Source organism: Hylobates moloch, unplaced genomic scaffold, assembly GCF_009828535.3.
Source record: "Hylobates moloch isolate HMO894 unplaced genomic scaffold, HMol_V3 SCAFFOLD_18, whole genome shotgun sequence".
Lineage (NCBI taxonomy): Eukaryota > Metazoa > Chordata > Mammalia > Primates > Hylobatidae > Hylobates > Hylobates moloch.
This window is the reverse complement of record NW_026652293.1, coordinates 63,500,453-63,788,810: the sequence shown is the minus strand read 5'-3', so window position 1 is coordinate 63,788,810 and position 288,358 is coordinate 63,500,453. Positions and strand designations below refer to the sequence as shown.

The following is a 288,358-nucleotide window of genomic DNA, read 5'->3' as shown; positions in this document are numbered from 1 at the left end:
CACAATATCTGCGGAAATCTTCCTTTAGAAATTAAATTTCGTCTAATTATATATTGAAAATGATACCTTTTTGAAAAAGATAAAATTACTGTCATGTGTCATGTTAACAATATGAATATGTTCTAAAAAATGTGTTGTTGGGTGATTTTTGTCTTTGTGTAAATATCATAAAGGGTACTTACACAAATCTCCATGGTATAGCCTACTACTCCCCTAGGCTACCTACAGCCTATGCTCCTAGGCTACAAACCTGTACAGCACGTTACTATACTGAATATTGTAGGGGACTGTAGCACAATGGTAAGGATTTGTGCATCTAAACATACCTAACCATAGAAAAGGCACAGTTAAAACGTGGTTTCATAATCTCATGGGATCCCCATTGTATATGTGGTGTGTCATTGACTGAGATCTCGTTATGCGGTGCATGACTGTATTTAAATTTGATGTTGTCCCAGAAAATCTGGGATATATTGTTGCCATATGATCTAGTTACTTTCCTGCTACTTATGTTAGAATAGGACAGAGAGGGACTAGGCTAGCAGGTTTTGAATGCTTACCCATGTGCCAGACACATGCTAGACATTTTACATACATAAAGCATCAAATGGCCTCTGATTCAAAGGAAATGGTGGGGGTTGAAGTAGAGAGGGGTGGGAGGTAGACATAATTTCCAGTGCACAGTGTTGGAGGCGGGTGGTGAATGTCAGAATGCACAGCTGGGCCATTCTCAGATTCTGTCCCCAATAAGGCAAAGAGGAGAACCAAAAATGTGGGGGTTATAGTGATGAATCCATAACTAGTCTCCATTTAGGTGTCTGGGGCAGAGCTTCTCAACCATAGTGTCACTGGACAAACCTCTTCTGTCTACCCCTGCAAGCTGTATCAGTGTCATCATTTTTAAGATGCACTGTCAGGTAAAAGATTGCACAGAGCACTAGTCTGAGGTATAAGACATAGCTCCTGTAGACGTAAGAAAGAATGCAAAGGACTGAGGCAGGACAGAAGCGTGCCTCATGGGAGATGGTTCTGGGGTGGGAATTTGTCCTGCAGTCTTATCGAAGTGCTTGGCGTATCCTTTCTATGCTATAAGGCAGTAGATAGGATTTAGGAGTTGGAGGACCCAGGGCTTTGATAGGCTCCCCCACTGCAGACCACAGAAGAAGGAACTGGGCAGAGATTGTGCCAAGACCATGGAGCAGGTTGAAGGGTGAGTTGCCTCCTGCCTGGCTCAACTGTTCCCAAGGCCGCCATGAGCGTCAGCCTACACGGTGGGCTTTGAGCTAAGCTCGGTCAAGGCGAGGACCTATGGTGGAAAGGGTGGATACTGAACTGTGACATGCCTGGGATTCTTTCCCGATTCTACCACATACCAGCTTTGAACTTCCAGGCAAATTTATAAAACCTGTCTGAGTCTCAGTATCCACATCTGTGAAATGGGACTGCTCGTCATTTCCCTCAAATGGTTGCTATGACCATGATAGGAAGTTGCTGCCCGGAACAATAGATGGTGTGAGGTGGTGTTTTGACAGCTCCCAGCTAAACTGGGCTTCTGGTTCCAGAGCAGCTAGCAATCTGCCCTAACAGGAAATGAAAGGGAGCTGAACATGGGTATTTACTGTGTGCCTTTCGAGGGATCCTTCTTTTACCTGGTGAATAGCCTAATGCCTAGTTCAACGTGCAACCAAGGGGGTCCCTCACTTGGGGAATGTGTTTATACAGGCAGGTGCCCTTGTGGCTCTTGTCCGAACTGTGTCTAGTTTATGCCTGACTATTGCCCTCATGCTGGGAGCCTGACCTTGTGTTCTCCCAGTGTCCCAGAGAAAACCCGGCCAGGGACAGCCCCTGGTTCTTCAGATGGAAGGCATAAAATCAATACACCATCACAATAGGAAACAAGTTCAAACATTTTCCTGGGCGGGAAGAGCACAATGTTCAGGAGGGCAGCCTCCATCCCTGGGTCAGGAGAGGCAGGAATGAAGAGTCAGGTAGAAAGAGAGAAAGAGACGGTGGGCAGGGTGAGGGGAGAGCATGGCAACTAGCACCATATATAAAGGAATAGGGTCTGGGTCACGTCAAGTTCCTGGGAAAATGCCTGAATGGTCCATTTAATCCCTGACCCAGGGATGGAGGCTTTATTCATTCATCTGTAGCTGAACACAGGTTGATTCTATATCTTGGCTATTGTGTATAGTGCTGCAATAAACATGGAAGTGCAGATATTTCTTTTTTCTTCTCTTTTTTTTTTTGAACAGAGTTTCACTCTTGTTGCCCAGGCTGGAGTGCAATGGCGCAATCTCGGCTCACTGCAACCTCCTCCTCTCGGGTTCAAGCGATTCTCCTGCCTCAGCCTGTCTAGTAGCTGGGATTACAGGCATGTGCAACCACGCCCGGCTAATTTTGTATTTTTAGTAGAGATGGGGTTTCTCCATGTTGGTCAGGCTAGTCTCGAACTCCTGACCTCAGGTGATCTGCCACCTTGGCCTCCCAAAGTGCTAGGATTACAGGCATGAGCCACCGTGCCCAGCCTTGGAAGTACAGATATTTCTTTAGCATACTGATTTCATTTCCTTTGAATATATACTCAATAGTGTGGCTGGATCATATGGTAGTTCTATTTTTAGTTTAGTTTAGGTTTGTTTTTTTTTTTTTTCGTAAAAATGGAGGCTTGCAATATTGCCTAGACGGATCTTCAGCTTCTGGCCTCAAGGATTCCTCCTGCCTCAGGCTTCCAAAGTGCTAGGATTACAGATGTGACCCACTGTACCTGGTTATTTCTAGTTTTTTGAGGAATCTCTATACTGTTTTCCATAATGGCTGTGCTAGTTTACAGTCCCACCAACAGTGCATAAGAGTTTCCTTTTCTGCATACCCTTGCTAACATTTGTTGTTTTTTGACTTTTTGATAATAGTCATTATAACTGGAGTAAGATGGTATCTCATTGTGGTTTTGATTTGCATTTCCTTGATGATTGTAATGTTTAGCATTTTTTCACTCACTTGTTGGCCATATATATGTCTTCTTTTGAGAGAAATCTATTCAGATCATTTGCCCATTTACAATCAGGTTATTATTATTGTATTTTGCTATTGAGTTGTTTGAGTTCCTTATACATTTTGGATATTAACCCTTCATTAAATATGTGGTTCACAAATATTTTCTCTCATTCTGTAGGCTGCCTCTTCACTCTGTTGATTATTTCCTTTGCTATGCTGAAGCTTTTTAGTTTAATGCAGTCCCATTTGTCTATGTTTGCTTTTCTCGCCTGTGCGTTTGGGGTCATATCCAAAAAAATATTTGCCCAGGCCAATGTTAAGAAGCTTTTCCCAATGTTTTCTTCTAGTAGTTTTACAGTTTCAAGTCTTACATTTAAGTCTTTATTCCATTTTGAGTTGATTTTTGTATATGGGCTGAGATAAGAGTCTAGTTTTATTCCTCTGCATGTGGATATCAGGTTTTCCCAACACTATTTATTGAAGACACTGTCCTTTCTCCATTATGTGTTCTTGGTAACTTTCTCAAAGATCAGTTGACTGTAAACACATAGATTTATTTCTGGGTCCTCTATTCCTTTGGTCTAAATGTCTGTATTTGTACCAGTACCATTCTTTTTTTGGATACTATATCATTACAGTAGATTTTGAGAGCAGATAGTGTGATGCCTCCAGCTTTGTTCTTTTTGATAAAGATTGCTTTCTTTGGCTATTTGGGATCATTTGTGATTCCACATGAATTTTAGAATTTTTTTCTATTTCTGTGAAAAATGGCATTTTGATAAGAATTGTATTGAATCTGTAGATCACTTTGGGACATTTTAATGACATTAATTCTTCCAATCCATGAACATGGGATATCTTTCCATTTATTTGTGTCTTCATAGTTTTTAGTGTACAATTTTTTTATCCCTTTGGTTAAATTTATTATAAATATTTTAATTTTTGATGCTATTGTAAGTGGGATTTTTTTCTTGGTATGTTTTTCAGGTAGTTGATTATTGTGTATAAAAATACTACTAATTTTTGTATGTTGATTTTGTATCCTGCAATTTTACTGAATTTGTTTATTAGTTCTAACAGTTTTTTGGTGAAGTCTTTAAGATTTTCTATATATAAGGTCATGTTGTCTGCAAACAGAGATAATTTCACTTCTTCCTTTCCAATTTTGATGCCTTTTATTTCTTTTTCTTATCCAATTGCTCTGGCTAGGACTTTCAGTACAGTGTTAAATAGAGGTAGTGAGAATGGACATTTTTGTCTTGTTCCTGAATTTACAGGAGAAGCTTTCAAATTTTCGCCATTGATAATGATGCTAGCTATAGGCCCCGTTCAGCTCTTGCTTGTCCCTTTTCCTCTTCCTCTGGGGTTGGACCCCATCCCCTGTCCATGTGGCTGATAGCTAGTGTCCTTTTCCCAAGAAGACTGTCACTCAGATCCACAAGGATGCTGCATCTTGACCTTGGCTTCATCAACTGGTTTGGATCCCTCAGTTCTAGGGCTGGACTTTTCCATACCCATTGGGATCCTAAGGCACTCTGCATGTGATTGTACTTTGGGAAGACTCTTCTACATAGGGTTAGCTTGGCCCTGGTTTCTTTCCCTCCTTCTCCATCCTGCACTGCCAGATCTCAGAATGGTTTAGCCTGAGTTCTGATAGCTGAAGGTTGAGAAGCAAGGGGAGGCAACACCAATATGCATAAGGACCTATAGGTTTCCTCCTCACTCGGGAGAGACAGTGCAGGGAAGGTACATTGGGTGGTGAAGAAGGGAGGGAAGAGGCTTCTCAGGAGAGGGCAAGAAGGGGAAGCATATTCAAGGTGGAGAGCTTAGCCCAGGTACATTGAAGGACAGGGAAACACCCTGTCTGGCTGGAGGGAAGGGTGGGGTTGGGTAAAGAACCCACCCGGGGAAGCCACTGATGACTTGAATCCCATTTTTCTTCCCCAAAGCTGCCATGTCCCTAGTCACTGTTTTGCTAAGACATATTCCTTCCCCTAGGTTTTCCCGTATCAGAAAGTGGCACCATCTACTACCCAGTTGCTTAAGTAAAATATCCAGCACTTACCTTGGATGTCTCACTCTTCCCTTGTGTCCCAATTCACCACCAAGTCCTATTGGTTCACGAGTTGATTTCTAATCAGTCCAATTCCACCCTCACCCTTCTAGTCCAGGCTATCATCCTCTTTCCCCTGGACAATCCCAATACTCTCTTTTGCTGATCTTCCCTTTTTAACTCTTACCCCCTTAATCCATTCTCCATTCAGCAGCTATAGTACATTTTTACAATTTTAAATTTTTTATAATTAATTGTTTGTTTATATTTGACACATATTAATTGTACATTTTATAGGGTACAGTGTAATATTTCATTGCATGAATATGTTGTATAATGATCAGATTGGGGTAATTACCATATTCCTCACTTTAATCTCTTATCAGTTCTTTGTAGTGACAACATTTAAAATCTTATCCTCTAGCTATCTTGAGATATACACTACTTTGTTACTTGCTGTAGTCACCAGTCACCATATCGTGTAATAGAACACCAGAACTTATTCTTCCATCTAACTCTAACTCTATACCTGTTGATCAACTTCTCCCAGTCCCCTTCTCCCCGCGGCCCTCCCCAGCCTGTAGGAACCACTATTCTACTCTCTACTTCTATGAAATAAACATTTTTTGATTCCACATATGAATGAGATCATGTGGTGTTTGTCATTCTGTGCCTGGCTTATTTCACTCAATATAATGGCTTCCAGTTCCATCCATGTTGCTGCAAATGACAGGATTTCATTCTGTTTTATGGCTGAATAGTATTGTGTGTGCATATATATATATTTTTTTCTTTATCTATTCATTTTCTTCTGCACTTTGTTTACCTATTTGTCTCTTCATCTGTTCATCTTATCTATTCATCTGTTCTTCTCTTATTCATACCATATTTTCTTTATTCATCTGATGGATAGTTAGGTTGATTCCCATCTCTTGGCTATGGTGAATAATGCTGCAAAAACATGAAGGTACAGATGTCTCTTTGACATGCTGATTTCGTTTCTTTTTGATATATACCCAGTAGTGGGATTCCTGGATCTACAGTGATTTAAAATACACACACACACACACACACACCACACAACACACACACACACACACACACACCTATCCTTCTTAATCACTGCTTCAATTTCTTCTATTGCTTCCCCTTGATCTTCTAATAAACAGCTTCCTACCAGGGGCATCACATCCTGTGAGGACATAGCCCTTGCCGACTCTCCATCTCATGTTCTTCCCTTTGCTCACTGGCTCCAGCCCTTCTGGCCTCCTTGCTGCTCCCAGAATACACTAAGCCCTTTCCAAACTCTGCCCTTGTACCTGTTGTTCCTGCTCCCCAGAATGCTCCCCACACCCACCCCACCCACGCACATCACCCACCTGGCTGCTGGGGCAGCCTTCTCTGACCACCCATATAAGTGTCACAGTCCTTTCTCTTTACTGCTATTTTCCCTGGTTCTTTTCCTTTCTTGAAATAACTTTTCACAATCTGCAATTCTCTCACCTTCTGTTTATTTACTTTTCTGTGGTTTGCTGCCTGGCCAGAAAGCACAGTGTTAAGGGTGAAGACCATGTCAGTCTTGCACACTATTCTATCCTCAGAGCCCAGCAGTGTGTATTATACATAGTAGGTCCTCAAAACTGCAATTGAATGAGTGAATGAATTAGTGATAGGTGAGTAAGCAAGAGGAAATGCTGGCCCTACGACCTTGCTCAGGACATGCACATCACTCACATCGCTGAACACAAAGGGGAGGCTGGGATGTGGTCTAGGAGGGAGAGAAGCCTCTCTCAAGCTTGGAAGGGTGCCAGGGCAAACACCAGTGGTATGAATGCCCAAACTTCAAGGGGGCCAGAGAATACACACTCTGACTTCTCTCTGGATCTAGATCTCGCCAAAGGGAGTCCCTATTTCCAAGCCAAATTCTTCTGGCTGTGGAGGCAGCTACAGAGGCTGGGCGGGCAGGTATCCTACAGTCCCACATGTGACAGAGATTAAAACTCAACCCCACAGGGCCCACCAAGCAGCTTAGCCAGAGTCTGCCTCTGCTGTTTGCCAGACATTCCAGTACATTCCGCTCACCCTTCTCTTTGGCCACCAGCAGCGGCAAATCCATAAGGGCCTCTTTCACCACACACACATGCCTTGTATGTACAGGCTCCAGGCTATTTAAGCAAGGCCTAGAACTCTGGCTGTGTTTCAAAGATGAAGTGATTCTGGTATTTATAGCTTTAGTGAGGGCTTTGGGCCTTTGGGGTAAAAAGCACTAAGTAAACTTTAGCTCTTGGAGCCCAGTTGTCTGTGATGTACTTCACATGAAGTACAGCTTATTAGCAGTTCTGACTGCAGCCCTTGTAGAGAAACTCACGATTTGCTCCCTGTGGTCAGCGCACAGCACACAGTTCCCAAAGCAATAGTGTGAGGGCATCCTCAGAATTCGTGCTTTGTATGGCACTTCTCATTTCCCAGGAAAGGGAAAAGTTCTTGTTAAATGGAAGATCATGTAACCCAGAAAGCCAAGAATAGGATTGGGGAATTTGCCATTCTCTTCTTCCTCTTCTTCCCCTTAGGCTGTTTGGGAAATCTCATCACCATTATGAAGTCTGTCTACACACTGGGCCCAGAAACGGTCTGCAGGGGGATGTTCCACTGAAGGGAAGGAAATTCTCCTATGAACACTAGGTATCTCAGCCAGCCAAGCTCTGGTCATCAAGCTTGCAAAAGTAAAAAGAAGAAAAGGAAGAGAAAGAATTCTGGACATGAGTTGAGGCTGCTGAAGGGAAGCCAAGAGGCAAGGATATTTGAAATGTCACTGGCTGGAGGTATTTAGAGGAAAGATGCAAAAAGGAATAGATGAGTCATAGAGGAAATGAAAACCTCCCTGTTGGCCAGGAAATAAAGCCACGGGACAACTTATTGAAGACCTTATGTTCTCAAGTATTTATAGCAGAGAAAAGAAATAACTGGTTTGGCCAAAAGGCTGCACATGAAGCCTCTGTCCAAGGTCACAGAGCAACTTTCATTGGAGGTTGGAGGCCCAACATGGGGCTGAAGGCCACCCATGCCACAATTTTTGAAAAGCTCATGATGTTCCAGGGGTGCTACATTCCCTACCTTGTCTAAACATTACAATAACTCTGGAAAACTGGCATTTTGATCCCTATTTTCAGATGAGCAAACTGAGGTTCAGACATGGCTACATTTTTCTTTTTCTTCTAAAGTCATAAAGTTAGTAGGCCACACTTAGCTCCCTTACCCCACTGTGGGGTGATGCGAGACAGCATGGTATATTGAAAATGACACAGATTGTGGGATCAGACAGGCTTAGGTTTGAACCCCAACTCTTACCACTTACTAGATGAGTGACCTTGGGGAAGCCTCTTTGGAGTTCAATTTCTATATCTGTAATAATTGGTATTATTCCTCAATGAAACACTTGCAAACAGAATTCAACAATACATTAAAAGGATTATACACCACGAGCAAGTAGAATGTATTCCTGGAATGTAAAGATGGTTCGACATATGAAAACTATCAGTGTAATGTACCACATTAACAGAATAAAGAGGAAAAAACCATGTAATCACCTCAATTGATGCAGAAAATGCATGTGACAAAATTCAACACCCTTTCATGACAAAAACACTAAATAAAGTAGGAAGAGATGGAAACTACTTCAACATGATAAAGTCCTTACATGACATGCCCACAGCTAATATCATTCTTAATGGTGAAGGATGGAAAGCTTCTCCTTTAAGATCAGGAACAAATCAGGGATGCTTACTCACTTTCATCACTTCTGGTTAACATAGTGCTGAAATTCCTAGCCAGGACAATTAGACAAGAAAAATAAACAAAAAGCATCTGAATTGAAAAGGAAGTTAAATTATCTCTGTTCACAGACAATGTGATCTTTTATGTAGAAAGGCCTAAAGATTCCACTAAAAACCTTTTAACACTAATAAACAAATTCACAAAGTTGCAGGATACAAAATTAAGATGTAAAAATCACCTGCATTTCTATGCACTAACAATGAACAGTCCAAAAGGGAAATTAAGAAAACAATTCCATTTACAAAAGGATCAAAAAGACAGAAATACTTAAGAATTAATTGAACCAAGGACGAGGTGGAAGACTTGTATACTGCAAACTACAAAACATTGCTGAAAGGAATTAAAGACACCAATAAATGGAAAAATAGGTCCATGAATTGGAAGACAATATTGTTAAGATGTCAATATTTCTCAAAGTGATCTACAGATTAAATAATAATCCCTATCATGATTCCAGTGGCATTAGAAACTTTTTTCTTTGAGACAGGTTATCACTCTGTCACCCAGGCTACAGTGCAGTGGCTTGATCATAGCTCACGGCAGCCTTGAACTTCCAGGATCAAGTCATCCTGTGCTTGGACTCTACCATATCTGGCTTTTTTTTTTTTTTTGGTAGAGACGGAGTCTTGCTATGTTGCCCAGGCTAGTTTTGAACTCCTGGCTTCAAGAAATTCTCCTGCCTTGGCCTCCCAAAGTGCTGGGATTATAGGCATGAGCCACCATGCCTGGCCACATTTTGTTGTTGTTTTTGTTGCAGACATAGAAAACTTCATTCTAAAATTAATATGGAAACTCAAGGGACTCCAAATAGCCAAAACTATCTTGAAAAAGAACAAAGTTGAAGGTCTTAAATTTTCCAATTTCAAAATTTACTACACAGTAATCGAAATAGTGTAGCACTTGCAGAAAGATCAACTTACAGACAACTAAAATAGACCAGGGAGCTCAGAAACAAACCCTCGCATAGATGGTCAGATGATTTTCAACAAATGTGCCAAGACCATTCAAAGGGGGGAATGGACTGTCTTTTCAACAAACAGTGCTGAGAAAACTGAATGTCTACAGGCAAAAAATGAAGTTGGATCCTTACTCTACCACATATACAAAAATTAACTCAAAATTGGATTAAAGGCCTAAACATAACACCTAAAACTATAAAACTCCTAGAAAAAAACATAGGGGAACAGCTTCATGACATTGGATTTAGCAATGATTTCTTGACTATGACACCAAAAGTATAAGCAACAAAAGAAAAAAACAGAAAAAATGGACTATACTAAAATGTACAACTTCTATGTATCAAAGGACACAATCAACAGAATGAAAAGGCAATCAATGGCATGGGAGACAATACTTACAAATCATATATCTGACAAAGGGTTAATATCTAGAGTATATAAAGAATTCCTACAACCCAACAAAAAATACCAGACTCACTTAAAAATGCACAATAGACTTGAATAGACATTTATTCAAAGAAAATATACAAATGAGCAATACAGAAATTTTTAAAATGCTCAATATCAATAATCATTCAGGAAATGCAAATCAAAACCACAATGAGATGCCACCTCATACCCATTAGGTTGGCTACTATATAAAAACAAAACCTCAGAAAATAACAAGCATCGGTGAGGATGTGGATTAATTGGAACTCTGGTGCACTGTTGGTGGGAATTTTAAATGATGCAGCCACTATGGAAACAGTATGGTGGTTTCTCGAAAAATTAAACATAGATTTACCATATCATCCAGCACTTCCGGGACCCCCTTGAGGATACCAAAATTCACAGATGCTCAAGTCCCAGATATAAAATGGCACAATATTTGCATATAACCTATGCACATCCTCCCATATACTCTAAGTCATCTCTAGATTACTTATAACACCTAACACAATGTAAATGCTATGTAAATAGTTGTTAGACTGTATTGTTTAAGAAATGGTAACAAAAAAAGTCTGTACATGTTCAGTACAGACACAACCATCCATTTTTTTAAAGAACACACACACACATATATATATATATTATTATTATTTTATTTTGAGATGGAGTTTCGCTCTTGTCACCCAGGCTGGAGTACAATGGCACGATCTCAGCTCACTGCAACCTCCACCTCCTAAGTTCAAGCAATTCTCCTGGCTCAGCCTCCCAAGTAGCTGGAATTACAGGTGTCCCCCACCACTCCTGGCTAATTTTTGTATTTTTTAGTAGAGATGGGATTTCACCATGTTGGCCAGGCTGGTCTCAAACTCCTCACCTCAGGTGATCCACCTGCCTCGACCTCCCAAAGTGCTGGGATTACTTGCATGAGCCACCGTGCCCCGCTGAAAGAATATTTTTGATCCTAGGTTGCTTGAGTCCAGAGATGCAGAACCCATGAGTACAGATGCCAACTGTACACCAATGCTCATAGCAGTATTATTCACAATGGCCAAAAGGTGGAAGCAACCCAAGTGTCCACTGATGGATTAATGGATAAAAATAATGTAGTCTATACACACAATAAAATATTATTCAGCCTTAAAAAGGAAGGAAATTCTGACACTTGCTACAACATGGATGAAACTTGAAGACATTATGTTAAGTCAAATAAGTCAGTCATAAGAGGACAAATACTGTATCACTCCACTTATATGAAATACCTAGAGTAGTCAAATTCATAGGGACAGAAAGTAGAATGGTAGTTGCCAGTGGCTGGGGTAAGGGGAAAACGAGGAGTTTTTATCATTGTTATTTGAGAAGTGGTCTTGCTCTGTTACCCAGGCTGGGGTGCGGTAGTGCAGTCATAGCTCACTGCAGCTTTGAACTCTCGGGCTCAAGAGATGCTTCCACATCAGCTTTCTGAGTAGCTGGGTCTGCAGGTGTGGGCCCACCACACCCAGATAATTTTTTATTTTATTTTTTGTAGAGATGGGGTCTCTTTTCTGTCACTCAGGCTGGAGTGCAATGGCTTGATCGTAGCTCATTGTAGCTTTGAACTCCCAGGCTCAAGCCATCCTGTCCTTGGTTGTACCTATACAGCCACCACATGTGGCTAATTTTTATTATTTATTTTTAGGGGGATTTTGTCATGTTGCCCTGGCTGGTCTCGAACTCCTGGGCTCAAGCAACTCTCCTGTCTTGGCTCCCAAAGTGCTGGAATTACAGGTGTAAGCCACAATACTGGGCCAGGAGTTATTATTTAATGGGTACAGAGTGTCAGTTTTGCAAAATGAGGAGAGTTCTAAAGATGAATGGTGCGGATGGCACAACACTGTCAGCGTACTTAATGCCACTGAACTGTACACTTAAAAATGGTTCAAATGACCAATTTTACCACAGTGAAAAATAATTTAAAAAATTGTCTTGCAGGATTATTGAAAGGATTAAATATCCTTTGAGAAAGGCCTAGCTCACTCCCTGGCACATGGTAGGTGCTCAGTCCATGCCAAGTCTCATTCCTTTCTGTTAATAGTGAATTTGGAACTCACCTGGAGCCCATGCTTCTCAATAACATGATGATGACTCAAGAAAAATAACTGTGCTCTTCATTGTTTTCATTGGTGGTTTTCCCATGTGGCCCACATCTGTGTTGCAAGGGAGTGCTCCACATTCAAGGAGTGCTGGAATGTGACAATGACAGCCTAGGCAGGGTGGGCTCCGCTCACACCACGTGAATGCTGAGTGGCACCCACTGAGGAAGAAAATCTGCTGCCAGCACGAGAGCCAAGCTGGCCGCAGCCTCAGCCAAGCAGCCCAGGGTTTCTCAGGCGAAGCTGGGCCAGGAGACTAACAACCCTCAGACAGAGCTCAGGTAGAGAGAATGTGGGAGGCCAAGCTGCTTCCAGGGCATGTGCTTGTCTTTCTGCAGGAGGAGGGGCTTTGATGTTAGAACAGCTGGTACCAGTGTCTCAGCCAGCACATGGAACTACGTTCTCTACAGGAGAGCGGGAGGTCGCCAAGAGGGAGGCTGCTAGGAAGTTTTTCCCACTTGATATCCTTGCTCATGTTTTCTTTTCTTTTCTTTTTTTTTTTTTTTTGAGACGGAGCCTCCCCAGGCTGGAGTGCAGTGGTGTGATCTCAGCTCACTGCAAGCTCCGCCTCCCGGGTTCACACCATTCTCCTGCCTCAGCCTCCAGAGTAGCTGGGACTACAGGTGCCCACTACCACGCCCGGCTAATTTTTTTTTGTATTTTTAGTAGAGACCTGGTTTCACCGCGTTAGCCGGGATAGTCTCCATCTCCTGACCTCGTGATCTGCCCACCTTGGCCTCCCAAAGTGCTGGGATTACAGGCGTGAGCCACCGCGCCCGGCCCCTTGGGCATGTTTTCTAGGAATATGGGAGAAACAGCACTCTGGATCCTATTGCTTTAATGAACTTGGTGTACTATTCAGCTAGAGCTGCCATAACACAATACCAGAGATGGGCGGCCTAAACAGCAGAAATCAATTTTCTCATAGTTCCAGAGGCTGGGAGATCAAGGTGCTGGCACAGTGGGATCATTCTGAAGCCTCTCCTCTCCACTTGTGTGTAGGTGGCCGGCATCTAGCTGTGAGCTTGCAAGGCCTCTTCTTTGTGAGAGAGCGAGTGAGCTCTCTGGTGTCTAAGGACGCCAATCCTATCAGAGGCCACCCTTATGACCTCATTTAACCTTGATTATTTCCTTAGGGGCCGCTTCTCCACATAAAGCCACACTGGGGCTTAAGTTGTCAACAGATGGATCTGGGGAGGACACAACATTCAGCCCATAACACCTGGCACCCCGGGAACACCAAGCAAAGCTGTTCCAGGGTGTGAGCATGCTGTCCTCGCGGATGTTAGGGACTTTAGGAGGCCTATATAGACCCACGACGGCCCTTCTGGAAACGACGTGTGCTAGGCTCTGGCTCATGGACTCCCTTTAAATTTACCAAAGGGTAATCCAGAAAAAGCCCTGGATGGAGGATAAGAAGCCCTGCTTCACAATACACTAGCTTTGGACACGGCATAAATCTTTGAACCTCAGTACCCTCATCTTTAGAATGAGGTAAATTACGTCCATGTTCACCTGGTTGTTGTGGGGACCAGATGAGATATAGGATAGAGAAGACTCTGTAAGTTTAAAATTCTATAAAGAATTGCAGGCATTTTTTATTGCAGTAAAATATGCATAACACAACATTTACCATTTTAACCATTTTTAAGTGTGCACTTCAGTGGCAGTAAGTGCATTCTCAGTGCTGTGCTACCATCATCACCATCCATCTACAGTACTTGTTCATTTTCCCAAACTGAAACCCCACACCCATTAAGCACTAACTCCCCATCCCCCCATCCCTCACCACTGGAAAGTGCCATTCTGCTCTTGGTCTCAATGAATCTCAATGAATCTGACTCCTCTAGGCACCTCGTATAAGTGGAATCATATGGCATTTATCCTTTTGTGGCTGTCTTATTTCACTCAGTGTAATGTCATTAAGTGCCATCTACACTGTAGCCTGTGTCACAATTTTCTTCATTTTTGAGGATAAATAACATTCCATTATGTAGATATACCACATTTTGTTTATCCATTCATTTGTTGATGAACACTTGGGTTATTTCCACCTTTTGGCTACTTTGTTTTCTTTTTTCTGAGACAGAGTCTTGCTATTGTAGCCCAGGCTGGAGTGCAATGGTGCAATCTTGGCTCACTGCAACCTCTGCCTCCTGGGTTCAAGCAATTCTCCTGCCTCAGCCTCCCAAGTAGCTGGGATTACAGGCACCTGCCACCACGCCTGGCTAATTTTTGTATTATTAGTAGAGACGGGGTTTCACCATGTTGGCCAGGCTGGTCTTGAACTCCTGACCTGAAGTGATCTGCTTGCCTCAGCCTCCCAAAGTGCTGGGATTACAGGTGTGAGCCACCGCACCCAGCCAAACATCTTTTCAAGTGCTTATTTGCCATCTGTATTTTGTCTTCAGTGAAATATTTCTTCATGCCTTTTGCACATTGGATTGTTTGAATTTTATTGTTGAGTTCTGAGAGTTGTTGTTTTGGTTTGTTTTGTTTTGTTTTTTTGGCAAGGTCTTGCTCTGTTGCCCAGGCTGGAGGGCAGTGTGGTGCCATCATTGCTCTCTGCAGCTTCAAACTCCTGGGCTCAAGCCATCCTCCAGCCTTTGTCCACAGAGTGTTCTTTTCATGTGCTACATACTAGTTCTTTTCAGATATGTGGTCCGCAAATATTTTCCCATAGTTTGTAGGCTGTCTTTTCATCCTCCTAAGTGTCTTTCTTAGAGCAAAAGTCTTTCATTTAGATAAAGTCCATTTGATCAATTTTAAATTTTATGTATCATACTTTGTTGTCAAGTCTTAGAACTCTGCCTAGCTCTAAGATTTTCTCCTATTTCTTTTAATCCTAACATTTTACAGATTTCCATTTGACATTTAAGTCTGTAATCTATTTTGAGTTAATTTTGTATAAGGTATGAAATTTAGATTGAGGTGGTTTTGTTTTTTGTTTTTTTATCTGCGGATGTCCAATTATTCAAGCACCATTTGTTGAAAAAGTGATCTTTCCCCCATTGAATTTCTTTGTCAAAAATTATTTGGGTAAATTTGTGTGGATCTATTTCTGGGTTCTCTGCCTGTTCTGTTGATCTATGTATCTCTGCCTCTGCCAACACCACACAGTCATGATTATGGTGGCTGTACTGTAAGTCATGAAAATGGGTAGACTGATTCCTCAGATCTTTTCAAGATTGTTTTAGTTATTCTAGTCCCTTTGCCTCTCCATATAAAGTGTAGAATAATCTTGCCTGTATCTCCAAAAATCTTGCTGGGATTTTGATAGGAGTTGTATCAAATCGGCATATCAGTTGGGGAGAATTGACATCTTTACAATGTTGCATCTTCCAATTATGAACATGATATGCCTCATCATTTATTTCGATATTTTCTTATTTTTTTCATTGGCGTTTGGTAGTTTTCAGCATACAGGCGCTATACATATTTTGTTAGATTCACGGCTAAACATTTCATTTTATTTTGAGTGACTGTAAATAGTATTATATTTTTAATTTTGATGCCCATGTGTTAATTGCTAGCATATAGAAAAACATTTGACTTTTGTATTTTTACTTGTATCTTGCGACCTTACTGAAATCACTTATTAGTGATAGGAGATTTTTTGTAGATTCCTTCATATTTTTTATATAGGCAATCCTGTCATCTGCAAGTAGGGACAATTTTATTTCTTCCTTTCCAGCCCATATATTTTTATTTCTTTTTCTAGCCTTATTCCACTGGCTGGAACGTTCAGCGTTACACTGAATAGGAGTGGTGAGAGTGGACATCATTTCTTCGTCCCTAGTCTTTTTGGGAAAACCTTCAGTCTTTTGCCATTAAGTATAGTTATAGGATATTTTGGTAGATGTTCTTTATCAAGTTGAGTAAGTTACCTGTGAAGTATAGAAACTTTACCTAAATTTGCATCCCTTTATATGCCCTATTTATAATTGTTTTAATTATTTGCTATACATACATTTAGAACCACATCAAAGAGTGTTATAATTTTTGCTTCAACTGTCAAACATAATATAGAAAATCAAAAGAAGAAGGAAAGTATATCATATTTACTGGTATTTTTGCTTACTATATCCTGTCTTCCTTCTTGATGTCCCCAGATTCCTTTTTTTTTTTAATTTTCCCTTCTGTTTAGATAATTTATTTTAGTCATTTTTTTAAGGTATGTCTCCTGGTGACAAATTTTCTTAGTTTTCCATTGTCTAAGAATGTCTTGATTTTTCCTTCATTCTTGAAAAATGTTTTCACTGTTTACAGGATTCTAGCTTGACAGTTTTTTTCTTTCAGTACTTAAAAGATGTTGTGCCACTTCCTTCACTCTGTGGTTTCTGATGAGGAATCCTCTGTCACTGGAGTTATTTTTCCCTTCAGGTAAGGCATTTTTCTCATGCTGCTTTCAAGACTTTTCTTTGTCTTTAGTTTTCAGCAGTTTGGCTACAATGAGCTTAGGTGTGTATTACTTTGGGTTTATCCTGTTTGGAATTAGATTAGCCTCTTGATTCTATAGATGGATGTCTTTTCCCAACTTGGGGAGTTTTCAGCCATTATTTCTTCTAGTACTTTGTCAGCCTCAACATTTTTCCCCTCTTCTGGGATTCCAATGTCATGAATGTTAGATCTTTTGTTAGGATCCTGCAGGTTCCTGAGGCTCTGTTCCCTTTTTCCAGTGGTTTAGATTTCATAATTTCTATGTTTCTATCTTCCTGTTCACTGATCCTCTCCTCTGTTCCCTCTGTTCTGCTAGTGAGACCATCCACTGTGTTTGTTTACATTATATAGTGGTTATTGCATTTTTCACTTCTAAAATTTCCATTTAGTCCTTCTTTGTATCTTCTGTTCCTTTGCTGAACCATTCTATTCTTTGCAGATTCTATTTTTCATTTGTTTCAAGTCTGTTTGTAATTGCTCACTGAAGCATGTTTATGATGGCTGCTTTAGAAAATCTTTGTCTGGTTCAGTGCAGTGGCTCCAGCCTATAACCCCAGCGCTTTGGGAGGCTGAGGCAGGAGGATCACTTGAGATCAGGAATCTGAGACCAGCCTGATCAATATAGTGAGACCCTGTCTCTGTTTATAAAAATAAATAGATAAATAACATAAAATGTTTAAAATATTTTTTCCAGATAATTCTAACATCTCTGTCACCTTGGTGCTGGCATCCATTGATGGCCTTTTGTGATTTGACTTGAGATCTTCCTGTTTTTGATATGCTGAGTGATTTACTATTAAAACCTGGACATTTTTGTATTATATTATGAGATTCTGAATAAGATTTATGTAGTAAATATTTAGTTGGCTACATATTGCGTTGGCTACATATTGCATTGGCTAATACAATTTAGTTGACTAATTCAGCTGGTTCCCTTTGACACCACTCTGGCAGGAATAAGGGGGAGTGCCTGGTGGGAGGAGTTATCACCAGTTGGCCTCTGGTGATAATTAAGGGAGGAGGCTCCTCCTTTCTCCTGGGCAGGGATGGGTATTCCAGACCTCACTAGGCCTCCACTGATATGTCCCTGGCTGAGAGAGTTAGGAGTGTCTCATTGCACCTCCCCATGTGGCCTTCAATGACACCAGGGGAGAGAGGCTCTTTACCACCCTACGGGAATGAAAGTTCCTGCTCCCTACTCAGCCTTCTCAGACACAAACCCAGTGAGAGAACTAGGGATGCCTCATTACAGCCTGATGAGGCTGGAAGTCTAGGCTCCCTGCTTGGCTTCTGCAGGCATGGGTAGGGGTGAGGCCACAGTTTTCTCTCTAATGTTCATCTGGAGCAGAGCTGTTTTCTAAAACGTCTCTGCCTTGCTAGGCTGACCCTTTCCTTGTCTTTTGGCTAGATAAGTGGGCTTTTGTTGGGGGCTTGGTTTTTGGTCTAAGCCTGTTGGTGTTTTCAGGTTGCTGACTTCTTGAGCTCCATGTCTGGAATACGTAAGGCTAAAGAAACTCACCACTGTGTGATTCCTTGGTATATCAGTTGTCTAGAGCTATCATAACAAGTACAACAGACTGGTTGACTTAAACAACAGAAATGTATTATTTCATAGTTCTGAAGGCTGGAAGTCTGGGATCAAGGTGTCAGCAAGATTGGCTTCTTTTGAGGCCCCTCTCCTTGGATTGCAGATGGCTCTCTTCTCCCGGTGTCTTCACCTGATCTTCCCTCTGTATTTGTGTGTCCTAATCTCCTCTTCTTAAAAGGACACCAGTCATATTGGATTAGGGCCTATATGGCAGATGCACCTGACAGCAATAACTTGGAGTGGCCAACCTGGAGATTCATTCGTTATCTGTGAGGAGCATTGGAACCCCTGACCCATCCCATGGAATGCAGGCTTCATCGTGGGTTGAAGGTTGCCAGATGGAGGTTGCCAGGGGAGGGTGCTAAGTGAAAATGCTATGTAAACCACGTGCTTTGGACAGGTAGTCGCAGTTTTCCTGTCCAGCCCATCACCACTGGGCCACCCTGTATGTAAGTCCCCTCAATAAACCCTATGTCTCATGTACTGGCTCCAAGTCTCTTCTTCAGCCTGTCAAACATAGCACCATCTCTACTGAAGTCAGGAGGGGTCCGGCACGACAGGGCCCACTCTAAATGACCTCATTTTTCCTTACCTCTTTAAAGACTTTATCCTCAAATGCAATCACTGGGGATGAAAATGTTAGCATATGAATTTTGGACGGACACAATTCGGCCTATGACACTTGGGTCCCACGTCCCTGGCCCGTCTGCCCTCTTCTTTCTACCTTTCAGAGCCTTCTTATGTTTACTGTATATACAAAGTCCAGGGTTTTGAGCTGCACTTAGTGGGAAGAATAGGGGAAAGTATCTTCCCAGAAGCAGAAGTCCCCCACTGAGTTGTCAGACTGTAAAAATATATTTCATGGCTGGGCAAGGTCTTGACTCAGGCCAAGGAGCAGAAAAGGGCACTGGAGCTCCTGAAAGGTGGCTCAGCATAAAGGAAAAGGGTGACAAAAAAAAAAAAAAAAAAAAAATCAGAACCAGGATCCAAACTCTAGGATCTTTGTAATAAAACAAGCAAGGTCCTAGGTGGCTGGGAAAATGAAACAGGGGGTCCTCAACTAGTCAGAGGATCAGGAAGGCTTGGCTCTAAGCACAGAACTAGAACTTAGTACTAGGGCCCATCCAAGCCACCCACTCCTGGGCTGTGGGGTCACCTGGGGAAATGGCTCTTGAGTGAATCTGAATAATCTTACTACCTTGGGAAGCAGATCAATTTGCTGGGGATAGGGAACCCCAATACAGAGTGTGGCACAGAGAAGAAGCCAATTCTCAAATATGGGATGGTTGTTGCCTTGGCAAACTGACAGGGGTCTGCACCAAGATCAGCAGGGTCCACATAGCAACACTGTGACAGTGGCAGATGTCCTCCTGAGTTCCCCAGACTGACCACAGACTTCAGGCCCCACCTAGTAGAGGTGGCCCTGCTGCTCATGAAGCTGAGATTAGCAGACACTGGAGGCTCAACTCCAGCGGCAGCTCTGATGGCCACTGGGCAGGTCTAAGTCACCCCTTCCTGCATCAGGAGCAGCTGACTCCTATCGGCATGCCCAGGACTCTTCACATATTATTCCAGGGGAGTTTATTCCCGGGGGGGGGGAGGGGCGGAAAGCATTGCCTGCTAGTGTGTAACTGGCTACTGAAACATCAAGATTTGTGATACGGATGTAAAAGTGCCCTGACTTGTAGTTAGCAGGTACATTAAGAGCTGCACATTAGTCATTGTTACAGCCCTTGTCTGCATCGCTGGGCCACTGCCAAGAGGGGAAATGTAGGTTTAAAAATGAAAATATCATTTCTTATGCAGGAAGTACTCTAACACTGCGTGTTTCCTCACAGTCCTTCAACGCGCCTGGTTGCTACCTTGTCATAATATTTGAATTAGGGTGGTGCGACTTGCCCCAGATGACACAAATGGGAGCCCTATCTGGAGCGGAAGATCTCTGCTGGGGTTGGCAAAACATACCCTGATTCTCACCTTAATTTTCCTGGAACAACAGAGAGTTCAGCCTCTGAATGTTCTGCAGATACCTCCATCACTCCCTGGAACATGTCTGTCTCCTCTTCATGCTGTTCATGACCATTAGTCCCATAATCCCCCACTCCTCTTCTGGCACTGAATGGAGAGGAAGGGAATTTCTCATTTTCTAGTTGCCTCAGAAAGGCCCTCCCCAGGAAGTTGCAGGGAGGGGGACCACACTTCATGGACCCAAGGCCTCTAACGGAATGGAAGGAAGTAACATTGCCACACTCTATCTTAGGGGGAATCCTTAGGAACAGGAAGGTGGTGCCATTTCGGTGGAAGTAGGCAGGAGCCGTGTGGAGTCATAGAGTAACATGACCAATTGTAGTGAAACTCAGGTCTTTTTCAGCTTTTATTTTCTCTCCTAAGGGCTGTCTCCTTCAGTCAATTGTCCAGAGCTTAAAGCTAGGACCCCATGGAGAAGACTCTTCACCTCACGGTAATTATGTTCAACCATCCTCTATGTACAAGCAGTAATGTCTTTAGTGTTTAAAGTGATCTTTCTTCTTGTTGTTGCAGAGATGAGGTCCCCTTATCTTGCCCAGACTGGTCTTGAACTCCTGGCCTCAAGCGATTCTCCCACCTCAGCCTTCCAAAGTGCTGGGATTACAGGCTTGAGCCACTGCACCCGGTTTTACAGTGAATGCAAATCTGATCCTGTCACTCTCCAGCTTAATCCCCTCCTGCGGTGCTCTGGGACAGAGCCCAGCCTCCTTAGCATGTAGGCAAGGTCCCCTTGCTTGGGCCTTGTTAATTGCTCTGGTCTTGCTTCCTTCTGTGTCTCTCCCATGATCATCTTCCTCTGATGGCCACACTGGAGCCTCACTGAGCTGTTTGCACAAAACTTCATGTCTCCCACATCTCCATGCCAATGTTCGCACTGTTATCTCTGCCTCAATGTCCCTTCCAGACAATGAGGTTAGATGCCTGGCTTCGTGCTCTTGTGACGTATACACCTTTATCAGCACTCTTATCACACTGTACTAAAATCCTGCCTTATTAGCTGTCTTCCCTACTTGGCTGTGAACTAAACAAGCACAGAGATTGCCTATTACTCACTTTACTTTCCTGAGACATAGCAGAAAGCCAGAAACCTAGGCTTAGTTGGCCCTCGATACATGTTAATTAAATGAAGGACTGATTCCATGAATGAGTGAATGTCCCGTCCTGAAGGATAGTTCCATGCGGTGTCACTTGCTTTTTTCCTAAGTGTTCACATAAAGCTTCAATTAAGCTCAGCAAATATTTATATGGCACTTATTACGTGCCCCTCCTGTGCTAGGCACTGGAAATACAAAGACAAAGCAGCACAGTCCTGGGGACCCTCAAGTAGTTCCCAGTCGGGAAAGGGACACTGATGGAAGCAGCTGTCCCTCAGCCGACAAGTCCAGACCAAAACACCTCACAGAAGACCCGGTTGGGTTTTCCACCAGGAGGGCTCAGGTCAGGTCAGGTGCTCCTGCTAAATGTGTTGTGAAAACAACAGCCAGCCTTTTTCAGGCCTCTAGATCAGGAGGCAGGAATGTGCTCAGTAATGCAGCTGTGGTGCCCCTGTCCATAGACCCCCAGTAGGAGCCAAGCCACCCTGGGTTGAAGGCAGAGGGTGGGCTGGCTGGAGGGCCTGGGAAGGCCGCTGGGGAGGATGGGCCTTGTGAAGCTGTGCTTCCTCCAAGCTCTAACTTAGATCACATGGAGATTTGGAAGCACTGTTGGTATGCCTTTCAGGGTGTTGCTAGAATCAGGGAACCCTAAAGCCTCCAGAGCCACCAAAGCTGTCACCACTGGGAACAAAGGCTTTTGTCCCTAGGTAAGTATAATCATGCACTGGTGACAGGGGCAGGAGAGTGGGGAACTGGGGTTGGAGGGCCCTTCCCAGCATCTGGAAAATCACATCAAGTGAAGGGGTATTGACTAGAGACAGTCTTTTCCGTTTCTGTTATTCTTTTAGAAGCTAGTAGGAGTATTATAGAGTCAGGTTTAATAAGGAAGACGGGAAAACTCTCAGTTCACTCAATTGCTTTTAATTTATTAGTCTTATGTCTGTCTCAACTATTCCACACCCCTCAAACCCGTATCATCAATCATAAAGTTCAGGAAAGAAGGTAAACAACCTTAGGAGAGCCAGACATGAGCCAAGCTCCAGTTGGGATATTTAGTGTCCGATGGGAGAGTGAGCAAAAGTGAGACCCAATTGGTGGTCTCTAAACATATGACGGAAGCCTCTGGCTGCTGCTCCTTTGCAAGAGGCTCTAAAGAGCAAGTGTGCAGAGGAGGACAGAGAGGGAGAGGAAGGAGGAGGGAGAGCAGGCACATGGGCGGCAAGGGTAGCGCTCTGAAGTCTGCTATGATTCTGTCACATTGCATCATCATCACGAAGGGGCCACATCTGAAGCAAAAAATGGCAAAGACTCAAAGAAAATAAATCATGCAGACTCTGGAATGACCTCATTAAAAAGCTGCTCTATCTGCTGCCATGTTCTATTTATAGCTGAAATATGAGCGTTCCTGACAGGAAATCTAAATGACAGCAAGCCTAGGGTTTTAAGGCAGTGGGTAGGGGTTTGCTTAATGAATCATCTGATATTTTTATTCAGATGATTTTTCTATTCTAATGAAACTATTAGTTCAGTTCTCTTTTCTGCATGAGATGACATTCATGGGATGTGTTTTTTACTCAGGAATTGAGGATAAAGAAGTAAAAGGATCCTTTTATATAAAATCTTTTGCTAAATACATATGAACTTGATAATACACCATTACCCTCAACATATCTTAATGCTGGTTCACAATGTTCTTTTTCAGGCCATATTGTAGCTGTTATTTCCAGTGATCATTGTAAATAACTTTATTATGTTTCACTGAAATCAATTTCGTAGAAATCAAACCAATAAGGAAAACATCTTTTAAGAAGGAAGACATAGAGCCTTATTCCTAATGTTAAGAGAAAAAAGCAGATAATATACTGTGTAGATAAGCAGAGCCACACTTCTTTTTTCTTTTTTTTTTTTTTTTTTTTTGAGACGGAGTCTCGCTCTGTCGCCCAGGCTGGAGTGCAGTGGCGCAATCTCGGCTCACTGCAAGCTCCGCCTCCCGGGTTCACGCCATTCTCCTGCCTCAGCCTCTCCAAGTAGCTGGGACTACAGGCGCCCGTCACCACGCCCGGCTAATTTTTTTTTTTGTATTTTTAGTAGAGACGGGGTTTCACCGTGGTCTCGATCTCCTGACCTTGTGATCCGCCCGCCTCGGCCTCCCAAAGTGCTGGGATTACAAGCGTGAGCCACCGCGCCCGGCCCAGCAGAGCCACACTTCTAAAACCCTGAAGCCCAGGGCCTGGATGCAGCTGCCAGCAAGTTCCCTCTCTGTGTTATGGGCAGAGGCAGGATTCATCTTTGAAGGAAGATTGCTTTTAAGTTTTTAGGGAGAAAATCTTTTTTGTTTTTTGAGACGGACTCTTGCTCTGTCGCCCAGGCTGGAGTTCGGTGGCATGATCTCGGCTCACTGCAAGCTCTGCCTCCCGGGTTCATGCCATTCTCCTGCCTCAGTCTCCCGAGTATCTGGGACTACAGGTGCCCGCCACCGCAACCTGCTAATTTTTTGTATTTTTAGTAGAGACGGGATTTCACCGTGTTAGCCAGGATGGTCTCTATCTCCTGACCTCGTGATCCGCCCGTCTTGGCCTCCCAAAGTGCTGGGATTACAGGCTTGAGCCACCGCGCCCGGCCTGGGGGAAAATCTTTAACAAGCTTTTTCAGTTCTGGAAGACAGTGCTCTTCAGCCTGAGGACAGTTCAGATGCTTTTAAGAGAAAAAAAGTACAGACCCCACCGCCCACCCCCACCACCGACCCGGTGCTGTTAAAGCGTTTTCATCATAACACTTCAAAAATATGTATTTAAGGCAAGATTTGAAATCCTGATCCTTATGGCTCTTATAGAACTTTAAAACCAAAACAAATTGTGATGTTTAATTTTATATGTCAACTTAGCTAGGCCATGGTACCCAGATATTTGGGCAAACATTATTTTAAATGTTGCTATGAAGGTTTTCTTTTAGATGAAATTAATGCATTTGAGTCAGTGGACTTTGAGTAAGGCAGATATCCTCCACAACACAGGTGGGCCTCATCCAATCAGCTGAAGGCCTTAATAGAAAAAGACTGCTCTCTCCCCAGCAAGAAGGAATTCTGCCAGGACAGGGCATTTGGATTTGAACTGTACAACAGCTCTCCCCTGGGTCTCCAGCTTGTTGGTCTGCCCTGCAGATTTTGTACTTGCCAACCTGCATAATCATGTGAGCCAATTTCTTTCTTTCTTTTTTTTTTTTAAATATATAACAATTTTTAAAAAAACAGACACAAGAGTCTCGCTATGTTGCCCAGGCTGGTCTTGAACTCCTGGGCTCAAGCGATCCTCCCTCCAGCCTCAGCCTCCCAAAGTGCTGGGATTATAGGTGTTAGCCACTGCGCACAGCTAGTGTGAGCCAATTTCTTAAAATAAATCTCTTTCTTTCTCTACACACACACACACGTGCACATGCACATGTCCTATTGGTTCTATTTCTCTAGAGTTCCCTGACTAATACACAAATCTAAAAGTTAAATACCCCCAAACTACAAAACTAATAAAATTGATATGAACAACTGGAATGTAATGTGACAGGTGTTGTTAGTTGTGTGCAGTTACTGATGTCAGGTTTCATCGTGGAAAGATGTCCTCTTAGAACTGTTTTGGTATTTCGTCTGTTTCTGCATTTGATTTTTAAAACCCTAAAGCCAAGAAAGGTTGTTTATATAAGTGCATTTTATAAAACAGTATAAAAAAACTTTAAATTTTTATTTTATAATTCCTGGAAAATTAGAACTGATAATTAAAATTTTACCAAGAAGCAATATTCAGATAATATTCTATAAAGCTATTTTAGTCATTGGAGGATAACATTAGCATTGTAGCATTATTTAAATATATATTCACTATTATCTAATGCGATTATTGCTGGAAGTGGAAAGAAAGGCATTCTTCCCTGCTAATAAACTGTTTTATTTGGTGCATACAGATGCAGAACAATCCATACAACCACTTTCAAATATGAAAATGGTACTGCCTTCCAGAGAATAGGATCTTTAGAATTCTGCATATTTATATTATCATATGCTATGGCTGATTCAATTCTTCTGCCACTTTATTCAAGGTGTTTTAAACTCTTCATTTATAGGGTGTGCCATGATATCATTTAGGCTTTAGTTCACAAATTTCACAAATGCAAATGCAGGCAATAAAAATTCTTGCCAGTACTCTGGTCCACCAGAAAAATTCAGAACATGCTTTAAAAAAATGAAATGTCGGGGGACGGGGAGGGATAGCATTAGGAGATATACCTAATGCTAAATGACGAGTTAATGGGTGCAGCACACCAACATGGCACATGGATACATATGTAACAAACCTGCACATTGTGCACATGTGCCCTAAAACTTAAAGTATAATAATAAAAAAATTGAAATGAAAACAATATATTTAAAATAATCATACCTTTTTATGTACAGAGCTCGTAAATATTAGTAAAGAAAGAAGAATAATCTTATCAGTGGAGAAAGAACATAAATTGGTAAGTTACCAAAAAATGAAATAAAAAACAGCATAGAGGCTGGGAGCAGTGGCTCATGCCTGTAATCTCAGCACTTTGGGAGGCTGAAGTGGGCAGATCACTTGAGTCCAGGAGTTTGAGGCAACATGGTAAGACACTGTCTCTACAAAACCACAAAAATTAGCCGGGTGTGGTGGTGCATGCCTGTAGTCCCAGCAACTCAGAAGGCTGAGATTGGAGGATCGTTTGAGCCCAGGAGGCAGAGGTTGCAGTGAGCCGTGATCATCTCATTGCACTCCAGCTGGGGTGACAGAGACAGCCCTGTTTCAAAGACAACCACCACCACCACAACAACGACGGCATAGAAACCTATGAAAAGACTTCTGGTTAAACATGGTAAGTTGAACATATGTATTTGTCTTTCTTCCCCCTCATACTGCCTACTAAAATTGCAGAAAGAAAGAAACAAGTGTAATTTCACAATATGAGAGAAAAGATCTCAGATGAGTGATACGGCCATTATTTTGGAAGCTGGAGGGCAGATAGACCAATGGCACTTGACTCAGTAGTCAGAGCAGAACCTGAGACCACAAGAGCGGGCAGTGGGAATGGACAAGGAAGCCAAGAAGAAGCAAACCAATTCTCACTACAGCTCCAAAAAGGCACCGGGATTGGAGGTTCCAGGTACCTCTAAAAACAGGGGTAGGAGGTGGGGACGAAAATAGGAGGATCCTTTGAAATGATTACAAGGGGTAGTTATATTTCGGGATCCCCTCTTCTCCACAGCTAAGCAATCGCCTCTACCCTGCCCCAGCAGAAAACTGCAGGTTGAGTCTCCCTCTGAATGTGGGGCACCAGGTGCAACTGAACATAAGTGTGTATGTAAAAGTCCACATACTGAATGGTGACACCCTATCTCCAGTTTTCCCCCTCTCTTGTGCATGGAATGTTAATAGGCAGGAGGTTGGAGGATTTTTCTCTAGGGAAATGAATGAGCCCAAGAGAAAAGAAGCAGCGTTAATGGCCTTTGGGAGTTTTCCAACAAAGCATTTCCCACCTGATCACCCTACAGGGAAACAAAAAAGTCAAAAGTTCTCATCCATTCACATGAAGCTTCCAAACAAAGATTTTAGAATCTCACTTTTAAATAGGAATAATCAATTGAGAATTATTAGACACCTCAGGAATGGCTATGACATGAAAGACAGCAGCACTGGACTGCCCAACAGTAGCCCCAGAAGGTCAAAGACAATGGAGTGATGCCTTCAGGATGCTGGGAAATTATCTCAAAACTGGAATTCCATACTCTATGGTTTAAATGTAGATAGAATAAAGATATCTTCAAGTATTATAAGGTCTCAAAAATTTAAGTTTCATATACTCTTTCACAAAAAGCTGCTAGATGATGTTCTTCACCAAAATAAGTCAATTAATAAAGGAAGGGGAAGAGAGGCATTCATAAAATAGGGAATCCAGCAAGAGGGAGGAGAAAGCCTCCCTAGGATTTCTTGATGGGGAAAATCCCAGGGCAACAGTGGTGCAGCAGTCCTACAGAGAAGCAGACCAAATCTGTGCAAGAAGACAGAGGGCTCCAAAAAAGATGTTTTATTTGAGGGTGCATGGGGTAGGGGATGTGGGTGAACGTGAGCCACCACACTGTTTGAACCCACTGGAGTGGATTTTTAATTTATTTTTATTTATTTAGTTTTTTGAGACAGGTTCTCACTCTGTTGCCCGGACTGCAGTGCAATGGCATGATCCTGGCTCACTGCAACCTCCACCTCCTGGGCTCAAGCCATCCTCCCATCTCAGCCTCCAGAGTAGCTGGGACTACAGGTGCACATCACCACGCCCAGCTAAGTTGTTTTTTGGTTTTATTTTTTTGTAGAGATGGAGTTTTGCCATGTTGGCCCAGGCTGGTCTCAAACTCTTGGGCTCAAGCGATCCACATGTCTTGGCCCCCCAAAGTGCCGGCATTACATGCGTGAGCCACTATGCCCAGCCTAAGATTTTTTTAAAAATTCTCTTAGATATATTGAAGATGAAAGGTGCATAAAATACTAAACAAGTGAAATATGGGGCAATTAATAACTCTAGGAAAAACAAACACAAGGAAATGTATTATAGCATGCAACATAGCTTCCTTGTAGATAACATCTACATGGACATAATTTTTAAGAACATACTATATTGATTTAACCAAAAATAGTTATCTAATTATTAATATATTGGGAAGATGAAGGAAGTATATGGTAAAGGGTAGGGCTAGAAAAACAATATAGGGGATCTAATGCCACATCTTCCACAGTGGAAAGTCAGCTGATAGGTAAGAAGAAGTAGGAACCGAAAAACTAGGAATTTGTGTAACAAGTATTTTATTTAGAAAAGAAGATAGGGTTGGGCACAGTGGTTCACACCTGTAATCTCAACACTTTGGGAAGCCAAGGTGGGAGGATTGCTTGAGCCCAGGAGTTTGAGGCTGCAGTGAGCTGTGATCACACCACTGCACTCCAGCCTGGGTAGCAGACTGAGACCCTGTCTCTTAAGAAAAAAAAAGAAAAGAAAAAAGAAAAAGAAAAAAAAAGAAAGAAATTGAAGGTAGACGAAAGGAGAATAGGATAAAGAAGTTAACAGTATATGCTGGCAACTGTTATTTTTGATGATGAGCTTGGTGATAATGTTAGGATTGTTAAGCCATATACATGTGTTATTGACTCTTGTCCCTAGGGTTTTGCAACCTTATGTAGTCTCCCGCCACACTGAATAGGGTTGTATAACCAATAGGATATCATGGAACCAACAGAATGTGGCTTTAGAGGCAGGATCACAAAAGATACAGTGTCATCTGTCTTGCTCTTTCTTTTTTTGTTTTTGTTTTTGTTTTTGATACGGAGTCTTGCTCTGTTGCCCAGGCTAGAGTACAGTGGTGCCATCTCGGCTCGTTGCAACCTCTGCCTCCTGGGTTCAAGCAATTCTCCTGCCTCAGCCTCCCCAGTAGCTGGGATTACAGGTGCCTACCACCACTCCCGGCTAATTTTTGTTGTTTTTTTTTTTTTTTTTTTTTTTTTTGAGACGGAGTCTCGCTCTGTCGCCCAGGCTGGAGTGCAGTGGCGCAATCTCGGCTCACTGCAAGCTCCGCCTCCCGGGTTCACGCCATTCTCCTGCCTCAGCCTCTCCGAGTAGCTGGGACTACAGGCGCCCGCCACCACGCCCGGCTAATTTTTTGTTTTTTTAGTAGAGACGGGGTTTCACCGTGGTCTCGATCTCCTGACCTCGTGATCCGCCCGCCTCGGCCTCCCAAAGTGCTGGGATTACAAGCGTGAGCCACCGCGCCCGGCCTAATTTTTGTTTTAGTAGAGATGGGGTTTTGCCATGTTGGCCAGGCTGGTCTCAAACTCCTGACCTCAGATGACCTGCCCACCTTGGCTTCCCAAAGTGCTGAGATTACAGGCATGAGCCACTGTGTCCAGCCTGTCTTGCTCTTTCTCTTGGATCTCCTACTCTGCAAGAAGCCAGCTGCTATGCTTTAAGGACACTCAAGTAGCATGATGGCAACGTCTATATGGGAGGGACTGAGGCTTGCTGCCAAGACAGTCTTGCTAACTATGTGAGTGTAAACTAAAAATAAATCCTAAGCCCCTCAGCCAACTGAAAAAATCCCCCTCTTGGTTTTCCCTCCCCGGAAAAGCCTTCAAGACTGAGTTTCCAGCCATGATGAGACAGGAGGTCAGATACTCCTTGTTATAACCTCTCCCTTTTGCTGTTTAGACACAATGTCTAACCAGCATTAATGTTAAATAGAGATCATAAGACTGACAGAACGGACACTTGGTGGTGTAAGATACCCAATTAGAAATTGGACCTAAGGTCATGCCAGGTAAGGGTTAAGTCATGTGCCCCTATGCTTAAAGAATAAACTCTGTTCTAACCGCCACAAGGTTTTTCTTTTCCTCTAGCACCTAAACAAGCACTGGCCTCAAGATAAGCAATATTAGAACAATTTAAAGCTCTTCCACCGCCAGACGCTGACTAACTGACCTCCCCCCGTTCCACAAACCCAAACTACAGCTTTGACTGGACAAAAGACTAATGTCAGAAACTTTCTCCTTGTAAGAAGACCACTGACCATGGACCAATTCTGGCTGGCTTACAGAGGCGGTGCACTTGAGGGCCTTCTGAAAAGCCCTTTTGACGTATGGGCCTTAATTGTAATGCATTCAAATGTGAAGTCCCAAGGTGAATGGGGTTGGACATAAAATCCATGTTTGATCAATGTGCATGTGTTAGGACCACCTTCATGAATATTCATAGCTCTTCCTAAAACCTGTTGAGTAAATATTTCTCACCTGACCAACCCATTCAGCTTAAATTCCTGACCTCCCACTCCCGGTTTTATATGGGTTATATATAAAACAGCTAGAAGGGAACTTTAATAATGAAAGTATCTGGGTGGTGGGATTATAAGTGTAAGATCCTCTGAGCTGGCCACACCATGGTCAAGCCATCCTGACATCCCCCTGCCCTTGTGATAATGTACTTTGTGAAATTCCTCGTCCTTGTGAATGTACTTTGTAATATTCCTCCCCCGCCCTTGTGACAATACACCCTCCCTGCCCTTGTGAATGTACTTTGTAACATTCTCCCAGCCCTTGAGAATGTGCTTTGTAACATCCATCCCCCGCTGGCAAAAAAAAACTGCTCTTGACTCCTTGAGGATGTACTTTGTAACATCCATCCCTGCTCCTGACTCCACCGCCTATCCCAAACCCATAAGAACCAATGATAATCTCACCATCCTTCGCTGACTCCTTTCTTGGACTCAACGCACTTGCACCCAAGTGAATAAACAGCCTTGTTGCTCACACTAAGCCTGCTCAGGTGGTCTCTTATACGTACCTGTGTAACAATAAGCATTATAAGTAAATATAGGAAGTGCCTGCTTTTGGAGCTTTGGCCAAAGGCTGTGCTTCCCACCCTCTCAAAATGGCCACCTTGCAGGCTATAACCCTATATAAGAAATAAAGTCTCCTTTCCAAATTTATAAATTGTGTGATTTCCAAGTTAACATGAGCCATTTTGGAAGCAGATCCTTCAGCCCCAGTCCAACTTTCAGAAGACTGCAGACCCTACCAACGTTCTGGCTGCAACCGCACCTGAGACCCGGATCCGGAAACACCCGTACCACTCTTGAATTCCTTAGCCATAGAAGCAGTAAGATAACCAATTTTTTTTTTTTTTTTTATCTTTTTAGAAAACATTTCAGGCCAGGCGCGGTGGCTCAAGCCTGTAATCCCAGCACTTTGGGAGGCCGAGGTGGGTGGATCATGAGGTCAGGAGATCGAGACCATCCCGGCTAACACGGTGAAACCCCGTCTCTACTAAAAATACAAAAAATTAGCCGGTCGTGGTGGTGGGCACCTGTAATCCCAGCTACTCGGGAGACTGAGGCAGGAGAATGGCGTGAACCCGGGAGGCGGAGCTTGCAGTGAGCCGAGATCGCGCCAGTGCACTCCAGCCTGGGGGACAGAGAAAGACTCCGTCTCAAAAAAAAAAAAAAAAAGAAAACATTTCAAATGTTTCTTCAGTGTTGGTGTAATGTGTTACACAGAAATCAGTAGCGACTCTAAGCAACAGTAGGCTAGAGAAGCTGATTATGAAGGTGGAAGAAGTGACAGGACAAGGAACATTCTGGAACAGCCACAGTCCAGTGTGAGTGTGGCTGGCAGCAGGATGGGTGGCCCCCAGATGGGCTTGGGAGACCTGGGAATCCCTCTTTCGGAGTCCCGGAAATGCTACATGTGTAGGGATTGGAGGGTGGAGATGAGAAGGCTAGACTGCCATCAACAGGAAATGTGAAGTACGAGTTATCTTGTAGTGTGACAGTACTGCACAGTGACACTGCTGGCTTCCCAGGTAAGCAGTGAAGAGGGCATTTGGGGCATATGTAAAATGGCTAGAAGCAAACTTTAATAACAAAGGTATCTGGGTGGTGGGATTATAAGTAAACATTTACCTGCTTTCTTGTACACTTCTAAACTTTCCATTTTCTGAAATAAGTTTGTGTTGGTTTTATAATCAAAATAAATTTACAAAATTAAATTTAAATCTAGAAGCAGTTCAAGTTAAGGTGAAAAATCACCCTGCAAATATTTTCTTTTAATGCCAATCACCTAAATACATTGAAGCCACAATCAGGAATGTGTCCCTGATGTCTCTTAGTGAAGTGAATAGCTGCAGAGCTGATGGATGGAGCCCTGGTAAGTATAGGCTGATCAGGGGCACAACTCAAAATGGGATTTATTGGCTGGGCGCAGTGGCACACAGCTGTAATCCCAGTACTTTGGGAGGCTGAGGCGGGTGGATCACCTGAGGTCAGGATTTCAAGACCAGCCTGACCAACATGGAGAAACCCCATCTCTACTAAAAATACAAAAAATTAGCCAAGCATGGTGTTGCATGCCTGTAATCCCAGATACTTGGGAGGCTGAGGCAGGAGACTTGTTTGAACCCGGGAGGCGGAGGTTGCAGTGAGCTGAAGTGGCACCACTGCACTCCAGCCTGGGCAACAGAGTGAGAAGGAGGATGGTGCCCCTTCCTCCATCTCAAAAAAGAAAAAAAAGAAGAAAAGGGGGGCAGAGGGTGCTTACTGAGAGCACACAAGATGGCTTATAGATTTGAGGGATTAATTATTAAATAAACCTCAGGAGGGACACAGAACGAGACCACTCTGGGGTCTTAGGCACTGGAAATGGGGCCTCAGGCATCCGTGGGAATCCCTTTCACTCAGCCTCCCCCAATCTCCTTACTCAGCTCTGCGTGGATTCATTTTCTTCTTTCATTTTCTATGACAGGACCCAGAATCTCCTTTTTCCAAATCCAGGATTTGAGAATAAAGAGAGACTCTCCCCATTAGCTCTACCAGGAAAAAAAAAAGAAGAAGTATCTTAACTGACTTGTTTCTGAACCAATCACTGAGCCCATGCCCAGGGGCTTGGACTACCATGACAGCCACACGCCCATCCCTGTGGTCAAGGACTGAGTCTGTCACCAGGTGCAGGCAAAGACAGGACACAGCACAGTGACTTCAGGGAAGTGTGAAGTGCTATCCAAATGTGACTTACTATTAATATTAATTTTTAACTCTTTTAATACTCAGTTTCCTTACCTTTAAGATGGGGGATATATTTCCTACCCATCTTACAAGATTACTGGGGAGTTTAAGTGAGATAATAGATGTGGAGGTATTTATGAATTATGTAATGTGTAAATTATTTTGTTTATTAATGATTAAAACATATTTCTCCACTTTTTGAGTGGAAAGTAAGCAAAAAGAAAGGGTCATCAGACCATCATAACGCAAGTTTTCCGAGGGAAATGGCAGCCTCTTCATGGGATGGCTACTTTTGAGACCTTGCAATTGCTAGAATACTTTCATTTCCTTCCTGACTTTATAAGAACATTGCAACCTGAATCTCTGGTGCAGCCAGGCCCTTGTGCAGCCCCTCTGCAGTGCACTGGACACCTGTGTGGATGTGCCCACCACATGCAGCTCTCTGAGGTCACAAGCAGGTGCTGTCCTGTCGCCTTGCAGTCCAGGGAGGCGAGAGTCACTGCCCAGGCAGAGGGAGCCAGAGATGTGCTCTAGTTCATCTTCCTCATTTTACTAACAAAGACCCTGGTATCCCTGTCCCCTCAGCCACCTCTGCATTAGTCTATAATTTCAGTGGACAGTCCCTGCAGGTCAATGGCTTCCATCATGGAATCTTGCTCAGTCTGTATGTCGGGTAGCCTGGACGATGCTGAGGATTTCATGACTCCAAGGGCAAATGTCAGCCACATCAGGTGGCATTGGTGGGTTTCTCCCCATCCCTCACGTGGACAGCTTTGAAGTGTTTCTACACTCTCCTTTGAGGGCCTCTGGTGGAACTGAGCTTCAGGTGCCCCGGGGGAACCCAGCACTCCCTTTCCTGACTTTTCTCCCTCCTGGCCTCATTTCCCCATGCCTCACTTGTGCTTCCCGCTTAAATAAGCCACTCGTTCCCAAGTTCTTGTCTCGGAGTTTGCCTTTAGGGAACCCAAAGTAAGACACTCAGGGAGTGACACTTAGCTGGGGATGGAGCTGGTACTAGAACCCAGGCCCCTGGACCTCACTTTAAGTCATAAGTCAGAGCAAATGTGGGTGTGCAACGAGCTGCTCACAATCTTACCTCGGCAGCCAACCGACCGACCAACAGACCAAACAAACAACTAGCCAACCAACTAAACAAACAAGCAACCAACCAAATTACCAACTAAACAACCAACGGAACAACCGACCAAACATAAACCAAAAAAATACAATCCGAATCTACCAAAATCTCTCTGTGAAAAACTGTAGAGACAAGTCGTGCCTTCCAGCTTGATGAATATCAAATGCCAGTAAGCTGAACAAGCATGCTTATGACAAATAAGAGAGGAGCTCAAGTCACAGGGTGCCTTACTGTGTGCTTTCAGGGGGCCCCGTGGGTGGGCAGTACCTTCAGCAGTCTCCATGGTTCAGAGTCAGAGATCCAGGTTTAAAAGGCCAGAAACATAATTTTATCCTTCCCCTTAGAGTTGATGACCGTCTTGGGGCAGGCTCACTGGCCGAATTCACTCGGCACCCATTGATAGGGCAAAGCATTCCTTAGATGAGAAGCCCTCGTAGGTGGAGAGTGTGGGCGGTCATTTACCCAGGATGCCCCACAGAGTAAATGATATGGGACACAGCTCTTAGGTCACAAAGCTGTGCTTTGAGCACAGCATTGAAACAGGCAAATAAATGGTTACCAAGGGACAGTTCTATCCACCCAAAGCAGATTGAAAAATGCCCTTCTTGCATCTGGAGCATTTCAGGCTAAAGAACAAGGGTGTTCTGGAATGAGGACACCCTTTCTGCCTGAGGCATGGACAGTGCACATTTGGACACTCTGCCTCCCTGCTCTTTAGCCTTTGAATGCAACTCACACCCATCCTGGTGTTAGTACATCTCGTATTTATATATGGGATTACCAAAATTGATTCAGGCATGTGTTTTATTTGTATTTATTTAGTTAGTTATTTTTTTGAGACAGAGTTTCACTCTTGTTGCCCAGGCTGAAGTGCAATGGCACAATCTCGGCTCACTGCAACTTCTGCCTCCTGCGTTCAAGCGATTCTCCTGCCTCAGTCTCCTGAGTTGCTGGGATTACAGGCGGCCACATCATGCTGGCTAATTTTTTATATTTTTGGTAGAGACAAGGTTTCACCATGTTGGTCAGGCTGGTCTCGAACTCCCAACCTCAGGTAATCCACCTGCCTCGGCCTCCCAAAGTGCTGGGATTACAAGAATGAGCCACCATGTCCAGTCTGGGCATGTGTTTTAAATTATACTCCAGTTCTATGGATATGAACTGTTCATCCCTTTAGGTTTGGTGTCCTCCAGGCTTTTTAGGTAACATATGGAAACTCTCTCGGGGCTCAGCCTGCTCCTACCATCATTGATGTGTTAGTTTTGCACTCATTTGTCTCTCAAATGGTGCCCCTTCCTCCAAATCCCAAGGGTTGGACTGTGAGGTCACCATGAATGCCTCTTGAAATCTTGCACTGAGTAAGAACTGTGTAGTAGAGAGGAATGACTGCAATTGGGAAGAGTGTAATGAGAAAGACTACCATGTGCAAAAAATATAACATCATGAAATGGATTTCTTAACTCACAGTTTAGCAGTGCCATGAACTGGAAAAAAGCTTTGTATCTTCATGTCTTCCTTAGTTCAAAAGAAATGCCAAAGCTTGCTGTGAAATGAAATGATGAGACCATTCAGAACTACCTGAACTAATCGACTTGCTTTCCAGTGGATGTGTGTCTAATGGCTGATTTGGTTATTAACTGGATTATACAAGTGCAACTTCTATAGAATCTTGTCACTCTGCTGTTTAGACTATGGAATCCAAAATCACCAGGTCTTATTTTCCAGAATAGCTGGAACAACTGCAAGGCTGGATTTTTTTTTTTTTTTTGTCTAATGTCCTATGGGACAAAGCTACATTTTTGTACTTACCTGGAAGGGGAAGGCACAGCAGTGAGCTCCTGGAATTGGAAATACCCTGGAGGCATCATGAAAACTCACTACAACTGCCTATTTTGAAGTATTAGGTGCAAAGTGATTTCTTTTTTTTAATTTAGAGATGGGATCTCCCTCTGCTGCCCAGGCTGGAGTACAATGGCGTGATCATGGCACACTACAGCCTCGAACCCCTGAGCTCAAGTAATCATCCCACCTCAGCTTCCTGAGTAGCTGGGATTATAGGCACATGCCACTGCACCCGGCTCAAGGTAAAATTATGGGTAATCTTAGTGTGTCTTAGACATGGAAAGGCCTGGATCTCTCTTTTGTTAAGGATCTGTGGATGAGGAATTTGTTTTGCTCCTTTGGGGATGCTTCAGTTAAATTCAATAGGAACAAATGTATTCGTAGAGTCACTCAGAGCATGCAGAGCACACGCATGAAAACACACACATGAAAACATACACACACACAGCCAGAGTGGTTTTCCAAGCTGCCTTTCCAAAGGAAACTGCGTTTTAAAAGGTCGCATCCGGACTCAGCATCAATCAAAATGCCACACAGCAGCTGCACCAATTCAGCCCAGCACAATACCTGCCAGCCAAGTCCTGTCTTCTGTGCAGAGCGTCTAATGGGAATTTCTGCCTGAATGGGAGCCCAGGGCAGAGGGCAGCAGAACGGTCAGCCGCGCCACGGAAAGAGCAGCCTGGGAGTACAGGCAGCAGCTCCATCTGCAGGGAGCCGCAGAGCCTGTGAAATAAGAAAAGCAGGAGGGAAGGGTGGGGATTGGTAATGCTAGCAGGCCCTGGCTGAGTTGTGTAGATTTTTTTTTCTTCTTCTTCAAGAATGAATTGCATCCTTTGTGTCCATCTTCAAGGTGTCCTTAGGAGGCTGGTGCCGATGTCTGCAGCTCCATTGTAAAATACCCGCCAATATTACTATCCTGAATGGCCTTTTTCCTAGACCTGTGAGTCAGATTACCCACTCAGGAGGTTTTAAGGCCAGAGAAATAAAGGAACTCATGTGATTCTTTCAGTGATTTTATATATGCAGCACTTCCCTTTGAGGACGAGGTAGTGGGGAGTGAGAACATGACCCCATAGGTTCTCTGGAGCAGAGCGGTGTCCTTAATTAGACAGTGCCCAGAAACTCTTCTATGACAGAGTGTGTGTGTGTGTGTTTAATTTTCATTTTTTGAGGCAGAGTCTCACTCTGTCGCCCAGGCTGGAGTGCAGTGGTGCAATCTCGGCTCACTGCAATCTCTGCCTCCTGGGTTCAAACGATTCTCATGTCTTAGCCTCCTGAGTAGCTGGGATTACAGGTGTGCACCATCATACCCAGCTAATTTTTGTATTTTTAGTAGAGTCAGGGTTTTGCCATGTTGGCCAGGCTGGTCTTCAACTCCTGACCTCAGGCGATCTGCCTGCCTCGGCCTCCCAAAGTGTTGGGATTACAGGGGTGAGCCACCGCATCCGGCCCAGAGTGTGTTTAACTGCCTTTATTTTAAAGTTGACCAGTTAACTGGGTGCCTAATTTTCAACCCTTTAGAAACACCCAGCTGTTAATCTACACATTGTCACTTAAATTAGGCTCTTTTTCTTTTTAAAGAAGCATATTCAAGAGAGAAAATGATTTCCCTTAAACCCTTAATTTTCTTCATTTTGGTAGCTACATTTGGAATTGTCAAACCATTGATATGGGTGTTTGGGTCTAAACCATACGTGGATTTCTTAAACAGTCTAACTGAAGAGCTACTGAGCAACTTTGGCTGCATCTTCTTGCATAATTTTCAGAACTGCCAATTAAGCATGGCTAGTCCCATTTTACAGATGGGGAAAACAAGGCAATGAATTAATGGGGAAAAACAACTTACCAATTTACAAAGCTCATAAACGCAGAAGCCAGGATTTGACTCTGGCCTATCCTCCCCCACCCCCCATACCCCTTCCTTTTTGCTGGCTGCCTCCACTAAATTTGCAAGGTCCCTTGGCCACATGTAGCTCACTCTGTCTTAAATAAAATCCCTTCATGATCCCCAATAAAACCTTGGGAAATGTGTGAATTTCCCCACACATGCTAGACAATTTCCCCCACACATGCTGGAAGTGTATGAATTTCCCCAAACATGCTGGCCCAGCTCTCTAGCAACCCCACAACAGAGTGGTGTTTGTTGTTGAGAAAGAGGGATCTGCTTGGATGCTGGATACTGTGACCACGGAGAGCTGGCTGCGGGGGTTCCCATAAATCCACTCTCTTTAGCACTCTGAGACCAGCAGGGGGCGCTGACGAGCACCTTCTCCGTGTGCTTTGAGGAGGGCGGATTTCACACACAACCTAAAGACCAGTCGATGCAACTGTAGGAAAAACGAGGATTTCCTCCATCCTGGTTAACCACATCCCAACACCCAGCCACAGCCCAGACTGGGCTCTCTGGAGACCAGTGAGCAGCTGAGAGACCGCGTTCAGGGACCCACAGCGTAGGCGACATGGTGTTCATGAGGACGGTTGTTCAGAGCGTGCATTGCAGTCAGACTCTGGCTTCATCTCCTCCTGGCTGTGTAAAATTTATGCACGTTATCCTGGTATTTCTCAGCCCGACCTTCCTCCTCTGTACTACGAGGACAGCGTGGAATAACGGAGTGCTCAGCACAGGGCCTGGAAATCAATGAGAACTAGGGAATATACACTAGTGGAACTAGTGAACATCATTCTCAAAAACAGATATTTACAAATCCTAGACGGTGAAAGAAATGGATAATAACCACGACCTCACAGTATCTGTAGGCAACATTGAGCAACATGTAGCTTAGAAAGCAGTTCTGGCCGGGCACGGTGGCTCACGCCTATCATCCCAGCACTTTAGGAGGCTAAGGCAGGAGGATTGCTTGAGGCCAGGAGTTTGAGACCAACCTGGGCAAACGCAACGAGACCCCATCTCTACAACACAGTTTTTAAAAGTTAGCCAGGCCTGGTGGTGGGCACTTGTGGTCCCAGCTACTTGAGAGGCTGAGATGGGAGAATCTCTTAAACCCATGAGTTTGAGATTCCAATGAGCTGTGATTGCACCACTGCACTCCAGCCTGGGTGACAGAGAAAGACCCCATCTCAAAAAGAAAAAAAAAAACAAAAAACCCCAGTTCTTATCACCTTCACCATTTCCTAAGCCCCATGTCACTGTCACAGTGACTAATGATCAACCTCAGGGAGCTATGTTCACCTGCAAATAGACTAAGACACCATTCTTACCTTTCTAAAGCCATGGAAGTCACTGTGCAGGATGTAAATATACAGGTAAATTACAGTCTCCCTCTAATTGTAGACAGAGTCCCTTGGAAAAATCTTCCCTTAGTGTAATAAATGTTTCAAATTAAGATGATAATGTAATAAATGTTCCCAATTCAGATGGGAATGGCCTCCATATCATAATAGAGGGTTCTGGGAACTGACTGTCTGGATCTGAACCCTAGTCTAAGTATTTACCTATGTGACCTTGGGCAAGTTACTCTGTTTCTCAGTTTGTAATTTATTAAATGGATAATAAAACATGTATCTCATAGCTATAAAGGCTAGATGAGCTGATGTGCATAAACACCAAACACAGTGCCTAGTACATAATAATGTCTGATATTATTTATTCAAGAAACAGTTGCTGAGGATATACCATTAATATATCCCAGGCATTAAAAGAAATCAGTATCTTAAAAACTGATTGTAATGCGATGTCATAAGTGATGCATCTCACCTGGTATTGAAATTAGACAATAAAGACGATTATAAACAAAGTGCTGCAAGATCACATAGAAGGAAACAAATCTGTCTGAGCATCTGACAGACATCCCACTGAAGCTGAAACTTCAGCTCTGTCTTAAAGATAAGTAGGAATTCCTTCACAAAGAAGGCAGTTATCTTAGGTGAATATTATTAGAGCAGAAATTGATTTAAATAGGCTCAAATAGAACTGCAAACTAAATGAGAAGTATGAAGGAAATGCAGACAAACCCTCTCGGGATTGTAGGAGGGGCCCAGGAAGCTGGGAAACTGTATCTGCCTCTTGGTTCTTCTGTCCCCATCTCTTTGTTTGTTTGTTGTTGTTTTCTTTTTTTTTTTGTCTCCAACTTTTTTTTTTTTTTTTTTTTTGAGATGGAGTCTCGCTCTGTCACCCAGGCTGGAACGCAGTGGCACCATCTCAGCTCACTACAACCTCTGCCTCCCAGGTTCAAGCAGTTCTCTGCCTCAGCCTCCAAGTAGCTAGGATTACAGGTGCCCGCCACCACGCCCGGCTAATTTTTGTATTTTTAGTAGAGACAGAGTTTCACCACCTTGGCCAGGCTGGTCTTGAACTCCTGACCTCGTGATCCACCCACCTCGGCCTCCCAAAGTGCTGGGATTACAGGTGTGAGCCACTGCGCCTGGCCTTTGCCTCCAACTCTTAACAGCCTCACAAAGGGTCCTCACCTCCCATTTGTCTTCAATGCACTGGGGTCCTATTTCGGCCCCGCCTCCCCACGTGGCATTGAAATCGTTCCCACTAATCTCCCTGGTATTTTCCTCTATGTCAACTCCAAGGAACACTTCTCAGCTGGTGTAGTGTAGCAAGCGAGGGCGGGAGACATGTGTCCGACTTGTTTAAAAGCAATGTCAGAGAATTATTACAGATGTAAGAAATGGGCTTATGAATGTAGCAAAGTATTATACATTCATCAATATTCTAATTTTAAAACTATCTTGCATTCCTGGAAAAATAATATATTTTTAAACTCATTGCTGGATTTTATTTGCTAATATTTAAATTTTCCATCCTTTTCCGTGTAAGATTGAAATGATCTGTTCTTTTAATGTTTGGTAGAATTTGTAAAGCATCTGAATCTATAATTGATTTTTAGCTACAGGTTTTATTTCTTAACTGATTATAGAATGATTAAGATATTCAATTTCTTTTTGAGTTAGTTTTGATGAGCTGTATTTTTTTGGCATTTATCCATTTCATTTAAGGTTTCGAATGTATTAGCATGAAATTATTCTTATTTTATTTTATTTATTTATTTATTTATTTATTTATTTATTTATTTATTTATTTATTTTTTGAGACGGAGTCTTGCTCTGTCACCCAGGCTGGAGTGCAGTGGCCCGACCTCGGCTCACTGCAAGCTCCGCCTCCCGGGTTCACGCCATTCTCCTGCCTCAGCCTCTCCGAGTAGCTGGGACTACAGGCGCCCGCCACCACGCCCGGCTAATTTTTTTGTATTTTTAGTAGAGACGGGGTTTCACTGTGGTCTCGATCTCCTGACCTCGTGATCCACCCACCTCGGCCTCCCAAAGTGCTGGGATTACAAGCGTGAGCCACTGCGCCCGGCCTTATTTTTTTATTTTATTTTATTTTTTGAGACAGAGTCTAGCTCTGTCACCCAGGCTGGAGTGCAGTGGTATGATCGCAGCTTACTGCAACCTCCACCTCCCAGGTTCAAGCAATTCTCCTGTCTCAGCCTCCTGAGTAGCTGGGACTACAGGTGCCCGCCACCATGCCCAGCTAATTTTTGTATTTTTAGTAAAGTTGGGGTTTTGCCATGTTGGCCAGGCTGGCCTTGAACTCCTGACCTCAGGTGATCCACCTGCCTTGGCCTCCCAAAGTGCTGGGATTACAGATGTGAGCCACCACGCTCGGCCTTCATATCATATTTTAAATCTCTGTTGCATTTATTGTCATAGCCCTCTTTTATTATTATTTATTTGTGCTTTCTTCCTTGTTTCCTTGATAAATCCTGCCAGAGTTTGAGCTATTTTAATAGTATTTTAAGGAACCAATATTTAGCCTTATGATCTTTCTACTGTATGATTGTTATATATTTTTAAAATTTTTGCCACCTTTACTATTTCTTTTTGTTTTACTCTACTTTTTTTTAAACTTCTTAATTTAGATGTTCAGCTTATTTAATCTGAGCTTCTGTTCTATTCTTAGGTAAGCATTTAAGACAGTAAATGTCCTTCAAAGTTTTGTTTTTGCCACTCTAACAATTTGTATATGTGTTACATTTGTTATGGCTCAGTCCTAAGTTTTGAAAATTTCCATTGCGGCAGCTTTCTTTGCCTCTGAGCTGTGTAGAAGTGTGTTTTTTGATATCCTTTATGTGCTGGAGATTTTTCTTGGTATCTTTTTTGTCATGGATTTAATTGTATTGTTGCCAGATGTGATCTGTATGATTCCAGTCATTTGAAATTTGTTGAAGTTTGCTCTATGACCTAGCCCATGGCTGGTTTTTAAAAATATTACATATGGTTGAAAATAATGTATATTCTCTAATTTTTAGAGGTAACGTTCTTCATAAATTCATCACCTAACCCAGTATATTAATATGCTCTTCAAATCTTCTATATCCTTAAAGATTTTTTTGGCCTGCTTGTTCTATCAATTACAAAGAGAAGTATAGCATAATTTCCACTATTGATGGTAGATTTGAAATTTTCTGCACATTCCTCTGTTAATTATTGCTTTACATTTATATATACATATATATGTGTTAGCGACGGAGTCTCAGTATGTTGCTCAGACTGGTATTGAATTCCTGGGCTCAAGCAATCCTTCCACCTCAGCCTTCCAAAGTGCTGGGATTCCAGGTGTGAGCCACCACGCTGGGCCTTCTAAAATATATAATTAAAACTAATTTCACCTGTGTCTTCTTTTTAACTGTGGTTACTGGAATTCCTTCCTTCCTTCCTTCCTTCCTTCCTTCCTTCCTTCCTTCCTTCCTTCCTTCCTTCCTTCCTTCCTTCCTCCTTCCTTCCTTCCTTCCTTCCTTCCTTCCTTCCTTCCTTCCTTCCCTCCTTCCCTCCTTTTCTCTCTCTCTCTCTCTCTTTCTGTCCTTCCTTCTTTGTGTTTTTTTTTGACAGAGTCTCACTCTGTCGCCCAGGCAGGAATGCAGTGGTGTGATCTCAGCTTACTGCAGGCTCGACAGCCCTGGACTCAGGTGATCCTTCCACCTCAGCCTCCCAAGTAACTGGAACTATAGGTGCATGCCACCATGCCCAGCTAATTTTTTTTTTTTTGTATTTTTGGTAAGAGGCAGAGTTTTGCCATGTTGCCCAGGCTGGTCTCAAACTCCTGGTCTCAAGCGATCCACTCGCCTCAGCCTCCCAAAGTGCTAGGATTACAGGTGTGAGCCACCATACCCAGCTGGAAATCTTAAAATTACATATGCATCTTGCATTCGTGTGTGTGTTTATATATATACAGAATCTAGCATTTTGTTTCTGTTGGACAGCACTGGTTTAGAGATTACATTGAATATTTTATTATAATATTTAACTTACAGTGTAAAGTGAACAAAAATCTTTACTTCTTCCTGAACAATAGAAATATCAGAATGATTTAATGAAGCTCAGGGTGGTCTCAAACTCCTAGCTCAAGCAATTCTCCCACCTTGGCCTCCCAAAGTGCTGGAATTACAGGGATGAGCCGCCACATCTGGCAGATAAACTATAATTTAAAAAAAATTGGTGGATGTGACAGGGTATCTCCATAGATGCAAAAAATTGATAATATTAATATCATCCATTATTTTTAAAATAATTATTAGCAAGCTAGGAGTAAAAGAGACTTCCTTAGCCTGAGTTTTAAAAAGCATCTGCAAAACACTTACAGCAAACATAATACTTAAAAGTGAAATATTGAACTCATCTTGTTAAGATCAGGAAAAAAGTCACAGCACAATTGATTTCACTTCTTTGCCAGTGCAGTAAAACAAGGGGGAAAATACAGATTGGAAAGGGAGAAACAAAACTGTCATTACTCGAGCGTGATATCATTGCCTATGTAGAAAACCCCAAAGAATCTACAGGTACATTATTGAGGTCAGGAGCTCAAGACCAGCCTAATCAACATGGAAAAACCCCGTCTCTACTAAAAATACAAGATTAGCCGGGTGTGGTGACACATGCCTGTAATCCCTACATGGGAGGCTGAGGCAGGAGAATCGCTTGAACCTGGGAGGCAGAGGTTGCAGTGAGCTGACATGGCGCCATTGCACTCCAGCCTGGGCAACAAGACCGAAACTCCACCTCAAAAAAAAAAAAAAAGAGAGATTTTAGTTCAGGTGCAGTGGCTCATGCCTATAATTCCAGTACTTTGGGAGGCTGAGGCAAGAGGATCATTTGAGGCCAGGAGTTTGAAATCAGCCTGGGCAATATAGTGAGACTTCAGCTCTACAAAACAACAAAAATTTACTGGGTGTAGTGGCACACACATGTGGTCCTAGCTACTCGGGAGGCTGATGAGGAAGGAGATCACTTGAGCCCAGGACCTCAAGGTTACGAAGAGCTACAGTCCACCCTGGCAGACAGTGTGAGACCCCCATCGCAAAACAAAAACCAAAAAACTATATGGCTGAATACAAAATCAATATTTTGACTGCATTTCAATTGCATTTCTACATACCTACTTTAATCAGTTATAAAAGGTAATTTTTAAAAAAGATTTATACTAGCAACAGAAAGGTAAAATGCCTAGGAACAAATCTAATATTCAAGTCCCCTTTATGGAGACAAAGGATAAAACTTTAATGAAAAAATGAAAGATCACGTAAGCAAATGAAAAATATGCCATATTCCTAAATAGGTAGGCTCAATATCTTAAAATGTAATTTCTCTTCCAATCTGTATTTTAATGCAATTCCAATGAAAACCCCAACACAGTTGTTTTCTTTGCTGCTGTTGCTGCTTCTCCTTCTTCATCTTCTTTTTTGCCATTTTCTCCTCTTCGTCCTCTTCTTCCTTCTTCTTTTTAAATAAAACCTAAAAGCCTTTTCCTGAAATTTATAAGGATGAAAAAAGGGTCAAGAATAGTCATGACACTCCTTAAAAGAACAAAGTAGAGAGACCTGCCTATGAAATATAACAAGTAAAGCTATAATCTTCCAAGCGATAATAAAGACAGTGTAGTACCAGCATAAGATATACACACTGAACAATAAACACAATGGAGGACCTAGGAATAGGCCCACGCATATGTATATTTCATTTAGGACAAATGTAGCATTTCAGATGAGTGGGGGAAATGATGAAATCAAATCCCTGCATTATATTCTATTCAAATATCAATTCCAGATAAAATCTAAAATGTGAAAGACAACACTATAAAACTTCTACAAGACAATATTTAAAACAAAAGGATGTTTTAAATGAGACACAAAAAATACAAATCATGAAGGGAAGATAAATACACTTGACTATATTAAAAATAAGAACTTCTGTTCATCAAGACCCATCATAAAGAGGGTGAAAAGATAAGCCACAAACTGGTAGAAAACATTCACAACACAAATTGACAAAGGGTTAGTGATTAGAATCTACCAAGAACTTGAAAACAGAGCCAAAGCTTCGTCTTCAGAATTGAGGAAGATGGATCGTTGGCTTTAAAAAGGGATATGAGAAGATTAGCTTTTTCAACCCATAGCTGCGACTTCTATGTTTAAAGATACCGAAATGGACATATCAACAAGTGTAAAGGAGGACTCTATGCCAAAGAAACTGGATAAAACTGCAAGTAAGAACTGAAAAAAAGAAAAATGAAATCATAATGAAAGCTATCTTCTCAGCTCTATAGATGTTTATTATGTACCTTATTGTGTCTTATTCAACAGAACATTTTCATATAGTATTATGGTACCAGTAAGTTGTGGCATTCTTTCAAGATTGTTTAGAATTGAAAGAAAAAGGAATTGAATATTTTATGCCTACATACTGTGAGCTTATTTATTTATTTATTTATTTATTTTGAGACGGAGTTTCGCTCTTGTTGCCCAGGCTGGAGTGCAATGGCGTGATCTCAGCTCACCACAACCTTTGTCTCCTGGTTTCAAGAGGTTCTCCTGCCTCAGCCTCCCGAGTAGCTGAGATTACAGGCATGTGCCACCATACCCAGCTAATTTTTTGTATTTTTAGTAAAGACGGGGTATCTGCATGTTGGTCAGGCTGGTCTTGAACTCCCGACCTCAGGTGATCCGCCCACCTCGGCCTCCCAAAGTGCTGGGATTACAGGCCCTATGAGCTCTTTAAAAGCCAAAATTTCTTCCAGCTTTTCAAACTAGAAATGAGAAAGTCACTGAAGCCTCTATCTAACAGTGAGCTGCCACATTGCTTTGGCTGGAGAAGCCCACACAATAGCTGAGAGACTAAGAAAGTCTTAAACAGCTGACATTCCTGAATGCCCACTGGATGAAAAGTCAGTAAAATTCAAGGCAGTGCCACTTCTAATGTTGCCAGGACTCACTGAATTAAAGATTTAGCTGCACATGTGAAGACCAAGTTAATAGCTTATTTTCAGAAATTTACTTTCGCCTTACAATTGAGCAAATCTATAGACGTGGCTTGACTTGCTGTATCAGCACCAACTATTCTTTAAAGAGTAACTTATTTTATATGAATGCTCAGCAACAGATACAAATGGTGATAAATATTCAAAGGATTGAATAATTTTCTGAATCTTATGATTTATCTTGGAACAACTTTATTTCCATTTGCACCCTTGGTGCAGAAGCAGTGATGGATAAAACTTCTGGACACAGATCAAGGCAGTGGCACTAAACTCTACCACTGGTCATTGTCATGGTCTTCTTTCCCACCACACGCTCGTGGTTGAAAACAAAAGCCACTCTTACTTAAGAATGTCCCGGATGAAGTACTAAAGACTATTAATTAATTAATTTTTTTTGAGAGACAGAGTCTTGCTCTGCCACCCAGGCTGGAGTGCAATGGCACGATCTCGGCTCACTGCAACCTCTGCCTCCCGGGTTCAAGTGACTCTCCTGCCTCAACTTCCCAAGTAGCTGGGACTACAGGCATGTGCCACCACGCCCGGCTAATTTTTGTGTTTTTTTAGTAGAGACAGGGTTTCACTATATGTTGGCCAGGCTGGTCTCAAACTCCCGACCTCAGGTGATCCTCCCACTTCGGTATCCCAAAGTGCTGGGATTACAGGCATGCGCCACCACGCCCAGCTAATTTTTGTATTTTTTTAGTAGAGACGGGGTTTCACTATATGTTGGCCAGGCTGGTCTCGAACTCCTGACCTCAGGTGATCCGCCCACCTCTGCCTCCCAACGTGTTCAGATTACAGGAGTGAGACACCGCAACTGGCCCAAGACTATTAGTTTTTATTGTGTCAACCCTTTAATAAAGATCTCTTTAATATTCCAAGTGGTGAAATGCAAAGTATCCATGAAGCATTGCTGCTGTATGCCGAACTTGCAGAAAGCACGTGTGACGGAGCTGAACCAGCTTCAAGAATCATCAATTTTGCTTGAACGAACAACTGAAAGACAAACTAGAGTTGTTCATATGGACATTTTCATAAAAATGAATAAAGTGAGCCTGTCAATGTTGCAATTGATAAAATACAAGTTTTCAAGTGGAAATTAGAATTTTGGAAAACTTGTATCTGCTAAAACTTTTCCAGTGAGATTGGTGGTAAAATTAATGAATGTGGTTTTTTGATATTGTGTGAAGTGTGGTTATTTGGAAATTCTGCACAATTCAGCGAAGAAATATTTTCCAGATTGCTAGCGGGTAAAAGAGCCATTCAAAGTGCAATCTGAGGCCAGGTGTGGTGGCTCACGCCTGTAATGCCAACACTTTGGGAAGCTGAGGTGGGAGGATTGCCTGAGGTTAGGAGTTCAAGATCAGCCTGTGCAACATGGCAAGAACTCATCTCTGCTAAAATTTTTAAAAATTAGCTGGGCATGGTGGTGCACACCTGTAGTCTGAGCTACTCAGGAGGCTGAGGCAGGAGGATCACTCAAGCCCAAGAGGTCAAGGCTGCAGTAAGACGTGATTGCATCACTGTACTACAGCATGGGCAACCGAGTGAGACCTTGTCTCAAAAAACAACAACAACAACAACAAAAACAAAAACAAAGTGCAGGATGACCAATAGATTTTAATGTAAAAGTATATAAAAGGGCCGGGCGTGGTGGCTCATGCCTGTAATCCCAGCACTTTGGGAGACTGAGGCGGGCGGATCACAAGGTCAGAAGTTTGAGACCAGTCTGGCCAACATAGTGAAACCCTGTCTCTACTAAAAATATAAAAAATTAGCCGAGTGTGGTGGTGTGCACCTGTAATCCCAGCTACTCGGAGAATCACTTGAACCTGGGAGACGGAGGTTGCAGTGAGCTGAGATCATGCCATTGTACTCCAGCCCGGGTGACAGTGCAAGACTCCGTCTCATACAAACAAGCAAACAAACAAAAAAGTGTATAAAAGTTTCATTGATAAAATTTCAGATTCCACATTGCAACTAGCCTTTAAAAACTACCTCTTGTTGAGTTTTGATGTAGAATCAAAGAAGAAAATCCTCACTATCTGAAAGGCTATTGAACTCCATTTTCTAACTACATGTCTGTGCAAAGTAAGATTTTCTTTATATACTTCCACCAAAACAACTTATCAAAACACATTAAATGCAGAAGCAGATACGACAGAGAAGTCAGCTGTTTTCCACTAAGCCAGAATTAAAGAGATGGGCAAGAACATAATGCAGTGCAGTTCTTGTCACATTTCGTTTTGTCTTGGAAAATACAGTTTTTTTCATTTTAAAAAGTTTATTTGTGGCCAGGCACAGTGGCTCATGCCTGTAATCCCGGCACTTTGGGAGGCTGAGGTGGGTGGATCATCTGAGGTCAGGAGTTTGAGACCAGCCTGGCCAACGTGGTGAAACCCCGTCTCTACTAAAAATACAAAAATTAGCCAGGCATGATGGCAGGTGCCTGTAGTCCCAGCTCTCAGGAGGCTGAGACAGGAGAATCACTTGATCCTGGGAGGCGGAGGTTGCAGTGAGCTGAGATCATGCCAACTGCACCCCAGCCTGGGAGACAGAGTAAGACTCCGTCTCCAAAAAACAAAAGTTTATTTGTATAAACATGTAATAGGTTTGTTATCTTGAATGAATTAACAAATATTTTAAAAAATAATCTGTCAAAGGAATTGCATCAACATCAACAAAAAGAACATCCACACCAAAACCCCATCCGTAGGTCACCAGCATCGAAGACCAAAGGTAGATAAAACCACAAAGATAGGGAGAAGCCAGAGTAGAAAGGCTGAAAATGCCAAAAACAGAACGCCTCTTCTCCTCCAAAGGATCGCAGGTCCTCGCCAGCAAGGGAACAAAACTGGACAGAGAATGAGTTTGACAAGTTGACAGAAGTAGGCTTCAGAAGGTCAGTAATAACAAGCTTCTTCGAGCTAAAGGAGCATCTTGTAACCCATCGCAAGGAAGCTAAAAACCTTGAAAAAAGGTTTGACAAACGGCTAACTAGAATAAGCAGTGTAGGGAAGAGCTTAAATGACCTGACGGAGCTGAAAACCACAGTACGAGGACTTCGTGAAGCATACACAAGCTTCAATAGTCAATTCGATCAGGTGGAAGAAAGGACATCAGTGTTTGAAGATCAAATTAATGAAATAAAGCGAGAAGACAAGATTAGAGAAAAAAGAGTGAAAAGGAACGAACAAAGCCACCAAGAAATATGGGACTATGTGAAAAGACAAAATCTACATTTGATTGGTGTACCTGAAAGTGACGGGGAGAATGGAACCAAGTTAGAAAACATTCTTCAAGATATTATCCAGGAGAACTTCCCCAACCTAGCAAGACAGGGCGACATTCAAATTCAGGAAATACAGAGAACATCACAAAGATACACCTCGAGAAGAGCAACTCCAAGACACATAATTGTCAGATTCACCAAGGTCGAAATGGAGGAAAAAATGTTAAGGGCAGCCAGAGAGAAAGGTCGGGTTACCCACAAAGGGAAGCCCATCAGACTAACAGCCAATCTCTCTGCAGAAACCCTACAAGCCAGAAGAGAGTGGGGGCCAATATTCAACATACTTAAAGAAAAGAATTTTCAACCCAGAATTTCATATCCAGCCAAACTAAGCTTCATAAGTGAAGGAGAAATAAAATCTTTTACAGACAAGCAAGTGCTGAGAGATTTTGTCACCACCAGGCCTGCTTTACAAGAACTCCTGAAGGAAGCACTAAACATGGATAGGAACAACTGGTACCAGCCACTACAAAAACATGCCAAATGGTAAAGGCCATTGACACTATGAAGAAACTGCGTCAATTAACTGGCAAAATAACCAGTTAGCATCATAATGGCAGGATCAAATTCACACATAACAATATTAACCTTAAATGTAAATGGGCTAAATGCCCCAATTAAAAGATACAGACTGGCAAATTGGAGTCAAGACCCATTGGTGTGCTGTATTCAGAAGACCCATCTCACTTGCAAAGACACACATACGCTCAAAATAAAGGGATGGAGGAAGATCTACCAGGCAAATGGAAAGCAAAAAAAAGCAGGGGTTGCAATCCTGGTCTCTGATAAAACAGATTTTAAACCAACAAAGATCAAAAGAGACAAAGAAGGCCATTACATAATGGTAAAGGGATCAATTCAACAAGAAGAACTAACTATCCTAAATATATATGCACCCAATACAGGAGCACCCAGATTCATAAAGCAAGTCCTTAGAGACCTACAAAGAGACTTAGACTCCCACACAATAGTAGTGGGAGACTTTAACACCCCACTGTCAATATTAGACAGATCAACGAGACAGAAGGTTAACAAGGATATCCAGGAATTGAACTCAGCTCTGCAACAAGCAGACCTGATAGACATCTACAGAGCTCTCCACCCCAAATCAACAGAATATACACTCTTCTCAGCACCACATCACACTTATTCCAAAATTGACCACAGAGTTGGAAGTAAAGCACTCCTCAGCAAATATAAAAGAACAAAAATCACAACAAACTGTCTCTCAGACCACAGTGCGGTCAAATTAGAACTCAGGATTAAGAATCTCACTCAAGACCGCACAACTACATGGAAACTGAACAACCTGCTCCCGAACGACTACTGGGTAAATAACGAAATGAAGGCAGAAATAAAGATGTTCTTTGAAACCAATGAGAACAAAGACACACTGTACCAGAATCTGTGGGACACATTTAAAGCAGTGTGTAGAGGGAAATTTATAGCACTAAATGCCCACAAGAGAAAGCAGGAGAGATCTAAATTCGACACCCTAACATCACAATTAAAAGAACTAGAATGGCAAATCTAATCACACCACTCCCCTGGTTAAAATCCTCAGTGACTTCCCAGTTAACTCTGTAACCCGGTTACAGTGTGGAGACTGAAATGAAATTGGAGTAAGAGTAAATGTGAATAAATCAGGTCTCAGAGAGTTGGAGTGATCCAGGCCCTGTTGGCTAGAGGCTGGGACTACTATGGTAGTGACAGTAGGTGGAGACAAAGGAAGATTTAATCGAACCAGCAGGGTTTGGGGACAGACTGAACATCAGGGAGTGAGAATGCTGAAAATATTTTTTTTAAAGAAGAGTAAAGATAACTCTTTGGTTCCGGGGCTGCACACCTCCACTGATTATGCTGCTATTTACTGAGTTAAGAACAATCGAGGAGAATTGGGTTTGGGACCTGAGGTGCCTTTATATACCCAGGTAGCGATATCTAGTAGCCAGTGGGGTTAATGAATCTGGAGCTCAGAAGACACGTGTGAGTGGAAGACAGAGGCTACGGAGCATTCTGTGTGACGGTAACTGAAGCCGTGGGCATGGTGAGAAAGACCAGTGAGAGACAACAGAGTAGAAGGAGGCTCAGGACCAAGACTTAAGGAACTCCAAAATTTCATGCTGAATATAGAACACTGAGGCAAGAACGTGAAGGTTTAATCACAGAAATAGGAGAAAACCTTTAGAGTACGATGTCTGTTTCCACTCCAGGAGAAGGAAATATTTAAAGAAGGAGGAGGTGGTCAGGCCAGGCACAGTGGCTCACGCCTATAATCCTGGCACTTTGGGAGACCGAGGAGGGCGGATCACCTGAGGTCAGGAGTTTGAGACCAGCCTGACCAACATGGAGAAACCCCATCTCTATGGAAAACACAAAATCAGCCGGGCGTGGTGGTGCATGCTTGTAGTCCCGGCTACTCGGGAGGCTGAGGCAGGAGAATCGCTTGAACCCGGGAGGCGGAGGTTGTGGTGAGCCAATATTGCTCCATTGCACTCCAGCCTGGGCAACAACAGCAAAACTCTGTCTCAAAAAAAAAAAAAAAAAAAAGAAGAAGGAGGTCATTGCTGAAGATCAACCAAGATAAGCACTAAATACTCCTTTTGGGGGTGGTGCAATAGAGTTCATTGGCGGCCTTAGGACACTCCATGTTATAGTGTGATGGGCTACAGGCCAGGTTGGAATGAGGGAGGATCATGTGAGAAATGAGCTATAGGAACATTGTGTGTACACAGAGCTTCTAAGACGTGTGAATGGGAAGAGAAGAGAAAATAGAGAATAGGGCAGTAGCTGGAAGGGAAAGTGAAGTGGAAGAAAGATGTAGTTTTTAGATGGGAAAAGCTTGAGGATGTTTCAGGACAATGAAAGGGATCCAAAAGAGAGGAGAAATACAAGACATGTGAGAGATGAGATTAAAGTTATATTGTAAGTTTTTCCAGAGAGTAGGGAAAGAGGGACCCAGGGACCCCAGCTACGGAATATCCTTCTAGGATAAAAGAAGTTTGCAGGGACTCACCCACTGTGTTTCTTGGAATCTGTCGAAATGTAGATTGGGTAAAACTGCTGTTAGTTCAGGACTGACATTAAATTCATAGAGTTTGATTTTATATTCAGTCCCAGTTCAGGGAGTCAAACACAGAAAATGGTAAAATTAATCATAGTACACATATAACTAAATGTAACAGCCATTGAAAAAGATGTTTTAAAGAATATAATGTTAAGTAAAGTCCAAATAAAAACCAAATATACAGTATAATCCTTAGTTTATATTAAAAATATAAGTTTTTATAAATACTGTATGTGCACATTGTGTGCATATATATGTGTGTGTATCATGCATGCTCACAAATTCATGGTACTAGCACTCCACTAGCTTCTACAGCCTCCTGATGCGGCCCGCTGTCAATCAAAGTCAATGCTCTTCATTCCTTCTTATCCTCCTGCCTTGCTGGGATGCACACGAAAGAATTCGTTCACACTAAGGTGGGGAGAGTTAATGCAAATGACAATGGCATTTATCCATTCCAGTTAATCCTCCTACAGCCATATACTGTTCATTTCTACATATACAAGTGATGAAATCCTAAATTGAATCCAATAGGGAAGACTCAGGGTCCCTACAGCTTCAGTTTCCTTGGTGGTGTCTCCCTCAGCCGAAGTCCACTCCTTTCCCGCCCATCTCATGGGTCAGCCTCCATGGGGGCCTGGATCTCAGCCACAGAGATTCCGACCTGGTGGGGGATCTTCTCAGGGTGAGGCCTGGACATCAGGGGTTTAAGGCTTCCAAGGCAGCTCTGGAGTGCAGCCAAGGTTGAGAGCACTGCTTTCGTCTTCCAGGTAAGTTGCAGTCACATAAACACACAGATGTGACTTCTCCAGGAGTTTACAATACGGTGCCAGTGACAATGGTGCACCATCCCCCTGCAATTCCCACATCCCTCCCAACCTTGACTTGCCACTACTCTGAAGCCCTAAACTCCACCGTTGTCCTCTGTGTTCATTTGCTAGGGTTGCCATAACAAAGTTTCACATGCTAGGTGACTTCAACAACAGAAATTTATGTTCTCACAGTTCCAGAGGCTGGAAGTCCAAGAACAAGGCGTCAGCAGGTGTGGTTTCTCCTGAGGCCTCTCTGCTTGGCTTGCAGATGGCTGCCTTTTCCCCATGTCCTCATGGTCTTCCCTCCATGTGCTTCTGTGTCATCTCCTCTTCTTGTAAGGATAGCAGTCATATTAGTTTAGGACCCACCCTGATGACCTCATTTTTCCTTAATTATCTCTTCAAAGACCCTATCTCCAAATACAGTGGCATACTGAGGTACTAGAGGTTAGGACTTCAACATGTGGATTTAGGAGGGTCACAGTTCAGCCCATAGCACTATACTACACCACGTGGTGCTATGTGTTCACTTCTTGTCTCCCTCACTAAGCTAGATCGTGGAGTCCTCAAGGGCAGAAGCACGTTAGCTCTTCTTCATATCTCCATTATCCAGCAGGGTAGTGCAGCCTCACACTATCCGAGTGGATAATCGGGAAGCACCGTGGAAGTGCCTGCATGCTGGAGAAGGAGGCATGGTTTGCCTGGGGGTTTCTGTTGGTCTCTGGAGACCTTGCTGATGAGGGAAGGAGCTGGCTTTAGTAGCCCCTGTGGCACTGCTTTACCCTTGAGTTTGCTGAAGTTTTAGAGAGGGATATTAGAAAAGCAAACATTCAGAGAGCGTCTGAGTTTTAAAAATCCTATTTATTTACAGTGATTCGCATAAAATAGTCTTTTAAAAGGGACAGCTGTTTCCTCTTCTTCAAAATGTTTATTGGGGACATAATGAATCACAGAAATGGACTCTGATCGTGTCATCCTGAAAGGATGATGTATAACATCCGACGAGAAGAAGGCTTTTTGTCATTTATTAGGGGGCGGGATAAAGTCCCAAGCCATTTTCTTCCACTCAAATTGCACTTCTACCCTTTGGAGAATTGTAAACCATTCTGAGGTCCCAGGAAACCAAGAGGCCCTGCAATGGGATACAGGTTTCTCAGGTTATATCCCAGTTTTGACTCTTGTTTGGCTTTTCATTTCAGATCATTGAATGCCAAAGCTGGAAACCCAGATTCCTCATTGCTAAGGAATCAGGGGGTCCCAGGGTGGGTGAGCGGTTGCAAACAGGGCGATCATCTGGGATCCTGATTCTCAGTCTGAGATTCTTTTTACTGCCTTCTAGTTCCCCCACCACGCAGTCCTCAGTCATTGCATTAAAACCTTTCTGGAACAGCTTGGAAGTTGAGTAAGTAAAAATTCAGGCATCTAACAGACAGACACGGTAGTTAAGATAGTCTGTTGAGGATTAGTCCTCTGGGTAGGCCAACCTGAGTTACATGAGAGAGGGAAGTGTCCTTTGGACAACGGAAAACTGGCAACACTGAGTTACGTTATTTAATGAGAAAGTACAAGCATCTGTGGTCTTGCCTTCATCCGATAACATCTTTGTCCTGAAATCATTTTTAGGAGCAGCTACAGTTAATCTACCTATCACGGAACATAAGACACACCTAAATGTCTGGCTCATTTCCAGGTTCAGAAAAGCTTTAAGGAAGCTTAAGGAAGACCTCACCTGACTTCACCTGGAAAAATACAATTAAACCTCCTTAGCCTTACTCTCTCTGGAGTGGGTTTACAGGCAGATGAACTTGAATGACCCTGAGGAGCACTTTCCTGATGTCTCAGCCCTGAAGGCATCAAATCCTAACCTGGGTTGAGTTGCATGTGGGAAACAGCATTGAGATTCCATGCTGTGTTCCTCAAAGGTTCCGAAGGCACCGCCTGTGTACCGACACTGTGCTGGGTGTGCTGGGGAATGGCAGGTGCAGGTGCTGTTTTCCCAGACCTCAGAGACCAGTGCACAGGTAAATATGGCCCCCTCCTCACCCCAGACAGTCTGTGAAGGCCTGGGCTGCCTCTTGGTCATATTTACCCAGCACAGCTCAAAATAACCCGGCGCCAAAGCATTTGCTTGTGAGAGATGATAGTCCCCTATTGAAAAATCACTTAGGGCCCTGTCTTAATCCATTCAGGCCACTATAACAGAATAGCATTGACTGGGTGGCTTATAAACAACAAGAATTTACTTCTCACTGTTCTGGAGGCTGAGAAGTCCAAGATCAAGGTGCCAGCAGACTCAGTGTCTGGTGAGGGCCTGTTACTGATAGATGGTCCCCTCTTGCTATGTCCTCACGTGGTAGAAGTTGCGAGAGAGCTCTCCAAGTTCTCTTAATAAAGGCACTGGCCAGGTGTGGTGGCTCACACCTGTAATCCCAGCACTTTGGGAGGCTGAGGTGGGCAGATCACAAGGTCAGGAGTTCGAGACCAGCCTGGCCAATATGGTGAAACCCCGTCTCTACTAAAAATACAAAAAATTAGCCAGGTGTGGTGGGGGGCACCTGTAATCCCAGCTACTCTGGAGGCTGAGACAGGAGAATCACTTGAACCCAGGAGGCGGAGGATGCAGTGAGCTGAGATTGCGCCATTGCATTCCAGCCTGGGCAACAGGAGCGAAACTCCATCTCAAAAAAGTAAATAAATAAAAATAAATAAAGACACTGATCCCATTCCTGAAGGCTCCACCCTTATGACCCAGGCATCTCCCAAATGCCCCACCTTCTAATATCATCACCTTGGGGGTTAGCATTTCAGCATATGAATTTGGGGGGATGTAAACATTTGGACCATAGCTGGTCTAGACTGTGATTTTTCTGGCCCACAGTTCAGAATGAATGATCTCTGACCTATCTGCCAAAGAACAAGGCTGCTCAACATGCTCTCCAACTTCCCACAAAGCTTTAGTCATCACTATTGTTAACTGAAAAATGCACAAATCTGTATGTTTGGAAGGGAGACTTTATTTCTTATAAAGCGTTACAGCCTGCAAGGTGGCCATCCTGCAAAGACCAGAGATAGGCACTTTGAAGGAGGAGGGCTTAGACAGGAATGTAAGCTGAATAGGTTTGGCCAAACATACCTATTCAACATGTTATAAGAGGAGATATGAATATTCATGAAGGTGGTCCTGAGGCATGCGTATTGAACAAACATGCATGTTACATGGAACCCATGTTCACCTTAGGGTGGAGTCTTAACATTGGAATGTGTTACCATTAGGCCCTATATGTCAGAAGGTCTTTTCAGGACAGGAAGGCACTGAAGTGTGCAGCCTCTGAAAACTGGCCAGGACCAGTGTGTTGTTGGGGGTCTTCTTATCTGGAGAAGTTGTTGAAATCAGTCTCTTGTCCAATGAATGCTATAGTTATGGCTGGATGGAACAGGGGCTCCGTTCCACCAGCTCCACTCATGACAGCATCTATGAGCTGGATGAGCTACCAATTGTTTGTATTTAGACCAGTGCTTGTTTGGCTGCTAGAGAAAAAGAAAAGTCTTATGGCAGTTAGAACATAGTTGATTCATTAAGTGTAGGGGTGCAGGACTTAACCCTTGCCTGGCCTGGTCTTCTGTCCTGTCGATAATTTGTTATCTTATTATCACAGAGAGTCAGTTTTGTCATGTCTATTTTAACATGCATACTGGTCAGTTGCTGTGTCTAAACCCTAAAAGGGAGGAGGTATAATGAGGCGTGCCTGACCTCTTGTCTCGTCATGGCTGGAAACTCAGTTTTTAAGGTTTTATTCTGGGGTCCCCTTGGCCCAGACAGAATCCATTCAGTCAGTGGAGGACTTAGGATTTTATTTTTTGTTTGCACTACCATTGGGGTTTCTAAACAAACCTGAATGGATCATCAAGAGTGCCCGGGGGAGTCTACGAATTGGGGGTACCTAGAGTGGATTCGCAGGACAATTCCTCCTGTTCCCAGAAGGATCCAGAAACACCATCTTCCCATTTCCTGTCCAGTGATTGGACTTCTGTGCAGAAAGTCAACTACTCTTGTAAAACTTGATTTATGAGTCCAGGGAAAGGAGGTAAGAATGCAACAAAGAGAGTACTGGTAATGCTGAGTCTTCATCATTTCATTAAAGTGATTATAATTTTATTAAAATTATTCTTTCATTACAATGAGACAAATTCTGCTGGGAGCCTTACAAGCTTGGGGACCCAGTTTCTTGCTTTTCTCTGGGACAGGATGTGACCCGGGAGCAGTCCATCCCATCGCAGGCTTACAGCGTACACACTTAATACACACCCTTGGTGCCCTCAGGCATTCTTGTGACAGCTGGCTCGGTCTCAACAGGGTTCTGGGTCCTTCTTGCCCTCTGTGGGGTGTTGGTATACCCTCAGGGCAGCCAGAGGCACAGTTTTGCCTTTTGTACTGATGAAAAATAGTAACAGTGAGAAAATTATAGCAGTGGAAGAGAGCTGACGTAACTAACTCCATCTTGCCTTTAACCTCCAAACTGCCATTGTTCATTCCTGGGCATGGGCTGAACTAACTTGGGAGAAATTTAGTTTATAGTGTAAATGATAACGCTTCCTAAAACTAAACTGCCTTTATAAAGTAAATAGTTTAAGAGGTCATAAGTTTAAGAAGATGAGGGGGGCCTGAATTCTGCTAAGATGCTGGCATATACAGTTACCAGCCATTATTCCAGAGATCACAAGATTTGCAACTTCCCCAATTACTCCTGTAATTAATATCGCTATTGTAGAACCTAAGATTGACCTTTTAAGATGTCTCTTCAGACTTTTGCATTTCTGATGACCAGATGACTCCACTCGGACCAGCAGCTCCTCTGTGGCCCCCGACCCAGAAGCAGACTCAGCGCATGAGGACCATTTTCCACACCCCTATGATTGCATCCCCAGCCAATCAGCTGCACCCATTTCCTGCCCACCAAACTATCCTCGAAAAACCCTAGCCTCTGAAGTTTCCAAGTGGCTGATTTGAGTCATAATAAAACTCTGGTCTCCCGTTTAGCCAGCTCTATGTGAATTAAACTCTTTCTCTGTTGCAATTCCCCTGTCTTGATAAATCAGCTCTATTATCTGGGCAGTGGATAAGATGAACCCACTGAGCAGTTACAGTGACACTTTTTTTTTTTTTAAGATGGAGTTTCACTCTCGTCACCCAGACTGGAGTGCAATGGGCATGATCTCGGCTCACTGCAACCTCTGCCTCCCGGGTTCAAGTGATTCTCTTGTCTCAGCCTCCTGAGTAGCTGGGATTACAGGCACCCAACACCAGGCCTGGCTAATTTTTGTGTTTTTAGTAGAGATGCGGTTTCACCATGTTGGTCAGGCTGGTCTCGAACTCCTGACCTCAGGTGATCCACCCACCTTGGCCTCCCAAAGTGCTGGGATTACAGGCTTGAGCCGCCGCGCCCGGCCTACGGTGACACTTTCTGCAGTAAGCAGCGACTTAACATATTTTCCTTCTCCACTGTCTGTTTCGTCTCCCCTCACCATCTTCTCTGTGCTCCCAGCCTTTTCCCCGTTTCCTGTCCTGCATTAGCAAGGGGTGGAATTAGGATGCAGTCTGTGTAGACAGAGTAGGAATGGCAGAAGTCACCAGTTCTTTGCATCCAGCACCAGTGGCTCCCTGAGGTAAGGACGAGAAGAGCTGAGAGAGAAGTGTTTCCTGTCTGATGGATCCCATGCTCCTAACCCACTGGGAAAGCAGCACGTTTGGCAGCTGTCTTGGCACATCTGGAGGGGGATGGAGGAGTGAACAGGTGGCTGATTTGTGACTGCTTTTTTCTACTCATGGTAATTTCCAGGATGTTTGTAATGGGCATTTGTTGGTTTTGACACCCAGCTTCTCGCCCCTGAGAGGCATGTGCACATTTGCTGTTTCCTGACAGCCCCTCTGGTGTGTGCTGTCTCAGTAAGAATCTAGAGGCAGGTGCCTTTCTCCCCCTACGGAGGCTGACAGCCCAGGAGGCTGCCTGGTGGGCCCTCCTCTTCCCTCCACAGCATAGACTCCTGAGAGGGATGATGTGCTGATGGAGACGGTCTGAGTTCTTCACGTCCAGCAGCAGAGAGAGACGAGCAAGCCCTCCTGCTAAGACCTTCGAGGATGCTTGATTCCACACCTGCTTCCTCAGCCTCTCCTGTGATCTTATCAAATCTGCTGTTGTATTATAAGAAATATATTTGGTCTTTGTTCACAGTTCCTGGCACAGAACGCCAAAAACCCTTGGAATTTCCTGAGTCATAAGAATGCCTTTTGTTATTCATAAGGAGCTCTCCTTTTTAACTGATACGTAATAATTGTACATATTTATGGGGTACAGGAGATATTTTCATACATGTATAGAATGTGTAATGATCAAAGCGGGGTATTTAGCATATCCATTCCCTTAAACGTTTATAATTTATTTGTGTTGGGAACATCCCCAATGTTCTCTTCCAGCTACCTGAAGTATTTAATAAATTATTGTTAACTATAGTCATGCTACAGTGTGCTATTGAACACTAGAAGTATTCCTTCTATCAAACTGTGATTTTCCATTAACCAACGTCTCTTCATCCCCCTTCCACCTACCCTTCCCAGCCTCTGGTAACCATCATTCTACTCTCTACCTACATGGAATCAACTTTTTCAGGTCCCACATATGAGTGAGAACTTGCAATATTTGTCTTTCTGTGTCTAGCTCATTTCAATTAACATAATGACATCCAGTTTCTTCCATGTTGCTGCAAATGACAGAGTTTCTTTCTTTTTTTTTTTTTTGAGACAGAGTCTCTCTCTGTTGCCCAGGCTGGAGTGCTGTGGCGTGATGTCAGCTCACTGCAAGCTCTGCCTCCCAGGTTCATGCCATTCTCCTGCCTCAGTCTCCTGAGTAGCTGGGACTACAGGCGCCCACCACCACGCCCGGCTAATTTTTTGTATTTTGTTTAGTAGAGATGAGGTTTCACTGTTTTAGCCAGGATGGTCTCGATCATGAAGTCAGGAGATTGAGACCATCCTGGCTAACACGGTGAAACCCCGTCTCTACTAAAAAAAAAAAAAAAAAAAAAAAAAATAGCCGAGCATGGTGGCACGTGCCTGTAATTGCAGCTACTTGGGAGGCTGGGGCAGGACAATCGCATGAACCCAGGCAGTGGAGGTTGCAGTGAGCTGAGATTGTGCCCCTGCGCTCCTGCCTAGGCAACAGAGTGAGACTCTGTCTCAAAACAAACAAACAACAACAACAACACAAAAAATGACTGCAGTAGGAAATGACACCTCCATCATGGGGATTTGAGGCTCTCAACTAATCAGTGTGCCACCTCCTCTCTAGACCCTAATCCACACAGAACACACAGAAGGATACAAATGAGGGCTGTGACATCAGGGTTTGCAAAGCAGAGGTCTTTCTGGGGCCTTCAAATTTTGTCCTGCCCCTACCAGCCCACCCCAGTAATGAAAGATCACAACAGTCAACTTGCAAGCCCTGAACCTGTCTGGTTTAGTTCAACAGTAAGTCAGATGAAAGTGTCAACTAAAAATAAAATTCTAAGCCTTGGCCCAGAGCAGTGGCTCACACCTGTAATCCTAGCACTTTGGGAGGTGGAAATGGGCGGATCACCTGAGCTCAGGAGTTTGAGACCAGCCTGGGCAACATGGGAAAACCCTGTCTCTACAAAAAAATACAAAAATTAGCTGGGCATGGTAGCGTGAACCTATAGTCCCAGCTACTCAGGGGGCTGAGGCAGGAGAATCGCTTGAACCCAGGAGATAGAGTTTGCAGTGAGCTGTGATCACGCCACTGCACTCCAGTCTGAGTGACAGAGCCAGACCCTGTCTCAAAAAAAAAAAAAAAAAAATTCTAAGCCCCCACCTAACTGAATGGACCTTTGCTTGGCCATGGGAAGCCCAGAGTAACCTTGAAAACTGAGTTTTCGGCTGTGATGGGATAGAAGATCAGACACACCTTGCTATTATACCCTCTCCCTCAATAACTGCAATGAGGCTTTCTTCCCTAAGGGCTGAACGGAAACCAGCCTTTTCAAAAGACTCCACCACTGAGATCAACCAGCTGCTGGACACTGCCTCTCCTCTTTTGCCTGATAAGAGATCACCTACCACGGAGTGGCTCCGGCCAGTTTATGGAGAATGCGCAGTACAGGTTTTCGTGCCCTCTGCTTCATCTTTTGATGTCAGAGGACTGAAAACTGCCCCTTCGGATCATGCTAATGTTGCCTTTTTGTGCATGGGACCCATAAAGGGGCATGGAGCTCAATTGTGCAGAGTACACCACTCTTTTTATGAATATTCACGTCTCCTCCTTTAGCTTATTAAATATGTATGTTAGGCCACCCTGCCCAGCTTAGACTCCTGTTCCCTTTGCCCTTCCCTTAAAGTGTTTGTTTCTGGCTTCTGACCCGAGGCTACTCTTCCCAGCCTGTCAGAATGGCCACCTTGCAGCCCGCAGCCCTGCAGTTATTCTTCAGTTGACATGAGACACACGCAAAGACTATGTTCTCTCTCTCGGTGTGACCTCTGTGATTAGGATGCTGCTGCCATCAAGAGTCCCAGCTTCTGTGCCAGATGGAGGAATCATATTTGACCTTAGACCCCTCCAAATTTACCTGAGCAAGTACCTACTAGACATTCTGGCATTCTCCCTTGAAAGCCCTCCTGCTGCTGCTCTCTAGCCCTAGGGGTGTATGTTTTGAGTGGACAAACAGTTGCGTGTGTCAGCTGTATGTGTCAAGTGGACTCGCAAAGATCTGGTATCTATAGTGATAGGGAAGGTGTAGGGGTCTCCCTGGGCCTTGTTCCCCGAGAGTGGCTATGGCCTTTGATCCAGCTCTTTCCAGTCAGGCTTTCCAGTCTTTACCAGCATTCTCAGTACTCACAGCACCTGCTTAGGTTCAGATGCATCGACGTGTGTGGAGGGTTGTGTTGTCATCAGTAAACTGAGTTCTTTCCCAATTTCCCATCAGTTGCAAAGAAAGGACATCTAATTGGAAAAGGCAGTTGGGTTTTATTTATCGGCCAGAGAATGGAGAAGGTAAGCTCTCATTCCAAAGGCATCCTTTCCCTGAACAACAGGAGGCAGGGTTTTTAAGGACTGGGTGTGGAGTGGGAGAGGTATGTTAGCATGTGCAGGGTGAGACTCCAGACACGTGGGCATGCTTCCTAAACATGCTTCTTCATACATTGCATTTACACCAAATAGGGGTGATCTTCTCTTAGGGGAGGGGGTTTTAGCATTATAACGCTATGTTAATCAACTAAAACAAGAGGGGTTGCCTGTTGTAATTTGCACCGGTTTCTCCCGGATCTTATCTTCCTCTGGTATTTGGTCAAGGGTCAAGAAGCTCTGGCAGCATCCTAGGCCATCTGGTTTCTTTAAGCAGCTGTGCCTATAGATAAAGTCACTAAAGAAAAACTGTAGGGAAACGGAACTTTCCCAGTTATTTCATCAGAGCTACCCTGGTAACAGGATGGTGGGTGTGAAGGGTTACATTTACCCCTATACGATAGTGTGGCTTTCACTTTGGGATGAGATGTCTGCAGTCTCACTGTCAGCCAGTGGTTGGAGGAGGGTTCAAACCAAGATGGGTATGATTGTAAGGAGTTGCTTTTCAAGCTGGTCCTTACACGTCCACGCCCATCCCAGCACCTCCCGGAAAAAACAGTTCCTCTAGAAGAACTGATAACAACCACCTCCCCTTCAGACCCCAGCTGTTTTCTTTGTTCTTAGGCACCACAGTTGACCTACACCCTTTCCTCTTGGGTCCACTCCCTATAGTTGTAGGATTTTCTTCTGTTTCGCCTTTGTGTGCCCATTCTTCAGGGAGTTAGGGGCGGGGCAATCCCTGGGGCTTTTTCTTTTCTTTTTTTTTAGGCAGAGTCTTGGTCTGTCACCCAGGCTGGAGTGCAGTAGCGCAATCTAGGCTCACTGCAACCTCTGCCTCCTGGGTTCGAGCGATTCTCCTGCTTTGGCCTCCCAAGTAGCTGGGACTACAGGTGCCCATCAGTATGCCTGGCTAAGTTTTGTATTTTTAGTAGAGACGGGGTTTCACCATGTTGGCCAGGATGGTCTCAATCTCCTGACCTTGTGATCTGCCTGCCTCAGCTTCCCAAAGGGCTGGGATTACAGGCGTGAGCCACCGCGCCTGGCCTCTGGGGGCTTTTTCTCCACAGCTGGCCCTTTGCTGGGTGATAGGACAGATTATCAGAGGAAGAGAAACTCCCCAATAATCCTTGAGAGTGGTTCAGGGGTGTCTGAAAACGGCTGACATGACCTGGGCCCCAAATAGGAGAACAATTTGGCCTCAGAAATCAGTTAAGGGTGTTAGCACCGATTAGAACAGAACACTGCTCCACCACATTAGCTGGTAAGAGGAAGTGTAGAGAGGATGGTCAGAGGGATGCTCGATAAATATTCTTGGCAGCCACCTCTCCACCTCTCATGCTGCTTAACAATCTGTGGATGAATGATTTTTGTGACTTTGGGTGGGCCAAGGGCAATGTGTCAGGATTCCTCCACATCACAGCACAACCCTGCTTTGAGGGACTGCAGCACTGGATAGAATTTATGGGCAAGATTGAGGTTAACAGACAATGTAGCAAGATGCTGAGCAGGAGAGTGGATCTTATATCTCTGAGTAGGGATGTTAAAGATAGCCTCTGCTCCCAAAGAAAGGAGGGAAGGAAGGGAGGAAGGGAGGAAGGGAAAGAAGGAATGAGGGAAGGAGGGAGGGAGGAAGAAAGGAAGGGAGGGAGGGAGGGAGGAAGAGAGGGAGGGAAGGAGGGACAGAAGGAGAGGAAAAAGAAGAAAAATAAAAAGAAGGTCGGGCACGATGCTCACACCTGTAATTGCAGCACTTTGGGAGGCCAAGGCAGGCGGATCACCTGAGGTCAGGAGTTTGAGACCACCCTGGCCAACACAGAGAAACCCTGTCTCTACTATAAATACAAAAATCAGCCAGGTGTGGTGGCGGGTGCCTGTAATCCCAGCTACTCAGGAGGCTGAGGCAGGAGAATCGCTTGAACCTGAGAGGCAGAGGTTGCAGTGAGCCGAGATTGTGCTTCTGCATTCTAGCGTGGGTGACAGAGCGAGAAAAAAAAGAAAGAAGGAAAGAAGAAAGAAAGAGAAGAAAGAAAGAAGAAAGGAAGGAAAGGAAGAAAGAAAGAGAGAGAGAGAGAGAAAGCAAGCAATCCACAGTTAGAAACCATATACAGGGGAAAATACGTTAGAATCCGGGGAACCATAATTGTATAGGTCTTTTTCAAAATCAACTCACTATATTTTTCTGTAGGAAACAAATTCAAAAACAGGAGAGCAGGCAAATTAAATTTCCTTCCACTTTCTTCTGAAAGGACCTTAATCTCACCATGGCAGAAGATAAAGAGTTCGCTTTCAGCAAACACTGACTAGAGAAGCTGCATTTTTCTGACACAAGGGCCTATGGATAGGCTCGAAGTGAGTATCTTGGACATTTACCCCACATCCTGCCTCCCCTCTCCCCATCTCATCTGCCTTGGATGTCTGCCTTTCCCTGTTGCCAGCAATTACTTACAAATGACTGCTAATATTGAGGTGCCAGGTTACCCAGTTTTAACCAAAGAAAATTCAGGCAGAAGGCAAGGCCTACTGCAAACACATTTGCTTTTATTTTTGGTCATTGTACAGATGGAGTTTCAGTTACTGTTTCCTGCCTTCCCTTGAAAGCAGCTTTGTCTTTTTCCTGGACTGAAGCATTGCATTTATTCTAATCACCAAGGATTTAAGGCAACCATTTGTAAGGCAGCATCTACTTTTATGGCCCACATCACAAAAACATTGCAGGCTAGAATTCTTCACCCATATCCAGCCATTTGTTGCTTTATAGTCATATAGAGACATGAAATATTGCTTATTTGATGTATTGGTTTGCTCAGGCTGCCGTAACAAAGTAGCACTGATGGGGTGGCACTTGCTTTCTCTCTCTCTCTTTCTTTCTTTCTTCCTTCCTTCCTTTCCTTCCTTCCTTCCTTTCTTCTTTCTTTCTTCTCTTTCTTTCTTTCTTCTTTCCTTCTTTCTTTCTTTTTTTTTTTTTTGACAAGTCTCGCTCTGTCACCCACGCTAGAATGCAGAAGCACAATCTCGGCTCACTGCAACCTCTGCCTCTCAGGTTCAAGCGATTCGCCTGCCTCAGCCTCCTGAGTAGCTGGGATTACAGGCACCCGCCACCACACCTGGCACAGAAGTTTATTGTCTCACAGTTCTGGAGGCTGGCAAGTCCCAGATCAATGTGTCGGCAGACATGATTCTTTTGAGGGTTCTCTCTTTGACTTGCTGATGGCTGTTTTCTCCCTGCATCTGTCATTTCTCTGTAACTGTCCAAATTTCCTCCCCCGCCGGCTTTTTTTTTTTTTTTTTTTTGAGACGGAGTCTCACTCTATCACCCAGGCTGGAGTGCAGTGTCACGATCTCGGCTCACTGCAACCTCTGCCTCCCAGGTTCAAGCTATTCTCCTGCCTCAGCCTGCCGAGCAGCAGGATTATAGTTGCCTGCCACCACACCAGGCTAATTTTTGTATTTTTAGTAGTGATGGTGTTTCACAATGTTGGTCAGGCTGGTCTCAATCTCCTGACCTTCTGATCCACCCGCCTTGGCCTCTCAAAGTGCTGGGATTACAGGCGTGAGCCACTGCACCCGGCCAGGTTCAAATTTCCTCCTCTTAAAGGACATCAGTCATATTGGATTAGACCCCACTCTAGTGATCTCATTTTATCTTAATTACCTCTTCAAAGACCCTAACTCCCAGATGAGGTCACATGCTAAAGCACAAGGGATTAGAATTTTAACATATGAGGTTTTGGGGGATATTGCTCAGTCTATAACATTTGGGAAAAATTTTTACTATTCTTTTGACTTTAGCCCTTTCAAAGAACATCCAAGAGTGCTGGGAAAAACCCTCGTTTGAACGCTTCTGCATATGCCTGTTGAGGATTCTTTGGTCTGTTCAATGGGAAAATGCTATCTTAAGTATTATATATGGAATATTCTGCCTGTGGTAAACCATGGGATGCATTTTCTCATCTGATGCTTACCTAATGATGTCATAGGGCTTCAGAAATGAATGCACGGAAGTGAGGAGTAAAAAATAAAAGATCCCCTAAGCACTTAAGACTTCTGTGAATAGAAATGCATGAAGAAGACCATTTAGTGGGTTTCTTAGGCTCAGAAGTTGCTGCTTGTGCGTCTGAATCAAGTGTTTGTCTTTCAGCAGCACATTCTTCCATGTCAGGGATGTTTATTTTTTTGCTTTGTCCTTAATGAGACTGTTCTACTTAGGTTTAGAAGATCTTAGAGACAAAGGCTGTGAGTTAGAGTCATATAAGGTAGCATTATGACTGTTCATTATGGTATATGAATTTCATGTTTTACCTATTTTATGAAGTAAGAAATTCCTAACCTTATTGAAGAAGAGACATCTGACTCAGCCCTGCACATGCTAATAGAGGATCAATTCCTTAGTCCATGGTCTAGGAAATCAGTAACCCAAAATAGTTCTGCCTCCATGGCTGAGCCAGTGTCCCCTGGCATATCATTATTAGCCTTCTCTTCTCACTCCACCTGGTTTCACCTCCCCCAGCCAAGCTCATGTCTCCCATATGTAATTCTCTAGCTGCTATCTCTCTTCTGAGCTTAGACCCTAGAGATTCCAGAATATAATACTTTTCTACTTAATTTTCTCACTGGTAACTTGAATTCAACATGACCCAAATGGAAACCATTGTCTCACTCCAAAATTTCCTCCTTCTCTGCCTACGTAGTTCTTATTTGATCACATCGCACCACCTTGCATCTAGCTGCCCAGTCCAGAAATCTTGCAGTTATTTATTCTCCCTTTCCTCTCCTCCCTCCCATTCAATTTTCCAGTTTCCTTTGATTCTACTTCTCTAGGACCTCTTGAATACATGCCAGCCTCTCTTTCCTCATTGCGGCTCTCCTAGACTCTGGCCTCAGCAGTTCTGCACTGGGGTACTGAGAAACTAATGAGGGTAGGGCAGTATCAGAGTTAGTAGTCCATTTTCTGTTGCCTATAACGGGATTCCTGAAACTGGGTAATTTATAAAGAAAAGAAATGTATTTCTTATGGTTTTGGAGGCTGAGCAGTCCCAGGTCAAAGGGTTGCATCTGAGGAGGGTCTTTTTGCTGGTGGGGACCCTCTGCATTGTCTGGAGGTGGTTCAGGGCATCCCATGGTGAGTGGGCTAAGCACACTAGCTCAGGTCTTTCTCTCTCTCTCTCTTTTTTTTTTTTTCTTTTGAGACAGGGTCTCATCCTGTCACCCAGGCTGGAATGCAGTGGCACAAACATGGCTCACTGCAGCCTCCACCCCCCAGGCTCAAGCAATTCTCCTGCCTTAGCTTCCTGAGTGGCTGGGACTACAGGCATGAGCCACAACGCCCAGCTAACTTTTTGTATTTTTATAGAGATGGGGTTTTGTCACGTTGCCAGGCTGGTCTTGAACTCCTGGGCTCAAGTGATCCACCTGCCTTAGCCTCTACAAGTGCTGGAATTACAGGCGTGAGCCACCACACCTAGTCTTATGGGCTATATCTTAAGGCTGAAACAGGAAAATATCCTATAACAAATGTACTTTATCTCTAGAAGTTGATCTCTTGGCAGCAGCAAAATCTACCCAGAGAGCAGAACCGTGCAGTGCTCATCAGCACTTACTGGTTAAATTGCCATAAGAGGGTTAATATATGCAGGATATATTATATGCATATAATATATATGCAATTGGCGTAGTCCATGATTTTGAGATGCTTTGGAAATGAGAAGGCCTCTTGTCCTCAGCAGAAACCACACTTGGGAATGGTGAGGATGATAGGAGAGAATGGAGTGAGGTAAGGGGACCTGGAGCCAGAGCAGAGACCATCCCTGTTGTCCAAGTATTGGGGGATCCATCCCACAACCCTCTTTACACATAAATCTCAGGCCCAATGTAAAGCTGCTTGTCACGTGTTTCTTCGCTTGTGTTTGTTTAAGAAGAAAATTTCTTTTAAGATAGGGATGGCAAAGGGGGTGAGTGAGGATGAGGCCAGGGCAAACCTTTTTACCTCCTTTATGAATTTGCCTTACTCTGCCACTCACTCACTCTGGCTAAAAGGACAGCCTTAGCTCTAAGAACCTAAAGGGGCAATCCACAGTCTGAGAAGGGGCTAGGCAGTGGCGACTTCCCCAGGCTGCTTTCAAAGGCCAGGAAGACTGAAAGACAACTGAAAGAATGATTTCAGAAGGGTGGACTCAGCTGTTTGGGAGGCTGAGGCAGGAGGATCACTTTAGCCCAGGAGTTTGAGGTTGCAGTGAGCTGTGATTGTGCTACTGCACTCTAGCTTAGGCAACAGAGTAAGATCCTGTCTCAAAAAAAAAAAAAAAAAAAAAAAAGGTGGACTCACTGATGAATCCGCTTTTTAAAAAAATAGCAGATTTAGGAAATGGAAGAATTCTCTTTTCTTCTGAGATTTCCAAAATGATCATTTAAATTTCAGGACCCCATCCCCTGTCATTTACTTAGTTTCATCCTCAAATTATCCCAGTGTAATTATTATTATTATTTTTCTGGCATCTCTAGTTGCACAAGTGTGATTCTTGATGTGGGCTGTCTGCACTCTCATAGGTTAGAAAGCAACTTTGTTAATGTGTGGGATATAAACTAGGGTGTCCTTCTTTCCCTCTTAAAATCTACTACCTAAAAGTGAAATTAAACCCAGTCTTTTTCTTTGATCCAAGGAAATATGACTCATTCTGAATGCATTTCTCTTTACTTTCCTGGAAGGTTTTCCTTAACTCTTTCAGTCTAAAAAGTGTCTTTGCTAGTTATAGTTGAGATGTTTCCTTGGCCTCTTTTATACCTTGCTGGAAAAGGTCAGTGAAGCCTGTGTGAGGGCATACGCTCCTTGGGAACTGCAGCTCCCAGGGCCTAGAAGCATCTGCAATCAGAGTATCTGATTCCACATCTGGCTTCCTGGCCATTAAGCCATGTGTCCTTAGGCAAGCCATTTAATTTCATCTGTAAAATGTGCATAATCATATACACTCTGTGTGCTTAATCAGTTGCCATGATGACCACATGAGATATGTATGAGAAAGTGCTCTTTTAAAATGACACAGTGCATGGAATGGTTGTCTGTGTGAGTGATGGGATTATACGCCATCTTTCATCTTTATGTTATCCATAATTGACACTTAAAAAAACATTTAATTTTTATTAAAATATATATTTTAAAAAGAAAGCATGCAGTGCTGAACAAATAGAAGTTACTAAAACTCTTCTTTTGGTATTAAGCTCTAATTTTATAAATTTTCCTTTGTTAACTTTATGTCTCAAACTGATGATGTCAGAGTGTTTTTGAGGGATCTGAGTGTGTAGAAGATAGTTAAGCTGTATATTTATACATTCAGAAATAGGCCAGGCATGGTGGCTCACACCTGTAATCCCAGCACTTTGGGAGGCTGAAGAGGGCAGATCACTTGAGGTCAGGAGTTTGAGACCAGCCTGGCCAACATAGTGAAACCCCATCTCTACTAAAAATACAAAAAAATTAGCTGGGCATGGTGGCACACGCCCGTAATCCCAGCTGCTTGGGAGGCTGAGGCAGGACAATCACTTGAACCTGGGAGACAGAGGTTGCAGTGAGCCAAGATCGTGCCACTAGACTCCAGCCTGGGTGACAAAGCGAGACACTGTCTCACACACACACACAGAAATATAGAAATAGGACTTTTCATGAGTTGGTCAATTTAAATACAACAAATGCCTTTGCCCAGGGCTAGTAGAGTCCTACTACTAGGAAACTTCCGGTTTCTCTACTGAATGCACTGAGCGTGCTGCCTCATCTCTCCCCTCTGGCCTGTCAGAATTCAGCTTCCCCCAGCGCTGGGCCAGCTCTGGTAATCATTAAGCTGACAGCTCATCAGTAGAAGCTGTACGTGTTCAGCAAAGACTCAAGGGTATACCGAGGCAGATTTCCCTCTGCACAGCTTTCTCCTCTCTGATGCCCTCCCTGCCCCACATGCTCTCCAAATTTCAATCTCAGTCTCTTCAGAAGTGAGTCCCCCAGTGCTCTGCCTGGGTTCCAGAATGTGTATCCAGGCAGAAGCCAGGGCAAGTGTAGGACTCACCTTACTTGTTAAGGTTCCCTCGGGGACCACAGTCCCTTGTTGCCTGCTACCCAATGTCTGAAGACAGCTGTTTCCTAGGTTTTGTCTGGTTTTCTAGTTGTTAGCAGCAGGAGAGCAACTCTGATATCAGTGACTCTATTATGATCAGAGGCAGAAGACCCCAAACGAACGTTTTTTGAAGGATTTGGCAAAAATTTATCTTTTTTTCCATTTCCAATCTTTTAAAGTAGACACAGATTTGCTTAATGTTAAAGCTGATTTTAAGAGCACACAAAAGTTGTGCACAGAGGATAGGATTAAATTCACTAATGCAGAGTGATGAAGAGTAAAAGACACTAAGCAGGTGCCTTCAGCAGAAAACTGATCATCTACGGCAATTACCTAATAATCGGAGGCTGAAGTCCTTATGCTGCAAAAGCAAGAATACTTTAGTGCATGAACTGTAAAGCTGAGTTTGTAGCTATATCTTGGTTTCTGCCAAATAAAATTTTAAGGTCAGAGGCTTCATCTCCTAAATGGGGCCATTCACATTCTGGATCAGGAGTTTGGTGAGTGTGAGACTGACTTTTAATGCTCGTTGTATCTCTTATCACACCTGGGAGAGTTGCAGAGCAAAATAGAGGGATAATTGACTCAACAAGGAATTGGTGTGTGCCTACTATGGCCAGGTTTTCATCTGGGCCTGGGGATGCAGCAGAGAACAAGACATCAAGGGTCCTGCTTGGTGGAACTCAATCCAGAACTGCCACATAGATGGCGAAAAGGGTAGTAGCCTGGAGGGGACAATTTAAAGGATATAAAAAGCTCTGCTTGTCATCAAAGCATCCTTTTACCACTCCACTGCCAAAAAAGATCACCTTCTGCCTTAAAATCCCCACCTTTGGGCTTGACTTTACAAATTTTTCCCAATACCTGCTATGTGCTGTTTACTGTGCTGGATGCTGAGGGTGATTTGGTGATGAGTAAAGCACGCCCCCTGCCACCAAGCAGCTTAAAACTGGGGGGGGGGGGGGGGAATGAGGCATGTATAAAAACAATGATTCAACTCCCCATAACCACCTATGTCCCCAAGAGCACTGGTTTGAAAGATTGACTGACACTAGAAGCAGAGTCTCTGCAGTCCTCCTCTGGCAGGCTCAGGCACTGACCTGGCCGGTGGGTTCCACAGGCCAGATATTGAACAGGGAGCTTCTTCCCCGAGGCAAGGAGGCCCTACAAAAGTAGGGACATGAGTGGGGTGCTGATATAGTTTGGCTCTGTGTCCCCACCCAAATCTCATGTCAAATTATAGTCCCCATCCCCACGTGTCAGGGGAGGGACCTGGTAGAAGGTGATTGGATCATAAGGGTGGATTTCCACCATGCTGTTCTCGTGATAGTGAGTTCTTTCAAGATCCGATGGTTTAAAAGTGTGGCACTTCCCCCCTCACTGTGTCTCTCTCCTGCCTCCATGAAAGATGTGCCTTGTTTCTCCTTTGATTGTAAGTTTCCTGAGGCCTCCCCAACCATGTGGTGCTGTGAGTCAATTAAACCTCTTTTCTTTATAAGTTCCCATCTCATGTAGTTCTTCACAGCAGTGTGAAAATGGACTAATACAGGCGCAAAATAAGGGCAACCAAGGAAGCCAGAAATTGTGTGGAAGCTGGTGTATGAGCCAGCTAGAGAGATCGGCGTATGGGATGCACAGAACAGGAGTAAACTTACTGGGGACTCAGGCAATTGTCTAGAACTTCTGCTCCTCTTCAGGCCTGTTTTTATAACGTGGTTGGCTACCTGGTGGGTGAATGGCTGCACTATGGGAACCAGAACCTGCCTAGATACTGAAGGGATAAAGGAAGTTGGCTGAAGATGTGTAAGATGAGGAAGGAGCTGGGACCCAAAGGAGCTGGAAATGAGGCCTCTTGCAAGAAGGGTGGGCATATGATAGAGACAAATGGACTGAGGACCATGACGAATGACAGGGGACTTTACCCAAAGGGCAGGCTCCAAGATTGAAGGAACTACTGAGAGGTGGTCCTCGATGTCACAATCTTGCCTGGAGCTCATCTTGGAAAGGGTGAGGAGTAGAGGGGTAGTGACTGCTTCTTGATTGCTGGGTTTACCTGGTTTTCTTGATTTCATAGGTTTACCTGCCACTGGACTTCTGATTGGCAATTCCGCCATGGCCTCCAAATTAACATGTATCACACTGACTTCTTCACTGTCTTCTTTGAAGACTATTTCTCCTGTTATGTTCCTTCTCTTTGGGAGAATTAGCACATTCACCCTGCTGCCTGACACAGAATCTGGGCTTACCTTTGATTTCTTCTCTCTCTTCCACTGTAATCAGTCACTGTTGGTTCCCCATCCGTAATATGGGTCCATCTGACCTCTCCTCTTCATCCCACTCAGTAAAAAACTCCACGATAAAAGGAGTTTTTCTGCCTTATGCTCTGAAATACCTCCCATATCTAGCATAGTGCCCTGCCATGTTATAGGTGTTCAAGCAATAGTTGTTGCATGAATGAATAAATGCATGAATTGATCCTCACTGCTACTACTTTGGTGTAGGCCCTCATCTTTTCAGATGAACTGCTAGGATAGTCTTACTGAATTCAATGAAAGCAAGTCAGAAACCCTTCAACCCATTGACCACAACTCCACCAAAAGGACCTGCTGTGGCCTAAATCTTTGTCTTCCCAAAATTCAGGTTGAAATTTAATTCCCAGTGTGACAGTATTAAGAGTAGGGACCTTAGGATGTGATTAGGTCATGAGGGATTTGCCCTCATGCATGGGATTAGTGTTCCTGTAAAAGAAGCTTGAGGGAGACCTTTTGCCCTTCTACCATGTGACAGTGAGAAGACACCATCTGTGACGAACAGGCCTTCATCAGACACCAGATCTTCTGGTATCTTGATGTTAGACTTCCTAGCCCCAGAAATGCGAAAAATATATTCCTATTGTTTATAAAGTATACAGTCTAAGGCATCTTGCCATTGTAGCCTGAACAGACTAAGACAGAGTGTTTCTTTTTTTTGTTGTTTAGTTTTTATTTCATAATCATAAACTTAACTCTGCAATCCAGCTAGGCATGGGAGGGAACAAGGAAAACATGGAACCCAAAGGGAACTGCAGCGAGAGCACAGAGATTCTAGGATACTGTAGAGCAAATGGGGTGGAGGGGTGCTCTCCTGAGCTACAGAAGGAATGGTCTGGTGGTTAAGATAAAACACAAGTCAAACTTATTCGAGTTGTCCACAGTCAGCAATGGTGATCTTCTTGCTGGTCTTGACATTCCTGGACCCAAAGCGCTCCATGGCCTCCACAATATTCATACCTTCTTTCACTTTGCCAAAACCACATGCTTGCCATCCAACCACTCAGTCTTGGCAGTGCAGATGAAAAACTGGGAGTGTTGGGTCCAGCATTTGCCATGGACAAGATGCCAGGACCTGTATGCTTTAGGATGAAGTTCTCATCTTCAAATTTCTCCCCATAGATGGACTTGCCACCAGTGCCATTATGGCGTGTGAAGTCACCACCCTGACACATAAACGCTGGAATAATTCTGTGAAAGCAGGAACCCTTATAACCAAATCCTTTCTCTCCAGTGCTCAGAGCACAAAAATTTTCTGCTGTCTTTGGGACCTTGTCTGCAAACAGCTCAAAGCAGACGCGGCCCAAGGGCTCACCATCGACGGCAATGTCGAAGAACACAGTGGGGTTGACCATGGCTAGTAGTACACGGTTTTCCTCAGTGGCGGCATCTGCAAAGCCAAGACAGAGTGTTTCTAAAATACACTCAGTTCTCATTATTCACAGTGGTTCTGTTCTATAAAGTTGCTGCAAACACTGAATTAATGAATATTAAACCGTTGCTCCTAAATGAAAATATAGGATAAGGTTCCTATGAGCCTCTGTTCACAGCATTTTTGTCAGTCCATCAAGGCATAACCTTGTTTCACGTGTGTTTCTGTTTAAAGATGCCTTATTTAATGTACATTGCTGATTCATTAACATTGAACTCACAGCTAACAGCACTATAACGTTATCATGCCTGAATGAAGCTTCTCTAACACACACATTTTCTCCATGAGGTGCATCCCAGCCTTCTTGCACTTTGGGACATTAGATAGCACTTCAGCACTATGCTTAGGGCCATTTTAAACAGAGAAATCACCTATGAAAAGCACAAAATTGGGAAAACATGGTATTAAGTAGACTGCAAAAAGGACACTTGTTTACAAAACAAAAGCTGAAACAAGAGGCAGAGTGATGGCTTATTCCACCTCCGCTGGGAATGTGTGCATCAGGTGACTCAAAATTTTCACCACTCATATATCCACAAGCGACCCCAAAACTGTCACAAGTATTGATCTTGAGGTTACAAATAAATGTTAGCAAGAAGTAGTGAATTTGTTGGCCAGGCATGGTGGCTCACACCTGTAATCCCAGCACTTTGGCAGGCTGAGGCAGGCAGATTACCTGAGGTCAAGAGTTCGAGACCAGCCTGGCCAACATGGTGGAACCTTATCTGTACTAAAAATACAAAATTAGCTGGGCATAGTGGAGCACACCTGTAATCCCAGCTAATTGGAAGGCTGAGGTAGTAGAATCGCTTGAACTTGGGAGGTGGAGGTTGCAGTGAGCTGAGATTGCGCCATTGCACTCCAACCTGGGCAACAGAGCGAGACTCCATCTCAAGAAAAAAATAAAGAAGGTGAATTTATAGTACAGAATCTACAAATACAGAACCTGTGAATACTGAGGATGGACTGTACAAATCCCCCTGCCTGAGCATTTAGTGCCTTGCCATTGCACCCAGGAAGCTGGGCATCATCTGCTCCACTTCGATCATAGGACAAATTATGCATATTTAACTTGTGAGGTTACATGCTGGTCTCCTGTGTATCTTAAGGGGAGGAACTGTTGGTTGGTTTGTGTCTCTACCACACAGCACAGTGGCTGGCACATAGTAGATGTTTAATAAATAATAAATAAGAATTAATAATAAGTGAATGAACCACTTAAGTGAAAAAATAAATTAAGAATGGTAGATCTCAAGGTCTCTAGGGTAGAAGGGAGGCCATCACTTTAAAAGTTATTTTCAATTTATGACAGATGCATCTGGAGGGAGTATGCAAATCTATTTCACTAGTTAATTAAACTTTGGTACCAACCTTTCCACTGAAAGAATAAAAAAGGTAGGAACCTATTTGCTGGCCTGTACTGCTGTTTGCTGCATGGGATTTATTGTAGAATTCAGTTGGGCTCATCTGTAGAGTTGAATAAAGCCCAGTTCACTGTCATGCTGCTGTAGGAAACATATAAATATATATGTATATATAAATTATATATATATATATATACACATGTACATATTTAAATTATAAGCCCCTGAAATCCAGGACTTATTTTAGACTGCCACTGTTCAATAGAAACATAACGTGAGCCACAAATGCAAGTCTCATACGTAATTATAAATTTTTTAGTAGTCACTTTTAAGTAAACTTGAACAGTAGCTGTTTGTGCTTTTAAACCGTAAACAGGAGTGAGCCAGGTGCAGTGGCTCATGCCTGTAATCCCAGCACATTGGGAGGCTGAGGTGGGAGGATCGCTTGAGCTCAGAAGGTCAAGGCTGCAGTGAGCTATGATCACACCACTGCACTCCAGCCTGGGGCACGAAGTGAGACCCTGACTCAGAAAGAAAAATAAACATAAAATCAACAGGAATAAACAAGTGAAATTAAAAATATATTTTATTTAACGAAATATATCCAAAATATTATTTGAACATGCAATCAATATGAACAAATATTAAGGAGATATCTCACATTTATTTCATATTCGGCCTTTGGAATCCAGACTGCGTGTTATGCTGACAGCACATCTCCATGTGGACTAGCCACATTTCAAGGCTCAAGAACCCTTTGTGGATAGTGGCTGTTCTGTTGGACAGATCAGTTTTAGGCATTCTTAGCCCCTAGTATCCCATAGTTAAGTGACAGCAAAATGTACACAAAATACGTGAGTCAACAGATTGTCATCAGGCACATGTTTCTGTCCTTGCGTTCGTCCTGTTTATTGTTTGATTGTTTTCACTGATGGCTGGGATGGTGTGGCGCTCAAGAAACCCCGCTCTGCAACGGGCACATAGTCAACACTACTGTGCTCTACACTTAAACCTTGGTTAAGAGGGTAGATTTCATGTTATGTTTCTTTTACCACATTAAAAACAGACAAACAACAACAACAATAAACAGCCACTCTGAGTCAGAGAAACCTTACTTTCAAATCTCAGCTCTACCACTAACAACATGTGTGAACATGGGGAAGTTAGTTTTCTTCCCTTTGCTTTGGTTTCATAATCTGTAAATCAGGATGATTATACAGACCTCGAAGGAGTGTTATGAAGAATAAATGAGATACTGCTTATAAAATGCTTATCCCAGTGCACAGAACATACTAGGCCCTTAAAAATACTAGGTATTGGCCGGGTGCGGTAGCTCATGCCTGTAATCCCAGCACTTGGGGAGGCCGAGGTGGGCAGATCATGAGGTCAGGAGTTCGAGACCAGCCTGACCAACATGGTGAAACCCCGTCTCTATTAAAAATCCAAAAACTAGCCAGGCATGGTGGTGCGCGCCTGTAATCCCGGTACTCAGGAGGCTGAGGCAGGAGAATTGCTTGAACCCAGGAGGCGGAGGTTATAGTGAGCCAAGATCATGCCACTGCACTCCATCCAGTCTGGGCAACAGAGCAAGACTCCATCTCAAAAAAAAAAAAATTAGGTATTACCACTATTATTATCACCACTAACTATGTATTTATTGATTTGGTAGGTGTGATAATACTGGGAAAAATAGGTATAAAAAAATCAATGTTCAAAAAGCTTTTCTCAGATAGGATTTAACAGACTGAGTAAAACAAAATGAAATTTAATATGGAGAAGTTCAAGTATTGCACTTACATTAAAAAATCCAACTACACATGAAGATAAGCTTTCAGGTAAACTGTAGCTCACAGGAAAAGAGGTATTTATTTACTCATATGACAAAATATAATTCAGAATAAAATTATTTTTAAAAAACATTTTTATTTTATTACCTTTATAATATAAAAATTCAAATACAATCATGTCCCCCATAATATTTTGGTCAATAACAGACCACATATACGACAGTGGTCTCATAACACGACAATGGAGTTGAAAAATTCTTATCACCTAGTGATGTCATAGCCATCCTTATGCTGTAGCATACTATACTACTCACATGTTTGTGGTAATTCTGATGTAAACAAACCTACTGCGTCGCCAGTCTTATAAAAGTATAGCACATATAATTATGTACACTGCATAATATTTGATCATGATAGTCAACTCTATTACTGGTTTATGTATTTACTGTGCTATACTTTTTATCATTGTTTTAGAATACACTCATTCTACTTATAGTTTTAAAAAGTTAACTGTAAACCAGCCTCAGGCAGGTCCTTCAGGAGGTTTCTGGAAGAAGGCATTGTTGTCATAGGAGATGACAGCTCCATGCATGTTATCATCCCTGGAGACCTTCCAGTGGGACAAGGTGTGGAGGTGGAAGGCAGGGATATTTATGATCCTGACCCTGTGTAGGCCTAGGCTAGTGTGTGTGTTCTTGTCTTAGTTTTTAACAGAAGAAATTTAAAAAGTAAAAAAAAAAAAAAAAAAAAAAATAGGAAAAAGCTTATAGAATAAGAATGTAAAGAAGGAAAATAGTTTTGCACAGCTGTACAATGTGTTTGTGTTTTAAGCTAAGTGCTATGACAAAAGAGTCAAAAAGCCAAAAACAATTGTACAGTTTATAAAGTGAAAAGTTACATTAAGCTAGGGTTAATTTATTATTGAAGAAAAAAGTTTTGGCCAGGTGCATGGGTCACGCCTGTAATCCCAGCACTTTGGGAGGCCGAGGTGGCCAGATCACTTGAGGTCAAGAGTTTGAGACCAGCTTGGCCAACATGGTGAAATCCCGTCTCTACTAAAAATACAAAAGTTAGCCGGGTAGTGGTGAGTGCCTGTAATCTCAGCTGGCTGAAACAGGAGAATTGCTTGAACCCAGGAGGCAGAGGTTGCAGTGAACCGAGATCGCGTGACTATACTCCAGCCTGGGTGACGGAGCAAGACTCTGTCTCCAAAAAAAAAAAAAACCAGAAAGACAGTAGTTTTTTCATAAAGTTGGTGTAGCCTTAGTGTCCAGTGTCTATAAAGTCTCCAGCAGTGTATAGTAATGTCCTCAGCCCTCACATTCACTCATCACTCACCCACTGACTTGCCCAGAGTGACTTCCAGTCACTTGCCCCAGTGACTTCCAGCCGGGATTACAGGCACCTGCCACCACAACGGCTCAGTGACTTCCAGTTCTGCAAGCTCCTCTCATAGTGCTTGACACGTGAACCATTTTTAATCTTTTACACCATGTTCTTACTTTTCTATGGTTAGATATATTTAGATACACAAACACTTGCCATAGTGTTACAATTGCCTACGATATTCAGTACAGTAACTTGCTGTACAGGTTTGTACCCTAGGAGCCATAGTCTATACCATGTAGCCTAGGTGTGTAGTAGGCTACACCACTTAGGATTGTGTAAGTACACTCTATGACATTTGTACAATGATGCAATCACCTGACAATGCATTTCTCAGAACGTATCCCTGTCCTTAAGTGACGCATGACTGTAGTACTAAAGGGTATACGTTAAAGGGTTAGAAACGCCCCTCTCCTACACTCTAGAAGTTAACAGCCAGTGTCCACATTATCTGACATGCCCTCTTGGAAATGTTCTATACCTAACCAAGGACATATTTGTTTATCCTTTTTCTCTCTTAACATTTATGGGGATAGAAGGTTATTCTCTTGTGCATCTTACTTGGAAAGGGGTTAAATAAAACTGAAGTTGGATTTAAGTTCAGTAGCATGCAGAAATGTGATGTGTTGCTCCAAACGTTCATTCAATTTTATGCTTCAAAAGAAGTAAGCTAACTGTCAAGTCGAGGAAGCCGGCCACTGCTATTTAGAACGTGTCAACACATCTGGAATTTTTCACTTACATATGGGCACGACCTTTTAAGACAAATATCGACAAATCGTATATGTGTGGAGGAGGGTGATAAAGGAGGCAAGATATTCAGAACTATTTCTTGACAGAAGACCAGCTGTTTGAGGACTTAAGGATATTTGAGCTGTAGAAGGGACATCTTGGAGAATTCTCTAGGAAAAAATAGCCGTTGAAATGAGCTCAGGGAGAAATGCTCACCCAGGGTTCCGTCAAGTTTTGTGATATATATATGAGTGTATATATAGATATTTTTTGAGATAGAGTTTTGCTTTGTCACCCAGGATGGAGTGCAGTGGCACAATCTTGGCTCACTGCAACCTCTGCCTCCTGGGTTCAAGCAATTCTTGTGCCTCAGCCTCCTAAATAGCTGGGATTACAGGCACATGCCACCACAATGGCTGATTTTTTGTATTCTGGTAGAGACGGCATTTCACCATGTTGCCAAACTCAACAGGGTCTCAAACTCCTGAGCTCTGGCAATCTGCCATCTTGGCCTCCCAAAGTGCTAGGATTACGGGCGTGAGCCACTGCACCTGGCCTATGTGGCATATTTTGACTAAGTAAGGACTTTTGTGGAGATGAAGAGAGGTAACACATGTAAAGTGCTTTTTTTTTTTTTTTTTTGGAGATGGAGTCTCGCTCTGTCGCCCAGGCTGGACTGCAGTGGCACGATCTCGGCTCATTGCAAGCTGTACCTCCTGGGTTCACACCATTCTCCTGCCTCAGCCTCCTGAGTAGCTGGGACTACAGGCGCCCACACCATCCCCAGCTAATTTTTTGTATTTTTAGTAGAGACGGGGTTTCACGTGTTAGCCAGGATGGTCTTGATCTCCTGACCTCGTGATCCACCCGCCTTGGCCTCCCAAAGTGCTGGGATTACAGGCGTGAGCCACCGCGCCCGGATGTAAAAGTGTTATTAAAATTGGAAGACACCACAGAGAAAAACGATTCCTAAAAATAAAGAAGGCTTGACATTTTAATGGCAGGCTTCACCGAGTGTGACCTCCCGACACACAATCATTTCTGATATTTAGGCTGAGTACCCCATTGACAAAAATAATTACTCTCTTTCTAAAAGGGTTTCATTTATTGTCTCAGAGTCACTTATTTATATCTTTAAGCCTGGCTTATTGCCTGGCACAAAGTAGATTAAAGTAGAAGGAAGGAGGCCATTGTGATGTCTCATGTCTGTAATCCTAGCACTTTGGGAGGCCAAGGCAGGAGGAACCCTTGAGCCCAGAAGTTCAAAGCTATAGTGAGCTATGATTACATTCCTGCACTCCAGCTTAGGTGACAGAGCAAGACTCTGTCTCTAAAAGGTAAAATAAAGAATAAAGTGGAAGGAAGGAAGGAAAGAAGGAAGGAAGGAAAAAGAAAGGAAAAGAAAAGAAGGAAAGAAAAAGAAGGAAGGAAGGAAAAAGAAAGGAAAAGAAAAGAAGGAAAGAAAGAAAGGAAGGAAAGAAAGGAAGGAAGGAAGGAAGGAAGAGGAGAGGGAGAAAGGAAGGAAGAAGGAAGGAAGAGGAGAGGGAGAAAGGGAGAAAGAAGGAAAGAGGGCGGAAAGAGGGCAGAAAGAAAGGAGGGAAGGAAGGGGCTGGAGGTAGGAAGGGGGGGAGAAGAGAAAGGAAAGGAGAGAGGAGGAAGGAAGAAAGGAGGGAAGGAGGAGGAAGGGGAAAGAGGAGGGAAAGGAGGAAGGGAAAGGAGAGAGAAAAGAAGGAAGGAGTGGAAGAAAAGGAGGAGGAAATGAAGGGAGGAAAGAGGGAAGGAGCAAGGGAAGGAAGGAAAAAGGGAACTGAGGGAGGAAGGGGATATGGAGGGAAGGAGGGAGAGTGAAATAAATGGGTGCTATTAGTCCAGGTATTTTTTTCCTTCTCATTACACCTTTTTAATCCCACCAGCTTGCCTGTCTATTCTATAGTCTCCTTTTGCCTCGATTGTTCACATATGCTACTTTAATTCTCTACCCCACTTTCCCATCTCCTCATCCACTAGATTTGGCTACTGTTGAAAACCCTTAAATTGCTTGTTCTTATCTCCCAAGGGCAAACTATTGCCTCTCTAAGCCTCCACAGCTAAGTGCTTCACCTTGCACTTGAGAAAATCAAACTCCTGGGAGATCCTTCCCAAATGTTTTCTAGGTTTCTGCACATCCTTTGACTGCATTTCTTTTTTTCCTTCCTCCTGTCTTCCTTTTTTTAAAATTTTTTTATTATTTATTTATTTATTTTTTTGAGACAGAGTCTTGTATTGCCCAGGCTGGAGTGCAGTGGTGTGATCACGGTTCACTATAGCCTTGACCGCCTGGGCTCAAGTGATCCTCCTGCCTCAACCCCCCAAGTAGCTGGGACTATAGGTGTGTATCCCATGTTCAGCTAATTTTTTATTTTTTTGTAGAGACAGGATCTCACTATGTTGCCCAGGCTGGTCTCCAACTCCTGAGCTTAAGCAATCCTCCTGCCTTGGTCTTTCAGAATAAGGGAGGAGACCACCTCTCATATTGTCTTATGCCCAATTTCTGCCTCCAAAGAAAGAAGAAGTAAAAACTAAAAGGCAGAAATGAAATCCACAAGCATACAGCCCGGTGAGCGCCCTGGGCCTGGTAGTTAAAAATCAACCCCTGACCTAACTGCTTGTGTTATCTATAGATTCCAGACATTGTATGGAAAAGCACTGTGAAAACCCTGTCCTGTTCTGTTCTGTTCTAATTACCAGTGCATGCAGCCCCCTGCTTGCTCAATAGATCTTGACCCTCTCACATAGACCCCCTTAGAGTTGTAAGCCCTTAAAAGGGACAGGAATTGCTCACTTGGTGAGCTCGGCTTTTGACACACAAGTCTGCTGAAGCTCCTGGCTGAATAAAGCTCCTTCCTTCTTTAACCGGTGTCTGATGAGTTTTGTTTGCGGCTTGTCCTGCTACAAGAGTGGTGGGATTACGCGTGTGAACCACCATGTAATAATGCATGGCTCAACTCTTTCTTTCTTTCTCCCTTCCCCTCCCTTCCCTTCCCTTCCCTTCCCTTCTTTCCTTCCTTCCTTTCTTCCTTCCTTCCTTCTTTCCTTCCTTTCCTTTCTTTCTTTTTCTTTTTCTTTCTTTTTTCTTTCTTTCTCTCTCTCTTTCTTTCTCCTTCCTTCCTTCCCTCCTTCCCTCCCTTCCCTCCCTCCCTCCCTCATTCCTGAATGACACTGTTTCTACATACTGCTTGAGGAACGGACTCCCCCGTCCCGTCTTCCGTTTCCAGTGTTTTGACTATCCCCTCTAAGTGCAGACTTTTTTTCAGCCTTTATACAAACAGTTACATGGATTCTGCCTTTGGTATCTTTCCAGTAAGAAGCCAATGGCCTGTGGCAAGCCTCTTGTTTATTAGCTGAGCAAACTTGGGCAATACAACTACCTTTCATCAGTCCTTTATTCCTCATTGTCAGGTAGAACTCTGAGTCATACTCACCCCCCAGTTGTTGTTTGGATCAAATGAGAAAGCTCTTTATAAAGTATCAAGAGCTGATGATTTCTGTTTCCTATCTCTGAATTATGACCTAAATCAGGCCAGGTTGCCTCTCAATTCAAAGTTGCATTCACCTCTTAACTATTCTCCCTCCTTCTAGTGTCCACTCATAGGCAGCCTATTAGACATGAAAGTGCCAGAATGATCTTTCTAATACTCTGATTATTTTAAAATATAACCTCCCATTGCCTGTAAAATAGAGTCCAAACTTCTTAGCATGGAATTCAAAACTCTCCCCTGTCTGAGGTCAAAGCCACTGTTCCAGCCTAGCTTCCAACCAACCAGCAGTCTACCCACTCTCCCTGGTCTGTCTTCACTTTCTGAAAGTCTACTTACCCTTCAAGCCTACTTTAAGTGAACAGTTTTCTGTTATACATTTTCCGAACTCTGTAATGAATCCTGCCCTACTGGGACTGCCACAGTGTTTGAACTGTACTTCTATCATGATGCCTCCTACATGATCTCCCCTGATGAACTATGAGTCACTTGAAGTCATGGATTGACCCTCATACATGTTCATCATAGAGCTTTGCACTGTGGCTTACACAGAGTAGTGTTAAAAGACCAACGGAGGCACATTGAACTATTAAAGAGTTTATTTGAGCAAAAAGTGATTCACAAATCAGGCAGCTCCAGACCGCAAGTGGTTCTAGGCTCTGACAATGGGGCAGGAGGGAAAAAGCTTTTATAGGGTGAATGAGGAAGCAAGGCAAAGAAAATATTTGATCGGTTAAAGTGCAGCAATGGCCTGATTTGGATCATTCCAGTGGAAAGCCCCTAGTTAGAGGTTAGTTGGAGGTTTCTGATTGGTTAAGCTTGTTTTGTTTTACTGTTTACACTGAATTAGGTTTTAACTTGCTTAAGTAGGAACCCAGAGCACTGGAGCTGCCTCAGCCTAATGACTTCCCAATTAATTATTTTAACAGTAATTACTCAACAAATTACATTGAACAATATATATATATATATATATATTTGCTATCACTAGCTGCTCAGCATTGTGCTATAGCAAAGAAAGTATCATCCTTGTCTCTGGCCAAATAAAAAATACTGTTGAAGCGACAAGGCAACAATTTAAAAACTATATAAAGGACACTATGATTAAATGCTAAGTTTCCCATTTATATGTACACATAGTTGCATATAAAAATCTTTGAGAGGCATTATGTAAGCTTTAAAATTTACCATTTGTTTTAGAAATGATTGAAATATAAGAAATTATGTTTGAAATAAATACATTTGCTAAAATTTAGCTCAAATTTATTGCACAGTTGCTCTCAAAGTAATCTAGTTTTAGGTTCTGCAACAAATGAAAAATGACAAGATAAACTTCTCTATAGTTAGTGGCATTTAAAGTCATTAGCTTGAAAAAGCAAGCTCAATTGGACTTTTGGTGTCTTTTTCAGGTTCTTTCTAGTCTATTAACAACCTAAGTTATTAAACTTTCAGAATGATAAAAAAACAAAAATAAATAAAATGCACAAAAAGACTCTAGAGTTCCCAAAAGCAAACAACAAGTGGGCAGAGATTAGAGGTGGGGAGGAACCTAGTGGCTGGATACTGGTGACTCTGAGGCTTGTGCTCCAAGGCCCAGGTCCCTAACCTTGGTTGACAAAGTCTAAGAAAAGATGTGGGTTAGTGAATAGAGCACTGGATTAGAAGTTTGTGTTTTCTGATTTCCAAAAGCCTGTGAACAACAACAAAACAAAACAGAAAAGGCTGATTTAGCTGCATGGGTGATGATGAAGCCTCACTCTGATTTGAACTCAGAATACAGATGTTTTGCTATGGTCTGAATGTATGTGCCCCCTGCCAGCCCCAAATTCATATGTTGAAACCTAACCCCCATGTGGTGGTATTGAAGTGAGGTCTTTGGGAGGCGACTAGGTCATGAAGGTGAAGCCCTCGTAAAAGGAATCAGTGCCTTTGTAAAAGGGGCTTGAGGGCGCTCCCTGGCCCCTTCTGCAATGTGAGGACACCCAGAAGGTGAAATCTATGAGGAACGAGCTCTCAGCACACACCACATCAGCTGGTGCCTTGATCTTGGACTTCCAGCCTCCAAAACTGTGAGCAATACATTTCTGTTCTTTATACATTAACCAGTCTCAGGTATTTTGTTATAGCAGCCTAAATGGACTAAGGTAATGTTTCGGTGGCTTAATGCAAAAAAACACTGTCAGAAGTTATTTATTACTTCTCTCCCATTACAAGCATGAACTTTAAAAGGTGCTTTATATTGGCATTTGAATAAACAGACACTAACATTCCCCAAGGATGTCAAAATATTTGTTGCATAATAGTTTCAGGTTTGTACAAATGTCTTCACCAGCACCACAGAAATTCTGTAGAAACTTCTCCTCACCCTGGGATGTTATTTGTTGATACTGATTTCAATATGCCCACCTCACTGAGTATAGGCCAGAACGCAGAGCCTGCCTTTAAAATGGTAAGGTTGGCCTGACGTGGTGGCTCACGCCTGTATTCCCAGCACTTTGGGAGGCCGAGGCGGGTAGATTGTGAGGTCAGGAGTTCAAGACCATCCTGGCCAAGATGGTGAAACTCCGTCTCTACTAAAAATACAAAAATTAGCTGGGTGTGGTGGCGGGTGCCTGTAATCCCAGCTACTTGGGAGGCTGAGGCAGAGAATTGCTTGAACCCGGGAGGTGGAGGTTGCAGTGAGCCAAGATCGTGCCACTGCACTCCAGCTTGGGGGACAGAGTGAGACTCCATCTCAAAAAAGAAAAAAAAATTGATAAGGTTGACATTGTCTAAGTTGTGCCTCTTTTCTCGAGTCCTGACGCCACGGACCTCATGCTGCTGTCTAGCTGACCCTAACCTTCTTTTCCTTCTGCAATCCATAACTCTCTGAAATATGTGCTTTAAAATGATTTCAGTGCCCCGATACTTCAAAGCGATTTCTTTTCTTATTTCACCATCACATAGCTGAATCTCCTATCACCTACCTTGAGTGATTTCTGCTAGGTACTGCAGGTGAGACTGCATCACGACCAATGAAATTAAAGAAATTCATGCAGGCCGGGCGTGGTGGCTCACACCTGTAATCCCAGCACTTTGGGAGGCTGAGGCAGGTGGATCACCTGAGGTCAGAAGTTCGAGACCTGCCTGGCCAACATTGTGAAACCCCATTTCTACTAAAAATACAAAAATTAGTCAGTCGTGGTGGCACATGCCTGTAATTCTAGCTACTTGGGAGGCAGAGACAGGAGAATTGCTTGACCTGGGAGGCAGAGGTTGCAGTGAGCCAAGATCAGGCCACTGCACTCCAGCTTGAGTGATAAAGAGACTCTGTCTCAAAAAAAAAAAAAAAATTCATGCTAAGGTATGAACCGAATGTCAAAATGCTTCCCACCCCTTCTGCTCCCTTACTCCCACAGAGGCAGACTGGTCACTCTCCTGAAGACACCCACCGTTTATGTAAGTGAATGAATAAATACCTGACATCCAGAAATGTGACTAGGTAATTAGTGGAAGGTGAGGCACAGTGAAGAGGTGGAAAATTCTGGGCAGTGGGTGGGGTGGGAAGCCTGGGTGCTGTCAATCACACTGCCTGCATTAAAGCTTCTTCATATCAGTCTCACCCACTTGCAACCATCCAGGGAGAATATTGTGCCAATTTCAAAGACACTGCTTCTGGGGTGGGCCCTAGGAGGTGGTAAAGGGTATGAAACAACCCAAAGTGCAGGACTCTTTTATGTTGGGTGTCTGAAGTGCTCAGAACACTTTATAATTTTGATCCCCTTGAATGTATTTAGAAAATTAAATCCCTTTATAATTAAAGCCAATAATGAATGCGCATTTAAAGTTATCCAGTCTATACACTGCATTAGTTTTTAATCTGCGGTTGGGCTGTAGCGTTTACTTCTTGTTCTTTTCTATCTCTAATCTGGTTATAACTACTTGTCATTTTTACTTTTCCTGGGAGGGGCAGAGCCTCTCTTTTCTCTTTTCCTCTGAGGTGTGCATCGTGTTTATTTTTGCCTGAGTTGATGGATAATTTCCGAGATTTAATCCCTTTCTCTGGTTTCCTGACATTTCCACTTAGAGTTACTCTTGTGTTTATGGCCAGAATGAAAGGCATGTTTACTAGTGTTTTGAAGTTTCAAAAGTGGGTCTGATGTTCTTGCTGACTGCTGCGGGTACTGCTGGACAAGGCCATGCTAAGAAGCCCAGCGCGCCCAGCGGCAAGGAGCGACCTGCCCGGGTCTGGGGCCCCCAGTCGCCCCCTGCGGAGAGTGGGAGGCAGCAGGAGGCGGGCTGGATTCCGCCCTCGGGGAGGGCCGGGGGTCCTGGGACCAGAGCCAGGCCTCCTCCCCTCGACGTCCCGCTGGTTGTGAGCCAGAGCCTCGGCACCCCCACCCCCTGCAACAGTCCGCTTCGTGGGATCTGAAGCTGGGCCGCCCTGTGGGCAGGGCAGGGCTCGGTGAGGCGAGGAGCTGAGGAGCGCTGGCAGGTGAGGGGGGAAGTCTGGAGCCGGGCTGGAGGTGAGCCGGCGTTGAGGGGTGGGACAGAGGGAGTGGAGGCGGGGATGGGGGTGAGCCAATGAGCTGGGGGGTGGCACAGAGGAGGTGGTAACTGAGATGGGGGTGATCCGGAAACCTGGGGTGGGGGGTGAGTGGGTTCGGAGCTGAGGGTGAGCCGGTGAGTTGGGGGTGGCACAGAGGGCGTGGGGGCGGAACTGGGCGTGAGCCGGGAAGCTGGGGGTTGGCACAGAGGAGGTAGGGACAGAGATGCGGGTGAGCCGGGAAGCTGGGGGTCGGGGTGGGGCGGGTGAGAGGGTTCGGAGCTAGGGGTGAGCCGGGAAGCTGGGAGGTGGTTCAGAGGAGTTGGGGACAGAGATGGGGGTGAACCGGGAAGCTGGGGGTTCGGAGCTAGGGAGTGGCACAGAAGCGTTCGTGACGGGGCTGGAGGTGAGTCGGGGGGTTAGAGGGTAGGCACGCGGAGTTGGAGATGAATTAGGGCGCTGGAGGGGCGCAGAGGGACGGGGGGAACCGGGTGGAGGCGAGCCCGGCTGCTGGACGCGGACGCCACCCGGACCCGGGGCCCGCGCAGGGGCCTCGAGGAGAGGGGGCGGGGCCCGGGAGGGGGCGTGGCAGGGAGGGGAAGTGGGCGGGGCACCGCCGGGAAGGGGGCGGGCCGGGGGAAGCCTTAGTTCGGGGCAGCGGGGCAGGCGCGTGGCCGGGCCGCGGCGCGATGAGTGGGGCCCGGGCGGCGCCCGGGGCCGCGGGCAACGGTGCGGTCCGGGGGTTGCGGGTGGACGGGCTGCCCCCGCTGCCAAAGAGCCTGAGCGGGCTGCTGCACTCGGCGTCGGGCGGCGGCGCGTCGGGGGGCTGGCGGCACCTGGAGCGGCTGTACGCGCAGAAGTCGCGCATCCAGGACGAGCTGAGCCGCGGGGGCGCGGGCGGCGGCGGGACCCGGGCGGCAGCGCGGCCCGCCAAGCCTCCCAACCTGGACGCCGCTCTGGCGCTGCTCCGCAAAGAGATGGTGAGTGGGGCTCCGCGAGCGGGGGCTCTTCCCGGCCGGGCTCGCCGTCCCGGGAAAGTTCGCGGGGACTGCGCTCTGTCCGGAAGTCCCCGCGCCCACCCGCCCTTTCGGGCTCCTCGGCGCCAGGCGCCGGCGCCGTCCTCCCAACGACCCCCCTTTTTCTCGCGCGCCCAGTGCCCACGATTGGACCCCCCGCGGGAGAGCCCCGCGCGCAGAGGGCGGCTTTCTTATGCCCGGCGCCCTCAGTCCGGCCCCGCTGGCTCGGAAACCTGGTCTCCCGGAAGCTCTGTGCGGGGTTCGTGCCTGGCCTGGGGGCGGGGGCGGCCTTGTCACCCCTCCCCGAGTGAAACAGACCTTCCCGGTGGGGGAAAGGCGTTCACAGCGGCCCAACGGGTTAACGCGATTGCGTTTTCCTACCACAAAGAGAACAGCTTTTGTCCGCCGCCAGTGTAGACAGCAGATTGGAACAGCCCGGCCTCCTCCCCGGCGCCCCAGGCCGCGCGTCCATGATCCGATTACCGAGGGATGGCCCCGGCGCACAGATGGCTGCGAAAGCAGACGCGCACCCCAGGCGAGGGAGGCGGCCCGGTCCCTCAGCCCCGCGAAGCTGATTGCCCAAACCCGCTTGAGAAAGGTGGGAGGTGGCTGTCCTCCCGGTCTGGGTGCTGTCCATGTGAGTTCTTCGCCTTGTGTCTGAGCTCCAAACCATGGGCTCTGTTTCTCTGTGCTTGGGAAGTACATTAGCTGTTTGTGGACCAGAACGCACATGATTTAGGGTGACGCTAAAAGTAGGACAAGGGCAGAGATTTAGGCAACAGCGAGTCTTTCCCCAGCTTTCTCGGCCAGGCATAGGCCAGGCAAGAAGAAAACAAAAACTTTTCTTCTTTTCTACCGTCTTACTGGCCATCACCTCCTCCCAATCCCCTCGTTTTAAAAGCCCGCCTTTCCATTCACCTCGTCCAGGTTGTCTCCTTTCCCTATAGGTAAATTATTAAGAAATCTAACATTAGGAAAGCTGCCTTTTCCCAAAACTAAGTTTGCCAAAAATTAAATTGTTATAGAAATCTTTTAAATATGTATCTACTGCATTTAAGATATTGTTTAGGAAAATTCAGGGTATGCATACTTTTTTTTCAAGAGCATTATCTGTTCTGAAAACTAAGACTTAATTGAATTCAGAAAGCAGCCTTAACACTTTTAATCAAAGAGATATTGTCTTCCTACTCTGTAGCAGGCATTAAAGTGATTTCCAATTCTCACTGAAAAGATTTTCTAAGCTTCTTACAGAACCACTTAAATGCCAAGCCAGCCGTTTTTAATTTATTAAAAAACATTCATTGACATAAGCATCACACAGCTGGTGAACTGCATTTTAATTAGATAAATCTACACGTAGTGTGTTTACAGTCTGAACTTGGACATAGCAGAACCACAGGGGTGAAGTAGGAAGATCATCTTTGATTATTTAAGTTCCATACTTGAGCAAGAGACAGAAAAACCTCGGTGCCACTCCTGTTGTGAAGCTGTGGTTTATCAACATGCTCTGGAGTCTTGCTATGGTGGCTTGGGAGTCAACGTGCCATTCCCAAAAGTATTTTTCCAGGTCCCTCCTGGGGTGACTGAAGCACAACCACATCCGTATAATTACGCCTTGGACCAGAGCTCTCTGTAAGCCTATTTGAAGCACAAGAAAAATAAACAGCCATCTTTGGTCTGCCTGGTATTTAGCAGAGGTAAAGATAAGGTATGGCTGCAGGCCTTGACAAGTTCCTTTCAAGAAATGTCACAAGGCCTTTAAAGTTGCCCAGAGAATCTTTCGGCTTTTTAATTGATTTACTGACTTGGGGCCATGGGGTCTGAGTGGACAACTCAAGCTGAGACTCCCTCTGGGGAGGCCTTGCAAAAGAGTTCATTCCTGAGATATCTGCAAAATAGTTTGTGTTGATCTGTTTAAATTGAAGGCCTGACGTCAAATCTGTGGCGGGGGACATAACTAGATGTCATGGTAGAATGTGATAAATGCCTTAAAAAAATTTTTTTTAAAGCAAGCATAGAAAGAGGGACAACTTTTAGCAGGGACAGGGAGCAGGGTGGTGTAGAAAACCTCAGAAGGCGACAGAATTTCAACAAGGGAAAAAGGTACCAGGAAGGCAGCTGCGGAGCTGGAACTGGGAGTGCCCCAGTTTGAAATGTGAGCAAGAAGGGGCTGGGCAGGTGGACCGAGTGGACTCTGGGAAGCCTGAGTAGCAAGGATGGGTGTTCAGCAGGAGAATGGTACTATCCCAGTTGGACTTTGAAGAAATGAATTCTACAGCAGGGTGCAGGAGGGAGAGCCGGACTTTGGAGGCTCAATGGGAAGATGAGAGGTGTTGATGGGAGAGGCAATGGAGTCCCCAGCAGGGTAGGCGGCTTGCTAATGTGAAACAAGACTCATGTGGGAGACACTGTTCTGAAGCCGAAGCTAGAGGAATTACTGAGTCAGGGAAGATGATGAAAAGGGGATCAAAGATAACTTAAGCTTTTTCATGGAAAATGTAGCCAAGCAAAAAATTAAAAATTACAGTGCTGGCACCTAGAAATAATCACTTTTAGTATTTTGGGACATCTTCTGTTAGGTGCAATGTAAGTGCTTTCCATATAGTATCTTATTTAATTGTATAAATTCTCCATGAGATAGATACTCAAAGTCTGTTTTATATTAAAGAATTGGATGCTGAGAGTTGAACTCCCATAAGGTCACAGACCCTACCAGGTCTGTTTGGCTCCAAAGCCCTATTTAACCGTTGCAGTCTGTTGTCTGTGCACACGCATGCACTCTCACACACACACACATACATACATACAACACATTGATCACATATATTTTGGTTTGCTTTTTGGGCTGCACATTGCAATTATTTTCCCAGTCAAGATATAATGATTTCAGTGAGTGTGTAGTATACCACTGTATGGCAGTTAGCAAGATTTTGAAGCTTAGTAATCAATCACTGGTAAAGTGGGGTTCATTGCAGCACTTGGGGAGTCAGGGGGAGTGGCTGCTTTAGGGAGGAAGGTAATTTGTCATCATATCAGCTGAAGAGCATGTTAAACATATCAGAATGTGGAGCTGGAAGCTGGAAGCTGGAAGAGAGGTTTTGGTCTGGAGATAGCCAGTGGAAGAGGTGGTTGGTGCTGAGGGAGTAATACCGTCCGTCTCAATGGGAGGAGAGGACATTAGGATGCCGAGGGTGGAGCCTGGGAGAGCTGGAGCCCAGGGCTGGGAAGGGTCTGTCTCATGACTGCTGATGCCCTCCTCTGCTTGGAGAGTTGTGGTTTCAGCTCCATGTTTCAACACTTCCTGTTCTAGTAACCCCTAGGAAGTTCTGCACTACTTGTAAGTCCTCGTCCCCTCCCCAGAGGGGCCCATTTGGAAAGCTTCAAGGGTCACACAGATAGTTATTGCTCTACAGACCAAAAAAATCCTTTTGAAAAAGTTGATGATTATGATTTTTACATCAGAGAATATTTTTAGATCACGCTTAAGAGATGATTACTGGGTGTATGTTAGATAGCAAGTACTGTGGATGGTTTAAGGGTGAATAGGAAATATCTAGATGTTAAGGGGCTTATCACACATGGTAGATGTGGGCATCTTCACAGAAAAAGAATTGCTTTAGTTTAGACTAGTTTTCATTTTTCATGACCAAATACTCTATATTAGTAATAGAAACTTAGTCTGAACTAGCTTTTGCAAAAGGAGAATCTTACAGGCTGGATGTATACAGAGACAGACTAGAACCAGGGCTTATGGGGAATCCAGGAAGTCCACTGAGGTCTTCTCTTCCCCTCCTCCTCTGTTTTGTTTTTTCCTACATTTTGGAACCTGGCCGCTAACAGTGGCCACCCTCAATTTTGGCCATGCTGCTTAGTTGCAGTTTGCAAATACTGTGGAAGGATGCCAGTTGGCCTAGCTTGGGTGGCCTGGCCAGCCTGGGCCAGCCAACAGTGACAAGGACAAGATTGTATTTTAATAAGATGGTGTGAGCATGTGGTTGGAGTCGGACACTGGGGATTCTGTAAAGAAAGGACAGTTTGCAAAAATGGAGCAAGGGGTAAAGTAGTAGATATCTACTGCAGACCCCCTTCTATTTAAAAATACTTTGCCCTCACGGGTCCCACAATTTGAAAGATTTTTTATCTGCTAAGCTGGTGGCTAGCTTGGCTAACTAGATCTTGGTTGGCCTTTAAAATATTTGCATGTGATTGAAGGATGTCAGCTGGGACCCCTGGCACACACCAGTCCTTGCATAGATTTCTACATAGACTGCCCTTCCCAGCACCTGTGCGAGGTTAGATCATCAACCTTACAGGTAACCAGAAGTCACACTAGAGTGTAGAGACACAAAGACCTTCAGCCCTGGGGGCAGGAGATCTTTGAGGAGCAGCATCCCTGGGATTCTTGGGTTCAGCTGCTCCCGCGGTCAGCAGCAAGGTCTAGTAGCTTTGATTTGGAATCTCTTTGCCTCATTTTTTTCTTTAAACTGTCAGTTATTTTGGTCTCCCACCTGTGCAGAGTGGGCAGTCATCCACACAGAACTTTTGAATTCCCAAATTGCAATGCTGTGTAAAGGATTGAACCTAAGAAAAAAAAAAGTTGAATTTCTGAAACCAGTAACAATTAGCTTTCCCACATGTTAGTTGAAACAACTAAATGCCTAATGAGCTTGTCCAGTGAACTGGATTCCAGCTGATTAGCTGGAATTGCTGACATCCCAGTGGAGTACAGTCCTTATCCTTTATGTGAAACCAGTGTCTTATACAGGAGGTTTTAGTCTTTAAGAGGCTGTGATTGAGTCAGTTTGAGCCATTTGGAATAAGAAGATTCGCTCCCAGTGCAGCATTCTTGACTGGCATTGGTCAGAGGAGACTGGGGATGTCCAGCGGCCTTTAATACTGTTTTTCTGTTTGCACTGGTCTTTCCACTAGCATAGTCTAGCACAGTGATCCCCAAAGGATGGACCACCAGCTCCAGAATCTCCTAGGCTGCTTGCCCAAATGCAGATTTCAGGGCCACATTCTTTTTTTTTTTTTGGAGACGGAGTCTTGCTCTGTCGCCCAGGCTGGAGTGCAGTGGTGCAGTCTCGGCTCACTGCAAGCTCCGCCTCCCAGGTTCACGCCATTCTCCTGCCTCAGCCTCTCCGAGTAGCTGGGACTACAGGCGCCCGCCACCATGCCCGGCTAATTTTTTTTTTTGTATTTTTAGTAGAGACGGGGTTTCACTGTGGTCTCGATCTCCTGACCTCGTGATCCGCCCGCCTGGGCCTCTCAAAGTGCTGGGATTACAAGCGTGAGCCACCGCACCCGGCAGGGCCACATTCTATACTTGTGGAATCAGAAGCTGGGAGAAGGAATCTGCATTTTTTTTTTTTTTTTTGAGATGGAGTTTCACTCTTGTTGCGCAGGCTGGAATGCAATGGCACGATCTTGGCTCACTGCAACCTCTTCCTCCCAGGTTCAAGCGATTCTCCTGCCTCAGCCTCTCAAGTAGCTGGGATTACAGGCGTGCACCACCACCCCTGGCTCTTTTTGTATTTTTAGTAGAGATGGGGTTTCTCCATGTTGGTCAGGCTGGTCTCGAACTCCCGACCTCAGGTGATCTGCCCGCCTCAGCCTCCCAAAGTACTGGGATTACAGGCATGAGCCGCTGCGCTCGGCAGGAATCTGCATTTTTAGCAAGCCCTTTAAGACTAGAGAAGCACATGAATCAGGGATCAAAAGCTCGAATATGGTGTTAATAAACTGTGATACGGTTCTGACAAGCCACTTCACTCTTTTGGGCTAAAATCTTTTACTGGGAAAATGAGAATTAAATGCCATAAAGGGTCCTTTTGGCCATGGCACTATTCTTTACCCCTCGTGCTTCTATAGTTCTTTCTGGTGCCTACAGAAGAAGTTTGCTCTGTCATAACTTTTGGGCACAGGTGCGGGGCCTGTCACCAAGCAATATGCTTGGTGTTCCCAAGGATACTTCACAGCTATATCTAGTTGCTGTGAATTCCTTGAATGCAAAGAATGGGAAGCAGAAGAGGAAGAAGGGTACAAGTTTGCTATTCTTGAGCTCAGTTCATCAAAAATTAGGCTGTCTACACCAGTTATTAAGATTTTCAGGCCACCGCTACCCTGTACTTGTCTTGTCCCCATCCCAATATCCACCCTATAAAAGCAAAAACTAAAAAAAGAATATATCATAGTTTGTGTGTATGAAAGCATGCCCATGTCTTTGGTGTGGGGTGGGGGACAATAAGGGCAGTGTGTGGGTCACTGCCTGGCTTCATTCACTTGAAGCTATCTCCAAGTGAGGTTAGAGTTCTTGTCCCAAGATTTGAAGATACAAAGGATTGAAAGTAAAAATACCACTTTAAACTTTGCTCTATTACTGTACCTACCTGCAAAGTACTATAAATTGATATTTTTCCTAACTCATAAGTATCTTACAACCCTTCCTTTTTTTTCCCTTTTGTTTAAAGGTATGCATCTGTTCAATGCAAATGTAAAGGTGCCCCAATAATTGGCAATGTGGGCACCTCTTCATTTGCAGATAGCCTCAAGTGAGCAATAGCCCCGGCATTTCTGTACCTTGCAGACAGTGGTGCCTCCCCTGCTCTGGGTCCTGGTCTCACCGACATGGCTGTAGCCCCGAGGCCAGGTGGGCAAGGATGTTTAGGGAGGGTTCAGGAAGGGAACCATGCCCCTGCTGCAGTTCAGTCCCACCAAGCTGCAGATGGAAGTTTCGCAGTTTCGCTCTGGGAATGCCTGCAGGAACTCCATGGAGACTTTAGACCCCACTTTGAAAAACCAAGCTTTTCGTAATCCAGTGGAGGAAACCAGACACACCACAGACTCCATGCTCAGGAAGCGATCCCCGAGGCTGGCTGCTCAGATATTTGCCCCCCTTGCCAATGTCATTCTCCATATGGAGCCCTGGCCTCCTGGCCCTCTTGGCCTTTGCCCACGCGTTCCTGATGTTTGGAAGTGATGATGAGACAGGACTCATAAAGGCTGCTCACTGCTTCCTGTGGCTCGTTCCCCACAGACACTTAACACAGATGGTCACCCTCTCCCAGGAACTCTGGAGACAGAAAAACTTTTAGCCTGCTTTAGAAGTCTACAGAAATTCATTAAGACATGTGGCCTTTCCCGTTTTTGTGGGCACTCTCTGTTCACTTCCTTGATTGGCCTTGACAGCCATGAGGTGGCCTAGTTTTGCAGGTGTGCGCTTTCTGAGTCTCAAGGATTGGGGAGGGAGGCACCATCTTTGATCAGTGGAGGGATCTGGGGAGAAGGGAGGGCCTCTGTCTTCTGCCCAGGGCTCCCTAGTCAGGGAGTAATTGTTGGGGAACCCCAGGCCTGTCCCAGCCAGGAGAGCCTAGGCTGAGGAAGGTGACTGAGATGCACGTGAAAGCGAGTGTATTCTTAGGTGGGTGACTTGGTTAACCTAAATGGATTAATAAAGTTTCTCAGCTTTAATTTCTAATAAGGTAAATATTGACAGGTATAACTCACATAACCAAAAGCTCTTTGGGACTCTCAATTGCAATTAAAATTGGATATAAAATATCCAAGTTAAACGCTGCTAAAAGAGAAGTGGCAAGGTGTTTAACATCCCTTATAACCACAGATGTGTACGTTAAGACATTAAGACAATAAGGTATCATGTTGTACCTCCAAGACCGACAAAGGTAGAAAAGCATGATCCTGTCACAGTGAGGGTTTGGAGAAGTAAACCTTCTCATGCATTGCTGGGGGTGGGGGGTGGGGGGTGGGCGATGGAGCGGAGGCGGGGCGGGGCGGTGTAAAGTGCTGCAGGGTTTTTTTGAGCGCAGTTTGGTAATACCTCTGAAATTGAATATGTGCCTGTCTTTTGACAGGTAATTGCATGTTTTAAAAACTCCGAAATGGCTTTCTATTGAATAGCAAAGCAGAATTGCAATATAATTTTAAAATACGTGTAACTTAGGTCACAAAAGGGATGTAAAATATTTGCAGTATGACTGTTAAATCTTCATACAGTTAAAGCCAATTATTGACTCTTTTTTATACCAATACAGATATAAAATTATTTTGTGATGAAAAGTAGTCCAAATTGAATCACTTTATTGGTAAATGTCTTTCTTCCCATTACATTTTCCCATTGCTTTGGACTTGAGGCCTGGGGTTGGGGAGGATTGGAAAGGCGCCTAGGGCATTTTTCTCCCCTTGTCCTCCTTGTCCCGCACAATTTCATATTCGCAAGTGTATCTTACAGAAGCATCCACACAAGTGGATAACGGCACTTATACATGGATGTGTATTGCAGGATTTTTTATAATAGTGATAGAATACTGTACAGTTGTTGAAAAGAATATGATAACTATATATGTATATAGAAAGATGTTCACAGTGTAAAGTTACAAAACAGTACTTACCTAACTTTGTGTATGTGGTAACAGTAGAGAAAAACCAATATGAGTGTGCATAGTGGTTTGAGGAATATCTGCTAAACTACTACAAGTGGATATCTGAAGAACTACGGTTTCAAAGTGTGGTCCGGGGACCTCTAGGGGCCCCCGAGATTCTTTCAGAGGGTCTATAATTATATGATGGTGATATTGACAAATGTGACTTTTTGGTTATTATGTAAGAAAATGTACCAACATTTGGAAGATCCTGCATAATTTATTGAATCAATTTTCTACTTTTTTCATATGACTGTGCTTGATATTGAAAGATCCATTCACAGTGCAAGACTGATGGGTTTTAATGTAATAGAGTGTGAACATTTCATTGGTATAGTTCCAAATTCCACACTAAACAGCAGTCAACTAAAGGGCGGTAGCAAAGAGGAATATCCACGATCGTCTGAAAAGGCTACTGAAATACTCCTTCCTTTCCCAGTTATACAGCTGTGTGAGGCCAGATTTTATTCGTTTACTTCAACCAAAACAGCACATCACAAAGGACCAAATGCAGAACTAGATAAGCCAGATATTTAAAAAGATTTATGAAAATGTTATTTGTGTTAACATGTAATAGGTTTATTATTATTATTATTATTGAGACAGAGTCTCACTTTGTTGCCCAGGCTAGAGTGCAATGGCAAGATCTTGGCTCACTGTAGCCTCTGCCTCCCAGGCTCAGGTGATCCTCCCACCTCAGCCTCCCGAGTAGCTGGGACCGCAGGCAAATGCTACTACACCCAGCTGATTTTTATGTTTTTTGTGGAGATAGAGTTTTGCCATGTTGTCCAGGCTAGTCTCGAACTCCTGGGCTCAAGCGCTCCACCTGTCTTGACCTCCCACAGTGCTGGAATTACAGGTGTAAGCCACCATACCTGGCTGGTTTATTATTTTTAGTGGATTAATACATATTTTAAATTTTCTCAGTTTTAATTTCTAGTAATGTAAATATTGATAGGTATAACCCACATAAACCAAAGCTCTTTGGGACCTTCAATAATTTTTAAGAGTGTTTGGAGACCAAAACATTTGGAGTCTGCTGTTTTATAACAGGGAATTAAGGAGAACTGTTTCGTATGATTAGGAACCGTTTGAATTTTTAATACAATTAGGATACAATTAGAGTGTTTATTTTTATAATCAGAAAAAAAATAAAAGAATATACAAAGACATTTCTTAAAGAAAATGGTCAATTGCTTTCTTCATCTGTACCCAGGACAGAACAAGAGGAAATGGGCTTAGTTTGTACGAATGTTAGTTTAGGTTAGAGATAAACAAGAATGTCCTTCTGAGAATTGTTAAATTGCAGAACAGGCTCTGTATCAGTGTGGATGCCCTCACTTGTAAGTTAGCAGAAAATCCAATTCAAACAGCTTTACCTGGTAGAGGAGTTTCCTGGAAAGTGTAGAGGTGGGATGTGCTTTGGGTTTAATGGGGCTTAATCTGGGGGCACAGTCATGCAACCTGGTTTATCTTCTGTCTCTGAATCGTGATGGCGCTTTAGAGTCCAGTCCTGAGCTTGGCAGGTCTAAAATATTAACAGGAGATGAAGCTGACCAAATGACACGAGTGTGTTTCCGCCCATGGGAGGAGAAGGCTACATAGGAGACAACGTCATCAGAACTGTTTAGTGAGCACAGAGCTGGAACCCAGCAGGGAGCTGAGAGTCCTTCAAGGGTGTTTTTGTCAAGCTTGGGTAGCTGAGCTCATAGCCCATCTCCAACTGCATCAACACTGATGAAGTCTCTCTTTGGCTTTTTCTAAACAGTATGCAGGGCAGCATCCTATAGTCAACACATCCTTTATCAGAAATCAGGTTATAATCGATTAGATCTCTGCCTTCTTCAATTACAGTCCAGGCCTGTGGATATAAACTAGACGGTGTGATTGGATTTGGGGCATTTACCAAGTCTTTAAAATAAATTTGTGAGCCATCTGTATATACTTACTCATTCATTGTGTTTTTAAAAGATAACTGTGAAAATTTTCTCATTGTTAATACATTTTCACAATAGAAAACTTAGAAAATTCAGAAAAGCCAGAAATAAAAGTTGCCTGTGATCCAAGCAGGTTGCTATACCACTGCTGAGACTGGGGCCTCTCTCTTCATCTTCCCTGCACAGGCAGTGCAGGATGATGATCAAAGCACCCATTTCAGAGTCCTGCAGACCTGGTGTCACCTCCTTACTCTGCCACTGACTAGATGGCCTTAGGCAAGGGCCTTTGTCGTTCTTTTTTTTTTTCTTTTTTTTTGAGACAGGGTCTTGCTCTGTTGCCCAGATTGGAGCACAGTGGTGTGATCACAGCGCACTGCAGCCTCAACCTCCTGGGCTCAAGTGATCCTCCCACCTCAGCCTCCCAAGTAGCTGGGACCATAGGCACGTACCACCACACCCAGCCAATTTTTAAAATTTTTTTGTAGAAATGAGGGTCTCGTCATCTTGCCCAGGCTGGCCTGGAACTCCTGGGCTCAAGCAGATCCTCCTGCCTCAGCCTCCCAAAGTGCTGGGATTACAGGCGTGAGCCTGTAATCTGCAAATGGCAGTTTTTTAATTTCTAAAAAAAATCTTAACATTTTTCATGATGTTTTGGTTTAAATCAACACAAATTTCCTTTGAAAGGTTCCCCTCATCTTTTAAGCCTTGTTTCCTAGTGGTCATATTTCTATTGTCCTTTCTTTAAGTTAGGAAGAACTCTCTCTCCCATGCAGCCTTCAGAGATACTCAGAGACTTTCAGTGACTTAACACCCAGCTGGGAGCCACCGCCCTGTCTGGAGTGTATTTGTATGTGGAGCCTACTGTTTTGAAAATCCCAAGTGAAAGGAAGCAGTTTCAAGGGTGGTTTGGGCTTGTTTGGCCCCATTGTTGGGAATGCTGTGGCTCGCGGGGCCACCTGTGTGTGTTGCGGGAGGGGTGGCGGGGAGCTCTGGGCATGGGAGAAGAGGAGTGAATGATCAGGAAGGAAGCAGGAAGCCTGCGCAGAGAGCGGAAGGACTTGCGCTCACAGTTTACAGCCATGGAAGCTGCTGATTGTTCTTGAATTTAAAGTGGAGAATGAGGGACCACAAATTGCAGGGTTTGAGCATTCCATGTTTTTCTTAAATGAGCCTGTCTGCATTTTCAAAACATGTGCTTTCAAAAGAGAGCTGTATTTTCTGAATCCAGCTGTGAATGTGGAGACCGGCCGTCCTCCAAGGGCATGCGGGAACACACCGTTGAGATGCAGGCTGCTTCTGCTCGGAGAGTGGCTTGCTCGGCGGCTCCCCAACCGCTCTTTTTTCTGGAAGGGTGAGAAGTTCTTGTCATGGTGACTTAACCATGTCTTGCAGTCAAGTCCTTTTGGATGGTTACTCTCTCCCCTTCCTGCATCCAAGACCCACATACCTTCATTGTAGAGAGACTGACCGCCAGATCTGCTCTCTGAAGAGCGCTCCCAAACTTGGTGGGGTGTCTTTGGCCCTCGATATGATGGGAGGCACGCGGGGACTCAGAGTTCTGGTGCTTCCCACAGGGACACCTTGTGGTGTGCAGGGCACTCGGCGGCTGCCCATTCAGTCTGCACCTCTGTGACTGCCCGAGGGATGCAGCTGGAGGTCTGTGGGTGCCAGCACCACCCCACTGCCAGGCCACTTCTGCAGCTACGTGTTCTCTGGGAGGGTGTCTGAGATTTCTGCAGCCAGGCGTTTTCACTGATTCACCAAATATCTGCCTGTCTGCTCTGCGAGTTTCTGGGCTGGGTGCTGAGAGATCCAAAAGGGAAATGGTGTTTGCCTTCATGGAACTTGTCCTGTGTCAGGAGAGAGAAGACCCGTTATAGAGAGTAGTAAATGCCCTAAGACAGGTGGAGACGGCGAGGGGAAAGGATGAACACTGGCTGAACCAATCACAGTCTGAAGAGTGGAGGGAATCAGGTACAGGGCGGGTGGTTGAGGAGCATTCACAGATGCAGTGGGGATGGGGGTGTTGTGGGGGACAGTCCGGGCTGTGCAGGTTGGGAGTCAAGGGCGTAAGCCTGAAGAACAGTCAGACCAGATGGTGGAGTGCTGCCTATGGATCTTCCACCTCCCTCTAGAAAATGTAAGTGTTGCTGTTTAAACAGCCACAGCTGAGGAAGAGGGGCCCCGGCTAGGAAGTCTGGTTTACTGTGCAGCAACTTACCTCGTGTCCTCCGAGCTGATTTAGAGGATTTCTGGTAAATCAGGAAGTTTAGTCTGGTGCCTGAAGACAGTGGCATCGAGAGGCTGGGACGTGTGTAGGCGTGTGTGTGCGTGTGCATATGTATGTGTGTGCATCTAATCCTTGTTAAATCCGTCTGAACTTTTGCCATGTGTCGGGTTGTGTAATAGGTGTGTGCGGGGCTGTGCTGTATTCCTAGGCGGGTCAGGATTCCTTTCTAGGCCAGTGTTCCACCTGATGACAAGGCAGCTTTGTGAGTCATCTGGGTGCTACTAAGTGCAGAAGTGTCCAGGGAGAGATCGTCTTTGCTTTCGACTCCCTGCCGGGTGCATCACCTCGGTGGGCCTGGGAATACCTCGCAAATGGCACTGTCAGGAGGAAGCCTGGAGCCACGTGTCTGGCTGGAATGGGGTCATGGGGAGTCAGAGCCTTTGAAACCTAGAAGCGTTCAGGCTCCTGTGTTTACCTGGGCCGACCTCAAACCATCCCAGGAAGGAGAAAAGCAGACCTGCTCCGGTAACAGGGTGCCCACTGCTACTTAGGTGTTTTTCCATTATTCATTCCTGGGGTAAGAAATCGAGTCTTGGGTTTACCCACCCTACTGGTGTCAGAGGGACTCAGCAGGAGAGTAGATCTAGGATTCCAGGTGAACTTCTTCCATGATTTTTGAGCACATACTGATGTGACCCCCGAGAGGGCGTGGCTTTCTTGATTAAAGTTAATATTTCTTTTATTAAATCCTAGCAAAGATAGGGACGTCAGAGCTGGCCGAGTGAGACTCCTGGGGCATGTTGATGGTATCCAGATGCAATTCTGCAGAGGAATCCTGGAAAACAGGAGTAAGTCTGGAGGAAAGGCCCGCGGGTGGTTAGTGGACGAGAGGTCATAATGAAAATAGGGGAAGGGCCTGAGATATTTAGCTTGGAGAGGAGAAGACAGGTTTGGTTTTTGTTTTAGGGCATGGGGTGGTGGAACGTAAATGACCTTCAGATTAAAGGGTAGTTAGGAGAGAGTGAAATTAGATCTGTTTGGATGCCCAACGGTCGCACCCAGCATCAAGGGCTCTGTGAAGCCTCCAGGCTGGGAGGCTTTGACTTTGTATAAAATAATCGTATTGGTTTGGAGAGGAGTGCAGTGGTTTGGAAGGTCCTCCTTTTGGGGTTTGAGGTAAGATATCCCAAGTCCTTTCCTATTTGAGAGTTTCCCCTTCCTCATGAGGCAGTGTCACTGGCACATTGTCACCCTGCCTGACTGTGCTGGCTGTCTTCTGAGCGAAGGTGACCATCTGGTTCCTCCTCATGTACCACCTCAGTGCTGGATTGGGAGAGGAGCGGGAGGAACACAGTGGGATAGGGCGCTTCTGTTTTCAGGGCCTGGCTGCACCTGCCGCTCCTTCCTGAGGTGAGTCTGCCCACTAGCAGAGTGGAAAAGAAACCATGGAAATAATAACAACAATGACAGTAGAGGCTATTGATTTTTTTTTTTTTAGGAGCTGAGCAATTTATCCACAGTTTCTCAGCTGGTGAGTGGCAGAGCCAAGATCTGAACCCAGGCAGGGAGGTAGGCAGGTTCCAGAGCCTGCACTTTTAATTCTGTGCTCTTCTGCTTGGCTGGCCTGAAATTCCAAGCCTACAGGATAATAAATATAAGTGGCCCAGGAAAATCAGAAAGATATTTGTGTCAAGATCACTGGTTCTTTGCTGGAACTGGGCATCAGCATCATCTGGGTACTTTTTGTATTATTTATTTATTTTTTCAATAGAAAATTCCTAAACTGACTGACTGTTCTTTCCCTCCTTCTCTCCCTTCCTTCCTTTTCTTCCTTCTTTCTTTCCCTGTCTTTTTTTTAATAGAAAATTCCCAAACTATGGATAATTTTTAAAACACAAATGCCAGATACGCTGTTTCTCTCCCTCTTGACAGACACACATCCTTTCGAACTCTAATCAAGGAAAAGAGCAAGCAGTGGTGTCTGCCCTAGGGTATGGTGGCCTGGGCATCTCTTAAGTTGCCCATTGCTTGCCTATTCAAGGTATGCTTTTGAGATGCCATTGAATGAAGTTTGCCCTCCGCGTATAGTCCTGGAAACTGTCTCTCTTTCGCTTGCAGTTCATTTAGGACAGAGAAGCAACAGTTTATATAGGGTCACAAAGTGTTTGAGCTAACCATAGATGAGCGAGCCCAAATCCCCCATTTTATAGGCTGGCAGAGGGTCTGGACCTCAACCAAGCCACAGAGGATGGCAAAGCTGGGCCTGGAGACCATGCTTCCGACCTGTGGCTGAGGTCTCTTCCTAAGAAAGTTTAGAAATTCTGGTGTCAAGAGTAGTTGTGGTAACAACAGAACCCACCTCTCTATCTGGAAGTCTTCTCGAGTGTCTTAGCAAAAGATGCTCTGTAGGCTGGGCACAGTGACTCACACCTGTAATACCAGCACTTTGGGAGGCTGAGGCAAATCACTTGAGCCCAGGAGTTTGAGACCAGCCTGGGCAAGATGGCAAGACCCCATCTCTACAAAGAATTTCTTTAAAAAATTAGCCAGGCATGGTGGTATGCACCTGTAGTCCCAGCAACATGGGAGGTTGAGGCAGGAGGATCCCTTGAGCCCAGGAGCTTGAGGTGGCAGTGAGCGATGATCATACCACCGCACTCCAGCCTGGGGGACAAAGCAAGACCCCATCTCTAAATGTGTGTGTGCGTGTGTGTGTGTGTATGTGTGTGCATACAGTGTAATAAAACATAGTTCTGATTTTTATGGTCTATTCAGGCCATAGTAGAGAGACAGCCAGTGTTCACTTGGCGATTTAGAATAGTTGGAGGGTATGAAGAATAAACCTGGAATTTAACACCCAATCTATTTACAAGATGAGCACTTTTTACCAGGCCTCAGCTTCCTTTTGTGAAAGCCATACTATCTTACGTGGAAAATCTTATTGCTAGGTAAATGAGTCATTTCGGTAATTATAAAATCTGTAAATACTCTGATACTTTCTGTGTGCTTTTCTACATGCACGTACCCATGCATCTTTTTTTTGGTTCAAATTAATGGTTTTATTTCCATCTTTAACACTAGCAGAGGAGTCCAAAGCAGACCGATATCTATGGATATAGTTTAAATGTAACAAATAAAGAGTTGAACTATGGACTTTGATAAAAGGAAGGACATTTTTTCATACCAACCTTTCCCTAGTTTGCAGTTTCTGAATAGTAGAAACAAAACACATTTTTAAATCTTTTTATCAATTTAATTTAGGACGAAGTAACACAACTTTTATAATTAACCACTGAAGTTGTCTTTAATGATAAAACTTAAAGAAATTTTAAAATGGGTGTTACCATATTTTATTAGTGGACTGACTCCAAGGTTGCCTTGCTCCAAGTCTGGGCATCGTGACATTCCCATGATGCCCAGAAGAAAGTTAATGGCAATGATGTCCAGTCAGGGGGCAGACACGCTACACATCACAGTGATGGGAGCCGAGGGTTCTGCCCTCTTCAACTCTGAGTAGAAAATTATTATTTTCATTCAAACTAACTGGAAGTGAGCCAAACAGTTAAAAAGTCAGAATGAAGAACAAAACAATTTTCTTTTCACATAGAGGAGGGACACTCCTTCAGCCCCGTCTAAAGTGAATTCCGTGCTGAGTCCCTGCTCCTTCAGAAGGGTAAACTAAAGGGCAGTTACTGCTAACAAAGCTAGAAGTGGCCCCTTCCCCACCCTGAAGATGTTTCACACAAAAAGGCCGTTTGTTTGGCTTGAAGCCCTCTGAGGAAGGAGGACAGCGGAAGAGGAGGCATGCTGGCACTGTAAGGCCTCTCTCGTTAGCCACCCCCAGGCCCCGTGCTGTCAGGGGTAGCTTGGGCCACTTTGCTGCCCCTGAGCGAACCTGAGGCTCCCGCATACCTGTGGAGTGAAGGAGAGGTTGTCATCTGGGCCCATGTTTCACCAGTCAAAACCTATGGAGCAGTCAGAAGCCCAAAGCATCCAAGCCCAGTGGCCAGGGAGCTTCTGAAATAAATGGCACTGGGTTGGGAAGGATGAGAAAGCCAAGTCAGGTGGGCCAGGTTCTCTGAACATGGGGCAACAGTGACCTGGGCAAAAGCCTGGAACTGAGCGGCTGATAAGGCCATAATCACTGCCACCACTTCTCAGTATCTACGCGGGGGCAGACGTTAGGCAGTGGGAACTGACTGGAGGGCGTGTGGCAAACACAGGATGGATTTTATCAGAAAAGAGAGGACACCCAAACACGTGCCTGTCCTATTTATCTTGCATGTCCTGTGCCAGGTGAAGGATGCTGGAGCATGGGTAAGGTTCCTGAGAACAACTGGTGGGCAGAAATGGGCTGGGATGGGCACTGCTCCACAGGCAACATTAAGCCTCTGAGGGGGACGCTAATAGTGCTACAGCTGGTGGGCTGCTGAAAAGTAGGTAACGAGTGGCCTTTATTGTACTTTTTCATTCATAGGAAACGGGATTGCCCTGCAGAGTTTCTCTTGATTTGCAGAAATCACTGCAGATCAATGATAAGGTGCAGGCAGAATCAGGGGTGACCTCCGACTCTCAAGGGAAGAAGTCCAGTGATTGGTCTTTCCAGGGCCTCAAGGGGCCACTCTTGCACCTGGTATCCTCGAGCTGGGTGAACCGGGTCTGGCTTGGTCAATGTGTGGCAGGCAGATTGGTCGACCGGCAGACACTTGGGACAAAAGGTGGTGTGCCCAGGAAAGCTGGGGCAAACTTTCTAAACAGGGAAAATTTCTTGGCAAATGTGCAGGTTCTGCAACCAGACGGGAACCATGATTCCCAATGTGCCTGACTCCCTTTCTTCCACTCTAGAACTGGACCACCGCAGAGGAACAGAGATGGCCTGGGAGGGCCCTGGGTCCAGCACCATAGCATCAAACTGGAGATAACAAAAGGAAGGGGTTGGAAACAAAAGAGCTGTTTACATACCAGACGTTGGTTTCGAAACAGTCTTTTTGAGCTCAGGAAAATGGAGGCAGATACCACTGGAGAACCTGGCTGTCTGTCTGTCCATCCGTCTTCTCCTGGGCAGCTCTGAATACTTCATATATAAATGGAGTGGTACCGTTTATGGTTGATCTTTTTCCTACAAGTTGGGCAAGTATTAACATTTTTCAGGGAATCACGGAGGCACTGGCTACAGAAGACATGGCCACATTCTGTGGAAATGATGAGACGTCCGTTCTGCGCGATCTCTGAGTATCCGTCCATGCAGATAGGACAGCTGACAGTACCCGAGGGCCTGAAGCCTGTAGCACCGTCATCGCGGGCGTTTCTGGGAGCGTGGGTAGTCACATACACATCTCTGTCCCTGGACAACTCCTCATCATCACTGCTCACCGCGCAGCTGTCAGCATGGTCCTGGGGCAGCCTCCCGGAGCAGCCTCCTGGCATTCCTCCGTGGTCGTTTTCTTTCGTCAGCAATCACAACAGAGTCATCGTGAGTCAGATCAACCACCACAGGCTCGAAAGATTCACAAGTGAGGTCCACAATTTCATCTCCAGCTTCCACGAGTTCTATGGGTTCTGCTTCCAAGGAAATCTCGGGGGTGGAGGTTGCTTCCCAAGTTCGCTTCTGGGCTTGTCTGGAATTTATTGCTCCACCACGACGCTTTTTTGTACTCATTGTGCTCTTTGGTGCCTTTCCTTTCCTACAGAAAAGGAAGTGATCTATACCAAGGTTTGCAGGGAAGTCAGATGTTCTCAACCTTTCATGCCCTTTGGTTAATCATCTGGCTTGCAAAAGAATTTGGACCCGGACAGATTTCCAGTATTTTCAAGTCCTGGAGCTAGTTAGGTCTGCAGGCGCCGCCGCCGGCGCACTCCAGAGAAGAAGCTCCTTCTCCAGCTGCCCAGGAGAGCTGTACCCATGCATCTTTAGTGCTTTAGCCCAGGAGGCATTAGAATCTTGTTTATTGAATGGATTGATATTGAATCTCCCTAATAGCTCCATAAGAGAAATTATTGTTCCATTTTGCCATCAACCAAGGCATGGAGATGAAGGTGATAAATACCTGGCTCAGGGGCCAAGAAGCTGAAGGCAGGTCCCCTGGTGTCTTCTTGAGTTTCTTCCCGTTGCCATTCAGAGCAGGGTCTGCGGAACAGCAGCATAGCACGGAATCACCGTAGGGGCTTGGTGGAAGCACAGCCATCCAGTGGCCCCAGACCCACTGAATCAGAGTCTGCTTATTGAACGAGATCCCTGGGTGGTTCTCATGCACTTTAAAGGTTAAGAGTCACTGATGCTGGTCTATGCTGCATTTCCAAGCATCTTAACTGTTCTGTCTTTTTTTTTTTTGTTTGTTTTTTGTTTTTTTTGTTTTTGAGACAGTCTCGCTGTCGCCCAGGCTGGAGTGCAGTGGCGCGATCTCGGCTCACTGCAGGCTCCGTCCCCGGGGTTCACGCCATTCTCCTGCCTCAGCCTCCTGAGTAGCTGGGACTACAGGCGCCCGCCACCTCGCCTGGCTAATTTTTTGTATTTTTAGTAGAGACGGGGTTTCACTGTGTTAGCCAGGATGGTCTCGATCTCCTGACCTTGTGATCCGCCCGCCTCGGCCTCCCAAAGTGCTGGGATTACAGGTGTGAGCCACCGCGCCCGGCCTGTTCTGTCTTTAGTATTGGTGTAAACGATGCATTTCCTCTTCTGACCGTGCTCTTTTCTCTGGGATGGGTGGTGGGGAAGGGAGGGACTGGAAGATAAACAAGTATATGACTTTTATAAATGTTCTTTGTTCTTTTGCTGCTTGTTTTTGTGGGGCTAGTTTTCGGGAGGAACTGTAGAGCCCTTCATCTTCCAGGGCTTGCTCGTATTCAGTCAGTTACTCTGGGGAGGGATCCCAGAACCATCTGGGATAAGACTGACCCTGCCTGGAGGAGAGGGAGGCAGTGTAACCTCTGACCACTGAGCTGCACAGAGGTGGGTGCTCCAGGGGGATGTCACATTGGCCAGCTGCTGTCACCGGCAAGGGGCATTCCGTTGTCCCTGGGAGTTGAGAATGACTGCATCAGTCAGATCCTAACACAGTAACAGGGAAGGCCAATGTGGGTCTTCTCCGAGTCTGACTGGGAGAGGAAATGACACACGTTTCTTGGCGTCCAAAGTGAAAGCAGGTGGGACCACTAGAATGTGCAGTGCTGTTGCTTCATCAGGCATACTCAGGAGCGTCAGGGTAAATTCTGCAGGCTGCCCTGGTTGCCCCACAGATGCGATCCTCCCTGGACTCATTGAGTAATGTCTGAGGTATGGGCATAACACAATTAAGGTGTTCTCAAAGCTGGAAATCCAAAGCATCCGAGTGATGCTCTGAATCATTCGCCGTGTGGAAGGAATGTGCTGGCAGGCGCAGATTGCCGCTGAGTGTTGCACTGAAATTAAACTCAAGTGCTGACTTCTTGTTTTTTACCTCCCCACCCCTTCCCTCAAGGTTGGTCTCCGCCAGCTGGACATGTCCTTGCTCTGCCAACTGTACAGCCTCTACGAGTCGATTCAGGAGTACAAGGGGGCGTGCCAGGCAGCCTCCAGCCCAGATTGCACTTACGCTCTGGAGAATGGCTTCTTCGATGAAGAGGAGGAATATTTCCAGGAGCAGAACTCCCTGCACGACAGGAGGGACCGAGGCCCTCCTCGGGACTTGTCACTGCCTGTCTCCTCCCTCTCCAGCAGCGACTGGATTCTGGAGTCCATCTAGAGGGTCTTGGGAGGGATGTGACTGTTGGGAAGCCCTTCCTACTGGACACGCTGTCAGCATTTGCTGCTTCTCTTGCAAGAAAGCACCTCCATTGTGGATGGTCCTCGGGCACAGGGGATGAGCGCTACCGGTTTCATTTGTAGGCAGGGAGTTCTCTGCGGATGCATGGTGGCAGTTTGCTTTGATGGCAGCAGTTTCTGCTTAGGTGACTTAGAGGTCCTCAGCAGTATCCTCCACACGTTTTTATTGAGGTGCACCTGCTGGGGATTCATAATGAGAATATAACAAGAGGATCTCGGTGAAAGGCCTTAGTGGGTGTTCTGTGTGAGGTGGCTTGTAGCTAGCTACTTCCTTACAGATGGTAGAGTATTCCAATCCTCTGTGTTAGGGTTCTTGCTTCCACTTTGAGATGTATTAAAACCACCATTTCACTGCTTCCCTTCCTCAATATGCGCTGCAGCTTTTCTTGCTGTTTAATGAGCTTTTAAGCCTCTCGCTTCAGCTTTATTTATTTGTAAGCTGCATTACTAACTGCCCAGTGATTCGGTGAAAGCTTTTTACTGAAGAAGTTAACATTTCTAGTCACCCCAATCAACTGGCTTTTTTCAGCCAAAATTTTGTATCATTCTTTGTCTATCAGATATGAGAGGAAGGAAGATAATACGAAGACATGTTGAATAGTGAAAAAAAAAAAACACAAAAACTGGGGCAAGCCAATGTGATGTATCACTCCCTGTAAGATGGCAAATGTTTTCATTTTTAAGATTCCGAATGTAAACTAGTGTGCTAGAAAGCAAACCACCCTCCACTCAAACCAGTAATTACCTTAAGCCTTAATATATTTATTAAAATATTTTATGAGAACATTACACTTTGTAGGTTAAAAATGAGGATAAATTGCTAAACTGTCTGTTGTCGTGTTATTTTATTCTGAATTTGTAGTCATCAACTTTCATGACTTGAATGCATTGAGTCCAGTCAAATAATGAAAGAAAATTAGTTTGTTTTTCTGCCACTAAATGCATTTGAAACAAGGTTGACTCTGTTGAGCTTAAGGAATCATTTTAGCAAGAGTAGATCACCATTTACAGCTGGTTCTCAGTGCTCTTTCTTTTTTTTTTTTTTTTTTTTTTTTACGAAAGTTTGCTCTATCGCCTAGGCTGGAGTGTGGTGGCATGATCTTGGCTCCCTGCAACCTCTGCCTCCCTGGGTTCAAGCAATTCTCCTACCTCAGCCTTCCGAGTAGCTGGGATTACAGGCGCCCGCCACCACGCCCAGCTAATTTTTGTATTTTTAATGGAGACGAGGTTTCACTGTGTTGGCCAAGCTGGTCTTGAACTCTTGACCTCGTGATCCACCCTCCTCGGCCTCCCAAAGTGCTGGGATTACAAGCATGAGCCACCATGCCTGGCTGCTCTTCTGTCTTTGAATGCTGCAGACTCCTTCATCTTCTTTCTTTTGGTTTGATAATTGCTCACTAGAGCCTCCTTCAGGTTAGGGAGAGGAAGGCACCTCAACGTCACGCATCGCCAAGTGTTAACCTGTCAAGTACACCCTGGGTCAGGAACTGGGGTGAGATACAGAGAAGGAAGAATACTGCTTATTTCCTCTGTTGAAAGGAGTTTAAATGAGAGGTGGCAATTAATTGCCTTCGGCACATAACTGGTCAGTGGGGACAAGAAAATTGAAAGCAGTTAAGACCAACAGAGTTAAGTGTGGATCACTTGCAGGAAGCTGTTCCTTTGAGGCTGTTCCATGCTTACAGTGAGTTGAACCTTTAGATCAGCTGTTCTTGAACCTGACAACTTTAAGAATCACCTGGGCAATGTTTAGAAAAATACTGATGCCTAGGACTGGGCGCGGTGGCCCATGCCTGTAATTCCAGCACTTTGGGAGGTCAAGGCAGGCACATCACAAGGTCAAGAGATTGAGACCATCCTGGCCAACATTGTGAAACCCTGTCTCTACTAAAAATACAAAAATTAGCCGGGCGTGGTTGTGCGTGCCTGTAGTTCCAGCTACTCGGGAGGCTGAGGCAAGAGAATCGCTTGAACCCAGGAGGCAGAAGTTGCAGTGAGCTAAGATCGCGCCACTGCACTCTAGCCTGGCGACAGAGTAAGACTCCATCTCAAAAAAGAAAAAAGAAAAAAAATACTGATGCCTGGGCTCCAGCACCCCGCATCCCTAGTCTGGATTTAATTAGGAGTGAGGCATAGGTGCCTCTGTGGATCGAGGAAGCCTCCCAGGTGATTCTAATGTGCAGAAATGTTGAGATACAGTCCTTCAGCTACATAGTGTTCAAAGCGTGGTGTGTAGATCAGACATGGAGAATCTCAAAGCAGCCCGGCCCTGCTGAATCAGCCCCTGCCTCTTAACAAGATGCCGCTGATGATTCCTTTGCACAAAGCTTGGGAAGCAGCTTTCTGTCAGCCCAGTGCCTAGCACTTGGAGACCACCTCTCCATAGAGGGCTACCAGGATCTCCTTCAGCACTGCGAAAGAGTGGGCCCCAGGGCATGGTCAGGAGACCCCACTCCCCTCAGAATGGGTCAACAATAGCAAGGAAGTGAAGCTCGGAGGACAAGTTCATACTTGGGGGAACTCATGGGTCAGAATGGCTCCCTTCCCTGGGTTGCTCCCTGTAGGCTGTTCTGGAACTGCAATGATTCATTGTGCTTTTGAGTTTTGGGGCTTTCATCTCACTATTGCTGGATAGTCTGTCAGAGTTAGAAGTGGAATGAGTCAAGGCAGGCCAGGGGCCTCTCCCTTGCTGCTGGGAAGGGCCAGCACATTCCTCGTTCCTATGGTGAAGATGCACTTGTATACAATAACCATCACACTTCTTGATACTCCACTTAAAACATGTAAATAACCCCAAACTGTTACTCCAAGTATAATGTGAATACAGCTTGGCAAGGAATTTAATATTTACAAAACTATAAAATGTTTTGTAATATAATTTCTTTATAAAAGGTGTCACGAGGGATTAGAAAATAAATTCAACTATTGTCCTTTATTGCCACCTGGTATAAATCATGTCGTTAAGCTCAGAGTGGGACTTTCTCTGCTATTCTTGAGGTTATACTCAGTGCCCAACAGATGGTAAGGCAATCCCGCATTAACTGATGAAAGCTGAAAAAACCATGATTTATTCTGTAAGGCAAAGCACATAGCAGTCAAAGCAAAGAGTCGATAGCTTTCTACAGCATATGTGCAGTGAACCCAGAATTGTTAATAATTCAAGCCTTGCAATCCACAGATAAGGTGCAGTTCCTCTATGTCCCTAGAATTCATATTCAACTAATCAACTTGACTTGTCGCTTTCATTTGTCCCAACCTAGGCTGATACCATTTTTTCAACTAATATTTAATTTAGCACTTCTCTGGGTCACATTGGTCCAGGCACCAAGAATAACATGAAGAGCCTTGGGCAGATGTGACAGTTACACAAACAGCCCAACCCATATGGTTAAGTATTACCATAATACCATCTGAGTCAGCTTTGAAGGATGGGTAAGTTCTTTACGAGGAAGAGTGAGAAGGCTGACAGAGTGGCGTAATCAAACTCTCCCCCCAGACTTTTATGTCGTGTTGTATTTCATAAAACATTTTCATTACCTTTTTTTTTTTTTTTTGAGACGGAGTCTCACTCTGTTGCCAGGCTGGAGTGCAGTGGCGTGATCTCGGCTCACTGCAGCCTCTGCCTCCTGGGTTCAAGTGGACATTTTCATTTCTATCATGAAAACACAGGTTAAATGATTTGCTGAAGGTCATGGCTAAATACAGGCAGAGCTGGAGTTCCTTCTCAGATGCAGTTTGTGCTCCGTCTGCATTTAAGGCACAGGCTAGTGCTGCAATATAATCCAGAGAGATTGTCGAGTATAACCCTTTAATCTTACGTGACAGTGCTTTACTATTTAATGATTTATTGTGTAATTTTTAAAAAATCAAATCTTGGTCTGACTTCTATGCGGACAGGCCTAGTTTCTTTCAGAGCGTGTTAGGAATATATGCCAAGTGTGTGGATGATGGGAAGGCTCTACAGCATCTTAAGTCACTTTGCTGTAGGTGAGTTGGCCATTTCATGTCATCTTTCTGCCCCAAGAAAACTTTAGAAATCTAAACCTCCAAGCATGTACGTTCTTCTTGTCTTCATGATTGAGTATATTTTCAGCTCAGAGAGATTTATTCTATTGGGAGGTAATAGAGGTTATGATAACCTCTGGAAGATAACATCTGGAAGTTGCACCTGATGAACAGCTGACCCCTGCTGGATGACGGTTTCATGAGTGAAAAAGCTACAGGAGTGTGGGCCTTCCGGCCACCTAGTGTGGGCCTTGGAAACTGCTTCACCAAACAGCCTGACCGACGCCTCTGTTCTAGCCAATTGTGATAGGACTGCATTACTTCTCCACCGTGCCTCAGCCCTCCCAACTTCTCTGGTCACTGGTAAAGTAAGGACAAGTTCCTAAAGCCCAGCTTCCTACTTAGTTCTCCTGACTGATCCGCTGGAGAACTTACACAAACAAGCTCGGCATCTATAGAATGTTGAGCAAAGGTCGGGTGCGGTGGCTCACACCTGTAATCCCAGCACTTTGGGAGGCCGAGGCGGGCAGATCACAAGATCAGGAGTTCGAGACCAGCCTGGCCAATATGGTGAAACCCCGTCTCTACTAAAAATACAAAAATTAGCTGGGTGTGGTGGCAGGCGCTTGCAGTCCCAGCTACTCGGGAGGCTGAGGCAGGAGAATCGCTTGAACCCAGGAGGTGGAAGTTGCAATGAGCCGAGATCGCGCCACTGCACTCCAGCCTGGGCTACAGAGCGAGACTACGTCTCAAAAAAAAAAAAAAAAAAAAAAAAAAAAAATACAACAACAACAAAAATGTTGAGCAAGGCCAGCAAAGCAATCTTAGCAAAAATAAAAGCATGAAGCAATACTAAGGAAGATGTTATAGCCTAGGATGCAGATGCCAGAGGCAAGGAGAGGACAGTGGTAAATGCTAACTGGAAAATTATGTGTCCTCAATTTCAGGCAGAAGCTCAACGGCCCCATCTTACTGTTTCCCATTCTATCTCCAAGATAGAGAAGCTCTAATAAGCTTAGTGAGGAATGGAGTCCCAGAAACCATTATATCAGGAAAGTAGATTTTGGTGGGAGGGGCACTTGCATTATAAATAGGCATGGTAAAAGGAACAGTCACCATACAGCCAGAGAGCTCTCCGCAGTTCCCCCAGGGCACAGCCTAAGAGATGGGAAATTAGGACTCAACAACTTTGATCAGTTTTGTTCTAGTTAAGGAAAAAGAGCACCTTATCTTTCATTTTATTTCTTTTCCTGCCCTTAGGATGATGAGATGTCAGAGTGGGGCTCAGGGAGAAAGGGTGAAAGAGGAGACCATTTAAGACGGTATCTAAGCCTGGGCAACATGGCAAAACCCCTTCTCTACAAAATATACAAAAATTAGCCAGGGATGGTGGTGCATGCCTGTAGTCCCAGCTACTCAGGAGGCTGAGGTGGGAGGATCTCTTGAGCCCCAGAAGGTGGAGGTGGCAGTGAGCCGACATTGTGCCACTGCACTCCAACGTGGGCGACAGAGCAAGATGCTGACTCAAAAAACAAATACATAATTTTTTTTTTTTTTAAGATGGAATCTTGCTCTGCCACCCAGGCTGGAGAGCAGCAGCGCGATCTCGGCTCACTGCAACCTCCGCCTCCGGGTTCATGCGATCCTCCTGCATCAGCCTCCCGAGTGCTGGGGTTACAGGCCCTTGTCACCAGGACTGGCTAAGTTTTTTTGTATTTTTAGTAGAGACGGAGTTTCACCCTGTTGTCCAGTTTGTTCTCGAACTCCTGACCTGAAGTGATCCACCCGCCGTGGCCCCCCAGAATGCTGGAATTACAGGCATGAGCCACTGCACCCAGCCTAAATAATTTTTTTTAAAGATGGTATATAGAACATTGTGTTAAAGTGAAAAGAAAGCTCGTTTGAAATTCCTAAGTCCAGCACAAGGGTAGGAAGGCCCCGGGGATCTGAGGTTGCAGGGCAAACTAGCAATCCTGCCTGTTTGTTTGGTGTGTCCCTGTGCATACATGCTTCAGGAATCTAGATGGAGAGGTCTGGAGAATGAAGGTGGGTGCTCACTAACCGGGCTCAACTCACAGTTACTGTGATTACAAGCATGTCATGACCAGCAACCTCTCAACTGGGTACTGGTCCTCTTTGGGACTGATCCCCAAAGTTCTTGCTCTGTTTGCCTTTTCTGGCAGAAACGTGAGGAAAGGCAGACTCAGCTCAATCCCCCTCCAGTCATACACCATCACCAAGTGACTTCTCTTGACAAGCTTGTATCAGACACACCCTGAATGACTGTCTCGTTGGTCAGAAACCTGTACAGGCTCAGCCACCCTTACCAACTCATTTTCATGTGCGGAAAGCTCAAATTGGAAGGAGCTCCAACATAAGACCTGGAAGTTGAACTTGTCTCCACTTGGTGCTGGAGAAAGAGTCCAAAAATGCCCCATAGGGTAGGAGACATGTTTTAGACCAGAGCTATGTTTTATCATACATTTATTAAATTGATTGATATTATTTATATACCCTTTGTTCCTAAAATTATTCCAGGATGCTTTATAAAATTCACATAACACCAAATGCAATTTAAGAACTGTGGGTTTAGAATTAGGACAAAGGGAATACAAGGGCAGGACAGATAAGATGAAACCAGATATAAAATCAGCACAAGCAGCGCTTGCTGTGAGAAGGACAAGTAGTTGTATTTGTTTGCAGAACGTAAATGAGTCGGGTAAGGACCTTGAATGCAAATTAAGGACCACAGATAGATGGTAAATGCTCAGCTCTAGAGCAGGTGTTTGCTTGGTTTCTCAGTCAAAGGTGTCCAAGTAAGGTGACTTCTGGAAAACAGGGAAGCATTAGAGTGGCTTTCTTTAAATGTTGCAAGGGAATCTTTAGCATTGTATCAAATCCACCTCTTGACCAGCGTGGGGATCTCCATCACAGACATCCGGCCATAGCTCTGAGGGCAGCTAGCTCACTGCATTTTGAGGTGCCTTTCAAAAAACTTCCTGCAATGCCCTGAAATCTGCCTTTCTGTAACTTTAATGAAGCTGCAGATAAAGGGTTCTGCTCCCTTGCAGTCTTGCTCAAATTTGGGAGGGTGTGGATGGGTAGGTTGGCAGGGATACTACTAGCCAGATGATTTTGTGAGAGGCTGAAAAATGCCCCCACAAAGATCTCTGGGATTTGTAAGTGTGACCTTACTTGAAAAAAGGGTCTTTGCAGAGGTTATTAAGGATCTTGAGTTAGGAAGATTATTCTGAATTATCCAGGTGGGTCCTAAATGCCATCACAAATGTCCTTATAAGAAAGAAGCAGAGGGAGGCTGGGTGTGGTGGCTTACACACCCAAAGTAATCTGAGCACTTTGGGAGGCCGAGTGGGGAGGATGCTTGAGCCCAGGAGTTCAAGACCAGCCTGGGCAACATGGTGAAACCCCATCTCTGTTAAAAAAAGGATTAGCTGGACATGATGGGTGCTTGCTTGTAGTCCCAGCTACTCAGGAGGCTGAGGTGGGAGGATCACTTGAACCCAGGAGGTCGAAGCTGCTGCAGTAAGCCATGATCACACCACTGCACTCCAATCTGGGTGAGAGAGCAAGACCCTGTCTCAAGAGAAAGAGAGAGAAAGAGAAAGAGAGAGAGATTTGACTCACACCGAGATGATGTGAAGATGGAAGAGAGATTAGAGTGATGCGGCCACAAGCCAAGCAATGGCAGCAGCCACAGAAAGCTGGAAGAGGTAAGGAATGAATTCTCCCCTAGAGCCTCCAGTGGGGAGTATGGCCCAACCAACAACTTGATTTGGGCCCAGTGAAACATTTTTTATTTCCTGCCTCCATAATTGGTGAGAATGAATGTGCTGTTTTAAGCCACCCAGCATGAGGTCATTTGCTTCTGCAGCTGCAGGAATCTCATGCAGATTTCTGGGCACCTCTATGTTCTCTCGTCTCAGTCCTTCATCTGCCATGATGGCCATCATCACTCAGTTTGCACCACAGTCACGCAATCTACATCATCATCTTTCAGTCTGTGCCATCCTCACTCAGTCTACACAATCATCACTCAGTCTATGCACTCATCACTCAGTCTACACAGTCTTCACTCAGTCTACACCATCATCACTCAGTCTACACCATCATCACTCAGTCTACACCATCATCACTCAGTCTACACAATCGTCACTCAGTCTGCATCATCATCACTCAGTCTACACCATCGTTATTCAGTCTACATAATCATCACTCAGTCTGCGTCGTTGTCAGTCTACACCATCATCACTCAGTCTACATAATCATCACTCAGTCTACATAATCATCACTCAGTCTACACCATCATCACTCAGTCTACATCATCATCTTTCAATCTGCACTATCATCACTCAGTCTATGCACTCATCACTCAGTCTACACAATCTTCACTCAGTCTACACAATCATCATCAGTCTGCATCATCATCACTCAGTCTGTACCATCATCACTCAGTCTGCACCATCATCACTCAGTCTGCACCATCATCACTCAATCTACATCATCATCTTTCAATCTGCACCAGCATCACTCAATCTATGCAATCATCACTGAGTCTACACCATCATCACTCAGTCTATGCAATCATCACTCAGTCTACACCATCATCACTCAGTCTGCACCATCATCACTCATTCTGTGCTATCATCACTCAATGTGCACCATAATCACTCAGTCTGTACTATCATCACTCAATCTCTGCTATCACTGTGTATGCCATCATCACTCATTCTGTGCTATAATCACTCAGTGTGCACCATCGTCACTCAATCTACATAATCATCACTCAATCTGCACTATCATCACTCAATCTATGCTATCATTACTCAATGTACAGCATCATCACTCAGTGTACACCATCGTCACTCAATCTGCACTATTATCACTCAATGTGTGCCATCGTCACTCAGCCTATGCCATCATCACTCAATCTGCACAATTATCACTCAGTCTACACCATCATCACTCAGTCTATGCCAACATTACTCAATCTACAGACCCAGCACATTATTCAAACTCCTCTAATACTCTCAGAAAACTTCCTGATGGGTTCTTCTAGCTGACAAGCATCTTCTAGGGATACTGTGGGGATTAAACAAGCTAATACTTTTAAAGCCCTTAAAATGGTGCCTGGCACAAAGTAGATAGTATATATATAAATATTTGTTAAATTGGATAAAGAAATAGAATCCTGTTTTGCCTACCAAGATTCTTGCTTTTATAATGCTCTCCCTCTTTTGGATATTCAGGAGTGAGGGAATATTTTACATTTAGTCTTGGCTTAAAAAGACTAGATGTAAAAATTCCCCTTCAGGACGTTCCCAATTTTATAACTAAAGGTTGTGGTTAGAAGTGTTAGAGCCATGAAGGCTCACAGGTGTTCCACTAAGGAAAGAATACAGGAAAATGCTTGTTTCCTACTACAGCTTCTTCCCTTGGAGAAAAAAGGCTAAGATTTAAATCTGGTTCTGGTCGTTTGAGTTCCTATTTATTTAAAATTCTTTTGTTCTCTATTCCCTGTATTTGAAGAACAGTATATTATCCTCTTTCTCAATAAAGGAAGACAGACTGCCCCCCCACAGGGATCCACCATTAGAATACAAATAGAGACCCTCCATTAGACTAGGAGTGGAGACCAAGGCAGACCCAATTTTGTCACTACTTGTGTGACCTTGAGAAAATCCCTTAACCGTTCTTTATTTTATTTTATTTTATTTTATTTTATTTTATTTTATTTTATTTTTTAAGATAAAGTCTTACTCTGTTACCCAGGCTGGAGTGCAGTGGCATGATCATGGCTTATTGTAACCTCAAACTCCCAGGCTCAAGCAACCCTCCCACTTCAGCCTCCCAAGTAGCTGGTACCACAGGCGTAGGCCACCACTCCTGGCTAATTTTTTTTTTTTTGAGATGGAGTCTCACTGTGTCACCCAGGCTGGAGTGCAGTGGCATGATCTCAGCTCACTGCAACCTCCATCTCTCGGGCTCAGGCAATTCTTCTGCTTCAGCCTCCTGAGTAGCTGGGATTACAGGAGTGTGCCACCATGCCTGGCTAATTTTTGTATTTTTAGTAGAAATGGGTTTTCGCCATGTTGGCCAGGCTGGTCTTGAACTCTTGACCTCAGGTGATCCCCCTGCCTCAGCCTCCCAAAGTGCTGGGATTACATGTGTGAGCCACTGTGCCCCGCCTCCCAGCTAATTTTTTTAAATTCGTTTGTAGAGATAGGGTCTTGAACTCCTGTGCTAAAGTGATCCTCCTGCCTCAGCCTCCCAGAGTGCGGGGATTACAGGTGTGAGCCACTGTACCCAGCCCTTAACAATTTTAAGACTGTGATTTTAAAAATGTCTTTAACTTTTCTGGTTAATGCTTTTGGTCTTGTTGTAAACATCTAAAAATATCCTTTCTTTGGCTCACCGTGATGTTTTCTTCCCAATTTGGTTCAAATGGCTTCAAACACTCTGGTAGAAAATCTTTTAACAAAAGACCACTTGTCTATTTTCTATGTGACTTATTAGTCTATATTATGCTCTCATAAATTGAGTACTTTTTCTACTGTGGCTCTTTGCTGTGTTGAAAACTCAGCAGTTAGCAGTGGGGTCTGTCAAAGCGTAACCATAGTGTGAAGAAAACTGATACATAATTGTGATTCCAAGACAGGTTTTCTAGGATGGCTGGAGTGCATGTCCTTTTCAGTAAAGATAGGGCACCTAAAAGTGATTTAATTTTTATTACTTCAAGTGGATTTTCATATAAATACATTTTGTTGTTGTTAGACTGCATCTCAATGTAGGGGGTTGGTCAGGAGGGGTGGTTTGGGAAATACAGACATAATTCTAAGGCACCAAGCATCCCCACCACCTTCTAACTTCCCAACGTAACCAAGTGGGCAATTCTGACTAATCTCAGGAATCATCTTTAAAACAAGCTTTAAAACAAAGTCAGGGCAAAGTTAACAACTGTAAAATTTAGATGGTAGACATGTGTTTTCATTGTACCATTCTTTCAACTTTTCCGTATCTTTGAAATTTTACATTAAAAGTGGTGAAAAGATTTAGGGCCATGAGTTCACAGTGTAGAGATGAGATGAACTCTCCAGGCTTGGGTGTGGGGAAGACTGTGGGGAGGGAAGAATGAGTTACTTTCTCTTGCAGTCTACCTAGTTGGCCATTTGAAGGCAGCCTCTCTGCCTTCTTCCTGGAGTCTTACTCTTTCTTTCCCCACTTCAAGGAGTGATGTAAGAAATAATATGCTGAATGGAGTCTAACATTAGCGATGAATCAGATGGGCTTCCTTTGCAACTAGTGGGTCTAGACCAGTCCTGTACCGCATTCCACAGCCCTTAGCTAAACACTGCTCACAGACATCTTGCTGTTATTAGGGAAAGGGGTTCTAATACTTTTTTAAAATTTTATAATTTAACTTCAATAGTTTTTGGGAAAACACGTGGTTTCGGTTACATGGATAAGTTCTTTAGTGGTGATTCCCGAGATTTTGGCACGCTTGTCACCCGAACAGTATACGCTGTACCCAGTGTGTAGTCTTTTATCCTTCACTTCCCTCCCACCCTTCCCCGGCCAGTCCCCAAAGTCCATTATATCATTCTTATGCCTTTGTGTCCTCATAGCTTAGCTCCCACTTATAAGTGACAACATATGATATTTGCTTTTCCATTCCTGAGTTACTTCACTTAGAATAATGGTCTCCAACTCCATCCAGGTTGCTGCAAATGCCATTATTTCATTTCTCGAGATGGCTGAGTAGTATTTCATTGTATATCACATTTTCTTGTAGATTATATATATATAATTATATATATATAAAATCACATTTTCTTTATCCACTCATTAGTTGATGGGAATTTAGGCTGGTTCCATATTTTTGCAATTGTGAATTGTGCCACTATAAGCATGCATATGCAAGTGTCTTTTTCATATAATGACTTCTTTTCCTCTGGGTAGATACCCAGTATTAGGATTGCTGGATCAAATGGTTGTTCTACTTTTAGTTCTTAAAGGAATTTCCATACTGTTTTCCGTAGTGGTTGTACTAGTTTACATTCCCACCAGCAGTGTAAAAGTGTTCTCTTTTCACCACATTCATGCCAACATCTATTATTTTTTGATTTTTTAATTATGGTCATTCTTGCAGGAGTAAGGTGGTATCTCATTGTGATTTTAATTTTAATTTGCATTTCCCTGATAGTGATGTTGAGCGTTTTTTTCATATGTTTCTTGGCCATTAGTATATCTTCTTTTGAGAATTGTCTATTCATGCCTTTTGCCCATTTTTGATGGAATTTTTTTTCTGATTCGTTTGAGTTCCTTGTAGATTCTGGATATTAGTCCTTTGTTGGGTGCAGGAGCTTTTTAGTTTAATTAGGTCCCATCTATTTATTTTTGTTTTTGTTGCATTTGCTTTTAGGTTCTTGGTCATTAACTCTGACTAAGCCAATGTCTAGAAGAGTTTTTCCAATGTTATATTCTAGAATTTTTATGGTTTCAGGTCTTAAAGTCTTTGATCCATCTTAATTTTTTTATAAGGTGAGAGATGAGGATCCAGTTTCATTCTTCTACATGTGTCTTGCCAATTATCCCAGCACAATTTGTTGAATAGGGTGTCTTTCTCTATGTTATGTTTTTGTTTGCTTTGTCAAAGATCAATTGACTGTAAGTATTTGGCTTTATTTCTGGGTTTTCTATTCTGTTCCATTGGTCTACATGCCTGCTTTTATACCAGTACCATACTGTTTCGGTAACTATAGCCTTGAACTATAGTTTGAAGTCAGGTAATATGATACCTCCAGATTTGTTCTTTTTGCTTAGGCTTACTTTGGCTATGCAGGCTGTTTTTTGGTTCCATATGAGTTTTAGGATTGTTTTTTCTAGTTCTGTGAAGAATGATGATGGTATTTTGATGGCAATTGCATTGAATTTGTAGATTGCTTTTGGCAGTATGGTCATTTTCACAATATTGATTCCTCTCATCCATGAGCATGGAATGTGTTTCCATTTATTTGTGTTGTTGATGATTTCTTTTAGGAGTGTTTTTCTTGTAGAGATCTTTCACCTCCTTGGTTAGGTATATTCCTAAGTATTTTATTTTTTGCAGCTGTTGTAAAAGGGATTGAGTTCTTGATTTGATTCTCAGCTTAGTTGTTCATGTATAGCAGTGCTACTGATTTGTGTACATTGATTTTGTAGCCTGAAACTTCACTGAATTCATTTATTGAATTTAGGAGCTTTTTGGATGAGTCTTTAGGGTTTTCTGGGTATATGATCATATCATTGATAAGCAGACAGTTTAACTTCCTCTTTACTGATTTGGATGCTCTTTATTTTTTTTCTCTTGTCTGATTGCTCTGGCTAGGACTTCCAGTACTATGTTGTATAGAAGTGGTGAAAGTGGGCATCCTTGTCTTGTTTCAGTTCTCAGGGGGAATGCTTTCAACTTTTCTCTGTTCAGTATAATGTTGGCTGTGGGTTTGTTATGGATGGCTTTTATTACCCCGAGGTATGTCCCTTCTATGTCAACTTTGCTGAGGGTTTTAATCATAAATGGATGCTGGATTTTGTCAAATGCTTTTTCTGGGTCTATTGAGATGATCATATGATTTTTGTTTTTAATTCTGATTATGTGATGTATTACATTTATTTATTGACTTGCATACGTTAAACCACCCCTGAATCCCTGAAACCCACTTGACCATGGTGGATTATCTTTCTGGTATGCTGTTGGATTTGGTTAGCTAGTATTTTGTTGAGGATTTTTGCATCTATGTTCATTAAGGATATTGATCTGTAGTTTTCTTTTTTTTTGTTTGTCCTTTCCTGGTTTTGGTATTAGGGTGACACTGGCTTCATAGAATGATTTAGGAAGGATTCCTTCTTTCTCTATCTTTTGGAATCATTTCAGTAAGATTAGTACCAGTTCTTCTTTGAATGTCTGATAGAATTCAGCTGTGAATCCATCTGGCCCTGGACTTTTTTTGTTGGAATTTATTTCTGTTTCAATGTCACTACTTTTAATTGGTCTGTTCAGAGATTCTGTTTCTTCCTGATTTAATCTAGAAGGGTTGTATATTTCCAGAAATTTATCCATCTCCTCAAGGTTTTCTGTTTATTCATGTAAAGGTGTTCATAGTAACCATGGACATTCTTTTGTATTTCTGTATGATCAGTTGTAATATCTCCTGTTTTGTTTCTAATTGAGCTTATTTGGATCTTTTCTCTTGGTTAAGCTCACTAATAATCTATTAATTTTGTTTAACTTTTCTAAGACCAGCTTTTTGTTTCATTTACCTTTTGTATATTTTTGTTTAAATTTCATTTAGTTCTGCTCTGATGTTTGTCATTTCTTTTCTTTTGCTAAGTTTGGGTTTGGTTTGTTCTTGTTTCTCTAGTTCCTTGAGGTGTGACCTTAGATTGTCTATTTGTGCTCTTTCAGACTTTTTGATGTAGACATTTAATGATATGAACTTTCCTCTTAGCATTGCTTTTGCTATATCCCAGAGGTTTTAATAGGTTATGTCACTATTATTGTTCAGATCAAATAACTTTTTAAATTTCCATCTTGATTTTGTTGTTGACCTAAAGATCATTAAGAGCAGGTTATTTAATTTCCATGTATTTGTGTAGTTTTGAGGGTTCCTTTTGGAGTTAATTTACAGTTTTATTCCACTGTGATCTGAGAGGATATTAGATATAATTTTGATTTTCTTAAATGTATTGAGACTTGTTTTGTGACCTATCATGGTCTATCTTGGACAGTGTTCCATGTGCTGATGAAAAGAATGTATATTCTGCAGTTGCTGGGTAGAATGTTCTGTAAATATCTGCTATGTCCACGTGTCCTAGGGGATAGTTTAAGTCCATTGTTTCTTTGTTGACTTTGTCTTGATGACCTGTTTAGTGCTGTCAGTGGAGTATTGAATTCCCCTACTATTACTGTGTTGCTATCTCATTTCTTAGGTCTAGTAGTAATTGTTTTATGAATTTGGGAGCTCCAGTGTTAAGTGCATATATATTTAGGATTGTGATATTTTCCTGTTGGACTAATCCTTTTATCATTATATAGTGCCCACTTTCTCTCTCTTTTTTTTGTTGTTGTTTTAAAGTCTCTTTTGTCTGATGTAAGAATAGCTACTCATGCTTGCTTTTGGTTTCCATTTGCATGGAATATGTTTTTCCACCCCTTTACCTTAAGTTTATGAGTCTTTATGTGTTAGGTGAGTCTCCTGAAGACAGCAGATACTTGGTTGGTGGATTTTTATCCATTCTGCCATTCTGTATCTTTTAAGTGGAGCATTTAGGCCATTTACATTCAACATTAGTATTAAGATGTGAGGCACTTTCCTATTCATTATGCTAGTTGTTGCCTAAATACCTTTCTCCCCCCATTGTGTGTGTGTGTGTGTGTGTGTGTGTGTGTGTGTGTGTGTGTGTGTTGTAGGCCCTGTGAGATTTATGTTTTAAGAAGGTTCTATTTTGGTGTATTTCAAGGTTTTGTTTCAAGATTTAGAACTCCTTTTAGCATTTGTTGTAGTGCTGGTTTGGCACTGGTGAATTCTCTCAGCATTTGTTTGTCTGAAAAAGATTTTTTCTCGTCTTCGTTTATGAAGCTTAGTTTTTCTGGATACAAAATTCTTGGCTGACAATCATTTTGTTTCAGGAGGCTAAAATATAGGACCTAATCCCTTCTGGCTTTTAAGGTTTCTGCTGATAAATTGCTGTTAATCTGATAGGTTTTCCTTTATAGGTTACCTAATCCTTTTGTCTCACTGCTCTTAAGATTCTTCTTTCATCTTGACTTTAGATAACCTGATGACTGTGTGCCTAGGGGATGATCTTTTTTGTGATGCATTTTCCAGGTGTTCTTTGAGTTTCTTGTATTTGGATATCTAGATCTCTAGCAACACCAGGGAAGTTTTTCTCAATTATTTCCTCAAATAAGTTTTCCAAACTTTTAGATTTCTCTTCTTTCTCAAGAACACCAATTATTCTTAGGTTTGGCTGTTTATCATAATCTCAAATTTCTTGGAGGCTTGTTCATTTTTTAAAAAATATTTTTTCTTTGTCTCTGTCAGATTGAGTTAATTTGAAAGCCCTGTCTTTGAGCTCTTTAGTTCTTGCTTCTACTTGTTCTATTGTTGAAACTTTCCGGTGCATTTTGTATTTCTCTAAGTGTCTTTCATTTCCAGAAATTGTGATTTTTTTTCCTTATGATATTTATTTCTCTGGAGAATTTTTTATCCATATCTTGTATTGTTTTTTAAATTTCTTTAAGTTGGTTTTCAAGTTTCTCTGGTATATCCTTGAGTAGCTTAATAATCAGCCTTCTGAATTCTTTTTCTGGCAATTCAGAGATTTCTTCTTGGTTTGGATCCATTGCTAGGGAGCTAGTGTTATCTTTTGGGGGTGTTATAGAACCCTGTTTTGTCATATTACCAGGATTACTTTTCTGGTTCCTTCTCATTTGGGTAGACAATTTCAGTGGAAAGGTCTAGAACTCAAGGCCTGCTGTTCAGATTCTTTTGTGCCATGGGGTCATCCCTTGATGTGGGACACTCCCACCTTCCCTTGGGATGGAGCTTCCTGAGAGCTGGACTGCAGTGATTGTTATTGTTCTTCTGGGCCTATCCACTCAGCAGGTCCACCAGGCTCTAGGCTGATGCTGGAGAATGTCTGCAAGAGTCTCATGATGTGATTCATCTTCAGGTCTCCAAGCCATGGATACCAGTGCCTGCTCTGGTGGAGGTGGCAGGGAGTGAAATAGACTGTGAGAGTCCTTGGTTGTAGATATGCTTAGTGTGCTGGCTTTCTTGAATGCTGGTTATGCCAGCAGTGAAGTTGTCATGTGGACAGACTCAGGACCTCTGGTTAGCCAGGATGTTGCAGACAGTGGAATTAGCTGTTTTCTCCTTCCTGGGAACAGGGTTATTCTGTAATGAGTTGCTATAATGGCCTGAGTTGGTTGGCCTCTAGCCAGGACGTGGTGGTTTCAAGAGAACACCAGCTCTGGTAGTAGAAGGGTGCTATAAGCTTAAGTTGGCCAGGATAAGTATTCAGGTTTCTTAGATGATGGGTGAGGTCATAAAGCTCCCAAGAATTTATGTCTTTTGTGATCAGTTATCAGGGTGGGTAGAGAAATACCATGGTGGCGTTGGGCAGGGATAGGTGGGTCTAGGCTCAGATTCTCCTTGGGTAGGGCTTGCCACTACCATTGTGCAGGATGAGGGGGTGGTTCTCAGGCCAATGGGGTTACGTTCCAGAAGGGATTATGGCTGCCTCTGCTGTGTCGTCTAGTTCACCAGGGAAGTGTGAGATAGCTGGTAGTGAGGGGCCTCCCCAGCTCCCATGTAGTTGGTGAGGCTGGTCTCACTCCTGCGTGCCCCACTCAGCCCTTGCCCCAGGCTGTAAGCTTCCCCACTAAGAAAGTAAGCACAAATTTCAGGCCTTACCCCTCCATGTCTGCCCACATCGTTGGTGGCAGCTCCTGCACTCATATCTGCAGCAGTTTCCATTCACCCACTGGATTCTGCTCAAGAAAATTCATGCCTAGTAAAAATCATTACAAATTTCAGTTGGAAGCTTCTTTCACCCTGTTTAAGCCCTCCCTAATTCTGCTGTCTGCCTTCCCTGAGGGCTCCTGTGAGATGTAGTCAGGGATGGCTTTCCTGGGCTCGAGCTGGAGACTGGGAGTGCCTACAAGGCTCTTCCCACTGCTGCTTCTACTTATGTATTTCGTGTGGCTCCCTAAATCTGTTTCAGCTCTAGGTAGGGTTAAATCCTTCTTCTGTGATCTGGATTTTCAGATTCTGCAGTGGGGATGTGTGTTCAGAGGTAGGTTTTCCCTCTTTCACACATTGAGAACTCACAATTTTTTGCCTGTCTTGCAGAATTTGCAGTGGTGTGCTGCTTCTTTCAAAGGATTTGTAAATTCTTTTGGCTTGCCTGGCATGTTCCTGTGGTGGTCCTTGGAGCAAAAGTCCATGGTGAGTCTCCACACTATTCTGTCTGTCCAAGTGGGAGCTGCATGTTAGCCCTGTCTCCTATCCACCATCTTTCTCCAGATCTACTTGTTTTTTTTTTTAGTGACTAATAAATACCTTTGTGGTGATAAAAAAAAAATGAGATTTATAAATGGATGATGTGTTTATCTTCACTTATCTGAGTTAACAGATCAGACAAAGATTTGCAAAGCTATTATCATTGATGTATTACATTTTTGGTTATTACTTTTTCTGACACTTTTTGTTTTTTTGAGATGAGTCTTTTTCTGTCACTCAGGCTGGAGTGCAGTGGCACGATCTTGGCTTACCATAACCTCTGCCTCCCAGGCTCAAGTGATCTTCCCACCTCAGCCTCCTGAGTAGCTTGGACTATAGCTGTGTGCCACCAAGCCTGGCTTTTTTTTGTTTTTTTGGAGACAGGATTTTGCCATGTTTTCCAGGCTGGTCTCAAACTCCTGGGCTCAAGTGATCTGCCCACTTCAGCCTCCCCAAGTGCTGGGATTATAGGCATGAGCCACCGTGGATGGCCTCTGACACTTGTTTTTAACTGACCTTTTCCTTTTGGTTGTGCCTTTGAATCCTGTTCTTTCTCTCCCCTTAACACTTACAGGCTCCATCTGGTGGTCAATGGTCCTCTCTGTCCTGTGGCTGTTTTGAGATGTTACTCCAATTAATTTTTTCTAATCTTTGGATTCTTCTCTTTAACTAGCTGTGCTGGTTTCACAGTCCTTGGGGACAAGTTACAAAAGGCTCTTTATAACCCACATTTACATGACTTCCTAGTGTCACTGTAAAGCCCCCACTGCCGAGCCTCGCCCAGGTGTCTATGTACTTTCAGGCCCTGCACACCCCCCGACACACTCTCCACCCTCTAATTCAGCATGTGTTCTTGTTCTCTCCAGCAGGGATACTGGAAAGTTCCTCTCCTTTCCACTTCCTCTCCAAAGCCCTCCCAACTTCAAATGCTGCAATAGGTGTTGCTACTCTGTACTGCCCGAGCACCCTATCCCCACCTCTTCATTGCACTGTACTGTGATTCTCTACTCATACTTCCAAATCCAGCACTGCCCAGTAAGCTTCAAGGGGATCATGTCTTATTCACCCCTGTAACCACAGGGTCTGCCACAGAGATAGCAGGTGCTCAGTAAGTATCTGTGGCATGAATAATAGTGAAAGAACAAATGAATGAAACAGGGAGAGTGGAAAGGGGAGAGGTATTATTTGTTTTTAATTACAGCTTTATTCAGACGTAATTTACCCTTGCAAAGTATATAACTCAGTGGTTTTCATTATCATTTATTTTTGGATCATCCAATTTTAAAGATTACCTTAATTATTGAATCGAAAATTTACAAAAACTTGGTTTATTCTGAAAGACTTTATTAAAAGCGTTTCTATTATAAGAACACAAAATATTTTAAGCCAGTAACAACATTTAAATTAAAAAGATATAAACATGTCAAAGGAATGAAACCTAGATGTTTTATTATGTGTGAATTATGAGCGCTTAGCTGGGCTTGTGTATAACGTATAAACCTTCACCTGTTGCATGTCATTCAGTCTCTGCAGCAACATTCCTTGTGTCCATTGGGTGTTTCTATGTGTGACTGTGAATATCTGTATGTAAATGGCTTGTCTCTTGGGTGCATTTGTGGGGGTGGGTATCCACTGCTATTATCATTGCTTTCTTTTTCAGAAAGTGTTTCCAATCTTTGCTTCATTTTACTCAACAGAAATGAGGAGTTTGGTTTATATTTCATCTTTTCTCTTTCAGATACAGCTGGTCATGCCACAGATAGTAAAGAAGAATAAACTGTGAAAAATAAAGGATGTATTTAGAATGACACATTCTGCTGAAAATCAAACTGACAGACACTTACTAGGGCAGGCCCTGAGTTAAGGTGGATACAAAGGAACCCAAGGCATGCCTCTTCCAGCACCAGACTTCTGAACAGGCTGGGAGAGTGAGGCATAAACACATGAAATTTTAATATCAGACAGACATAGATAAGTATAAAACATGAGATAATAAAAAACAGGGTAATGGCTTTCAAGTGATTCAAGATATGTGACCTTATTTTCCTAACCATAAATTATAATTGACTGTCAGACAAGAAGATGCACTTATGAAAAGTAGAAACAAAAGATCTGACCCTGGGGCAATGTCAGAAGTTCTTGGGCACGTGACTGCTGTAGGTGTTAAGCTGAGCACTAGGAGGTCAACGGAAAAAGTAAGCACTGCAAACTGGAGTTTTTGGAAAGTCTTCACTTATTCCACGGAGAGGCAAAACTGACTGTATCTTGTTAGGTGGAGACAAGGGCCCTGCAGGACCTAAGGAGAGCATAAGGCAAGTTTGGAGAAGAGAGGACCTGTGGTGGATGTGGAACTCAAGTAGGAACATGCCTGGGGAGAAGAATTAGGATGATGACATTATGGCGGGCCACACTAATGCTCAGAGAAAACTAAAGACATTCTTCAGAAAGACACAAGAAACTCCTATGTCAGCAATCAGAAATTAAGGAAAAATTCAGAAGGCCCCCAGGAATGGTGCTCCATGAAGACTTACATGGCAGCAGTATGGGTTGCAGGCTGGTTTGGAGGTGTTAGAACCCTTAGGCAGGAGAGAGTGAGGTGTGGGTGAAAAGAGATGAGGAGCATTTCAAGAGAAACACTATCAGAAAAGGACTCTGCTTCAACAGGAGAGTGCAGGTGACACCGAATTCCATATCAGACCAGTGGACACTTGAGGTAATGGCAGGACTGTCCTGGGAGGAGGCAGGGGACCTGGCAGAGAGGGGAAGCTGGAGGTATGAGGCCTGGAAGGAAAGTGCACAGTTATGTGCACAGTGATGGAAAGGAAGAGAGCTGAGAACAGAATCCTGGCACAGGCAAAGAAGTCAGTGAAGAAAGATCTAACAGGGAAGGGACTGGGTGGCCTGTTTCAGGAGGAGCCAAGAGCCAGAGGTTTCTGGAGCAGAAATAAGGGAGGAGGAGGACTCAGAAAACAAGCGGGAAGTGTCTTCCTTGTGTATTTTTTCGTTTTTGAGACAGGATCTGTTCTGTCACCCAGGCTGGAGTGCAGTGGCACAATCACAGCTCACTGCAGCCTTAACTTCATGGGCTCAAGCAATCATCCTACCTCAGCTTCCTAAGTAGCTGGGAGTACAGGTGTATGCCACCATGCCCAGCTATTTTTTTTTTTTTCCTGTAAAGATGGGGTCTCACTATGTTGCCCAGGCTGGTCTTGATCTCCTGGGCTAAAGCCATCTTCCTGACTTGGCCTCCCAAAGTGCTGGGATTACAGACATGAGCCACTGTGCCCTGCTCTCCTTGTGAATTTTAGGAGCATAGGTTCAAGAGACTCTGGGTGAAAGTATGTTTTACAAAGAGGAAAGGTAGTGAAGAAACGGGAAGCAGGCTTACATCAACTGTTCCGGAATGAAGAGCTGTGCATGTACATAGGCAGAGGGGAGAGAGCTGCTATACAGGATTGAGGATCAATGAAGCAGCGATATGTCTGAAGACCCAAAAAGGAGGATTAGCTGGGCATGAAGAAAGATTGAGGCAACAGGAGTGGAGGATGGCGTGTTAGGAGAGGCAGAGAAGCTCTACAGCCGCTACTTGCAAGGAGGATGTAACAGAGCGAGGAGGGAGAGACCAAAGCGCGGCCTCAACTCTCCCTGACGGGGGTCTGCGTCCCTCTGCTCCAGTGTTTTCCTCACTCTCTGGCCCAGCCTTCCGGGATCCTGCCTAAGGTCCTGCTTCCTAACACAGAGGCTGCCATCCAGTCTGGCTGTGACTGGAGGGAGGGGAACACCCACAGGTCAGAAACAGCCCCAGAGAGGAAGCTGAGCACAACATGAGATAGGAAGGAGAGAAGGAGGAAAGAACAAGGAAGACCGAAGAGGAACTGACGTGAAGAGGGAAGCTTAAGGAACTTGCGAAGGTCTCAATTCTCAGCAAAGTCAGAGCAGACAAAGGGGATGACCAGAACAAAACAATCGAGGTATGGCCCTCCGATGGGAGGGTCACTGGAGGTGACTATGAAGGCACAGGAGCAGCATGACATCTTCTGAAGTTCTGTGCACTGGCAGAGGTGGCTGCTCAGGAAACACTGCAAGGCTCTCTAGGAGACAGGTGGCAAGACTCACCCAAACAGCTTTAGCAAAGCGTGTATGATGGAAGGCAAAAGGCTGATGGATGTCAAGGTACTAACAGAGAAGAGCACAACACAGCCTATAGGTTCCAGGTGTGGTTAAAAAAGAGGCAAGGCAGGTCAGAAGTAGAGGAAAGTGAGAGGTCAAGAGACTAGAGGTGAGAAAGGCAGCAAAAAGCTGGCATGGGGGAAGGGAGGGTGGAGAATGGTTGGGAAGGGTAGGAGACAGTTTTAGAGTCTGCAATCCTAGTAGAATGGGTGGGAGTGGAGGTGTTAGAAAAATTGTGAGGATAGGACCCTAGAAGCAACAAAAACATGGGTATTGATGTCCCAGCGGGTGACAAAAGGAACTAAAGTGAAGACGCCTGGGGGCCATGTAGTAAAGTCCTCGAGGAAGATGAGGGTGACCTAGAGGCAGTTAGACGCAAGAGAATGGGTTATGTAAGGGCACCGACTTCTTTTACAATGACATCTAATTTGAGAAGGCTACATGTCTGAATGCATGAACACTACATGCTTTCAGTACCTCTTCAGAAGTCCTGAGATTTATAGATGGCACAATCACTTCCAACATCCCATTCCATACTCTGGAAGAAGTAGACCATGATGCTTTCCAGCAGTAAGCCACTCAACACGGCCAAGAAGGAGAGCTTACGGTTGATGTTTAGGGTCACTGGAAAAGAGAAGGCAGCCAGTAAGTTCAGAATTAATGAAAACATATTGACATGGAAATTTTGGGCTAGTATGAATTGTTTTGTAAAGCTGTTTTTAGAAAAATCAATGTTTGTTCTTATTAATCTATGCTGTTACCTTCTCCCACTTTTCCATCTACACGTTTTTAGAGAACCAAAGCCTCTGCTTACAACAAAACACTGAGCCCCTCCTCCTCAAATCAAGCGGCAGATTCCCATGAATATCAAAGGAGAAAACAAAAAATTCTAAGGCTATAAGAGAATAACGACAACAAAAACAAAATGATACTTCCAGTGTCACAGTTTGCAAGATGACAAGCATTCTGATAAAAAGTATCAGGTAATAAGTTCATTTAAAATAGGACTTCGACCAGGCACAGTGGCTCATGCCTATTCCTAGCACTTTGGGAGGCCAAGGTGGGCAGACTGCTCGAGCCCAGGAGTTCAAGACCAGGCTGGCAACATGTCGAAACCCTGTCTCTACAAAAATTTAGCAGGGTGTGGTGGCATATACCTGTGGCCAGCTTTTCAGGAGGCTGAGGTGGGAGGATCACTTGAGCTTAGGAAGTAGAGGCTGTAGTGAGCTGTGATCATATCACTGCACTCTAGCCTGGGTGACAGAGTGACACCCTATCTCAAAAAGATAAATAAAATAAAAATAAATAAAATAGCACTGTGTACAATATAGGGGAAAAATGAAGACACACAGGGCTGCTCTTCCTGGTATAGTAGAAATTGTCCTGGATTGAGAGGCAGATACTCAGCATTCTCTCCTGACTTGATTACTGCCCAGCCATGTAACTTTGGACAAGTCACTTAACCCTCAGAGCCCCAGGAGCTCATTCATAAAATCAAATAATGGCTGTTCTACTAACTTCACAGGACAGAGAAGATGCATGTGAGAGCATTTTGAAAACTATAAAGTACTATGTGGGTAAATGTAACAAACACTGAGTACATGCTATGTACAAGGTGCTATAGAAGTGTTAGGTATTATTACTATGCGATGAGGAATTCCAGTGTTCAACAGGTTATATAAAAACTGCACTCCAGAAACAAGGCTTTAAGCTTTTTATGGGTTGAAAGCTGAGAAGGCAGAATAAACACATAAACATACCTCTAATTGCCTGAAAATTTGATGTAAGAACAAATACTTTAATGAGTTTGAGGCACAGAGGTGTGTAGTCATGTTCCCAAATGACAGCTGGAATCAGCAAGAGTTTTCCGTAGCTAGATAATAATAATGCTTTCAGCAGCAAAATGAAGTTGGGCTTGTTTTTCGCCGTCATGGGCCGTTCTACCCACAGGAAGGTAAAAATGCCAATAAAATAGGCAGTTTGTTCTAAAGAAGAAATGGAAAATAAAAGTATGAATGTCCCCATCCAAAATATATCCCCCTAAAAACAAATAAACCACAATTCTAAAATACAGCTTATTAGCTGACTTCACAAGAAATACTTTCTCAAGATCACAATCTCTTTTTCTTCTTCTGTTTGTTTGTTTTTTTAAATAAACCCCTGGCTTTTGTATCAGATCCTGCTGGTATAATTTCAGAAACATTATCCACTGAAGAAAAAGTAACTCCATTAGAATTGTAATCATCAACTTTCTGAAGTTCCTTGAAGGAAGTAAGATTCTGCTTAAACATGTTCAGTGTAGATCTCCAAAGAATAAAAAACAGGCAAATGGAGGCTTTTCAGTCTGAAAGATGGGACCTATCCTAAGAATGGGATAACACAGGAGGACATTTTTCTTTGTGCATTCTTCCACTATTTAAGTGCCTATTATTCACGTGATTTTTTAATATTGTTAACTGAGACTTCCTTTACTCATTTTAACAACATTTTAAAATGCAATTCCTTAAACTTCCAGAAAGTATTCATAGGACAAAGTCCAGATTAGCAGCAGCAATAGTTCCACTGTGTCCTACGGTCGGAACACAGCACAATCTGTTCAGTTTCTATTAACTAGGAATTTAACATCTCTTTTAACTGTGCTGTAATTTTTATTAGGATTGTTAGTCATCTGACATTTAAAATAGGACTTACCCAACTGTATCCATTCTGAGTGGCCAGTCCCTCATTTTATTTCTTCCCATATAAGCTATGTTATTAGCAGTTTAGGTTTCTGCAGAATCAGGTTTCTCTGGACACATGTATTATATTACAGCAGAAACAACTATCTTCTTTTTTAAACTTAATAAAGCCAAACTAAAGAGGTTCCAAATGTAGGTGATTAGGATCAATAAAAATAATTTAGGGGCCGGGCACGGTGGCTCATGCCTGTAATCCCAGCACTTTGGGAGGCCGAGGCGGGCGGATCACGAGGTCAGGAGATCGAGACCATCCTGGCTAACATGGTGAAACCCTGTCTCTCCTAAAAATACAAAAACACAATTAGCCGGGCATGGTGGCAGGCGCCTGTAGTCCCAGCTACTCAGGAGGCTGAGGCAGGAGAATGGCGTGAACCCAGGAGGCGGAGCTTGTAGTGAGCCGAGATCGCGCCATTGCACTCCAGCCTGGGCGACAGAGCAAGATTCTGTCTCAAAAAAAAAAAAAAAAAAATTAGGATGGTTAATGTCCATGAAATATGATGTATTCTTCAAGGGAGACATGCTATCTCCCTTCAAAATAACTAAAAGGCTTGTCAGCTACAAGAATCTACTCAGGTAGATTGTAAAGCTTGGATTTTGGATAAAAATAATAATAAATAATTCCTTGAATGAATAAATAGTGAATGAATAGCGAATAACAAGAACCATCTAACAATGGTGGGTTGACTCCTGTCACTGGAGACACTCAAAACTACAACATCTCTCAGGAGTCTAGACAGAAAGATTTCTTGCACCAGACAGACTAGACCAGATAACCTCAACATCTTTTAAATTTAGGATTTACGAGATGTATGGAACTACACCAGCCCTCAGGCTCTCATTGATCAGGTCAGTTCAGAAGGAGCTGCTACCTACCTATAGGATACTCCAGTGTGGAAAACACTGAAGGGGGTCGGGAGACTTTCCTCAGTCTCAGCGCTGACAGTGACCCACTGTGAGACTTCAGGAAAATCTATGCATCTATGTTTCTGCAGCTATAGATGGGAGAACCCCTAACTTACCTACCTCTGAGGATGATTGTGAAAATTAAATAATTCCTGTAAGAGCAGTTTTTAAATTATAAAATGCTTTATTTATGTAACATACTCTTTTATTTTTTTGAGACAGAGTCTGTCTTTGTCATCCAGGCAAGAGTGCAGTGGCATGAACTTGACTCACTGCAGTTTTGACCTCCTGGGCTCAAGCGATCCTCCTGTCTCTGCCCCTCAAGTAGCTGGGACTACAGGCACATGCCACCATGCCCAGCTAATTTTTGTATTTTCTGTAGAGACAGAGTATTGCCATGTTGCCCAGGCTGGTTTCCAACTTCTGAGCTCAAGTAATCTACCTGTCTTGGCCTCCCAAAGTGCTGGGATTACAGGCGTGAGGTACCACGCCTGGCCAAGATATTCTTTTGGACTATACAGTCTAATTAGGGATTAGACTAAGACACATAAAAAAGTTAAGTAATAGTAGAAAGAAACTTCTGATTAAGCATCAAAATATCTACTACAGAGTAGTTGCTATAGGAATTCGAACCCATTTAAAAACAAGCCTGGTTTTTAATAGTATATACAAAATACGGACATATAACAGTTTATCTTTAGAAATTTTAAGAAGGGCCAGGAGCAGTGGCTGATGCCTGCAGTCTCAGCACTTTGGGAGGCCCATATGGGAGGACTGTTTGAGCCCAGGAGTTCAAGACTAACCTGGGCAACAGAGTAAGATACTGTCTTTACATAAATGTTTTTTTTTTTTTAATTAGCCAGGCACAGTAGCATGTACCTGTAGTCCCAGCTACTCAGGAGACGCAGGCAGGGGAATCCCTTGAGCCCAGGAGCTCCAGGCTGCAGTGAGCTGTGACTGTGCCACTGCACTCTAGCCTCGGTGACAGAGCAAGACCTTGACTCTTAAAAAAATTAAAAAAAAATTTTAAGAGGCTTTGCTTTAAAGTTTAAAATCATATTAGGTTCTAGTTCTTGGGCTAGATGATGTGCTCAAGGATGTTTTTAGTAGTATTATGTTTCACAAGATAAAAAGGTTAACATATTCTTTTGTATATTTCAAATATTTTAAATTGTTGCAAAGTCCAAATTGTATACAAAATTATCGATAGACTGGACATCATGGTGGTTAAGCTGTCATTAGCCTTAGTAATTTAATAATAATGGAGGCAGAGATTTTTCTATGTATTTTCCATGGATATATCTCTAGTACCTAAAGTAGTAACTGGCACCTAATAAGTATTTAAAAATATTTCTTAAGGGAATGAATAATAATGAATAGTGAATGAATAATCAAGTGTAACTGATGGTGACTTGCTCAAGTTAGAGTGCGTGCATGAATGTATGCAATCATTCATTCAATCAGCTAAGCAAATCTTTATTAAGCACCTGGGCCAGGCACCTAAGTGCTTGAGCTACAACCGTGACTAACACAAAGAGCCCTGACCTCATTCAGTTGATATGTTAGTGGGGAAAGGCACTAACAAAAGATAATAACTTCTGTGATATGTTAAATGTTAAGTACCATAAGAAAAACAAAGTAGAGCCGGAACAGGAGATCAGGAGTGTCAGGGGAGGTGGTAGTGTTGATCGGGGTACACTTCACTGAGAAAGTGTCATTTTAGCCAACTCTTGAGGGGTATGCAGGAGTCAGATACCTGGGCATCAGGGGTATAGGCATTCCAGGCACAGGAAGAGCCACTTCAAAGGCCTTAAGATGGAAGCTCATCCAGTGTTTCTGAAGCAAGTTAACTAGATGGGGAGGGTCAGAGTAGACATGGGAGACGACAGCTGTGGATAAAATGAGAGACGTAGTGGGAGGGGCAGATTCCAGTACAAGGCGAGCTGTAAAGACTTCAGCTTGCACTCTGAGTGAAACGGGGAGCTACTGTGTTCTGGCACAACAGTGACATGATCTGATTTGGTTGAAAAGGACTACTCTGTGTTGCGTGCGAATACACAGTTGGAGAACTGGGCTAGCCAACAAGGAGGCTACTGTAGTCATGTAGGTGAAGGATGAGGGTGGCCTGCACCAGGGTGGCAGCCCTGGAGGGAATGGAGAGTAGTAGTATAATAGTAGAAGTGTGGCTGGGCGCAGTGGCTCATGCCTGTAATCCAAGCACTTTGGGAGGCAGAGGCGGGCGGATCACAAGGTCAGAAGTTTGAGACCAGCCTGACCAACATGGTGAAGCCCTGTCTCTACTAAAAATACAAAAATTAGCTAGGCATGGTGGCGCGTGCCTGTAATCCCAGCTACTCTGGAGGAGTACTAAGGCAGGAGAACTGCTTGAACCCAGGAGGCAGAGGTTGCAGTGAGTCAAGACTGCACCACTGCACTCCAGCCTGGGCGACAGAGTGAGACTCCGTCTCAAAAAAAAAGTAGAAGTACTTTGAAGGTGGAGCCAATGGGATTTCCTGATGACCTGACTATGGGGTATCAAAGAAAGAGGCATCAGGGATGACTGCAGGGCTTTCTGGTTAATGCAACTAAAAGAATGGAGTTACAATTGAGAAGGGGAAGGCTGTGGTAGAGGCAGAGAGATGAGGAGCTTAATTATGGGTATGGTGATTTATTAGATATCCAGTGGTGTTGAGAAGGCAGATGGATGCAGAGTCTGGAGGTCTGGAGAAAGGTCTAGATTAGAGATGGACATTTGAGAGTTCTCAGCAGACAGGTTACATGACCAAGACAGTGAGGGCAGATAGAGAAAAAAAGAGGACAAAAGAAGACACACAGCCCAGAAGTGTGATATTGGAGTGCATTGGAGACTTAGTATTACTAAAGTTAAGATTTCATTATAATCAAGGAGTTGAGAAGCAGAGAAGCATGGAACTAGCAATAAAATAGTCACAGAAATTAGCTCAACACAATTCTGACAATAGGAAAACAATAACTTATGAAGTGAAATTCTGAAAAGCACTTCCTGAACTTAAGGAATTTTGAGGAGTTGCCAAATTCCCTGCATGCACTCAGATAAGTAACAAGTAACAAAAAATACCAAACCCTATTAAATACACTGCATTAGTATAATGCAATTAGTACAACACATTGGGTAATGTCTGGCAATTATCTCTATTAATAAAGATAGGACCTAGCTAACTTTCAGATTGGATAATCAAAACTTAAACATTAAGAATTTTATTGGCCAGGCACAGTGGCTCACACCTGTAATCCCAGCACTTTGGGAGGCTGAGGTGGGAGGACTGCTTGAGCCCAGGAGTTCAAGACCAGCCTGGGCAACACGGAGAGAACCCCCCGTGATCTCAACAAAAAATACAAAAATTAGCTGGAGGTGGTTCATGGTGTGGTGGTGCATACCTGTGGTTCCAGCTACCTGGGGGCCGAGGCAGGAGGATTGTTTGAGCCCAGGAGTTCAGGGCTGCAGTGAGCTGTGACTGTGCCACTGCACTCCAGCCTAGGCAACAGAGTGAGACCCTGTCTTAAAAAATATATAATAATAAAAATAAAAGAATTTTATCAACAATATTGTGCTTCAAAATATTTTATGAAACTTTCTAATCTGATAAGCATAACTATTTCCATACCATATATGTGGTAACAAATTTTTAAAAAGCAGGTGATTCAAACACACTCACCTCATAGGTTAGTAGTGGTAAAGCTGAAAATTTTATCTCAAGTCCCGTATTAACTAGCTCTTCTCACCAACGATTAAGACTACATGTCTTAGTTTTAACCAGATTAGTTAAGTAAGAATAGTTAACTAAGAATGGAAAGTGTGGCATCTCCTTACCTAAAGCAGCAATCGCAAACATTCTATAGAAATCCCATTCCTTAGCATATCTGATCAAGTCGTCAGGGGCAGTATTCTGGTTGGAATCTTGAAGCTGCCACCACCTCAGGTATGCTTCACAAAGCAAACAAAATATGCAGAGTTTTCCATGGATCTGACAGTCAGAGACATTGCCATTCAATTAGGTAAGGAAACAGTTGCACTAATATCAACAGGTACAGAGTATTTGTGGCATCCCACCTAGTCACTTTTCAAATTCAGAACTGCCCAATTAAGTGGCTAATTGTAGTCATTTTGTAATCAGTGAGTTTTAATCAGCAATGTCCATCAGAAGCACATGGGGAGATTTTTTTCAAAATTTAAATGTCTGAGCCCCGGTCCTGATTCAGAATCTTCATAGTACAACATAGACATCTATATTTTGAAACAGTTCTGGGGGGATTCTAATGTGTACCCCTAGTTAAGAATCACTGCTTTAAATAATAGTTCACCTTTCATTATACATTTTTGACTTCTGTCCTGTACACAGAATCAAGCAAAAAACTTATGTGATTCATATATATGTGGGAACAGCAGTAAGAGAATAGATTTAATCTGAAGATTCCATGATATTGAATAATAAACTATTAGTCTGAACATCAATTTTTAAAAAATATCTCCGGCTGGATGAGTATGACTCAATATATTAAAAGAGAACAATTAAAACCTGGAAGTTCTTAACAGTCTGAAATTTTGGCTAAAATAAAAAATACTAGGCAACAAAAATGGGCTTTTTTCTATGTATTCCTCCTTCGGGTTGAACTTTCTCCATCAATATAAAGTGAGGAAGAGGCTGGGCACAGTGGCTCATGCCTGTAATCCCAATACTCTGGGAAGCTGAGGCGGAGGATCACTTGAGGTCAGGAGTTCCAGACTAGCCTGGTCAATATGGCGAAACCTCACCTCTACTAAAAATACAAAAATTAGGCCGGGCGCGGTGGCTCACGCTTGTAATCCCAGCACTTTGGGAGGCCGAGGCGGGCGGATCACGAGGTCAGGAGATTGAGACCACGGTGAAACCCCGTCTCTACCAAAAATACAAAAAATTAGCCGGGCGTGGTGGCGGGCGCCTGTAGTCCCAGCTACTCGGAGAGGCTGAGGCAGGAGAATGGCGTGAACCCGGGAGGCGGAGGTTGCAGTGAGCCGAGATCGCGCCACTGCACTCCAGCCTGGGCGACAGAGCAAGACTCCGTCTCAAAAAAAAAAAAAAAAAAAAAAAAAAATACAAAAATTAGCTGGGCGTGGTGATGCGTGCCTGTAATCCCAGCTCCTTGGGAGGCTGAGGCAGGAGAATCACTTGAACCTAGGAGGTAGAGGCTGCAGTGAGCCGAGATCACGCCACTGCACTCCAGCCTGGGTGATGGAGCAAGATTCTGTCTCAAAATAAATAAATAAATAAAATAACAGGACACCCAGTTAAATTTGAGTTTCACATACACCATGAATAAATTTTTATTGTATAAGTATGTTCCATGCAATATTTGGGACATTCTTATACTAAAAAATTAATTCATGGTATATATGAAACTCAAATTTAATTGACCGTCCTGTATGTTATCTGTCAACTCTACCCAAACTATTAAAGAGTTCACAATTCAATAAACTAAAAGTTTATTTTGAAAAATTCAACTTTATAAATCAGGACTTTGATTAAACTGAATGTTATTTACCTTATACATTCCTTTAATAGCAAAGTATAAAATGCAATACATTATGTTTTTAAAAAACATTTTTCTTTTAATGTTTGCTTACCTCATTTAGGTATAATTCTCTCCCTACCTGGATATGTCTAATCATATTCTGTTAAAAACCAGTGATGATTGTTTCAATTTACTAGCAGGTAATTCAGATTATGGCTTGTCAGGTTCCTGCCAGTGACCACATTCTTAAACACTCACTAAGCATTGTGCACCTTTTAAAATCAACATCTATTATTTCTAGAAACTTCCAGATATGTTGCAATAAAAGACCCACTCTCACATTAGAATTTCTTTTCCTCTTTTATAATATTCTTTACTTCTGTTTAAAATTCTTATTATTCTTTTAAAATGCAACAGCATCAAATAAAATTTAAAAATAAAATTATCACAACTTACATTTATTTGAGTATTGAAAAGAATATGTCTGTAGGCCTGAGCTTTACACAATATAGCATTAATCAAGATGATAACAGGATCATACTCGATATATTTGTCTACAGGTTTCTGGCAGGATTTCTGAAATAATGCAAGATAATATTAGAACAAGCAAATGTATACTTTCTGAAATCCTCAAGGATTTCAAAACAGCAGAGTCTATTTTGGACACATATAGCAATATGGCCATATTAGCAATTATTTATATACACTTCCATTCAGATACAAAATGTTCATCTATATAAGAAAGGGTTTCACAAAGGACTAAATATAATCTTCTAGGCTAGGAATATTAATATTTTAACTTCATATTCAAGAAGCTAAAAATATATCTAATTTAAAGACTGAGTTTAGGCAGGAAAGTATTCCAGAAGATTTTACTTTCAATCTATAGAGACTCTATGTCCAATTCCACTTTCAATTTGTAGGAATTATTATAAAATACATTTATAAGGAACTTTCATTGATAAATTGTTGCCTCTTGGCTAGATGCCCCTGACTTTATGGTTCTTGGTACATGATTTGGAGAAAAGTACTCAGCAAAGTTACCTTGTCCCCAGAACTACTGAGAGCTGCAAGTAGGTAAAGAATGGGGCATGATCCCAATGATGCTGAGGTGGCCGATAACAGGGGAAGCCTGGGTTTTTCTCCAGTAACACCAAGGATATGGAAAGAATATGGTCTTTCTGTGCTAGAGTAGAGACAATGGAGAGTGCTGGGCTGTGTAAGGAACTAGGCTGTGCAGCCTAGCTCTAGGTTCCCAAATCAAGGCTCCCTTGGCTCTTAGCAATTCACATTAAATGGCTTTATTCCCCCATGAAGGGTCACCAATTTAGAGTTCAGAATCTCTAGACACATGTGATTACAATGTTACCAAATTCCAACATCATTAGAATATAAAAAATGCAGATATACACAAACAAGCTCATTAGAAATGTGACCTCTAAAGCAGTACTATTCACAAAGTTGCATCAATGCTACTATTCACTTTATAAAACTACAGCAGTCCTCCCGTAGCCACAGTTTTGCTTTCTGCAGTTTGTAACCCAAGGTCAACAGCATTCTAAAAATATTACATGGAAAAATCCAGAAATAAGCATAAGTTTTAAATTGCCAGCTGTCCTGCTCCACTGTCCGGGATGTGAATCATCCCTTTGTCTAGTGTGTCCACGTTGCAGATGCTCCCCACCTGTTAGTCATCTAGTCGCTGTCCAGGTTAACAGATTTGAGGATCGCAGTATTGCAGTGCTTGTGGTTCAAGTCACCCTTCTTTGACTTAATAATAGCCCCAAAGTCTGAGAGTAGTGATGCTGGCAATTTTACAGCCAAAGAGAAGCTGTAAAATGCTTTAAGTGAAAAGGTGAAAGTTCTTGACTAATAAGGAAAAAACCAATCTTATGCTGAGGTTAAGATCTATGGTAAGAATGAATCTTCTACCTGTGCAACTGTAAAGAAAAAAAATTGTGCTAGTTTTGCTGTAGCATTTCAAATTGCAAAAATTAAGGCCACAGTATGTGAGAAGTGCTAAGATAGAAATGGCAGGGACAGGTGCCATGGTTCGCATCTGTAATACCAGCACTTTTGGGAGTCCGAGGTGAGAGGATCGCTTGAAACCAGAAGTTCGAGCCCATCCTGGGCAACAAAGCAAGACCCTGTCTCGGTCTCTCTCTCAAAAAAAAAAAAAAAAGATGGGAAAAGTATTACATTTGTGGGTGGAAGGCATGAACAGAAACGTGTTCCAACTGATGGTAACTGGGTTCCATACTACCTGTGGTTTCAGGCACTCACCGTGGGTCCTGGAACGTATCCCCCAAAGAGAATGGGGACTACTGGAATGGCTACAATTCAAACACATAACATTTGGAAACTTTGAGAAGATAAAATAGAAGAGTTGCGAGTGTAAAAACATTCTAGGCTGGCCTTTTAATTACATTAAAGTGCTGGAAGAAAAATGAAGTGCACTGAAGAATACTGACCCTGCAATTCAAATGTAATAAAACATTGGATGTGTTCCCAATTTAAATAGCTTCTCCACTTCATTTGTGTCATTACAAGAATAGGTATGTTTTCCAGTTACCGAGTGATCCAATGAAGGGAGATGTGCTGTTACCTCAAACTTAAATGTGCTTAATCAGGGCCAGGCGCAGTGGCTCATGCCTGTAATTCCAGCACTTTGGGAGTCCGAGGCAGGTGGATCATGAGGTCAGGAAATCGAGACCATCCTGGCTAACATGGTGAAACCCCATCTCTACTAAAAAAAAATACAGAAAAATTAGGAGGGTGTGGTGGCGGGTGCCTGTAGTCCCAGCTACTCGGGAGGCTGAGGCAGGAGAATGGGGCGTGAACCCGGGAGGCAGAGCTTGCAGTGAGCTGAGTTTGCGCCACTGCACTCCAGCCTGGGCAACAGAGCGAGATTCTGTCTCAAAAAAAAAAAAAAATCTGCTTAATCAAACTGAGGCATAAGGAGTTAATATTTTTGCAGTTCTTTACCTGAGCAGGGAGTAAGCCAGAATCTAAACAGAAGCCCCAGAATCAGAAATTCCATGTCCATGACAAAGAGCTGTTTGATAGGTTTCCCTTGGCTACTCACGTGGAGCACATCTCCTTCCTTTCTACATGCAAGATTGGGACACCAGAGAGGCTGCTTCATGTTAAAATGGAAACCCTAAGAAGTCAGGGGTCCTCTCTCTGTCCTTTAAATATTCTCTAAAACCCGTTTTTGGACAGCATCACAAGTCTAAGGCTGGGGATCTGGACAATACTTGGAAGGAGGTAGGCAGAAACCAGCATCAGGAGACATAGCAGCTGTTACTCCTTTTGCATTCATTTGTTTGACAAATGTCTTTGGAGTGGCTATTACATGTATAAAAATCGCTCTCTTTTCTTGGCCATTTTATGGACCAGGAACTTCCAAGGTGCTAGATATTCACCTCTAGCCACAATTTCTATCCTCAAGGACCTAATAGTTTAGAAGCAAAAGACAAACATGCCTCTATGATATGGTCTGACAGTCATCAGACTATGTAACATCCAACGGCTACAATGGGATAAGCACAGGGTGATACGAAATCAAACAGAGGAGGCAGCTTCTGGTAGTATGTGATATGCTATGTGCTTTGCCCATTTCCCTTCTTAGCATTCGGCATGTTTTATAAACGCTGAGAAGTCATTAGTTTGCTGGTTCCCTCTCAGTTTACACCTCACTTTCCTTGTTCTCCCTCTATTATTTGCTTTTCCCTTAAGTGCTGCTTGCAACTTCCTTTCCCTCTGTCTTCACCTTGAGTGTAAAGAGGAAAGCTACACACACACACACACACACACACACACACACACACACACACACACGAAACAAACAAATGTAGACATCCCAAAACAGACCACTGGGAGTTGTATTTATTCAACTTAGTATATATGTTTCATTTCTTTTCTTTTCTTTCCTTTTTGAGACAAGGTCTCACTCTGTTGCCTAGGCCTGGAGTGCAGTGGCGGGATCTTGTCTCACTACAGCCTCTGCCTCCCAGGCTCAAGCGATCCTCCCCCCTCAGCCTCCTGAGTAGTTGGGGCTACAGGCGTGTGCCACCATGCCCAGCTGATTTTTGTAGTTTAGTATAGATGGGTGGGGGGCAGGGGGTGGTCTCACCATGTTGCCCAGGCTGGTCTTGAACTACTGACCTCAAGTGATCTGCGATTTAGCCTCCCACAGTGCTGGGATTATAGGTGTGAATCATCACGCCTGCCCAGATTTAGCAACTATGTTTCTTATGTTTCTTATTTTGGCAAAATTGTTTCATTTACTACTTTACAGGCAAGCATCCTGAAAAGAGAAAAATCTTCCTCTAAAGAATCCCTGCAACACAAGGACCAAGCATACTCTGGGAATTCAGGCTGCTTCTGCCACCTGTCTAAACATGGATATGACTTCCTCTGTCCTGCTGTGTTCTCCGATGCCTAATGAATCAGATCTCTTTTAGAATATAAATCGGCCAAACCAATTTTTTTCTTAAATATTCCTGCTGTTTCCTTCCTGCCATCTCTAGGAGCATTCCTTTCCCTTCTTTAAGTCTTTAAGCTCCTCAAGGGTAGGGCTGTGTCTTATTTATCTTTGCATCTAGGATCCCAAGGGTGGGAGCTGAATGCTGTAGTGCTGAAGGAAATGGAAACTTAGGAGACTCTTACAGGAGTTTTGTTTTGTTAACATAATAATGAATTTATTAAATATCTGTGCACTTAAAATAAGCCAAGCCCTATAGCAAATAAAAAGTACTGTATCTTTTTTTTTTTTTTTTTTGAGACAGAGTCTCACTCTGTTCTCCAGGCTGGAGTGCAGTGGTGCAATCTCAGCTTCACTGCAACCTCTGCCTCCTGGGTTCAAGTGATTCTCCTGCCTCAGCCTCCCGAGTAGCTGGGATTACAAGTGTGTGCCACCATGCCCAGCTAATTTTTGTATTTTTAGAGAGATAGGGTTTCACCGTGTTGGTCAGGCTGGCCTTGAACTCCTGACCTCGTGATCCGCCTGCCTTGGCCTCCCAAAGTGCTGGGATTACAGGCGTGAGCCACCATGCTCGGCCGAAAGTACTGTATCTTTAAGCGTACTTATAATAAATTGTGAAGAGCTGAAGCAGCAGGATTGGCTAAAAGCAAGGGACACATGATATATTAGAGGAAAGTCAGAGAAACACAGAAAGGCAAGCTGGGAGGAATGGCAGTGAAAAAACAAGCAGAGCAAAAGGAAAAGAGATTGGGATGAAAAATACAGGTGGGCGATCAGGCTGAGGACCTTGCTGACTCCAAGTTTGGTAGGGAAGAGACCAAAGTATATGTGAGTAACCACTTAGAAACTCTGGAGATTATGTCACAACACATGGTCTAATGTCTAAAAACTTCTTACTTTTTGTATCTCAGAGGTTGAGGAGCCTTTAAAATAATTCATCGCTTCATGGTTTAACTTTTTAGTCTGGCATCAACAAAATGATTTTCCCGGCCGGGCGCGGTGGCTCACGCTTGTAATCCCAGCACTTTGGGAGGCCGAGGCGGGCAGATCACGAGGTCAGGAGATCGAGACCATGGTGAAACCCCATCTCTACTAAAAATACAAAAAAAATTAGCCGGGCGTGGTGGCGGGCGCCTGTAGTCCCAGCTACTCGGAGAGGCTGAGGCAGGAGAATGGCGTGAACCCGGGAGGCGGAGCTTGCAGTGAGCTGAGATTGCGCCACTGCACTCCGGCCTGGGTGACAGAGCGAGACTCCGTCTCAAGAAAAAAAAAAAAAAGATTTTCCCTGAGTTGTGCTATTATGGCCTAAAGTTTAGTATGCATTAGCATGATAGTGACAAGGCCATTAGACACTCCGTCTCATTATGGAATGACTGTGGACAATAACGAATCCATAAAGTACTGTGCCACCATTCAATATTCCAAATATAACTCCAAAGTCCATCTCTTGGGAGAAAGAGTATGATGTTAGGGAACAAAGGGGAGGGGGGAAGTGAATGTTGACCTAAACAGCTATCCCATAATTATTTTGCCTTTCCATAAACAAAATAAACACCTGTTGTTTAGCAAAGGGATTTTGTTAGCTTAATGCCAACAAAAAGAGATTTTTTGTATTATTAAAGACTACTAACTAAAATGCATATACAAATACTAGCTTTTCTTCAGACCACATTCAGTTATGTGGTTATCATCTTCCAAATGGACCATTTAATTGGACCAGTCCAAAAGTTACTAAGTTTAGACCACATACAAGATCTTGTTCTCTTCCTCCTACCTGGATGGCCAAGCATATGCTAATCTAAAAACCTGGAAGTGATACATTTATTCAACAGATATTTACTGAGTGGCTACTAAATGTCAGTTGCTGTTCTGGGTGATACAGCTACATTAATGAATAAAACAGACGGAATGTCTGTCCTTGTGTAGCTTACTTTCCAGTAGGAGAAGACACACAACACTAAGTCAATTATATACAAGATTACAAGAAGATAGGTGCTATAGAGAAAGGTAAAACTGGGAAGCATATCATACTTTTCAATCGGGTAGTCAGAGTAGACTCTCTGAGATGTTTGAAGGAGGTAAGGGCATTAGTCACACAGATACCTGATAGAAGAGTGCTCCAGGCATTGTGCAAAGGCCTTGAGGAAGGAACCTGCCTGGTTTGAGAAACACCAGGAGGCCAGCGGGACTGCTGTAAAATAAAGAAGGGAAAGAGTAGCAGGAGACTCCATAAGGCCTTATAAGCCAGTTCAGGGATTCGGGCCTTAACTCTGAGATGGAGAATCATCAGAAAGTTTTGGTCAAAGAGATGATATGATCTAAATTACATTTTTAAAGGATCAATCCCTGGCTACTGTGTGGAGAGAAGACTGAAAAGGTGCAAGGATGATGTAGGGAGACCAGATAGGAGTTACAACAATAGTTCAGCTAGACATGATGGTGGCTTGGATGAGGATTGTAGCAGCAGGAGTAGTGAGAAGTAGTGGATTCTGAACATAATTTGAAGACAGAACAGGATTTGCTGAATAACTGAATATGGGATGTGAGAGGAAGAGTAGAAATAGGGATGACACCAAGGTTTCTTGGTCTTAGGAGTTAAAATGGTGAAGTTGCCACTAACTGTGATGGGTATATTTGAGCTGTCTATTGAAATCCAAGTGGAGAAGTCAAGTAGGTAGTTGGACATTTAAGTCTGGAGTTCAGGGAAGAGGTTCAGGGTAGAAATATAAATTTGGAAATTGTCAAAATTTTGACGGTATTTAAAGCCATGAGACAGAATGAGTTCTTCAAGGGAAAGCATGCAGACAGAAGGAGGCACGATGACTACGCCTTGGAATACACCATGATTAAGAGGTAAGGGAGGTGAAGCAAAAGCAGAAAGGAGATTGAGGGCTAATAGCCAGTGAAGTAAGAAGACAATAAGAAGAGCACTGAGTCCTGGGAAGTGCACACAGCATTTCAAGGAGGAGGAAGTAATGAGGTAAAATGCTGCTGATCATTAACTGAGAATCGACTACTGGATTTAGCAAAGTGGAAGTGGTGATCTTAACAAGAACAGTTTCTAAAGAAATGTGGGTGGGAACGTGACTAAAGCAGGTTCAAGAGAAACTAGGTAAGGAAATAGTACAAACATATCTTAGAAGGTCTGCTTTCTAATTAAGAAGAAAAAGAGCAGAAGCTAAAGGGGGAAGTGACAGCAAGTGTATTTTGTTGGTGGTGTTGGTTTTTTTTTTTTTTTTTTGATGGAAGAAGTAACAGTATGCATGCTGGTGGGAATGATCCAGCAGAAGGCAGAAGAAGACAGTACAGTAAAGAAATAACAAATCCTAATGTTGGGTTTATGTTGTTGCAAACCTGGTGGAAATTCTCTTCTGTTTTCGCAGTGGCTCATGCCTGTAACCCCAGCACTTTGGGAGGCCGAGGTGGGTGGATAATTTGAGGTCACGAGTTTGAGACCAGCCTGGTCAACATGGTGAAATCTGGTCTCTACTAAAAATACAAAAATTAGCCCGGTGTGGTGGTGCGGGCCTGTAAGCTACTCGGGAGGCTGAGGCAGGAGAGTCGCTTGAACTCGGGAGGCAGAGGTTGTAGTGAGCTGAGATTGCCCCACCGCACTCCAGCCTGGGTGACAGAGGGAAACTCTATCTCAAAAACAAACAAACAAACAAACAAACAAAAAAACCGAAATAAGATTGCCAGAAATCATGAAAGGCCTACATGAGGTTAATGGTCACAAATTTGTTTTCCCCCAGCAACGTACTGTGCATGGGTACAGGGACAAGACCAGGCAATATGTTGGATTTAACAAGGGTTGACATTTTGACAAAGGACGGAAAGCACTTGAGAGAGGAACAAGAAATTGAGGGTGTATGCACCAGAACGTTATGTGGCTGACAGATTATACAGGTATACACTCAGTTTGTCAATTCTCTTGTATATTACTACAGACCATAATTTACCAAAGAGATTAGAAAATCACAAGATCTGAAATGGGACAACAATGTATTGTCTATTCTGTGACAGGTTCTTTGCTAATTAATACCCCTAAAGAACCTCCAACTTTGTAGACTCTTTAAACATAAGATTATTCTCTCTGCCGTAAAATAAAGAAGGGAAAGCGTAGCAGGAGACTCCATAGGGCCTTATAAGCCAGTTCAGGGATTCCGGCCTTAACTCTGAGATGGAAAATCATCAGAAAGTTCAAGGTATTCTAAGAACACCTTGAAATGAGAATTTTTACTTCCTCATTTTTGGGTTTTGTACCGCCAACGTCTAGCATAGTGCTTCGTACACAGTAGACATCCAATAACGACAATTGATGAAACCTTTAAAAAGCATCGTAGGTGAATTCAACATGGGTTGTGGAGGGTAAGGATGGTACCATCTCTCTGTCAAAGGGAGAAGAGCTAGAAGTAAGTAGCTTCGGCATGAACCAAAATGTCAACCTAACTGATCTTTAAATTTATCTGCAAAATGCCCACATCTACCTCTGTCTGTCGGTCTGGTCCGTTCGCCGGCTTAGGTCGTATCACCCAAATATGCCCCAGTATGAGAAAAGCGCTGTTGGGTAGCTGAGTTCTCTATCAGTACAGATATTCAGCAAAGACCCCGGGCGGGAATGTCAACTACCCAACTAAAGACTGTATCAGAGGACCCTGCTCCTCGCGGTCCCCAAATCCCGCCGCGCCATTTTCTTCTCAAGGACACCCCACACCTGACAACTCACACAGATGGTTATCTTCAGCACACCGTGGTTATAGTCTCGATACAACTCTTTAGCCTCCTGGTTGCATTCGATGCACCTGTACTGGCAGGAGGCCGAGGCAGCAGTAGGAGTCGCTGCCACCTCATCCACGTTCCCCTTCCCCTGCTGCAGCCCGCTCCGCCCGCCGTTGCCCATTTCCACTCAACTGCAGTCCAGAACTTCCGATTCTGTGGCGGGTAAGACGTCAGACGCCAGACCGGAAGACTTGCGCCGCGCGGGGCTTATTGGGATTCGTAGTCCCAGCACCGGCAAGGCGGCCCGGGGCTGGCCGAGCTGGGACTACCATTCCCAGCACACAATGCTTCTCCCCTTGTTCCGCCCCCTTGCCACGGTCCACCTGCCCGCCGTGGGTTAAGGCGGGGAGGCCTGAGAGCCGGGCAAGGGCTGTCGCACATGCGCCTTGAGGGAAGATGGCACCTGCCGGCTGCTGCTGCTGCTGCTGCTTCTGGGGCGGCGCTGTGGCCGCGGCGGGCGCCGCCCGGCGTGTCCTGCTGCTGCTGCTGCTGGGGGTCCTGTCCGCCGGGCCGCGGCCGGGCGCCCTGGCCACCGAGCACTACTCGCCGCTCTCCCTGCTCAAGCAGGAGCTGCAGCACCGGCAGCAGCAGGAGGCCCCGGCGGGCGGCGGCGGCTGCAGCCCGCAGTCCGGGGACTGGGGGGACCAGTACTCTGCCGAGTGCGGCGGTGAGTGGGCGGCGGCGGGCGTCCGAGTCGGCCGGGGCGGCGGGGCGGCGGGGCTGGGGTCCCAGGCCGGGGTACGGGCCGCCCGGGCTTCACGCCTCCGGCTGCGGCGCGCGATCCACGGGAGCCGGCTCAGCCAGGGGTCCTGTCGGGCAGCTTCCCGCCGCTGCCACCCACGCCGCCGCGCGCCCTCCTGTAGCCGCCTTTGGGCAGGGCGGCGAGTCGAGAAATGAGCTGACAGCGTGCTCCTGGGGCCAGGGCGGCCTCTCCTGAGTCTGAAGCAACTGTTGGAAGGGTGGCGGAGGAGATGGCAGGTGGCCCGGGGCAGCCCTGTTCCCGCCGCCGGCCTCCCGAGGATGCCGAGGGGGCGAGGGAGGGGCGGGCGGACAAGCAACCAGCCCCGCGGCTTGCGGAGCCCGCCCCCGGAGGGAGACGCCTGGCCCATCTTAGGCCTGGAAATCAGGCTTCCTGACCTCCCGGGTTAATGTCTCGTATAAAACAGTTCCTAAAAATTCGATCTCTGGAATGGAAAAAAAAGAGCAAGCCCATCTTATCTGCTCGTTGACATCTTGCTTCCAGTTGTTTAAGATTAACCTGCGATCTGTCAGGTGTCTCCCAGAGGGAAAAAAGGCCCTGCAGGCCTTGAGCCTGTGTGTCAGTGCCGTGTGTGTATTGGAGCTACGCCAGCTCATTCATTAAGAATGGGCGCTATTGGCTTCAGTTTAATAAATCATAGCAGATGCCTCTGGGACAAAATACATGTGTACATTTTTTTGTTTTGAAGTTCTGTCGTGGGTCTTTTTACCCATCAATCCCCTCCGTTTCTCTTTCCCCCTTCTCTATGTGAGTTCCCTTATGGCTTGCTTTGGGAAGGGTCTGGGTCTACCAAACCCACTAGGAAGGAGACGTTGCTTTTAAGACTTGGCAGCGGGTTTTCTTCGGCGCTGTGTACCTGGGAAAACAATACCTTTTTTTTTAGTTGAGATGAGACGTCAAGATTAGCACAATCTGATTTCCTTTTAGCACAATCTGACTTCCTTGAGGAAGTGTTACTCACCGAGAGGTTTGTGACTTTTTTATTTTGCAGTAGGCCTTAGCTGGTAACAGCATAAGTAACACAGCCAGCCTTGCACGGTGGCCGTGTTTCTTACCTCTGTCACTTTCTGTATCTCTGAGCAAGTGAATTACCTGTCTTTGTAAAATGCCTCCTCTGTAAGTGGAAAACACTGTTCACCTAATTGTGGGGTTTTATTTTCCTCACGAGGGTGCTGTGAGGGAAATGAGAAGTAGCCAACATATATTGAGTGCTTGCTGTATGCCAGGTGCTGTTATAAGTGCTTTAGGTCTATGAGCCTAGTATATTAGTCTATCAGAAAAACAATAACCACCTCATTAGATGGTGGTCATTTTCTCAGATGAACAAACTGAAACATAGTGAAATTGTCATCTTCTTGAGATCCCACAGCTGCCAAAGGAGGAACCCATGTAGTTGGGCTCCAGACAAAACCTTTGTCTTAACCATTAAGTGGTTGTAGGTAGGCAAACCACATCCGTAGCATTTACTTGCATATGGTGCATGTTGGGTAAATTTTCCTTCCTCCTTTGCTCATGTGGTGCTCACTGGCTAAAGGTGCCCCAGCGTTGAGACAGTGGAAAGTATGTATCGATTAATATTATGAAATCTATTGGTATCATTGATGTTGGTGGCTCATTTGATTCTTTGGCATCAGGCTAACCACCAGTATTTAAGAACCCTTGTTCAAGCCAGCTCTGACTTGTATTACGAATTTTCCCTGGAGGATGAACACTGTATCATGAAGCTTTAAACATAATTTATTTAGATGTTTCTACCTTTTTCTCTCTCCCATGTAGTACTTATTTTTTCTAGGTTGGAATTTAAAATGTACTGTTGCAAATGAACGACCTGAGTCTTTCAGATCACCTCCCCTGGCTGTGTGAGTAGCTACCAACAGGTGCTAAAGTGGGGCAGCTGCTGCTGTGATCACCCAAGAAGTCATTTCCAGAATCAACTACTTGGAGCTCCAGCTGTTTCCCTCAGCTTTCGTGGCTGCAGTATACGACAAAAGCCAACTCTGTTGTTGTAGGGGCTACTGAAATACTTCTCATTTCTCCCTCTTCGCCCTGGACAACTATGTAGAAGCTGGACCCCATGAAACCTGCTTCATTTCTTCCCTGTCCTAGGATGTGGGGATGAATTCGGGATTTACAACTAACCATGCCATAGCCTGAGGGGCAGCTGATGCTCTGTATCCGGAGACCCATTTGAGCAACATTAGGGTCTAGACAAATGTCAGGATCCAGAACTAGTCAGTTCTTCAGAATCGTACAGACTTGGCTTTACTAAGCATTGATCATGCCATCATCTCTTGCTTGCCTGTCCAGCCACAAACCTGTTCATATCAATCCAGCACATATACTGAGGACAAACACAGCAGCACAACCACTTTTCAGAATCTTTCCCACAGCTTTCAGGTTCAAATGGCTGAGCTGATGCCTGCTTGGGTCTAAATTTAAATCTGCATACCTTCTTACAAGCAGTATATGTATTCCCTAGAGACAGAACTGCCAGTGATTGTACATACAAGGACAATGGCTGGTGGGAGCCCACCGATACAAAGACAACACACTGGCAATGGCTGGCCCAGCTATGCACACCACCCTCACATGGAATCCAGGTCCCAGGGAACAGCCTAATGCTCAGTGGGCTGAGCCCCACCCAGATCTACTGCAGAAGTGACAGGCATGGATGCCCCTCTGGTGCCATATGTCTCAGCCTGAGCTTTGCATGTTTCCCGATCCCCCCTTAATATTTTCTACTCCACATTTTTACATTTTACCTTTTTGATTTTTTATTTTATTTATTTTTACCTTTTTACTTGAAAAGCATATATAACCACAAGCTTGTCTTCTCTCTTTGTTTACTTGTAGAGAAAATAATATTATTTTAAAAAAATGAACACTGTATTGTACATATTTTAAAAATAAAGGTAAATTTCCTGTTGCCAAAGCCCTATCTTTAATTTGTAACTGTTGGAGGAAATGAACTGAAGTATTTTTCCAATTCTTTCCTCACTTTTTTAGTTATATCATCATAAACACTCTGCAATCTTTCTTAATCCATTTGATACTGAAGTAGGTGCTGTTGTTTTTTCTATTTTTTTAGAGACAGGGTCTTGCTCTGTTGTCCAAGAGGTAGTTCAGCGGTGCTATCATAGCTCACTGCAGCCTCGAATTCCTGGTTTGAAGCCATCCTCCTGCCTCAGCTAGGACCACAGACATGTGTCACCATGCCCAGCTTTTTTTTTTTTTTTTTCTATAGAGACAGGGTCTGGCTATGTTGCCCACGCTGGTCAAACTCCTGGACTCAAGCAGTCCTTCCACCTCAGCCTCCCAAAGTGTTGGGATTACAGACGTGAGCCACCATGCCTGGCCAATGCTGTTTTTAATCCCCATTTTACAAACTGAGACAGAGAAGTTAAGGTTACACAGTAAAGAGTAGAGCCAGGATTTGAACCTGACCTGACCATTTGTGTGTTACCTTCAGTAATTGTTGCATATTAGTATAATTTCTTACTAATATTAATGATAAAGTCCTATACCTTCAAGCTTTGTTGAAAGTTATATTCTTAAATCACTGTTAGAATTTTGTATTTGACTACAAATACAAGGATGCTTCACTGAACCTAGTATTTTGAACTGTAGGGCTAGAATGGGTCTGTTCTTTCATTGAAAAACTATTTGTATACCTGCTAGATGCTACTTAGTATTCTGGACCCTGGTGATGCAGCACAGCTGACTGAGTTCCTAGTGCGGATCCTGTGTCTTGGTGAGGGAAGAAATAAGTACAGTTACATACCATTTAACAACAGGATATGTTTTGAGAAATGTGTCGTTAGGCGATTTCATCATGGCGCAAACATCAAAGAGTGTACTTAAACAGACCTAGATGGAATAGCCCATTACACACCTTGGTTGTATGGTATAGCCTATTGCTCCTAGGCTACAGACCTGTAGCATGTTACTATACTCAATACTGTAGGCAGTTGTAACATAGTGACAAGTGTTTGTGTATCTAAATATAGAAAATGTACAGTAAAAATACGGTATTACCATCTGATGGGACCATTCTCATAGATAGGTGGTCCATCATTGGCTGAATCATTATGTGGCACATGACTCTGTATAGTAGGGCCCAGTAATACGTGCCTTGAAAATAAAGCAGTGTGAGAGGATAAAGAGCAGTGTGCAGGTGCTACTTTAAGAGGTGGCCCAGGATGGCTTCTGGTAAGGAGACATTTGAGCTGAGACTTAGAGTGAGATTTGGAGAGATCTTAGAAATATCTTAATTTAACACTCTATAGATCTGCTAAATTAAGGTCTTGTGAAATTGTAACTTGTTCATTGATTTAAAAATTCAGGTTCTCTGCTCTTTTTTTTTTTTTTTTTTTTTTTGAGATTGGAGTCTCACCCTGTTACCCAGGCTGGAGTGCAATGGCGTAATCTCGGCTCACTGCAACCTCCACCTCCTGGGTTCAAGTGATTCTCCTGCCTCAGCCTCCCAAGTAGCTGGAATTACAGACGCCTGCCACCAAGCCTGACTAATTTTTTGTATTTTTAGTAGAGATGGGGTTTCACCATGTTGGCCAGGCTGGTCTCGAACTCCTGACCTCGTGATCTGCCCACCTCGGCCTCCCAAAGTGCTGGGATTACAGGTGTGAGCCACCATGCCTGGGCCCCTCTGCTCTTCTCACCAAAGCTAAACTGCGTCTCTTTCAAATCATGTATTAAATTATATCTTTATACTCTTTACAGACAGTATAAGGTATATTTTATGGTTCAAGCATATGTATTTCTAGAAGTTGTTTTAAAAATGCTTTTGTTTTCTCCTCTTGCCTTGAAAATGTAGTAGTAACAAGAACAGTGAGTTTGTGTGAATCTTTTTTTCAATGCCTTCAGCCTTTTTTCACTGCTCTTGAGTGATGCAGCCCTGTACTTGATGTCTTAATTTTCTTTAGTTTGTTGAAATTAATGAACCCAGAATTGCGTTTATTCTATTTTTCCACAGTTCTTTATGGGAAAAGGCATTTAGAGTCTGTCCAGTTTGGGAATTGTGAACTGCCAGAAAAATAAGGAAGTAGCTATGAACCTAGCTCTGTGTTTTTGACAAAATTGCTAATACTGAGATTGTCCACGTATATGGTAGCTTTCTTAATTAAGGAATTGGCCATTTAAATACATGAAGTCAGTCTTTTTGCTCACAGCACATAGATCACTGCTGTGCCTAGAGGTGGTAGAGAATCAGTAGAAGGAAACTTGTGAGAGCTATTTCCTTTTTTGCTCTATGAGGAAGTTAAGAACCACATTTTGTGCTCAGTCATAGCAACTGTGGTAACCATTACTGTGAGTGTATCTGGTCAATCCGTTCATCTCCTGGCCCTGATTTTCTGTGTCTGTCCTCATACATGGTTTCACGGCAGACCTCCTCATATCTGGTTTTTCAAGGCATACCTGAGTAAATTTGCCAGTGCAAAGTCGCTGTGCTCAGAGACTGAGGCACAGAGTGATGAAGAGATTGTGATCTTGCCACATCCTGGCCCCCGTGGCATTGCCAGAGGGTGTTTCCCTTTTGCCCACTGAACAGCGTCTTTCAGCAAATCCTCTGTTTTAGAAGTAGCATTTTATAGCATAAGCCCTATGACGATGGCAGCCTATGATTTGCTTTTTCACATATATCTGTTGTCATTAAGAGTTACATCTACCTTTTAAAAGATCTACACACTGCTAAACCTGTTCAGCTTCAGGTGATAAGGGTTAATTATTATTTTTTAATCTCTGGGTGGAGGCAAAAGTTGTGTGACTTGGGTTTTAGAACCTACCTGGAGCATGACTATAGGAAAGTCAAGGCTCTTCAATGTGCACCACTCAATGTACAGACAGCTTAGCTTCACTGCACTCAGTAAATACTTGACTGACTTTTAAACCTTCTTCCTTTCCCAATGAGTTGTTTTAAAGAGGTCATTTTGTTTGGGCTCATCTTATCTTGCAGATAGAATGAATACATGATTTGTCAAAGTAGCATAATTTTAATACTTTTAACTTTGGGTGAATGCTTTCCAACATTTTCCTTTTCTTATGTTTTGGTTTTACTTTTTTATCTAAATACAACATATATACAGGAAAGTGCATATGTCCTAAGTGCAGATAGCTCAATACATTTTCATAAGCTGAACAACTTATGTAATCAGACAGAACCGAAATCAATAGCTGTCTGTTTTTAAGATTGCCGATAGTCTCATTCCATGCTAACCCTAGTTTCATTTGGGAGATGTTTTGTCTGATTTAGGGTCCAGCACCATGCAGTGGACTTATACTGCACATGTGCTGGCATTCTTTCCATAGAATCTCACTTAGGAATCAGTTGGTGCATCTCAGGACCACCTCTACACGAGAAGACCAGTTGTCTTCTCTTGCAACTCTTCCCTGCTGGTGTTTACGATGTTCTCAGTGACTCTGTGTTCCCTTGTCACTAATCTTTTCATGTCAGTGCCTAGCTCTGTTTCAGCATTCCCTGTGGAGTTGATGTTGTCTGCCAGTATGTGTGGGCTTATGAGAAAGCTTTTAGCTCTTAAAAGTATGTGTCACTTTGAGCATGTGATGCATCTTCAATCTGGTTTATAACCTTGTGCTAAGTAACTGGCCTTTGTGGGGAAGGCCTGTTTTGTTGGTTAAGGCATCCTTCTTCTGTTCTGTTCCATGTAATTTGCTACTGTGCCTTTTTTTCCATCCTGTGCAGTGAATTCCTTTTCTTTTGATTCTTTACATGTGTTAATATTTGTATGTGGGTTAAGATACCTTTGATCCGATTACATTCAAGCTTTGTTAAAAAAAAAAAAAACAACTTCTGTCTCTTTAAGATGGCTTTTGTGGATCCTTAGTTCCTATGGATTAATTATATGTTTACTTTATAATTTAATAATCAGCAGGCAGTCTCTTTTCAATTTGCTTTACGATAACACATCTCAGGTACCGATGAATATTTCATTTCATTAAATGAAGCATATAAATTCTTCAGAGCATTTTTCCTGTTATTACACTCTAAAAGGAATTTACCACTTGGGACCATATTTCAGGGCCATTGAGCAATGCAGTATACGATGTCAACTGTGGTTGTCTTTTTTTTTTTTTTGAGATGGAGTCTTGCTGTGTTGCCCAGGCTGGAGTGCAGTGGTGCAATCTCGGCTCACTACAAGCTCTGTCTCCCGGATCCACGCCATTCTCCTGCCTCAGCCTCCCGAGTAGCTGGGACTACAGGCGCCCGCCACCACGCCTGGCTAATTTTTTTGTATTTTTAGTAGAGACGGGGTTCCACCATGTTAGCCAGGATGGTCTTGATCTCCTGACCTCGTGATCCGCCTGCCTCGGCCTCCCAAAGTGCTGGCATTACAGGCGTGAGCCACCGCACCTGGCCACCTGTGGTTGTCTTACAAGTGCAGAAATTGATAAAAGCAAAAGGCACTACAAGTTGATACCACATAGCCACCTGGCCTTCAGGTAGTTCTTTCAGCCACAATAATTCTATCTTCTCTTCCCAGGTTTACCCTATACCTGGGGTTAGGATTGTCAATAAATATCTGGCACTCTACTTTTAAGTTGTAGCCCATCCAAGGGAAAAGCCCAGTCATCCTTATTTTCAAGTAGCTCAGTGTGCCGTCTGTTATAACTAGGTGGTCGAGTGATGAGTGCTACCCAGCAGCTGTTGATTTCCTTATAAATTGGCGATGGGTTTGCTGCTTATAAGCTTTCAGTCAGTTTTCTCACACACGTGGATGTGTGAGAAATACATGCTACTGCCAATGCCACCTTCTCTCCTTCCTTGGAGGTGATGACTGTCATCTTATTTGACTAAGAAGCAGTGAGAAAACAACTTCCTTGCTCCCCACCACCCCAGCTACTGGCCTGCCCGCAGATGGACTGGTAGATTTTGCCTTCTGTCCTGTTGTGGTGGATGAGTGGCCGGTGCCTCTGCCTAGTTCAGCTCTCTGTTCACTGGCTCTCATTTCCTCTTGTTTTCTGTCAGCATACAGATGGTCTTAATAAAACTACCATCCTGAAAATACAAGCAACTAAGATGACCACACATCCCTCCAGCCACTGCCCCATCCCTCTGCCTCCTTTTACAGCAGAATTCCTCAAAGGAGATGTTCATATGGACAGCCTCCACCACTCCACTCTCTCTTGGACCTTCTATGGTTAGCTTTTGTCCTCGTCAATGTGCTGAAACTGCTCTTCTTAAGATCAGTTGTGTGTGAGGTTTAGGAGGAGAGGAAAGAAGTTTCAAGACACTGCTATACCCTAAACTGTTCATTACTAGGACCCAGCATTGGCAGAAGGAGTTGTGACAAATGTACCATGTTCTTCATTAATGTGGCAAGACCCGGCTGTGCTATATCTTTGTTTTGTGACTTTAAACATGTTCATTAACATTGAGTTCATTTCCCCAGGTGTACAGTGTGCACAGTGTGCCTTGTACCTACCTTGGAGGATGGAGAAGGTTTGTGAAGGCATTTGGAAGCTGGGAAGTACTGTGAAGGCCAAGATAAGCTTAAAGAAAGTAGATAGAAAATTTTAACAAAAAAACACTGCGATTTTAACCTATAAGCCTATACTAACACTTAATAATCCTTTTCTGTGCACAGGGCTTTATACCCTTTATTCTTTACAGTAGCCCTGTGAAGGTATCTGGGGGTGATTATTTCTGTTTTACAGATGAAGGAGCTGAGGCCAAGACTTACTAAAGGACTTGCTCTAAGTCAAACAGCCAGGGAAGCATCTATTCTGGGTTAGTCTGACGCCATAGCCCTGCCCTGAGCCACTGTTACATTGCCTTTAAACTAATTAATTAAGTTTGAAGTCAGAGAAATACCAGAATTAAATATAAGACCTAGTTCTTTGAAAATACTGCTTAAGATTAGACAGTTATCTAGCAAGCCTAATCAAGAAAAATGAGAAGAAACAAGTATTTGGCTTGAGGAATAAGCAAGTATAATAAATATGAAAATCATTACAGTAACTATGTCCGGCTTTATGGCCCAGATGTAGAACTTTTCAAAGAAATGGATAGTTCTTTTAACAAAAGATAAATTGCTAAGTTGATTCTCCCACTATCTCTTAAATACTCATCTTCACCAGGTCAACTCTTCTCTTATTAAACATAAGCTTCTTAAGCTTTCTTTTTCTTTTTTTATTATTTTTTTTAAGATGGAGTCTCGCTTTGTCACCCAGGCTGGAGTGCAGTGGCTCAATCTCGGCTCACTGCAAGCTCCACCTCCCGAGTTCACGCTATTCTCCTGCCTCAGCCTCTCGAATAGCTAGGACTATAGGCGCCTGCCACAACACCCGGCTAGGTTTTTGTATTTTTAGTAGAGACGGAGTTTCACCGTGGTCTCGATCTCCTGACCTCGTGATCTGCCCGCCTCGGCCTCCCAAAGTGCTGGGATTACAGGCGTGAGCCACTGCACCCAGCCCCCTAAGCATTCTTAGAGATTGTACTTACAATCTCAGCTTATCATCCACCATAAGTTAATGATTATCAAATCATCACATCCATATCTGTAGCATTTACCGTTCTCTGGACTTTCTTAACTACATGCTAGAGAGCTTCCAGCGTAATCACTTGACTCAAACCCAGTGTTAGCTCTTGACTTCCCTCTAAAACCTCTCTTCCTCTTAAACTCCTTGCTTCCGTTGATGGCACCACTTCTTCCCTCATTGCACAAACTGGAAACCTGTGTCTTTTCCCTCTTTCTGTGCCTAATTCTTCCTCAAGGCCCTCTCCTTTTTACTTGCTGTATCCTTTAGACCGTGACCCTCTATTTCAACCCGATGGCTGCTGCCTCCGTTCAGACTTTGCTCATTTTAACTGGCCATGGCCTGCCACCTGCCCCCTGCTCTACTTGCCCCTTCTCTCCTCAGACACCTGTTAGTGATGTCGCCTCCTGCTTAAACCCATCCTGCCTTCTTAGTTTTAATGCTAAGAAGAAAGGGAATAAATGATCTAGATACTGAACTTGAGCTGCGAGAAGAGGTAATAAGGGAAATTAGAAGGCCTAAATACAGCAAAGCTGGTATAAATGAATTAGAAATAGAGCAGCAGTGGAATTGAGAAATAGACCCAAGAGTTGTTTTTTTAAAAAAAGAATGATTAAGAAGTTCTGGAGGTCTGTTTCACATCAGTGTGCATATACCTAATACTACTGAACCATACAACCTAAAAATGGCTAAGGAGGTTGCTTTTATGTGATGTGTGTTTTTTTTTTTAACCACAATAAAACAAAAAGGCCCCCCCTACCACCACAGGAAAACAAATTCTTAAGTGATAAAAAAAGAATAAAATAGATAAGCCTGATGAGGCGACTACAGAAAGAGGGAGCAGGTGCGAGTGTCAGTTGTGAATGAGAGGCGTGCACAGAGCTCTAGAGGCCATGAGAACTTGAGACAACTGCAGAAATCTCTGCTAAGACATTAAACTCAAGCAATGAAGAAATGTCCAGAGATGATGTAGAAAAACAAGATAGAATTCTGTGATGCGTTTTCACACAGTTTCTATAGTAATCAGCACTAACTTTACTTGTATGACGTAAGCAAGGAAGAAAACTAATGCTTTTCCTATCCAAGGAAATTTATACTATTTATGTACAGGTGGTTGGGCTGTAATTATTTATTATATTAAGTAGTTATCCTTTAATATAATCATTTATGATTGTAAAGTAATTAAAGCCATAGTAAGTTAAATATTTTAAGATCAAAGAACAAATTTAACCTCCTGTTCCAAACAACTATAGTTACAACTCTAGCAACTATTTTTCTATTGCAACCTTAGAAGATACATATGTAGTTATAAAAATTTTAAGTAAAATATTAGCAAGCAATTAAAAGAATAATCTACCTAAATCAGAGTTTGTTTTAGAAGTACACAGATGGTTCAACTTGAAAAAATTAAATTAATTTGTTAATAGGCCAAAGAAGAAAAATCACAGAAACATCTTAAATAAATTTCAAAAGGTGCTTGATAAAGGTCAGCAAGCTCTCCTGATCTAAAGTTTCTGGTAAAAAAAAAAAAAAAAAAATAGGAAAATACTTCTTTTATATGGTGAAGTACATCAGTCTCAACCCATAACTGACACAGAGCAGCTTTCCACTGGATGTTGATAAATGTTAGGTGAAAAAGTTTTATCATCAAAAGTTGATGAAATCTCAGTTATTAAATGAAGTATTAATGTCAGGAATAAGCAGGGGTTCCTGTTAATCACTGGCATTATTGAGCACTTTTTGGAAGTTTCATCTAGTATAATAAGATGCTAAATGAATAAAAATATTTTAAAAGACCTTGATAAAATTACATGCAGATAATACAGTTACCAACTGACTAAATGGAGACATTAATAGGGCTGTAAAGAGTTCAATAATGTGGGCAGATAAAATATTCAGCACTAGGCAGTTAGACAAAGGATTTACCATGTGCTGGTATTTCTGCCTGACTGCTCTCCCAGTGCCGTAGCCTCCCATGGTGAAATCCTTAATTTCCTTCAGGTCCCTGTTCACTTATTCATGGCTAAGAGCACAGACTCCAGAACCAGACTGCCTAGGTTCAGATCCTCCCTCCACTGCTTTGCTAGAGGGTAGCCTCAGGAAGATTACTACAGGTTCCTTGGGCTCATTTTCCTCATCTTTGAAATGGGGATTCGAAGGTTGCCTGTACACGGTAACTATGTGTTAGCTGATGTTATTCACATCCTTGGGAAACTGACCAGGCCACATCTTCTGACTGTGCTGTCATATGTAGCTCTCACACTGTTGTTGGTTTACGTTTGTTTGTGTTACTTTGATTGCTATCAGTTTTCCCACAGGGAACTATAATCTCTGTGTAGAAGAAGGGTTTCTGGTTTTGCTCAGTAGAGGCTAACACAGTGATGGGAACATAGTAGATGCTTAACAAATATGTATTGAATCAATGGTTATCAACCCAATTTTAAAAATCACATGTAAATCCTATGTAAAATTTATGAAGTTTCACATAGTTTAATAAAATATTTAAGTAAAAAGATCAAATTGTATACAGAATTATTTCTTCTCCTATTAATCTACAATTTTAATGCCATCCTAACACAAATCATAGAGAGATTTTTCTGTTTTGGAACTTAAAAAACTGACAAGTTTATCTGAAGAAAGAATGTTTATACAAATAGCCAAGAAAGTTTTCGAATAAAATTGATAATAGCTTTGCTTTATATTAAAATGTATGTATTGTGAATCAAAATATCACCCTCTACCCCATATGTACAATTATTATGTATCAATTTAAAATAATAAAAACCAAAAAACATTTATTGTGAGGCTACAATAATTGAAATAATGTGATACTGAAATCACAACAAACAGATCGTTATAAGGGATTAGAAAGTGTGGAAACAAAAGTTTCTTATAGAAAACTAAAAATTTATTTTAAAAATATTAAATGAAAAGTGATATATAACCCTACCAAGTTTAAGTAATTAGGAGAAAATGTAAGTCAGGTGCAGTGATTCGTGCCTGTAATCCCAGTACTTTGGGAGGTTGAGGCGAGAGGATTGCTTGAGCCCAGGTGTTCGAGACCATTCTGGGCAACACAGTGGGACCCTGTCTCCACAAAAAATAAAAATGAAAAATTAGCCAGTTGTGGTGGTGCACGCCTGTGTTCCCAGCTACTAGGGATGCTGAGGTCAATGCTGCAGTTAGCCGAGATCGTGCCACCGCACTCTAGCCTGGGTGTCAGAGTGAGACCCTGTCTCAAAAAAAGGAAAATAAAATTTAGTCAAATGGGAAAACGTTTACATTATATCACTAAGTTAAGAGGACAGGTTATTAAGCAATGTATCTCATTCCATTCTTATATTATCCTAATGATAATAGTGGTAGGTAACATTTTTTTTGAGCTCTTTCTGTGTATCAGAAACTGTACCACATGCTTTTCATGTATTTCCTTATTTAAATATTATAACCACCCTGAGAAGTTGATACTATTATTGACCCTATTTTGCAAATGAAACTGAAGATCACAGTGGCTGAGAGCCAGGAAGTAGTGGCAGAGAGTAGGAATTCAAATCCAGGCTGTCTGATTTCAGAATTACCACTTTTTATTACGTATACCAAAGTTTTCAGTGGTTCTCAATGAATGATGCTATTCTAAATGATTTTTATTTATGTTCTGCAATTTTCTGTATATTTCATATTTTCTATAATAAACATAAACATGAAATATTACTGTAATTTTTAAAAATGTAAATATCCATGCAGAGATTGGACAAGCATTTGTTAGAGCTGTTGCTGAAGTTGGACCTAAATCTTTAAAAAAAATTTTTAACTTTATAAAATTTTTATGGGTACATAGATATTAGTTGTATATATTTATGGAGTACATGAGATGTTTTGATACCGGCATGTAATGTGAAGTAAGCACATCGTGAAGAATGGAGAGGTATGCCTCCCCTCAAGCATTTATCTTTTGAGTTACAAACCAATTACATTCTTTAAGTTATTTTAAAATATACAATTAAGTTGTTATTGACTATAGTCACCCTTTTGTGCTGTCAAATAGTAGGTCTTATTCATTCTTTCTGGGGGTTTTTGTACCCATTAACCATCCCCACCTTCCCCTCATTCCCCTACTATACTTCCCAGCCTTTGATAACTATCCTTCCACTCTCTATGTCCATGAGTTCAATTGATTTGATTTTTAGATCCCACAAATAAGTGAGAACATGCAGTTTGTCTTTCTGTGCTTGGAGTATTTCACTTAACATACTGATCTCCAGTTCCATCTATGTTGTTGCAAATGACTAGATCTCATTATTTTTTTTATTTTTTATTTATTTATTTTTTTTAAGACGGAGTGTCTTGCTCTTGTTGCCTAGGCTGGAGTGCAATGGCATGATTTTGGCTCACTGCAACCCCTGCCTCCTGGGTTTAAGTGATTCTCCTGCCTCAGCCTCCTGAGTAGCTGGGATTACAGGCGTCTGCCACCACGCCCAGCTAATTTTTGTATTTTTAGTGAAGACAGGGTTTCACCATGTTGGCCAGGCTGGTCTCGAACTCCTGACCTTAGGTGATCCACCCACCTCGGCCTCCCAAAGTGCTGGGATTACAGGCTGATCTCATTGTTTTTTATGGCTGAATAGTACTCCACATTTTCTATCCATTCATCTGTTGATAAATACTTAGGTTGCTAACAAATCTTAGCTATTGTAAACAGTGCTGCAGCAAATATAGGATTGCAGATATCTCTTCCATATACTGATTTCCTGTCTTTTGAGTATGTACCCAGCAGTGGGATTACTGGATCATATGGTAGCTCAATTTTTAGTTTTTTGAGGAACCTCCAAACTGTTCTCTATCGTGGTTCTGCTAATTTACATTCCCACTGCAGTGTACAAGGGTTCCCCTTTCTCCATATCCTCACCAGCATTTGTTATTGCCTGTCTTTTGCATATACACCATTTTAACTGGGGTGAGATGATATCTCATTGTAGTTTTGATTTGCACTTTTTGATGATCAGTGATGTTGAGCACCTTTTCATGTGCCTGTTTGCCTTTTGTATGTCTTAAGAAATGTCTATTCAAATCTTTCCCCATTTTTTGGTTAGATTATTAGATTTTTTTCCAATAGAGTTGTTTGTGCTCCTTATATATTCTGGTTACTAATCGCTTGTCAGAGGGGTAGTTTGCAAATATTTTATCTGATTCTGTGGGTTGTCTCTTCACTTTGTTGCTTGTGTCTTTTGCTGTGGGGAAGCTTTTGAACTTGACATGATCCCATTTGTCCTTGTTTGCTTTGGTTGCCTGTGTTTGTGGGTGTTACTCAAGAGATCTTTGCTCAGATGAATATCATGGAGAGCTTCCCCAATGTTTTCTTGTAGTAGTTTCATAGTTTGAGTTCTTGGATTTAAGTCTTTAATCCATTTAGATTTCATTTTATATATGGTGAGAGATAGGAGTCTAGTTTCATTCTTTTGCATATGGATATTCAGTTTTCCCAGCATCAATTATTGAAGAGACTGCCTTCCCCAGTGTGTATTCTTGGCACCTTTGTCAAAAATGAGTTCACTGTAGGCGTGTGGATTTGTTTCTGGGTTCTCTATTTTGTTCCATTAGTCTGTGTGTCTGTTTTTATGCCAGTACCATGCTGTTTTGGTTACTATAGCTGGATTTAAATAATCTTAAAGATTTCCTTTAAAAGCAGGTGTAGAAACAGATCCTAATGTCTATAATGTATTATAAAGATGGCATTCAAATTGATAATTTAACAAGTGTTGCTGGGACAACTGGCTAACCATTTGGAAAATAGATAATTAGGAATTTTTTTCAATATCTTATGCAAGGATAGGTTTAGATAACTTAAAAATGAGCAAAGGATATAAGTGGTTTACAAAACTGGAGATACAAATGGCCAATAAACCAAAAGTTTATTAGTGCTATGTTCAGATTGGGAAAGATTAAAAAGAATGTCAGTACTCTGGAGGGAAATGGACCTTCTCAAACTTCTAGTGGGAATGAAATTGTTATTATATGCTAGGAAGGAAATTGGGGCAATATATATGAAAAATATTAAACTTGTGCACACCCTTTGACTTGGCAATTTTATTTGTTGGAATCTATCGTAAGTGGGTACATTTTCAAAAATGTAGGTCAAGAATACTTACTGAAATACCGTTCATATTAAGAAAAAAGTAGGGACATCCTAAGTATCCAATGATAAAAGTATGGTTAAGTGCAGCCTTTTAAAATTATGTAGGTGTATATTTATTGAAACTGAAATGGATTCCACAAAGGAGAGGGATTGTTAGAATAAGGCCAGGTATACACATTGCTTAGCACAGTGCCTGGCATATAGTAAGTTCTCAAATCTTAGCTTAGAAAAGGCAGGAGAAACAGGTTATAAATGTGTATGTTTCCAAAATATCTTTCATCGAGTCATTATTCTCCAACCATCTGCCAGGAACCATTACTATCTTCATTGTTTTGGGACTAAAGCCTTTCTCTGGGGTTCAGATCAGACTTTCTGCAGTCTGACTCCTCAGCTTCCAAACTCATACTTTTTCTTTTCCAACACAAACTCCCTGCTTCAGCCAGGGAGTAGGAGTCTCCTCTCTGCCCTTTGCATTTCCTTGCCTTTGTATCTTTGCGTGTACCACTCATCATCCTGTCCGGAATACCCCTTCCCTTTCTCTGCCCCAGTCTAAATCCATCATTCATTCATTCATTCATTCATTCATTTATTTATTTATTTATTTATTTATTTAGAGACAGGGTCTTACTCTGTCATCCAGACTGGAGTGCAGTGGTATGATCATGGTTCACTGCAGCTTCAACCTCTTGGACTCAGGTGATCTTCCCACCTTATCCTCTGGGTAGCTGGGACTACAGGCATGTACTACCACACCCAGCTAATTTTTTCTTTTGTAGAGATGGTGTTTTGCCACGATGCCCAGGTTGGTCTCAAACTCCTGGGCTCAAGGGATTGGCCTGCCTCAGCCTCCCAAAGTGCTGGGATTGCAGGCGTGAGTCACCGCACCCAGCCTCCATCCATTCTTTTTAACCCTGCTTATGCCTTGTGAAATTTAACATTGCAGCTTCAGTAATTGTTCACCACCCCAGGGCTTCTTCACCATATCATGTCTTGTTTCTTATTGTTAAGACGTACAACACGTGAGAATTTAGCTAAATTATACGTTCTTTGAGGACACAGACTGATTTTGATATTGTAATTTATTCTCTCCCTCAGATGGTTATTTGAACATAATTTAATGCTCTTTAATGACTGCCAAATTAGAACATATCTTTTTTTGCAATAATCTATCAAGGTGAGATGTTTTAATATAAAATTAACCATTTTAGAGCGAACACTTCAGTGGCATTCACCATGTGCAACCACCCCAAGTTGTTTTCAACACTCCAAAATAAAACCTCTTACCCATTAAGCAGTTTCTCCCTATTCCCTCCTTCCCCTATCCCCGGCAATCACCAATCTGCATTCTGTCTCTATGGATTCACCTATTCTGGACATTTCATATAGATGGAGTCATATGATAAGTGACCCTTTGTGTCTGGCTTCTTCCACTTACCATAATGTTTTGGAAGTTCTTCCATGTTGCAGTGTGTATCAGTAGTTCTTTTTTTATGGTTGAATAGTATTCTACTCTGTATACACCACAATTTGTTTATTCATTCATCTGTTGATGGACACTTGGACCGTTTCTCCCTTTTGGCTACTGTGATTAGGGCTACTATGAACATGTATATACAATATTTGTTTGAGTCCCTTTTCAATTTTGGGGGTATATACCTAGGAGAAGAATTGCTGCATCATATGGAAATTCTGATTCACTTTTTAAGGAACTGTTTTCCATAACTGGTGTACCATTTTACATTCCCACCAGCGGTGAACAAGGGTTCCAATTTTTCTACATTCTTGCTACCACTTGTTATTTTCTGCTTTTTGGTTATAGCCATCCTAGTGTGTGTGTGTGAAGAGGTACCTTATTGTGGTTTGATTTACATTTCCCTAAGTAGTAATTAGTAATGATGTTGAGCAACTTTTCATGTGCTCAATGGCCTATACAGGTCCTTTGCCTGTTTTTAACATTGTGTTGTCTTAGTTGGGTTGTAAGAGTTATTTATATATTTTGCATACTGGACTCTTAGTGTGTATGGTTTTTTTTTTTTTTCCTTTTTTTTCTGAGTCAGAGTTTTGCTTTTGTTGCCCAGGCTGGAGTGCAATGGTGCGGTCTCGGCTCACTGCAACTTCTGCCTCCCGGGTTCAAGTGATTCTCCTGCCTCAGCTTCCCAAGTAGCTGGGATTACAGGCACCTGCCACCACACCTGGCTAATTTTTGTATTTTAGTAGACACAGGATTTTACCATGTTGGCCAGGCTGGTCTCGAACTCCTGACCTTAGGTGATCTGCCCACCTTGACCTCCCAAAGTGCTGGGATTACAGGTGTGAGCCACCGAGCCTGGCCTATCTTTTAACATTTAAGTTAGGTGTATCTTTTAACATTTAAGTCTCCCTGGTTTGGCTTATTCTCTCTTTTGTGATTTTTTTTTTTTTAATCTATGGTAAATGCTGCCCCATAGATGTTCAACTGAAAGATCTCAACAACAATATTCCACGTGTCCTGAGACAAGCATTGTACTAGTACTTTTTCTGCCCTGTTGCCTTTAGATAAGTTACAACCTATTTTAACCTCATTTAACCATCCAGGAAGCTCACTGGCTTTGCTCATTTGAGAATGGTGGTGAGGACCATCACTAATGGTTGTGCAAGATACTTGCAAACTGTAAAACATTACCCAACTATAAAGGTAGGATACAGGTTGCTACTTCTATTTTTTGTTTTCTAGAGACAGGATCTCACTGTTTGAGACCCAGGCTGGTTCGTTTGCTGTTGCCCAGGCTGGTCTTGAACTCCTTGCCTCAAGCGAGCCTCCTGAGTTGCTGGGATTACAGGTGTGAGGCACTGTGCCCAGCTGGTTGCCACTTTTAGTGTTGTTCACACCTGTTCTTATTTTGGTTCTGTGGAGTCTAAAAATTCTAATTCATAGTTAAGCACCTAAGAGCATAAATTAAGGTGTAGAGAATAACAAAGAATGCTTGCCTTTCAGAGTCATCCTTTTTGAACTTCCATGACTCAGACTGCGAACCCAAGGGATCATCACCCTGTGACTCCTTGCTTTCCCTCAACACCGAAAAGATTCTGGTATGTATCTTCTCTCTGTGTTCTGTTTTTGTAACCCGAAGCCCAGTGATACTAGTTCCAAAAAGTGGAAGTCGCCTCTGTCAACTAGAAGTTGGGCCTCGTTGAGTCTACATGCATAGGATAAAGATAGGTTGTCTGGTATTTTGTCACATTGAATTATGACTTATGAATTGGATGGTTGATTATTCTGGACATAGAACTTTCAATTTGCAAGTGTCAAGAAATAAAGGGGACATTATAGTTAAACCTTATTTCTAGCAGCCTTGTGTATTTGGAGGTATAGTAGACTCTTATTTTTCCAACCTTTGCATATGTGGGTATCTTTTGTATCCATGTTTTCTATCAGTACCAACTAAACTATACAGTGGACCTCTCCATTTCAGGGGTGAATACTTGACGGTAGGTAATGTTTGTGTCTGCCTATCCATGTTAGTGCATCTCCTCCTCCAGCCTGGCTTCCTCAAGGGGGATAGGTCTTCTTTTTGTTCACACTTAACTCTATGAAGCTGATTGTTCTTTCTGTGTCCAAGTTTAATATAATTTTTCTCCAGGCCTTTTCCTTCAACATCTATATAGATATTCTTTGCATCTTTGGTTTAAAATTTCCTTGTAAGATACTCTTTTTTTTTTCAAACAAAGCCTTGCCTTTTCATGTCAGAACTACTGAGAATGGATTGAAACTGCAAACTAGAGAATGATTGTCTGCTTTTACCTAACTCGCTGCATAGTAATCAACTTGATATAGGGAAAACTCTTGAATTAGACTTGCCCAAAACCAGAAGGGGCTATCTTGTAAAGCAGTGAGTTGGTCATCTTTGAAAGTGTTTAAGTAGAAGTTGGATAATCCCATCTTGTATAGGCAGTTAGATTTTAGAGTTATGAAAGTCTTCTTACTGAGAGTAGTTAAAATACTTTCTACTAGTTGCATTTCCAGTTTAAGCTAGCACTAGCTAGTGACTTATGGGAGAAAGCTCATTAGTCTTGGCCTTTCCTTTTCCCGAGGTTGAAATATGGGACTTAGACTATTCATTTATTGATCCATTCTCCAGATATTTATTTTGCACCTATTATGTGCCAGGCATTGCACTAGGTGATTATTAGGAATACAGCAATAAGCCAGATAGTGTTGGTCTCTGCATTATGTACCAGGCATTGTGCTAGGTGAGTATTAGGAATACAGCAGCAAGCCAGATAGCGCTGGTCTCTGCACCATGACTTCTATAGTCATCAACCAAATCATTATGCAAATAAACATAAAAGTGTGATTGTACACATCATATGAAGGAATAGCAAAGGGTCAACATAAACTCCCTTTATTTAGGGGTATCAGGCAATACAGCTTTCAGGAACTGAAGTGTAAGCAGGGATGAAAAAGTTGGATTGAAATTAGTCTACTAGTGATGTTGAGCTGTGTTCAAACTTACTTGAGCATAGCTTCTCAACTCTGTCCAGAGGAGATACTATAGATGCAGTAGTAGAAATAGGAAAGAGTCTTTTTCATCAAGAATTTGATTTGTTGTTTGGCTGGGCGCAGTGGCTCACGCCTGTAATCTCAGCACTTTGGGAGGCCAAGGCGGGTGGATCACCTAAGGTCGGGAGTTCAAGACCAGCCTGACCAACATGGAGAAACCCCGTCTCTACTAAAAAATACAAAATTAGCAGGGGTGGTGGCACATGCCTGTAATCCCAGCTACTTGGGAGGCTGAGGCAGGAGAATCGCTTGAACCTGGGAGGCAGAGGTTGCAGTGAGCCAAGATCGTGCCATTGCACTCAAGCCTGGGCAAAAAGAGCAAAACTTTGTCTAAAAAAAAAAAAAAAAGAATTTGATTTGTTTGTACTGTACTTCTCCTGCCCACTTTCTAGTGAATACAAACAACTTCAAATATATTCTTCAGTGCACTCTTGAGGTTGCTTAGTACATGATTTCTTCTTTTTGTAGGATTTCATTTCTGTCCTCATCCCCATATCTTTTTGCAGAAAGTCTTGGCAAATGGTAGACTCTCCTCAAATATGAAATAAAGCAATATTTACAGACTCTTTTTCATGCCTCTAAGCAATTTACTTGCTTTTTTTTTTTCCAGCTTCACTGAGGTATAATTGACAAATAAAAATTATATATTTACAGTATACAATGTGATTTTATATACATATATATTGTGAAATGGTTGCCACAATCAAGCCATCTAAGCAATTATTTATTTATTTTTGAGACAGAGTCTCACCGTTTTGCCCAGGCTGGGGGTACAGTGGCACAATCAGGGCTCCCTGCAGCCTCGACCTCCCAGGCTCAAGCCATCCTCCTGCCTCAGCCCTGACCGAGTAGCTGGGGATATTGGTGTACATCACCATGTCCAGCTAATTTTTTTGAACTTCAGTAGAGACGAAGTCTCACTGTGTTGCCCAGGCTGATCTCGAAATTCCAGAGCTCAAGTGATCTTCCTGCCTTGGTCTCCCAAAGTGCTAGAATTAAAGGTGTGAGCCACTATGCCCCATCTATCTAAGCAATTTATTAAGGAGAAAAATCTTTTGCATCTGTGAACTTGTCTGTAAACATTTGACAAAGAGGAAGTACTCATGTTCTGGTCACACTCAGCTGTATATCATCAGTAACACCCTTACGCATTGTTAAATCTGCCACATCTTGAAGCTTTACCAGGTTCCATGTGTGGAAGCTCCCAGCTGCATAGCAAAACTAGAAGGAGCTAAGAGTTTCCCTCTCGTCATCAAGGTTCTACTGAAAGCCATAAAGTGTAAAACATTCCCACAATAGTGGCATTTTCTTGCTTCCACTTAAATGTAGCCTTAATTTTAATTTTTTTAAAATACAGATTTAAATACAAGTTTCCCTTCATTTGTGATAAGCTAAAATGCATGGTTTTTTTTTTTTTTTTTCCCAGAGCCAGGCCAAGTCTATTGCAGAACAGAAGAGATTCCCGTTTGCCACTGATAATGACAGCACAAATGAAGAGTTAGGTAAGACTTGAATCTGGTAATATTTCTGTAATATTTGCCTCAAATTTTTGGTTAGATGCATAGCGGGAAGACAGGATGGTAAGGAGTAGAGAGACTGGCTTTGTCAATTTGAGCTGTTTGATCTTGCATGGAGCATTCAGCCCTTGTGATGTTCCATTTATTATATGTCAAAAAAAAAAAGGTTTGGATGAAATAATCCGTTCCAGCTCTCCATTTCTATGGAAATTAATAATTATGGTAATGAGCTCTTATGAGCTGTTCCGATTCAGTAAAAGGTTATTTGTGTGCTGTCATCAGATGTGAGCAATGAAGAAGTGAAAGCAGAATAGAATCTCAGACTACCTACTTTTCTGTATAGTGAAATAGCTATCTTTAAGTTATTTTACTCATGAGGCTAGTCCGTTATTTTTGGGTCTAAGAATGTGGGCGTAGAAAAATTGAATTTATTCATATCTGCACGAGTCACATAGTTTGGTGTGTTCATTGCATGTTTTAAAACAGGCTGGTTTTGTCAGTTTCAGATATGCACTGGGCATGTTTCCCTCACTGTCTAGTGAGTTTACATTTGAAGAAGTGGAGACAAAATTGAATACAGGACTGAGCAGTGCAGCTGGGCAAACTATTGAAGCACATGTTCTCACATGGGGCCCAGTCGCCCAAAGCACCTGCAGGAATTCTTCTCTACCTAATTTATGCATAATTATTTTATCCTTACCATGGCCATACATGTTTGATATTAAGAATAAGTGCTCCTTATACTGGCTTCTTTCCTGTTAGTGCAGGGTCTTGCTCTGTGGCCCAGGCTAGAGTGCAGTGGCGCAATCATAGCTCACTACAGCCTTAAACTGGGCTTGAATGATCTTCTTGCCTCGGACTCCTGAGTAGGTAGGATTACAGGTACACACCACTGTGCCTGGCTAATTTTTTTTAAATTTTTTTGTAGAGACTAGGACTCACCATGTTGCCCAGGCTGGTATCAAACTCTTGGGCTCTAGGGATCCTCCTGCCTTGGCCTCCCAGAGTGCTATTTTGAAAATGCTAATTACTTTATGGTGATATTCTTTGAGGAGGCTTTGAGGCATCAGATCTGGTCTTTTCTGAAGTCCTTGGATTCTACTTAGAGTAGTATTTATTTACTGAATAATGAGTTCAGAGCCTGATATGTGCCAGGTCTGTTTTGTTCTCCAAGAATAATCCTAGTAGACCCTGGGGTAGTGTAGGCCCTGAGCTGGCCTATGATCTTTTGTACCCAATATTTTTTCTTGAAAAAATGACATCTGTGAACATATACATTGCTTGGAGATGCAGGGTTGCTGGTGAGTAGAGATTTCTGAGAGAAGTCCAGTTATACCCGCTTTTCCTTTATGTCTTTAGACTCCTACAACAAAATTTAGATCCTAATAGTTATTTGTATTTGCACAAGATTTGGATTATGATTATACTTTTATTAATAGATACTTCTGCGTTTTGTTTGCAAAATGTTGAGCTTTAGGTGGAGGGATTTGAAAACTGCATTTGATTTTAAGTGGAATTCAATCGCTTAGATGTGGACAGCCATCTAAATATGTCCCTAAAGTACAAAATTTATCTCTAAAAATCATATTTGTTTTTATGGCTCATTGATTGATTTGTTCATTCAACAGATGTTTACTGATTATGGGATAATAAATAGGAAATAAAAATTTAGATTTGAAAGGAATCTTTAAGAAAATTTTCTACAGGCTTATTAAGCAAGACCCAGACAGTTATGAGAAGTGACTGAGGTCCCCATGATCACACAGCTGGTGAGTGACAGAGCCAGAATCCGAGCTCAGATCTTGGCTTTCTGATCAATCGTCATCTTCCTGCATTCAAAAAAGTACAAGTTTTTGTTTTTATCCGTGTTCATCTGACCGTTAAGGAATTTCAGCCACTTGGCCATCCCTCCAGTGCGTAATGGTTTGGGAACTGCCTTGAATTTTCTCAGTGTACCAGGCTGCCTGGGAGGTTAGGCTCCAGAGCCAGGTAGCTTGCTGCCTTCCTCTCACTCACTGCTTATGGTCCTTGGACAGCTTGTTTAACCACTTTCTGCTTTATTTCCTTGTCTGCAAAATGGGGTTAATAATTGTACCTACCTCATTGCAGTGGAGGAGCAAATGAGTTAATACTGGTAAAGGATATTACTGTGCCTGGCACATATTAAGAATGCAATGCCTGTAGCCACTGTGATTCTTGCTGCTGTTTTTACTACTAATATTACTGCCCCCACCACCCCCCACCAAAACTAAAGGTATCCTCTCGTTACCTGGAGGTTAGCTAACTGAATGGTATCCATTGTCAGCATTCTGAACATGAATTTGGGCTTAATTTATCTTTTCAAAGAAAGTAGGGCAAAAGGGCTCTCTTTTTATTTTGGAGAATGCCCCCAGAAGTGCTTCTATTATTATGGTGTTCAATTTGAACTTTATTTTATTGATTTATGAATATATTTTAAACTCCTGCATTTCATTTCTGTTTCTGCTTTAATTTTTTACTCCTTTTTTTTTTTGGTAAAGAGGGGGTTTCACCGTGATAGCCAGGATGGTTTGATCTCCTGACCTTGTGACTGCCTGCCTCCTCCCAATGTACCACGCCTGGCCTATTTTTACTACTTTTAACTGTCAGGAAATATAAGCTCTTAATGACAGTAAAAGTTTTCGTTGCCCATCTTCTTGAACACCTATTAGGTCCTAAAGGGTATTGCAGTAAAGCTTTACAGAAAAGCTTTTTTGCAAATAAATGTTATCGAAATAGTTACGTTGAGTGAGGAATAAAATGTTTTTTAGGGATTTTGGCGGGGCTAAAAGTTAAGCAGTCAGGGCAAATTTTATAGATGGTAATGTAATCTAGCATATTCAAACATTGTTTTTTGGATGGGTGGCAGAATTTAGTCAGAATATTGGTGTGTTTTCAGATTGTCCTGGCTCTAATTTCAAAATACCACTCTCCTAAACAATGTAATACAAAATGATTCATCTTTAGTGTATATTTTGAGTAGCATTTTGACTATATTTTGAATGGAATAAGTAGGAAAAAGACTGTCATTGCGTTATAGTGGTTTGTATTATCCCCAGTTAAGCATTATGTTAATACATTTGAGTCCCTGTTTTTGTTCTTATTAGGTAATTGGCGGTAAATTCGGCACTCTCAGGAATTGAGATTCGTGATGCTATTTGGGTATTTCTCATAACATTCACAGTAAAAATCACATTGCCATGTTATGTGGACATTATTTAGGCTTATTACTAGCTTTTGTGATAGCTAGGAGACATCACAAAGGTTATTTGGGATTTGAAAATGAATGATGGCCTTAGAAAAAGATCAGTATCTCTTGTAGGCAGATATTTTATAGATGACTTTAACAGTTTAAATCTAGATGGAATTAGAAGGCTGATTAGCAAGTGTGGAGTGGTGAAAGTAGAAGAATTCAATGACACCTTATTAACTTCTAGGTTTTCTTTGACTGCTTCCAGTGCTTGGAGCTGCCTTTGGAGATTTACCAAAGAATTTAGTTATTGATTCTAGTTTGAGCTACTTTATTCTTTCCTTTAATATTTTTGTATTTTGTTTCATAGCTATTGCTTATGTCTTGATTGGCAGTGGTCTGTATGATGAAGCAATACGGCATTTTTCAACAATGCTTCAGGTAAATTTTCTTTTTATTTATGTAATTTCGAGTTTATGGTCATGACAAAAATATGCACTGATGCACAGCTGAAGTGCTGTAATGCGACATGTTTTTAAATTATACAAGAAAGCAAAAGAAATTGATATGGACTGAGCACTTTCTTGCTGCCAGGCCTTGTGACATGCTTTCATTTAATCTTTTAAATGAAAGATGTTAAATAAAACTTCATTTTAAATGAGAAAAGGGAATCTAATCAGGTTAAGCAATTTACTCATAGTCTCTCGACCATCAAGTTGCAGAGATGGGATTCGAATGCATGCTTTAAAAAAACATTAGTTTCAGTTCACTTTCCTCTCTACCACAATATCTCCCATGAGATACGGACACTGGAAATTCTTGAAATTCCAACTTATTTTCACACAGGAGTTGATCTTCATGATTAACTTAATTTCTACTCATAGATATGTTTCTCTCCTTAAAGTATAATTATGAGACTCCTCAGTGAAGTATTGGGTCTTTACTGATTGGTGGATGCGCTAAAGTATAGTTAAGATAAAGCATGCAAGCACTACATGTGTAAGAGTTGCAAAGAAGGCTGGTAGCTGCCCAGCATCATTGGCCTTATATCTTGCATCATTATTTAACTGTATGCACTGTTGGTGCCTAACCATTTATTGATTGTTGATGTGTCTTTCCAGTGAAGAAGACATGGATTTTAGAGCTAGAGATGCCTTAATTCTAATCCACTTTGCTTCTTGCTACCAAGTTATTTAAACTCCTGAGTTATGGAGATAATAATAACTACCTCCAGAAAAATTCTTTTTTGGTTTAAATGAAATGTCCTATTAAAGTACTTAGTACCCGGTGCCTGGCATATAGTAAGTGCTTAGTAAATTTTGGCTAGTCAAAGTACCATTCTGGTATATTCATCTGTGTTAACCATAGCAAGTGCCAACAAATACCTTCCAGTCTAGCAGGCAGACTTAATTTAAATGATTCATTTTGAAATTTTAGCTCTGCTTTTGTTTTCTCTTTAAAAATAAGGTTAATTATATTGATAATATCTTCATTCTCAAACAATTGATGAGATATTTTTAGTTATTACTTTGAGGTCTTTGGATCCAAGGAGTGGTATATTTGGGTGGTCATGTGGAACACTATTCTTCAGTGGAATTTAAAGTACAAAGGGTAGATTATGAATAGTTTTAAAAATCACCTTTCTGTTAAGTATTGGCAGTGTTATAAAAGGTAAGCAAACACTTTTACACAGTTAACACTTGACCCTGATTTGAAAGGGAGGTTTTGATACATTTATAGGAGCAAATATCAGTTAATTTAAGGCAACCAGGCTGGAGTGTAGAATCCAGCAGAAAGTAGGAATTTGCAGATGTATTATTTTATTCAACTTTTTGAAAATGCTATTACCATTGTGGTTGAAGACAATATAATACTCTTAAAGAAAATATTTTAAATAATAAAAAATTTCCGAATTCTGCCACTTTAACATTGTTTAAATTTTTTATTTATGCCTTTTCAAAGTATGCATTTGTTTTATAATCTGAATATATGTACTGTTTTATATTACTTTTTCACTTAATTCTATGCTGTAAATGTTTTTCAGTATTTTTCTACAATCTTATTTTTGATGGCTCTATAATATGCCTTTGTCCATTTATAGTTGTAAGACATTTCTCTTGCAATTGTGTTCAGAACGTATATTAGCATTTTTCTCTTTGTGCAAAGAAGATAATGTATTGAAATGTGATATTGCATTTCATCTGATACAATGGGTTGCTTTCAGCTGGGAAATCTCTCTTTGAGAATGTGTGGATTATAAGGTTGGACTGCTTTGCTTGCAGTTCAGACTATTGATGGGGGAGGGATAAAGGCAGTGGAAAGTTCAGATGCAGAAGAATGAACTGGGTCGTCATTTATAACGTATTTTTATTAGCAGCAAGAATGCCCTTGGCTTTCCTGCTGGTGCTTTTCTCAGTGATCTCTCTCTCCTTACCCTTTATCTCAGTGCTTCCCAGCTCTTTCCACATCATGGCACATGTGGAAATAATATTTGCATGGCACATGGGTAAACAAGAATAATTTGGAGGCATCCAGATAAAGCTTTGTGAAAATCTGTCACATTTTCCTTGTATTATATGACTGATAAGAAATAGAAAATTCGAAGATTCTATCCTCCAGCTAGAGAGCAAGAACTTGTCTCTGAAAAAAAGAAAGAAAATATGAAGATTTGATGTTAAATGCTAAAATTGTTTTCAAAAGTTGTAATAAGAAACTTGATCCTACTTTTCTGGACAAAACTTTTCTATATTAGAGTTTATGTTTGAAATTGATGCACGCAGTCTCTGTTTGAGTTTTCTGTTGTTTTCATCAAATTCTCGATAGCCAGTGTCATCGAGAGACTGTAAAAGTAGGTGGTAGCAAATGTCCAAAGAATAGTTATCACTTCTTCTCCAATTGACTAAAACTCCTTTTTTCATCACGAATCATAATTTGCATAAATTATTCTCTTTAAATTATGTATTACACATATGATTATTCTCTAAATCTAATTATTCTTTTCTTTTTTGTTTTTTTCTTTTGTTGGCAAGTGTAGTGATAAAATTTCTTGCAGTATGAAATACATTTTTATCTCAATAATACTTTTTCATATCCAGTATTTCAGAATAGTGATGAAGCTTTTCTTCAAGCCTACACAGATGTTGCTCTACTACTTTTCATTCTTCACATTGTACCGGAGCTAAATATCACTTGAGAACCATTTTTCTCTGTGTATGCTAATAAATTTTTACCTGTTCCTTGCAGGACCTTCTAGATATGCAAAAACACAGTGTTTTTACGCCAGTAAATGTCCTTTAACAAATCTACAAAGTGGTAGCTATTCATGTACAGACTTTTTGGTTTTCTTGAGTTCATTAACTCTTGGCAATTTTTTTTTTTTTTAGACAGCCTGTGAACTCCAGTATGAAGCAGCAGAGCATGGAATATGATTCTGTTTATAGAAGCAGGCAACAAATGGGGACTCGGGGGCTTGGATTTTATTAGAATCACTATTTTGATAAGCTCATTTAATATGATTTTCAAATCTACATATAAAGGGTACTTTAACTCCAGAATGACTTTTTGATATAAAGCTCTTATGCCTTTCCTGTTGTCTTGGTTTGACCATCAGGTTACAAACCTGGGAAATATTTCCATAATCCTCAGTCTTTCAAGGTGTTTATTGGAATGTTTATTCCCTGTGGTTTGATTTTCCTTTAAGGAAGTATCAAGGTTTCTAACTGAGCACAATGACAGGGTTTAATAAATGTCAGTCTGCGTTGGAAACTCTTGATTTTTAAAGCTTATAACTTAGTGTTGCCTCTATGCCAATGCCCTGAAGTCACTTCCACATGTGTCAGTGCATCAATAATAGTGTTCTTGAGTTGAAAAGTAGAACTTTTTCCTGATTTCTGTGCTGCTTTGGTCGTCATGCAGGGATGGGTATAACATAAATGCTTCAACAATTTTATGAGGTAACTTGGCCTTTGCTATTCATTATGTGACCTTGAGCTCATCTGATTTTGATCTGATTCCAGTGGAACTGAACTTGTAAAAGAACATTATTTCCTATTTTACATTAGCATTCAAAATTGAAAACATTCCTCTGCATAGAATTATTTAAAATTCTATTTGCATCCTTTATGCAAATACGTGTGTTTGTCACTTAGGTGAAATCTAATCCTCATTACATTGCTTATCTACTGACTGTTTCGACTTGTTTGTTTTTAGATCCAGTGACTTTCCAGTTTTAATAAAAAAGCCAACCTTGTAGTGGTAAACACAGTAAATACTGTAAAATTTAAAGTCACTATATAACTAATGAAATGAGGATAATATATTAGACTCTTTTTTTTGAGAATTGAGACACCTAAGTAGACACAACACCATTTAGGCAACTGTTATACCATGATTTTGCAGTTGCATAAAGTAAAATTGGAAGATTGAAGTATTCATTTTCATTTCAGTCTTTTTAAGAGTATAGAAACTTTTTAAAGAAACTTTTCAAAAAGTTTCTGAAAACTTTATAAAGTATAAATATTATAAAAATATTTTGAAAAATTGCTCTTCAGAGCTCAATTTGTTTTTAGGAATAAACGTTGGTTTTTATTTGGAAAAACCCAATAATTTACTATGCCATTCCATAAAGAAAAGTTTTTGGCTTTTTAGCTAATGATAGATAAAATAATAAATAAAGTTGTATCAACTTTTAAAAGTAATAAAATCTGTTATTTAAATTTAGGAAGGCTTAATACTAGACTGTAGATATAACAGCCACAATAATTATATGTCCTTCTTGACTGTTAGGAAAAAATTCTAAAAAGAAAGAATAAATTGGGCCGGGCATGGTGGCTCAGGCCTGTAATCCCAGCACTTTGGGAGGCGGAGGCGGGCGGATCACGAGGTCAGGAGATTGAGACTATCCTGGCTAACACGGTGAAACCCTGTCTCTACTAAAAATACAAAAACAAAATTAGCTGGGCATGGTGGCAGGCACCTGTAGTCCCAGCTACTCAGGAGGCTGAGGTGGGAGAATGGCGTGAACCCTGGAGGTGGAACTTGCAGTGAGCCGAGATCGCGCCACTGCAGTCCAGCTGGGTGACAGTGAGACTTCGTCTCAAAAATAAAAAATAAAAAAAAAAAGAAAGAATAAATTGAATAGAGAAAACCTAAATACTTTACAGATAAGCACAGTAATCAATTCAGTGCTCTAGTAATGATGAGACCATAGGATGACTTGAGGGGAGGCCCGCGTGAGCCTCCTGCCGTCAAGATGATGATGGCTACCTTTAGGAAGTTGTCAGTGTTCGGATATTTCAGCTGTTGCAAAATTTTGAATTGCTGGGTTTTTTTTTAATTTAAAATTTTTATTACTATAAAAATGTTCCAGCTTCAAGAGCTGGAGGCCCACCATACATCATTCACTGTGGCACATCTGTCATAGAGCTTTGCCTTCCTGTTACCCTGGATCGGGCTCTTGTTTTCCATTGACTGCACCCCACCATTATTAGCCATGTTGTCCTGCTTGCTTCCCCTTTGGGAAGAACAGGCTTAACAGAGCTGACTTTGATAGGCAAATCCTTGTCTTCTGTGTTGGTTTTTGCTTGCTATTCCTGGTAGGTGGCAAGAATAGCATGGCTTTGCATGGTATTCCTAGCACATGGAACCTGAGATAGCTAACAGTAGGCCCTGAGTAAATAATTATGGAATGAATGGCTGACATCCATACAGTGAACAGTGGGAATAAAGGAGAAGGAGCATATTTATTTTCCAGGGGCATCTGGAAGGAATCCAGAGGTGGTGTTTGAGCTGAGACTTAAGGGATCAAAGGAATTTCTTGAGGACCGAGGCAATGGGTGAGTGTTTCAGACAGAAGAGATAGCATTTGCAAATGCACTGCATTTGGGAAGGCATCTTGTATGTAGGGAATTATTAAATGGTTCTGATTTCTAGGGCATGAAATGAAGCTGGGTGTGGTGGCTCATGCCTGTAACCCCAGCACTTTGGGAGGTTGAAGCAGGAGGATTGCTTGAACCCAGAAGCTTGAGACCAGCCTGAGCAACAAAGTGAGACTCCCATCTCTACAAAAAAATTTTAAAATTAGCCTGGTGTGATTGTGCACTCCTATAGCCTCAGGTACTCGAAAGGCTGAGGCGGGAGCATCACTTGAGCCCAGGAGTTTGAGGCTGTAGTGAGCTAGGCTTGCACCACTGTACTCTAGCATGGGTGACAGAGTGATACCCTGTCTTTATGAAAAGGAAAAAAAAAAAAGAGGAAGGAGATGAGGCTGAACAGTAAGCAGGAAAATGATTAATATTTTCTGCAGAGCCATTTAGATGTTACCTTTTTTTTTTGTATTGTGAGTTGCTACCCTTTAGTGGGTCCTGAAATTAATTGGCAAGTCAAGATTAGCACTTTTTTTTTTAAAGTGAAATATGCTGGACTAGAAAATATCAGATTCCATTGTGTATAGGAAGTCCTAGATGTAACCTAGTGAAACTGTTTTCTGATACGTGTGTATATATTGTGCACATGTGTATGTGTGTACTGGATTGTAATGTAAAATGTATTTCAGTGATTTGGAGTTTAAAAAGTTTGAATGTCACTGTATTAGGTGTTGGGGAGTCACTGAATAATTTCAGTTAGGGAAGTGATATGATGAGACTTTAGTGTTAGAAATATAATCTTGGTGTATATCTGGAGAATAGATGGGAAGAAATGGGAACAGGTAAGGTGATCACAGTATTCTAGGTGAGAGAGGAAGGCTTAGAATAGGGCAGTGGCTGATGGAGTGGGCGGGAGGATGCTGATCTGTTCAGGAGGTGAGATGGCCAGGATTTGGTGAGGGGTGTGTGAGCTGGAGAGCAGGAGGATGCCAGAGCACCAGTCCTGGCCATGGGTGTGTGGGGATGCCAGTTGTATTTGTAGAATAACTGCTTATTTACATCTTTTTCTGATTCACCTCTTGGTCATCTGGAGTAAACTTTTTTCTCAGTTAGGAGAAAAGCGGCTTGGATAATATATTTTGAACCATAACAAATCTGAGCATAGATTTGGTTCTTCCTGGAGATGTATGTTATCCTAAAGCAAGCTTGTCCAACCCATGGGCCAGATGCAGCCCAGGATGGCTTTGAATGTGGCTCAACACAGCTTTGTAAAGCTTCTTACATTATGAGATTTTTTTTTTTTTAGGTCATTAGCTATCATTAGTGGTAAGGTATTTTATGTGTGGCCTAAGACAATTATTCTTCCAATGTGGCCCAGGGAAGCCAAAAGATTGGACACCCCTGCTGTAGAGGATGAGCTCACTGGGCTTACCGCCTCCCACCCCAGCCTGGCCAGGGTTCTGTTCGACTGTTGACTGTTCTGTCTTCTGGCTTTTTTGCTACAGAAAAGCATGGAGCCAGTCTTACTTTGAATTCCTCATTAGGTTCCCTTTTTTCCTGTTCCCCTTTTCCCCCTGACACCTGTATCCTTTCTCCATCCAAACCACTTACTCTGCCTTCCTTTAAGCCAGGAAGAATACTTAAATGTTTAAAGTGCTTATCTCTGGGTGGCAGGCTTATAGGGCTCCTTTACTTTCTGCTTGGTGCTTTTCTTCATTTTCTAAAATTTTTACAGTGAAGCATGTATTACTTAAAACGTACTTTTTTCTGATTATAATGAGCATGTCTGTTTTAAACAATTAACAGGAATATAACAATATATTAAGTACAATGGGAATATATCTAGTAATCTCACTCCCCAGAGGAAATTCCTGGTAGCATTTTGGAGAGGTTCTTTCTGTGCACATAATGGCTCACACGATCACATATAAGTGTGATTTATGAAATATGACTACCATCTTTCTGTAGGTCTATAACATGTACTGTTCCCTACCCCTCTTAGAAAATAGCATGAGCAACCTCTATGCCAGTTACATATAACTCATAAATCCAGAACTTTGTAGGGGCCAGGGAGGTAACATGAGTAAAGAGAGTTGGTGCAGTATGGCTGTGATGGGTAGGCCCTGTGGTGAACTGATGGACTTGTACCTCTCATCTAAAGAGACAGCCAGTGCTTAGCTCTAGTCTCTTATTTATTGCTGTGTGAGAATGCCAAAATGTGGGCCCATGTTTGTTGGATCTTTTGATGTTCTAAGAGAAGCTAGAAACCTAAAATTGTTTAGTTGAATTTTTGCGATTTTTCATACACCATGTAGTCCAATCTGCTGTCTGGGTTGTGGCCAGTGATATGCCAGTTTACCACTGGATATAGATGCATCTCATTCTATTTGAGTAGCCTTTAGGAAAATTTAAATGCGTGTTATCTTCTCCTTTATTTTTTCCCATTTACTCATCATTGAAGTGAATGTGTTCATTTTCTATAATACTGGCAGATACCCTAGCTCAGATTTGAAACTGAATAATAGATTAATCTGTCAAGTTTTTGCAGTTTCTTTCTGGAGAATCCAGTGCCGTTCTATTAAATCCCTTAGCAGTGCAAGACTTCCACCCAGGACCTTATAGCCAGAGGCAGCTGTTTGTTCTTCTTTCTTAACCGTATAGCGAACCATTCAGAGAAGTAAAAATTGTAGAGGCTAAATGTAGATGAGAGGCATTTCATTCACTCACCAACTAACCTGTGTGTGAGGACTCAATGGCTGGGGTCAACAGATGTTTTGTCCTTGGTCCTGATAGGTGCTTCCTCCACCCCATCTGGATTGCAGAATAACGGGAGAAAGCATGGGAGCAGGCTGCAAAAAGAGTCTGGTTTTTTATTTCAACCCATTAGTATGAAGGGTTGAATTAATCTCCAACAGATTTCAGTGCAGCCTCATTTTTAGTTCGTCATTGTGTTGGCACTGAGTGGTTCTTTCCTTTTCAGGTTATTTCATGGATATATGAAAGGAAACACACTAGTTACAGGCATTACCTAATCCTTTGCTCGCATCTCTTTACCCCTCTGAGCCTCCTTCTTCTCTGTAAGATGTGATTGCTGATGCTGCCAGAGTTGTTGAGAGGATTGCATTTTAAATAAGATGACTCTGTGAAAGAAACCAGCATGTTGCTCCGTAATGTTGGTTCCCTTCTCTCTTTATTATTTTTTTCAACATGAAACTTTTATCACATTTCATACAGATGAGCTTTAAGAACATGGACTTTTCAGGTTGGAGACTGCATATTGACTTATGAGTGGTCGTAGCATAAAGAAGTAGAGCTGTCACTTGCAGCATTAACGTGCTTTAAGCAGAAACTGATTTTTTGTTTTGTTTTGTTTTGTTTATGGTTTTTGACGTGTTTCTGTTTTGGTCTGACTAGGAGGAGCCTGATCTGGTTAGTGCAATTTATGGCCGAGGGATAGCCTATGGAAAGAAGGGACTACATGTGAGTATGTAATAGTTACGATTGCCATAGTGCCTACATGACCTGACACAGACCAGGGTTTTGCTAGACTGCTACTGTTCATTGACCCTTGATGGGATGTGGAGTGGTATCTATCATTCCAGTTCACAGATGAGAAAATGGCAGCTAGTAAGTGGTGGACTGGGGATTTCCACCCAGATCTTCTGAAGTCAACTTTGATGAACTGGATAGACTAAGAAAAGCACGAGACCCTGCTTACATTCCCAAGAGATATTCAATGGTCCAAGTGGAGACTGGGCATCAATAGTGCAGTAGGACTTAGAGTTTGAATTCCTTTCACAATTATTAAAGGTTGATGAAAGAACAAAAGGTTTTTTTAGGCGTGTAAAATTTATTTTTATTTGTTATATTTTATACTTTTTGCACATAGGTGTAATATCTTTGTAGCTGTAATCAAATTATTCCCCTTATTTCTCTGAGGAAGGCTGGAGGAGGACCATAATAATCATATTTTACACAAACAAAGGTACTATGGTATAAAAAGGAAGACTCCTGAAATTATATAGTAAATCACGAAATGGTGTAAGTTCAGCTTTCCAAATTTTTAGTCTAGGACATTATATGCAAACTTTTTCTATTGTCTTATTGTATACTAAAAATATTTGTGTGAAATTGTGCTTTGAGAGAGAAATACCACTTTTGCAACTTTTTCATTAAAATATTAAAAATGTTTAACATTTTTATTTTATTACAATTTATAAAATATTACAATTAATATTATACTAACCTTGTGCTGGCCTATTGGAGGAACTTTGTGTATTTGTATACTTCTGAGACATAGAGGACTGAGAATGAATTTAGAATTGGGAATGATGGAAGTGCTTAGGAAGGAAATGATATTTTACTCAGAGCATCAATAAATAACCAGGTTGAAGTTGCAGTAGTAAAGTTCAGAGCTGCCTCTTCCTAATTCTCATCTTTTAAAATTATACATCTTGAGATTAAATTTGCGTGTATATTTAATAAAAAGTTACACATGCATTTTTAATATAAAAGTAACATGCAAATGTTAAAGAGAACTTACCTAAACTTCTTAAGGTATAGATTTATAGGCTTATGTTTTTGATAGACACTGTCTTGACCCATTTCTGTTCCCCCGCTGCCACAGGTCAGCCTCATTTCATGTGCTGGTATCCACGTACTCATCCATTGAGATTCGTTGATTCCATGTTTAAGTAGATTAAGTTTAGATAATATCCTGCCATCTGTGGAATTTGTGATAGGTAGCCGGGTCTAACATGTTATTGTTGAGTAAGTAGGTAGACTTGAGTGAGTTAAATAATTACAATATCATGACTGATTTGACATGGCACATCTCTTACATAGAAGTGAAGTTCATATTTATTTTTAAACAATTGGTTATATCATTACTAAATTATTAGTTTTCTCAGAAAATCTTTTCAGCCTGGTTTTGAGTAACAGTATGTCTCATACTAAGCTAATGCCTTTTCAAGGACATTAAGAATGCTGAGCTTGCTCTGTTCGAACTGAGCCGAGTAATTACCTTGGAACCAGATCGTCCAGAGGTATTTGAGCAGCGAGCAGAAGTGAGTGTGGCTTTCTTTTTCCCTCTGTTGTTATTGGATTAGTTGAATCTCAATTTTTTTCCTATTACTTTATTACTTGTAAATTTTAATGCTCCCTTAAAACTCTTATGTTTTTCTATGTAGGTACTTAATGCCTTTAAGCATAGTTGAAATTAATAGAAAACTATGGACTGAGTGATATTCCTGAACTAACATAGAAGAGTAATATTTAGTATGAAAATATGTGGTTGAAAATATTTAGTATGAAAATATGACGTGTACTACTTCTATAGATATTCATTGAAAAATATAACACATAAAAATATAACACAAAAAAACACACAAAAAAACCACAAAAATATAACACAAAAGAAAAACACATAATATTCATTGAAAAATATAACCCATAATATTCATTGAAAAATATAACACATAATATTATAGCTATTCATTGAAAAATATAACACATAATATTTACTGTATATGTGACATACTTTAGCAAGACTTGATATGACTGTTAGGTCAAACTGGAATTCACAGCCTTTGGAAGCGTTCATTCTGCTGATGTGTATGTGTGTAAGCACTTAAATGTAATTCTTATAATATAGACCTAGCTGCATGGATACATAGATAAGTGAGGATGATTACAGCCACATCTTAAAGGAGCTTGACATAGAGACAGATAATACGTGGTGAAGATGCCATGTAATACTGGCTCAAGTAGACAGAGGAGGCGCTTCTTTGGGAAGAGAAGAAGAGGAATGTTGGGAGTGTTTGCTGAGGCCATCGGAGGAAGCGAGGCTAGAGCTGATCCAATCCCATGGTGTGGTGGGGACAAGATGGAGGAGAGTGTTCAGCGCAGGGAAGAGAGTCTGTACAAAGGCATTCTGTTTTATGTTTTTAAGTGAAATGTGTTTATTTTACTTTCTTAAAATAATAAGCTGTCTAGGCTTCATATATGGTAATGTATTTAGTCTGAATAAAACAACTTTTAATCATCTGATATGATCTCATAGTTGAACTAAAGAAAAAATTACTTTTTATTTTCTCTTTTGAGAGAGAAAACTAGTAAAGGAAGTGCTAAGGGTGTAAGAATTTAAAAACTATATTTATGGTATTTTTGTTCTCAAGATTATTGTGGCTTACAGTTCAGTCTCTTAAAGTGAATTTTTGTTTTGTTGGGGATTTGGCTTTTTGAATAAAATCTTTGTCAGTGAATGATTTAATTTCTTGCCTCTTATCTATTTTGAATTGTAACCCTAAGGGTTAAGTGACTATAGTTTATCACTACATGAGACTTGCTGGTATTTAGTTGGTGTTTAGTGGCTAATTTGGTGACAAGTTTGGTAATCATCTGCTTCCGGGAGAGGGGACTGATGTTTTTTCCCCTATATTACTCTGGTTTATGTTAAAATCTGGTAAATCATGAATTAAATTAAGTATATTTAGGTAAGAATTATTTAACAGGTCTTTACAATTTACATATCTAATAAAAAGCTACTGTTTATCAAAAATGGCATTGTAATTAGAAAAATAATTTTTAATTGTCTTAAAAATGTATAATAATATTCTCTTTTTCTGGCATTATTGGGCAATAATGTTACTACATGCTGAATTTTCCAGCTAAATTATAACATACCATTTATATATGTCAGAAGTCATTTTATGAGAAATCTTTCACTTTCATGCTTTCTGAAATATTCTATATTTGATGAACATAAGTTAACTTTTTAAAGTTACTCATTATTATGCATATTGATTGTCTGCTGGGGTATGATAATTCAGTTATGTAGCTAGGGGTTGATAAACTAGGGAGGGATGATTTTCCTTCCCAAATACAACCCCAGCCCACTGTGCTTTTTGAATTCTCAGACATATATTCAATTTCTTTCCTCTTCCTGAGCTATCATGCTTACTACTGGTGATAGGCCTGCCCGAGTCCTCTTTCTTGCTGGTTTTAAACTTCTGTAGAGTAGGAAATTATAAAATTTGGTAGAAATAACCTGTCTAATAAGGATAGAATAGGCTGGGCATGGTGGCTTATGCCTGTAATCCCAAAATTTGGGGAGGCCAACACAGGAGGATTGCTCAAGGCCAAGAGTTCAAGACCAGCCTGGTCAATGTAGTGAGACCCCCTACCTCTGCAAAAAATTTAAAAAAATAAATTAGCAGGGCATGATGGCACGACCCTGTAGCCTAAACTACTCAAGATGCTGAGGTAGGAGGATTGCATGAGCCCGGGAGTCCGAGGTTACAGTGAGCTATGATTGTGCCACTACATTCCAGCTTGGGTGACAGAGTGAGATCCTGTCTCTAAAATAACAACAAAATAAACCCTAATTTAAGGACGTTCATTCAGGATAAAGTGCTTGGGCTTGATTGCATGAACACTGATACTAATTTTGGATTTTCTTATGTCCTTTTGGTTTGCTTTTGCATTCTGAACTGTCTTCTGTATTTTCATGTTGCCTGAATACAACTGATTGCTGGCTCAAAAGAGCTTTTCCAAACAGGCTTGCAGATATTTTTCCTCCTACTCTGCACATCATGACTCATGAGTTAAAAGTTGTTACACAAAAGGGCTTAAAGAGCATCTGCAATCTTAGAAGTTGTCATTCAGCTCTCTTACCATAGAGGACAGAGCTAAAGACCATGGAGGACTCTAATCTGTGTCCAATAATTTGTCTATTTTAATGGTTCAAAGTTATCTTTCAGGTTAATTTTGACATCTTTGTGTATATATGCCACATTTTGATTTAAAAGATAAAGTCAAGAAAAAAAATCACATTGCAAGAAAAGCAACATCTGGTACAACCCAGAATGTGAAATAGTGACAAGGCAGTTGCTGCAGTCATAGTTCATCAGCCTCCTGCTTGACTGGACAAAGATTAGTGGCACCTCATCTGGTTGACTTTGAACCCCACCGCATAGTATATGGGGTCAAGGATTGCAGCCTGCTGAGAGTAATTTTGTGAGTGGAGTATGGTGAAGTGGAATTGAAGAGTCAAAAACATGGGGATTTTAGGGTTGGTCATTGGTATTCTTCCTGATTACATGTTTGGGATTTCTAGATTCTGTCCCCTCTGGGACGAATTAATGAAGCAGTGAATGACCTCACTAAAGCTATCCAACTGCAGCCCTCAGCACGGCTGTACAGACATCGGGGAACCCTGTACTTCATATCAGAGGTGACTGGTTTTTGTCTTGAAGTATTTCTTTTTATGATGATGAAGATTTCATTTTTCCCTTGACCTCAGAAAGTGACTCTTTGATAGATTTGGGCTTTGACTGTTTAGTAATATGCCTGTGTCATAAGAGTTATAAAAGCATTTTCTGTAGCTGAAATTAAACCCCCAGTGGAGAACATTAAGTACTAAAAACATTTTCTTGTTTGAGCTGTCAGCAATAACTAATTCTGGACTGGCATTAAAAAAAGACAGAGAAAGATAAATTTAGTTTGTGGATTGTATGTCAATCTTTCTCGCAAATGTCCTCATAGGGAAGCAGGTATGCATGTTGTCAATGTGATTATTAAACTTAGAGGTACAATTTGAATTTCTTTGGGTTTCACAACCCAAGAAACACACCCTGAACTAGCATGGCTTTCCAGACTGTAGCTTCTCTATGTAAGTGACCTAAGCCTGACACAATTGTCTTTTATCATCAGAGTGGCATTTATGATTGCCACAATTATTTCTGTGGCTTATAGTACTTTAAGTAACAATTTTCTGTGCCAAAGAAAATATATTAAAAGAGTCTCAGCATAACACATTTTAATGTTAATCTGTGGCATAATTATTTTGGAAATATCCAGTATGATAAAATGCTAGTACCAGAAATTTCTCTAACAGATTATTACCATAATACTATTTGAAATAAATTGTTTGTACTTGAGACAGAGTGCTTAAATTAAACCTTTGTGAGTTTTTCTCACAATCGCTTTTCTTAAAAAACTCCCAACTGTTTGAATGAGTAGTATAAGCATTTAACCAATATATAGTGTCATGAAATGTTTCCTTTAAAGCCAAAAAGGGCAGAGGATAAATTGAGATTTTTTTTTCTCTACCAGTCAAAAATTAGGAAATGTTCACATATCTAATGAATACTATTTTATTTTTCCCCCCACTCTCCTTTTTGTAGGACTATGCAACAGCCCATGAAGACTTTCAGCAGTCCTTAGAACTGAACAAAAACCAGCCTATAGCTATGCTATACAAAGGTTTAACTTTCTTTCACAGAGGACTTCTGAAGGTGAAAGTGTTGTGCATATGTGTACCATATGATGACTCTGCTTCTCTTTTGTGGGTGGGAGGAATTTCGTTTGATTGATGGCTGGTATTTATTATTTATTGAGCTCCTACTCTTTGATGGGTTCTTGGAGGGAGATACAGAAAGGGAAAGGATCAAAGGTTAATAAGTGGGAGAAATGATACTTTACCTTTATAGAGGATACAGTTTGCAAAGCTTTTTCCACATACAATTTATCATATGGTAAACATACTCAAGAATGTAATATAAACAAAGTGCTTTGAAAACGTAGATAAGAAAGATTCATTGGAACTGCAGAGTTAGAAAAAGTTCCAAAGAACAGGTGGACTTTGTCCTGGAGCTGGAAGACTGGGTAGGATTAGGGGGTGGAGGTGGGAGAAGAAAAGGCCTTCAGGCAGAGAGGAAAGTGTGGGTGATGACTTGGGGAGATGGAAATATGGGCAGTTCACAGAGTGGGAAGTAATTGGGTATGGTTTAAGGGAGATGAAGCTGGAAGGTCGGTGGAGGGCAGGTCCTTATCCTGGAGTACTGTGCTAAGCATTTTGACTTAAATTTGCAGGCCAGAGGATCTATAAATTCTAGGTTGCCAAAATGCATAGATTCCAGCACTGAGACCAAATCTGTAATTTAGGAAGTAGATTCTGACTGCGTGGTGGCTGAGGAGATGGAGGACAGAAGGACTGACCAGGTGACAGTGGTTGGGTCTAGGTCAGTGGGCATGAAACTTGACCAGCTCCGTGAGAGACCACAGGAACAGGTTGGGAGACCCTTCTGAGATTGACTGTATTAGTATTGCTTGAGGACTGCCTGACTGCTGGGCAGAGGAGGTAGAGGGAAACAGGAAAGCTATCTGAACTGACTGAAAGTATGGGCAGAAACGTGGCCTCCAGCCTGGCCCTTCCTCCTGCCCGGGCACTCGATTCCATGTTCTGAGTCTGTGTGGGGAACCCACTGTGAGAAGGCTTGTGCCAGGAGCCGGGGGCCTGGAACCTGACAGGGAGTTGCCTCCCTCACCTGGGCCTCCTTAGTGCCGCTCGAGGCCTGGCACACAGTAGGTGCTGTCACACAGGACACATCCAAGCTACCTAATGGAAGACAGATGGGCCTGAGAATGAAATAGAGTCAGTCTGCACAGCCAAAAAGCAATTCATTCTGATAGGAGCCCCAGAAGGTGGTACTTAGCAAGAACTTTGAAGGCTGTGAAGCAATTCAGTAGTGTGTGGCAAGGATATGTATTCTGCAGAAAGAACAGACATTTTATTATTGAAAGTGGTTTGAGGATCTGACATACATATATTGGGTTGTGGGGAGAGTGTTTACCTGTGAAAAGGCTGCACATTGCAAATCCTCAGTGTTAAGGGTAGTGCCTGTCACAAAGTAGGTGCTCAATATGTATTAGTGCAATAATGAATTTCAAGGACAGAGCATTGAAGCTGGTATTGAATGGTCTTGGTTTGAGCTCTCACTCCAAGCTCCATGGGCAATCAGTTTCTCCTTCCATGTCTATAAAGTGGAAACAATTCTACTTTCTGCCTCTTGGAGTGATCATGAGGATTCAATAAAATATGTGAAAAGTACTTTGTAAGCTTTAAACAGGAATCAAATATTAATTATTATGGATTATTTTATCTGTGAAAATTTAAAGTTTTACAGATTCTAAAAGAAAACTCCCATCCCACTAAAAACCAAACCAAAAGGAATTTTGCAGATTCTGTTTCATAAACCTCACATTCCTTTTGGAAGTATGTGGAGGATACTCCTAATAAAGACCTCGCTCTCCCCTCAGGATTCAGACTGGCAGCTGTAGGCTTTGAGAGCAATTTCTTAAAACATGCTTTGAGCAGCTGCCAGATAGACTTGTCCAGTTTATTTTGTATCTGCCCTCTGTTCCTCTTATCTTCTCTGACAGTCACCTTAAATTTAAAAAACTCAGAACCTTGGTACTCTACTCAAATTATATCCCTTGGATATCTCATGGAGGAGAAAAAGATTACAAATACAAAAAATACCAACCTATTTGTATTAAGAGGTTGAAAATATTTTTAAAAGTAAACAAATGCAAACGGTTTTGCTTTTAACATTGTTACTGTAAAGCCAGGTTTAGGAAGATGGATGGGGCTCTTTGGGGTATTTGAAAATGAGAATTTTTCAGAAAAGAGAAACTAACTACAAATTGCACAAGAACTGAAATTCAGTTTGATTTGCTTTAGATCTGCATGATAAGAACCTAGAAACAGGGCTTTCATTTTGAGCATTAAAAGCCCCTCAGCAAACTAGTCCTACCAAGTTATTTGGTGCTCTGTCCTTTTCACCATGCTCATAAGCACAGCATCAGCAAGTATAATAGATGGGAACTCTTGCTTTGTGTTTTTATAGATCCGCTGTCTGAGGAGGTTAGAGTGGTTACTTACTGTCTCCTTCATCCCAACAGCATCCCCATGAGGTATAGAAGGAGTGGAGGGTGTCCCAGTTACACAGATTGGAAAACTGAGTCGGTAGTGAAATGGCTGAATTAAATGAACTTTGTGTAGATTTTTCTGTTTCTCTTGTTAACCATAGAGACAAGTATTAAATGGTCCAATGAGTTTGAGCTATCTTTATATCCTAAAGGTGGTCTCTCTTGGCCAACAGCAATTCAGAAATTAATTGAGTCGGTGATTGCTTATTTACTATATGATGTAATACATTAGAAGTATATTAGGCAATATTGCATTACAAATTTTACAACTATCTAATCCAGGGGTTATATCAGGCATTTTGGATCTTCCTAGGGAAACAACAAAAACTTTTCTATTGAATCCCATTGTTTTATCTATGTCGTAAGGATATTTCACAAACTGTGTGTCCCAAGCACCATCAGTCTTCACTTTGAGAGTTTTCTGAGAGTGTTCTCTTAGTTACAAGGAACAGCCCTAGGGTGGTGGTTGCCTGTCAACTAGTAAGAAAGATGGGGACTGAAAATGGTGGGATGGCATTTGCCAAGCAAATTAATTCAGAGCCAGTTCATATGTTTAGAGATTGATTCATTCAAACGTAGTTTCTTTGTTCCCAACGCCTTAAAATCTTGATTCTACTATGTCCCCTCTTTGGCAGAATGAGGTAGAGAGCTGTGCAGTGATTAGACAGGAACCCCGAAACCAAAGACTCTTAAAAGCTGAAGAGAAATCAGACTTTGAAGAACTGTGGCGTCCAAGCATGCTGTAAGTGGAGTGGGCAGCCCCCTGGGCGTCTCCACCTAGCTGTCCACAAGCACTCCAGACTTAACACGCCCCGATGGGCTCGTTATTCCCTCCTGCCCCACCCCATCCCCACCTGCAGCTGCCGTTTCTCCTGTACTTCCTTACTTGGTTAATGTTCTCGCCACCCACCCAAGCTCTTCAGCTTAAAAGCTTCCTACCCTTTCTTCTCCCTCATCTCCCATACCCAGGCAGCCACCAAACTCTGTTGTAGTTTGCCTTTCAAAATGTCTCCTGAGGTTGACCCTTCTTTTCTCTCCTCAGAGACACTTTCCCAATTTGAGCTTTCATTATCTCTTGCCCCAACTACTGCAGCAGCTCCCTAATTTGGCTCCCTGTCCCCATTCCCTTCCATCCCTAGTCTGTCTTTGTTGCTGCTAGTAGTAATCATCTCTAAAAAGTACATTTCCTGAGGTCGTGCACCTGTGTGAAGCCCCCTAGTCCTCACTGCCTACACAGCTTGGCCCAGGAGGCCCTTCCTTTCCTGGCCCAGCTTCCCACGTTAGCCTGGTCTCCCATCTTTTCCCTCTCCACTGCACCCACCCATGCACCCTGCACTCCTGCACCATTTCTGAGTGATCTGTGCCACTGTACAGTACTATTTCCCCTCCCCAAAATGCCCTCTTTCTTTACCAAATTCCTTTTCATTCTCCAAGACCCAACTCAATTGTCACTTCCTCCCTGAAGCCTGTTCTGTTACCCCAGGCTCAGTTAGTGGTTTCTTTCTCTTCATTCTCAGAGACTTACTTATATCTCTATTGTAGCTCTTAATTTGTATTCCGATAACCTGGTGACACAATTGGCTTTCTAACTAGACTCCATTCTTAGAGGACAGAGATAATGACTGGCTCATCTTTGCCTTCCCTGCACCTCACACTGTCTCTGGCACATAGTAGGCACTCAATATATGTTTACCGAATTAAGAATATAGTGGTAAACTCTTAAAAGACCAAGGTTACACCATGGCAAGAAGCCTAACTAAAAGTGATCTTTAACATTTCTTAAATGTTAAAGTTTATCCATTCTCATCTCTCTACCCAACCGTAGATATTCAGCAGGAGTCCTTAATTAGTAGATTGTCATCCCATCGTTGCCTTTGAAGAGTTTGCACACCAGCCTGTCTTGTCCTGCTGTCTCCCTTCCAGAGAAAATCAAGGTGCAGGGAATGAGTGCCTTTTTGAAAAGAATTAGAATTGTACTGCTTTTGCAAAACAATTTTGTGTGCTTTACCAAATCATTAAATATTTATTGAGTGCCTACCATGTACAAGGTATGTGACATCTTCAGTAGTTTTCTTCTATGAATTATCTAATCAGGTGTAAAATTATCTAAAGTCATGTCTTTTGCATTAAAGCTATTAGAGATCATGATGCTTTATAGCAGGTAACTTTAGTAAGATATGTCTTTTCCTTAGGAAAAGTGTTAGTAAGCTATATAGTCATAATTTTTTTATTGCAGTGTATAAGTCACAGTGAAAAGTACATTTAATGTTGGTTTATGCCTAGGTTGTTTCTACTTAAATAGAATGGTACACTTGATTAATAGTTTTCATAGATGGAGAGGGAGTTAGGCAGTAGCCAAGTACACCATGCATTTCCAAGGATAGCTTCCCAAAGGATAGTGCCTGCTTAGCAGTTCTCACATTCTTAGCCACAGGCTTGGTGTTAGGCCTACGGAAGCTAACCCCAAACACCTCCAACTTAAGGTTTTTGTTTTGTTTTGTTTTACTTTTTCTTTTTCCTGGTAGATCATGGGAATCCTTCAGTTGGTGAATCTAGGAGCCTTTTTGCTTATTTTATAAACAGTTTCACATTGGGCTTTCTTTTTTGTCTCTCGGTTCAATTTTAAATGTTGCCAGTTATGATCATTTTAAATTATTTCACACAACTGTTAGGCTTGCTTTTGGTCCTAGGGCCTTTCTTAATTAAGGATACGATATTAATAATATGAAGGTGAAATGATTAGTATTCAAAGTTTTAATGAAGTAGCTAGTAATAAAATAGATAAAATGGAAAGCTGATCTCCCATTGTAAAGGGGAGAAATTTAAGGCTCATATTTTTCATAGTAATGCATTTGTTTACTGAAATTAAATCCTTCTGACTTATAGTTTATTGCATTTTCTGCCTCTCTTTTTTAAAAGTCCTCCTATTTAAAAGAAAATCTGTCAGAGACTATGTAGGATATATATTTAAATCCTTTTATGATTTAAGTGAATCTCAATTTTAACAATTATGCAAATGAAATAATTTTCTCTACACTTTTTACAGGAAGCTATTGAATCCTTCAAAGAAGCTTTGAAGCAGAAAGTTGACTTTATTGATGCATATAAAAGTCTAGGGCAGGCGTATAGGTGAGTAAAATAATAACAGTTGGGGTAGGAGAGAGGCTGAAGAGTGGGGAGACAAGATAGCTTCACATAATATTTAAAAGAAATAGTATTTCTTAACCAAAGGAGATGGGTATTTTGAATTGTGCAAGTATGTATAGACTTGTTGATATTTTCTCTGAAATGCAGAAAAAAAAATTGTATCAGAGGATGTCATATGCACAGTATTCTCTCTTAACTTCAGCATGTGTATTGGTCTAGAAAACGTTCATCCTTCAAGGGTTGTTGTTTCGAATAGTGGCATTGTAAGCTATTGGGGTATAGATGCTGCTGCTACTTTCTTAGTAACTAAGGTAAATTTCCTGTGATCTCTTTGAAGAGTCCTAGAATGAAGGGATGGAAAAGTTGTGATTATAATGTACATCTACTGAGAATGAGAAGTTGTAACTAGAACTTGGCTTCCTGACCCCATGCATTGCCCTGATGAATAGAGCTATTGTGACTTTTGGCTTAAAAAAAAAAAAAAAAAAGTAAGCTGGGAGCAGTGGCTCACCCCTGTAATCCCAGCTCTTTGGGAGGCTGAGGCAGGCAGATCACTTGATGTCAGGAGTTCGAGGCCAGCCTGGCCAACATGGTGAAACCCTGTGTCTACTAAAAATACAAAAATTACCTGGGCATGGTGGTGCGTGCCTGTAATCCCAGCTACTTGGGAGGCTGAGGCTGGAGAATCGCTTGAACCCGGGAGTCAGAGGTTGCGGTGAGCCGAGATTGCGCCACTGCACTCCAGCTTGGGCGACAGAGCGAGACTCTATCTCAAAACAGGAAAAAAAAAAGTATATTGTGTTATGAAAAGGAGGTAGGATGGCATGAGTGAAGGAGCTCATGACTTAGTTCTGCCTTGGTTGTTCTGCAGGTATGAGTGCTTAACTTCCCTGAGCTTCTGGCCTCTCACTTGTAAAGGTGCTACAAAAGCTAGAAAAGAAAGATAGTGACAGAAAGTCCCTTTATTAGGTACCTTATTCAGGAAGGATTACATTCAAGAGCTTATTTATCTGATAGTTTGAGGAGCTCTTATACTAACTTGGAAAAAGTGTGTTTGGATTTGTTTGGGGTTTAAGGGATGATATTTATGCTTCCTGTCTCACAGAATTATTGAATGTAAATTGAAAACAGATTTGAAAGCACCTTGTAAAGTGCTGTATGAATGTAAGCAGGAATTATATTTTTTAAAAATGTTCATTATTTATAGAGAATTGGGTCCTGCTTTTCAGGAGGTGAAGTGGGAGCATTGCCTGAGCCCAGGAGGCTGATTTCAGCCTGAGCAATGCAGTGAGACCCGGTTTCTAAACCTATTTAAAAAGCAAATAAAAAGCAGATTGATCCATAACAACCATTTCCATCCTGGAATGGTTACAATTCTAAAATATACTTCTTTTTTCAGAATTCTAAATTATATAATGATTTACTAGATTTTAAGCAAAGCAGCTTTGGTGACCAAAAAAAAAAAAATGCATTTTTAAGGCTATGAATTTGATTGAGAGTGATGAACTGTTTATGATTATAATTGGTATATTTTTTTCCAAATGGGAAAAGTGTGTTTTTATCCATATATTAAAATTTACACAGTTTTTTAGGGTTTGGGACTCATTGTGAATAATCAAGGAGAGGGGTTTGAATAAGCATCTGCCTTTGGAAATCAGCAGATGAATTTTCCCCATAGAATTTCAAGAGCTCTGTGGTTATCCTATAAGCTGGTGAGATTTAGAAGTAAGTGAAATGTAATGTGTCAGAGGCTATAAAAAAGTAACAAAGGGAACACCCCCATCAAGGTGTCTTGTTTACATATTGGTCCATGATTCTGAGGATAGCTTATTCTGTATGTTTCCCGTAATATCTATACTGTATTCATCACTATTATTAAATACCTAGAGAACTGGGCAATTTTGAAGCAGCCACTGAGAGCTTTCAAAAGGCACTGTTGCTCAACCAAAATCATGTGCAAACCCTCCAGCTCCGGGGAATGATGCTCTACCACCATGGCAGCTTACAGGAAGCCCTTAAGAACTTTAAGGTGAGCATCCATAAATAAGAACACTGTAATTGGAATTATTGGATTATTCTTCAGTGAAGCTTAGTGAAATGAATAGAGAAGGGGGACTGAGAATAGTGTTTCTACTCCAACAAAAAGAAAGAGAAGAAAACATTGCCCTTGTCCTGTAGACTAGTTCATAGGTCTGGTTGAACCTGGAGGGGAAACTAATTCCAGAGTAAAGAATAAAGCATTTCAAAATTTTCCTAAACCGTATTGATATTAATGCAGCATTTTGTCCTCAGCGGTGTCTGCAGCTAGAGCCATATAATGAAGTGTGCCAGTATATGAAAGGGCTCAGCCATGTTGCCATGGGACAGTTTTATGAAGGGATAAAAGCACAAACAAAAGTTATGCTGAATGATCCTCTCCCAGGCCAGAAGGCTAGCCCTGAGTATCTTAAAGTGAAGTATCTCCGAGGTAAGTCAGAAAATCACAGAATTGTTGGATTTTCATGCTCAAAGCTGTAGAAATCATATTGCTTGACTCTTTTATGTTTCATATGAAACAGTGGAGTCTGAAAGAGGCTAGGTGACTTCTCCACAGCCACACCTTATCAGTGCTAGTGTCGAGACTAGATGTTTATATCTTTGAAAGATCAGTCAAATGCGTTTTCTACCACTTTTAAAATTTTTACTTTCTAAAGTTAAAACATTTTTTACTTAAGTTGAAAAGCCATATTTTGAACCAAATGTGACAAGCATCTGGAGTATTTGTGTCTCATCACATCTCATCCAAGAATACAGGAAGGGCAGGAAACTGACATTCTGTGAGGTTCTTACTGTTTGTTTTGTTTTGAGACGGAACCTTGCTCTGTCACCAGGCTGGAGTACAGTGGTGCAATCTCAGCTCACTGCAATCTCCACCTCCTGGGTTCATCTCATTCTCCTGCCTCAGCCTCCTGAGTAGCTGGGACTACAAGGGCTCGCCATCATGCCCAGCTGATTTTTGTATTCTTAGTAGAGACAGGGTTTCACCGTGTTGGCCAGGATGGTCTCGATCTCTTGACTTTGTGATCCACCTGCCTCGGCCTCCCAAAGTGCTGGGATTACGGGCGTGAGCCACCACTCCCAGCTGGTTCTTACTGTTAAATGTGAACTTGGTATCTTCGACTTGTCATTCCTTCATATCAAAATTCTCATATATTTTGGAGAAATATGAGGTGAGGAAGAAAGCAAATTTTGCAGTTACCCTTTTATTAGTTGTAGTTTTACTCGCCTTTTATCTCCTGTCTCTGAAGACAGTTTTTTAATTAAAGCCTACATTCTTTTTTGTTATTGTGAGCCCTTTATACCATGACTGTCCAAAATAAAAAAAAGTGGAAAGCTGTGTGTGTAATTTTAAATTTGTAGTAGCCACATTAAAAAAGTGAAAATCAAAGAAGTGGAATTAATTTTAATAATGTATAATTTTAAATTCAGTATACCCAAAATATCCATTCAATATATAACATAATTAATATGAAACTGCTATTCATTACATACTTTACATTGTTTGTTGTACTAAGTCTTTGAAATCTGATGTATAGTTTATGCTATAGTACATCTCAATTTGGATGTTAAATTTTCTTTGGAAATACTTGATATGAATTTAGAATTTATAATATTTATAGTTAAAAAAGTAGGTTCATATGTGCAAGTTGTTCCAAACATACTGAGGTTTTCTAATGATTGAATCAAGTATCAGTTTGCAAGTTTAAATTAATTCAAATTAAATAAAATTTAAAATTCAGTTTCAATCACCCTAGCCTCATTAAGTATCCAATAGCCAGGTGGCTAGGGGCTACCTATTAGAGAACATCTTTCTTCTACCTGAATTACAATTCCCTTTTTTCTGGTTCAGTAGAGCTTGCACTTGTGAATTACAGGCAGAAGGGGCAGGTACTCTGTACTTTGGGTTTTTTCCTACACTGCTTTCTTAGAGATAAGCACTAGTCCATTAGTCGGTTGGTGAAATCATATACCCAATTAATCTATATACCAGTTGACAGAGTACCAGGCTCTGACACTGAACTTGGATTCTCAAGCTCTGGAATTGAAAACAATGAGATTTTTAGTGGTTTTCTGGAAAGGTGATTAAAATTTAGCCAAACTAGGCCAGGCGCGGTGGCTCATGCCTGTAATCCCAGCACTTTGAGAGGCTGAGGCAGGCGGATCACGAGTTCAGGAGATCGAGACCATCCTGGCTAACACGGTGAAACCCTGTCTGTACTAAAAATACAAAAAATAAGCCGGGCATGGTGGCGGGCGCCTGTAGTCCCAGCTACTCGGGAGGCTGAGGCAGGAGAATGGCTTGAACCTGGGAGGTGGAGCTTGCAGTGAGCCAAGATTGCACCACTGCACTCCAGCCTGGGCGACAGAGCAAGGCTCCGTCTCAAAAAAAAAAAAAAAAAAAATTAGCCAAAGTAGACCCAGACTGACTGACTTATATTTGACCTTGTTATCTCAAGTCAGTGGCAGGTTACCTCTATCATATACTAATAGTGACTTACTAAAATTTAGAAACTCTTTAGAATTCTTATAATTGAAGAACAGCTTGTTACAAAGTATTTGTATGGCAGCTAGCCATAAGAAAGTTTCTTTAGCAGTATTTGGATGTGTCAGATCTCATTTCCTTTCTGCAGAGTATTCTCGATATCTTCATGCACACCTTGATACCCCCCTTACGGAATATAACATTGATGTGGATCTGCCTGGAAGCTTTAAGGACCACTGGGCTAAAAATCTGCCTTTCCTCATAGAAGACTACGAAGAGCAGCCAGGGTTGCAACCCCACATAAAGTAAGTGCTTTAAATGAAGATGATTTTTTTTTCCTTTCTCAAAACTGAGCTATAAGCTGGGCATGGTGGCACGCTACTCCCTGCTGCTTGGGAGGGTGAGGTAGGAGAATTGCCTGAGCCCAGGAGTTCAATCAAGCATGCTATCCTTGTGCCTGTGAATAGCCATCCATCGCACTACAGCAACACAGCAAAGACCCCATCTCTAAAAACAAAACAAAACAAAACAAAAAAACACCTATAGCAAACATCATTTTAACTAATGAAATGGTAGATACATTAACATTACCATTGGGAGTCAAAGCAAAAAGCCCAGAATCAGTGCTTCTCTGTAATACTGAACTACAAGTCCTAGACAGTGCACAGAGAGAAGAAAAAAGAAATCAGTGATATGGATTAGAAAGGAAAATAGAAAGCTGTGATTGTTTGCAGATCACATAGTTTTCTACAAAGGAAACCTAGAAGATCTACAAATTATAGGAAATGATGAGAGTTTAGCAAGCTCATTGTTTATAATCCATATACAATAATCAGTTACATTTCTATATATAAGCAACAAAAATATCATTTATAATAGTAACAAATAGGAATAAATCTTACAAAATCTGTATAAAATCTGTATGGAGATCACAAAACTTAATTGAAAGTTACTAAGATAAAACAAATAAATGGTGAGAAATACTATGTTCATGGATTGGAAGTTCAGTAACATTAGTAGGCCATTTCTCTGCAAATTAATTATATTTAATAAAATGCCGTTCAAAATCCCAAGTTTTTTTGAGGCACTTGTTAAGCAAATTCTGTAAATTTTATCGAAGAACAAAGGACCAAGAATAATCAAGACACTCCCAAAGAAGAGGATGCTCAGGCTTGAAGGGGAAGCTTCTCATCTTACCAGGTAGCAAAACTTAATATAATAATGAACAGAATGGTATTGGTGCAAGGATAGGCAAGTGGACTAAAGGAAGAGAATAGATAACTTAGATAAATGGGAACGGTGTGTTAGAGATCAGAGTGGGACTGGTCAAGATGTGGGAGTGGGCCAATTAGGTTATTTTATGGATAAAATAAAATTGATATTTGTGATGGCATAGTAATCTAATTCCAAATGGATGAAAATCTGAAGTGTGAATGGCAAAACATTTTAAACTTTAGGAGGAAATATAAATGAAGATGTTTATGACTTTGGGGTAGACAAGGATTTCATAAGAAGCACAAAGCATAGATCTGAAACAGAAAGATTGATAAATTGGACTACCTTGAACCTAAGAACTTCCGTTCAGCAAATGACACCATAAGGAAAGAAAAATAAGCCCAAATTGGATAAAGGTACTTGCAAATTTAATAACTGACCAAGAATTAGTGTCCAAATTTATGAAGTATCACTACAAATTAAAAAATAAGAGACAACCAATAGAAAAGTGTGCAAAAGACATGAACAAGTAATTTTACCACAGGGAAAACATGAATGACAAACATGAAGAGATACTTTAGTTCATAAATTAAAGCCTCATGAGATTTTTTTCAGCCACTAGATGAGCAAATGTTACAAAGTCTGATAATAGTAATATTGGTCAGAAGGGAGATTATGGAGAACTTTTATACTCCTGGTTAGAGTATAAGTTGCTACAACCACTTTGGAAAGCAGTTTGTCATTATCTAGTAAAGTTGAATATTCTCATACTTGATATAAGATTCTGTTCCTGTGTTTATTCAGAGAACTTTGTACTTGTGCAGATATCTACCAGGAGAGATTTATACAGGTCTGCCAGCAGAATTTGTTCACAGCTAACACTGGAAATCAACCCAAATGTCCATCAACAGAAGAATAGATAAATGTGATACAGTCACACAATGGGATATTATACAGCAGTATAAACAAATGACCGAGGCAACAATGTGGATTAATTTTAAAATGTAATGTTGAATAAAAGCAGCAAGTCAGTAAGCTGTGCTCTCACATATTTTTTTCTCCCAAAGCTCAAAAGCAAAACTGTAGAGTATGTTGTATATATATATGTATGTAACAAACCTGGTTTTTAAAAAGGTAAGTGAATCAGGAGCACAAATTTCCAGAGACAGGAGGATGGGATAGGAAAGCAGCATACAAGTAGATACAACTGCATGAAAAGCTCTAGTTCTTAAACTGGGAAATTTGACTTTATGTTTTCTATGTGTCTCAACTATTAAGTGAACGAAAATAATAAAAAGAAAATTGATTGCTCATGGAGATTATGCATGTTCTCTAACCACTCCTTTTTTGAGAAATATTTCTATGCACAAAAGAGTTAACATAGCAGGTCTATGACTGCTGTCCTTAGAAAGGACTGCTTGCAAGAGTGACCCTTGGTTGGTATCTGGGAACTTGGATTTCGAGGGGATTCCTACCACTCCCAAAACTAGTAGGAGAGGTTCCCTGTGCCTAAACTGTGTGTTCAAACAGTGTGGTTTCTATTGAACACTTGCTTTCCTTCTGGGCATCTGGAATTTGGGAACTTGCCAGGCATGAGTTGTCTATAACCCTGGCCACTGAGTCTTTAATGAGCTTTCCTGGTTGGCAGCATTTTACATGTGTTCGCAACTAATTGCTGGGAGAATTTAATGTGTCATATATGACTTCCTTGGGAGAGGACCCTTGGAAGCTTGTGCCTGATTTCCTCCAGACTTCTCCCAATGTGCCTCTTCCGTCTGCTGGTTTTGTTTTGTAAAGGACACAAAACAAAAAATGATACTCACTATTGTATCATTATGTGCTAAGTCCACTGAGCCCTTTCAGCCAATTTCTGAGCCTGAGTAAGGATGGTCTTGGAGATCCCCAGAACAACCTATAATTTAGAGTTTCAGTCTTTGTTATAAAAGCATCAAGCAGGTTGTCAGCTAAACAATAGTATTTCCATGTATCATTCCAAGTATACTTGTTCTAATACAACTTGGGCAGGGGTGAGGAATGGACAAAGGGCAGAGGTTTGGTTGCTTGTTGAAAAAGGCAGTCCATTCAGGAATGTATTCTGGAGAAGTTTACAAAGCAAATAATGGAAAGAGGTGTCTTCTGAATTGCACACTAGTTATCATAGTTTTCACTGTTACTAACCAGCATGTGATGGCAATTATGCACATGCCGTCATAAAGATTCCCTTTTAAACTGAGGTATGGTTGGGTGCAAAGGACTGAAGTAAGGATTATGTGGTCGTAGACTGCTTCATTAGTTTTCCAGTGGAGGAAGTGACTGCTTCTCAGGTGGAATTGGATTACCAAATGTCTGTTGTAAAAGTCATTATCATGTACATGATGTTTCTTCCAGAGATGTGTTACATCAGAATTTTGAGAGTTACAAGCCTGAAGTACAGGAGCTGATTTGTGTGGCTGATCGTTTGGGATCCCTGATGCAATATGAAACACCTGGTTTCCTGCCAAACAAGAGAATACACAGAGGTATTCTGGAAACTATCTGAAAATGAAAATATTCCTAGCATAAGAGGGTGGTTAAGCCATGTTATGCATTTTAATAAATTAGTATTTATTGTGCTTATTCAAACTCTCCATGTGATCAGAATAGAAATGTGTAGAATCATTCAAACTAAATTCTGAAAGAAGACTGCTTCCATCCTTGGCTTTTTTGCTATTGCTGTAGTATAGACTAGAATATAGGTCTTAAGTCCTTACTCAAAATCAGACAGCTGATCCAGGGAGCTATTTCCTTACTATAGGAGTGAGGAAGAATGCAAACCTCCACTTGCTTCAGTAGGAGGCAGTGTTGGGAGCAGACAAATTGAGTTGTCTCTAGTTAACTCTGATGGGTTTTAATTTTAGTAGGACCATCATGACTGAAACGTGCCTTGGGTCTTGTTATATCACCAATACTTCCGACCCTTTATGTGTTAACTCTTGAGTTATCACTGAGACTCTATAAAGTAGGTGGAACTCAGTCCCTCTAAAGTGTACTAACTCTTCTTGATATTCCTTTCTCGTAGCTATGGGTTTGGCCGCATTAGAGGTCATGCAAGCCGTGCAGCGTACATGGACCAACTCGAAAGTTCGAATGAATGGAAAGACACGGTTGATGCAGTGGAGAGACATGTTTGACATTGCAGTTAAATGGAGAAGGTAATTAACATCTCAGTGAAAATAACCTATAAGTTTTATCATTGTCAAATAATGTCAGTCTGTTTTAGGTAACAGGCTATGAACCCTGTTTTGCTTGCTAACACCAGGACTTCTAAATTAGGTTTTCCTCTCTAAAGTTTGTCAGAAATTGCTGGCATCTTTATTCTTTGACATACACTTAACTAATATTTTCAAAATAGGAAGTTATTGGCTGGGCGAGGTGGCTCATGCCTGTAATCCCAGCACTTTGGGAGGCCAAGGCAGGTGGATCATGAGGTCAGGAGATCGAGACATCCTGGCTAACACAGTGAAACCCTGTCTCTGCTAAAAATACAAAAAATTAGCTGGGTGTGATGGCGGGCGCCTGTAGTCCCAGCTACTCGGGAGGCTGAGGCAGGAGAATGGCGTGAACCCGGGAGGCAGAACTTGCAGTGAGCTGAGATCGCACCACTGCACTCTAGCCTAGGGGACAGAGCAAGACTCCATCTCAAAAAAAAAAAAGGAATTGATTGTTGTCACATTTCCAGTCACCTGTTTACATGAAGCATTTTAGAAACAGTCTCTTTGAAAGAACAGATCTATTACCTGTGGTACCTTTGGATGAACTTCACTGGACCAGGCCCTTTATAGTTAATGGTGTGCCTGGCAACTAGCTAGTTTAGAGTAACCTTTGATATTCATTTGTGTGACAAAAACTGTGCTCTGCTCCTAAACCTTTACCTTTACCTGGCTTCTCGCCTGGTCCAGCTGGAACATCTGTTTGGAATTTGTAGGCATGGACATCATATTTTTAGATATAATGGACTAGCTGTTGCTTTATCCCCACCTTTGCAAACACTTCTACATGTTTTATTTGAAAGGTTTCTGAACACTTCTGGTTTTACAAAGATCTCTGTTTTATAGGATTGCCGATCCAGACCAGCCCGTGCTGTGGTTAGATCAAATGCCAGCACGAAGTCTTAGCAGAGGTTTTAACAACCACATCAATTTAATCAGGTACGAACCTTTTGTGCATCTTTCTTCTTTTCCTAGGAGTTTATTCTCAAGACACAGGCCATGGAGACCAAGAGTGACCCACTGCTCCTTTCGTGGTGACTTTTTGACCAGGGAACATACTGATTGACTCTGCACCTGCGGAGTCCTGCCTGTATTCCTTTCGTCTAGCCCAGCTGCAGAAAGAAATGTAGCACGTGCCATGCTCCTTCCCCAGGCCCTTCTCTCTGATGTAGAGCACAACCGAAGGGTAGATTGCAGTTGCTTTCCTAGGGCATCAGTCTTTAAGGAGTCTTAAAACATAGAAAATTATTAGATGGAAAACATTACATTTACCATAATATTCTGTTAATAGTACATGGCTCAAATAAATTATTTGACAAGTCTCTCGTGGAGGAAAGGCTCCCCATCCCACCCCAACACACAAAGGGCTTGGATAAATAACACTATCTGGTAACTAAGCTGCCATCTGGGGAGGGCAAGTCAGGTTGGCTGGAAAACTTCTGTTTTGTCCAGAGGCTCTGCTAGTTGGGGACATGGGTGAAATGCTTACTTCTTTACCCTTTCTTTATGTGCCTAGCTGCCTTCTAAATAAATGGTGAACAAATATTAAAGAATATCAGTTTCATGGGGATCTATATTATCAGCCTGTATTTTAATAAATTTAATTTTAGATAAAATGTACAAATATGGTAGTTGTGTCACCTCTAAAATGGTTCTAGTTCCAGGAAGCTGAATTAAGAAAATATTATTCTATATACCTTTGACATTTAAGTTTGGGTTTTAATGGAGATATAATTTGTATGTATATTTATTTTTTTAATTTCTAGAAAACAAATTTCTTTTCACCTTGTGACTTGTATATTCCTATTTCTCATGGAATAATTTGTGGCATAGATAGGTAGACTCAAGCAACTAACTTTAATCGAAGCCTACTGTGGATCAGCCAGTGTGCTGTGCTGTGCTGTGCTGTGTGATGGGGATACAGAAAGGAGATACAGCCCCACCTGCTGAAAGCTCACAGCAGACAGACCAGCAGACAACTACTAGGCAGTGTGTTAAGAGTGAGGTGATCACATGCACAGGATGCCATGGGAACCTGGAGAAGGGGTGCCTGATTCAGCCTTCTGGTGCTACCAGAGCTATTTGGAAAAATGGAAAACAGAGAGAGGTGGGGTGATTAACATGGACCCATGGATGAGTTAGGTATGGTCAGGAAACTGTGACTAACTGGTTACGCCTGGTGGTGTTTGCAATTAAGGGAGTATCAGGAATTAAGGCTAGAAAGATAGGCAGAAGTCAGAACATAAATCATTTTATAGTCCAAGCTAACGAATTTTTTCCCCTGAAGACAATGGTGAGCCATTCAGGGATTATAAGCAGAGAAGTAACAGGAACAGATTTGCACATTGGGACGATCACCTTGGCAGCAGATGGCAAAATAGATTGGAGAGGAGGCAGGAACCTCGGAGGTAAGGGAGGAGGTTGGAAAACTGTGTAGTTGTTCAGGTGGACAAGTGCAAAGGCCTCAAAAGCTGTGTGGTAGTGAGTTGGACAGGAAGAGCTAGATTCTTAGAAGACAGAATCAGGAGCACTGGCGGTGGGCTGCAGTGGGAAGGGCATGGAGTTAGAGGAAGGCCACCTTCCCTCAGGTACATGGTTGTCCCATTAGGCCAGAGAGCACTGGAATGAAAAGTAGGTGGACACGTTTAGTGGGGAGGCTGGGAGAAGTGTGGGGTGCAGGAGGGAATTCTTATTTGACAGTAACCTTTGAGGTTTGGGATGCCTGGTGGGAACCCAGGGAGCGATGTCCTGGGAGCAGTTGGCTGTGTCATGTGACTCAGCATGTTGGCTGAACATGGAGTTCTGGGAGAGAGTTTAAAAGGAAAAGATCAGAAGGGATAGAAATGTGAGGAAAAGAGTATTCAGAGTGGGTAGAGGAAAGGAGACTGCTAGTGAGCTAGAGAGCAAGACAGGGTATTGGATAATGCTGTTGGGAGAACTGAGGGAGGGGAGACGGCACACTGCTCACAAGTGATGGGATCCGTCCGAGGACGCTGATATGAAAGTCTGAACCTCACTTCAGTGCTGGGGGATTTGTCTTCCCGTTGTGGCTGATCTGGTGCCGAGTTTGATGCCTCTCCTGCCAGGATAGCCCCCGTGAGCTGGCAGGCAGTCTTGCTAAGACGTGCTTTGCTTCATCACTCATTAACTGTGAACAAGCGAATTTCCCAGACTTTTTTTTTCTACATTATTCTCATAGTTTCTTATTTTTTTAAATTAACTTTGAAATTAGATGTTGGCTTGAGCATATTCTTCTATAAAAATATTCTTAATTTTGTTATTTTTGCCTTATAGGGGTCAGGTGATCAACATGAGATACCTAGAATATTTTGAGAAAATACTTCATTTTATTAAAGACAGAATTCTTGTTTATCATGGGTAAGCCTTTAGTTTTCTCCTTCTTAGTAATGAGTTGATTTCATGTATTTTATATTTGTTGTATTTTTGAAACTTGAGACCTAAGCCTGTCGACAGGTTGAACAAGGTCTATCAAATTTTTACATAGTGTTTAGAATCATAAAGGCTTTCATAATCACTTTTTTTTAATACAAAATCCATAGACCGCAACTGAAGTGTTTTTGACTTTACATGCACTATTGTGACTTTTCTAGTCTCTTTCTTCTATAAAGCAGGATGTTTCTTTGGATTTATCTTTTGGAGATTTCAGCTTTAATACTTATTCTCATTCACTTGAAAGGCAGGATGGGATAGACAAAACTGTGGGCAGAAAACTAGGAGAAAAAAATCTGAATGCTTAAATATCACCAAGTAAATATAAAGTCGGTGGAAAAACCTAGCAGAATACTTTCATTTGAGCAGCTTTAGAAAGGAAAAAAACAAAACAAAACAAAACATCTACATCTAAGTTTAGAGCTGGAATAGGAAAATCAGGGTTTAAGAACCAAACTCATAACCATACATGTTCACACAAACACTGGTTGTTGATCCATTCTGCTTTTTCCTGTTTAGTCTTCTAGATGTTTCCTTAATTCTCATCTGCTGCTGTTTCCTTAATTTTCATCTGCAGTCCAAACTCATTAGAATTGAACTATCCCATTATTTAGAAACTTTATTTGTGGCCTACCATTTTGAATGCTGAGCTACTCAAAATTGAGGTCAATTTATTTAAGTTAAAGATAATAGCATGATAATTATTACAATTCTGCATTAATCTCAGTTGCCGTCTCTCTCTGTCTCTCTTTAAGAGCTAATAATCCTAAAGGATTGCTGGAAGTTCGGGAAGCCCTGGAAAAGGTACACAAAGTAGAAGACCTTCTTCCAATTATGAAGGTAACTTTAGCATCAGAATGGCAGTCCATGTTTTTAGAGGAAAAGAAAACCAACAGCACTTTTTTAAAAAGAACTCAGAATTATTAAATGCTATTTGAAATCACTAGTATGAACACATTCTGAGTAATAACCAAAATAAAAGAACCTACAGGCATCAGACTCAAACAGAAAAAACAGCTGGCGAGGAAGCAGTTAATATAGAAAAAAGAAAACTTAAAAATACGTATAATTGAATTCTGCCTCTGGCCACAGCTGAGTAACTGGTACTCAGCTGCCCTTCTACATGATTGCAGTTATAAAACTGGACAAAATATAAGTCAGTTATTTTCAGGCACTGGCTAATTACAAGACTGTGAATCCCACTGTCACCCCAGCTTTCTACTGGGAGTATTTATTAGACCACTGCACGGTAATGTGGAGCCCAAGCAGAGTACAGTGGTCTTGCCAAGCTAAGGATGTAGAGAGTGGAGTTTGGGTCTGCCAAAGTGGCTGGAATTTGCAGAGCAGAGTATAGAAGAGAAGGAGGCCATGTAGGCTGGGGAGTGCTCAGGGGTCAATGTGAGCATGCCTTTTCATCCTTGACTAAGACCTTGGTCATGAACATGCAATGAAAGACCGTGAGAGGCTCAGCAGAGAGTGGCTGCTGTGGGAAAGAAAGCTGAGCAGATGTATCAGAGTTGTATGTGCTGAGAGACATTGGAGTTTCGGCCTTGCCAATGTGGATGGATCCTGTGAACAACTTGGGCATTTAGTTAAGACCCCAGAAAGGACACAGTGTAAAATTAAGACCACACTCTACAGTAAGACCCACAACCTAGGACTAAGAACAATTTCTAAATAGACTGCCCTAACAAAGAATAAAACTAAGTCTAAAGGATTAAGTGGATCTGCCAGTGATTTGACCACTTGTCAAAACTCAATACCCTTTAAAGAAAGGCAAAATAACCTATACTCTTTAATTACTAGAGAAGTAAATGCCATCGTTTGAATGTGTTCCCCTCAAAATAAATGTGTTGGAAATGGAATCCTCAGTGCACATATGTTGGGAGGTGGAGCCTAACAGGAAGTGTTTAATGGCAGAGCCCTCATGAATGGATTCATGCCATTATAAAAAGGGCTTCGGGGAGTGGCCTCTTTTGCCCTTCCGCCTTCCGTCATGTGAGGCAGCAGTAAGAAGGTTCACATCAGATGCTGGCACCTTGATCTTGGACTTCCCGGCCTCCAGAATAAATTTCTGTTCTTTTTTTTTTTTTTTGAGACAGGGTCTTGCTCTCTTGCCCACACTGGGTGACAGAGTGAGACCCCATCTCCTAAAACAAACAAACAAAAAGCTAGATACAAAAGTATGGTAGTATGATCCAGGTATACCAGGCAAATGCTAATGAGAAGAAAAGTATATGGGGCAATATCAATAATGGAAACATTTGAATTCAATGGGAAGGACACTACAAGGGACAGAAATTATTTGATTAAAGTATAACCCATTAAGAAATTATAACTGTGAACCTTTCCTCTATCTAGGAGTAAAACTACCCCAAAACATGCCAACAGCAGTTAGAATTGCTTTTCCAATTAGTGGTTTAAACACTAATGTGGAACTTCAGTAAATGTTTTCCTTGCAGCTATAGTAGATGAGATTGATTCATATAATATTTAGGAAATTTGTATGAATAAGCAAAGTGTATCTATTTCTAAGGAATAACAAGGAAGTAGCATGTCATGAACAGAGCTGAGCATCTGACCCAGGCCCCACATCTGCCTGGATGGGTGTGGATGAGCCTATTTTACAGTTGTTCCAGGTTTTTGTCTGCTGAAGACCAAATACTGTGGCCCAACCTACCTCGGGGAGTTTATTGTGAGGGTCTGATGCACTAACACAGCGCCCCTCAACCTTCTCAAACCCACTGCGTTGACTCAGTAAACATGTTCAGATGCCTCTTTTACTAACTCCTTTATTGCACTGGGATGAACTTCACAGAGAATATGTCTCACATAAAAAATGTCCATGCAAAGTCATCTCAGTATCTCAGTCCACACAATGTCCACACAGTGTATCTCAGTATGCGGAAATCTGGGCATGCCTTCTCTAGGAGCCAGAAAGCAGTAGCCAGTGCTTCACACCTGCACATAAAATCATGGTGAATGTGACAGTTACAAGTGCAGCCCCATATCTGTGTGTTATTTGGTGAGCTACATTCATTGGCGATGTGGTTTTCTGAAATGTTAAACCAAGCTTAGTAAAGCTCCAAGCTATATATAGTACACTCCTTGCTCAATGTGTATGCTATTTGCATTCCCGGCAAATTCAGTGTGCATGAAAACTATATAATAAATAGTTAGTGTTTAAGTGCAAAACAGAGTCTGGTTCTAGGCCCACATATTGATTAAATGATAAACATGTTCTTCATCTACATGAAAATCCAGTGGGACATTAGAAAATCATACATTATGTGTGACAATCCCCTGTACTGTGGGACATATAGTAATCTTGGCTCCCAACTATCCAATCCCTGTAGTAATCAGTCTCCCATAAATTTCCCCAGTGCCCCCCAGGGGGCAGAATGGCTTCACCACAGGCCCTGAGATATACCATATAGAAAGGAAACTGGTGTGTGAGGGCTCTTCAGCTGCCTTCCTGTGGGTATTCTAGTTAGGCATTTAGATGTCCTGTGGTGTTAGGCAGAATACAACATCAGCTTAGGGAGATTTTAATATTTATATGTCTTTGTTTAAGAAGAAAAACAGAGTGGGCTACAAGACTGTAGTCACTTAGCATGCAGCCTGAGACGCGGCATCGCCAGCCTCAGTGCGCCTCTCGGTGTGAAGTCACCAACAGTTGTCTGGAAGATGTAAGATGTTTGTTCTCTGTGGTGGGATGACATTCCACTTCAGCATTATACATCTAGCTTTTACCCAGGATTACGGATATATTGGTACTTTGCAAGGCACACACAGCAGAATATACAACAAGATATTTGAGTGTTTAAAGTGCTTAGTGAAATGTACCAGGTCAACTTCCACTGAAAGGCCCAACGGTACTGTTGATGAAAAACCAAGTTAACGTGTATGTCAGCGCCCCCTAGAGGCGACTTATTAGCAAGTAACGCGGACTGGAATTCACCAAGACCTTGGGCCCACATTCCCACTGTGCGGCTTCCCTGCTGGCTGGGACTCAGCCAGACTTTGCCTCACCTAGTTCGTTTCTCATCTGTAAGATTGAGACCATACCTAGTGCTATCAGTATGTTGTGAGGATTAGATGAGAATTGGCACATAGTGTGTTAGCGCATTTCTTCTCCTGAAAGTCGTTTTTTTTTGCGTGAAAGATGCTTGCCTGTTCAGTGCCTGCTGTGGCCCTGATGGCCTGTGCCACTCATCCTCTGGCTTCTGGGCTGCTGGTGACACCTGGTGCATCTTTCTGTTTCTAGACAAGCTCTCCCCTCATGAAGCAGCAGCCTCTTTTACTTTACTGTTGCTTCTCTTAACTTCCAGTCCATCAATTAAAAAAAAATTGACAATATTCAGTTAACTGAATTTGGGGGTCACTTTCTGAAACCTATTTATTGCCACTGCAGGTTTGTCCCAAATGTTTTAAACAGAAAGCTAACATCTGAAACTGTGTTCATACATTTATCACCCCGAAGGCCATTCTTAACTGCGCGTAATTCTTTTAACTTAACCGACTTATCTGTGGTCCACAGATAAGTGGTGGGTGTGGGTGTGGGTGTGAACGAAGTTCTCCAGTTAGTGGATATAATCCTGGGTACTCTTCAGAAAAATCAGACTCTGCCGTGAGCACTAGTATGAGCATAAGTTGCATTTTTTAGTTAAGGGATGTTAGGTGCAACTATTCTGCCATGATTCAAGGTTGCTGCCTACTAAGATGGGCGTGAGAAAACCTTCAAAGGGAGCTCTTAGAAGTGAGCAGTGCCCCTTGTTGATGAAGAGAACCTGTGAGCTTTTGGTGCTGAGGTTCTCTGCTGGCCTCTGGTAGGAGCTGTGGGAGCATAACCTGGGCTCTGTTGGGGCCTGAAGACAGGCAGAGATGTCCTTGGCCACCAGGACACCATCTCTTGTATCGGATGACCTCCTTGGCCCTTTTTAAAAACATGTAAGGTAGAGCCAGCACTACAGAGTTGCAGTTGGGGTTTACAGTGAATGAAACACTAGTAACGTGAATTTTCTTTTCCCCGAAAGCAGTTTAATACTAAAACGAAGGATGGGTTCACCGTGAACACAAAAGTTCCCAGCCTTAAAGACCAAGGGAAGGAATATGATGGATTCACAATCACCATTACAGGAGACAAGTATGTGTGCTTCTTAATGTGGGTGTAAACTAGAGACGAGGCAGGAAGGGTGCCTGTGCTTACTGTCGCTATAGAGTTTTGTGGTGTTGAACTTTTGCTCCATCCTGAAATGAAAAGTATCAAGGTCCGGTGAGCAGTTATAACCAGTTATTTAAAAAAATGTGACATCTAAAGTATTACACCAGCAGATACATTTTCTGACTGTCTAAATCCAAGGACTTTCTAGATACTATGTATGATGTAGTTTGTGGAAGACATTCTTCTGCGTTTTTGAAGTTCCTTGGGGAGGCGAGGGAGGCTTTTACTAATAAAATGAAAAAAGGTGAGCAATTGGCGGATTGAAGTCCATTGTAGATTTAAATATATATATATATTTATATATATATAAAAGCTGATCTATATATATATTTATATATATATAAAAGCTGATCTATATATATATAGAGAGAAAAAAACAGCTTTAATAACTAATGAGTAGTATAATCTTATTCTAGAAAATTTAGAATATACGGATAAGCAAAATCAACAAAATAAAAATCAAGTTATTTTCTTTAAAAACTGAGGTTAGACTGTTCTACTATTTACCCTTACCGTAACATTATCACAATCATTTCCCCAGTCATATTCTTAAAAGTATTTTTAGTAACTGCATAATATTCCATTGTATAGATGTAGAAGTTCTCTGACTGATCTTTTTGTTATTGACCACTTAGGGTATTTCTCATTGTTTTACTTTATAAATAGCGCTGCAGTAAACATTTTTATTAACTCTAGTTTTATTTACATCTGTAATCCAAGCTTTGTCTGTCAGCCTCCATATTCCTTGAATTGTGGGTGGAATTGCCTTGAGCTGTGCACACACACACGCACACACACACACACACACACACCCCATCTTGAGGTGCATAGCCTTGGGAAGTGCCATGCCCTCCCCCTGGTTTCCACCTGCTCCGCAGTGAGACTGTGACTCACATTCTCCAGCCCCTCTGCCTCTTGGGCTCTGGCTTTCTCACATACTTTTCCTCTAAACTACAAGGAGCCACCTCTTCAAGTTCCATGTCAAAACTTAAACAGGCCTTCATGAATAAACACCAGTTCAGCAACTTCCAGATTTCAGGGCTCTTCTATATCTTTGAAGTCTTGATCTCTACCTCAAGCTTCTTATCAAAGTACGTTCCCAATAAAGATCATTCTCCCCTGATTGCAGTTTGTGCTCTTTAACATAAAAAGTGTTCTCCTACCTTTTCACACATCCATGATGTATATCCTTAGATCAGATTCCTAAGCAGAAATGAAATTACTATATAAGTACAGTTGATCTTTGAATAACTCAGGGGTTAGGTGGATTGACCTTCCCACCCCTAGCAGGCAAAAATTTGCATATAACCTTGGACTACCCCAAAACTTAATAGCCTACTGTTGACCAGAAGCCTTAACAAAAACATAAACAGCTGATTAACACATATTTTATATGTTATATGTATTATATTTTGTGTTCTTACAGTAAAGTAGGCTAGGGAAAAGAAAATGTTATTAAGAAAGTCGGCCGGGTGTGATGGCTCACGCCTGTAATCCTAGCACTTTGGGAGCCCAAGGCGGGCGGATCACGAGGTCAGGAGTTCGAGACCAGCCTGGCCAATATGGTGAAATCCCATCTCTACTAAAAATACAAAAATTAGCCAGGCCTGGTGGCACGCACCTGTAATTCCAGCTACTCTGGAGGCTGAGGCAGGAGAATCACTTGAACCTGTGACGGGGAGGTTGCAGTTAGCCGAGATCGTGCCACTGCACTCCAGCCTGGTGACAGAGTGAACTCCATCTCAAAAAAAGAAAAAAAGAAAAAAAGAAAGAAAATCATAAGGAAAATATACTTAACTATGTATTAAGTGGAAGTGGATCCTCATAAAGGTCTTTATCCTTATTATCTTCACGTTGAGTAGGCTGAGGAGGAGGATACAGAGGGGTTGGTCTTGTTGTCTCAGGGGTGGCAGAGGCGGAAGAAAATCCTTGTATAAGTGGATCCATGCAGTTCGAACCCATGTTGTTCAAGGGTCAAGTGTACATGAAATTTCTCCTCCTGAAACGTGACATCTTTCCTCAATTGCCTGCTTCACCCCACTTGTTGCCTCCCTTGCTGTGGGCCTCCTGACCCCTCGAGTCAACTCTGCCTGGCATCCCATCTCCTGTCTCCTGCTTTACCAGCACTTCACCAATGTTGCTAAAGCTCCACCTCACTGGACGTTCCCCTAGCTCCACAGATCTCTCACTTCTCCATACCCAGCCATTGCCTATGGCTACCCAAACCAGCTTCCCTGCCAGGCATTCACAGCCTCTCACAAAGTGGCCTCAGACATTTCCTGCTTGACCTGGACCATCTCCCTGGTGGAACCTGGCCTGCTAGTCCGACTGGAATGCTTGTTCCCCAGTTCACCTCTGCTTTCCGATGTCTGGGTCTCTCACTCCCATCCCAACCCACGTTCAGGCCACTTCCCCCATGAGACCTTTCCTGCTTTTCTCTATGTTGTCCAAATTAGATTCCGTTTTTGAACCTCTGATGAGCTACATTGTGACCTGAGTCATGGTTTCATAATAATTTGTGGCCCTTGGCCAGAAGTGGTGGCTCATACCAGCATATTGGGAGGCCAAGATGGGAAGATTGCTTGAGGCCAGGAGTTTGAGACCAGCCTGGGCGACTTGGTGAGACCCTGCCTCTGCAACGGATTTTTAAAAATAACTACAGGTGCATACCAGTGGTCCCAGCTACTCAAGAGGCTGAGGCGGGAAGATCACTTGAGCCCAAAAGTTTGAGGCTGCAGTGAGCTATGATCATGCCACTGCTCTCCAGCCTGGGTGGTAGAGCAAGATCCTATCTCTAATAATAATAATTTGTGGCCCAGTTTCTTCCTTCCTTCCTCAATCAAGGCAGCAGCTGGGCTTTTCTTTGTAGGCTCCGAGGACTAAATCCAACACTTTGTTAGTGGCAATATACAAAAAACTGCCTGTTGTATCAAACTTATATCCTCCATAGAACCTCACTGGAGCTTAAGCTCCACTTTTTTTTGTTTTGATAAAAAACAAAAACATGATGTAGTCCCTGAACTTTCTCCTACACACAGTTCTTGCTTCTGACCTTTAATCCTAATGGGGTGGCTTAGAAAATATTTACTGGTTATTTAAATGCTATTTAATTTACTATGTGTAATTGTTTTCCCATATATTAGCTTATGTTTGTGTAATAAGTACATGTAGTTAGACTTAACTGTGCCGGTCACTTAAAGGTGAGGCAACTATCACATTTTATGAAGAAATAATGCATTCTCATGAAACCTACCTTGCTTGTCTATAGTTAGAAAGGTAAGGTACATTCTTGTATATGTTTAATGCCACATCAGCATGCTGTTTGCTTTTTAAAAAAACTTTCTGTGTTTGGCTGTTTGAACTTATAATACATGCCTTTGACACTTATTTTTGTATTTTCAGAGTTGGCAATATATTATTTTCTGTGGAAACTCAAACCACGGAAGAAAGGACACAATTATATCATGCTGAAATAGATGCACTTTATAAAGATTTGACAGCAAAAGGAAAAGTATTGATTCTTTCATCAGAATTTGGGGTAGGTTTCTCTTTGTTTCCATTTTTCTGCTCTTCCTATGATTCTTTTGTAAACTTTTTGAACCTCTGCCCTTTCATTGAGATTGTACATCTTATGCTTAAAATTGGGTTGAATTAACCTAAAAATATTTCTTATTTCTTATAGGCAAAAATTCTTGTATCTAGTAACTACAGTAATGGGGAGGATAATAAATTAATAATTTAGTACTGTACTACGACATTATCATAAGTTTGGGCTTTGACAAGATATAGAAAAGTTGGCTTATTATGAAAATGACCTGGGCTTCACCTTTTTCTTCCATTTTCTTCCCTTCATTGTGGTTGTTGCTTATAACTGTATATTTACAAGGAGCTTTTGAATGTAGACTGGATGATGCATTCTGATGAGTTAATGGCAAGGAAAGTACAATGAAGTTGTGTATACTTTGCACTTAGCAGCCCTTTCCTGGTCTGTGGCCTCCTCCTTTGGTTGTCTGCCTGGACTTGAGGTGGTGTCGTTGCAGGCAGCACGGTATGGTGGACATTCTCTCCCCACCACGCCCCCTTCCTGTGTTCTGCAGTGGACGGGTGCCTCTTACCCTTGAAAAGTCACCTTATTTCTCTAACATTTAATCACTGCATCCATATAATTAAACATCTAAGTTTATATACATAATTGAGCATCATCCAAATCTCAATGCGGAGTAGGGGAAGGGGCTTACCCAGATCTTTTGGGGTAAGGATATATGTTGTTTGAGAAAGCATATTTGGTGTTAATAAATGCCTTTTAAAATTTTAGTCACAATATATATTTTGACATTTCAAGCAACATTAAAGGAGACTGAGATTTTTATGTTTATCAAAGAGGTGCAGTTTAAGAAACAGCTGGGAAAACATTGCTCTAAATTGAACTAAATTGGGAAAAAAGGATACAAAAGGGTATAGAATATTCAAGAATTTGAAAAGTAGGTTCTTGTGGGGGAGGAAGAAAACAATCCTTTTCTTGATGTAAATTATTCTTGTGTGTCCTGTCACCTAATGAAAAATTAGTTTGTAATCTAGTATTTAAGTTTATGAGTCTGTATCTTTTTTTCTAGGAGGCTGATGCTGTCTGCAACTTAATCTTATCCTTAGTTTATTACTTTTATAATTTAATGCCACTCTCTCGAGGATCCAGGTAAGTAATATCCTGTCATTAAAATTATTTTAAATTGAGAAATGTGTTCTTTTTTGCTTATCCTTCCTGTTATGGATATAGGTACAGAGTACACAAAGAAATGGTAAGGAGCTCCGTATTTTTTTCCAAAATCTGCACACAAAAAATTTCCTTAGTCTATCACATCATCAAAAGAATTATAGAAGACAGTTCTAATATAGTGTGCTTACATTTAATAGGATAGGGATTCATCCATTCAACACAAGTTCATGGAAATTTACTGTGTACCATGTGCCGTGCTCAGTGTGTTTTAATTTTTTGTATCTGCCAGCCTCTTACTGAACCTCCTCCTCCTCCTCTTCCTTTTCCATTTTGGGCTGTCAGGTGACCCGTAATCCTCATGTTTTATACTTTTGGGCCAACAGTCACTCTGTACTATTTTTATTATTTTGGATAAATTCTTGCTACTTGTATATCAGGAGTTTTTTAGGTATCATTAAAACAAGGGCTATGACTGTAGAGTTTTCATTTCATTCTCCTGTTCCCAGTACTGTGTGCAGTAAATTATGTAAATGGCCTTTTGCCATTGCTGGCACATAGTTGAACTTAAGATGTTTTGGCTAAAAATAATACACTTGAATGTCTTTATCTTTGATTAATGCTTTAGAAAGTAAAACTGCCCTAAACGTGGTAGTAAATTTGGTTACAGAATTTAAGACTCATTAAAACAAAATAGAAACATAAATGTTATCTTATCAGCATAATATTGCTAGTTGTGTCCACTGAATAAGGGATATGAGGGCTGTGCACATCTCCGCTTGTGGGCCCCACTGTACTCAACAGCCAGCATCCATCCTTTGTCCTCACAGCAGCTCTGCTGGCTCACGTGTGGTATTGAAGGAAGTGCAGCTCTGATTGTCCTCAACTGTCCCTCATCCCTACATCTCTTCAGTCCTAAATAGTCTGTTGATCCTGCCTCCCACACTTCTGTTTCTCTCTTCCCCTTACCCGCCGCAGCTAGCTTTGCTCTTGCTCCTCTCTCTGCCCTGCGGCTCTCCAGCACCTTCTGAAAACCATGGGCTCAAGCCGAGCTTGGCAGCACGCACAGTGCACAGTGCCAGCCCTGCCCTGCCCTGGTTTGCCTTGGCTGCAGCACCGCTCTCTTCCGTGGCTCTTTTGCTTCCCCTTGGCTTTCCACGTGGGCTCTCTGCCACATCTCCCTGCCTTCTCTGCCCCTTTCATCTTCAGCCCTGGGGCCCTGGAGGTTGCAGGGCACATGTCTTTAGCCTCTGAAGTCTTCCCTGCTAGAGAACCCCATGAATCACCTTGACTCGCTTTTCTTGTTGTCCGCCCATGGCACTTGTTAGCTTTCTCTGAAGGTGCTCATGCCATCCTTTCCACCTGCTAGGATGCATTATCGCATGGGCGAGAGCTGTCTTTATCTTGAGCTGATTTGTTTTGGGAAAAGCACAACACTGTGGTTACAATCGCGGGTCCCATGGCCTTTTGCCAGCCCCTTCCACCCAGAACCAGCCAGCTCCCACTCTTCCCTCACCAAGAGCAGAAGCACAACGCCTTGCAAATGCCTCCTACCCCAGACCTGCACACTCGCAGCTCTACACTCGTTCTGGAGTGACAGGGCAGCAGACCTTGCCCCACGAGCCTCCGAGCCAGCAGGCAAAGGTACCCCACAATCTCCTGGCCTCTAACAGCCGCCTCGGAGCCCTGGCAGTTCACACACACGCCCAAAGCTCCAAACCATCTGTCCGTTAGTACATTGTGAGAATGTATTCTGCATTTCTTCTTTGAAGGCCAGCATTTCTAATGCTTAAAAAGTAAGACTAACATATGTATTTGTATTTATGAACTTTATTGTATACATGCATTGCTGGAGTGCGGTGGCGTGATCTTGGCTCACTGCAACCTCTGCCTCCCGGGTTCAAGCAATTCTCCTGCCTCAGTCTTCCAAGTAGCTGGGAATACAGGCACGTGCTGCCACTCCTGGATAATTTTTTGTATTTTTGTTAGAGATGGGGTTTTGCCATGTTGGTCAGGCTGGTCTCGAACTCCTGACCTCAAGTGATCCGCCCACCTCAGCCTCCCAAAATGCTGGGATTACAGGTGTGAGCCACCATGCCCGGCCTAATTTTTGTGTTTTTAGTAGAGACAGGGTTTCGCCATGTTGCTCTCAAACTCCTGACCTCAAGCGATCCGCCCACCTTGGCCTCCCAAAGTGCTGGGATTACAGGTGTGAGCCACCTCACCTGGCCAGTAAATACATTCTAATAGTAAATTAGTAACTATTCTTAAACAAATAGACATATTTTCATGTTAAACGAAACATTTAGTGTCTTATTTGAAAGAATTTTTGAATAAATTTTATCTTTCATGATGGGAAGTCCATGGTGAAATTTAACATGGTAACTGTAGACCGTCCAGGATGGATTGACCTTTGTTCTTTATTTAAATAGTGTAATCGCTTACTCAGTCATCGTGGGAGCACTGATGGCAAGTGGAAAAGAAGTAGCAGGAAAAATTCCCAAAGGGAAGGTACGTTGGAGCGGGAAGGGAGAAATGCTTGGTTATGTGTTAAGTCCCAATTTACGGATTTTTATTTTAAGGTACATGAGTTACACAGATCTCCAGATGAGCCTGTGTCCTCCATGTTTAGTAATATTCCTAAATGTCTTTCTTTTTCAGTTAGTCGACTTTGAAGCTATGACAGCCCCTGGTTCAGAGGCCTTTAGCAAAGTTGCCAAAAGCTGGATGAACTTGAAAAGGTAACTACTTGAGGGGGTCCACACAAGAGTATAATAACTGGAGGAGGAAAAGTAGTTTCCTGTTACTTTGGAGCGCTATGAAAACTGGAATTGTTATACTCATTTTTATAAGTTAATATGTAATACAATGAATTTAATCCACTTTTTCAAGGTTAAAATGTTTTGCTGTTGTATAAGATAAACTTTTAAGGGTGAATGTATGGATAAAAATGGACTATGAAGGCCAGGCACAGTAACTCATACCTGTAATCCCAGCACTTTGGGAGGCTGAGGTGGAAGGATCATTTGAGGCCAGGAGTTCGAGACCAGCCTGGGCAACATAGTGAAACTGCTCCCCTCTACAAAAAATTTTAAAATTAGCTGGGCATGGTGGTGTGTGCCTGTAGTCCCAAGTACTTGGGAGGCTGAAGCGAGAGGATCTCTTGAGCCTAGGAGTTTGAGGCTGCAGTGAGCTATGGTTGCACCACTGCACTCCAGCCTGGGCAATAGAGTGAGACCCTGACTCTTCAAGAACCATGAATAAAAAATTTAAAAAGTAGTTGGTGAAAGAAAATTACCAAAGTCTTATTTATATGATCAGGTATTCACTTGTCTTGGCCTGTTTACTCTTAGGCTCAGTATTCAGCAGTGTTTGAACTTGTAGACAGAGCCCATTTTACATTACTCTGAGTGGTAGCACTTAGCCTACTTAGTTGCATTTTATTGCAGCCAGGAATTTTATAGCAGCCAGGAATTATCCCTGACGGTCACTGTGTGTGAGGAGTCTAGCAGACCGTGATCGTTCCTGGCTCTTGTTTCCAGAAGCACTGGAGAGGACTGTGTGAATTTGAAGTGTGTGGAATTAAACTCATAGATGCCTCAGTAGTTAATGAAGAATAAGTAAGCCTCACTGTTCTACTTTAGTTATTTTTGCCCCTTCTCCTGGTTTTTTACATCCCAGCCACCCCCAGTTTTGCCTTTCACGTCTATTTGACATAGCAACCACTCTATTGCTGGGTAATTTATATTCTGTTTAAAACAGAAATATTTGTGCCTGTAGTCCACCATTGCTCAATTTGTAATTTAGCCTTGCAATGAAAGCTTCTAACAGTTACACCTTGTCCTGGTACATTGTTGTTTCAGGTTTATTAGTTTGCACATGTTTTAGTAATACAACCACCAGGCCAAAGGTCTTGCTTCTGTTCTTACATAATTGTACAGTGTGAATCTTTTGACAATTCTTTAAGGAAAGAATAACAATGCTACCTTACATCCTGCAGTGAACGCTTTACAGTGTACCTTGAAATACCTCATCTCATTCAGAGCTCATGGTAACTTTGCGAGTTAGGAACACTGTCCCTGTGACAGATCAGGGAAGTGCAGCCTAGAGAAGTAAAGAAAGCTAACAAGGAGTGAAGCTGGACCTGAAACCTGTGTCTTTTGATTCCAAGCCCAGCATGCACCACAGCTGGACATGTAAATCAGAGTTTAATTTTCTTTTTCAAAGCTCTGGTTTAACTTCCAAGCAACTTGTAACGTGTCGGCTGATACCGCAGGCCGTTGTTGTGAGAGGAGCCATTCTGTTCACAGCTCCTCCCTGCCTTTCTAACATTGTTTGATATTACAACGTGAATATAATAAATATAATGATAGGAATAAATATAAACTCTGCCCTTTTTTGCAAATTTTGTTAATTTTCATACCGCTACTTTGTGTTTTTCTTTTTCAGTATTTCACCTTCTTATAAGACTCTTCCATCAGTATCAGAAACGTTTCCAACATTAAGATCGATGATTGAGGTGCTAAACACAGACTCTTCTCCACGTTGTCTTAAGAAACTCTAGTTCTGCTGCTGTATTTATACAAGTAAAGGGCCGGACCTCTTGCTTCTTAAGTTATTTTTTAAAACATGGAATTATAAAGAAATTAGGTCCTCTATTACTTTTGATACCAATTTTTGATAGGAATTGAATACTTGAAATCATTTTCTTTACTTTTCTGAACCATCACGAAAATCATGAAAGAGGCTTTTGGGGGGAAAAAGCTACTTAACTTGGAGGGAGAGTGTGTGTATTAGCCGGCAGCCTGTTGGTTTCCACTTATAAAGTCATATAACTCCTTCCGTACAGTAAAAAAAATTTTCCTCAACAACTAAAAAATAATAATGAAGAGGAACAAAAGCAAAACCAAATAGGAGTGTTCGTATTCCTTTAGAGATTTGGATATTTTTCAAAGACTTTCTTTTTACGCACATTGTGATAGAGCATCTTTTGTTGACTCACGTAACCTCCATGTGTGGGTCCTTCGTTTTATTAGAACCATGGAAGAAGGTTCCTGGGCCATCGGTATGTGTTGCAGAGCTCACAGCCAGGAACACTTATTTTGAACAATGCAGACAGTGTTTGCCAATGTCCCAAATGCTGAATTATTGAACCATGTTTTTTTTCCTTTGTTGAAAAAAATAAACCAGGGTGATTTCTATAAATCACCAGTTTGTGGCATTGGATTATGTATGTGTTTATTTTGTGAACCAGTTTCACTTTCAGGTATAAGAACATTCAGAAAATCTCTCTTGTTTTTTTCCCAGACAGGGTAAATGATAGTGAGTAAAATGGGTTAATTAAAACTGTTGCTGTTTCCAAATGGCACCATCCATTAGCAAGCCTGCTCTTCTCTCCCTTCTACAGGATGCACCCCCATCTCTTTGCTTGGCCACTTCTCCCTGTCCATTGTAATTTCTCTTGGACCACTTCCGGAGTCTCCTGACTCATCTTCCTGCTGCTGCTCTGTTTAAACCCCACAGCCTCCCTTTGTCCTACAATGAAACGCAGTCTCCTGCTGTAGCCTAGCTGACGTGGCTGTGTTTCTCTGACTGAGTCTCTTACTCCCCACACTGTCCTTTGTTTGCACCATCAACTCTCCTAGCCTTTTCCTTCCTTGAGAACCTTACAGTTAGCTTGACACTGTCCGATAGAACATTCTGTGATGACATTCCAGAATGTTCTGTGTGCTGCCAGTATGGTAGTCAGTAACCTCATGTGGCTACTGAGCACTTGAAACAGGACTAGTATGCCTGAGGAGCTGAGTTTCACATTTAGTCTTAATTAATTTAAATTCAAATAGCTGCATGTAGCTAGTGGTTATTATATTGGCCCATGCAGCCTACAGAGTTCCCAGTGAGACTTTAAAGGTTTTTCCACAGAAATAATCCAGAATGGTGGTCTCCCAGTGTAACTTAATATCATTTTGAATTTGTGGTTATAGACTTGCCTGAGTGGCTAAGCTGTTACTATGATCTGTTTTTATTCACAAGAGTTCCGATACCAGATATGTGGAGTTTTCCCCCCATACCGACCAATTATCCAGCTTTCCATGTATCAGCTGGAGTGGGGAGGGATCCTGCAATTCACATCTGACACTAACTTCCTGGAGTTAACACAGACCCCAGAGGTTAAGGGCTCAGTCTCACAAGACTGCCCCCTTTTCAGATGCCAGTTACAAGTCAGGGCCTCCCGTACTTCTGACTGATTGGCTATAACTCGAGGGTTCCCATCACACCCTCCCTTCTCATGTTTGATAATTTGCAAGAATGGCTCACACAATTCAGGAACACTCTTTACTTACTATTACTGATTCGTTGTATCGGATACACATGAACAGCCAAATGGAAGAGGTGCACAGGACAAGGTATCGGGGGCAGCATGGAGCTTCTGTGCCCTCTCCAGGACCACCTTCCTCCTCTAACCTCGATGTGTTCACCAACCAAAACCCCCAAACCTTTTCACTTAGGGTTTTTATGGGGGTTCCATTGCATAGGCATGGTTGATTAAATCATTGCCAATTAGGTCAATCCTCAGCCCCTCTTTTCTCTCTGGAGGCTGGGGGTTAGGACTGAAAGTTCCTCTAATCACATGGTTAGTTTCTCTGGCCCCCAACCCCCATCCTCCAAGAGTCATCTCATCAGCATAAATTCAGGTATGGTTGGAAGGTGCTTATTAATAACAAAAAACACTTCTCACCCCGATCACTCAGAAAATACCAAGAGTTTTACGAGCTCTGTGCCAGAAACTGGAGGGCAGAGATCAGATATAGCTTTCTTATTACCTCAGTATCACAGTTCTATTGATAAAATTGCTCCTGTGAATCAAGATGTTCAAACTTTTAAAAAACTAAAAAATTTAGAGCAAAATTTGCTAGTACATCAAGAACTTTAGTGTGGAATTTCTTTGGTGTAGAAACTGTATGAGGGACAGGAGACTGACCTCCAACTCTGTGATCATTACTCTCTGATAATTTGGAAATACGGAATAAAATTGATATGCCTCAGAAAGAGAGACGAGCAAAATTACCTAAAGAAACCCAGTGTGTCCCAGACCAGCAAAATCTGAGTGTTCATGAATACATCTTAAGATGTCTGTAGTGGAGCCCATCATTGCTTCACCCAAAGTCTGTTTCTCCCCACGCTTCTTTGTGTCAGAAATGGCTCCCTCTTCACTCAGCAGCTTCAGCCAGACACCCAGGTGGCCTCGAGTCTACACTGCCCTCCTCCAGTTTTCAAATCATCACCATCCAGTCCGATCCTGTTTACCTCCAAGAATATCCCAGATCCATTCATGTCTTACCATCTCCATTGTTACCCCCAAGCCCAAGCTACTTAAAGATAACTAATCAAAGTTAAACTAAATCGAATGCTTATTTCTGTCTCCCTAGCTGCCTTTCAAGTGCTCAGTAGCCACATGTGGCTAGCAGCTATCACATTGGACAGAGCAGACATGGGACAGCCCCATCATCACAGAACATCCCATTGAGCAGCACCGCTGTCAAAGCAAACAGCCCCCCAACCCAACACACTGCTGCATCCCTGTGGTCTTAAGCAAGGATCCGGGGGGTTTTAGGGTCAAAACCACAGTGTTTGGTGGCAGCACGGTGGCACAAATTAGAGAAAGAAAAAGAAACTTCTAGACTGGCTTGAAACGTTTCCTTCCATTTTCTGATCCAAGGGGTCTGTGGTTAGGCCCAGGATCTCCAGCTTCCCCTAAACCTCACGTGCCTCACACAGAAGTGGTCTGGGAAGCACACCTGAGAAACCTCAAACTAGAATATCACGAAAATCTACCTCACTGCACCAGGGATTTTTTTCTCCTCCCTAACTGCCATGATGAAACCAAGTATGTTCTTGAATATTAGAACTGTGATTAGATTTATAGTAGTCCTTTTCGCTTCAAACTATGTTCCCATAAATATAGAATCCCTTTAGTTTTACATGTTGTAAACATAAATTTTACCAGTTAAACTAGTCTACAGAAAGTTGGATATACAAAATGAGATCACAATACACTGTGCTTAATTTTTAAAATTTACTTTTTTCAATTAACACGTAATGAATTATATGTCAATAAATATATCTGTAACCTTTTAAGTTGGATATACACATATATATGTAATTCAGTCTTGAACACAGGCAGCTTAGTTGAACGCAACTCGGTTCACAGGCTCCAATAAAGAGTTTAACTTTGTGCCCATTCAAGGTGACTCAGACATGTGCAGTTTTCAATTGCCTTATTTAAGTTCCCAGCCTCCTTGCCTGCGCCCTTCGGGGGACAGTCTGATTTCCTGAGCTAGGCATCTCGGCCACCCTCGGGCCTTTGCCCGGATCCTCCGCACTGAGGCTTAGCTCGTGCTCCCTGTGCTAGGGCAGCAAACCTTGGTCGGTACAGCGTCTACTGTTGATTGACCTCTGCCCACTCGGGTCCGCTGGCCAACAGCGCATGCGCTGCCTCTTCTGCCTCCTCCGTCTGATCCGCAGACTTCTCTACCTCCAGAGCCCTGGGCTACGGGTACTGAGCGTGCAGAACTCGGCGCAAGTGCCCTGCCATTGTGGAGGCTCCCTGCGGGCCCCCTGCTCTATTCTATACCACACTGGGCTTCGGCTTCCCTGTAAGGCTTGCTGCCACCTCTCGAGGGATGGGAGGTTGCAACCGGATGCTTCTGTCTCCAGGGTTTGGGGCCCTTTGGGAGCTAATGTGTTTTAAGCACTTACTAGGGCTGGCATTTTTCTTTCCCTCCTTTTTTTTTTTTTAAATCCCGAGACGGAATCTGGCTCTGTCGCCCAGACTGGAGTGCGATGGCGCAATCTCGGCTCACTGCAACCTCCGCCTCCCGGGTTCAAGCGATTCTCCTGCCTCAGCCTCCCGAGTACCTGGGACTACAGGCGCGTGCCACCACGCCCAGCTTATTTTTGTATTTTTTGTAGAGACGTGGTTTCACCATGTTTGCCAGGATGGTCTCGATCTCCTGACCTCGTGATACACCCACCTCGGCCTCCCAAAGTGCTGGGATTACAGGCGTGAACCACGGGCGCCTGGCTGATTTTTTCTAAGTGTTGTACATTGTTTCACTTATTTAATCCTTTGAAGAGGCCTGTGAGATAAGTGCTAGTATTATCCCCACTTAAGTGACAAACGGGCTCAGGTAGGGGAAGTGACTTGCCTGTCATAGCTCTTGAATGTTGCCTAGCGTGCTTGCCATGCATAGTGAGTCCTCAGTGGAGAGTGGTGGTGGGGCCAGTGGGGATTTGACTGCTGCATTCTTGGCCTTAAACAAATAAGCCCTTCTGTCAAGGAGCTTGATTGCTTTCAGCCGTCTACCAGGTAGAACTGCCACCGTATTACTCGAGGGGCTTCCAGCAGTCATCCATAGGGGGCCCGGCGGATTGGCTTGTTGTGTAACACAACTCTAGAGATCATGCCAAAATGACCAGATTTGTCAAGGCTTCTGTAAAAGCCCAACAAAAACTGGAAATTGTCACTTACTAGGATCGGAATTTAAAATAATACATCTCTGTCCAAAAATAGATTCTGAATCAACGAATCTTTCCATTAGTAGGCTTCTAATGCAAAGAACTAGAACAATTTTTACATGCAAATTAACTCCTCGAATTACCAGTTTGGTATAGAAGTAACTTCTAAAGTGAATATAGCACTTTCTGTTTCAGGTAAGTACATAAATGTTAACTATCCAGTTTCACAGCTGGATAGAAAAAAATACAACACGTAAGAAAAATATGAGTGGGAGAACCAACTAACTCTGATACATGTATACTTGTTTTATACACATGCCGCTCAATGCTCATAGCACTTGAGAGCTAAGGAGTTCTCAGATCATCTAGTCAAGCTCCTGTAATTTGCCGTTGAGGAAGCTGGGATAAAAAGAGGTGAGTAGCTGCCCAGAGGTCACTCAGGGAGTGCCACGGAGCTGGTGGTCAACCTAGGTAAACACCATCATTGAGCGGAATGCACAAAAAAACTTCAGACAGCTCCCCTGCCTGCCCTTCGCTTGTTCAGCCTAAACAGCTCCTTCTGTGGCTCCTCCCACCTCCTCTTCATACTCCTTAAAATGAAATAAATGTTCATAATTAAACATAATAATCCACATGTGGTCTGTCCAATAAAATATTTTAATTGAAGTACAACATACATACAAAAAATGCACATGTGTGTGCACATTGGTGAATCTTCACAAACCTAACATAACCAGGTTTGAGATCAAGAAACAGAACATGACCAGCACCCCAGAATGTATATAAACATATGTTTATACATATAAATAAATATACATCACAGATTTCATATAAACACAGCAGACTACAGTAGCTCTTGAAGGCAGCTTCCGTCACACTATTGACCCAAGTCAACTAAATATGTCTAACGTCAGTCTTCCCTAGCAGCTGTGTCTGTTTAATAAAGCTTTGCCATTTAATCTTTTTGCCTCCACCAAGTGTCATCTAATTAATATTGGTCCATTCTTAATAGCTGTTTTCTTTTGTATTATAAAATCTGATTTTCATCCATTATATTATCACCCCATTTATTTTGTGTCAGCCCATAAGCGATTTCTGTTAAGATTAATCCAGTAAGAAAAGTCACCTTATCTCAGGCTTACTCCAGCCTTTACACCTCCAATTTTTTTTCCAGAAACACTCCTATCATTATAACAATTGATATTATATTTCTGTTTGTGATTTTAAAAATTATCGTCTGTGAACACTTATATTTTAAGAGCCTTAGAAGTAAAATCTTGACTTTGTAATCCTTTTATTATAAGAACATTTTCATTAAAATAATCTTCATTCTTCTGTTCCTATGCTACTTGACCCTTCTCCTTTCCCTTTCTGTATCTGTTACGTTTCTTCTTGCTCTGCCTTCAGGGCAGCGTTAACCAGCACTCTGATTTTGGTAATGTGTGTGCACAGGAGCACAGCTCTGGCCCTCCTAGTGAGATGCTAGCTTGGCCATTGAGCAGCCCGGTTCTGTGCTCCACATCCTTGGGAGACCAAGAATACTGAAATTACATGCTGGCGCATTCCTTCCAAAAATTATTTGAGCAATCGAAATGCCTTAGATAAGGGGGGAAAAACTATGTTGTCAAATTCTTCCCTTCAGATAGTATAAATGCACTGGATTCTTACATAGTGACATGCCTTTTTCCAGTAGTCTAGATTGTTTTTTTCTTTGCTTTGTTCCAATTCAAGAGGTTCTCATGAATTAGCATGGCCTGTGTGACAGTTGCACGTGGTAACTTAAGATATGCAGGTCTAGCCACAATACGTAAAGCATGATGCCAGTTCTTTACACTGGCAACCAGATGGACATCAAATGCTAGAATTGCAAATAATTTTTATATTTAAAATTGAAATTATATTTTTAAAATAAAATTTAGCTTTAAAGGTTTGAGTTTTAATTTAATATTTGTAAATTATAATCTGCACACTGCCTTTAATTTTAATAGATCATATTGAACACTTAAAAAATTTTTTAAAAACCAAGTTTTAAAATGTTTACATTTATTTAAATTTTTTGAAAATATATTCAGATCTGGTATATTTTTACTACAATTACATCTTTTTTAAAATTCTTTTTAATCCATTACTGATGATAGAGCACAAATTCAGTAAAAATCTTGAATATAACCACATTAGTGATTTCGCTGAAATGAAGGCAAGAATGATATATTTTAAGGAATTAATGTGATTTTTGAATCATGCATATCTTTATTACTCTGGCTGATGTCAGAGCCTATCGAGAATACCAGATGTGTAATAATGATTAAATTCACTGGTCTTAGGCATTTTGCAAACTTTTGAGTATGTTAAACCTATAGTTTACACATGTTCCATATCCATTTTTTTTCTTATGAAGGTACATTTATTAAGGTAGGAAGACAGGATATGTTTTGTTTGACAATGGATTTATAACTTCCAAGTCTTAAGATATGTGATAAGTGGGTCCATTTATATTCTGGCCCTGGACCCTCAACATGTTTCAGCTGTTCTGGAAGTGGGCTCTGTCTCTCCTTTCTGCTCCTCTCTCCATCTGCAAACCTGTTCTCCCAACGTGGTGGGTGCAGGGCTACTACCAGTGTTCAGCTTTGCATCAGCGACCCAAAGACAGCCCATCCTTCGCAGTTCTCGTCCTAGAATCCCAGGGGAAGGACTCATGATTGGGCCAGGTTAGGTCAGGTGACCACTTGGACCAATCAAGCATGCCATAGGGTAGACTCATATGATACCCTTGTTTAAATCATAAAAGGGATGGTGATTTCTGGACTAACCATCCCTTCATTGTATATTATACTTTGACAGAATGTAATTCCTTTATTTGAACTGACCTCTCTTTTAGTGATTTCCAGTCACACATTCACTTAATGTTTCTTTTCTTATTGTACATAATTTCCAGAGCTAAAACTTTCCAAACCTAGGTTACAAGGAAGACAGCCCTATACCCCAATTTGCTCAGAACAGTCCTGATTTATCCCTGCTGTCCCATTATAATTATTAATAGTGCCACTTTCCATTCAAAAGTATCCTGGTTTGGATAATCATTCTTATGGTGCCCCTGACTGTAAGTGATCTTTTGTTTGGTGAGTGTGAAAGTTCACTTATATCCCTGCTTGGTCTACATGGTGCCTTCCTCCCAGACCCAGCCATCATTCGGACCCAGCAACTACTAGAGGCCGAGCTGTGTCCTAGATGTTGGAGATACAGTTGAGTAAGACAGTAACCCTTTCCAGAAGGAGCTCATAGTCCTAACAGAGGAAATTGTACAAATTACATCATGATACAGCCTAAGAAATCTGGGTAGGAACAGAAAAGCAGGGAGTGGCTCTGCCTGGGGAGACTGGGAAAGACCGCAGAGAGGATGCAACATTGGACCAGGTGACGTGAACTTCCCAATTGCTGACTTTGGCGTATTAGAATATACCTCTTATTTTTATTAGCTACATAATCCAATGTTAAGATGTTTGTTATTCATAAAGCCCACAGATGATTACTGACTTGGGAGAATCCCATCAGGGATGCCTTTACGACAATGAAATCAGGCCACTTCATCCCCAGGGTGAGTCTTGGAGTAGGCATCTCCGGTGTGCATGCAGGTATCAGGAGAAATGAGGGGGAAGTGCTTGTGCCATACGTGAACACCAGAACATCCTCAAGTCCCTGGCAGAGGGAACTGCAGGATTCCAGGTCAGGACTCCCAGTGCTCTAGAAGGAGCTGGAGTAATAACCAGCTGTAGAGTATTCAGTCAGGACACGTGGGCTCCAAAACCAACCCTGCCACCTACCACCAAGCAAAGGATTTAATCTCTCCGGCCTTACTTTACCTGGAAAAGGAAAGCGTGAAACTAAGTCATCTACAGTGTTTTATCCAACTTTACAGTTTTGATATGTTGTATAGTGGGCCAGTTACAAATTCTTAAGATTTCTCTAACTGATTAGCCAATTTGAGAAGATTCAGAAAAACCAGAGTTCATTTAAGATAGTTTTTCCTTTTTCATGCTTTTGATATAATCACAGAGGCTTTTATACTGACAAAGACTTATCAAAGGATCTCTGCATTTTGAATCCCATGTAGGAGAGGTAGGGATAATTAGAGAAACCAGCCAAGGAACGCTGGCCAGTACAGGTGCAGTGGCTCATCCCTGTAATCCCAGCACTTCGGGAGGCCGAGGTGGGAAGATTGTTTGCGCCCAGGAGTTCAAGAGCAGCCTGGGCAGTATAGCAAGACCCTGTCTCTACAAAAAATTAAAAAATTAGCCAGGCATGGTGGTGCATGCCTGTAGTCCTGGCTACTTGGGAGGCCGAGGTGGGAGGATCACTTGAGCTCAGGAGTTCGAGGTTACCATGAGTTATGGTCATGCCGCTGCACTCCAAGCTGTGCGACAGAGAACGATCATGTCTCAAAGCAAACAAACACAGAAAAACTGGCCAGTAGAATAATACAGTTTCTGGCTCTTGCTTTCCCCATACCAGACTGTCTTGGTCACGAGGGCTGAAATAATTTCATAATGTAAACTTTGCTGTTTTTTCCTGCCTCTTTAGAGTGAAAAAGCAAAACTCAGAAGCACACTCAGGAAAGCTTTTCAAATTCTTTTTTGTCCTCTGGCTCCCAGCGACGAATACTTACTCTGTCTTTAATGTCAAAAGTTGGAGGCAAAGCTTTACACTGTTTGATCCCTCCAGAAGCACAGCTGGGAGAGCAGCTGTCTGTGCAGAGCTGCTTCCTCTTGCTTGTTGGTAGAGCTACGGTTGGCTTTGTCTAGGGTTTCTTTCTGCTGGATCTCTCACTCCTCTCTCTCTCCACTTTCTCCTGCCCCAACCCAACTTAAACAGCTCTTACGTGTTTATTGGCCACTTGTATTTCTTTTCTTTTTTATTATTTATTTATTATTATTATTATTTTGAGATGGTGTCTTGCTCTGTCACCAGGCTGGAGTGCATTGGCACAATCTCGGCTCACTGCAACCTCCGCCTCTGGAGTAGCTGGGACTACAGGTGCGCGCCACCATGTCCAGCTAATTTTTTGTATTTTTAGTAGAGACGGGGTTTCACCATGTTGGCCAGGATGGTCTCGATCTCTTGACCTGGTGATCCGCCTGCGTCGGCCTCCCAAAATGCTGGGATTATAGGCATGAGCACGGTGCCTGGCCTTTTTTTTTTATTTTTTGGAAACAGGGTCTGTAGCCCAGGCTGGAGTGCCATGGCATGATCGTAGCTCACTGCAACCTTGAACTCCTGGGCTCAAACGATCCTCCTGCCTTAGCCTCCTGAGTAGCTGGGACTACGGGCATATGCCACCACATCTAGTTATTTTTTAAAAACTTTTTGTAGAGGTGGGGTCTTGCTCTTTTGCCCAGGTTGATGTGCAACTCTGGCCACAAGCAATCTTCCTGCCTCAGCATCCTGAGTAGCTGGAATTACAGGCGTGCACTACTACACGCAATGATATGGTTGTGTGTCTCCTCCAAATCTCATGCTGAAATGTGATCTCCAGTAAGTTGGAGATGGGGTCCAGTGGGAGGTGGTGTTTGGGTCACGGGGGTGGGTCCCTCATGCGTGGTAATGAGTGACTTCTCGCTCTCTTTGTTCACATGAGAGCTGGTTGGTTGTTTAAAGGAGCGTCACATCTCTCTCCTCCTCCCTTCTCTCTTGCTCCCTCCCTCATCATGCGACGTGCTTGCTCCCTCTTTGCTTTCTGCCATGACGGGAAGCTTCCTAAGGCCTCATTGGAAGCAGATGCCAGCACTGTGTGTCTTGTACAGCCTGCAGAACCATGAGCCAGAGAAGCCTCTTTTCTTTATAAATTACTCAGCCTCAGGTATTCCTTTATAGAAACGCAAAATGTATTAATATACACCCAGCTAATTTTTAAAAAAAGTTTTTTAGAGATGAAGTCTCACTATGACGCCCGTGCTGGTCTTAGAATTGCTGGGCTCAAGCAATCCTCCAACCTCAGCTTCCGGAGTTGCTGGGATTACAGGCACAAGCCACCAGCTTGTATTTCTTTGTTGAACTGTCTTCATGATCTTCAGCTGTTGCTTTCAATGTATTAAGAAAAATTTGAAACACATTATTTTGTGGTTCATAAATGTGAAACACACTTACAGTTTTTCATGCTTATGTGTGAGATATCCCTCCTTCAAACCTTGTTACAATGTTGGCACATTACCTGTCCGACATGAGAAGGAAAAAGAGAAATATTTGAAACACACAAATAATATAAATAACGATACACAAAAACTACGTGAAGGAAGCAAGCTTCACCAATGCAGTTGGAGCCCTCCATGCACTCTCCACCGATTCCCTGCCATCCCCAAAAGGTAACTGTGGCCCTAAGTTTTGATATCATACAGCCCATGCATCTCTTTATAATTTCACTATAGATATACGTTTCTCTACCATTTCCTTGTGCTTATGGATGTATCTGTAGCAATTTGCATCATTAGAAAACATCCTCTAGAGCCACGCTTATGATGAAATAGCTTAACCGCTATAGCTCACTACTTATGCTAAAGACCACAGACTCTTCAGCTCCCCCATGTAATGGCAATTAACACAGGGCCAAGCAGATTTCCCAGACATGGCTTTATTTTGGGGCTTGTACTCGAGTAGAATGGAGACAGTGGAGGTACAAGGATTCTCCAGGTAGCTCACTGGGAAGAGCCATCAGTCAAAGCACTGGACTTGGCATCAGGGGTAGGGTGTGCAGGCTGGGCTGGGCGAGGCACGTAAGGGGAAGGGCATGCAGGTCAGTGCACCCTACCTGGGTGTGATGGCAGGGGCTACCTGGTAGTCTGGCCAGCAGCAACAAGGCTGTACAGTTTGGAGAAAATATTCAATACCTCTTATTTATAGTTTTGTAATGTTCTTTTTAAATGCTTCTTACAATATCTTGAAAGTTAAGATCTTTCAAGGAAAGATTTTGAAAAGTGTCCTGGCCTGAAGTCATCATGCTTTAGAAATCAAGTTTTTAAAACAACTTAAAAAGCTGTGTCTTTAGTATTGGGTGCGAAATTTAAACATTGCCTGCAATTCCGGAATAACAATAATCCTAACGATAGATACGATTGAAAAAGGTGGCCACGTCCAAAAGAGAAACTTCTTTGGGGGAAAATGGCCATCCCATCGTTCTACATCAACCGCCAGTTTTTCTTTAGCGTGAAGTGAGAGGCTTGAGGGCAGGGAAGCATCCGAAGGGAATTTCTCAGCTGGTAATTTCCTAGCAGAGAGGTTGAGTTAGGTGCTTCTCCCTCGATATGGTTCGGATCTGTTACCCTGTCCAAATCTCATGTTGAGTTGTAACCCCCAGGGTTGGAGGTGGGTGGGGTCTGGTGAGCGGTGATTGGATCATGGGGATGGTTTCCCATAGTTTAGCACCACCCTGCCTTGTTACTGACATCCGGTTGTTTGAAGATGCATGGCCCCCCCACCCACTTCCCTCTGCTTGCTACGGGTCTGGCCATGTGGAGTGCCTGCTCCCGCTTCACCTTCCATTACTTTCCTGAGGGCTTCCCAGACATGCTTCCCGGGCAGCCTGCAGAACCGTGAGCCAATTCAACCCCTTTACTTTATAAATTACCCAGACTCAGGCGTTTCTTTATAGCCGTTCAAGAATGGACTAATAAATACATCCCCTTACTTAGCCAGCACTTGAAGTTTCAAAAACGAGGATCAAGCCGTTCCTGGGAGCATTCTATGAGACGTTTGGACACAGGCTTACTTGGAGTCTCGGAGATATGACGGAATCTGGAAAAGTCAAAGGAAAAAAAGCCAAGGTGAATCAGATAATTATGTTATCAAATCTCAGGAGAGATGACTAGTGTGTCAACACCAGGGCAGAGCTTCTGGAAACTTCTAGAAGCCTTTCCCACCAGCTATCATCAGTTTCACTCAAACTGTTACCCACTCCCACGTCTACTGGTAGTGGAACCTGCTCCGGCATTGCCTTCCACTCATTTCTAACTTAGCCTCTGATCTGACCCGTCCCCACCCTCTGTCCATGGACCTAGCCTTCCCCTGGCTTCTGCTTTTTTCTGTCTGCTTTCTTGTTGACTATCTTTTTTTTTTTTTTTTTTGCTTCCCTGCTCTGGATTGCTTGATCTCAGGCTCGATTCGGAAAGAAGTCATACGTAATAAGACAAAGTGATAATGATTTTAAAAGAGCAACATCAAAGTTGCTGTGGGAAAGCCAAAAGGCCCCAGTTATTTCCACCCGAGGTGGATAGCTGTGCGGCGGCTGTGTGTGCGGCGGCTGTGTGTGCGGCGGCTGTGCAGGGGAGGTGTGGAGAATGTGGGACCCCAGAGGCGGAGTAGAAATGTGCCAGGTAGCCAAGGACCTTCCCAGCAGAGGCAAAGTTGGGAGAAAATGTTCAGAGAGGTGAACGTGCCTAGTGTGCTTGGGATGGCTTGCAGATGCAGCTGGAAAGGGAGTGAGGGGCAGAGGGGCGGGTCTTGCCATCATCCTCAGGAATTTGGACTTTATTCTCTGTATGTAGATTGTAAAGCATGGGAATGATTTGACTAGAATTAGGAAGATCATTTGCCATCAACACCAAGGATGACTTAAAAGAGGGCAGGTTTTGCTCCTGCCCCTGACGTGGTTCCTCTCTGCAGCCTTAGCCCTCTCATGCCTCAGTCCCATCCTTAACTGGGACCACATTCCATGGTTCTGTCCTAGGTCTCTCTCTCTTTTTTTTTTTTTTTTTTTTTTGAGACAGAGTCTCACTCGTCGCCCAGGCTGGAGTGCAATGGCGTGATCTCGGCTGACTGCAACCTCTGCCTCCCGGGTTCAAGTAATTCTCCTGCTTCAGCCTCCCAAGTAGCTGGGATTACAGGCTCCCGCCATCATGCCTGGCTAATTTTTTGTATTTTTAGTAGAGATGGGGTTTCACCGTGTTCGCCTAGCTGGTCTCAAACTCCTGACCTCAGATGATCCACCCGCCTTGGCCTCCCAAAGTACTGGGATTACAGGCGTGAGGCACCGCACCCGGCCAGGTCTCTCTTGTTTCAATTATTTCACTGACTGTATCTGTTCTCATGGTTTCAACCATCATCTCTGCACCATTTCTAGTGCTAGCTTCCCTGCCAACTCTAGCCTTGAATTTCCAGCTGGCTGCGAGTCCTCTGTACCTGCGTGGATCACCAGCCCCTCAAACTCAAATTGTGTGCAGCCAGACTCTTCAAATCCTTCCCCCAGAAATCAGTTCTTCTTCCTGACTCATTTCTGCTCTTTGTTTCACCATTCTCCAAGTTATCCAAGCTTAAAACTTGACAATGGTGACCTCTTCCTTTTCTTTGACTCTCATCTTTAACCCATGTCCAAGCTCTGTCGAGTATTTCTTTGTGATATCTGACACCTGTATGTTCCCAGACCTACAATCACCATCCTACTCGAGACCTGTTCTTTCTTGTTATAGAAGCAGCAGCCTCTTACCTGGTCTCCTGTCTCTGGTAGCTCTCCTGGGTCATCCTATTTTGGTAGTTTCTAAAAAACTGTTTTGATTATATAGTGCCATGTATAAGGTAATATTGAGCATAATCAAAATTACCCTTAAAAATCTCTTAAGGAAGGCTGGGCATGCTGGCTCATGCCTGTAATCCCAGCACTTTGGGAGGCTGAGGTGGGCTGATCACTTGAGGTTAGGAGCTCAAGACCAGCCTGGCCAACATGGTGAAACCCCGTCTCTACTAAAAATACAACAACGACAACAAAAAGAAATCAGCTGGACGTGATGGCACATGCCTGTAATCCCAGCTACTTGGGAGGCTGACACAGGAGAGTTGCTTGAACCCGGGAGGTGGAGGCTGCAGTGAGCTGAGATCGCACTATTGCACTCCAGCCTGGGGGACAGAGTGAGACTGTTTCTCAAAAAAAAAAAAAAAAAAAAAAAGAAAGAAAAGAAAAGAAAAGAAAAATCTTTTAAGAAGATGCTATACCAAAATCTAACAAGTGATGTCTCCAGAAATCCCACAACAACAAAACGCATTTCTTGGCTGAGCACAGTGGCATGCACCTGTAGTCCAAGCTGCTCAGGAGGGTGAGGCGGGAGGACAGCTTGAGGCCAGGAGTTCTAGGCTGTAGTGCGCTATGTTTGGACCTGTGAATAGCCACTGTGCTCCAGCATGGACAACATAGCAAGACCTCATCTCTAAGAAAAAACAAAAAGACACATTTCTTGTCTCCAGCAGGGGAATAGATTGTGCTTTCTTCTGTTAAATACCAGATAATGTAACTGACTTGCATTTAGAAGGCATTTTTGGAAAAAAGATGTATTTTTAACACTCCCTCCATGCAAGGCAAACAAGAGCTGAAACCGACTAAGAGACTAACAGCAGATTTGTATGTCCTTACCCGTGCTCACTTCGGGCGTGAGCTTATGCAAAGTTCTTCTGTCCCTCTCCTTTAAAAAACAATTATCAGGCCGGGTGCAGTGGCTCACACCTGTAATCCCAGCATTTTGGGAGGCTGAGGTGGTGGATCACTTGAGGTTAGGAGTTCGAGACCAGCCTGGCCAACAAAAGCTAGCCACGTGTGGTGTTGGGCACCTGTAATCCCAGCTACTCAGGAGGCCGAGGCAGGAGAATTGCCTGAACCAGGGAGGCAGAGGTTGCAGTGAGCCGAGATTGGCCACTGCACTCCAGCCTGGGTGACAGAGCAAGACTCCGTCTCAAAAAAAAAAAAACAAAACCAAAAACAAACAAACAAAAAATCATTGTTATTATGTTTGCTTTTGCTGGATGTACATAATCCAATGGATGGAATTAAGTGAAGATATGACAGCATTTCTCTGGTGGTTCAGCTGTTTGGGCCAGGGTGTCCACATGTGTTAGGTAACATGGGCACAGTAAGATGGCACCGGTTCCGGGTTCTTCACCCCCGGTTCCCGGTTCTCCACCCCGCGAGCCCGCCAAGAGAAGGCCAATCAGGGAAGAACACCTCTTGCCTTTTACTCAAACCCCACCCCTAAGCCAATCACCGATGCCCATGTAGCCCCACTGAGTATAAAAACCCAGCACCTAAGCAGCTCTCCCCTTCTTCCTTCCTTCTCCTCCTCCAGGTGGTGTCGCCTTGGTGCCTCCAATAAAATCTCTTGACCGCGATCGGTGTGTCTTTGGTTTGAGCCCAATCAGGTCTGACTCTTTGAGTCGGTCCGACTCTTTCAACCTGTCAATACTGAGGCCCTCCCCAGTGCCAGTCAGGGCTGGGTGAGAAGAGAAGGAACCTGGGGCCTGTCCCCCTGAATCCTCAATTCAGTTGAAAGTCCAAGGATTCAGAAGCCTCTCAGTTCAATCCAAGACACCCAAGTCTCTGTGAAGGTGTATTTTTCAAGTCAAGTTAGTAACTTCTAGATATTTAGACATATGGTATAGGACCCTCTGTGTTCTTGCTTTGGTCCTACACTGAATACATAGCATGTTTTCCTGAATTGGAGGGAGAAGCAGCAGTGGGGGCTTTCCCACACACCTGCACAGTGCAAACAATTTCAAATTGTTGGGAAGGCCTGCGCCATTCTCACTCTCTCTCTCCAAGTCTCCTGGGCTCCTGCTGTCTCCTTCTCCCAGGCAGTCTCATACTGTACTACAAGTAAATCCCAAATGCTTCTTGCTTTCTGAGGTAGAGAATTCCAATGTCTGCCTGGCACCTGTTTTCTAGCACCTGCTACTTAAAGTGTGGATCACAGGCCGCAATAGCAGCAGAATCAGGAAGCCTGGTGGAAATGTAGCCTCTCAACTGCTTGTGAAGCAGCATTTCCTATTCCTTGGAGCCCTAAGGAACATAGCGGGGAAATGCTGGCAGAGAAGCAGTGGATGCTATAGGAAAATGTGAGACAGGGCAGGCGAAGAGAGGAGCAAAGCCCAGGCCTTCAACCTTGAAGAAGGATAAGAAAATGGAAAAGAAATGGTGAGAAAAGCAAAAACAAATCCAGGACAACAACAAAAGCCTGAAAGAAGAGAGTTTTCCCCAGGGGACCAGAACCACCACAGCCTCCTGTCTCATTCAGCAGAGGCGCTGAGGAGGGGGAGAACCAGAGGAAGACCCTACCTAGGCTTGGCAGTCAGGAGGCAGAGTGAAATATGGAGGTGTGTTGAAGGGAAGGCCTTGGCTTGTAGGGACGGAGGGTGGGAGGAGAGGACCAGAGTCTGGAGGTGGTGAGAAAATGGAATGGAGGGGAATCTGTCCACTTTGGAGAGACAGAGGAAACAGGTAGGAAATGCCCTGTGTGTATTTGGATGACAAATGGCCAACACTGGTTTCTTTCCAGCCAAGCTGCCCCAGAGAGGCGGAAGGAGAAAACACAGTCAAGCAGCTCCGGGCAGAGGGAGAGAACACAGCCTGGAGGTGGAGGGGTAGCTTTGATCTCTTCCAAGGCACAAGGACCTGACTCTCCTAAAATAGCCCAGTGCCACCCCACACCCCTCTGCATCAGGCTGCAGTGTCCATTGCTGGCTTCTGTCCTGTTGGGCCACATCTCTGATCCTTCAGAGGTGCCCCCAGCTAAGCCACAGGAAGCCCCCAGAGTGCCGTCCTTCCTTCTCAGCCTTCCTGGGCTAAGTAAGGACACGCTCACATTTGGAGGAAGATAGGACAAACCCCAGGGCAAGAGGTAGGTGCCATCTGGGGGGCCTCTCTGGTGCCATCTCCCTTGCCCAAGGTGCTGAGACCACAAGGATCCTGGAGCAGTAGCAACTCTCAGGACAAGCCTGGTCACTTCCAACCCAGCATTCTTGGAACCCAGCCCCTTTTACTGTTGTTGCCTGATGGGTTTTTCTTGCCTGATGCACAGATACAGCCAATTTACCAGGACGGCAGTATTGTAACAGAGAAATAGTTGAATAAATGGAGCCGGCTAAGCAGAAGACTGGGGTTTATTACTCAAATCAGTCTCCCCCAAAATTCAGAGACTGAGTTTTTTAAAGAATGATTTGGTGGGCAGGGGGTGAGGGAATGGGTGCTGCTAATTGATTAGGGATGAATCACAAGGGTGTGGTCTTCATGCCCCTCTAGGTGGGGGCCACAGGACCTGGTGGGGTCAGTCAGTTGTCAGAAATGCAAGTTAGAAAGTTGGAAAAACACCTTAAAAAAATCTTAGGTTCTACAATAGTGATGTTATCTGCAGGAGTAATTGGGGACGGTACAAATGTTTTGACTTCCAGAACAGTGGCTGGTTCCATTGAACTATGCCTACGCCCCTCTCATGATCCTAACCTTGTGGACTTTTGTTAGTTTTACAAAGGCAGTTTAGTTTTGGGAAGGGTTATTATCATTCTTGCTTTAAGGTTAAACCACAAATTAAATTCCTTTCAAAGTTAACTTGGTCTGTACCCAGGAATAAACAAGGAAAGCTTGAAGGTTAGAAGCAAGATCGAGTTAGCTGTGTTAGATTTCTCTTACTGTCATCATTTTGCAAAGGCGGATCCATTGCCTCCAGGCACTCAGCTCTGCTCTCTACTCCCTCCCCGTTGCTTGGGCTGGCGGGCTTTCACCCTCCCACTCTCAGCCTCCCTTCCAACTATTTCCCTGGACTGCTCGCTCCTTCTCCCCACACAGCTGGCTTCAAATCTAAATTAAAAAACTTAACCTAAATAAAAAAACCCTGCAGTGGTTTTTTTGGAATTACTATCCCATTTGACATATGTAGAAACTGAGGCACAGGAGGTAGTCTGTTGGCGTCACACTCCAGAACACTGGTGCTGGGGTTGGAATGCAGGCGGCCAGGCTCCAGAGCCCCCTCCGTGCCTCTTTGAGGAGACGTTTTCCTCCTCAGACCTCTTCCACCACGCACAGGCACAAACCTTCATGGCCGGGGAATCATTTGCCCAGGGAAGGGAGGGTACAGAGGTGCCCAGCAGAACACAGAGGTAAGCTGTCCTTTTCAACACATTTCTAAACTTGGCTACAGCAGCTAAGTGGCCACCTAGGATACTTTGGACTTATATGTGCTTGGCTCTGTGTCTGTAGGAGAAAAAGAGGTGGTTTCGCTTTTTTTTTTTTTTTTTTTTGAGATGGAGTCTTGCTCTGTCGCCCAGGCTGGAGTGCAGTGGCTGCAATCTTGGCTCACTGCAAGCTCCGCCTCCCGGGTTCATGCCATTCTCTTGCCTCAGCCTCCCGAGTAGCTGGGACTACAGGTGCCCGCCACCACACCCAGCTAATTTTTTGTATTTTTAGTAGAGATGGGGTTTCACCATGTTAGCCAGGATGGTCTCGATCTCCTGACCTCGTGATCCACCCGCCTCAGCCTCCCAAAGTCCTGGGATTAGAGGCATGAGCCACCGCGCCTGGCCCGCTTTTGGTTTTTAAGTTTCACAAACTTAGCCGTGACCATCATGAGGCAAACACAGGAGAGTCAGAAGACAGTATGGTGAGATAAAGCCAGTTCTTCACCCCAAAAGGAGTGGAGCCAGGGAAGCAGACGAGGAAGCAATAGAGGCAGCTTCTGATGCAATGTGGACCCTCAAGCTCTCCGACACTCCACCTTCCCTGCCCACACTTCCTCTCCTGTGAGTACCCTGTCCTGGCGGTCGGAGTGATCCCTGGCCCCGTGCTTTGTCTCTTCTCAGGGCTGAGAGACTCTGCTGCCTCTTTCTCACCATGCTTCCCCTACCTTTGTGCCAGGTGAACCTCCTTATCCTTCACCCTTTCTTCTGTTCCTCCTACAAGAAAGTTATGCATTTCCTCTGCAGAGCCCGCTGTGGCTTCTGCTTATTTCCAATGTAGCCTTTATCTGCCTTGTTATTATGCTACCCAGGGCAGAGAGAACGTCTTTCCATCCTAGGGCGTGGTCCCTGGCTAGGCTCCACCCCCGGACCCATGGCTACAGACCTAGGTGAAGACAGGGATTTTTGTTCTCCTGCCCAAATGTTGCATTTCCCAAGACCACCTTGGCCTGCCACATCCCCATCCTGTGCCTACAAAACCCCCGAGACCCTAGCAGGTAAACACACGGGCGGCTGGATGTTAAGAACACTTTGACAGGTACCGGCAGGCCGGCAGGCCACTGACCAGCAGAACGACTCGGAGTCTAGCTGGGGTGGTCAGAGAAGAGTTGGCCGTTCAGTAGCCTGACTCCAGGGGAAAACCTTCCCGCTCCATCCCCTTCTGGCTTCCCCCATCTGCCAAGAGCTATTCCCACTCAAACAACCTGAACTCATTCCCCAAGCGCAGGTGTGATTTGATTCTTCCGGTACACCAAGGCAAGAACCCCGGGACACAGAAAGCCCTCTGTCCTGGCAATAAGGCAGGGGTTCAATTGAGCTGACTAACACAAGCCGCCTATGGATGGCTAAACTAAAAGAGCATCCTGTAACACACGCCCACTGGGGCTTCAGCTGTAAACATTCACCCCTCGATACTGCCATGGGGTCAGAGCCCCACAGCCTGCCCATCTGTATGCTCCCCTAGAAGTTTGAGCAGCGGGGCACTGAAGAAGCGAGACACACCCCATTGCATGCCCTGTGAGGGACAAGGGAAATTTTCCTGTTTCAGAGGGACCTGCTAATGCTTCTTCTTTTTTTTTTTTGAATCTCACTCTGTCACCCAGGCTGGAGTGCAGTGGTGCGATCTTGGCTCACTGCCACCTCCGCCTCCTGGGTTCAAGCCATTCCCTGCCTCAGCTTCCCGAGTAGCTGGGATTACAGGCACGCACCACCATGCCCGGCTAATTTTTGTATTTTTAGTAGAGACAGAGTTTCAAAATGTTGGCCAGGCTGGTCTCAAACTCCTGACCTCAAGTAATCCACCCACCTCGGCCTCCCAAAGTGCTGGGATTACAGGTGTGAGCCACCACACTGGCCCCTACTAACGCTTCTTAACCCTGCTGTGTATATATTGCTCAGAATGGACATATTCTTTGGAGCAGGAGTTTGGAGAATGTCTCACAGCTTCCTAAGCGTTGAAGACAGACACCATTCCTTCCTAAGGCTGTACCACCCATCAGCCCCTTCCTGATGAACAGGGAAGAAGAGACAGAACACTAGAAAGCAAAGGGAGTTCTGGCACAGTCCTAGTGTTTGTCTATCCTTCCGAGATTGGCTCTGGAAGCGTGTGGATGCATTTTGGCTCCATGGTGAATGGCTGTTGGAGGGAAAGGGTAGTGTGTTTAGATTCCTGCTCTGCCACCTGTGAGTGGTGAGGCCTTGGGCAAGCACCTGATCTTGTTGAGATTCTGCTTTCTTACTTGTAAAATACTTTCTTCATAGGGATGCTGTGAGAACAAATGACAGGCACCGTAAGGATCCAACGGATGCTTGTTTCCTTCATAGCACTTAGCACAGTCTAGTGATTTTGTCTGTGTGCTTTGCATTCTCTGCCTCATCTATTAGATGATACTCTTGATATGAGCTGGGTCTTATGCTCACTGGTGTTTCTGGGAGCCTAGCACAGTGTCTGGCACAGAATGAATGAATGAACGAACGAACGAATGAATGAGTGTGCATTGAGTAACATACTGTGATAGTACACTAGTTTGAGATTCCAGCCTCTGAGTTTTATCCTCATTGCTAACGCTGATATATTCCCTGAGCTTGAGTAAGTCGCTTTTTCTCTGTCTCTAGACTAGTTTCCTCAACCATTAGGTGAAGTAAATTTAACCTCTTTCTTCTTGGTAGGAGTATTACTAGGACCTATGTGCTAATGTGTCCAAAGTACTTAGTGCTTCTCAGATGAAAGTTTCTATTAAGTAGGTACGATTAACCTCAGGGAATTCCTTGATTTTCCCCCAAACACAGGATACATGGCAAGTGTGGTTTTTGCTTTTTCTGAGGAGATTGGGAGATTTTGCAACAGTGGAGCCCATCTAGCGATTGTTTATTGATCTAGGAACATAACTAATGTTTCTGAAATGTAGCTTCCTTGATTTGGTCTCTATTTTATGATGTTTTCAAAAGAGCTTAATCAGAGCCCTCCATATTTCTGTTTGTTGGCAACAGGAGTGCCATGTCGCTAGGAAGTTCACGTGGGTATTGTGGAAGGTGACAGCCGCTGTAGGTGCCAGACCCAAAGGGAGAAGGGGATGGGGACATGTGGCAAGGAGGTTCTCTGGGGACTGCTTGTCCATGGGTGGGCACACTGCCACCTGTGTCATCAGGTGACCTCCTTGCAGCAGCTGCTCAGGGGTTGCCGGAGCTGTGTGACTGTTGTCCTTTTGTGGCAGTCAGTACCCACAGTCTGCTTCCCGCTGTGGCCATGGCAGCAACAGTGACCGTAGCTTAGAGGAGAGGGGATGTGGTAAACGTCGGTGAGATGGCATTTAACCCAGACCTTCAGAAATTGGTAGAACTTGGACAGGTGGCCTGAGGAAAAGCAGCTTTCTAACCAAATGGCCGGATGCAAACCAAAGCACAAAGGTCGCAATGAAGATGGACTGTACCCGGGGCTTTCGTGATGTGCTATCGATGACGGCTGGTGAAGGCCAGAAAGAGCTGCTATCTAAAGTAATAACAAAAATAAAGACACCCAACCAGAGGGTCTGTGAAAGAGGAGGAGGTCAGCAGAGGGGTGCAGGGTGATTGGAGAGGAGGCCTGCAGAGGGACACAGGGTGATTGAGGAGGGGGAGGCCGGCAGAGGGGGGCAGGGTGATTGGAGAGGTGGAGGCCAGCAGAGGAAGAGCAGGGTGATTGGAGAGGGGGAGGCCGGCAGAGGGAGGGCAGGGTGATTGAGGAGGGGGAGGCCGGCAGAGGGGGGGCAGGGTGATTGTGGAGGGGGAGGCCGGCAGAGGAGGGGCAGGGTGATTGGAGAGGGGGAGGCCGGCAGAGGAGGGTGGAGAGGCAGGGCGATTGAGGAGGGGGAGGCCAGCCGAGGGGTGCAGGGTGATTGGAGAGGGAGTAACCTGGAGTTGGGAAGGCCAGGCACACCAGATAGACAATTAGACCTGGAATATGCTAGTGGCAGTGGAAGAGGAAAGAAAAGGATGGCATACTTTGAAGACCATTGCAAGCATGACATAACTTTTTCCTTGAGTAGATCTGCAGTATGAAGCCATGAGCTGAATTATTAATACAACAGGACATTTGGGGGCCAACTTGTAGGCGAGATGCCATCCTCCATCCACCTCTCATTCATTTAAAAGGGATTAACTGAAGGCTTCCCTGAGGCTCTGGCCAGTGGTTTTCATGGACCCGAAGGTGGGGAGCCATCTGAGAGGGAAGGCTGTCCTCCCTTCTCGTCTTGCAGAAACTTCACAGACAACTGTTTTCACTTTTCTATATTTGTTCCCATTCTTCATAACATCTTGGTATTTTGATATATTTCAGGTTAATGGAATTCAAGAACATAAATTCAAGCAGGGACGATATAGTGAAAATACTACTATCTCTATAAGTCAGTCTTTTTAATTGCCTAAAGTTTTAACCAAGTCCCAGAGCTTTGGCTAATGATGAAAGAGGTAACAGAACAAACTCAAGTTTCTTGTCGAGCAGATGGAGCTGGTGGATTCCAGGACACTCCCCAAGGGAGCCAGGGATGACCATCTACGGATCCCAAAGTGGCAACATTTGCAAACCAGAACCCGGGAGCCCATTTAACAAATGTCAGGGCAGCCTGCAGAGAGGAATGGAAGGAAGAAACATGCATTCCACATCTGGGAGTGTTTAGAAGTTGGAAACCGATCATTTAGAAGAAGACAGAGAGGAATTCCCTTTACTTCTCAATCAATAAATCATTGCCACATAGTTTAATAGCCTCCTCTCCGTTGGCCTCTTATTTTTAAATCTCCCTCATCCTCCCTCTCTCTCTAACTGCATTTATACATGGTTATTAAACCAAAGATTTATATGAGTTTGAAGCCATTTCCACATGTATAGTGTGGAAATGTTGGCATTATTCTTCCCAGGACACCAAAGTTTATGTGAGGTCAAACTATAAAGGAGACAAACTGTCTTTTTTGTGCCTGCCCTCCCTCTGTCTCCAGGGAAGTGCTCTTTTGGGTGGAGGTGGTCATGAGGACTTCCTGGAGGAGGGGGCATTTGAGCAGGGTCTTAAGGATGGGATTACTGTAGTTAGAGATAACCAGGTAGGAATTCCAGGTGAAGGGAAAAAAGAGTAAATAACTGATTTTAGAGTTATTTACAGGTATACCTTGTTTTATTGCATTTCACTTTATTATGCTTTGCAGATATTGTGTTTTTTACAAATTGAAGACTCATGGCGCCTGCATCAAATGAGTCTATTGGCACCATTTTCCCCAAAAGCATGTCTTCACTTTGTGTCTCTGTCAGCATTTTTTGTCAATAAGGTCTTTTTAAAATAACGTGTGTACTTTTTTTAAAGACATAATATCATTGCACACTTAGGCTATAGTATAGTGCAAACACAGCTTTGATAAGCACTGGGGAACCACAAAATTTGTGTGACTTGCTTTATTGTGATATCTGCTTTATTGCAGTGGCCTGGAACTGAACTTGAATTATCTCTGAGGTATGCCTGTATATTTTTATAGAGACTAATAATCTTAAAGGCCTGTCTAAATGTAAACATTCAGGTAGGTAGAAGATGTTTATTGTTTTTGAGAAGTTGTTTAGCATTTTTCACAGAGCAGTTAAGCCTGTTGTCTTTGCTAAGTATGGTATAGACAGAAAGAAGGGTCCACCTTTGAGCCTCATGTGAGTCACGTGGTTTTGCCCAGAGAAGACGATTATGTTCCAGGCTGTAGATGCAGAGTGCCCCAGACCTAGTGTCACCCGACTTGGTGACAAACCAGTGTCTCAGGGAAAACTCTCTCTACAATTGGAAAAATAATCCAAAATATTCAAAGCACATTTTATGCCGAGAGTAGTTTAGAACATCATCTTCTCATGTTCCCTTACTTGCCCCGACCCTCCTTTGTCTTGCCCATGGACACTGCTCTCCAATTACGCAGTGACTCCCCTAAAGAAACCAAGGCTCACTCTCATGCATTCCCGTGCTGTACCGGTGCCGGCGGTCGGGGGAGCAGAGAACAGTCCCATCGCAGGGCAGCATCTGGAATAACCAGTCACAGAGGCAGGCCTGAGTCATCGTCCTCTGGAGCCTCGCCTGCATCCCTACTGAAGGCCCACGCAGGGCGGGCCAGCTGGATCTACTGCCCACTGCCCTGCCAGGGCTCAGGGCGTCAGAAGACTTCCCTCCCCAAGCTGCCATGTGTTTGCCACAGAGCGTGGCACTTCACCAGCAGTTTGGCAATGGTCTCACGCAATGTTGGAGCTGGCCTCTCAGCTGTAAGAAGCAGGCTAGGACACTGCCCTGGGATGGCCTTGAAGGACATCTCCGTGGAAGAGAACAGGCTCACAGATGACTGTTTTGGGACAGCAAATTCACTCGACACCCCTTTGTACCAAGGACCTCCTTGGCATTCAGCTGTGTGGTAGGCACTTTGGGATGGGTGACAGAAAAAGAAGGGAAGAACCTGCCCTTATCTTCAGCTAAGATAAAAGACCTGAAATAGCCATAGATAACACTGAGGGACCGTACATGCAGGTAAACATGATGAATACAACAGTTCTAAGTGTCGAGTGGACACAGAGTCAGGGAGCTGGGGTGGCTGGCGTGTGCTGAGGGAAGGGCCTTCGCATATGTCACCTCTGTCATTTGATGCTACCCTAAAATGTGGATAGTTACCCCATCTTAAAGAGGAAGAAACTGAGGCACAGACAGGTATTTAGCAGAAGAGGTCTGTGAGCCATACTTCACCCCTTAGCCCACCTCTGTGGTGGGCGGGTGGGTGGTGACAGTGCTCCACTTCCAGCACACCTCACTTCACTGTCTCAGGGCCTTTCTCAAAAGCCTTTGAGTCTTGTCAGCCCCCAGTGGTGCCCCCAGGGCAACCTTCAACCATGGGGAATAGGAGTTGAGTCAATAGATAGAGATCCCAGCCTCCCGTTCTTTGGGGGGCCAGTTCTGAGGGGCTTTGAACACGGTTCACAGAGAGTGCCCCGTGTGACTGATCTTCAGTAGCCCACAGGAGCAGTGGGCTCAATGACACATAGTTGTTTGATTTTTCCTACTTCCCACCCCTCATTCCGGCTTCCCTGGATCGCTTCCCAAATTAACTACACATATCCAAGTCCATATCATAGTCTCTGCTTTTAGGGTAGCCCAAAGTAAGATGACAGGCTAAGGAGCTTGTTTAATGTCATCTATGAGGCTGCAAAGTGTCTGAGCCAGGACATAAACAAACCTAGGGCTTCTGCCTCCCACCAAGGTTCTCTGTGCCCTGTGTAACCTTGTCTCCCTGGAGGGGAAATTTCCCAAGAGTGCTGAGTTTTTTTTTTTTTTTTTGAGACAGAGTCTTGCTCTGTCGCCCAGGCTGGAGTGCAGTGGTGCTATCTTGGCTCACTGCAAGCTCCGCCTCCCAGGTTCATGCCATTCTCGGGCCTTAGCCTCCCGAGTAGCTGGGACTACAGGCACCTGCCACCACACCCGGCTACTTTTTTGTATTTTTAGTAGAGACAGGGTTTCACTGTGTTAGCCAGGATGGTCTCAATCTCCTGACCTCGTGATCTGCCTGTCTTGGCCTTCCAAAGTGGTGGGATTAGAGGCGTGAGCCACCGTGCCTGGCCGAGTGCTGGGTTTTGAGCCAGACCTTGAAGAAAGTAATGGATGTCACTGGCATGGGAGAAAGAGACAGTGTTCTGGGCAGCATGAAAGACCTGATCAAAGGCACAGAGGAGAGACCCAGAAAGCTTTGAAAAGGACAGCAAGAGGCAGGCTCCCTGGACGTTGGCTGCACAGAGGTGAGGGGAGGAGGTGACAGATGAGACAGCGACTGCTCCGCTCTTACCAAAGTCACCCGCAGCTCCTGAGTCATGAAATGACATGACACTAACAATATCTGGGATATGATGAGGTGGTGCAGTGCAGAAAATGGATTTGAGTAGGTTGGGACTCAAAGGCAGTGATGCTGGCTCTTGTTCTTATGAACAGTTGTCCACCAGCTCATGCTGATTTCCTCTGAGGCAGCGAAGGGTACCCTGAACACAAGTTTTGTTTTAAGGTGTCCTTGTTTGTGCTCCTGGAGGCTCCGGTCTGGTAACCTGTCTGTGAGTCACGACCGGGAGCAACGCTGTATTCAAGGGTGGTGACATGTTACCCTAGAACACTGATACAGTTACCCCCATCTTAAAGAGAAAGACATGGAGGCGCAGACAGGTATTTAGCAGAAGATATTTGTGAGCCACACCTTACCTTTTAGCCCACGTCTGTGGTGGGTAGGTGGGTGATGACGGTGCCCCACTTCAAGCACACCCCACTTCACTGTCTTGGGGCTTTTCACCAAAACGTTTGAATCTTGTCAGCCCCTAGGACTCCCAGGATGCCCCAGGGCAACTTTCAACCATGGGGAATGGGAGTTGAGTCAATGGATAAAGATCCCAGCCTCCTATCCCACCAATTTCAAAGTGTGGTCCCGGGACCAGTAGACCAGCACCATTTGGAAACTTGTTAAAAACAAAAGTTCTTGGCCAGGCACGGTGGCTTATGCCTGGAATTCCAGTGCTTTGGGAGGTCAAGGTGGGAGGATTGCTTGAGTTTGAGAACCATGTGGGCAACATAGCAAGACCCTGACTCTATTAAAAAGAAAAAGAAAAAAAAAAAAGGGACCTACGGAATCAGAAACTGTCAGGGTGGCGCCCTGAACTCTGATTTAACAAGGCCACTGTGCCATGCTTGAGCTTCGGAAGCACAGCTCGAGGAGCTGAACATCTCTGCTGGTGTGTTCTATTTTAGCTGCTGTCTTTGTCCTGTTGTTCTTAGTCCTAAAGTACTCCTTCAAGCCAAGCTGGGAAAGAAAACAGAAGTTAGTTCTTTGATAGCAGGTTCTCATTAAAACATAGACAAAACATCTAACTAACAGAAAAATGTCTAACTAATGGACAACATCTGACTAATGTGATTTCACAGTGCCTGTTGCAGAGGAGATGCTCAATAATGTCAATTTCACTTTTCCAAGCAGGGAGATCAGATAAAACGTGAGAATATGGTAAGCACAAATGCCAAAGAAACAAATATAGAATTAATTATTTTAAATGATAAAGTGAATTTCTACTGGAAGACACCAGTAAGACATGAGTAGAACAGAGAGCATGTGCCCTGTGAACAGCCAGGAGTGCACACAGAAGGGGAAGACCATCATTCTGTCTTTGAGGGTGAGCAGGTTGGGCTCAAACAGGGTGTGGCGGTTTTCTTGTAGAGGTTTATTTCTCTTCTTCGAGACCAGCTGGACTTGCTGTCTCTCTCTCTCAATAAATTTTTTTTTTGTTCTTTTTAGGGACAGGGTCTTGCTTTGTCACCCAGGGTAGAGTGCAATGACATGATCATAGCTCACTGTAGCCTCAAACTCATGAGCTCAGGCAATCTTCCTGCCTCAGTCTCCCGAGTAGCTAGGACTACGGGTGTGTGCCACCATACCTGGCTAATTATTTTATTTTATTTTTGTAGAGATGGAGTCTCACTGTGTTGTCCTGGCAGGTCTCAAACTCCTGGCCTCAAGCAATATTCCTGCCTTGGCCTCTCAAAGCACTGGGATTAATGGATTTTTTCAATGGGGTTGGCCTAGGGAGAAGAGTTCCAGGGCTATGACTGTTAGCCAAGATGTCAGACGTGTAATGGGAATGTTGGCCATCACTTCGGGTATTCGATTGTTACGCTGACAAATTAGTGCTATGTTTGACTTGACTTCCAGGTAAGTGACTTGGAAACTTTAATAAATTGTGCCCTTAAGGTCAGTTTTTAATATCATTATTATTACATCCAATAATTAACCTTAGACACATCAATCCAATGTTACAGATTTAACAAAAGACAAAGGAACCCTGTTCCGTGATCTCAATTCCGTCCCAAACTATGAGGTGCGCAGGTGGTCAGGGACAAGCTTAGGTGAGTCTCTTCTGCTGATGCCTCAGTTTTCTTTTCTGTAGAGAGGGAATTAATGATGCCAATTATGGAATACTTATTCATTCCTTCATAATTCATAATTCCTTCACTATGAATAAGGCATTATTGTTTACAACAGTAAACAAGACAGATAAGGTTCTCCTTATTGTAAAGTTTGCATTCTAGTGGTCACTCAAGAACATTTCTGAGGAAAATAACTGAAATGACACTTGCCAAGGAAGAACTCCACAGCTCAGGACACCAGAGACAGTTTGACTCGGTTAAAGCACTTGTTGCTATGTCTCCCTAATTTTTTTTCTTTTTTTGGGCAGGGGGCGGGGGCAGGGGCGGTGGGGACAGCTCTGTCACTCAGGCTGGAGTGCAGTGGCGTGATTTTGGCTCACGGCAGCCTTGACCTCCCCGCGTTCAAGTGATCCTCCCACCTCAGCCTCCCAAGTAGCTGGGACTACAGGTGCACACCATCACACCTGGCTAATTTTTGTATTTTTTGTAGAGATGGGGTTTTGTCATGCTTCCCAGACTGGTCTCAAACTCCTGGGTTCAAGTGATCCACCTGCTTTGGCCTCCCAAAGTGCTGGGATTACAAGTGTGAGCCACCATATCTGGACTCCCTAATTGCTAAGAAAAGCATTCCAGGAACGAATACCATGTTGTCTTAGTCCGTATTCTGGTTAAAACAGTACACTTGAAACTAGGTAATTTATAAAGAAAAAAAAAAGGTGGGAGGGGGTACGTGATGAGAAATTCCTTAATGGGTGCAACGTACATTTTTCAGGGGATGGTCATCACTAGGTGATATATCCATGTAACAAAACTGCACTTGTACCCCCTGAATCTATACAAAAAGAAAAACAAAAGGAATTCATTTCTTACAATTATGGAGGCTGACAAGTCCAAGTTTGAGTGGCTGCATCTGGCGAGGTCTTTCTTGCTGGTGAAGACTCTCTGCAGAGTCCCCAGGTGGTATAGGGCATCCCATGGTGAAGGGGCTGAGCATGATTGTTCATATTTCTCTTCTTATAAAACCACCAGTTGGCTGGGCGCAGTGCCTCACGCTTGTAATCCCAAGACTTTGGGAGCCCAAGGCGGGTGGATCACGAGGTCAGGAGATTGAGACCATCCCGGCTAACATGGTGGAACTCTGTCTCTACTAAAAATACAGAAAATTAGCCGGGCGTGGTGGCAGACACCTGTACCTAGTCCCAGCTACTCGAGAGGCTGAAGCAGGAGAATTGCTTGAACACAGGAGGCGGAGGTTGCAGTGAGCTGAGATCGTGCCACTGCACTCTAGCCTGGGCAACAGAGTGAGACTCTGCCTCAAAAAAAAAAAAACAAAAAAAAAAACCAAAACACACACACACACACACACACATACACACACACACACAACAAAAAAGCCAAAAACAAAAAACCCACCAGTCCCACTTCCATGATAACCCATTAATCCATTAACCCAGTATTGGTCCATGAATGGATTAATCCATTCATGACAGCAGAGCCTTCATAACCCAATCAGTTGTTAAGGGCCCCACCTCTCAATACTGCAACACTGAGGATTTAATTTCAACATGAGCTTTGGAGGAGACAAATATGAAACCATAGCACATATGAAAACCTGAGGTTGCTTACACAGACCCGGTAGAGTGTGCTCAAGGCCCTGGAGAGCCGATCTTGTGTGGGACCCTGATCATTCATCACCCACGGAAATAATGCTGTTCCCACACCCTTTTCATCTCCCCCCATATTGCTTAACATAAAGTAGCAAATGCCTCAGTAAAATGCTGATGATTAAAGGGATACCCTTTGGACCACTGCAAGGTTTGAAAGCGTTTCCGTGGGTCGGGGACCACGTGTTAGCCTCTTCATTTTGTGAACAGCGAGAGTCTACTGGCTAACTCGCATTCACAAAGAAAGATAATTTAGGCTGCCTCCATCCAAATTCTTACCTAAGAAGATGTTACAGACTAAACGCTTGTGTCCCCTCAAAATTCTTATGTTGAAACCCTACCTAATACCAATGTGATGGTATTAGGAGGTGAGGCCTGAAGAAAGTAATTAGGACTAGATGAGGTCATGAGAATGGAGTCTTTAGGAAAGGGATTTGTGCCCTACAGGAGTCATGAGAGAGCTTGCTGTATCCCTCTTTCCACCATGTGAGGATATAACAAGAAGCTGGCAGTCTGCAACCCAGAAGAGGGCTCTTACCAGAATCTGATCACACTGGCATCCTAATGTCAGACTTCCAGCCTCCAGAACTGTAACAAATACATGTTTGTTGCTGAAGTCACCCAGTCTATGGTACCATGTCCCAAAGGGACTGAGACAGGTGCTTAGCACTACAGCCATCCCGAACTATTTTACTTGAAGTCTTGGTCCATTCGGGCCACTATAACAAAATACTATAAACTGAGTGGCTTATCATCAATAGAAATTTATTTCTCACAGACCTGGAAGCTGGGAAGTCTGAGATCAAGGCACCCGCAGACTTGGTGTCTGGTTCTGCTTCCTGGCTCATAGGTTGTGCCTTTTGATGGCACCTTTTTGCTGTATGGTCACACGGTGGATGGGGCAAGTGAGCTCCCTTGAGTCTCTTATAGGGGCACCAGTCCCATTCATGAGGGCTCTGCCCTCCTGACCTAACCATCTCCCCAAAGGCCCCACATCATCTTACCAGTTAGGATTTCAACATATGAATCTTGGGGGGACATAGACATTCAGACCATGTAACCTAATGACATATTTGGAGTTTGGCTTTTTTTTTTTTTTTTTTTTTTAAGACAGAGTCTCCCTCTGTCGCCAGGCTAGAGTGTTGTGGCGCGATCTTGGCTCACTGCAACCACCGACTCCCTGGTTCAAGTGATTCTCCTGCCTTAGCCTCCCGAGTAGCTGGGATTACAGGCACGTGCCACCACGCCCAGCTAATTTTTGTATTTTTAGTAGAGATGGGGGTTTCACCATGTTAGGCAGGGTGGTCTCGATCTCCTGACCTCGTGATCTGCCCACCTCGGCCTCCCAAACTGCTGGGATTACAGGCATGAGCCACTGTGCCCGGCCGGAGTTTGGCTATTTTTATTCCCTCCAGGAGTAGATAAAGATATCTGTAAAAAAAAAAAATGTTTCTAATTTCAGCCAAGTCATCTGTTAGAGCCATATTTTAATTCCCCCGAGTTTCTTCTTATAATATGGAAGAATTTTTCTTTTAGTTACTCCCTTATCATCCAGATCATGGACTTTGCATACTTTGGCCAATGTCCCTGAATTATCTCATGCTTTTATTATCTTGAAAACTTCTTTGACAATCAATTATTGCCAGACCCAAAACACCTCATGGGGTTGTGGTTTTTTTTTTTTTGAAAGCAACAATTATTTCCACAACTGCTTTGAAAACAGTATGAGACTAAGTTTCTAAGGGTACAGACAGCTTCTTATGTGAATATCAAAGCAAGCCCAGGGATGTTAATTAATTTCAAGAATATATCTTTAAACATTACCTACATTATTAAACAAGAATTAGAGGAGAGAAATCAGTGGGATTCAGGCCAGCGTACTGAGCTTCTCTAGCATCAACTCAAACAGAATATCATACTCCAAAAAACTGTCCTTAAACTTCCGGTCTCATAAATAATCCGCCACTTACTGTGGAGACTATATTTGGTGGTTCTTGCCTTTCCCTGCTTCAATATATTATGTTGTGAACATTGTTGATAATAATGTCTTTAACTGTAGAGCCTGCCACATTCATGACATTCCAAAAATATTCTGAGGATTTCTGGGCCGGAAGATGAGGCCATCTCACATTTAAAATAGGACTTTGCAAGTTATTTCTACTTTTGTGTTCAGAATTATCCAGGCAAAGACCCTGGATAACAGCTGAAATGCTGGTTTTTGTTTTTGTTTTTTTATTTTACGAATGGACACAATTCTCACCTGAGTCCTGTTAGTCTTGTTAAAATCAGTCAGATGGAGAAAGGGGGTTGGGGGAAGCAGGGGCTCTCTATAATTTTAATTTTGTGGTCTGTCTGGGACACAGCTCAAAATTACAAACCCTGGCCCCCTACCTGTTGGGATGTCGCCTCTGAGTCTGAAAACTTTCTGCGCCTCTTTGGTTTGTTTGCAAACATCGAACTGCCAGGAGTTCTGAGCTCCTTGGGCTGGGGAAAGGCACCTGGGCCACCGGGTACTTCATGCACCCTCCTGGCCCTGAGGGGCGGCGGGAGCTGACTTTTGAGCACCAGACGCCCCGCACGGGTCCAGCCTTCCAGGTCGCCCTCAGGCCTCCGGGCTGCCCTGCGCCCCCGGCTATCTGCAGCTCACCGCGCCAGGCCCCGGGCCCAGCATCCTGGAGGGGCCCAGAGAAGGTGTGGCTCGTCCCAGAAAGGGACAGAAGGAAAGGAGTAAAAACAGAAGCCAGGCAGCCAGCGGTTCGGCCTGAAATGCTGGGGCTTTCTTAGGCTCACTGGAGGTTGAAAAAAGTTTCCTTTGTCAAGCAGTGGCCACGTGGCACTATGGCGGTCACTACCGGGAATTAACCACGGCCACCCTCTCAGAGCGTCGGGCGCGGGCTCGGGGACACGCCGGCCACCACCTGAGCCGGCAAAGGGGAGCCCGAAACCTGCGGGCACTGCGGTAATCCACTATGGAGGCGTAAAGGGGGACTCGTCGGGGTCCGCAAGGGGGTGGCAGGGGGCGGGGCGCGGAGGGAGGAGCTCCCGGGGAGGGGGCCGCGGAGGGCCGGGGTCCCGAGGCTTGGGGAGCTGGGTTGGCTTGGAGACCGGGGTACGCGGCGGTGCAGGGCGGGGTTCCCGGAGGGGGCGGGGCTCCGGGCGGCGCGGGGCGGGGCGGGGGCGGGCACAGCGAGGGGCGGGGCGCGGGCCGGGAGCGGCGGGCAGGCCGGGCATGGCGTCCATGGCGGCGGCGATCGCGGCCTCGCGCTCGGCGGTCATGAGCGGGAACCGGCCTCTGGACGACCGGGAGCGAAAGCGCTTCACTTACTTCTCGTCGCTGAGCCCCATGGCCAGGAAGATCATGCAGGACAAGGAGAAGATCCGCGAGAAGTACGGGCCCGAGTGGGCGCGGCTGCCGCCCGCGCAGCAGGACGAGATCATCGACCGGTGCCTGGTGGGGCCGCGCGCCCCGGCGCCCCGAGACCCCGGGGACTCGGAGGAGCTCACGCGCTTCCCCGGCTTGCGCGGGCCCACGGGCCAGAAGGTGGTGCGCTTCGGGGACGAGGTAGGTGCGGGCCTGGCCGCGGACCCTCTTCCCCGCCCGACGCCCCGAGGCGCCCCGGCCCGGTGGGCACCTGCCGGCGTGAGGCCGCCCCAGCTGGTAGGGGCTGGAAAGGAAAAGGCAGGAATGGCAGTGGGTGGGAGGGGAGCCCCAGAGCCGAAGTTCGGGGTATGGGGGCTCCGCTGGGGGAGTTGGTTAAGAGATCGCCGAGAGGTGGGGTCGTTGAAGAACCTCCATCTAGACCTGATCGCCGGCTCGCACGGACTCCAGAGACTTCTCCCGGAGCTGTCGTAAGCGAGGCTGACCAAAGTGGAAACAAGAAGCAATTTTAAACCAGATAAACCTGGGTTTTAATCCAGCTCTGCTGCTTACTACCTGTATGGCGGTGGGTGAATTAACTTCTTAGAGCCTCAGTTTCCACAGTGTAAAACAGGGATAATAACGCGCACCCCGTGCCTGCCCGTGAAGGCACTCAGCATATGATATATACTAACATGAATACTTGTGATGAGATGTATGGGGAAAGTAAAATTGCCAAGCCAGGTAACAAGAAAGAAAAGGTGTCTTCCAAGATAAGGAGGGAAACCCATCTATCACCCTAAGATGTTTTCCAAGTGAGCACAACGCCCAGGGTGTGTTTTAAGGGTGAGCATGGTGACCCTGTTTTCCACCAAAAAACTAAGGGATAAGTTTAAATGAACTCCAGTAAGCCTTGGCCACGTAACAGGGCATGTTTAGGTCTCAGATCTAGACACTGTCCAGACTGCTAGAGGGGCAGTCGTTGTGAAGGTAGAAAGGCTGAATCTGTTCCAGAAAAAGCTCAGGGATGACCCACACTTAGTCACAAAGGCCTGAATCTTCTGTGGGGTTCAGAAACTTGGTCTTCTTTTGCTTAGAAATGTGTTTAACCGAAGCTTGTTTGGTGCCATTAGAATTTGCACTGTGGCTCTTTGGCGTTTCAAACTCAACTTTTGCCGTGAGGAGCAAAGTCAAGCTGAGCAAAGAGTATGAGAATGAAATCGCTCACTGTTAAGGCTGTTTCTTGGGCTAGAGGAAGGAGAAGCTGGGAGAGTTTTTTTTCTGAGGAAGTTGTGGATTGTGGATGGAATTCAAGTTAAGGAGGTTTAGATCAGATTTTCAGGCTTGGGTGTGCTGAGACATTTATTAATACGAAGTGCTGCTCATGGTCATAAACCCACTTTAATGTGAGGGAAAAGTGAAATGACTGAAGGATGCTGCCAGTGTTTCTTTATTCTGATGGAATCAAAAGGAAATTCTCTACTGGACTTCAAATTCTGATGGCTTTGCCAGGAAAAACAAGGGTGTGGTAAACTGGGGAGGGGAAAATATAGGTTTTAAAATGTATTCCTAGAGCTGAAACATTTTCAGTGGGAAAATATGCGTATTTATAAAGACATGTGTGCAGTGTTTGCGCCCAGATTTGGGGGATGAAAAAGCAGGCAGCACTCCTTTGGAAGAGTCACGAATAAATATGACAGGAAGTAAACTTCTAAGTACTTACAAATGTTGGAGAGTGACTGTCATTTTCTCTTAGCTTGGTGTCCAGCTAAGAATATCTACACGCCTACTCATAATCAAGAAGCCCATGTCATAGCAGAGCCCAGTATTACTGATGAGGAAGAATGTGGCCAAGTTAATTTTTTATTCTCATTCCTCATCTGGTGCCAGACTGAGCTGTTTCTGAATTTGTAAACTCAATGTGATTTAAAAGCAAGTGGAACTGTGCCGTGCTGTGGTGCCTGCATGTCCTTCCAGGAGCAACTCAGGAGAATTGAATCTCAGCTTTGCAAAACCAGCTGAGAGCATGTTCTGAGATGCCTCTAACCAGCCTCAGCTCAGACAGCAGAGGGGCAGATAGACCCTGAATTTTAACAGAGGTACATAGGAATGTGGCCCAGGGTACATTGTTGCCTGCAGTGGCTGTGTAGGTTAATAGCAGTAGGGAATTTAAATTCCCCTGGACTGCGCCAGAGGTTGGCACCAAAGTGGAGTCAGTTGTCTCATTGTTGTCCCCAGGAGATCATTCATGGAGGAGGGCCAGCTCCTGGGCACAGGGATGATGGATAAGGACAGGCTAGGCTGCTGAACAGAGGTGCCCCCAAATAGGTGACCCCAAGTTTGTCCTAAAGGACTGTAAACGAGATAGAGTGGGGCCCAATGTCTCTTCCCACTTGATAAGTCTTCTGATGTGGTCCTGGGGCCTCCACAGCCCTTTCTGCTGCCCTGAAGGACACTGCCTATTTCTTTGAATGGTATCCTCTCCCCCATTGCCAGTAATGTTTTTCTATCTCACATAGCAACATTTTAAGTCAGAGCATGCAAATATAGCCTCCAAACGTGGTGGTCATCTTCTAGACATTTCTTGTGTATTGCAGGAACAAATAGAAATTGATTGTATGATGCTGATCACAGATCTTGGTGGTTTTGAACGTGGTCAGGGGCTCAGTTCACTCACTGAAGTTGCGTGTGCATCTGACAGGTGTGGCATCTGTGTGTGTTTTCATCCTCATTCTCTGGCCTGAGGCCCAGATAGCCCCTTGCCTTGATAACTTAACCTGGTTCTCCTCAGGGAAGGAGGCTGCTGCCTTTGAGTATTGAAGCGGTGAAGGGACCTATCAGTCTTTAGGTTCTTGCTTTCTTGGAAATCAACTGAGCAAATATTTCTCAAGGGCTGTTATATTAGAGACAAGGCATTCTAGCTTAGGGTACTTCATCCTCCCATAATCTTTACTAACTCCTTTAAAAGTCCCCGCATGTGAACATATGATCTCAGTAAAAAAGCACAGAAGTATAGCTTCAACCTAGGCCCCAGCCCCTTCCCACAGCCACCCAACCCCCTTATGTGGAGAATCTGGAACTGCTGCTGGAAGAACGCTTCTCAACCAGCAAAAGAAGAGGAGCCTGCAGAGCCCCAAGTGCTGGATTCTTGTCCTGGCCATGCCAGCAACAAGGTGGCCCCCCTCTTACGGGGTAGTTTGCCCCTCTGTGAAGTCTGGTGGCAGAACCAATGGCTCACAGAGATTCTATCCAACTCGCTGGCCTGGCCTGGAGCAGGCACAGACATTGGGGATGTGCACTTTGGGTCCAGTATTTTGGTAAGAACCTTAAGGCAGGTTTGCAAATGGATGCTTTTGACAGTCTTTCACCCACGCGGCTTGATTGCTGCGTTCTTCCTCCAGCACAGCAGTAGGGTTTTGGGAATGGCTTACTTTGGGAGGGGAAAGGTTTTTATTTTAGAGGGATCACCCTATCTGCTTCTGCTGTTTCCTATTATCCAAAAGGAGAAAACCCCACACGCCTCTGAATTGTTAGGAATGTGTTGCTCCCTGCTCCTGCTCCCAATCTCCTTGTCACTGATCTAGCGAGATCTGAGTACATGGTGAGAGTTACAGGGTTCCGCGTTCTGTGATACATTCTTGGCTCCAGATGGGCCCTAAGCAGATGACTGGGGAGGTTTGGCAGCTGGTGCGTCTTGTTCGTGTGGACCTACTTGCCTCTTCCATCTCTCCATACAGTGGAGCTGGGCAGGAAGGGTGTTTCAATATCCCTAATCGAGGTTTCACATGTTGTGGAACGTGGATTTTTAAAGACCCCGGAGCCAGACAGCTCTGTCCCCTCTTCAACAGCTTGGCATGATCCACTGCCGTGTCCCTCCGGTGCCTTCATCTCTGCCCCTTCATCTCTGTCCCTCCTACAGGAACCTGGGGACTTGCTGTTGCTCTCTTATTCCTCTTGGCCTTAGCTTCCTTTTCTGAAGCTGTTTTTGCCTCCCTATGTCTGCTGCATTGCCTGTGGCTTCTTAGTCCTTAGGCTAGAGGGCTCCACAGGTGCTGCGGCTATGGGTGCCTATGTTCAGCAAACTGCTGAGCTGCTACACCCACTCTGTGTCATTAGGGCTATCTGCAAAAGACCTTTCTGCAAACCTAGGGGCCTGTGTGCTGCCCAGCCTAGAGGTTTGCTTTCTAAAATAAACCAATTTATTATAAAAGTTTGCACCTGTACATTATTGTTAAAAGTTTCAAACCAGGCAGAAGCAGCATTATAAAACAGCTGGTAGAATCAATCGCTTCAGAACTTTCTTGAGCCTTACATCTTTGTTAGATTTGAGTTTGGCTGCTGTGTGGCCTCTCAATGCAGGACCAGTGACACGTGAAGTCTCTTCATCCCCTTTCCCTTTAGTAGAGTGGCCTTTTCTTTTTAAAATCTGACATTAAAAAAATAAAATAAAAATAAAAAAAGAAAAAGAAAATTAGGGAGTTGCTTTCTCAGCATTTTGGACTCATTTTTTAAGGAAGGTGGAATGTTTGAATTATGATTCCCACCTTCTGCCTGGTGTATCCATGGATGTTTTAGAAAGGATGGCAGGGTTTTCTGAGTCCCTCTACCTGGGGCCCTGGGCAGGAGTTGAGATGACCCTGCTTCAATTCCAGTTCCACGGGCTGAGAGGAGAGGGCGGTTGGGCCTGTTCTGTGGACTTTCCTTTCATGTTGTGGGTTCTCTGCCCTGAGTAGCACATGGCCTGGTGCCTTGGGAGCTAAGGCAGCAGCTTAGGCCTCTCCTCCCCAGGCACCTCTGCCTGCTGGCTCCAGTGGGAGGGTGGCCCAGTGGCAGCCAGGGAACAGGTTTAGCAAAGAAATGAAGTGACTTGGTCACTGGCATGCAGGGAGGGAGGGCAGGAAGCATGGCGACAAGTGTGGAGTCATCTTTTGATTGATAAGAGTCACTTTTACGCTCTAAGCAAGGGATTCCCATAGTACTGGAGAAAATATCTATTTCTTCTTCTTCTTCTTCTGAATAAATGAAGGGAGATGAGACCTATTTGTTTAGACTTCCTGTCATATTTTGCTCATTTCTTTAGCATTTCCTCCACCTACTCTCTATCCTGTTCCCATTACCATGCTCGTGCTGAGTTTTTGTTTTGCTGTAATCTATGGAGGCCTGAGTTTCTGGATTTGTATTCATGGTGGAAAACATGCCCAGTGGTTAAATCAGGGCTGTTTTTCTGTCTTTGGAACTGCAGTGTTGTATTTCCAGTTATGGAAACCCCCTTATCTCAGCAGAGTTAAAAATATTATAAGTCAAAGGGAAAAGCATGGATTCTGTAAATATGTAAACAATACTTGCTAAAAATAAGCAGTTGGTAAAAAAAGAACATATTTTAATCATTCTTCCTTACTCTCCTCTTTTTGAATAGACTTAATTTTTTAGAGCAGTTTTAGATTCACAGCAAAATTGAGCAGAAAGTACAAAGTTCTCATTACCTCTCTGGCTCCCCCACTGTCAGCATCCACGCCACAGTGGTGCATTTGTGACAGCTGATGAACATACATTGACACGTCGTTACCACCCGAAGTCCATAGTTTAGGGTTCACTCTTGGGTTGTCCACTGTATAGATCTTGACAAATGAATAATGACATGTACCCACCACTATAATATCACACAGAGGAGTTTCACTGCCCTAAAAATTCTCTGTGTTCCACTTATTTATCCTTCCCTCCCCCAACCCCTGGCAACCAACGATATTTTAACTGTCTCCATGGTTTTGCCTTTTCCAGAATGTAATATGGTTGGATTCATACAGTATGCAGCCTTTTGAGACTGGCTTCTTTCACTTAGTGATACTCATTTAAGGTACTTCCATGTCTTTGTATGGCTTGGTATCTCATTTCTTTTTCTTGCTAAATAATGTTCCATTGTCTGGATGTATCACAGTTTACTTATCCAATAACTGAAACATATCTTGATTGCTTCTAAGTTTTGGCAATTATGAGTAAAACATCTGTGCGTAGGTTTTTTGTGTGGACCTAAGTCTTCAGTTCATCTGGGTAAATACCAAGGAGTGTGATTACCTCACTCTTGTAATATATTTATTTGTAGAGAAATAAATATAGAAATAACTATAGCAGAAGCACAGTTGTGCATGGAGCTGCGGTTGGGAGGCTCTCAGTTGGTCAACATGCCCAGGGTGCTGTCATTATCAGTGACAACAACCAGTGTTGTCACTCGGTAATTAAGCCTTACAGTTGATCCATAGGACAGGCTCTGGCATCTCTGAGGGAGTGATGGGCATGACACAGCTCACCAGGAGCAATGTGTTCCACCCTGGATGAGCCAAGATGGCCAGGCCACCTGGCATCACTACAGGGTGACACACTCTGCAACCTATGGGACTTTCTGTCCTGCTCACATGCTCTGCTCTCTAAGCCTTATTTCTTTAGCTTGTAGAATTTCTCAGTTTACATTTCTTACCTTCAAGCCAAGATGCCACAGGTGTCAACCAGAAACTCTCCTTATTTATGGACTTCAGGAAGACGATGACTATTTCTGGCATCAATATGCGTGTTGCCGGGTTCCAATATCCTGATGCTGTTTTAGAATCACCCCAGAAAACCCCTCACTCCCTGCCCAGCTGTTTTTCCTGGAACAGCTTGTGGAGGCCCTAAGGGAACCCCCATGCTGGACAGCGCCCTCTGCAGGCGCTATCCATCCACACACCAGAAACACTTGCAGAATGTGATGAGTATCAGGATGTTTGTTATGGTTGTAGCCTATGGTGTGCTGGTAAATGTTTAACAGCCAGCGCTGGGGGAGTGAGGCGAACTAGCCCTGACTTCTAGCATTTGCCAGTTGCCATGACCAGATACTCCACCGTGGCCTGTTGCACGCTCTCGGCGTGACTCACGGGATGCATAGGTGGGCACCGTGCTATATGGTATTTCCACCTTACACATACAATGGATGCAAATAACCTCAAGACCATGGATAATAGTAACTGTATTGAAATAATGAGTTTCTAGTGTTTATTACTTTTTTGGTGGGGGGGCCACTTTAAAAAAAATTCAGTTTTTAGAGTAGTTTTAGGTTCCAGCAAAATTGAACGGAAAGTACAGAGAGTTCCCACACAGACCTTTCCCAAAATGTACACACAGACGTGCATATACACACAGCCTTTCCCACCATCAGCATCCTAAACCAGAGTGGTGCACTGATTACAATCAATGAACCTGCATTGTTTTTATCATTGTCACCCGAAGTCTCTGGTTTACACTAGGGGTCGCTCTTGGAGGTGTACACCATGATGGTGTCATACAGAGGGGAGCCACTGCCTTAACAGAAATCCTGTGTGCGCCACCTGCTCATGCCTCCCGCCTCCCAGGCTCTGGCAGCCACTGATCTTTTTACTATCTCTGTAGTTTTGCCTTTTCCGGAATATCATATAGCTGGAATCATACAATATGTAGCCTTTTTAGATTGGCTTCTTCCACTTAATAATATTCATTTGAGGTTCCTCCGTGTCTTTCCGTGTCTTTTTATTGTGGTAAAATACGTACAACATAAAATTTACCGTTTTAAGCACTTTTCTGTGTATAGTCCGAGGCATTTAGTACAGTCACAATGTTGCGCAATCACCATCACCATCCATTTCCAGAACTCATGTATTATTTGAAGTGAAACTATATCCTTTAAACAATTAAACTCTGTATATATTAAACAATAACTCCCCATTTCCTGGCCTCAGTCCCTGATAACCTCTATTCTACTTTCTGTCTCTATGATTTTGCCTACTCTAGATACCTTATATAAGTGGAATCATGATTTTTGACCTTGTGTCTGGCTTAGTTCACTAAGCATAATGTCTTCAAGGTTCATCCATGTTGAAGCATGTATCAGAATTTCCTTCCTTTTTAAGACCGAATAATATTCCATTGGATGGATAGACCACATTTTGTTTATGCAATCGTGTCAGTGGATACCTGGTTGCTTTCATCTTTTGGCTATTGTGAATGGCACAGCTATAAACATTGGGGTATAAGGATCTCTGAGCCCCTGCTTCCAGTTGTTTTGGGTGTATACCTAGGAATGAAATTGCTAGAACAAATGGTAATTGTATGTGTAATTTTTTGAGGAACTGCCGAACTGTTTTATATAATGGCTGCATCATTTACATTCCCACTGAGAGTGCCCAAGGGTTCCAGTGCCTCCACATCCTACCAATACTTGCTAGTTTCTGCTTTTTGGTAGTAGCCATCCTTGTGGGTGTGGAGTATATTACCTTTATTTTTAATACAATGGATTTAATTGCAAGTTTGTATAATTCACCTTTTTAATCGCGGCAGTTAAACAAGATATTTAACAACAGGTTCAAGAAATTCCTCGAAATCTTACAATCAGCTCTCGTTAGTTGGTGCAGGCCTGCTCCAACCCACCTCTGGTTGCAGCCTTGCAGCCTCCAAAAATAAAAGTGTCTAGGAACCACAGAGTTCTTAAGCCCTCCAATATCCATTTTTTATCAACAAGTAAAGAAGTAAACGCTGGCGATATGATGCAAACATGTATTCCAGCACTATGGGCAAAAAATATATGTTATTATTTTTTAATTCTGTTTCATTTAGAATTGAATGAACATTTCCCAGAGAAGAGCAAATACTCAAGGTCTCTGGGATGTTAGGGGAAAAGATTGTTTGTGTGTGTGTTTATCCCGGAGTCGTTGGAGCTGCGCGGGGACTGGCAGAGCCTCTGACATGTAGTGCTGCCCTCTGATAATCGCCAGGCGCCTGTGTTTCTGGTGGCTTTCTATAGCTTTCTCCCTGCTTTTTGGCTTTCTCCTCTGGGATTTGGTGACCTGGGGCATCTTTCTGTCCTGCACTCCAAAGAAGTCATTGTTTCTGGAGAGATTCAGTGCTGCCCATTTGGTATGGATGCCTCTTACGGAATTTGACTCTGAGGATAAGTCCTGGCCAACAATGAAGCCCACTCTCTTGTCGTGTGGCCTAAGTAACAGATGTGTTTTGGCACTTGCATGATTTCAGATCCTAGGCGCCAGAGAGGGGGTGGGGAAAGCCTTCCAAGCAGTCCTAGAAAAAGCATATGTGATTGGTCCAAAAGCATGTGCCTGGCCTCATTTTGGTTGCAGGCTGGTCACCATGGGAGTAGAAGAAAGGACAGCATTGTATGCGTGTGAGTGGGTGCGGCCACTTTGCAATTCTGATTCCATTTGCATCCAACAGCCCAGGGAGCCTGGTCTTGCCGCCAGTGCTTTTTGTGGCTAGAGGTGCAGTCCAGGGCTGACATCAGAGCTTCCATCACATTTTTGTTTGGCATGTTTATTTTTGTTAAGCACTTTATTGTTTTTTATGAGCTCAGAATTACAGAAACCCAAGGAATCTGCCCCTTGACTTCATTTCTTGCTGGAGCAAACAAAAGACTATTGACACTAAGTAGGGGAGAAATCAGTGTGACCCTTTCTCTTCCTGCGACCCCCTTGGAATTTCAGCTAATGTGGGTTGCAGTCACTGGAGAGTTGGCTGTCCCCAAGCTCTGGGCTAAGTCTTTGTTCCTCAGAGTCTTGTACTGAGCCACCTTCCAAAGCCAAAAGCCTTATTATTTTAATCTTTGCAGATTTCAAAGGGACTTAAGGTATATAATTAATATTTAGGATCATATCGAGTAACAGGGGAGTCCAGCTCCATCATGCCCCACCCTGGCCAGTGGTCCTGCCCTCTGCCTGCCCCGCAGGTGTTCATGCACTTCCTCTTTCCATTTGGGTGGCCAGTGGCCTGTCCGATTCTGGATGGAAGGAGCACCTTTGCCAGTTGATTTCCATTTACCTTTTTCCAAAGATCCAAAGCCGGATCTCTACTTAACCATGTGGATGGCCAGCTCTTCCTCCTGGGACTAAGAGCTGTGAAGAGCCAGTGAAGTCTTAGGGGGAGTGTGAGTGTGGGGTGTGGAGGCTGGGGAGGAAAATCAACCTGTGAAAATATCCAGGCTTGTGCAGAGATCATTTATTCACAAAGAGTTAATGAATGATTAACCAAAATAATTAATACTTACATTCCGTCGGCCTCTTTTATTTTTCCCATGTGAAAACAAAGCCCTTCTTGGTTTGATGGCTTCTAAATGGAACTCAGAGGGTTCTGAGGATTTTAGGGACTTTGGTTATTTAGCTTAACTGTACCCCTAGGATGCACACAGAGACATGGACAAGGAGCCCCCTACAGCTGAAAGCTGGCCCTCTGCCTCTGCTAGGAGACATCTAATCACAAAGCCTTGGTAACTCACATTCCTCCAGGCATCCATTTCCATTTTTGGAGGAACGAAGTTTGTGCATTGGGAAGTGACTTGAGTTTAACTGAAATACCAAACAAAAAGGCAGTGGTTCCTCTCATTTTTAAAGGTTTTGCTTGACAGCCATGAGGCAGTGCAATACCAATCAGTTCAGAAGTCAGGATCATAAGCAAATACCATTACAGGAGAGTGACTGTAACACTCTGAGGATGGGGGTCATCTTATTGTACACATGGTCATTAGTTGCACACACTATGTGGTTCTCAGAACTGACTGTTTGATGTACTTTAATGCAGCTTAACCCAGTTTGTAGGGCTTTTCCCCCACTTTTGTAATTCTTAATATTTATAAGTAGTATCTTTGTTAGTGGTGTTTTTTTTCCTGATATAAATATATTCAGTCCTTTTATATGCACTCCTGGGAAAATAAAGACCTGGATTCTGGTCTTTTGACAGTCTCCTCTCTGGGTTTTCCTTGCTCTTTATCCCCAGCATATGTGAAGTATTTGTGCCACAAATGTACCAGTCCCTACTGCACAGAGCCAAGGCACACAGCACAGCCATCAGGACACAGAACTGGATCTCTACCCTGTCGATGGCCGGCTCTTCCTCCTGGGGCCAAGAGCTGTGAAGAGCCTGTGCCCCCACATTGGGAAGTCTTGGGGGAGTGTGAGTGTTGGGAGCGGGAGATTGTGGGGGAAAATCAACCTGTGAAAGGATCTGGGCTTGTGCAGAGTTTGTTTATTCACATATTCTCAAAGAGTGAGTGAGCATCCGCTATGGGCAGTTGCTGAGTCTTCCGGGCACTGGGGATAGAGGAGCGGACAAAGGCCCTGTTCTGTTGCCCTTGTCATCTAGGGTTGGCCGTGCTTGGGCTGTGCTGGGGAGTCATCACACACTTCCTTCCCCGTCCCCGCTTCTTGGGAGTAGGCCTTCAGCTGCCCAAGACCCTGGCATGCCTTCGTTATTCGAGTTCAAAGACTGACCTCCCACTGGCCGTTCATGTTAGGAGGCGTCTGCACAGAGAATGCACGCTCCGGGTCTGGAAGGCTGAATGTGTACACTTACGTGTTGGTGAGGTACTCCCCCTGTGTGGGCCCTGGCATTTGCCCCCAGTGTCTGAGGCTAAGCTGGGGTGGCGGGGGCTCTGTCAGAAGCTGAAAGAAGAGGGTCTGTGGGCAGAACTGGTTTGCCCTGTAGAGGAGAGGGAAGCCAGAACACCTGACTTAGGGGCGCAGAGTCAGTGTACCTATGGGTGGGAAGAAGACAGTTATCCAGGGATACTTAGGGAAGGACATAAATCACCTGGAGTTTTGGGGAGATACGGGTATGAGCTCAGTTTAAAATATTTTGTCCCATTTTAGCCCGTATCACCCAATGTGTCCTGATTTTTCATTCTGAAAATATGTTCCCAGTAGAAGCAGGCAGACATGGTGCACACCTGTAGTCCCAGCTGCTCTGGACACCCAAGGCAGGAGCATCGCTTGAGCCCAGGAGTTTGCGTCCAGCCTGGCCAACATACTGAGACTCCCATCTCTTAAAACAAACAAACAAACAAACAAACAAAAGTTACCCAACTGAAGCTGGACACAGATGAGACATTTACTAGCACAGGAATAACTGCAGGTAGAGGGTAGGAAAAGTGGCTTCCGCAAGTCATTTGTGCAGGCCAGTGAGCAAAACATACTGGATCCAAGGTCAAATTCGTAGTGATTGTTCTATAGGGCTCTTTCTGTCCTGTTCTGTTTGGTGGGGGGTGGGGAGTGATTTCAGAGTTCTTGTTATAATTAGTCACATGGATTACATTGGCGTTTTTCTTCATTGATTCTGCTGATCCGTGCCCTCGAGCTCTCCAGTAGGCCTGCTGGGGAGGAGGGGAGCTCCTGTGTTGGCATTGACTGGCAGATTATGGCCTGGCATTCTTTTCCCAGATTACTTCATTTAATCCTTACAACAACCCTGCAAGGGAAGTATCATTTTGCTTTTACAAATGAGAAAACTGAGGCTTAAAAAGGCTAAGTCATCTTCCCATGGCCACACAGCTAATCATTGTTCAGGGCTGAATCTGTGCCTGATTCTGCTGAGACCATCAAGCCCTCGTCCATTCCTACTCAGCTTATCTATCTGAGCCCATTGGGGGGCCTCACCGGCATTCCCTGTTGTCTGTTTGGCTGGGGAGGGGAGTGTCTGGCGGCCTCAGCGGGAAAGGTGAGGGAGCAATCTGATCAAGATGGTCAGTGCATTAGATTGAGAGTGTCAAAGCATCAGGCTTGTTTAGAGCCAGGAGTTGGGATTATTCCTAAGTTTTGCTTCCCCCACAGTCCTGGGTGGATATTTGCATGGGGTATGTCTGGGTTTGGATTTCAGACTTATTCTTGATTTTTTATTTCAGGATCTAACTTGGCAAGATGAGCACTCTGCCCCTTTCTCCTGGGAAACAAGGGTAAGTTGGATTAAATTTAGATCTATTTGTTCTTTTAAAAAGAACTGAGTAGTTGTATATTTTTCTTTCAGCATTTGATGGACTCAGAAGACAGCCCCCTGACTGCCAGGCTGCAGGGGATGTGCCTATTGTTGGTAGAAAAGGAGGGGATGGGAGGAGCATGGTGAGGAATTAGGAAACTATTGTGTGTGGTTTGGTGATAGTGAGTTCAAAGTAGTAGTGCTTTCTGCCAGGGTCCAATGACGCCCCATGACGCCCATTGACTAAGACTCCCGGCCAGCTTGGTTAAGGGGGCCAGCCCTCTTGGGGGTCCTGTCTCTGCTCATACCTCTGGTCCCCAGCACTTAGCACCTTGGTGGGAGATGTCCCATAAGACAAAGCTTTGAGCAAATGGGAGGTGATGAGCTGATTGATAGACATAGACATCCATTTAGCTAATTCATCCCAACTTGGATCACTAATTCTGTCTCCCAGTCATTCTTCTTCTTCATCATTATCATCATCATCGCCAGAGTTGCTTAAGAGCATCAAGCTTCACTGATTTTAATTCATTTTCCCCATCTCCTAAGTTGCCCCAGTAGAAGTACATTCATAAGCAAAATGACTAAAAGACAAGTGTCTTTAACCCAAGGAACAGAAATAAAAGACCAAGATTTTCTGAATTCTAGAACATTTGGTGGTGTGTGTTGGAGGATTCTTTACGTCATGAGAGTGTGTTATGGACAGAGATGGCAGTGAGCCTGGAATAGGGCTTGGACTGCTTGTCAGATCAGGTTTTTAAATATTTGATTCTTCAAGGCACTTGTTTTTTGGTTTTTCACTTGTCCACATCATTGCTGATCAGAGCCCTCATCCCAGCAGGAGGCCTATGAGGAGAGTGAGCCAGAGTGGTCCATGAAGGACCCTGAGAGGCCCTCATGTTGGCGACTGTGTCTTAAAATGAAATATTGCCCAAGGGTTCAGATGGACAAGGACAGCTGGCACTGTTCTTGGCACACAGACATATTTAGTAAGCTATTGCCGATTGCCCTGGGTGAAGCGAGCTGGCCTCGGGGCATGGGAGCGTGAGACAGTTGAGATGAGTGTTAGAGTTAAGAGGTGGTTTGGGGGAAGATATGGCATTAATGTAGTCTCCCTAGGGATCTGGGTGGGTACTGGTTGCAGGGGTGACCAACATTGTCTTGGGAGAGAGCACAAGATGTTAAGGAGCCACCTGCAATTGGAATAGCTCCTAAATCCAACACTGGATCCTGTGTCTACTGACATTGCAAAGGAAGTCATAAGTGGGTAAAAAGTGCATCATTACATTGATTCTTAGCCAGGGCCCTTGATATTCCTCTTCTGTGGGATCCCAAACTGGGTAATTGTGAGAAGCACTAATCCTATAGATAATATCTAGCGATAATAGCCAGATAGATTCTCTGTGTGTTGGAAATGAGCAGCCTTGGGTATGGTGGCCCAGAAAGCAGTGCAGATTTTCCTGGACTGGGTCTGTATTTGATGATATCATAGTGATAAAGGCAAAGGAAATTAAAGAATAGTTAAAGTGTCCTAAGACCTAAGCTCATCATGTTCCCCACGAGAATATCTGTTCTCTTAAGAATTTACCTTGTTAAATGTTCCCGAATCAGCTATTTGTGGGACAGGACATTTCATCTTTAATTAACTTGGCATAAATGACATTCTGGGACAAGGTGGTGCAGCTCCTCGAGTGGCCGCTGATACAGGCACAGCTGCTGGGGCCAGAGTGGGAAACAGGTGCCTGGAGAAGGTCTCGAGAACAAAGAGAGCAAGTACAGTCCACTTGGATCACACTTGTGCTGAGAGGCTCATTGTCCACAGATGCCAGCATATCTGGTCCCTTAGGAACCAGTGTAAATTGAGGAAGCTTGCTAAAATCTGGTTAACATGTGTCAGTCATCGTAACTTGCATCCTTTTAGTAAAGTGTAGTCTTCATAGCTCAGAGTTTGCAGTTTCATTTCATGTTCCTTTTAGATGAGAGTTCCGTTTGTTTTACAAACTGTTGGGCTCACTCTGTGTACTCACCTTCCTGTTTGATCTCTTGAGGTCAGACTTACTATAGTTTACTATTAGAAACATCTAGGGGCAAAGTAGAGGGTATCTCGGAGAGCAAGGGAGCTGTCCCTTCCTCCTTCTTCACTAGGCAGTGCCGAGTTTTAAAAAACCCATCACTCATTCCTCCTTAGTCTTAACCCTGGAGTGCCCGGCCACCCTGCTTGAAGAGATTTGCCAAACTCTTCGTAGGACTTAAAGGCTTATAAGATCCTCATTGGAAAGCCACAAACAGGAGGTGGCTTTAGTGAAGGTAGGACCCCCCAGTCCCCAATTGCAGGACTGGAGGGAGACTTGGACCCCATTTCTTGTTACCTCTCAATTGATGCCTTCCTCACTCTATCAGTTCTCTATAGATGCATAACAAACTTAGTGGCTTGAAGCAGCATTTTATATGCTCATGATTGTGTGGGTCAATGGTCAGAGCAGGGCTCAGCTGGACTGTTCTTCCGTTGGCCTTGCCTGGGATCAGTCATGTGTCATCTGATTGCCTGATGGGAGCTGGGTGCTCTGAGAACCTTGCTTATGTGTCTGGTTGGTGCTGGCTGTTAGCTGGGCCCCATGTCTCCAGCAAAGCCAGCCTGGACTTCTTCACACAGAGGTGGAGAGATCCGTGTGTCGGAATGGAAGCCTACGAGGACTCTTTTGAAGCTTAGGCTGGGCAACTGCATAGTATCACTTCTGCTCTGTTCTGCTGGTCAAATCAAGGCACAAGCTAGGCCAGATTCAATGTGTGAGGAAAGAGATTGCACCTCTTGATAGAAGAGCTGCAGAGAGTTTGCACCCATTTTAAATCTAAGATTGTATGATGTCATTCATTCCATGGTTAACCTTGGCCATTTCTTTCCATTTTTAATTAATCACTCATTGGTTTTTTTAAGTTTTATTTTTAATTGTGGCAAAATACACACAACATAAGATTTTCCATCTTCATCATGTTTAAGTGTATAATCTAGTGGCATTCAGTATGTTCACATTTTTGTGCAAACATCACCATCATCCATCTCGAGAACTCTTTTTAAAAATTATTTTTTAATTGACAAATGAACAATTATGTATATTTATGATGTACAACAAGATGTTTTGATACGTGTGTACATTGTGGAATGATTAAGTCAAGCTAATCCACACCTTCAGAACTCACCTTGCAAGACTGAAACTCTGTTCCCATTAAAGAACGACTGCCCCCCACTCTCGCTAGCCCGTGGCAGCCACCATCTATTTTCTATCTCTGAAATCATTCATTGATTTTTTTTTTCCAGTAGACATTTATTGTATACCCCGTTTATGTCAGTCATTATGCTGCAGGCCCAGAGTTGAGCATATGCCACTTCTGTGCTCGAACAACAGCTCAGTGAGTGGACAGCTGTGTTTGGTGGCAAATCTCACTTAGCACAAAAGCTATAGCCACCGAGCCACTCCAGTCATTTTCTCCATACGTTTAACCCATATTTGTACACATGTTGGGTAGCTGTAACCTCATGCCCTTCTTCGGCTATTCAGTTCAGTAGACATTTAGTGGATGCCAGCAGAGTGCCCAGCTCTGACTTCTCCATCCCCTGACAAATCTACCTACACAAGGGTAAGCCTGACCCAAGGTCACGGCCATGGGCAGAGTTAAGAATTGCAGGGATTTTTGGTTTCTCGCCCAACTGCTGCACCTCTGCATGGGTTCCTTTCTCTTGGCCAGCTCATGACCATTCCACCTCCACAGAATGAGCTGCGGTTGTGCTTGGGACCTGTGGTCGCTACCCCCATGAAACGCGGCTTTGATCAGGAGAGCTCGCTGCAGCCTCACGGTAGCAGCTGTGCACCCGCCTGGTTTTCCAGCCTGTCCACCCTGCCTCGGTTGCCTCCTCTGAGGCTGATCCTGGCTGTGGTGCCTCTGTTGCCCAGACTTCTTCCATCACAGAAGGGAGGCCTGCTGGTCCCAGAAGGGGTGGGGGTGGTCGTGATTGTCATCTTTTCCACTCATCTATCAGCTTGGCAGGCGTGCCGGGGGAGAGGGGGCCAGTGGGGACCTAATGTTGCATTCCTGTCTCATGCTACTGCTGTTTCGAGAGGAAAAAACTCAGCACTTAGAAGGCTCCAGACGGGAGGAGGCAGGGAGTGGAGAGAGGATTCTTTACATTCCCCAGGCAGTCTGGGCTGGAGAATTCAGAGGAGAAAATGCCTTTGGGGCAGGTCAGGCCCTGCTTCAAAGTTGGCTGGGCTCTTGGGACCCCATCCCCAGCCTTGGTTGGCTGGGCTCTTGGTTGGCTGGGTGTTGTGACCCTGTCCCCAGCCTTGCCCCTCCCCCAAGCTGTCTGGCTGCTTCTCCTTTCTGGCTATCCCCTTCCTTCACCTGATGTCCAGCTGCCTATTAGGGCAGTAAGTAGGTTGGGCTGGGGATCGGTTCCTTGATTTCATGGGTATCAAAAGATCTCAGGAGGCTAATATAGATCATTCCCAGAGTAGGGAAGCCTTCCAGACGCCTTCTTGGGAAGACATAAGCATTTATGAGCACGGGCCCTTCCTCCATGCTGTGCCCATGATAGGGATGTGTGTGCACTCTGAATTCTTTCACCCTTGGGAGGCTGGTGTCCCTATCCACGCTGTGGGTCAGGACACCGGGATGCAGGGGGTCAGGTGCGTGGTAGGTTGAGTGGGCGGAGAGCAGTTGGAGCTCAGGTCTATCTGTGGCTTGCGGGGCTTTGCTGCCTATGGCGGGACAGAAGGGCTGTTCCAGCAGGATGTTCCTGGATATAGAGGATTCGTTGGCTCTTCTCAGCGGTTCCTCCTCACTACCAGTCATGGGGCTTCTGAGAGGCAGGACACCATGGGGCTGCATCCACCCCCCACAGCTTGGTCTCTGCGCTCCTCACTGAGACCCCCATCTCTGCCCAGCAGTCCCCTCCCTCCCTCCTGCCCTTCCTCTGGGCTGTGCCTCACCCCTTCCTGAGACAACAGCAGACCCCCGAGTGGCCCTGCTCTCGACCTTTCCCTGCTGTCCGTGTGTGGGACGATGCGTCACTCGCTCAGCCCTGCCCTCAGCCCTGCACTGCCATCCCACAGGCTCTGTTCTCATCCACCTGAGAAGGCCCCACCTGCCCTTCAGACTCAGCACAAATCCTCTTTTTACAGTTGTCCCAATCAGGAATCTCACCACGTGCCAGGTCTGTGCTGAGCACCCTCCCTCCATTGCAGAGTGTAATCCTCACAGCAACCCACCTTACAGATGAGGAAACCATGGCATAAAGTGAGGATGTGAACCAGGCAGTCCTAAGCCCAGGGCTGGGCTCTTAACCCCTATGCAGCTTCCAGAGTTACCCTCTTCCTTGTTACCGTTAGGAAGCACTGTGATAGAGGAAAAATGGGGATCGTGCTGATGAATTCCTTGTTGGTGCATCTTTGTCCCTGTGAGATGATGAGCCCAGAATGGCAGACACGATTATTTGTCCCTTAACTTTGACAACCCTGGGGCCTAGTGCACCTCTGCACCCATTCCCTGTTGGGCCCCAGCTGAGTTCTCCCTGGCTGGTGTTTTTTTGCCTTAGAGGCTGACAGGGTGGGTGTTTGTTTGCTTACGTCCATGGCCCCGTCTCTTTGGGCCCCTGGGTTTGTCCCTGTCAGCTGCCACTTCTACTAAATTTGTGATTCTAAAGGTTTTTAGTGTCCTCCTGCTCATCTTCCTCCTCTTCCCTCTTTGGAGGGGAGGTGGGAAGAATAGCTGTTAAGTGGTTGGTGAATGTATTAGGATTTGCTCCAGTAAATGATGATCTTTTCTGACAAGGCTTCTGTAGCCTTTGTCTCAACAATTTAGATCTGTCCAAGGCTGCCAAGCCAAACAGTTAGTTTTGGCAGCCTGCACTCGTCTTTTACTGAAATATTACACATTCCTCTTCAGTGAGTGGGACGTTAAAAATAGACACTGGGTTCAGTTGTGGTCCTTCTGTTTTTAGAACAGACGTGGCCAACTGAAACCCAGTTCCCCGCATGGGGTGACTGACGCCCAGCCCTGGCCTGGCTGGAGGGAGTCCTCCCAGCAGAGCCTCTGTGGGCACTTGGGACATTGAGGCTGGGCCGTCAGAGTTGCCGTCAGGAGGGACGGCTTCCTTGTGGACTCTCCTATCTCCCCTGTCTCGAAGACTATAGACCACCACTAAGTTGAATCCCCAAACCCCGGCTTTCTGTCTGTGGCCAGCGCCCATGAGTTGGTGTCCTGTGGCTCATGGGTTCCTCCCCATCATGAGCCTCATCCTCCCGCCAGCCCTGGCTCCCTGTCGCTCAGTGCCGTGGGAGAGGGCTGACATGACCTCCTTTCTCAAGAGCCCAGCTCTTTTTCCACGCCTGTAGAAAATGGACTTTTGTTCTAGGAAAGTCTAGGATGTGCCCTGTACTGGAAGAGACAGGGAGTGGCCAACGGTGTGGAGTCACCGAAGCAAAAAGCAGTAAAACTTACTTTGAAATGGCAAAAGGGGCTCTGCCTTCTTATGGTCTGCATGTTGGTGTGTCTTTGAAAATGAGCTTGGAGCCACTTTTCGCTCTGTCCTGATGCTGCGTGCACAGACACCAGTACAAGTCCCCCCTGGGTAGAATGAGGTACCTGGGCGGGATGGGCTGCAGTTCCTGAGAGATGGGCTTGATCTCCCCTGGACCCCCACCTGGCCCTGCTAGAGTCTGTTTTTATTATAGTTCCTGGAGTTTTTAGAGCTGAGCAGAGTCGGATCTAGACAGGAAGAAAGATTCTTCCTCGACCCCAAAAGGTTTGTGTTTAGAAATTCTAGATGACAAACCCTTTTCCTTTGGGGAAAGCAGTGGGGAAGAGGTCTAGCACCCAGCAGGGTGATGGACAAGGGCAGGTTTTTTTGGATATACAATATTTTGAAATATTGATGGAGTACATGTGATATTTTGTGAAATCATAGACCATATGTTTGAGTTAGGGTATTCGGGGTGTCCATCACTTCGAGTATTTATCATTTCTGTGTGTTGGGAACATTTTACATCCTCTCTTATAGCTATTTCAAGACACACAACACACTTAACTATAGTCACCCCGCTCTGCTGTTGAACACTAGAGCAACTCTTACTCCTTCTATCTCATTAACCAACCTCTCTTCATCCCCTTCCTACCCACACACCCTTCCCAGCCTACATTATCTATTTCTTCTACTCCCTGCCTTCATGAGATCATCAGGGCTGTTTTGTTAAAGGAGACTGTAGTTATAGGTTATTTGCGAAATTATGAACAGCATACACACACATAGGGAAAAACACTTAGAAGCAAATTCACTGGAACTTTTTTCTTCGTTAAGTTCTTGTCTTCCCCATAGTCACCTCCAGACCCCCTAAACTAGGTAGCTGCTTCTGCCAGCAAAGCCCTCTCCTCTAGCCAGGTGACACCCTCCTCTGAAGAGCTGTTGCCAGGTCTCCAGGTCTCCTGTTACCCAAGCAGGGCTGGGAGCGACCTCTGTCATACTGTTTCAGGAGGTCACACCCAGCTAAGTGCTGCCGGGTTCTCTTCCCACAGCACCCCGAAGCAGCCCGGGAACCACTGTGATGGGCGTCTCCCCCCCATCATCCCTGGCTCTGCCCACTGCTGCCCTCCACGTACACAGGAAGTTCTGTCTCACCTTCTAGAGGCTTCTTAGCAAAGACGCCCATGAGAGAAATTGCTGATCCTGAAAAAGCCTGGGGTTTGACGAAGTGCTCAGTTTTAAGTGCCTTCCTTACACTACAATTTCCAGATCAAAGTCAACTGTGTCCCCTGAGTTGGGCCCCACTTCTGAGCCATTTTTAGTGATTTGCCTATTTCAAGAAACTATCATCTCTCTCCCACAGTCTTTCTGTATTCTGTTGTGGAATTTGGAAATATGCAGAGTATTCAGAATGCATCACTGAGAAACAGTCCTTTAAAATCAAATTAGATCACACACATACATAAAGAAATCCCACCGTGTCCACTGCTCCCGGCGGCTTCCGTGGATGTCATACCTGGTAGCCACCTGTTGTTTTGCAATGCAGGGTTGCTCAGCCATAGATTCAGGCTTAGAATCTCTCGATCCAGGTTGAAATCCCAGCTGCACAATCTCCTAATGGGCTGGTGACCTAGGACAATTTAATTCATCACTCCGATTCTCCATTTTCTCATTTGTAGAATGAAAATAATAATAATTTAGAAACAACAGTCCTGATACATCAGGCACACTGAGTAATCTACATTGTCTTTAACCAGACAACCAATGCTTTGATGGCTGTTTCTTGTTTTTTTCTTTTTGAGACAGAGTCTCATTCTGTTGCCCAGGCTGGAGTGCAGTGGCACGATCTCGGCTCACTGCAACCTCTGCCTCCTGAGTTCAAGCAATTCTCCTGCCTCAGCCTCCTGAGTGACTGGGAATACAGGCGTGCGTCACCATAGCTGGCTGAGTTTTATATTTTTAGTAGAGATGGGGTTTCACCACGTTGGTCAGACTGGTCTCAAACTTCTGACCTCGTGATCTGCCTGCCTCGGCCTCCCAAAGTGCTGGGATTACAGGCATGAGCCACCGCGCCCAGCCTATGGGTTTTATTTCCTGTAACACTGAGCTTCAGGGCAGCCTAGGCTTGCGTTTTAAACTTGAATTCTTCATGGCCTCGTGATCTCATCTCCCAAGCCTGGAGGGAAGACATCTGGCTGTTAGAAGCTGGACTTTTAGAAATCTCAGACTCAGCGTGTGCCGCTCTCTATGTACAGGACCTGCAGTTCACACAGGAAAAGCAGTATTTCCATCCTTGCCCTGACAAATACGCGCCTGCCCATTGGCAAGAATCCTGGGAGAGTGCTGCTGCCTGCAGAAACTTAAAGAACTGAACAGATCATTGATTATGTGAAAGACTGTGCATGAAAGGCATGAAGAACCATGTTTAGTATCTTAAGTTAGCACAGGCAGTTTTAAATTATTATACTCAGTGACTAAAAATGCTACTCTGATGTACATCTGGTGGCATTAGAAATTGGGGCAGCCGCTAGAAAGCAGATTTAATAGTAGGCATCCAAAACCATAAAAAGGAAAGGTTTAAATTGTTTGTATTTTGATATTTCACTTCTAGAAATCTGTCTAAAGAAATTAACCCAAAATGGGGAAGAGATTGTATGCATGAAGATGTTTATGGCAACCTTAATTATGACAACAAGGCTTAGAAATAGCAAATTGTCTGATAATAAGAAAATGGTTAAGTAGGTGGTGTGACAGCTACTGAAATATTTTTACAACCATTAAAAATAATGGTTATAATGACCATACAACAACATGGATGATGCTTATGATTAAGTGAAAAAGCAGTACCCCAAATCACATGCCCAACAGAACTACAGCCTCATAAAACACATATATGAAAATGGTTACATAGAAATAACAAAAAGCAGAGTGATTATGGGGGGAGGGAAGGGTTGTGACTGATTCTTTTTCTTTTTTCTATTTCCCAAACTTTTTGTCATGTAGTTTTATTACTTTTATTTATTTATTTATTTTTAATGTATATTTTCTTTTTTCTTTTCTTTTTTTTTTTTGAGATGGAGTTTCATTCTTGTTGCCCAGGCTGGAGTGCAATGATGTGACCTTGGCTCACCGCAACCTCTGCATCCCGGGTTCAAGCGATTCTCCTGCCTCAGCCTTCCTGAGTAGATGGGATTACAGGCTCCTGCCACCACGCCTGGCTAATTTTGTATTTTTATTAGAGAGGGAGTTTCTCCATGTTGGTCAGGCTGGTCTGAAACTCCTGACCTTGGATGATCCGCCTGCCTCAGCCTCCCAAAGTGCTGGGATTACAGGCGTGAGCCACTGTGCCTGGCCTATTTTTGGTATATTTTTTGAGACAGGGTCTTGCTCTGTTGCCCAGGCTGGAATGCAGTGATGCAATCGTGGCTCACTGCAGCCTTGACCTCCCAGGCTCAAGCAGTCCTCCCACCTCAGCATATTGAGTAGCTGGGGACCACAGGCGTGTGTCATCATGTCTGGCCATTTTTTTTTTTTAATTTTTAGTAGAGAAGGGGTCTCACTTGTTGCCCAGGCTGGTCTCAAACTGGGCTCAAGTGATTTTCTATCCTTAGCCTCCCAAAGAGCTAGGATTATAGATGTGAGCCACCACATCTGGCATATTAATTTATTTTAGAAAGAGGCAGGGAAGTATGAGGGAGTAGAAATGGTGAGGGAAGAGAGAAGTCTTCAGAATTGATTTTAGAAATGATTGAGATTACAAATTGCTTGTTCTGCAGAGCTTGGAAGACAACCTTCTACTCCAAAGAGGAGGTTTAGGTTGCCATGGAATGATTTTCTTGGTCAAAGCAGCTGAGCAGTGTCATTTTTAGAGATCGCTGTGGTTAGCAGCATCCAGATCAAGGAAAGCATTTTGTGGGTGCTCAGATGTGGGGCATAGGCTGTGATGGGTGCCAGGCCCTGCCCTGCCCTCTGGGTATTTGTGATCTGAGGCTGGGTTCTGACCCTGGCTGCGGAGTGGCCTTTTGTTGCAGTGTGCACCTTTCCTCATTATCCTCCCAGTGAGGGTCGTCACCTGCCAGGAAGGTGCTAGAACCACACTGGAGGAGACAGGAGGGTGCCCTGTTTACCAAGCAGAGAGCCCTTACTCATCGATAATACTCAGATATCTTGAGCTGCATATAGCATAGTGCACGAGGGAGTGTATTAGTGTGTTCTTGTGTTGCTTTAAAGAAATACCTGAGACTGGGTAATTTATAAAGAGAGGAGGTTTAATTGGCTCATGGTTCTGCGGGATGCACAGGAAACGTGGCATCGGCATCTGCTTGGCCTCTGGGGAGGCCTCGGGGCTGTGGCTCATGGTGGAAGGCGGATGAGAGCAGGTATCTCACATGGCAGAGCAGGAGCAAGAGGGAGAGAGTCAGGGGGAGGTGCCACACCCTTTTAAATGACCAGATCTCATGGGAACTCACTATCATGAAGACAGCACCAAGCAATGAAGTCACTATCATGAAGACAACATCCGCCCCCATGATCCAGACACCTTCCAGCACTGGGGATTACAGTTCAACATGAGATTTGGGAGGGGACAACCACCCACACTCTCTCACCCGGCCTTGGCATTTAAGCTTCTGATGCATTTCAGGTGTGCAGTGGGAGTCCTGACCATACCCACCACTCAGGACAGACAGTTCCAGCACATGGGCAACAACTCGTGTGTGGCTGGTGTGCGTCCTTATGCTGAGGAGGGGTGCGTGAGCTGGCACACCTGTGACGGTCGATTCTCAGGATCACTTTCTTTCTTCTGTCCTTTCTCACGTCCCACCCTAGAGTCAGATGGAGTTCAGTATCTCCGCCCTATCCATCCAGGAGCCGAGCAACGGCACTGCCGCCAGCGAGCCCAGACCACTGTCCAAAGCTTCCCAGGGCTCCCAGGCCCTCAAGTCCTCTCAAGGCAGCAGGTCCTCCAGCCTGGACGCCCTGGGCCCCACCAGGAAGGAGGAAGAAGCGTCATTCTGGAAGATCAATGCCGAGCGGTCCCGAGGGGAGGGGCCTGAGGCCGAGTTCCAGTCGCTGACCCCTAGCCAGATCAAGTCCATGGAGAAGGGGGAAAAGGTCTTGCCTCCCTGCTACCGGCAGGAACCTGCCCCGAAGGACAGGGAGGCCAAGGTGGAAAGGCCCAGCACCCTCCGTCAGGAGCAGCGTCCTCTTCCCAACGTGAGCACCGAACGTGAGCGACCCCAGCCTGTCCAGGCCTTCAGCAGCGCGCTGCACGAGGCCGCCCCCTCCCAGCTCGAGGAGAAGCTGCCATCTCCTGACATCAGGCAGGACGACGGGGAAGACACCCTGTTCTTGGAACCCAAGTTTGCACAGGTGAGTGGCCTGCACCAATGCGTCTTCAGGTGGGGTGGCGCCTTCTTCCACGGGGACCGAGAAGATCCCCCGCAAAGCAGGCAGGCCACAGGTGCCCATGCTCTTTTTCCTCTCCCCCCTCCTTCCTCCTTCCCCTGCCTCTTCCTCAGAGGATGCCTAGGCTCAGGGTGCTGAGCCACCAACAAATATGCAACAAGACAAGTTTTGCGAGTCCATCTGGGTGCCCTAATTTGTTTACCAGTCAGGGTTCTGTGGCCCACTGCGCTTTCCCCGGTGTGGGGGCTGCTATCAGAAGAGGCCCCTGGAAGGCGCTGCGCCCAGGGCTGTCACAGCTCAGGGCTGTCACAGCTCAAGGCTGTGTGGGGCCTTCTTTTTGGGAGCTATCCATAGAGGCGATGGTCTCTTCTTTAGGATTGGTCTGGATTTGGGCCAGGGGAGCTGCCTGTTGGCAAGGCGGGCAGGCACACTGGAGAGGCCACACTGGGTCTTGCCCCTCTGTGGGCCTCGCTGGGCTCCTGGCTGCCTTGCTGAGGAGTGAGCCCAGGATGCAGTTTCCTCCATGTTAGCCTCACCTGCCTCCTCTGGCCCTTGTGACTCCTTGGTTCTTGTGGGTCACTCTTTTTTTTTTTTAATTTTTATTTTTTAAATTTTTTATTTCCATAGGTTTTGGGGAACAAGTGGTATTTGGTGACATAAATTCTTTAGTGGTGATTTGTGAGATTTTGGTGCACCCATCACCGGAGCAGTGGACACTGGACCCAATTTGTAGTCTTTTATCCCTCACCCACCTCCCACTCTTTCCCCCTGAGTCCCCAAAGTCCATTGTGTCATTCTTATGCCTTTGCATCCTCATAGCTTAGCTCCCACTTATGAGTGAGAACATATGATGTTTGATTTTCCATTCCTGAGTTACTTCACTTAGAATAATAGCCTCCAATCCCATCCAGGTCGCTGCAAATGCCATTAATTCATTCCTTTTTATGGCTGAGTAGTATTCCATCGTATATATATACCACAGTTTCTTTATCCACTCATTGATTGGTGGGCATTTGGGCTGGTTCTGTATACTGAATTTTAAAAGTTTTTTATTATGGTAAAATATACAAACATTTACCATTTTAACCATTTTACAGTATAAATTTGGTGGCATTTGAGTACATTCTCAATGCTGTGTAACCATCACTACCATCCATCTCCAGAACTCCTTCCGTCCTGCAGAACTAAAGCTCTGGACCCGTTCAGCACTAACTTCCCATTCATCCCTCCCCTCAAGCTCCTGGCAACCACCATTCCACTTTGTGTCTGAATTTGACTCCTCTAGGTACCTCATATAAGTAGCACCATATATTATTTACCCTTTTGTGACTGACTGATTTTACTTAGTGTGATGTCTTCAAGGTTCATTCGTGTCGTAGCAAGTGTAGAATTGCCTTCTAAGGCTAATATTCCATCGCATGGTTAGACCACATTTTGTGTATCCACTCATCCATCGACAGACACTTGGGTTGCTTCCACCTTTTGGCTATTGTGGTCTGTTAGGAATAGTGCTGCTATGAACGTGTATGTACAAATACATCTTCCAGCCCCTGCTTTCCGTTCTCCTGGGTGCATACCCAGATGTGGAATTGCTGGATCACATGGTGGTTCTATTTCTACTTTTTTGAAGAACCTGCATACTGTTCGCCACAGCAGCTGCGTCATTTTACATTCCCATCGACGTGGGTTCGCGTTTCTCCACTCCGTTGCAACACTTGTTATTTTCTGTGTCTTTGCTAGTGCCACGCGAAGGGGTATGAGGTGGTGTCTCACTGTGGTTTAGACTTGCCTCTCCATGATCGTGAATGATGTTGAGCCTCATTTCATGTGCTTATTGGCCATCTGTGTATCTTCTTTGGAGAAATGTCCAATGGTCCCTTGCCCATTTTTAAATTTTTGGTTATTTTGTTGTTGAGTTGAGATCATCACTGATAATGTTGAATGTCCCCCAGAGCTGGTTTCCGGTGCTTTCCATACCTCCCTCGGCAGATGGCTGCGCGTGCTGTCCTCCCGAGGAGGGAGGATCCTGCGGTGCCAGTACTTTCTCCCCACCTTGGCTCCACATCAGCTCTCCAGCGTGTCCTCGTCTTCGTGTTTCTGCACCTTCTTAAGCTAGTGCTTTCAGCCCTCTCGTTTCCTGCCTCCTCTGGTACCTGTCCATCTCTCCATTCTGTTTTCTGTCTCACATCCTCCTGCCCGTCAGCTCCTCCTTACAGACAGGCTCAGTTCCCTGCCTTCCTAACCAGCACTCTTTCTCTGAGACTCTGCACTGGGGGCTTCCTCTGAAGGAAGTATTTCCATAAAATAGGTGATAGTCCCCACTCTAAAGAGAAGCAGGAACGTGTTTCTGTGTGGGCAGTGGAGAGTAGGAGACAGCACATGAAATTCCTTTGAGAGAACAGATTTCTGAGTAAAGCACAGTGAAATGCCACTACATTTAAGAAACTGGAAGGAAACCAGAACAAGGAAAACCGGATTGCACCCCTTCCATTCTGCATGTTTTGCCTCACTCTGCACCAGTCTCATATGCAGACTCACTCAGTCTCACATGCAGCCAAACTGGGCCTGAGACAGGTGTCAAGGGCGAGTCCCTTAGCCCATTGCCTGCTCTTGCCGCCGTGTATGCATTTGCTGCTTGCCAGCTGCTTGGAGGGTGGAGAGTCAAGGTTTCTTTGCTGAAGAAGACCTTGGTGCACCAGGTAAATGGCTGCTGGTGTTAGGCTGGAGGAAAGGGACATTGAAAACAGGCTGCTGAGTGGAAGCCAGTCAGAAGTTTTATGAAAACAGCAGCAGCCTGAGACAGCCCGTGCTCACAAGAGGGGACCTGTCAGTCAAGCCCTTTCCCCTGAAAGAAGAATGAAATTAAACCAGGCCTTGTGGTGCATGCCTATAGTCCCAGCTACGTGGGAGGCCAAGGCAAGAGGATCGCTTGAGGCCCGGAGGCTGAGCTTGGAGTTTGGGAAAATCACTTCATAACCTTTCACAAGATCTGAAAGAAATAAGCTTCACATTCTTTCCACACTATGTTTACTTTCTCAACTTTGCAAGTTCTTTTTTGTGTGTGCGTGTGATGTTGGTTTTATATCTGAAGGAATATCTTTATCATTTGTTCTCTTATTTAGGATGAATAAATTTAAACATGGCTGTCATTCAGAAACAGAAAAGATTTATAGAAAAATACAGAGACATTGTTCTTTTCTCTGTAAGGTCTCAGGGGTTAGTGTTGAATGCTGGCAGAGTATAGATTGCATTGAACTTTATTTAATCTTCTGATTTCAAGCACTGAGATAAATTGAGGTCAGGGAACCTCTGAGACAGAAGCAGGCTCTTTTATCTGGGTCGTTTTAAATGAGATGCTGTTTTTAGATTATGCATAACTGAAAAAAAAAAGACTCGTCTTACTTCCATGTTTTTGTCCCTTCTGCAGGTCAGCTCAAGTAATGTCGTCTTGAAGACGGGATTTGATTTTCTGGACAATTGGTAAAATGTATCAGAAAAATACAATGAAGAACCCTAAAATGTTTTCCAAAGTGGTGTGGTGGAGGAGGATAAAAAGGGCCACCTTTTCCTATGTATTTTCCTGGTTTCTTGACACTCTTTTCTTAATCATTTGGAAACTGGTCAATATTGCCAGATTTTTTTCTTTTTTGGTAGAACCAGATATATATGCTATTTTCAGTGATTTGATAACAGAAGTTTTACATTTGGAATTTTTAAGGTCTGTTAATAATTCAGGAGATCTTGTAAATAAAACTTCTGTTCCCAGCTCCACCCAATTTTCCCCCTCCTCAAAGGATGTGTTTCAGCCATGTCACAAAAATCATATAAGTGATTTCCATGTCCTTCTCCATTATTCCCCCTCCCCCCTCCGCTTTTTACCATACGGGTTCCTTTTCGTGGGTGATTGACGGTGCTGTTATCAGCCATGACATCGGCATGCTGGCCATGACCCTGGAAAGACTGGCCCCCAGCGACGTTCTCAGCCAGTGCTCGCAGCTGTCCGGGGCTTCTCTGGCGGAAGCCACGTCTCTCACATCATGTGCCAGCCTCCACCCTCACGCCATTTCCAGGGAACAGACTGCGGGTATGTGGCAGTGTAGTCTTTAAGCTGCCCTGATACATATTCAGAGTACGGATTGTTGTTTAAAAAGAGTTGCATGTTTAAAGAGTTTTGTATTAACTTTTCATTATTTTGTATCTAGATTATCAACAATGGGGCTACCACTTTCCTTGGTTTTGTATCCATTTCCTCTTGGAAGTTCTTGTTGCTTATGTGACCTGTCGGTTGTTCCCCGGACCGGGCACCTGCAGGAGTCAGGGCAGACGGCAGGCGTGGCTGGAGGACAGGGCTCTTCTGCTTAGTTGTGTTAGAGTCTCCCAGCATGGGACTGGTGGGAGCAGTGGGCATTCTTTATCCCAAGGGCTAGCCAGGCTGCATCATGACGGGCCTTCCCCAGCCCTGACCACCACCAGAAGCGGAAGAGTGGAGTTTGCGATCAACTCAGCAGTGCCCGTGGAGACCTGCGTAGTGTCAGAGCAGCAGTGTCTCTTGGAGCTGGTGCAGACACCAAGGCCGCCCAGTGGTACAAGGTGGCCCACCTCCCCTAGAGAAGCTGCTGCACTCAGAGGCTGCCCTGCCCAGTGGCCCCTGAGCTGCGGGAGCCTGCAGGAGGCATCCGAGCAGAGCCTCAAGCCTGGTATGGCGCCATCTCCACGTTGCCATCACTGCGTTCTCACCTGAAGCCTTAATCTCTGCGACCCCTGCCAGTGAGCGCTTGGTTTCAATACCAAAGTGTGTCTTCTTTTTTTTTTTAAAATGCCTGTTTCATAGGACCTTCTGAAATGATTTCCAGAATATTTTATCTGGCTCCAAAATAAAGCACATAGCAACTCACCTCAACCCCTCATCACCTCCAGGAAAGTTTCTGCCAAAGCTGTGGCATAGCCAACTTTTGGTTTGGTTCTTGCCAATTGCTTTATGTCCCTAAACCTCATGTAGATCCTTGGGGTGTAGTTTATCTTTCTCCTTCAGTGATTTACTGTAACTTTTCAAATATTGGTTCTTTCTGTACCATTTAAGTATAGTTGATAAATGCGAGGCAGAAAAGGTTTCAGCATGGTGGTGAGGGAAAAAGGAGCTTAAAATCCCAGTTGGCACGGTCTGAGCAAGTGCCAGCTCCCCCCGGGGCTAACGGCACTGTTCACACAGGGATCCTCAGAATCAGCGGCCACCTGCCTCCACCTTCTGCCTGGAGGGCACGGGGCTGTTGTAGAACCTATGGTAGCAAATGTATATGTATGAGTTTGTATTCTGTAGTGTTTGTGTAGCACAGAAGAAAGACCTGTGTCCTAGACAGTAGACCAAGGTTATCTGCCTCTTGGGAGAAATTCTGATTTCTTTCCCACTTTCTCATAAAGCCCAATATTCCCTCCAAGTTCTTCTTGGTGCTGAGGGCTATAGGAATTATTGAAAGCTTCTGCCTCACTTAGTACCGTCTGGGGCCCAGCACCTAGCAATGTTAACTCTATTAACAATGTTTCTTAATGGTATAGCCTCCTGAGATTAAATGTAAAATCCAAAATTAGGAAATCTTGGAGGGAGTCCTCAAGTTGTATCGCTTTGCTGTACTTTTGGAAGAAGGGACGACCTGGAGGACATGGGCTCGTGTGTGGGTCTTCATCCTGCCTGACCAGCAGATCTTCCTCTACACCTTGGGCAAAGTCTATGCAAAGATGGTTTCTTAGCTCTCCATTTGCCGTATTTTTCCTCCCATGCATCAGGAGGGAGTTTCTCAAGCCAGGAGTTTATATTTATTTTTTAGGAAATACACACTTTTCAGGAGAAACCTGAGCATGATTTTGGATCCTCCACCTCCCCCCAGTCTCTGCACCTGGGATTCAGCTCAAGGATTCAGTGTCTTCATTTTTACACAAGTTCCCCCAAGAAATCAGCAACCAGCCTCTGTTTCATCTGGGGGCCCCTCCCTTGGCCCCCTGGGTTTGGGGGTGCTGCCCCACTGGGAACAGCGGGGGTCTGTCACCCGTCTGAGCCGCACCACCCTGTGTGGATTTCAGGAACAGCTTCCCTTTCTTTGCGTCTCCCTTTCTTTAATTAACGTTTTCAAAAATAATAAATTCTTACTGACGACTTGTAACTTAGTCATATTTTATACTCGTAGCCTTTAATAAAACCATTTAAAAAATGCTATTTGTGTCTGTGATGGGCCTCTGCTGGTGTCAGGAAGCCTGTGGAGATGATTGCAGTTGAACACAGAAGAGAAAAAGGGGTTCGTGCTAGTGAAAGCTAGCTTAAGCCACTTCCGGAAGCCCGCTTTGCAGTCTTGGCACGGTCCTCTCTGCAGGTTTGTGGGAGGTGTTGGCTGCTAGCAGGAGGGGTGGGCTCTGTCCTTGGGGGGCTCTTGCACACCCTCGGGCGAAATGGAAGCATCGGCAAGGCTTTCCAGACAAGCT

The 288,358-nt window shown here is 43.4% G+C and overlaps 4 protein-coding genes, 1 long non-coding RNA gene and 3 pseudogenes across 13 annotated transcripts; 4 read left to right on the top strand and 4 right to left on the bottom strand.

Annotated features, from left to right (window-relative positions):
* Positions 1–73,823: 73,823 nt before the first annotated feature.
* Positions 73,824–74,495, bottom strand: LOC116457876 (peptidyl-prolyl cis-trans isomerase A-like; annotated as a pseudogene).
* Positions 74,496–88,498: 14,003 nt separating this feature from the next.
* On the top strand, positions 88,499–110,145 carry FAM89A (family with sequence similarity 89 member A). Its single transcript, XM_032137368.2, has 2 exons — positions 88,499–88,831; positions 108,930–110,145. Exons 1-2 carry the CDS (start codon positions 88,541–88,543, stop codon positions 109,191–109,193), a joined length of 555 nt encoding a protein of 184 aa, XP_031993259.1. The 5' UTR covers positions 88,499–88,540; the 3' UTR covers positions 109,194–110,145.
* Positions 106,486–107,383, bottom strand: LOC116457874 (E3 ubiquitin-protein ligase RNF4-like; annotated as a pseudogene).
* Positions 110,146–128,664: 18,519 nt separating the features above from the next.
* Positions 128,665–150,079, bottom strand: ARV1 (ARV1 homolog, fatty acid homeostasis modulator). Its single transcript, XM_032137366.2, has 6 exons — positions 149,894–150,079; positions 141,138–141,257; positions 139,003–139,156; positions 133,272–133,496; positions 131,989–132,135; positions 128,665–129,118 (listed from the first exon to the last, which is right to left on the bottom strand). The coding sequence occupies exons 1-5, from the start codon at positions 150,065–150,067 to the stop codon at positions 131,993–131,995; spliced, it is 816 nt and encodes a 271-aa protein (XP_031993257.1). The 5' UTR covers positions 150,068–150,079; the 3' UTR covers positions 128,665–129,118; positions 131,989–131,992.
* Positions 150,080–150,266: 187 nt separating this feature from the next.
* Positions 150,267–224,513, top strand: TTC13 (tetratricopeptide repeat domain 13). 7 transcript variants are annotated; one of them, XM_032137358.2, is made up of 23 exons: positions 150,267–150,613; positions 169,327–169,421; positions 172,319–172,394; positions 175,988–176,058; positions 184,896–184,961; positions 186,455–186,547; positions 189,598–189,714; positions 190,667–190,777; positions 196,300–196,382; positions 198,288–198,429; positions 198,693–198,867; positions 201,071–201,227; positions 204,526–204,656; positions 205,196–205,328; positions 206,232–206,324; positions 208,680–208,763; positions 209,591–209,675; positions 213,872–213,981; positions 217,462–217,597; positions 218,673–218,752; positions 221,203–221,281; positions 221,432–221,511; positions 222,771–223,201. In XM_032137358.2, exons 1-23 carry the CDS (start codon positions 150,343–150,345, stop codon positions 222,823–222,825), a joined length of 2,523 nt encoding a protein of 840 aa, XP_031993249.1. In that variant the 5' UTR covers positions 150,267–150,342; the 3' UTR covers positions 222,826–223,201. The 7 variants fall into 7 exon arrangements, with proteins under 7 accessions (XP_031993249.1, XP_031993247.1, XP_031993251.1 ...); XM_032137356.2 differs by lacking the exon at positions 222,771–223,201 and adding an exon at positions 223,220–224,513 and having other exon boundaries at positions 150,271–150,613; positions 213,875–213,981; XM_032137355.2 differs by lacking the exon at positions 222,771–223,201 and adding an exon at positions 223,220–224,512 and having other exon boundaries at positions 150,273–150,613.
* Positions 224,514–234,394: 9,881 nt separating this feature from the next.
* Positions 234,395–234,504, top strand: LOC116458176 (small nucleolar RNA U13; annotated as a pseudogene).
* A 12,134-nt stretch (positions 234,505–246,638) lies between these two features.
* Positions 246,639–250,789, bottom strand: LOC116457872 (uncharacterized). The gene is made up of 3 exons (XR_004245129.1): positions 250,483–250,789; positions 250,079–250,331; positions 246,639–246,861 (listed from the first exon to the last, which is right to left on the bottom strand). It is a non-coding gene; the product is annotated as an uncharacterized LOC116457872 (long non-coding RNA).
* A 5,953-nt stretch (positions 250,790–256,742) lies between these two features.
* On the top strand, positions 256,743–288,092 carry CUNH1orf198 (chromosome unknown C1orf198 homolog). 3 transcript variants are annotated; one of them, XM_032136779.2, is made up of 4 exons: positions 256,743–256,815; positions 269,897–269,947; positions 281,309–281,851; positions 285,315–286,170. In XM_032136779.2, exons 3-4 carry the CDS (start codon positions 281,315–281,317, stop codon positions 285,369–285,371), a joined length of 594 nt encoding a protein of 197 aa, XP_031992670.1. In that variant the 5' UTR covers positions 256,743–256,815; positions 269,897–269,947; positions 281,309–281,314; the 3' UTR covers positions 285,372–286,170. The 3 variants fall into 3 exon arrangements, with proteins under 3 accessions (XP_031992670.1, XP_031992669.1, XP_031992671.1); XM_032136778.2 differs by lacking the exon at positions 256,743–256,815 and adding an exon at positions 257,069–257,418 and having other exon boundaries at positions 285,315–288,092; XM_032136780.2 differs by lacking the exon at positions 256,743–256,815 and adding an exon at positions 268,019–268,173.
* Positions 288,093–288,358: the final 266 nt, after the last annotated feature.

Coding starts and splice junctions, on each gene's coding strand:
- CUNH1orf198 (XM_032136778.2), top strand. CDS start 257,086: ATGGCGTCCATGGCGGCGGCGATCGCGGCCTCGCGCTCGGCGGTCATG. Junction 257,419..269,896: donor TGGTGCGCTTCGGGGACGAG/GTAGGTGCGGGC, acceptor TTTTTATTTCAG/GATCTAACTTGGCAAGATGA. Junction 269,948..281,308: donor CTTTCTCCTGGGAAACAAGG/GTAAGTTGGATT, acceptor GTCCCACCCTAG/AGTCAGATGGAGTTCAGTAT.
- FAM89A (XM_032137368.2), top strand. CDS start 88,541: ATGAGTGGGGCCCGGGCGGCGCCCGGGGCCGCGGGCAACGGTGCGGTC. Junction 88,832..108,929: donor CGCTGCTCCGCAAAGAGATG/GTGAGTGGGGCT, acceptor CCTTCCCTCAAG/GTTGGTCTCCGCCAGCTGGA.
- TTC13 (XM_032137355.2), top strand. CDS start 150,343: ATGGCACCTGCCGGCTGCTGCTGCTGCTGCTGCTTCTGGGGCGGCGCT. Junction 189,715..190,666: donor CCCTGTACTTCATATCAGAG/GTGACTGGTTTT, acceptor TCCTTTTTGTAG/GACTATGCAACAGCCCATGA. Junction 190,778..196,299: donor TTCACAGAGGACTTCTGAAG/GTGAAAGTGTTG, acceptor CACTTTTTACAG/GAAGCTATTGAATCCTTCAA.
- ARV1 (XM_032137366.2), bottom strand. CDS start 150,067: ATGGGCAACGGCGGGCGGAGCGGGCTGCAGCAGGGGAAGGGGAACGTG. Junction 141,258..149,893: donor TGCTGAAGATAACCATCTGT/GTGAGTTGTCAG, acceptor GCATTATTTCAG/AAATCCTGCCAGAAACCTGT. Junction 139,157..141,137: donor TTTTCAATACTCAAATAAAT/GTAAGTTGTGAT, acceptor TCTGACTGTCAG/ATCCATGGAAAACTCTGCAT.